Raw genomic sequence first — 231030 nt, 5'->3', positions numbered from 1 at the left:
ACCACTCCTTTCCCCATAACTGAAATATGTCTTCCCTTTAAAAAACAAACAACAAAAACTATTTAGTTCCCATATATAAAAATGGAGTCATAGACCTTCTAGTCTGTGTTAATGATCTATTCGTTTACCCATGAGTCAGTGCTATTTGGTCATATATTAACTGATCCAATAAATATATATTGTTTATATTTTAATTTTCCATATATTGTGATGTTTGACATCTTAAAAATCTTTCTGGCTGGGAAGAAATTGCCCCTCTAGGGGTTAGCCAACTCTTAGAGATGACAAAGGGCTCAAGAGGAACATTTTGATAAGGAAACTAACCAACCCAAAGCCATCCACCTCTATCTGGCCCATAGGCACTATCTGCCCAGTTTGCAATATTCCTCTGCCTTAATCATGGCAGGGTCAGGTACCAGGCAGCTAGGGACCACTCCTATGGCTTAGAGCCTGCCAAAATTATTCAAACTAGCCAAACCTGAGCTATGTTGCCCTTCTCTCAGAAACTCTAATAAAGGCTTTGGCTGGGGCTCTCCCATCACACCTGCCCCTTCTGTCTCCTGACTGACCTGACCTGCGTGTTTCCCCACATGGCCCTGTATAGCATGCCTCCTTTTTCCAGGATCTGTGAGTATAGTAAATTTTGTTTTCCTGAGCCCCTCCTGTGCCTCCTGACTCCTCTCCTGTGGCTGTATCTGACTGACCATCACATGAAAGAACACAGAACAAAATATTACTTGAAGGCCCACTCTGTGCCAGGAACTATTCTAAGCACCAAGTCAGCAGCAAAGCAAAAGGCAACCCTGAGTCCTGCCCTCATGGCACACACAGCCTTGACCTAGGAGATGGACAATTAATAAGTACATATATATTATAGTACTTCAGATGGTGATAAATGGTACAGAGAAAAACAAAGCAAGTTCAAGACACAGGGAATGAAGAGGTAACAGGCTGCAACTTGAAATAAGATGGTCAAGAAAGGCATCACTAAGAAGGCAGCATTTGAGCAGAAAACTGACTGAAAGTGTGTCAGTAAGCAGTATAGAATCTGAGAGGAAGAGTATTCCAGGCAGAATGGACATAAAATGCAAAAGCTCTGAGGTGGAAGCCAGCTCACAGCACGTGAGGCCAAAGAGGCTGCAACAGAGTAAGAGGGGACTTGGGGATGAGGAGAGGAGCTGGGAGTATGCACTGGCTGTGTCAGTCTGCTGGGACCGCCACAACAAAATACCATAGGCTGCCTGGCTTAAACAACAGAAATCAATTTTCTCAGTTCTGGAGGCTGCAAGTCCAAGATCAAGGTGTCAAAAAGTTTGGTTTCTTCTGAAGCCTCTCTCTCTAGCTTGCAGTTAGACACCTCCCACTTTGTCCTCACATGGCCTTTTTTCTCTGTGCACAGGCATCCCTGGTGTGTCTTGCTCTTCTTATAAGGACACCAGTCAGACTAAATTAGGGTGCCACCCCTATGACCTCACTTAACCTTAATCACCTCTTTAAAAGTCCAACCTCCAGGGGAATGGGGTGCAGAATGTCATGACACAACTTTTAGAACCACGAGGGTGGTGCCTGCTAAAGATTAAGGGCTAGTGACTTATCTGGCTTCAGCTCCTCTAGTTAATGTTAGAACCGGTCATTTAGTCCCAGAATCCTGCTGGAGAGGGGAGCAAAGGCAGTGGGATGTCAGTATTGTGTGTGCAATTCCAAGAACTAGTTTGCTATGGGGACCAGATGTTGGGTAAAGCTCTCTTAAACTAGAGCAAATGAGATGATGATTTTGCTCCTGGACAGTGTTAGAGACACAATAAATGCTTAACCACTTCACTAGTTAGCTCAACTGAAGTGGCATTAAGGGAAGGTATGCAGAAGGGCATTTAAGGATACTGGAAAGTCAGGGCTATACCTTGAACATAAATGTCTTTTAATATGCAAAGATATATATATAAATTTATTTAGAGGAATGTAAGAAACTCCGTGGTATTGTGAGCCCTCCAAGAGCCAGTAAATGTTTTCCTGTATGATATTTCACTTAATGCCATTACTGTAGAGTCATTATAGAAAAACAAAATTTTATAAAGCAGCTTGGATCAAAAAAAATTGCTTAAAAATTCAATTTACATATACAATGAGCCTAATGAACCTAATGATTCCTGAATCATGTTTCTCCTGAACTATGCAAAAGTTGAAAAAGTGTTCAAAGATTTCAAATAAATGTGTGTATGTATATATATATATCTTTCTGTATACTCTGGAACCTAAAAGCAGGGTGATGATCACTTTCATTCTTGTCATCAACTGAGTTTGGGTTTGTCCTAGAAATATGGGCTCAGAATCTCTGGACTCTTTATCTATCTCTTGATTTCCAGAGGAGAGGAGTTCCAAATATTCTTATAAAATAAGTCCCTGGTTGGCTGAATTCCAAATGTATTAAAATGTTAATCATTTTTCCTCACGGACTGTATTATTAATAATAACATGGAACACTAAATTAAAAATAAGATAAAAGCGCAATCTCCAAATACAGCCACATTCTGGGGTGTTCTGGAAATTAGGGCTTCAACATATGAATCTGGGGAGGACACAATTCAGTCCATAATATAGGCCATTTCGAGGCTTTGGTTTTTACTGTGAATGAGATAAGAAGGTTTTCTTTGAGCAAAGGAGTAACATAATTTGACTTCTATTACATTGAATACTTATTCTATGCCACTATTCTAAGCACTGGAAAATATAGCAGTGAGCAAAAGTCAAGTACCTGCCCTCATAGAATTTACATTGTACCAGAAATAAACAATAAATAAACATATGATATGGTAATATAGAATAAAAGAAATAGAACAGTTAGGAGAGAAATGAAGAGGTGGGGCTGACAAATGCTTTAGTCACGGAAGTCTTCTTTGGTGAGGTGACATTTGAGCAGAGATATAATGAAGGACAGGGGAAAGCCATGCAGGCATCTGGAAGAAGAGTTTTCAAACCAAAGGAAATATCAAGTGCCAAGGTCCTGGGACAGGACATGTTGGAGGACTAACAAGGCCAGCTCGGTTGAGAAAGGGCGACGGAAAGGAAGGATGAGATGAGGATGGTGAAGGAGCAAGTGACCAGATCATGCCAACCCTTACAGGCCACTTAAGGTGATCGTAACATTGAATAAAACACTGGATTAGGAATCACAAGAGTTATCTTTCCAGCTCCTGCTTTGAAACTAACCTCACTGGATTTCAGTTTCCTTACATGTAAAACATGGGAGATGTGAGTCTGGAACTCTCCTATAAACTGAAAGATGCTCATCAATATTTATGGCATTCCTAAGAGAAATATTCTTTATCTTAGAGCCTACTATATCCATGCTACTCCAAGTTTTTTTTTTTTTTTTTTTGAGACAGAGTCTCGCTCTGTTGCCCGGGCTAGAGCGAGTGCCGTGGCGTTAGCCTAGCTCACAGCAACCTCAAACTCCTGGGCTTAAGCGATCCTCCTGCCTCAGCCTCCCGAGTAGCTGGGACTACAGGCATGTGCCACCATGCCCGGCTAATTTTTTCTATACATATTTTAGTTGGCCAGATAATTTCTTTCTATTTTTAGTAGAGACGGGGTCTCGTTCTTGCTCAGGCTGGTCTCGAACTCCTGACCTCGAGCGATCCACCCACCTCGGCCTCCCAGAGTGCTAGGATTACAGGCATGAGCCACCGCACCCAGCTACTCCAAGTTTTTATGCCTTCTACTCACCTTGTATGATTTCCATAAATCCTCATTCCCATCTATTAATAAAAATGTCAATATTCTTGACAGAAGAAAAAAGCTATCCTACCCCACATGGTCTTCTTCGCATTACTCTGTTCCACAATTCCCCACCCTCTTCTCTTACCCACTCTACTTTCTGACTAGCCAGACAATATGCACTGAGCAGCTCTATCCAGAGCTAAACCTCTGCCTGCTCAGCACAGTCACAGTCTGATGCCTGAAAGTATTAGAAAAAAGAGTAGTCATCACAAACTCTCTCCTGTGATTTGTTAACAAAAATGGGGCTTTGTCTCAATGTCATAAAGAATCCCATCACCATTTCAGCTGAAGCTCAAGTGTCCTAATAAATAGGATTTGGGGGCAAATACTGCTCTTTTGTCTTTAGAATCCAATTGAAGTATTGGGATAGACACAGGGCCATGATGAAAAGTTTGAGAAATCCTAGAGGCATTTCCTGTCCAGAGAAAGAACATAAATAGCAAGAGAACTTGGTTCTTACTGATCCTTAAATTTTGGAGACTATAAGGTGCACCCAGATATTATATAGAGAGAAGTTCAGAAACTAACTCAAGAAAACAAGCAATTATTTTGCTGAGTTTTTATCAAAGCTAACGCAATGGCAACCAGGAATCAGTTTGTCTTTTCTTTTTAAGGTGGTTTTTGAATATGTTCACAAATGTCTTTGATGCACTTCACTTTAAAAGGTGGAATCTAATTCCTGTCCCCTGGAATGTGAATCAGACTTGATAAATTGTTTTTAATGAAAAGAATGTGGTGGAAGTGACGCTATGTGACTTCCAAGGCTAAGTCATGAAAAGGAGAGCTTCTGCCTAACTCTCCCTCTCTCTTGGATTATTTGCCCTCTGGAAAGTCAGCTCTCATGTTGTGAGGACATTCATAACCTGTTAAGAGGCTCAGAAGGGGAAGAATTAAAGATTTATGCCAACAACCACCATCAAATTGCCAACCATTCCAGTGAGCCACTTTGAAGAAAAAACCTCCAGCCCCAATTAAGCCTTCAGATGACTATAGCTTAAGTTGATATCCTGAAAACAACTTCATGAGCGACACTGAGCAAGTACTGCCTAGCTAAGTTAATCCTGAATTCCTGACCCATAGGTGAGGATAAAAAGTATATATTGTTGTTTTAGGTTGTTGTTTTAAGTTTGGGGGTAATTTTTTATACAGCAGTACATAACTAATGTACTTGTTATCAGAAGATTAGGGTAACAATTCATTAAAAACATGACTCAAAATCATGATACATCAATCACTGAACAATGAACTGACATTTACAAACAACAGAATTTTGGCTTAAGCTCTAATATAGCCAATATTAATAATTGGTTTCCTCAAGTATAAAATGAGAATAATCCTTTGTCTTCATCTTATGCCAATGGCACTGTATACAGAGTCTACATACTAGCTACAAAAGCAATTCAAGAAAGAGATCCAGTTCGAGAATGGAAGCATGTAGAGTTTAATGGACAAGCTTCCCAGTGAATCAACCATAACTGGTGAAAATCATTTTTAAAAAACAACCACTTAAAGTCTCTGTAAATTGGCTGGATGTGTTTGTTTAGTCATGCCTGTAATCCTCGCACTTTGGGAGGCTGAGGCAGGAGGATCACTTGACCCCAGGTGGATCACTTGAGGCTGCAGTGAGCTATGATGACACCATTGTACTCTAGCCTGGGCAACAGAGATCCTGTCTCTAAATAAATAAATAAACAAACAAACAAATGAATAATGTCTCTGTAAATTGTTCTGAGGGTATACAGCAAATAAAGGAACTTTATTAAAGAAATCCATTGTATTTTGGCAGGAATAGTAAGTCTATGGCATTTGAGGGACCTGCTCACTCATCATCCCCACCAAGCTTAGAGTGAACAAGCTCCATTCCAGTTGGTATAGACAAGAAGACAGGGCTCACTCTTCCTCCAGCTCCAAAGGGATATGGTATCTCTCCAGGAGAAAAGACGATCAGCACGTCTCTTCCCTCTCAGCTCTGTTTTTGGAGGCTAAGTTTCAGAGGTTTGGGGCTCCCTTCTCATGTCCAGCCCACACTCAGAAGGTAGAGGCTCTAGCCCAGAAGAAGCAAGCCAAAAATAATGGGGCCCTAATTGACTTCATCCCATTATGTTTGTAAGGCAGAGATTCCACTCCAAGAGAGACAAGATTAGAAGAGCGGACATTATTGCCCCATCCACAGTTCTACTCATAAGTCAGGGTTGTCACCCAAAAGAAGCGGACCACTATCCCCAACACCAACACTGGAGCAGTGGCTCAGAGATTTTGCCCAGAGCAAGAGGAGGACCATAAGAACACAGAAGTTTTCCTCCTCAAAGGAAATGACTTAATCTAGAACAGAGTGTAGGGAAGCTCATGCCCAAGGGCAGTCTCAGAGACAACGGAGAAACTGGATAAGAAATTAAGAGGAAGCTGAGAGCTTTATGGTATCAACAAGCTAAACTGTAGGCCAGGGGGTTAACTAGAGAAAACCAGGGAAAGAGAAAGCTAAGAACCTCCTGGGAACAGAATGTCAGAGACTATTCTCAAAAACTATCCCTGCAAAGGAACCTAAGTTTAATTGAGTTGGAATGTGGAGAAATTTATGTGTCAGGGTACGGTCAGAAACAACAAAGAAATAAGCATGTAATTAATAAAGTCTAAGCACTGAGTACAATACCAAAAGATGCAGATAGCAGAACAAAGAAATCAGGGAACAAAACAGTCAAAGAGATCCCTGATAAAACACTATTATCCTCGGTGACCATGTACATGCAAGGCTGCAACCTCAGAGGAACAAAAACAGAGGCTGCACATTGCAAGGATAAGAGTTTACTAAAATAGCGCAGCTAAGTCACTAAACAAATAAGCAAGCAAACAACAACAAAAATAAATCCTAGGAGAAGGGGAAAATCAGTAGCCAGATTTGTAGCAATGTATTACCTAAAATGTCCAGTTTTCAACAGCAACAAAAATTATAAGACATGCAAAGATACAGGAAAGTGTGAATTATACACACGAAAAAATACAGGCAACAGAAACTGTGAGAGAGTGCAAATGTTGGATTTAACTAACAAAGACTCCACAGTAGCCATTATAAATATATTGAAAGAACTTAAGGAAATCATGCAAAAAGAAAAATATAATAATTTTGCAATAAATAGAGATCATCAATAGAGAGAAATCATTAAAAAAAAAACAACAATCCAATGGACATTGTGGAGGTAAAAAGTACGATAACTAAAAAGAAAAGTTCACTAAAGGGGTTCTACTTTAAACTGGCAGAAAAAAGAATCAACAAATTTGAAGATAGGCCAGTGGAGATTGTGCAACCAAAAAAAAAAAGACCTGAGACTCATAGAAATACAGGACACTGAGGGGAGGCAATATACATAACCTAAACTTTTATACCCCCATAATATGCTGAAATAAAAACAATTTATAAAAAAAAAAAGAAATATGGGACACCATCATTAAGCACACCAATAAACACATAATGGAACTGCCAGAAGGAAAGGAGAGAAAGGAATAGAAAAACAATTTGGAGAAATAATGGCTGAAAACTTCCCAATTTTGATGAAAAACACTAATCTACACATTCAGGAAGCTCAACCAACTCCAACTGGTATAAACAGAGATTCACATACAAACACATCATAATAAAAATGCCTAAAGACAAAGAATTTTAAAAGCAGCAAAAGAAAAATGACTCATCATACACTAATGTCTCATCAGAAACAATGTCACCCAGAAGGCAGTGGAATGCCATATTCAAAGTGCTGAAAGAAAAAAACTGGTAACCCAGAACCTTATATCCAGTAAATCTATCTTTGAAAACTGAAAGTGAAATAAAGACATTCCAGATAAATAAAAACTAAGAGACTGCGTTGCTATAAAACCCATCTTATAATAAATGCTAAAGGAAGTTCTTAAGGTGGAAAGCAAGAGACCCCAGACAGTAATTAAATTCCTTGTGAAAAAACAAAGACACCAATAAAGGCAATTATGTAATTATGAAAAACAATATGATACATATTTTTCTCCTTCATTCTCCTAACTGATTTAAAAAGAAATTATATTTAAAACAGGTATTTTATTGTATTATTGATATGCATATAGAAATATAATACATTTTACAATAATAGCATAAAGGAATGGGTGTGAGCAAATCCGTATTGAAGTAAGGTAATAACAGCAGATGATAACTTGAATGAAGAGAACCAAAAACAGTAAATAAGAAGGTTATGGTAACAAGCTCTATAAATATATACTTGCTTTCCTTTTATCTCTGCGCTTCTTTAAAAGACATATAATTGTAAAGTAATATTTGTAACAATGTATTCTTGGGTTTATAATATACATAAAGTAATATGTATAACAAGAATATCACAAAAAAGGGAAGAGGCAACAGAGCTATAGAACAGTCATATTTTCAAATATAACTGGAATTAAGTTAGTAAAAATCTGAAGTAGATTCTAAAAAGTTAAGATACAGTTGATCCTTGAACAACATGGGTTTGAACTGTGAGGATCCACTTATATGCAAATTTTTTTCAATACATATATCAGAAAATTTTTTAGAGATTTGCACAATTTGAAAAAACTTGCAGATAAAACACATAGCCTAGAAATATCAGAAAAGCTAAGAAGAAGTTAGGTCCATCATGAATGCACAAAATATTTTTAGATACTAGTCTATTTTATCATTTACTACCATAAAATATACATAGATCTATTATAAAAAATTAAAATTTATCAACATTTGCTCACACACTTATAGATCACACATGGTGCCATTCACAGCCCACAGAAATGTAAACAAATATAAAGATGTAGTATTACATCATAACTGCACAAAATTAACTGTCATATATACTGTACTACTATAATAATTTCATAGCCACCTCCTGTTGCTATTGCAGTAAGCTTAAGTGTTGTGAGTATCCACTTAAAAGCCATGTGACGCTAATCAACCCTACGTGAGCAATTAATTTCTCCAGTAAATTTTACCTCATAGTAAAAAGTGACCTCTCAGTTCTTGTGCATTTTTCATTGTGTTTAGTGCAATATTATAAACCTTGAATAATACTATGGGACCCACATGAAGTGCCACTAGTGTTGCTGCAAAGGCTCCCAAGAAGCAAAGTCATGACATTACATGACAAAGGTGAATGGCTTGATATGCAACTGTGGTTGCCTGCCATTTCAAGATAAACAGACCCAGCATAAAGATTTTTTTTTTTGTAAAAAAAAAAAAAAAGAAAAGGAAATTGATGAACCATCATGGGAGCTATGCCAGCAGGCCCCAAAACCTGGTACTTTTTGCAAAATACCTTTTTACCTCATTTGAAAATGCATATTTTATGTGGGTGCAGGATTGCCATAAGGCATACCTATAGACTCTAATATGGTTCAAGAACAAGCAAAGTCATTATATGACAACTTACAGCAAAAGGAAGGTGAAGGCTCTAAAGCTGGAGAATTTAATGCAAGCACAGAACGGTTTGATAATTTTAGAAATAGATTTGGCTTTAAAAATGTCAAGATAACAGGAGAAGCAGCTTCTGCTGATGAAGAGGCAGCAAACAAGTTCCCAGACACCACAGACAATTATTGAGGAGAAAGGATACCTGCCTGAACAAGTTTTTAAAGCAGACAAATGTACCCTATTCTGGAAAAGTGCCACACAGGACATTCATTAGTAAGGAAGAGAGGTGAGCACCAGGATATAAGGAAGGAAGGGAAAGGCTAACTCCACTGTCTTGTGCAAATGCAATTGGGTTTATGACCAGGACTGCCCTTATCTGTAAAGCTGCTAAACCCTCAATCCTTTTTTTTTTCTCTCTGTTTTTTGAGACAGAGTCTCACTCTGTTGCCCCAGCTAGAGTGCCGTGGCATCAGCCTAGCTCACAGCAACCTCAAACTCCTGGGCTCAAGCAATCCTCCTGCCTCAGCCTCCCTAGTAGCTGGGACTGCAGGCATGCGCCACCATGCCCAAGTAATTTTTTCTATATAGTTTTAGTTGTCCATTTAATTTCTTTCAATTTTTTTTTTTTTTTTTTTTAGTAGAGACGGTCTCGCTCTTGCTCAGGCTGGTCTCGAACTCCTGAGCTCTAACGATCCCCCCACCCCTCCTCGGCCTCCCAGAGTGCTAGGATTACAGGCGTGAGCCACTGCACCCAGCCTAACTTCCAATCCTTGAAGAGAAAAGGTAAACACCAGTTGCCAGTCTTTTGGTTATACAACAAGAAGGCTTGAAGGAGAACTCTTTTTTTTTTATTGGTTCCACCAATGCTTCGTCCCTGAAGTCAGGAAGTACTATGTCAGTAAGGGATTGTCTTTTACAGTTCTTTTGATATTGGTCAATGCCCCTGGCTACCCAGAACCCCATGATTCAATACTGAAGGTGTTGACATGGTCTCCTTGCCCCCAAACACAACATCTCTAATTCAGCCTCTACATCAGGGGGTCAATAAGGAACTGGAAGTCTCATTAAACATGGTATTCTATGGAAAGGATTATCAATGCTATGGAAAAGAACTCCAAATCAGTGACAGACAATGAGGAAGAAGATGTAGAACCAGCAGAGCCAGCAAATAAATTGACATTAGACAATCTGGCATAAGTGTTCTGATTATTCAAGACTGCTTTTGACTTATTTTACAACATGGACCTTTTTATGGTATGGGCACTGAAACTAAAGCAAAAGGTGGAAGAAGGACTGGCACCATATAGAAATATTTTTAGAGAAACGAAAAAGCAAAAAAGTCAAACAGAAATTAAGACGTATTCCCGTAAGGTCCACTAAGTGCGCCTGCCTTCCCCGCATCCTCTTCCATCTCCTCCAGGTCTTCTCCCTCTGCCTCCCTTGAGACAGAATGACAACCTTTCCTCCTCCTCCTCTACCTGCTCACCATGAAGATGATGAAGACCTTTATGATGATCCATTTCCACTTAATGAATAGTAAATATATTCTCTCTTCCATATGATCTTCTTAATAACATTTTCTTTTTTCTAGCTTACTTTATTGTAAGAATACCATATATAATACATATAATATACAAAATATGTGTTAATTGACTGTTTATGCTATCGGTAAGGCTTCCAGTCAACAATAGTAGCTACGCTACTACTGTTGTACATGGATTTTCAACTGTTTGGGGTGTCAGCACCCCAACCCCCATGTTGGTCAATGGTCAACATTATATGGTAAGCCCTAGAGCAATAATTAAGAAAATAATTTTTAAAATACTTATATAATGAAAAATCCATAAAAAGAATTAAGATGTTAGACTAGAAAAATGCTCATGTAATGCAAAAGGAAGCAGTAGAGTTTGAATAGAGAAAAAGGTCATGAGACTAATAGAAAATGAAAAGTAAAATGGCAGACATAAACTCAATTGTTTCAATAATATCAAATATGATTGTATTAAAGAATTCAATCAAAGGGCAGAGATTATCACACTCAAAAACACATGTCCAAATACATGTTGTCTTCAGGACACATACTTTAGACTCAAAGATACAAGGAAGTTAAAAGTAAAATGATGAAAAAACATTACACAAATACCAAAAATAGAAAGCAAGACAGGCTATACAAATATTAGACCAACTTAGTGTCGATAATATACAAAAACTCTTGTTTCTTTACAGATCACTCCCTTTATGTTTTATTGTCACAAACTACATCTGTATACATTGTGTTCGTTAAATATAGATTTACAATTATTGCTTTATGTATCTGGGTTTTTTTTTGCTTGAAAAAGTTGACCATGTTTAATTGCTAGCACAATTTTATTAACTGCATTAGATATAATTTCCAATACCTATCATTCAAATACATGCCTTTTGTGTGCTTGAGTGAGACATGGTAGTATTTTGCTTAAGAGTTTCCAGTTCTCTTTTAAACTAGCTTTAGCAGTTAACAACTTGGAGAATACAGGACAAAAAAGATGCCTAGCCTTTTTGTTTTTTAATTTCTGCTTATCTCTTCAAAATGCTGTTTGTGACAGTACAAATTTCTAAATGGCTCTACCTGCTAAAGACTGCATTTTCCATGCGTTGAGAGAATTTAATTCTCACTTTCCTCTGCTCCAGCCTGTGCTGGCTCCTTTAAATTTTTGTTTTCATCCTCTAACTTCTTTTTATTCTTTGCCTTTCATTCTAGGTTATCTGAGCAATCTCTTCACTTCTCTCTGTGATGTATTTCAGCAGTAAATTACTCCTCCTGGCTAAGAGCTTCATGTCTTTAGTGTTGTGCTTCTTTTTGCGTATCTTGCAAACATTTCAAGGTCTTTAGCAAAATTTTTGCACTGTTGAACAGTCATCTCCAAAATTGCTGCAACAGTTTGTCCGCTGAAATGTATCTCTTTGTCCGAGGCAACGTCCTCACGAAGACAATGTACAGTATAGTGAACTGCTGCCTTTAGCCTCTGTTGGCAAGAGAGTCGCTGCTGCTCCTCAGCCTCCACCGCCCCCCCATCACAGTAAGCCGACTTAGGCAAGCAGATGAGGGCAGAAAGGGGGCTTTTTTTTAATGTATAGGAAAAATGAGTTACAATCCAAAATGCAATACTGGCTTTTATATTTATTTATGTAAATTCTTGTTATTTCTTCATATAATTTTGAATTGTTATCTACTGTCCTTTTGTATCACCCTGAAGGAATTCATTTAATATTTCTTATGAGGCAGGTTTACTAATGACAAACTCCCTCAGTTTTTGTTTATCTAGAAATATCTTAAATTCTCCTTCATTTTAGAAGGATAGTTTTACCAGATATAAAATTCCTGGTCAACAATTTTTTCTTTCAGCACTTTTTCTATTTTATAGACACAGAATCTCGCTCTGTCACCCAGGCTAGAGTGCAGCGGACAGATCACATCTGACTGCAAACTCAAATTCCTGAGCGCAAGTGATCCTCTTGCCTCAGCCTCCCGAGTAGCTGAGACTACAGGTGCACATTACCATGCAGAGCTAATTAAAAGAAAAAAATTTCTTGAAAGACGGGTCTCATTACATTGCCAGGCTGGTCTTGAACTCTTCGCCTCAAGTAGTCGTCCCACCTCACCCTCCCCAAAGGCTGGGATTACAGTTGTGAACCACCACGCTAACCCCTTTTAGCACTTTAAATATGTCATCCCACTGTCTGGCCAAAATGGTTTCTGAAGAAAAACTGGCCATCAGTGTTATTGAGGATTCCTTGTACATGATAAATCACTTCTCTTTTGCTGCTTTCAAGATTATCTCTTTATCTTTCAAACAATTTAACTATATTTTGTCTCCACGTGGATCTCTTTGAATTTACTGTTTAAACTTCACTGAATTTTTCGGATGTGCAGGTTCACGTTTTTAAACAAATTTGGGGAGATTTTGGCCATTATTTCTTCACATAGTCTTTCTGCCCCTACTTTCTCTCTCCCTCCCTCTGGGATTCCCATTATGCATATGCTGGTGTGTGCAATGGTGTTCCACAGGTCTCTTAGGCTCTGTTTGTTTTATTCATTCTTTTTTCTTTCTGTTCCTCAGGCTGGATAATCTCAATTGACTATTTTCAAATGTGCTGATTTCTGCTTACTCAAATCTACTGTTGACCCCTTTGTTTTAATTGCCTCCTATTCACCCACTGGCCAGGGAGGGGCTCCAACCCTAGGATTAGGGGGATAAACAAACATGACATCCAACACTGGGAACATGAGATTTGGACAGCAGTTTATTGGCAGATATACTCACAGCCTGGGGGAAGAGGACACTGCATGCCACACAGGGCCACATGGGAGTTGTACTCAGAAAGAGTGAACAAACAGGAGCTAAGGGAGGTAGGCTTTATAATTTCAAGAGGGTAGGATGATTCCTGGTTCCTGCAGGAGTATGTGATTGGGTTGTTCTAATAATTTAATGGGCTGGCTGGGAACTAAAATGTACTACTTAGGGTTAAGTAGGAACTGCATCTGATTCCCACCATAAGAAAAGTTGTTTGCCTAGGGGTTTACTTTAAGGTTACACAGAAAAGAAAAACAGGACAAGTCTCCAGCTCAGCTGCAGAAATGCCAGTTTTAATACAGCAACAGAATATGAACTCTTCATCATTCATAACCCAGCAACATGTCTGTTGGCTTACTTATTCCCTTTGAAATAGGAATCTGTTGTTCACTACTTTGGAGAATGTATCACACAGGTGACTCAGTCTTTCTAGGTTTCTCCTTCACCTCCAATCTTGGATTCTGGTTCTTTTCTTTTTGACAATCTCAAATTCAATTTTGGGGGGGTACCATTGTCCCTTCCTGGAAGAGTTCTCCCACCCCACCCCAAATTACAAAGGTAAACACCACCTGGTAATGAACCATTTTCTGGGATGCCAACTGAGGATAAGGGGCAGATAAACTGTACCTACCACACCAAGATGCCCCAAGACAGAGGCCAAGACTGAAGCAGTTAAATTGCATGAAGGAGCTAAACAGAGAAAGAGGCCTATGCCTAAGGAACAGAAATAAGCATTCCCATTCAATATTGACAGAGATGCAATCCTTCCGGAAGGCAATTGAGCTTAACAAAAACCTTTTAAAACTGTCTCTACCCTGGATATTGCCATAACTTACACATTCAAAAGTTAGTTTCTTAGGCCGGGTGCAGTGGCTCATGCTTGTAATCCTAGCACTCTGGGAGGCCAAGGTGGGAGGAACGCTTGAGGTCAGGAGTTCGAGACCAGTCTCAGCAAGAGCGAGACCCTGTTTCTACTAAAAATAGAAAGAAATTAGCCAGACGACTAAAACCAGAAAAAATTATCCGGGCATGGTGGCACACGCCTGTAGTCCCAGCTATTTTGGGAGGCTGAGGCAGGAGGATTGCTTGAACCCAGGAGTTTGAGGTTGCTGTGAGGTAGGCTGACGCCACCGCATTCTAGCCCAGGCAACACAGTGAGACTCTGTCTCAAAAACAAACAAACAAATAAACAAACAAAAATACCATACATAGACTGGGTGGCTTAAACAAAGGACATTTCTTTCTCACAGTTTTGGAAGCTGGAAATTCTGAGATCCAGGTGCTAGCAGATTTGTGACTGGTGAGGGCGCTCTTCCTGGCTTGCAGACGGCCTCCTTTTGCTGTATCCTCATGTGGCAACTATAGAGAGGGGTCTAGTCTCTTCTTCTTCTTATAAGGCACTTATTCCATCATGGAGGCTCCAGCCTTGAGACCACATCAGAACCTAATTACTTCCCAAAGGCGCCCACCTCCAAATACCATCACACTGGGGATTAAGACTTCACCAGATGAATTTTGAGGGAATTACAAACATTAAGTCCCTAGCAGGTGGCACTGCAGATTAGTTGGGAAAGGATGAATTTGTCAATGAATGGTACTAATACAACTGACTCTCCACGTGAAAAAAAAGAGTGGGACTTCTATCTCACCTCACATGCTAAAATTCATTCCAGGCAAATTAGATACTTGAAGGTGAATGGAAAAGTATTAAAACTTTTTCCAAAAAAATATAGGAAAATACCTTTATGATCTCATGATAGGAAAGAATTGCTTACACAACACTCAAATAACATAAAGCATAAAGGGAAATATGAATGAACTCCACCTTTTGGAATTAAACTTTATCTAGAGATATCAAAATTTTGAAAAAAGAAAGCTAAAAGTTAAGTCACGAAGTGAAAGAATACTTATCATGTGAAGAATTAACAAAGGATTATACTCTGACTTTATTTTTAAAAACTCCTACAAATCAATAAGAAAGTATTAAACAACCCAAAAGAAAAATGAGCAAAATATTGGAGCAGGCATTTCACAAATGAGGAAACACAAATGGCCAATAAAAATTGGTCACCTCGTTAATGTTCCACCTCATTAATAGTCAAGAAAATGCAAATAAAACCTTAATAAGATTAATTCAATTAAGTCAACAAATATTTATTAAAGTCTACTCTGGGCAAGCTATGTTCTATGTTCTAGGGATACAACAACGAACAAGATATGCAAAACTCCCTATCCTTGCAGAGCTTAAGCTCCAGTGGGGATAAGCAGTAGTAATAAGTGCTTTGGAGAGAAATAACTCAGTGCAGAGGTTAGGGAGTGGGAGAGGCATGCACATTTCAAAGAGGAATGACAGGAAAGGCTTCTCAGAGAATCTGACAATTGAGTAAAGGCCTGAGGGAGGTGAAAGAGCAAACCAGAACATTCCAGGCAGAGGAAAAAGTAAGTGCAAAGGTCATCAGGAACACTAGGGAAGCTGGAGTGATTGGAGCAGAGACCATTTTGCACACACGAAGCAAAAACCAAAAAGGCAAATATTGGTGAGAATATGGAGTAACATTAACTCAAAGTCTTGCTCTGTTGCCCCAGGTAGAGTGCCATGGCATCACCATAGCTCACTTTCAACCTCAAACTGCTAGGCTCCAGTGATCCTCCTGCCTCAGCCTCCTGAGTAGCTGGGATTACAGGCACACACCATGATGCCCGGCTAATTTTTCTGATAATATTTTTAGTAGAGATGGGATCTCACTCTTGCTCAGGCCAGTCTACAACTCCTTAGTTCAAGAGATCCTCCTGCCTCGGCCTTCCAGAGTACTAGGATTACAGGCATGAGCTCCCGTGCCTGGCCACATTAACTCTTATACAATTCTGCTAGGAAGCCATATTGGTAACAATTACCTTGGAAAACTATCTGTCATTTTGCACCATTACCCTCTTAGCTATGTAGCCTAAAAAACCTCTTGAACATGTGTACCAGGAAGCTGGTACAAAATGTTCATAGCAGCACTGAATTTGTAACAGCAGAGTTACTAAATTCTGGATTTGAATACCATTTTCAATAGACAAGTGGAAAAATAAATGATATATACATAACAGAATACTATATACAGTAGTAAAAATAAATACACTCTAGTTAAATGTATCTACATGGATAAACATCAGGTATATAATGCTGACTAAAAAAACCTAAGTTGTAGAAGACAAACACCTAGAATATGAATCTGTTTACCTACAGTTTTCATATATGCAAATCTAAGCAACACAGTATTTATGAATATGTCCATAAGTGGTAAGATATTTTTCAGTATAAGAGAATAAGAAGTCAAAAAGTCAGATTGGGGAAAGTTTAGGGAAAGGCACAGATCAATAGGGATATATAGGGCTTTGATAATATTATTAATGTTCTCTTTCTTGAACTGAGTGGTAAGTATATGATATTAATTTTATTTTTATGATTTTGTCTTATAAATATCTCAGATTTTCTTTTGGATACTTGAAGTATTTGATTTTAAAAGTTTTGTTTTATCAAGACCAAATATGTAGATTTTAATTTTATTAGCAGATAGTTTTAATATGATCCTAAAATGGTTAAATCAGTAAGGTAAAACATTCTTTAAAACATCTTAATTATTGAAAAGGTCTTTCTTCTGTAAAGAAGAAAATATCTATAGAACAAAAATTTATCCTACTTTAGTACATCTTTTTTCTTGTCTAATTTCCTAAGAAAATAATAATTCTAGACTCTTTAATAAAAATCTTTCATATAAAATAAACAAAATTCCTGTCACCTTCTCTTCAATGACTAATTTAAGGGTGGTAAATAAGGAAACATGACTGACTGACAGAGAGAAGGAAAAAAAGCTATTAAATGTCACCTAAACCAAAAGCAACTAAATTTGATTCGGAAGTTTTGGGTTTTTTTTTTCTTACAAGAGAAAATCCTTAAGCAGTTCACTCATAAACTTAATACATTAAAACAAGGAAATGCCATAAATGAATTGAAAAAATTTTACTTTAATTCCATAATATTTTAACATTTTTATGTGCCAGGCATTATTCCAAGTGCTTTTACACTTATCAATTCACTTAATCCTGAGAATAATCAACGAAGTGGGCACTATTAGTTTTAGACAAAAAAGAACCGAGGCACAGAACTAAGTGATTTGCCGAATGTCACCCAGTTAATAAGTCTGGCAGTCTCTATTTGAACTCAAGCAATAGACCTAGAATCCATGCTCTCAACCACTATGTTGGAGTGCCTTTCTCTTCTTATGAAGTCTTGGTGGATGGGGACAGAAAAAAAGAGGGCAGAAAAGAGAGAAAAAGAGAGCAGAAAGCTAAGGAGGCAATATTGATGTCTGCTAGAGCCTAAGAGAGAAATATATAACTCATTTACCAATATCACATATTAACACGTATGAAATCCTTTACCTAAGTAATAGGGAAGCATTGTAAAATTTGCCACAGAAAGTATTCTGATAATCCCATAAGTTCTGAACTACAGACATACTTAAATTCCCTTTTCCTCATTTTCATCAGGGAACATCTGATCTCTTCCAAATCTACCTTAAGAAAAAAAGATATTAAATATTTTGGAGTTCTGTCGCCATCTTGTGGTCCTTTATGGTACCGCTACTGAAAGCTTCAAAAGAATCTGGGCTGGCCTGCAGGAACAAAGTCAATGCCAACCCTAGGGCTGACATTTTGCCTCCTTTTGATAATTTTGGTCATCTTCTGTGGATTCCTGAATTCATGTACATTATTTGTAAAGTTTGGTGACCAAGGCCGGGTGCGGTGGCTCACGCCTGTAATCCTAGCACTCTGGGAGGCCAAGGCGGGTGGATAGTTGGAGCTCAGGAGCTCGAGACCAGCCTGAGCAAGAGCGAGACCCCGTCTCTACTAAAAATAGAAACAAATTAACTGGACAACTAAAAATATATAGAAAAAATTAGCCAGGCATGGTGGCGCATGCCTGTAGTCCCAGCTACTCGAGAGGCTGAGGCTCTGTCTCAAAAAAAGAAGAAAAAATCAGTTGTGTTTCTATACACTAACAATGAACAATCTGAAAAGAAAATTAAAAAAACAAGTCTATTTATAAAAGTATCAAAAGGAATAAAATACTTAGTAGGAATAAATTCAACCAAGGACGACTGCTGAAAGAAATAACGGAAGACACACATTAAAAAGAAGACATCCTGTGTTAATGAATTGGAAGACTTAATATTGTTACAATGATAATACTACCCAAAGCAATCTACAGAGTCAATGAAATCGCTATAAAAAATCCCAATGATATTTGTGCATAAATAGAAAAATCCATCCTAAAATTCATATAGGTTCTCAAGGGACCCTGAATAGCCAAAACAATCTTGAAAAACAAGAACAAAGTTGGAAGATTCACATTTCTGATTTCAAAACTTACTAGAAAGTTACAGTAATTAAAAATAATGTGAGGCTGGGCATAGTGGCTCATACCTATAATCCTAGCACTTTGGGAGGCCAGGCAGAAGGATCCCTTGAGGCCAGGAGTTCAAGACCAGCCTAGGCAACATAGCAAGACCTTATCTCTATAAAAAATTTTAGAAATTAGCCAGGTGCAATGGCTCACACCTGTAGTCCCAGCTACTTGGGAGGCTAAGGTAGGAAGATCTCTTGAGCCCAGGAGTTTGAGGTTGCAGTGACAATACGATGATGATACTGCACTCTAGCCCAGGCAACAGAGTGAGACCCTGACTCCAAACAAACAAACAAACAAACAAACAAATAACCCCCAAAACCCACAATGTGATTTTGGCATAAAGACAAACATATAGACCAATGGAATAGAACAGAGAGCCTACAAATAAACCCTCCCATATAAAGTCAAATTATTTTCAACAAGGATGCAAAGATTGTTCACTACAGAAAGGACAGTTTTTTCAACAAATAGTTCTGGGAAACTGGATATATACATGCAAAAGAATGAAGGTGGATCCCCTCCTTTACAACATATACAAAAAATAACTCAAAATGGGTCAAAGACCTAAACACAGAGCTGAAACTATAAAACTCTTAGAAGAAAACACAGGGCAAAAGCTTCATAACATTGGATTTGGCAATGATTTCTTAGAAATGACACTAAAGCACAGGCAACAAAAGAAAATATACATAAATTGGACTTCATCAAAATTTAAAACTTTTGTGCATCAACAGACGGTATTAACAGAGTGAAAAGGCAAGCCACAGGCCAGGCACAGTGGCTCACGCCTGTAATCCTAGCACTCTGGGAGGCCGAGGTGGGTGGATTGCTCAAGGTCAGGAGTTCGAGACCAGCCTGAGTGAGACCCCGTCTCTACTAAAAATAGAAAGATATTATCTGGCCAGCTAAAATATATACAGAAAAAAAATTAGCCAGGCATGGTGGTGCATGCCTGTAGTCCCAGCTACTCGGGAGGCTGAGGCAGTAGGATCGCTTAAGCCCAGGAGTTTAAGGTTGCTGTGAGCTAGGCTGACACCACGGCGCCCACTCTAGCCCAGGCAACAAAGTGAGACTCTGTCTCAAAAAAATAAAAATTAAAAAAAAAAAAAAAAAAAAGGCAAGCCACAGAATGGAAGAAAATATTTGCAAATAGTATATCTGATAAGGAATTAATATCTAGAATATATCTGATAAGGAATTAATATCCAAAATATACAAAGAACTAAAAAACAAAGAAACAAAATATCCCAACTAAAAAACAGGCAAAGGACTTGAATAGAAATCTCTAATACAGATAACCAATAAGTGCACAAAAATATGCTCAACATTACTAACTAGGATGGCTATTATTTTTCTAAAAGTTCCAAAAACAGAAAATAACAAGTGTTGGTGAGGATGTGGAGAAATTAGAACATTGCTGGCGAGTATGTAAAATGGTACAGCCACTGCAGAAACAGTATGGGAGCTCCTTAAAAACTAAATAGAATTACCATATGATCTAACAATTCCACTTCTGGGTATACACCCAAAAGAACTGAAAGTAGGTACTTGAACAGATGTTTACACACCAACATTCATAGCAGCATTATTTACAATAGCCAACAGGTAGAAATGACCCAAATGTCCAGTGATGAATGAATGGATAAACAAAATGTGGTGTATCTATCTATCTACTGGTAGATAGATAGATATATACACATAATGGCATATTATTCTGCCTTAAAAAATGAAATTCTGATATATGCTACAACATGGATGAACCTTGAAGGCATTATGCTAAGTGAAACAAGCCAGACACAAAAAGATAAATGGTAGGTTTTTTTTTTTTTTTTGAGACAGGGTCTCGCTCTGTTGCCCGGACTAGAATGCTGTGGCGTCAGCCTAGCTCACTGCAACGTCAAACTCCTGAGCTTAAGCAATCCTCCTGCCTCAGCCTCCCGAGTAGCTGGGACTACAGGCATGCTCCACCATGCCCGGCTAATTTTTTTTCTATATATATTTTTAGCTGTCTAGATAATTTCTTTCTATTTTCAGTAGAGACGGGGTCTCACTCTTGCTCAGGCTCAAAAAGATAAATGTTGTATGATTCCACTTATATGAGGTGCCTAGAATAGTCACATTCATAGAGAAAGAAAGTAAAATTCTGGTTACTAGAGACTGGAGGGTGTAGGGAATGGGGAGTTATTACTTAACGGGTACAGGGTTTCAGTTTAAGATGATGAAAAAGTTCTAGAGATGAATAGTGGTGATGGTTGCACAACAATGTGAATGTATTTAATGGCCCTGAATGGTACACTTAAAAAATGGTTAAAATGGTAAATTTTATGTTATGTATATTTTATCACAATAAAAAAAATTGAACCTGAATGACACATATTCATACATTTTTTTCCTCCAGTGTATTACTTACATTAAGTAACCAAGATAAGAATAATTACTCTTGGCCATGTCTCAAAATACAGGTTCCCTTCAGATCCATAGTTCCTAGGATGCCACAGCCAACTGACTTTTCTGGAAGTGCCAAGGCACCTCTGTCTCAGCCATCACCTCAACAAGTAGTTGTTGCTCAAGGCAGTCAACTGACTGTAACTATCACAAAGTCCCAGCTATACACAGATTTATACTTTATCCAAACCCTAAAGCAGTAAGAGGAAAGCAGGAAGATGCTGAAGGAGTTTGGGAAATTTTATAGGTTTCCAAAAACAAATCCAACATAGGTATATTCAACTTATATAGAGCAGCAGTTCTCAAACTTCAGCATACATCAGAATCACCCAAAGGGTTTGTTAAAACACAGGATGCCACCCACCCTACTCTGCAAAAGAGTTTCTCTTTCTGGGATGTATGTAGGTCTGGGATGGGGCTCCAGATTTTGCATTTCCAACAAGTTCTCAGGTGCTACTGGGAACTGCTGGCCCAGGAAACACACTTTGAGAACCACTGAAGAGAGTATTGAAAAATATAACTCCCACTCTACCTATCTGACCCTAAAGAAGGTTTAAAAGGGAGCAAGGAGAAATGTGAATATATTAATAGTGATAATTCAGTATCTACAAATTATTTAAGATTTAGAAAAAATTTTCCATTGTCTTCCTCTTTTTCTCTGTTTCCTTGGGCTAGTTGGGGAACTTTAGAAAAAAAATTTTTTCCTGTAGTCAAAAGCCTTACTAGATTAAGGTCTATAATTCTATGAAAAGGCAACACACAGCAAGCAATTGAGAAGGCGGAGTCATGGCTGCATCTGAGCCAGGGTGAGGATAGCACTGCCAGGGAGAGGGAGCACAAGGCAGCTTCTCACAGGCTGCAGACATCTGTTTTAAGAACCAAGATTTCAGTGATGCAACAACAGAAACTCAAGAGTTATTACAAAACACCAATACACACTCTGCTGCCTCACCTGAACTCTTCATATCTAAACAGAATTACATGTCTAAACAGAGTCTAGGTGGAGTTGTTGATCCTATCAAAGCTTATGGGTGTGATTTTTAATGGTTTGCCCCAAAGCTTTCATAGGAAATTCTCATTGAAGTTTCTGCAGGGCGTAAGAGAAAGGGGAAGGGGAAAAAAATCTTGTTACCTGATACTGGGATTGGGCAGTCTACTATGTATTTACAATGTTGAAATAAGAAAGCAGGAATTTTCCATGTTCATATCCTAAACTGCCACCATGAAAATATATTTAGTGCCTAAGTAAGGAAAAGTGGTATAAAATTAATTAGAACAGTATAAAATTAATTAGAACAATGTGATCACCATATTTTCATAGGCATCTTGCCCAAGGATATAGTTGAGATTTTACCTTCTACCTATGGCAAGGGTCCTAAACTCAAGTATCTATAGGGGCCAAACCAGTAACATAAATAAATAATTGAAGTGACCAAGATAAAAGAAAATTCAAATGCCAGAAATAGAATCAAACATTGTTTTTAATGAACAATGATTTAGGCATGTAACACAGGCATTTATGATATTAGAGATTATAAATTTGAAATAGAAAAATATATAAATTAAAAAACAGGAACACTTAATTGTTAAATTTTTCTTATAGCTTATAACATCTTTGATCTAAAACCAAGAACTTTACACCTTTTCCCCTTTACCAATGTGTCAATGTGAGCTGCTGTAGTTAAAACTGCATGCAATGTATGATATAGAATTCAGCCCTGAATTCTTAAACTAAGAGCAATATTTTTTTCAAATTGAGTTTCACAAGCAAAAACAACTCTTCTTAAATACAGGTACTCTTTCAAAGATAAAATTTTTGCATATTGATTTTCGAATTTAGGGTAATTACTCCAGAGGTATTTGTAGAATTCTGCTGCTTCAATGTTATAACATTTAATTTTTAGTATTTTTACTTGTAGCTATCCATCCACATTATTGTTATTAATTGAGAAATGCTAGTTCATTTTCATAAAGTATAAAATCAAAGAGCCTGCCTTGAAATTCAGTCTTAAATTCCATCATTTTGTGAATGAATTTAAGGCCATAATTTTTATTTCTGAAAACCAGTTTCAGAATATAAAAGTGATCCAGATTATTCCTTACCAAAAACATTTTTTTTGCTAAAAACATATATTTACTAGAAATGAGAGAACTAAATCTCATAAATGTGGCACTCATTATAAGTGTTCCTGTAAAGAAATATTTGCAGTATTTGGATGGGCTATAATATAAACCAAAAATGCCAAATCTCTGAGCCATTCTTCACAAGTAAACTGAAGCACAGATTTCCCTTTGCATGATATGTACAGGTTGATTTCTTTTAACAGTTCAAAAAGTGTTTTCAGCCCTAACCTACACATAGGAGACTTAGCAAGTTATGCGTACTATTAATCATGCAAAACCTCGAGCATCTGAAGTTCAAATATCAGTATCTAGTTCATGGTCATAAGTACTATATTGGTTGCATTTTTAAGCTTTTGGCCTTAAATTATTCCTACTAAAATGTGCATTAAACAGATTAAGTTCCTGTCTATTCCCTTTCAAATGTCATGAACATGTCCAATGTTAACTCCTACCAGTTACTACTCTGGGACCACTATCTATAATCAAGCTAATAAATTTTTACCCATTTTCATTAAATTTTAACAGGCTTTTCTAAGTTCATAGAAATGAGTCGTTTGATATTGGCCCTTTCATGGACAATAAATCCAAAAGTTCTTCATCCCATTAAAATTTTCAGACACCACAAATATTGCCATGTGATAGTATCTATATGTATGAGTGTTTTCATTAGCTTAAATTGAAAATACTATAAATAATTTAACTTTTTAATATAACTTGCCTTTTAAATTCTCAGTCATATCTTCAATATGCTATGAAATAGTGTTTTGAATTATATTTATATTATTTATATATGTTTGTTTCTCCTTGAGAAACATAATTTCTGCTTTAAAAAAAAGGCACTGCTTTAGGAACTTACCATGTATATAAGGTATTAATGCCAGGGACTTTTTTTAACCAAATAAATAACTATATATAATAGTGATATCCCTTATTTAATTCCCATTCAAAAATAAACCCTATTATATCTTTTCTGTATACTAGCTATGGTGCACATTATATATGACTGATTTTTAAATGGCATCTTCATTTGTTGGTTTTAAAAGGGCATTTTTGTTTGCATATTTGAACACAGGAATATTCCTCACTTCCATACACACACACACACAAAATACTCTCCACCCCCCACTTTTTTTAAAGAATGAAAGGGCCTTTTTATTTCCTTACTTTTGAGAGAACAAATGGACCCCAAATATCCTGCCCTTCTTTCTTACAGCTACAGTGGAAAAACAGCACACAAGTATAAACGGTAAATGACTACCGACACTTAGCCTACACACTGGTGGCGTGAGAGAATGGTGGCAGCATATGCCATTCTAAAAGGCACATGTGCTCCCCAGCTCCAGCTTACTGCAGCCCTGTGCTATGTAGTCTCAGCATTCCCAGGATTTCCAGGTCTTTAAACATTGGAAATGCAGATATATGGGGGCAGGGCGCTGCTTTATTTTAAAGTGTTGGCAGCTACTAATAATTCAAAAACATGTAAAACAAATGATCCATAGCCCACCAATTTGGGACATCTTCCTCCAACTGCCCCCCAACACTTATCATGAGATTTATGTCCTGCCAACATCCACCTATATTCTTAGCAAAACTAGCGAAAGCAAACAGCAAAGTCTTTTCACTCAGAAATGCCTCCCCTCTTCCATTAGGGCTTAACAGCCTCTTCCAAGCCTTGATCAACTTCCCACAACACCCAGTTGCTTCTAAAAAGTCTAATTTTTTTTTTGTTTTGGTTTTGCTTTTTTAATGGACTCACCTCCTAACTTTTTGTCATCTCCTAACTTTTTGAGCCCTTGTTCTAACAAAACAGAGCTCAAAACAGAGCTAAACAGAAGAGTTTAGCACTTCTAACCTAAGCCTATAGAGGAAAATAAAATAATGGAATGAGAAATTCTTGTTCCGTTTCTTGTGTCATAACTCTTAAACACATGACATATATCCTGTCTACCTAAGAAGAAATTAACAATGCTATTCTTCCCTATGAAAAGTAAAAAACTTAAAGAACAAAAATGCTCAAGCAACTATGTCATTTAAAATACACAAATCAAAAAAGTTTAAAGAAATAAGGATTTTACATGCCATATTCTCTAAACATTCAATACCATTTCAAATAATAAAAAAGTTTTTTTAAAATCCTAACTACTTGGAAATTAACAAACATACAACTAAATAATCTCAAAAAAGGAATCAGAACTAAAATTACAGGCCAGGCACAGTGGCTCACACCTGTAATCCTAGTACTTTGGGAGACCAAAGCAAGAGGATACCTTGAGTCCAGGAGGTTGAGACCAGCCTGGGCAACATAGTGAAACCTCATCTCTACAAAAAATGTACAAATTAGCCAGGCGAGGTGGTGTGTGCCTGTATTCCCAGCTACTTAGGAGGCTGAGGCAGGAGGATCACTTGAACCCAAGAGTTTGAGGTTATAGTGAGCTATGATGACACCACTGCATCATATGTTGACACCCAAGCAACAGAGTGAGATGCTATCTCAAAAAATCAAAAAACCCAAAACAAACAAATAAAAAGAACTGGAATTATAAACCATTTGGAAGGTGATGAAAAGGAGAAAATATTAGATCAATGAGATACCACCCTAGGAGCTAACACAGTCCTCAGAGGGCCTTTTAGAGCCTTAAATGCCTTCAATAAAGTTAAAAAATATATAAAGGAACTATTATTCATAGTAAAGAAAAAGGATAAAAACCAAATGACACTAGGAAGAGGAAATTAATAAAGATAAACCTGAGATAAGTTTTTAAAAATAATATCAAAGATATATAAACCCAAAATCACGTTCTTTGAAAGAACAATAAAACTGACAAAACTCTGATTTTGGCAGAATGGGGAAGGAGAAGAATGGCTGAACAAAAATACAAAGGACCGGAAAGAAGGAGATATCAAAAAGACTAAATAAACATAAGATAATATTATGACAAATTTTAAAACTAAAAATTTCTTAATAAAATATAAATTACAAAAATTTATATAAAATTACTTTTTAAAAAAGTAATAGAAAACTTGATTAGATGACTTACTACAAAAGAGAAAAACCATGTATGTTATATCTATATATGACTATATATGATGAAGAAAAGTATGGAAGCATATATATTACATTGCCAAGAACATAAGGGAAAGATTAACAAAAAAGTGACTACTAAAAAATGTCAATATGATCTCATCTGTGTAAAATTGAGTGTATACACACACACGCACACACACATAATGTATCTCTACAGAGATGTATAAAAGGATGCCAAGCAGGATGTCAGTGGTGGTTGTGTCAAGACAATGAGATACCCTACTTTCAGACTCACACCTTATTCCCACCTTCTTTGGCATTTGGTGCTTACAAATCCTGAGCATGAGTTGCCGGGAGGACAGTACTGGTGAACTTGGCTTACTCTTCTAGGGACTGTTCATTCTGCTAAGAGAGCACTGCTCAAACACAAACGTCAGAATCATCGGCAGAGCTTGTTAAAACACATTACGGGGCCCCACTCTTAGAGCTCTGATTCAGCAGGTCTGAGGTGAGGCCCAAGAATCTGCATTTCCAGTAAGTTCCCAGAGGATACTGATGCTGCTGTCTGAGAGCCTACACTTTAGGAATCGCTGTCCTAAGACAACTTGCAATATTCTAGAAGTTTGTTGAAATTGCTGTGGCTTCCCATTCCATTCTCTTTTACCTTTTTTATTCCTTTATAGTATTATTGTATTGAATTTTTGAGAATTAAAGTTTTAAACAATATCTTTTCAAGATTCTCAAATGTATCTAAAAAGGTTCACTGTAATAATAATAATTACCATTTATTGACACTTAGTACAAATTAGGCAATATGCTCAGTAATTTACAAGCATTATTTCATGTAATCCTCATAAAACTCTGTACATACAATTATTAGACCAATTTTACATATGAGGGAACTGAATTTAGAGAAGTTCCTGTGTGTGCTCTTAGAACATTCTACTGCTTTAAAACTAATGGCTAAAAAACCAACAATACTCTCCTGCAAACTATGAGAATGTGCAATGAGATAAAGCACAGTAACACTTTGGTTAAGTGATTATGAAATACCACTTAGAGGTAGCCAAATTTTTGATCAAATTATGTTAATATTTGTACAATTCACAATACTGGTAATCAAAATGCATTTGCAGATGGAAAAGGGGTAAATAACATTGCTATAATCCTGGGATTATACAGAAGAAGAGAAACTTTTTAAAGACAACCAGTTTGTAAGAAATGGGATGCATATGTGTTAAGATTCAGGTTAAGCTGCTGCAACAATGGCCCTCAAATAAGATGGCTTAAATAAGATCAGTTTATTTCTTTTTCAATCAATTGTCTAGACATAGGCTAGCACTAGCAGCTTTGCTCTGTGAAGCTGTCTAAGCCCCCAGGTTCCTTCTATCTTGTTGCTTGCGTTTCCCTTGCCAGCACGTGGAAGTTAGCATACCACACGTCTGCCCACCAGCCCACGTGAAAGGAGAGCATTCCCAGTCCTTCTAAAAGAACGCATTCTCAACAGGGGCAATATGGTCCCTAAGGGGACAAAAGCTGGTTCTTAGAGGATAGAGGGGCAAAAAAATTTTAGTGTTTTTACTGAGAAGGCACAGATATACAATGCATAAAAAGATAAACAGTATATCTGTGGCATTAAAATTTCGCAGAAGCAATTGGGGGAAAAAAGCCTAAAAATGATCCTTACTGGAAAAATAATGAAAAAAAGATTGAGAAATTCTGTTTTAAAGGCAAGTACCAGAAGTATATATCACTTCTGCTCCCAAGAACTTAGTCACGAAGATAAATCTAGTTGCAGGGAAGCCAGGAAATAGAAACTCCAGCTGGGTATCCATTTGCCCAGATTAAATTGTTTCTCCACATATGAGCCTATTCAGAGGGCTGCTTGTATGTTCCCATGACAGGACAGAGCAAGTAAGCCAAGGGACCGTGATGGAAACAGCAGTATTTTTATGACCAAGCCCTGGAATACACACACCGCCACTTCTACCACTGTATACATAGGTGTGCAGACCAATCCCCACAAAATGTGGGAAGAGACTACACAGAGGTGCGAATACCAGGCGGCTAGGTCTGGAGATCATCTAGGAGATTAGCTTTTTATTTGGAAGTATAATCAGAAGTTCCCATATTGGTATAAACAGAAAAACAATTCTGGTTAAATACTATTCATCCTCCAAGCCCTTGATGAAATGTTAACTTCCTAGCTAGAATTCATTGCTTCATCCTTTGTGACTCTGTATCACACTATTCCCACTTCTGGTACAGTACCTATTATGTCGTATAATGGTTCATTATGTACTAAGCTGTCTTCTAATGAGAATAGAGGGCTGAGCCTTACTGACTTTCATGCTCTCCAAGCATGGAGCAGTGTTGAAAGTAAAAAAATTGCCAATCACTGCCAATTATTGGTAGAGAAACAAATCTGGGACCAAACAGAGAGAGGCCTTCTAAATTATCTATTTAGCTTACCACTGATTTGCTATGCGATCCTAAACAACTTGCTTTAAAAAAGCAAGCAACCTAGCAAACAAAACAAACAGAAGATAAATTTATTCACTTTAATGGTACATATAATTTCCCTATCAACCAGAATTATTATATAAATAATTTTGCACGGCAAGACAAATTAAAGTCTACACTTTGCTACATGAGTACTGCACGGGAAAATGTAAGCTTCAACAGAAAGCTATGCTTTGTTTATACCACACCACACCCTTCCAGATTATCTCATTCTAGCCTTTCTTTTGAGAGATTTTACCCTTTGAGTTTCTACTGAAGAAAACTAACAGGAATGCAAAATAACTCATCCATGGGCATGTGAATTCTGTCTGGTGGAGATTCAACTGATATCCCCCTCCACTGTACAAGAGGCCTATTCTGCCTTCATTTGTACATTCTTTTCAATATTTCTGCTCTATAACTGTGTCTGTTCTTTGGATTCTCCCTCTGACCTGGTCATAACATCTTATTGTTTCCCTCATTTAATTAATGAGTTAAATATAATAAAATCTTTAACACTTCTTCATCTTACAAGTACAGGAGAATCATTGCTTTATGTATCTTTAAAAATGCTCCTTTAAGAGTACATGTATCAAGAACAAGAGGGATTGGATGTAAGCAAAGAGCTTGGGGCCAGAAATAAAAAAGGAAAGAGATAAGGACAGCTTCTAAATGTTAACAGTTTAGATCAGCACTGTCCAACAGAACTTTTTGCCATGATGGAAATGTTCTAGATCTGTAATGTCTAATAGAGTAGCCATCAGCCACATGTGGTTGTTGAGTACTTGAAGTGTAGTGTGACCGAGGAAATTAGTTTTTAATTTAACTTAATTTTAATTAATTTAGACTTAAATAGCTACATGTGGCTTGTGGCTACCAGACATACAACACAGGAATAGACAGATAACTAGTACACAGGCAAATTGTTAGACTCAGAAAAATGGGAGATGTAGACCTCTCAAGCTCTTTGCTCCAAAGACCTACATATTTAAAAAGCATTGGAGACTCCAAAGAACTTTTGTTTATGCAGATTGTAACTATCAATATTTACTGTCTTAAGAAAAACTGAGAAATTTAAAAATATTTCTTAGTCCATCTAAAAATAATAAACTTTATTTTTATGAAAATAACTATATTTTCAAAATAAATTGAAATCATATCAAATATTTTCTCTCACCACAATGGAATAAAACTATAAATAAATAAGAAGAGGAACACTGGAAAATATACAAACACATGGAAATTAAACAATATGTTCCTTCATTGACCAGTTGGTCAATAAAGAGATTAAGAAAGAAATTTGTAAATTTCTCAAAACAAAGGAAAATGAAAACACAACATATGAAAACATATAAGCTACAGTAAAAGTAGTAGTAAGAGCAATATATAGCAATAAGTGCCTACATCAAAAAAGTAGAAAAGCTTCAAATAAACAAAAGAACTATTAGAACTGATAAACAAATTCAGTAAAGTTGAAGTGTACAAAATCAACACACAAAAATTGGTAGCATACCTATGTGCCAACAGTAAACAATCTGAAAAAGAAACAAAGAAAGTAATCCCATTTACAATAGCTACAAATAAAATGCCTAGGAATAAACTTAACCAAAGAAGTGAAAGATCTCTATAATGAAAACTATAAACATTGACGAAAGAAATTGAAGAGGACACAAAAAAATGGAAAGATATTCTATGCTCATGGATTGGAAGAATCAATATTGTTAAAATGTCCATACTACCCAAAGCAATCTATAAATTCTGTGCAGTCCTCATCAAAATACTAATGACATTCTTCACAAAAATAGAAAAACTAATCCTAAAATTTATGTGGACCCACAAAAGACCCAGAATAGCCAAAGCCCTCCTGAGCAAAAGAACAATCGCATTACCGGACTTCAAATTATACTACAGAGCTGTAGTAACCAAACAATATGGTCCTTGCATAAAAACAGACACAGAGACCAATGCAACAGAATAAAGAACCAAGAAACAAATCCATACATCTTTAGGGAACTTATCTTCGACAAAGGTGCCAGGAACACACAGCGGGGAAAGGAAAGTCTTTTCAATAAATGGTGCTGCGAAAACTGGATATTCATATCCAGAAGAATAAAACTAAGCCTTTATCTCTTGCCATATACAAAAATCAAATCAAAATTGATTAAAAACTTAAATCTCAGACCTGAAACTAAGAAAACATTGGGAAAATGCTTAAAGACATTGCTCTGGGCAAGGACTTCTTGAGTAAATGCCCCCAAAGCACAGGCAACCAAAGCAAAATTAGACAAACATCACATCAAGCTAAAAAGCTTCTGCACAACAAAGGAAACAACCAACAAAGTAAAGAGACAACACAGAGAATGGGAGAGAATATTTGCAAACTATTCATCTGACAAGGGATTGATAACTAGAATATATAAGTAGCTCCAACTCAACAGGAAAAAAAAATAATTTGATTAAAAATGGGCTAAGGAATTGAATAGATATTTCTCAAAAGAAACATATAGGCCAGGTGCAGTGGCTCACGCCTGTAATCCTAGCACTCTGGGAGGCCAAGGCAGGCAGATCGTTTGAGCTCAGGAGTTGGAGACCACCCTGAGCAAGAGCAAGACCCCGTCTCTACTAAAAAATAGAAAGAAATTAGTTGAACATCTAAAAATATACAGAAAAAATTAGCCGGGCATGATGGCGCATTCCTGTAGTCCCAGCTACCAGGGAGGCTGAGGCAGAAGGATTGCTTGAGCCCAGGAGTTTGAGGTTGCTGTGAGCTGGGCTGATGCCATGGCACTCTAGCCCGGGCAACAGAATGAGACTCTGTCTCAAAAAAAAAAAAAAATTAAAACTTAGCTGGGCATAGTGGTGCACACCTGTACTACCAGCTACTTGGGAGGCTAAGGCAGAAGGATCAAGTGAGCCCAGGAGTTGGAGGCTGCAGTGAGCTATGATGATGCCACTGTACTCTAGTCTAGCCCGGGCAACAGAGCAAGACCCTGTCTGAAAAAAAAAAGAAAAAAAAGCAAGCATACAAATGGCCAAAAGTTACATGAAAAAATGCTCAACATCATTAGTCATCAGAGAAATGCAAGTCAAAACTACAATGAGATATCATTTCATCCCAGTTAAAATGACAAGCAAATGCCTGTCAAAAAGACAGGCAATAACAAATGATAGTGAGGATGTAGAGAAGGGGGACCCTCGTACACTGATGGTGGGAATGTAAATTAGTGCAACCACTATGGAGAACAGTATGGAGTTTCCTCAAAAAACTAAAAACAGAACTACCATATGACCCAGTAATCCCACTGCTGGGTATATATCCAAAGGAGGGAAATTCAGTATATCAAAAAGATATCTGGGCTGGGCGTGGTGGCTCACACCTGTAATCCTAGTACTCTGGGAGGCCGAGGGCGGAGGATCACTTGAGCTCAGGAGTTCAAGACCAGCCCATTCTAGCCCCGGCAACAGAGTGAGACTCTGTCTCAAAACAAAAAAAAAAAAGATATCTGTACTCCCATGTTTATTGTAGCACTCTTCACAACAGCCATGATTTGGAATCAATATAAGTGTCTATAAATGGATGAGTGGAGAAAGAAATTGTGGTACATATTCACAATGAAATATTACATAGCCACAAAAAAGAATGAAATCCTGTCACTTACAGCAACATGGATGGAACTAGAGAACATTATGTTAAGTGAAATAAGCCAAATAAAGAAATAAATGTGAATTGATTAAATTAAAAAGCTTCCACACAGCCAATGGAATAATCATCAGAGCAAACAGACAACCTACAGAATGGGAAAAAATATTTGCAAGCTATACATCCAATAAAGGGCTAATAACTAGAAACTACAAAGAAGTCAAGCAAATCAGTAAGAAAAAAACAACTCCATTAACAAGTGGGCAAAAGACATGAACAGAAGCTTTTCAAAAGAAGATAGACAAATGGCCAACAAACATATGAAAAAATGCTCAACATCACTAATCATCAGGGAAATGCAAATCAAAACCACAATGATATATCCCCTTACTCCAATTAGAATGGCTTTTATTAAAAAGTCCAAAAACAAGAGATGCTGGCATGGATGCAGAGAGAAAAGAATTGTTATACACTGTTGGTAGGACTACGAATTAGTACACCCCTATGGAAGATCTCACATAGAACTAAAACTAGACCTACCATTCAATCCAGCATCCCACTACTGGGTATTTACCTAAAGGAAATGAAGTCATTTTATCAAAAAGACACCTGTACTCGAATGTTTACTGCAGCAAAATTCACAATTGCAAAGATGTGGAATCAGCCCAAATGCCCATCAATTCATAAGTGGATAAACAAAATGTGGTATATGTATACCATGAAATATTACTCAGCCATGAAGAAGAATGACTTAATGCCTTTTTGCAACAATTTGGATGGAAGTGGAGACCATTATCCTAAGTAAAGTATCTAAAGAATGGAAAAACAAACACAAACACCACATGTACTCACTATTAAATTGGAACTAACCGATGGGCACACATGCGCACAGAGGGAAGTAAAACTCAATGGAAATCAAGCAGGCGGAAGGAAGGAGAAGGGGATGGGAGAAAACCTACCTAACTGGTACAATGAACACTATCTGGGTGATGGGTACACTTATAGCCCTGACTCAAGCATTACAAAAGTGATCCATGTAACCAAAAACACTTGTACCCCCATAATACTTTGAAATAAAAATAAAAATTAAAAAAATAGATTGCTTCGATGGCTTTTGATTGCCTTAGAACTGAAAATTTCTTTAACATGGCATAAAATTATCTTTATTATCTGACCTTTGCCTACAAAAAAAAAAAAAAAGAAATAAGCCAAGCACTGAAAGACAAATCTTGCATGTTCTCACTCCTATGTGAGAGCTAAATATTAAAAACAATTGATCTCATGGAGACAGAGTAGAATGATGGTTACCAGAAGCTGGAAAGAGTAGCATGGAGTGAGGGATAAAGTGGGGATGGTTAAAGGGGGCAAAAATATTGTTAGATAGAATGAACCATATTTGAACAATAGCACAACAGAGTGACTATAATTAACAATAAGTTATGCTATATTTTAAAGTAACTAAAAGAGTGGAATGGGAATGTTCCTACACAAAGAAATGATAATGCCTGAGATGATGGATACCCCAATTACCCTGATTTGATTAAGTCACATTATATGCTTGTATCAAAACATCACATATACCCTATAAAGATATATATCTATCATGTACCCATAATATTAATAATTAAAAATTCTAAAATGTTCTTAAAAATTAGTGAGAAGAGTGGCATTGCTTTACAAGTCTGCCTTCAGCCTATTGCAATATCATACAGCCTCTGGAAAACTGCACCGTATACTTTTGAGAAAAATACAAATATCCCACCAGTATTATGAAAAGGGTCTCAGGAGCTCTCAGTCCATACTTTGAGAACAATTCATCTAGTCACAGTTTGCCCATACAAAATGTTTGGATACACCTTTTCCCAGGGTCTCTCTCCCACTCTGTTGCAGCCACATGACTTTTTCAGCCCCCTAGCAGGAGAGAGGCTCTGATTTCCACAGATACCAGTAGAGGGCAAGAATAAGGCATGAGACAGATGGTTAAGTGAAAGCTTATATATTAAACTGTGGAATCCTTGGTCCCTGTGCAGAAAAGTGTTCACACAGCAGGACTGAGACTACTATCCTTTGAAAGTCCTGCTGGCAAGGCTGGCTCATGGCTAGTGCCTCGGAACTTTTATTTCAGGAAGTTTCCCACCATTCCCTAACTGATAAGAATGGCTCACTGTGCCTAAAAATTGTTTGTACAATGTAGTTTACACTAAATATCTGCTTTCCTTCTAGGAGTCTGGAATTTTGGTACATGCTAGGCGGAGGTTGCCTATGTGACCTGCCCCCAATAAAAATCTTGGGCACTGAATCTCTAATGAGCTTCCCTGGTAGACAACACTGTACACATGTGGTCATAACTATTAAGTACATCCTGTAGAACTCCACTAAAAGAGGACTCTTGGAAGCTTGCACCTGGTTTCCTCCAGGCCCCACCCCATGCACCTTTTCCCTTTGCCAATTTTGTTTTACATCCGTTCCCTGTAGTAAGAAATAGCTGTGAGTATAACTATATGCTGAGTCCTGTAAGTCCTCCTAGTGAATCACTGAACCCGGGGGTGGTCTCAGGGACTCTTAACACATTTCCCTTCACTGGCCCTGCTTCTAGGATTATATCTTACACTGCAGAGGACTGGAAACTTCTCCCTGAAGAAAATGAAAAGTCAAAGAGAAAAAAGAATTTCAAAGAGCAGAAACAATGAAGGAAGCAAAAGAAAACTCCAAAAACCAAAAACTACAATTAATATCTAAAAAAAATAAGAAAGTATATTGCACTCATAAAATAACAGCAGGATCCTATGAAAAGAAGCAATCAGAAGACAAGAAAAAGCTCTACAAAATTTAAAATATGATGACCAAATGAAATACTGGATACAAGAGCTAGAAAAGAGAGTTGAAAAAATTGTCCAGAGAAGCTGAAAAAAATGAAAAGAGAGCTAAAAAATAGAAGAGAGATGACAAAAAAATTAAAGGATTGATCTAGGAGGTCCAAAGTTCACCTAAAGAAAAGGAGAAGAGAATAAATGGAAAACAGGAAATTACTAAAATAAATTTCACTATTTCACCACCCAAAGTTGGGGAAGGGGGGCCTAGGGTTGAAAGGACCCACCAAGCACAGAGCACAATGAATGAGAAAAAGAATCACACCAAGGACACATAATCGTAAAATTTCAGAACTCCAAAGAGAAGATACTGAAAAGCTTTCAGAAAGTTCCCATATATAAAGGAATAGGAAACTTAATGATGTCAGATTCCTTAACAGCAATACTGACAGCAGACACACTAGAATTATATCTTCAAAATTCTGATGAAAAACCTAGACTTTATACTCAGTCAAACCATAATCAAGTATAAAGGTAGAATAAAGATATTTTTGAGACATGCAAGGACTTAGAAAATTTGTCTTTTCTTAGAAAGCAACCGGACTAAATGCTTCAGCAATATGATTAAACCAAACCAGGATCTAGATAACAGAGGTTCCAAACCAGGACAAAGGTGAAGGAAAGTCCCAGGACAACAGCTATGCACCAAACCTAGAAAACTTTATCTTCTAGTCCTTTTATTCAGAATTACATTTTAACTACCATATTTTTAATTTCATAGAGCCCTTTCTTGTTCTCTGATGGTTTCTTTCCATAGCATCCTATTCTTGTTTCATAGGTGCAATCTCTTTTTATAAAGTCTTCAAATTCTCAAAGCCTTCCAATTTAATGCCACTAAAAAAATCAAAACATTTAACATTAATGGTCATAATATTCAAAAATTACTACAGCATCTTATCATCACATCCATTTCTTGAAAGAGAAATGCCATAGTAGTTTCTGATGGTGCTGACATTTCAGTGGAGAAAAATTAAAATTTTAATACAACCTATAAAGCCTCCCACCTCATCCTCCAAATTGCATATTTGACACTATTAGCATCATTCCAGATTTGGAAGCTGGGCATGTAGTTGCGGGTGAAAACAAGACTAAGCAAACTGGGAGAAAAATAATCCTTCAAAATTGATGATTAAAAACACTCGGTATGGTTTTTAATTTTTCTGTATTTTGCAACATTTCTATAATGAAAGATGGTGTGTTACCATAAAATAAGAGAGTTCAAAACTTATTATTTAGGAAACAAAAGTGTCAATATTGCATTCGAATGATTACCCCGACATGGAAAATTATTTTGGATGAGATACAGCATACCACATACAATTCTACAAATCATACTGAACACCATGCACGTTATTTTTTTTTAAAAAAAGCACAATCCCCAACAAATTCTTTAAGCCATTCTATACTCACAGGCCATACTGTCAGTTTTCCTTGCCACCACAAAACATCCCCAGAGGCAAAAGGTAAGGAAACACATTTTATAGCTCCCCTTCTTAAAATACACTTAAAATTTAAATAAGAAGACACTAAGAATCCAGACAACTAGGGACTGCAAAATGATACCCAAATCCTTTAAGCTTATGCAAAAGAGTTACAGAAAGGATAAATTAGAGGTGTTTTTTGATTTTACAAGAGAATTCACAGTAGCACTGGCAATTTAAGCGGTGCATTTAAAGTACTTAAGCTTTTCCTAATTACTGAATAAAATACAGAAGCATTTGTATTTTCCAACCGCCCAGTAAGAACAATAATTACAATATTCTCCAATTCCCCAATATGCCTTCATTTTTTAAAAATCCATAATCTTTTGACCCTCAGAAAGCAGCAACTATTCTCAAGCCAGCAATCCCTTTCTCTATCCTTACAAGATAAGAAATAAGAGCTCCCAGGCCGGGCGTGGTGGCCCACGCCTGTAATCCTAGCACTCTGGGAGGCCGAGGCGGGTGGATTGTTTGAGCCCAGGAGTTCGAAACTAGCCTGAACAAGAGCGAGACCCCGTCTCTACTAAAAATAGAAAGAAATTATCTGGCCAATTAAAATATATATATAGAAAAAAATTAGGCGGGCATGGTGGCGCATGCCTGTAGTCCCAGCTACTCGGGAGGCCGAGGCAGTAGGATCGCTTAAGCCCAGGAGTGGGAGGTTGCTGTGAGCTAGGCTGACACCATGGCGCTCACTCTAGCCAGGGCAACAAAGCGAGACTCTGTCTCAAAAAAAAAAAAAAAAGAAAAAGAAATAGGAGCTCCTTTTCCACTTAAATTAACCCAGGAGCCTGGGAAAGGGCAAAGCAAGCTGAAACAATGTCACCAGAACTTGGACTTGGAAATGAGCGCCAAGACCGATGACATAACACCAGAGCGTTCCCCTTCTGCAAATGTCTACCATTCACTCCACTCCTGGCACCCATCAACTCGCACACACGCCACAAAGACTGGGAAAGTGCATGCAGTACAGTACTGGCGTTCGGTTGCATTAAGAGCAATTCACTTAATCACTCTTGCTCCTCCGGAGAACTGGAGGGAGACTCAGGCCAGAAGGGTGAAAAGAGCTAATGCTGCTATGAAGTGCCCCCCAGACAGGGACGTGAGCAGTGTCCCTTGTGACTCTCGGAATATCCAAACCGCTGCAATAAGCAGCCGGGCCAGCAGGACAGCCCCGCGCGCTAGGGGACAGCCTGAGCCCGCGCCGACCGGGGCTGACTGTCCGCTAAGTGGATGGTGGCGGGGGAGCGGGGGGCGGGGCGCGGGGGGAAGGGGCACGCCATTCCAAAATCTGGAACCTGGGTACGTAGCTGTGAGTGAAAGCACGCCTAAGCAAAGTGGAAAAGCAAAAATAATCCTTCAAAATTGGCAACTCAAAACACTATGCATGGCTACTTTTTTCTGTACTCTGAGAAATTTCTTTAATGAAAAAATCTATTACTGTCAAATTAAAAAAAGCTCAAAAGTTATTTAGGGGGGAGGAAGGGTCAATGTTGCATTTAAATGACTACCCTAACATCAAAAAACTATTTTTGGATGAGCCAGAGCATATTATGCAATTCTACAATGTAATCTTTTTTTTACAAGAGCAATCTTCAAAAAGAGCTCGAGCTCATCGATCTAGTTAACCGACACAGAAGCTATGCTGCGACCCCTCAATTCGCCCCTCCAAAGCACCCTGCAGTGTGGTCTCCCCAGACCGAGCCGACCCGGACTCGCAGGAAGCGTTGCCCGGACTGCGGGGTCGAGCATGAAGCAAGCGCCAGGGAGGGCACCGGCCCCGCCGGGCGTTCCGCGGCTCTTGGCTGACCGCCTGGCACATCCGCACATGCAACTTGTTAAGCGCTAAAGACAAGCAGACGGGGGAGGGCCAGTCACCAGGGGGAATCTGGACCCGACCTCCGCGACACGGCGCCCCGCCGGCCCGCCCCTTCCTGCCCACCCACTGCCGGCTGCCCGGAGCACACGCCAGGGTGGGGAGCACGGGGGCAAAGGAAGGGCTCACCGCTTCAGTGGGTCAGAAACCCGCGGCGCCCCGTCAGTCGCGGAGACGGGGCTGGGCGCCGCGGCCCGGACTGCCGCCGGGGCGGCAGTCCCGGCAGCAACGCGGTCCCGCGGCATCCCGAACGGCTCGCGCGGCAGCGGCGCAGCTCCCCGCGCGCTTCGCACCGCCGCACGCCGCGCCTTGGGCCCCAGGGCGCAGGGCGCCGCGCCACTGGGCCCGCGCACCCCGGAGGCCAGCCAATGGGCGCGGAGCGCGGGAAGCCAGGGGCGGGTCGGAGCGCGCGCCCCGCCCACCTGGCTCAGCAGCCGAGCGACGCCGCGGGCTGTGCTAGCTGAGCGGGCTCTGCGCGCGCCCGCCCGCCGGGGGGCTGCTCAGGTCGGGCAAGCACGTCTCTCAAATAAAAGATCTGTGAAGTCTAAGACCTTTGGGAAGCACTTCTGATTTTGCGGGGTCTTTCCCTCTTTTTTAGACACATACTTCTGCGTCTGCTGTTTACAGAACACCTATTGAGGGCCAGCCACAGTGCTTGGGGACACACGGGAATGAGAAACAGCCCCTACCTTCGAGGATCTCCCAGTCATTCCGGTGTGTGAGCAGATATGGAAACAGGTAACTAAGGGCATTCCAATGTTAACAGTCATGTGACATGGGGCGAGGGTGGGGCGAGGAGATTGTGGCCAGGTTTGAACTAAAAGGCTCGTAACCCTGGAATTCTGGTGGCCATGATTCACAGTGAAGAACAAGCCACACGTCGCGTTTTCCTTTTTTTCTTATAGATAACTAGGTAATATGTGTGACATGGTTAAAAATTTCAATTGCATCAAAAATATATTCTGTGAAAAGAAAGTTCCATCTTCCACTGTCCCCACTTCCCTCAGTTTTCTTTTCTCTTAGGCTACCACCTTTAACCAGTTTCTTACATCTTTCAAAGACATTTCGAGCGTTAAAAAAATTATATATATATGCACACTATATACACACACACTCTTCCCCAAATTATACACACACACAAATGTGTGTACTTTACACAATCTTTTGCCATTTTGCTTTTCTTCACTTACCACTGTATCTTGAATGGCTTTCATTCTTTATAATGAATGTGTAATATTCCATCATATTGTTGTTTCAAGTTGTTTCTGTTCTTCTGCTATTACAAACAATGCTAAGGTCAGTATTATTTATAGCCACTTGGCATTTGAGAAAATGTATGTGTAGGGCACTAAATACCTTGGTGCTGAATTCTGGATTGTAAGGTAGGGACTTTAAAAATTCTGATATATGCTTTCTGTACAGTTTGTTTCAGTTTTTGCTCTCATAGCAATTTATCAGGGTGGCTGTTTCAACACATCTCTCTATATAGTATGTTATCAAACTTAATTTTTAAATTTTCTGTGAACTGTCTGCTCATCTTTGCCCATTTTTCTATTCATTTGTTGGTCTTTTATAAAATTGTAGGATACTGTGTATACATATGCACAAAATAATGAAATGAGTCCATTGTGAATAAGTTGCTTATCTTTTACCTGCCTTGTCTTTTGGCTTTGTTTACTGTATTTTTCCAATCAATTATTTTTTATTTTCATATAGTCACATTAATTTTTTGAAGTTTCTAGGGATTTTTTTGTTTATAATCTTTCTTAGAAAGGTTAAAATTAATTTTAAACTTTCTTAGAAAGTCTGTTACTATCCCCAAGATTCAAAAAAAATTCTCCAATGGTTGCTTCTAGTCTATTTGATATCTTTATGGCTATAATATATAATATACTATATATATACTAATATATAATGCACATAGTTTACAGTAGGGATAAAATGTGTTATGACAAAGAAACAAATAAGGATATAAATAGACAGTTCTCTGAAGAACATATAAAAATGCCAATAAGCACATGAAAGGTGCTCAATGTTAGTAACCATCAGGGAAATGCAAATCAAGACCATAATGAGATACCACTTCACACTGGCTAGGATGGCTATAATCAAAAAGAAAGATAATAACTAGTGTTGGTGTTATGGACTGAATTGTATCCCCCTAAAATTCATGTTAAAGCTCTAACCTCCAATGTGACTGCATTTGGAGATAGGGCCTTCAGACAGGTACAGGTTAAATGAGTTCATAAGGGTGGGATCCTAGTCCAATATGACTGGTGTTCCTTCCTGTAAGAGGAGAAAGACACACCAGGGATGTGCACACAGAGAAAAGGCAATGTGAGGACACAGCAAGAAAGTGGCCATCTGCAAGACAAAGAGAGAGTTCTTGGGAGAAACCAAACCTGCTGATACTTTGCGCTTGGCCTTCTAATCTCCAGAACTGTGAGAAAATAAATTTCTGATGTTTAAACCACCCAGTATGTGGTATATTGTTTTGGCAGCCCTAGCAAACTAATACAGGAGAAATTGGAACTCATGTGGAGAAATTGGAACCCTCATACACCGCTGGTAGGAATGTAAAATGGTACAGCCACTTTGGAAAACATTCTGGTGGTGATTACTCAAACAGTTAAACATAGAGTTACCATACAACCCAGCAACTGTACTCTTCCGTGTATACCCAAGAGAAGTGAAACGTATGTCCACACAAAAATTTATATATGAATATTTATATCAGCATTATTCCCCATGGGCAAAAAGTGGAGACAACCCACATGCCCATCAATTGAATGGATAAAGCAATGGGATATATCCATAGAATGGAACATTGTTCAGCAATAAAAAGAGATGAAATACTGTTACATGCTATAACATGGGTGAACCTTAAAAACATCATGCTAAGGGAAAGAAGCCTATCAGTAAGGACCATGTGTTATATAGTTCTACTTAGAAACAGAAAGTAGATGTGGTTGCCTAGGGCTGAGGAGTAGGATGGAGGAATTGGGAGGTGGGGAGGAGTTGAAGGTTAGGGGTACAGGGTTTCTTTTGGGAGTAATGAAATGTTCTAAAATTGTGGTGATAGTTGCACAACTCTGTGAATATACTGAAATTCATTGAATTGTACAGTTTCAATGGAGGAATTGTATGGTATGTGAATTATATCTTAATAAAGGTGTTAAAGTCAATACCCAGACATTACTGAACAAGTGTCAGTAATGTCAAAGTATAAGACCAAATAGTTTGTACATAAATAAACTCAGAGAAGTTAATCTTGGGGAAATTATTAGCCTTGCTGCAATGCTAATTGAAAATGACGAAAAAGAATATTGATGGAGCTAAGAAAAATGGCTAAATTCATTAGTTGATAAAATTATTTATTAGAACAACTGTTTTCAAGAGTACTGTAGCTAAGCACAAGATCTATTAAGTTATTCATTTTCATCTAATAATCTACATTTGGAAATATATTCCCTCAAAATAATCCAAATGAGAAAAATCAATGTTTACTAACTATTTATGGCAGCACTATCCATAATGTAAAACAAAATAAAACTGGAAACAACTCTAATACCCAATAATTGGGAAAGTGCTTATTAAAGTAGTAAACATGGGCTACATTAATAAATGGGAAAGTATATGTAAAATAATGAGAAAAGTAGAATAGAAATTTGTATGCAGTGGCTCATGCCTGTAATCCTAGCACTTTGGGAGGCTGAGGCAGGAAGATCCCATAAGGTCAGGAGTTCAAGACCAGCCTGGGCAACATAGCAAAACCCTGTCTCTACAAAAAAATTTTAAAAATTAGCCATGCGTGGTGGCACATGCCTGTAGTCCTAGCTACCTGGGAGGCTGAGGCAGGAGGATTGCTTGAACCCAGGAGTTCGAGGCTACAGTGAGCTGTGATCACACCATTGCATTCCAACCTGGGTGACAGAGCAAGACTATCTCTAAAAAAAGAAAAGAAAAGAAAAAAGAAATTACTTTGTAAACCCTGATGAGTGTACATAAATAAGTGTACATTGTTGAGTATGTGAGGAGGAAATTTATTAATGGTAGTAAATGGCACCTTTATTCTTCTTAGGGTAAACAAACTGTCTTTGTTTGAGAAAATATCCTGATAAGCTGTTTAAGGTATAAAATAAGACAAATATGGTTATGAGCAGAAGCCCTGGCTACACAAGGAAAAATTGCTGTGCCTGAAACCATGAGAGGAATTTATTTTTGCTCCCCAAAGAAAGGAAGATAGAGTGGTGAGAAGAGATGGGCCAGCCACAGAAGGGATGGGAAAGACAAGTCAGGAGGAAAAGAGAAATTTCTGGGTGGTGCACAGAGTGAAGGGTTAATGAAGACTCTCTGGTGACAGGGTGGCACAATGGGCTTTTTAAAGAACAAGAGTGTCTAATACATAAGTTTAAAGTTATCTTCCCAAATCTTAACATCTCTCTAAAGCTTTATGTGCACGGGGTTTTGTAGAAACTGAGGAAGAGGCTGACCTTGAGGCAGTTGGAACAATGAAAAGACAGCACACAGGGAAGTAGGGGCTCGGGGGTGGAAAGAAGAAATAAGCCCCTCAGGAATTACTGGTAATCTTGAGAAGAGCCATCCAAAGCGGATGTTTGGGATGATCTTATTTAGATTGCAAAGGGAAGGGAGGCTCTAGCTGACATTTGCCTTATATAAGGATAAGAAGATGACATGATGATGTAAATGTAGGTGTTTTAAATTTGTGAGAGGCTTAAATGTATGAGGTTTTTTTTAAATTCCCATTTGTCCTAACAATATTGATCCTGATCCACTGACTAAAACAAAATGAATGGGTCCTGGTTAAGCCCCTACCTGGGCAAAATCCAGTGGAAGTGATGTCAAGTACACCTGTATGATGGCTGGGAGAAATGGAAATGAATATGTAAGATGTAACAGTTTATACCCACTCCCTCTTAACAGTAAGATTGGAGTTTAGTTAGGTCATCCAAAAATGTAGGAAAATTGTTCTAATGTGTTCTATGTTGAAGTATCACTAGAGCAAAAAATATGATGAAATGTCCAAGAAGGCTGGTATGTGAGAAAAGTTCAAAACAATGAATGTGTAAATGGCACTCTGAGTGAGCGTTTTGAATTTCTTAATTGCCCAACTCCAGAATCATGACTTCCACTGACTTGGCCAGAGGAGAATTACTAACCAGCCCTAATTTACAGAAAGCAGGTCTGTGGCACAGAGCCTAGAAGTGATTTTCCCAAGGTTATAGAGCCAGCCAGAGGGTGAGCTGAAAATAGAACTGTACCTCACACTCCCATGCAGGCTATATGATAACTTGTGTACTGTCAGCAAAGAGTTGAGGAATGAATGTCCTGGAGAGGTTAGCATGGTTTTATAGCTAAAGAAGTCTTGCTCAACAACTGTAAATGTTACTTGACAACAACAAATGGCCTACCTAATCTTATAAATAGTAACATCATGGGCACTTAAGCAAAATTTTCAGAAAAAAATACTCCTCTTTGACAACTGAAAATTTTTAAAAATGCACATCTCAACTGTCATAAAGCCACCACTTGCATAATGCTTAAGCCTGTAGAGATAGTTCACCTTCAGCTCTCCCCCTCTAAAGACTAACCTTCCGAATAGTGACTCATCAGCACTGTAATATCAGCAGGCTTACAGGATCTTGCAGAGGTGTCTAAATGTTTTCATAAGTGCAAGATTTTCTGGAGATGTAGGCCGTCACTGATAACTTTCAATAAGTTTCCTTACTGAATTAACAGAACTAGAAAGTAGAATGGGAGAGTCTGATAGTTAGATCCCAGGGCTCAGCCACTAAATTTATGTCTCTAGGTATCCAGGCCATGGAGGGATTGCTCAGCTAGCGTTAGGCTCAGACCTGGGGATGTTTCAGGAAAACAACAAAAGCTAGGATCACTGCCAGGTGACTGTTCTCTAGGTCAGATGCTTACATTGCACTGATCTAGTCAGTAGAAGGCTTAAATATTTATGTTTTCAGGAGTGTTATTAATCCCATTCCCACTTTTCAGAAAGGATTCTTTGTGATGATCGCTGTATAAAGTGGGTTAATTCTTTCTGTCCAGCTCTAAGTGGGAATATCACAGTCATAGACAGAGACTTCTTGACCGCTAGTTTCCTCCCCTTTATACAAGGGGCTGCACCTTTACTGCTTCTGCTTAATTCTTCAGAGTCATGCTTTCTACAAGACCCTGACCAGAAAATAAAATCTAAATGTACAGTAGAAGAAAGAAAGTGTTTGGTCCAGCAACTGTTTCTCAGTGAGGTCTTACTTAACTGGTAAAAGTGGTAGAAGTCAATCCCCTTTCCTTAGCATAACATCATATCTGAAAACATTTTACAGAGGTCCAATAGAAAGCAAGAACTACATAACTACCTGGACAAAATGTATGTCAAAATTATCTACCAGTAAAATCAGGTTTATTATAAATGTTACTTTTTACAGGCAATATTTTAATATGTGAATAACCCAATTATTATGAGGTAAAGGAATAATCCAAATATCCAAATTTGCATGAAATTTTTTGTTCCAACTCTTTTAGGATAAATATTTTGGCTGTTACCATTTTTTTTCTATTTTAGCATCCACAGTGATTCAGATTAGGACTTTCTGGGTTAAACACACGTAAGTACGTAAGTTAAATGCATTTTGGGCAGGCATGGTGGCACACACCTGTAGTCCCAGCTACTCAGGAGGCTAAGGCAGGAGGATTGCTTGAACCTAGGAGTTCGAAGTTGCAGTGCACAATGATCATGCCTGTGATAGCCGCTGCACTCCAGCCTGAGCAACATAGTGACACCTCATCTCTAAGGAAAAAAAATACATTTCAGGTGGGGCATGGATGTAGCTTTATTTAGAATGCCTTTTGATCACTTCTCAGCCTTTTGGCTAAGAACAAGTGCAGAATGCCTTTTGAGCATTCTTGGCCATTTCACTGTCTGGATTCTGGCAATACACAGGATTTGTCTCTGCTAACCAAAACAGAAAGGCTGTGTTTCACACAGGAGGAAAAAGAAATCTGAATAACTCCATGAGGTTAACAGTGTTAACCTGGGTTGCCCCTTTACTGGGTTGCCCCTTTACTCCCTTCTCTTAGTTTGAGCCATGCTCTGTTTTGCAGTCCTGGCTTTTTATTTTGAACCCTGGTTTAGCAATTTCTGTATGCACAGTCCCAATATATGGACTATTTTAATTGAATCATGTATTCATCCATCAATCTATTTACCAATATTTTTGTCATCATAGGGAACACAAGCTCCCCCTACCCTTACTACACCTGCAGTTAAATAGGGAAGATGGCCACAGTAACAAATACAATACAATGCTAAAGGTGCGTTTTGGGATCAGAAAGATTTAAGTTCAAATCCAGTTCTGCCATTTATTAGCTGAGTGACCTTGGTTGAATTACCAAACCTCATTGAGTTTCAGTTTCACCATCAAGGAAAATGAGCATGGCAGGTATCTTTCAAGATGACCCTCAGTGATCCTGAAATTGATGCCTTTCTGTAATCCTCTTGCCTTGAATGTGAGCTGAACTTAGTGACTTGCTTCTAACAAATAAAATACTGCAAAAAGGATGGAATGCCACCTCCATATAAGGATACAAAACACTGGCTTCCTTCTTACTAGATTTTCTCTATTGCTCTTTTAGCTTGCATGCTTTGATGAAGCAAGCTGCCATTTAGAGAGCCTCATGTGGCAAGGAACTGGGGAAGGCCTCCAGCCAACAGCCAGTGAGGAACTGAATCCTGCCAGCAACCATGTATGTGACCTGGGAAGCAAATACTTCCCCAGTAGAGGCCTGAGAAGACCACAAACCCCAGTTGGCACCTTGATTGCAGCCTGTGAGAGACCCTGAAGCAGCAGACTCAACTAAGTCAGCCCAGAATCCCAACCCACAGAAACTATGAGATAATAAATGTTTAGAGTCACTAAGTTTGGGGAATAATTTGTTGCACAATAGGTAACTGATACAACCAGATAACATGTTCCTTGCAGAATTATTGTGAGGATCAGAATGTATATAAGGGTTAGAATAATGATGATGATGATGGTAATGACCATAGGGACTCCCAGCTAAGCTTAAATTAAGGTTCAGAATCTGGCAGAGGTCCAACTGTTGTGAAGAAAATATTTTTTGTGCTTGAACCCATGAGGAGTGCAAGAGAGATGATGAGGGTATAGGGAGTAGGTATTGTGTTCCTCATTCAGGCCCAGAGTATGTCTGACCCTCATAGAAGGAGGCTTGTGAGCGAAAACTAAAGTAGCACATTTGTGAGACTCAGTGACCAGGAAATGTTGCTGCACTACACACTTGTGAAAGAATGAGAGTGGAAATGGCAAATCATGTCTTCATATTATGAAAATAGTTTTGATCTCCCAGACTCCCTGAAAGAGCTTCGGGGACCCTCAGAGGTCCCTGAATCACACTTTGAAAACCGCTGTCCTAGAACAAGAGCGGTAGGTATTATTGAGAGAACAAGCCAGAATTTACAAATGTAGCAATGCTGTGAGTGATGGTTATAATAACATGGAGAGCTAACATTTGTTCGTTGCTTACTATGTGCTCTTTTAAGCACTCACAAAAACCTAAGAAGTGGTTACAATTATCCTTCAAGGATGAGGAAACTGAGGACAAAGATAAGTAACTTGCCCAAGTTTACACAGCTAGTAAGTAGCAGCAAAGCTTGACACAAACAAACGCAGGCAGCCTGGCTCCAAAGACTGTACTCCTAATGGCTGCACCATCCTGCCTGTCTAACAGACAGAGGCCTGCAGTATAATTGACAAAGGCCTGAATCTTCCCACTCAGCCACCCCTTCTCCCTCCTCTCCCTGCCATTGTAGATTTCAATGCTCTTTTCTCTTTCTCTGCTGGCTAGGGAACTCATATTTCTTCACTCTGCACTAAGTCCTTGTCCATTGCCCGTTGTTCATTATTCCACCACTCCACAAAAACTGCTCTCTCCAAAGATACCAGGGGCCTTATGATTGCCAGATTCAATGGCCACTTTTCAGTCCTCATCCTCCTTGCTTTTTGAGATATGGGATATTATTGACCATTTTCTTTTTTATTAAAATTCCTATCTTAGTTATTCTGACACCAGACATTTCTGTTTCTTTTACCAGCTATTCAATAATTTCTTTTCAGAAAATCCTTTATGGGGGTCTTCTTCGTTGGCCTGTCCCTTAAACATCTTCATTCCCCAGTGTTTGATCCTAGGCCCTTCTTTCTTCTCATTGTGTATCTTCTCCAATAGCCACACCATTCACTTCAATGGCTTTAATTTCTAAATATATACTGTCAACACACAAAGATATTATTTATAGCCCAGCCTTCTGTCATATGTCCAAATGATGCCTGGAAGTTTCCTCAGGTACTTCAAAGTCAACGTGTCCAGGCCAAGCGTGGTGGTTTATGCCTGTAATCCTAGCACTTTGGGAGGCCAAGGCGGGAGGATCACTTGAGGCCAGGAGTTCGAGACCAGCCTGGGCAACATAGTGAGACCCTATCTCTACAAACTATTTTAAAAATTAGCCAGGCATGGTGGCACACACTTGTAGTCTCAGCTACTTGGTAGGCTGAGGCAGGAAAATTGCTTTAGTCCAGGAGTTTGAGTTGCAGTGAGCTATGATAACGCCACTGCACCCTAGCCTAGGCAACAGAGTGAGACCCTATCTCAAAAAAAAAAAAAAAGGAAAAATCAGCATGTCCAAATCCTAATCCATCATCTCTCCCTTCAGACTGGTCCTTCCTCCCATGGCCACCGACCTGAGGAATTATTTTACCATCCTCTGTGAGCTAGACACTTGGGAGTCATTCTAGACTTCTACCTGTCTCATGGTTCTACTGGATTTACCTCTGAAACATTTCTGAAATCTGTCTTTTCTCTATCTCCACAGCTACTACTCTAGCTCAGGTTCTCCTCTTCTCCTACCTGGATTATTGCACTAACCTCATTAGTAGTTCACTCTCTTCTAGTTCTTGCTGCTGACAATTCATCCACAGCAGCCAGGGCCACCACTCTGCACCACTCAGGGACCATCATTACCTTGTCTCCTGTGTTATCAGTTACCCTTGGAGTTGTGCAGCCCCGAGGCTTTGGATTGCACCACTGTTGAATCCCATGTCTGACCAGGTTACTCCATATCTGGAAAGCACTTCAATAATTCCCTATTTCCTTCAGGAAGCCCAAACTCTGACACAGTGTTCAGTTGTTATGGCTGAGTAACAAACTACTCTAAGCTTAGTGGTGGAAAACAACTATTTTCTTAGATCTATGGATTCTGTGGGTCAGAGATTCGGAAAAGGTACACTAGGGATGGTTTGTCTGTGCTCCTTGATGTCTAGGGCTTTGCGTGGGGGTGTCTCAGCAGATGGTGACGAGGATCATCTGAAGGCTCATTCATGGACATATCTGCTCCCTGGGTCAGGTGGAGAAGATCAGGACTGCTGACCAGAGCACCTACATGTAGCCTCTCCTTGTGGCTTGGTTTCCTTGCAGCCTGATGGCCTTGAGGTAAAAGATTTCTTACATGACATTTCAGAGTTCCAAGTGCAAGTGCTCCAGCAACCAAGGTGGAAGCTACATCACCACTTAAGACAGCCTTTGAATTCACACAGTGTCACTTCTGCCACATTCTGTTGGCTACAAGCAAATTTGTCCAAATGCAAGGGGAAGGGACATAGGCTTTACGTCTCAATTGAAAGAGTATCAGTCAGATCACATTGTAGATGAGCAAGTGAGATGGGAGATGTTGTTGTGGCCATCTATAGAAAATACAATCTGCCACACAAACCATACCAAACCCTGCCTCCAAGCCCAGTCTGCCCACCTGCCATCACTCCCTGTCCTCTGTGCTCCAGCCACACAAACTCCTGGCTGCTCCCTTCTACACATACTGCTCCCTCTACCTGCACATTCCTATACTTCCTTTAGATGTGTTGAGGGTCACTTACTGAAGGCAGACTTAGGCAAGCATAAATAAAAAATAGCCCTATAAGCTTTCAAGCAGAGGAAAAACAGGTGTTTTTAAAAGGAATTAAGCCATATTTCTGAAATGGCAAAAGAATAGAAAGATCACTCAGAGTAGAATCCAGAAATAGACACAAGGATATACTGGAATGTAATGATTGATATATGGGTGGCTTTTCAAACCAAGGAGGGAAAAGATACTCATTTAAGAGTCTAAGTGGAAGTTTTTTCAAACATCCCTGTTATTTACCCACTGGGTTATCTACTCTGCATGTGCTGCTCCCAGCTCCTCTCTTGCCAGCTTCCTCCCTCCTCACTTTCTGTTAATCTCTGCCTGGGACTCCTGGACGCGTCACTCCCACAGATTCTGCTTCCTCAGTGTCCACACCACCACCCTACGAGGCTGCCCACGTGTATTCAGCTTTACTAAAGGATTGGGAAAATTAAAGGAAATTATAATGTAGGAAGGGAGAACTTAAGAGCTGAGTGCCAAATACATTTTCTTCCCCCAGAAAATACCTATGATATTCACTTAACATGTGAACAATATTTATTTAATGTTCATGTATTTATTGAGTACCCACTATGTACCAAGCATAGTTCTAGGTGCTGGGAACAGAATGATTTAATAGATAGTGTTGTGTCTCCACTCATATACCCTTGGGCCTTACCATTATAGTACACACCAGCCCTCTTCTAATTACAAGTATCTGCATTTCTTTACCTATTAACTCTCTTCATGTATGCACTTGGGCAAGTGGGCACATCAGGGTGGTAGGACGTAAGAATTAACACATCCTAGAAACAACCATCATTTAGTGACTAACATGATTTAGTACATTAATATCTCAGCAATAATACCCCTGAGAGCGTATTCTTTGAGGCCCAGAGTTCCTCTGCAGGAGTAAGCTCCAGTTACCCACAGTGGTAACCTGCTTGCTAATGCATCCTTTATCGACTGCCGTGTCATCTCTGTCTCACTTCTCTGTATTCCTGCTGGTATCTCCTGGGGTCATATCCCATGTAAACAATTGCACTCAAATTCTTGTGTCAGGTCTGCTTCCGGGAAAACTCAAAAAACATTTTTTTAAAAAACATTTTTTGTAAAAGGAAAATCTTAACCTCATGAAGAAGATAATAAATAAGCACACAAGTGAATGTGTGCTTTTAGGAAATGAGAAATGCTGTGGAGAAAAATAAAATAGAGTAAGGGATAGAGAGTCCTTGGTGGGCGTAAGAGAAAGGGATACTATTTAGATAGGGTGGTGAAAGTGATCTTTTGATCTAAGGAGGTGATATTTGAGAGGCTTAAATGAAGTAAAAGAGTGAGCCTTTGCAAATATCTGGTGGAAGAACATTCTTGGCAAAGTATCTGAAGCAAGAATGAGCTCCACATGTTTGAGGTACAGCAAATTTAAATAAAATAATATTGTTTGACTATCAAATGGGCAATTTTAAAATATTAAAAATATCCAATGTTATTATTAATATATTAGTTAGGGTAAAGCCCAAGCTGTTTCTGGTAGCTAGTCTCCAAAGATGACTCCCAAACAACAAAATTCCTCCCCTCCCTCCATGTACATAGTGCTCCTGATATCAAGAGGTGAAGTTTACTTCCTTTCCTGTTGGCTCTGGACTGTCCCTGTGACTGCTTTTACCAGTAGAAGGAGGTGGATATGCTGTTCTAGGACTTCTCAGCCTAGGCCTAAGAGGACTGGCCATTTCTGGTTCCTTTTTCTTGGAATATTTCTATTCCGAGAAGCCCAAGCCATATGGAGAAGTCATGTTGAATAGAGCCAAGACACTCCTGTTGATAACGTAACTGAACCTGCATCAGCTACCAGCCATGTGAGTAAACCATCTTCCAGCCCACAATGACTTTGATCATTAATGAATGGGACCCAACTAATATTTTCAGTCTGATCAATCAAGATCAGTAATTTCTCTTTCCTAGGGAGAAGCTGAGGGAGTTGAGAAGGCAGGGAAAAAATGAGCAACCCCGGTCTACCAGTAGTTGGAGTGGGGAATGGACTTTATTTTTCCCATAAGCTTGGTCTCTGATAAGCCTGAGTAGAGCTTATGTGCCCTTCAAATTGCATGCTGGATGGGCCCAATCTGTGACTGGGCTTTAGGTCAGATACTATGCACTACAGCTCCCATCTAGACTTCGAGCCTGCTGTCTTTTTACACTTGGCCCTTGTTCTTTACTCTGGAGTGACCTGGCTGTATATATCATGCCTTGACCCACCTATAAAATAAACCACAACTTCCCACAAGTTAAGACAGGGAGTGCAACCTCCTTGGAGCCTATTTGCCTTACCAATTATGGGTATGAAAGGAGAACTAGTAAGGAGCAAATTGGAGGAGTAACCCTCTACCACTTAGATGCCACTAGCATTTAGAAAGGGAAGTCAAGACCAAGTGTGGTGGCTTGTGCCTATAATTGTAGCACTTTGTGAGGCCAAGGCAGGAGGATTACTGGAGGCCAGGAGTTCAAGACCAGCCTGGGCAACAGAGCAAGACCCTGTCTCTACAAAAAAATAAAAAAATAAAACTTTAGCCAAGCATGGTGGTGCATGCCTGTAGTCCTAGTTGCTTGGGAGGCTGAAGCAGGAGGATCACTTGAGCCCAGGATTTTGAGGCTGCAATGAGCTATCATGATGCCACTGCACTCCAGCCTGAGTAGACAGAGTGAGACCCTGTCCCACAAAATAATAAATAAATAAAATTTAAAAAGCAAAAAAAGGGAAATCAAGAAGCAGCCCACCCACAGGATAAATAATGGTTCCTCAGTAGGTTCTACTGCCCATACAAGCACTTGAATTCTTCCTGCTTCTGGATTACGTAAGAATGATCAGAGAGCCTGGAGCTATCTGTTATTTTGTCTGCCCAATATCCTTTTTTCCATTAGGGAACTTTCCCTTCCTTATCCTTTGTGGTTCTGGTAGTTATCAGTTGGTGCCTTATCCACTTATAGGTGCGAGGGTAGGAAGGTGATCCAGGGCTAGACAATTGTGGCGTTTCTCCTACTCCCAGGAGGTAGTCAAATGAGCCACTCAGAATCCCTACATGAGAGGTACTAGAATTATGGTTGGATAGGAAGGCTTTGCCTTTTTCTGAGATTAAAAACTGTGAGACTTGGAAAGTCAAAAGCTGCATGTATCCATCTTTCCCACCATGATGAGAGAATCTGTTTAACAATGAAACTACCATGGAGGAGAGCAGAGCTCAGAGAGAGAAAGAGAAATAGGGCCTCATGGCATTGTTTGAACATCAGGATCCAGCCACTTGAAGCTAACACCAATTCTGGAGCTTTTCAATTAAGTGAACTAACACATTCCCTTTTTTATTAATATTAAGGTCATTTGGATTTGGGTCTTTGTCAGTTGCATTTCAGGGGTCCTGAAAAGCAAAGGCCACTACCTTGATCTTTCTCTGATATCTATATCTTGAATTCTGTGAGGGGGACAAGTGATCCAATGTTAATTCCTGATAAAAATATATTCATTCTTCAGAGCCCTCGTACATCAACACTATGAGGGGTTAAAGAGGGCAGGAAAATCCTCTTCATTTTTCAGATGTAATATCTGAGAGCTAGAGAAAGGGATAAGGGACTTTGCCAAATGGCCACACCGCAAGTTAATGTCAGAAGTATTCATGTTAGAACTCAGGCCTTCTAATAATTAATTCAGTAACTATTCAATTCAAGAAGTATATTTGGTAGCTAGCTATTGTATAAGTAGCATCATGCTTGCCATTGTGTGAAAGTACAGGATACTCACCATGGTCAAGGAACTTATCTCAGGACACAAGATTTATACACAGGTAACACTAAATAGCTATCACAGACTCAACATGTTTTATAGAACAAAATAAAATGCACAAATAGTAAAGGCCATAAAAATTTGAGGAATTTTACACTTTTCTGGTCAGATGATGGAAAAACTCAAAGTAGCAGCTTGGGAAGAATTATCATGCTGAAATGGTTAGGAAATTTGGCTCCTTAGGGCAAGGGGGCAGATGAAAACTCTGGAGACCCATGGTTTATTCCATTCCTCTTTGTATGTGCTCCCTATGCCCCATGAAGTCTGAAACCCTTTGTAGCTTTTATTTATATTTTAGTCTTCCACTCACTGTGTGCCCTTCAAGGACAAGAACCATGTCACATTCACTAAGGAGTCTCCAGCACCGCTGGTATAAAGAGTCAGTAGATGCGTGTTGAATGAACAGATGAATGGCAGCACACTTAGGTCCAAGCCCTCGGAGACCCACAGACCATTACTGTTCTTACCTCCCTCCCACATTTTCTGTGTAACTTTCCTCTCCACCATATAAGTGAGATTAATACATATGCCAGGATACAAGATGCAAATAAGTGCTGGGGAAGTGACAAATTAGAGCCACTGTCCTACCTGTCTCCCCAGGCCCTGAATTCCTGGCTTTGCCAAAGGCTCCCTGCCCAGGGACAGATGCTGCTCTCTCTCTTGCCAGCTTGCTGTGCTGACAGCTCTAATTGCTAAATGAACAGTCTGTGTTTCTAGTTGGGAGAGAGGTTCTCAAAAGACTGTCTGGGCTCCTGCAGCCCTGGAATGGGAACACAATGTTGTGCAATCAGAAACTACCACCTCAGCAGGAGAGGTCGGCACTGGATTTCTATTACAGGAGGGGTAAATTTGGAACCTGGAGGTATTCTTGGAATTTTGGTTCCCAGAGTATAGTGGGATCCTTCTGATCACTGGGAATGTGAATGAGCTTTGCTTTCAGTATACAAGCTACTGAAAAATAATAGCTTGCAAAAGATATTGCAGAATTGGAAGGTGGTAGTGGGATTTATGGACTCTGCAAACATATTGATGGCATGACTCTTTAAAGTCCATCCATAAATAAATAATTATTGGGCATGTACATATGGGGTAGCGAAATCAAGAAATCTGAAAAATGACCCGTAAAGAAATGGCAATTTTGCTGGGGAATAAATCAGGCAGTCATGAACACAAACTAAAAATGCTAGACAAAAAATGATAAGGATCACATAATAGATACTTGGAAGGAAGAAATCATTACTCCCAATGTCCTGAAAATAGATGGATTTTCAAATGAATATTTAGATTATTGAAATCAGGAGAGACCTAAGAAACTGCTATAGAAATTTGGAAACTTTTATCAGCCATCTCTGATCTCACATTTGCTCTGCAAAATCTCTTTGTGTTAAAGACCTTTGGCCACATGTTTCTGGTCAACATTGATAATTGATACCATATATTAATATTGTTACCCACATAGGGTTGATTTCTCAGTAGTATAATCATTTGTTACATAGCTATATTTTAGTTTCTGATAAATCTATTGATGAAAACTAATAGTTTAGCTTTTTATTTATAATTTTGATTAAGAACAAGATTTAAAGAAACAAGAAAACAGAAAGAATAGTACTCTGAGCATCCAAATACTCATTACCTGCACCCAAAACTAGTAAATTCTGTCATATTTACTTCATCTATGTGTATATGTGTATATATTGCTAAACCTTTTTGAGGTTAATTTCAGTTATCACTGATAGTTCATCCTTAAATTTTTTTTTTTTTTTTTGAGACAGAGTCTCACTCTGTTGCCCGGGCTAGAGTGCCATGGCATCAGCCTAGTTCACAGTAACCTCAAACTCCTGGGCTCAAGCGATCCTCCTGCCTCAGCCTCCCGAGTAGCTAGGACTACAGGCATGTGCCACCATGCCCGGCTAATTTTTCTATATATTTTTAGCTGTCCATATAATTTCTTTCTATTTTTAGTAGAGATGGGGTCTCACTCTGGCTCAGGCTGGTCTCGAACTCCTGAGCTCAAACAATCCGCCCACCTCAGCCTCCCAGAGTGCTAGGATTACAGGCGTGAGCCACCACACCTGGCCCATCCTTAAATATTTTATCTTGTAGCTCAAAAAAATTAAGAATATTCTCCCTATTAATCACAATACCATGATTACAACCAACAAAACAGCAATAATTCCCTAATGCTATCTAATATCCAGCACATATTTATATTTTCCCAACTATTCCAAATGTATTTTACAAGTCTTTTAGCTTATTGTTTAAGTAGTCATTGACATCATCATTACACCATTAAATAACTATCAGCAGTACCACATATATTCTTAATAATATAATGTCCCCTCCTACCGTGTGCCTTTTTAAATCTAGCCAGCCTACTCGAGCACCTTGAGGTTGACATCTAACACAATGTTGCTTTGGGTATCTCAGCCCTCTTTATGAGTCCTGGCTAGAACCTCTTCCTCCCCACCCTTCCCCCTGCCCCCTCCCCCTTTTTTTTGCCTTTGTTTGTTACCTACCTTTCACCTGGCTCCTAACTTTCTAGCTATATCACCTTTCAGACCTGACACCTTTCAGACCTATCACCTTTCAGACCTGACACCACTTGTCCTCTCCAGTCTAGGCCTTAGCTCTCTTCGGGACAGTTTTGGACCCTCCCTCTGGATCTTTTTCTTTCAGCTGTTCTATCCGAATTGACCTAACCAATACCAACATCAGCTGAACTATGCCTTTAAGGCCTACTGGGGCCCCCATCTGGGGGGATGGAACATTTTTGCATTTAGCACGTGGTAGGTGGGGTGGAGGGGAATTTTCAGCACTAAATGGAGGATGTCATAGGTCAGCCATGCGAGTCTTGACCTGCCTTGCTGTGACTGATCACTCTCCCACAGCCTCATTCCTGGCTCCCACATTTCCACCTGACATCTTCAGATTGATGGTGAACGGTGTTTGGTGCTGTGCTCCAGGCCTCAACTACAAAAAGGGTTTTTTTGCATTTCAGTTGTACTTGGGCAGAATCCTCCTTCTTAGGGTAGGTAGAGAAGGGCCAGATCAGAACATGCAGGTGCCTGGGAAAGCTAATGAATAGATGCTCCATTAAGTTGTTGCTTAAAGAATATTTGTTCAGTGCATCTTTAGAGAAAGAGTGAAGCACTGTGTGGAGAAGCAAGGGGAAGGATATAGATCTTTGCATACTTGCATACTCAACTCAGCAAAACAGAGCCTTGTGATTAACAACCCACTCTCCTTAAAACATAATTGGTGAGCCAGGTGTGGTGGCTCACACCTGTAATCCCAGCGACTCAGAAGGTTCAGGTAGGAGGATGACTTGAGACCAGAATTCAAGACTCGCCTGGGCAACATAGTGAGACCCCCATCTCTAAAAAAAATAATGATAATTGAGGAGAAGAGAGGAAACAATATTGCTGAGGCTGAAATGTTGGAGGTGGGGCAGGGTGAAAGGGCAGTGACCCAGAAGACCACTTCATTCCAGCTGTTTGTGGAGGCAGTGTGTCCAAAGCCAGCTGCTATCAGTCATATGCTGCCCTCACTGTCTGAGGTCTCTTCATGCTGAAGGCCATCAACCAGAGCATCTCCTGAAGGACTCATGCCTGTCACCCACGAGCACTGCTTGGGCCCCAGAGCATCAGCTCCCCTACCACTCAGTGACAGAGGTTCCAGATGGATACTGCCTACAGGGAGGCTGAGGGGCTGCCCTGTCATCACCCCCCTCCCTAGTACAATTGTCCACTTGAACTTGTGCCCAGCCTGAGATCTAGCCAAGCAGCTGCACTCTCTCTTCTGAAGCTGAAACTTCTTACAGACCGTAACACCAATTCTTCAGCCAGATCCCGGTGAACTTTATAAAGTAAAGAACTCCTTCCAGGACTACCAAGGCCTCAACATAGCTCATCACCATATTGGGGAGCATTAGTGGCTCATTCACTCCTGTCTTACCCTGACAGCACAACTAATTGAGGTGATTTCTTAGGTCCCCAGAATTTGCTCTATGATCCAGAGACTGCAGGCTTTGTTTATCTCTGTTGACTTTGTCTGAGCCAGTCTGGCATTTTATAGTCTCTAGACTCTTAGTTTATAGCAAAGATATGGGGTCAAGTGTGTCCCAGAAAGACATCAGGCCTGTTAACAACAACCCCATATGCATTTCTTATGGAAACTGTCCCCAGTGGAGGTCAAATATTATCCCAGGGAATGGGAATTCCAGCTTTTAGGCACTGTTTCCCGAGGGCTCAGTATCTGAGGCTAGGGCACACATCCCATTATATCCTGTAGCAGCTGCCACATGCAGAACAGTCTGTTGACACCAGGCAGGCTGCCTCTTTTTAATGTTCTAAATTTTTACTCAATAGCTAAACCTGCCAGTGGACATTCTTTCCCTTAAACTCAGGGGTCATGTGCTCAGGTCCATGATCTGCCATGATGATTTCTGACTAGTTACAGCTAGCACTGAATATGGTCTCCAAAGCTCAGAATCAAAAATGACATCCTCCACATTACTGCTGCATGATACCCCATGCCAAAGGAATGCCTGGAAATCCTTTGGAATTAATGCATCCTCTCTAACTCCGAGTGCTTCTTTGAATGTTTTTGACCTGACCCCGTAACAATTACATTTCTCCTATTGGCCCTTATCCACACCGCCATAGCCAATCTGTTAATCAGACATTCCTCCACAGAGGACTTAGTCATTTGACTTCTGACCTAGCCCCCAGTTCATCTCCCAGGTTAGAAGGCTATATCCTTGTCCATCTGAACACTGCCCACCACACACAGTGATAACCAAAGGCTCAGAGAGAAACTCTCAAAATTGATGTGCCTCTGCGGGGCTCATCATCCTTGCAGGGTTTGTGTCCAACAGTTTGCTCTTTCTCTCTAATCAGAGCACCTGCACCATTTTCCTACATCCCCCTGTACGACCAACCTGAAGCTCCACAAACTCTGTGGTAATGTTTCAACGACTGTCATATCCACTTGACCTTGAGCCTTCAAATCCACCAGAACAGCCTGTGAATCAGAGCTGAGGAAATAATAAAAACAAGTATTGTTCACTTTAATTCAATTCCTTCCCTAGAAATTAGCTAGCATCCTCTGAATTTTACTTCCAGCCTGTTCTCACGCCAATCTAGCTTTTCCCAGCTCTTGACTCTTGACTTTGCCATCATTTGAGGCTTTGTTCTTGCCCTTTGGGTTCTCTGAGTAAACTTGGTTTTCTGGGCTTGACCCATCAAGTTCTTAAGGATTGTGCCTTGTGTTTACTGCTCTGGTACTTCTGAACCTATGTACTGCTAGGTCAGCTGTGGTAACATGCAATGCCAAGATCTCAGGGCCTTACTACAACAAAAGTTTGTCACTCTTTCTGTATGTCCAGTGTGAGTCAGCAGAGGTTACACTCATTGTAGTTACTCAAGAGACCCAGGCTGTTGGAGGCTCTATCTCAACAACCACTGCGTGATCACTATGGTAGGAAGAAGATTTGGTATATAATGTCCTGGATTTTAAAATACCTGTCCAGAAATGGCACATATACTTCTACTTACATTTCACTGGCCAAAGCAAATCACATGCCCATGCCTAACATCAAAAAATGCCATGTTGGCCGGGCATGGTGGCTCATGCCTGTAATCCTAGCACTCTGGGAAGCCGAGGCGGGTGGATCGTTTGAGCTCAGGAGTTCGAAACCAGCGTGACCAAGAGCAAGACCTCGTCTCTACTAAAAAAATAGAAAGAAATTAGCTGGACAACTAAAAACATATAGAAAAAAATCAGCCGGGCGTGGTGGCGCACGCCTGTAGTCCCAGCTACTTGGGAGGCTGAGGCAGAAGGATTGCTTGAGCCCAGGAGTTTGAGGTTGCTGTGAGCTAGGCTAAGGCCATGGCACTCTAGCCAGGATGACAGAGCAGGACTCTGCCTCAAAAAAAAAAAAAAAAAATGCCATCTACCCTGAGTCTAGAAAAAATACTGAAGGATTTATTAATATAATGTTAGGCCCAGGACCCAAACTTTGGTATGGCCCATTCAGTGTCACCCCCCAATCAAGGCCCACCCCAGTGCCCCAGCCTCCTCTGCCACCCCTTGTTCTTGGAAGGAAATTCTATTTCTGCACCCCTATTCATTCAGCCCCCATCGCCCCTATAACCTGGCTCCTGCTCTCTGCATTGCCCCTACAATTAACTCCCTGGTGTATAGTCTGTACTTTGGCCTTTGATTCTGATCTCTGCCTTCTGGCTTTGGGCCACATAAACATGGGAAAGAGGTGCTTTGTCCACAAGCCATGCCTGGAACCCACCAAAGCCAGCCTAGCCCCTTCTGACAGCAGAGGTTTGGACATCCCAAGTCCCAGGACTTGCAGTTGGAGGACAAATACCAAACCTGTATCCAAGAGAGGGTGCTAAGGCTGAGGTAAGTCAGCCAAACCTAGCCATCATGCAGGGAGCCAACAGTAAGTAATAGGATCCTAAAACAAGGTCAGGGAGTGACAGTGAAGACTGGCAGGGAAAACACAGCAAACAGAAACTCTATAAACAAAGTCCCATATTCACACCTTGGGATTTCCTAATTAAATGTGTTTAACCAAAGTAATACCTATACAGGTTTGTAAAATCAATTGGTTTGCAAGGCTGAGAATGAAATTCACCAATCCCCCACCCCTCCACCCTTGAGGCAGTCTTTTTCAACATTTTTACCTGCTGCTTTTGATATATATATCCCCATGTATTAATAACATACTTATATATTTATTCTTAGATTTTTTTTTAGTTTTAGACTATCTAGTCCGTCACCTTTTTGCTATGAAATATGGAGAATTAGCTCTGTTATGCCAGTCACACCATACTTTTCTGCATCCTATCCTCCCAATGTGGTTACATCCCAAATTTTGTTATATCCATATTTGGTATTAACATGACTATGACTACATAAATGTTGTCATAGAGTCAGCAGAGCAAGTGATTAAGAATAAGAACTCTGGAGCTAAATTACCTGGATTTGAATCCTACCCCTACCCCTAGCCATGTGTGCTAGGCTGAATAATGTCTCCTTCAAAGATGCCCACTCTCTGATGCCTAGAACCTATGAATATGGTACCTTACATGGCAAAAGGGACTTCAGAGATGCGATTAAGAATTCCAAGATGGAGAGGTTCTCCTCAATTACTAGGTAGGCCCAGTGTAATCACCAGGGTCCTTGTAAGAGGAGGGCAGAAGAATCAGTCAGAGAGGAATGTAAGGATGGAAGCAGAAGTCAGAGAGAGGCCTGGCGCGGTGGCTCACGCCTGTAATCCTAGCACTTGGGAGGCCAAGGCGGGCGGATCCTTTCAGCTCAGGAGTTTCAGACCAGCCTGAGCAAGAGCGAGACCCCGTCTCTACTAAAAATAGAAAGAAATTATATGAACAACTAAAAATATATATAGAAAAAATTAGCCAGGCATGGTGGCGCATGCTGTAGCCCCAGCTACTCGGGAGGCTGAGGCAGAAGGATTGCTTGAGCCCAGGAGTTTGAGGTTGCTGTGAGCTAGGAGGATGCCATGGCACTCGCTCTAGCCTGGGCAACAGAGCAAGACTCTGTCTCAAAAAAAAAAAAAAAAAAAAAAAGTCAGAGGGACAGAAGATGCCATATTGCTCGCTTTGAAGATGGAGGAAGGGGCCATGACCCAGGGACTGTGGGTGGCCTATAAAGGAGAGAAATGACAGGGAATTGGGTTCTCCCCTAGAGCTCCAGAAGAAATGCAGGCCTGCCAACCCCTTGATTTTAGCTCATTATAACTTACTATGGACTTCTGGCCTCCAGAACTGCAAGATAATATATTTGTGTTGTTTTAAGCAATTAAATTTGTGGTCCTTTGTTGTAGCAGCAAGATAATATACTGTGTGATCTTTGACAAGTTAAGTAGTAGCTTTACTTAACCTTTTTGTCAAAGATTTCTGATCTGTAAAATGAGTTGCTGTGAGAATTAGATGAGTTCATAAATGAAAAACACTTAAAACAGTGCCTAGCACATAGTAAGTGCTATCTTGGAATATTTGCTATTATTGTTTATAGCTAAGTCACAAAAAGTAGTGTGATATTTATACCTTTTCTCTTATCTTTTCCCAAACTAATAATTCCCTCTTAGTCTTCTATGCATTTATCACTACCTCATTCCCAGCTATAAAATCACTCGTCAATATGGCCATACATAACAAAAAGAATGGATATATCAGTTCCATATTTTTTTGGAAGACATCACTTCCAGTGCACATCTCACTGTGTGCAGATCACTCTCTGGGCCTGCTGCACAGCTCTTGCTCCTTCATTGTCATTCTGGGAATTCTCCCCATTTTTCTCTTTCCTTAGGTCTCCTGCTTTCTTTGGTCATGTGTTTTTCTCTTTCTTAATTTACTTTCTAATTTTGTTGGTTGCTTTGTGTTTTTGTGAGATGGTCAGTCCAGTGTAGCCACAAGAAGAGACACAGGAGAAGCTCAGGAAAACAGAGCTTATTATACTCACAGATCCTACAGTGGGGGTCACTGCATGCCACACAGGGTCACAGGGGAAGTGCTAGGTTTTGGTCAGGTGGCCAAAGACAGGAGCAAGGGGAAAGTCTAAGCTAGAACCTTAACTGAGATTTCCTTCAGAAAGGCAGGGCAGGGTAAACAGTTTAGGAAGGCAAATTTGAATCATTTTGGTAGATTCTAAACTACAAGGATAGTCTCTAGTTGCCTGGCACCTTGGCCCTGGGATGATTAAAGCAGAGGAATACTGCCTCCTCTGAGGTGTGTGGGCCAGAAAGAGAAGGTGTGGCTCTTGACTGGTTAGTTTGCATGTCAAAGGTGTGCTCCCTATGAGCCCTTGGCTATCTCTAAGGACTGGCTAGTCTCAGGAGGGGCAGTGTCTCCCCAGCCAGATTTTTAAAGATGTCAAACATCATAATATACAGAAAATTAAAAATATGCAATACAGTTGTGCACATCATCTAGTAGCTCCTAATAAATAGCATCTGAGAGGTAAATGTCTTGTGACCTTGCTTTTCTAAAAATATTTTTATTCCACCCTCACACTTAATTGGTAGTATGGCTGGGTATAGCTTTCTAGCTTAGAAATAATTATCCTTCAGAATTTTGAAGGAATTGCTCCACTGGTTTCTGTCTTCCTGTGTTAGCTTTGGAAGTCTGATTTTCTTCTGGTTCCAGATTTGTTTGTATGGGACCAATTTCTTTCTGAAAAGTTTTAGGATGTTTTCCTTATCCCTACTGCTTTGCAAATGCTTTGACTTGAATTGTAGCTTGTAATAAAGAACCTAACTCCCGTTTTTAATATTTGACTGCTGACAGCTTTCAAACTCACCCTCCCTTTTACCCTCTTGCCCCACATGTAGGCAAGCCAGTAAGAAAGTGCTCCCTCCTTTGAGAAGTTCAAACCTCACAAGCCCCAGCCTGTTCATGAAAACCCTTACCCCAGCCAGCTAACCACAAGTAAAGCCAAAGCCCGAAGCCCCTCTTACCTCTCTCAAGACATTTTCTGACATGCTTGAGAGCCTAAGGCCTGGAAAACCTCATTATGTGCATAATACCTCTCTTCATGCCTTCTTGCTACTTGTGTAGTATTATCAATGTAGACATCTGAATCCAGTCCTCTGCAGGAACATACTTACTAGCTGAATATCTGCCTCAGTTTATCCATTTCTAAAATAGAAATAATAACAGTACTTCATACTGTTGTTATGAAGATTAAATGGATCAATACGTATGATGTGCTGAAAGTGATACCTGGCACATAGTTAAAATTCAACAAGTGTTAGTATTACTGGTGTGGGCCCTTTTTATTCAAAGTGTTAGACACTTAATCGAGTTCTTTCAATTTAAGGGAGTCAGGTTATTACAGTTATGAGACATATTTTTGGTATCATTTAATTTATATCCTCCCCTTTTAGGAACTACTTTGTACTTCTAGAACATTTCTCATACTTTCTTCCCTATTTTCCATCAAATTCTCTTTTTTATTTTGCTTTATGAGACATTTCCTCACGTTTATCTTCCACTTCTTCTGTAGTCTTTATAGCCTTTCTCTTCTTTTTACCTGATAGTAAAGTCCTTGTTTTTTAACTAGTCACTTGGTCATAAATAACAAATTTCCCAGCCCCCTACCCTTGCAGATAGGTTTGTCCATATGACTAAGTTCTGGGCAGGGGAATGGAAATGGAAATGGTGAGTGAAACTCTTCCTGAAGTCTCTTAAAGGGAAGAGACATATCCTTCTTCCCTTCTTGTTCCTGCCTGCTGAGTGGAATGTGGAAGCCCTAGGTTTCTTTTATTCTTTGATTTTTAATTATTATGGGTACATAATAGTTGTATATATTTATAGGGTACATGTGATATTTTGATACAGGCATGCAATTTGTATTAATCAAATCAGGGTGATTGGGATATCCATCACCTCAAGCAGTTATTATTTCTTTGTGTTAGGAATATTCCAATTCCACTCTTTTAGTTATTTTAAAGTATACCATAACTTATTGTTGACTATAGTCACTTTGTTGTGCTATCAAATATTATTCATTCTATCCATCTAACTATATTTTTGCACCCATTAACCATCCCACTTTATGCAACCCTCCCTTCTGCCCTTCCCAGCCTCTGGTAACCATCATTTTACTCTCCATCTCTATGAGATCAGAGAATAATTGTTTTAATATTTAGCTCCCACATATGAGTGAGAACATGACAGATTTGTCTTTCTGTGCTTGGCTTATTTAACTTAATGCAATGTTCTCCAGTTCCATCTGCATTGTTGCAAATGACAGTATTTCACTCTTTATGGCTGAATGATATTCCATTGTGTATATGTACCACATTTTCTTTATCCATTAATTTGTTGATGGACACTGAAGTTGATTCTAAATCTTGACTATTCTGAATAGTGCTGTGATAAACATGGGAGTGCAGATATCTTTTCAATATACTGACTTCCTTTTTTTTTTTTTTTTTGTACATATACCTAGCAGTGGGATTTTTGGATCATATGGTAGTTCTATTTTTAGGTTTTTGAGGAACCTCCATAGTGTTCTCCATAGTAGTTGCACTAAGTTACATTCCCACCGTCAGTGTAGGAGCATTCCCCTTTCTCCACATTCTCCCCAGCATTCGTTATTGTTTGTCTTTTTGATAAAAGCCATTTTCACTGGATTCTCTATTTTGTTCCATTGGTCTATCTGTCTGTTTTTATGGCAGTACCATGCTATTTTCGTTAGTACAGCTTTGTAGTATAAAGCCCTAGATTTCTTACTTCCAGGTTTCTTATATGTATGAACTCTAAATTTTGATGAGTTTTTATTTTTAATTTCCAAGAACTCTTTCTTGTTCTTTGAATATTTCCTTTTTTAAAGTAGCATTTTGTTCTTATTCAATGATGCAGCATCTTATCCCTAAAGAATTAAGGATTTTTTTGTTTGTTTTTTTATTTTCCTCTGCTTCTGGCATTGTTTCTGTTTCCACTGAGTTTATTTTTTCTATGATTTGTTTTGATCTTTGTCTGTTATGTTAGAGGCTTTCCTCAATTGTCTGGTAATCGTTAACTGTTCATATTAAAGAATGAGGCACTATAAAGACAATTGTATGTAATGGAGCTTATCAACTAGTTGGTCTCTCCATAGGGAATGACGTGGAAGCCAGACATTTCTTGGGTACCTCCAAATGCCAGCATCTCTTGGTCTTTTGTCTTGGGTTAGTCAATGTCCCTAAAGCAAGATCATTTCCCTGGGGGTATAAGCCTGGTTGCCTGGGCTGCTCAGGCCATGGATGAGTCCATGATGGAACCCCAGAGAGAAGTGTTGGAGTGGAAATTCCCCAAGGTTGGTGGGTGTCCCTGGGTAGAAGAAGGCCTCCTGATTCTAGCATGAATGGATAGTACAACTCTCTTAGAGAAAAGTCAAAGAGCCCCTCCCTTGGAGCCCAGTGCTGAGCCACAGATTCTTTACATTCCCCTTGGGGCCCCTGAAGATGTCCAGAGGGCCTCTTGGATGGTTGCTGGTATGTTCACTGATTTCTTTGCTTTATCTCTCCAGTGATCTCATTTTCTCCTAGAAACATCTCTGGGTTGTGAGGGGAGACAAAAAAATACTCAACTAGATATCCACTCTGGTTTAAAGCCCTGTCAGGTTAAAGAAAACGAATCCTACAAGAAATGTTTAGCTCTTTTAGAAAAAAATTATATGTCTGTACAATAGCCTCTCCATACCATGCACTGCTTCTTTCCCTAAGGTGACCTTCAAGAATATGGTGAGAGAGGGGCTTGCATGATCCATAGTTTTGAAAAACAGGCTCTTCAGGGCCACACAGTGTCCTTGCACAATCAGAAATACTCAAGCATTAAAGGACACTCTCAACAGAGAGAAAAGATAGTCCACAGGAGAAAATATTTGCAAACCACATATCTGATAAAGGATTAATATTTAAAATATAAGAAAAATACCTCCTACAACTCAAAAATGAAACAATCTAATTAAAAAATGGGCAAAGGACTTGAATAGATAGTTTTCTAATACAGATGTACAAATGGCCAATAAGCACAAGAAAGTATGCTCAACATAACTAATCATTAGGTAAATGCAAACCTAAACCATAGTGAGATACAAACTTCACACTGACTAGGATGGCTATTATAAAAAAAACTAGAAAATAACGAGTGTTGACAAGGATGAGGAGAAATTGGAACCCTTGTACACTGTTGGTGGAAATATAAAATGGTATAACCACTGTGAAAAACATTATGGTGGTTCCTCAAAAAATTAAACATAGAATTACCATATGATCTAGCAATTTCACTTCTGGGTATATACTCAAAATGATTAAAAGTAGAGACTTGAATAGATATTTGTACACCAATGTTCATATCAACATTATCCACAATAGGCAAGTTTAATCTGAACTTAAGTCTCTTCATTTTTACCATTTATCCATTCACTCTGCAATATCTTTATGTCTGCAAAGCCTCTACTTTATGTCATGCATATAGTCAGCATGAAAGGTGGGGAGGAAAAAGATTTATAAAGTAAGCTCTCCATAAAGAAAAAAAATTACTTTCTGAAGAATAAAATACAAAGTCTCTTGCAAGCAAAAATTGGACATCCTAAATCCAAGGGGAAACATAAGGTTTTATTTTTTTTAAAGCACTCAAGAAGTTAGGTTTGTTTCTAGAAATGTGAAAGCACCCCTCTGCTTCCTTCCGGCCTCCGAAGGAACCCACCTCCTTAATTTTTCGCGATGGAGCATAGGTACAGAACGAAGCCACCCTTGCTCAAATATCCTCCCTCCTCGGTAATTGACCCCTGGGGAAATCCCACTGAGGCCCGTCCCCATGCTCCTCCCGGGGAGCCTCACTGGCAAAACTCGGTGGGCGTGGCTTCTAGTTAAGCCAATGGATGAAGCCGGAGCAAGAGCCTCTGTAAACAAACCCAGAGGTGCTGTGCCTTGGGCTCCTCCCCCATGGGGCCGGGTGCTCCTTCGCCCAATACCTATCCAGGACTAGCGTAGCGTCCTTTCAACCAATCAGGGCCGGTGTCTCCCGCAAGGAGGCGTTCCACACCTCCCCCACCGAGAGAAAGAACGAAGGAAGCGAAAAGACAGACATTAAATCCAATCAGAAGCTGGGACTTCTGAGGGAGTGGGCGGGCACTGCTTCACATTTAGACCAATAAAAAGCCAGATATGCCCTTCTAGGTGACTGAGCGGCATCTTCTCAGGCCCAATAGACGAATGGGGCGGTGCCCGGCAACCAATGGCTTGGGTTCGGGGGCGGGGTGAGGAGGCAGTGTGCAGTAAGAGGTAACCTAACGAGTGGTAGTGGCGCTTTTTCTGTGCTGTGCCTCACGTTTTGGTACTAGAGGCCGAGACTGTCCTGGCAACGGCGACCTCTGCAGCGACGGCTTAGACTTTCGGAGGAGTGGCAGAGCACGGCCTGGAGGAGGGGCTTCTGGTCAGCCCAGGTGGGCTTCGGCGTCCGGGCTGCGGGGGAAAGGACCCTCGGAAAGCGCCGCTCTCCCGGCTCTAGGGGCGCCCTGCGCCTCTGTTTCCGCCGCCGTCGGGACTGTGAGGGGCGGTGCGCGCCTGCCCGAGCTCTCCTATGGGGAGGGAAAACCCGCGGAGCCCCACGTCGCGGTTATCAGCGGCAAGGGGCGTCCTCGGGGGTCACCCCTGCCCCTCGGGGGCGCTAGGGGGTCTTAGTCCCTTTCCCCCCCTGCACAGGTGCTCTGCTCCCCGCCCCACCCCAAGTTCCTGAGTCTCCTCAGCCCCCTTTTAACACTCACACCAGATTCTCAGGCTTGTGATTCCCCTTACTCCTCCGGTGCAACACTGCTAGGCAAATTGACCAGTGCTGCATCCCTCCGCCCCATCCCCCGAACGGGATGGGGGAGGAGTTGCGCGTTCTGCCCCTCCCCCATTCGCAGGTCTCCGCGCGTCATCTGCTTCCCATCTCCCCCTTTACTCCAGCCCTCATTCTTCATACCTAATTGGACTCGGAGACCTTGGCCACTTCTCTTCTGCCTTGCCTTCCACGAGTGAGTCTTTCACCCCCTACCATCCCCTAAATTACATCCTCATTTTTTCTCTTGGAAACTAACATTTTCCACTTGCCTATTCTAGGCAGCTGGAAGGTGAACGGGAGAGCGGCTGAATACACTGAACAGGGAGCTTTGCAAGGTTGGGAACTTCAATCGGTTTTGTTAATGGTAAACTATTTTTGCCTTCCTTAAGATGGCATTTGATCGTTTACATCCTCTCTAGAATCTTTGTTCTTTTGGTGATAATTGCTGAAAAATGCAACTGAAAAGGGTTAACTGACAGCAAGGAATTTAAAATTTATTATTATTTTATTAAGCAGATGGAATTGGATTATACTTTAAACAGCTTAACTGGGCTTGCTGAGAGTTTGCAGTGTAAGAGCCTGGCCACCCTAGTTAGTCATAAAATGTAGGACATACTTTAGCTGTACAGCACAGACGTGATTTGATCACACCCTAACTACGACTGGATAATGACAGCATTGAATCTTTTTAAAAACAACATTCCCTATTCCCTTTTCACAGAGTTTGTATTCACCTTCATAGTATATCTGTTTGTTTTCCAGTAGTGTTGGTTATAGCCATATGCTTCTAGGTAATACTGCAAACTGTGTTGTGCCTAAATAAAACTATTCCAAGAATGTTATGCGGAAAAGGTAACTCACCACTTTTAGTTTTGATTGAGATTTTGGAGGTTTGAAAATATTAATTTAGATATTGGACACTGAGGGTTTTATTTTGGAGGTTGGAGGAAATTGAGATATTAGGATAAGACTGATAGACTCCTTAGACTGTGTGCATATCGGGGAGCGAGATATACACGTGTACAAAATCTTGTAAATTCTTACAGTCTTAGTTTTGTGACTTTACATAAACTGGAATTGTTTTTCCTAGTTCTTAGTGGAGAAATGTAAGCTGTGAGTTTAACATGTTCACTGTGTTTTGGCCAAGATTTTGCAAGCTTTTGTGAAAAAATCTTATTGTTTTCTTCATTCTATTTGTAACATATATATCAATATGTTTCCCTGTATTTTATTATGGTGAAATTGTATCTTGTATGTAAAGCATTAAGTATATTAGAGTAAATTAAAAGGAATCTTTACTCTGAGGTGGCAGCATTGTCAAACGGACCATATGTTTGAGCCTTGTTAATAAATCACACTAAAAAGAGCAAAATCTTAAAACTGTTCTGGCAAATACCCAGGTGTCTAGAACAATGAAAAACAATTATGACAGAGTTATAGCAGTCACCAAAGAAAAGTCCTGTACAAAATGCAAATCTGTGAGTTGATCACTATACCAGTTATTTTTATACAGTCTTTTCAGATGTGTTTGTGTTAGTTATTACTTGTTTATAAATTTAAAGGACTATAGCTATAATTTCTTCTTAGAAACTTTGACCATGAGGAGCTCACAATTTAATGGAAGCGAGAACTATAAACCAAGAATTAAATTCAGAGAGAAAGGTTCTACAGTACAGGGTGTATACAAACTACAGAGAAGCACTGTGGCCACATATTCTGGCCTCATCTTCTACTGCTCTAGACTTCTCGGAGTAACATTTCCTGAACCTACCTGTTTTTTTCCCACACACCTGGGCCTCTATCTGTATGTGCTGTCCTCTCTCTTTGCAAGTCTTTCTATACCTTATGTGCCTGAAGTTCTGTTTCTTCAAAATCTTCTTGAAGGCTGCCTCTACTGCATCCAAATAATTATTTTTTCTATTTCTTTATAAATAATTATAGTCAGTTCTCATTATTTGAAGTAGCTATGCTCTATAAAGTCACCTGGAACACTGAATTGTCAAAAACTAAACCATTGCTCCTAGGGAAAATATGTGTATGTGTACATACCTCACATAGATTATAATCTTAAATCCTAAAAACAGCTCACCCTGTAGATTGTATTTTCTTTATTTACAAAAGAGTAAACGAAGTACACAAGTGCTAAGTGACTTGCCTGAGGCTGCCAACTGGACAAGGTTTAAATTTTAACTCTGGCCCCAGAGCCAGAGCTTCTTGCACTACACTGCACTGCCCCCTACTGTCTTTGTCCTCTGGTCATCTCTGTAGGAAAGCTGAAGCAAGGCCAAGGATCACCTTACTGGACCTTAGCCTGGGACGTGTGCAAGGAGTGACATATTTTTCACCACTGTATGCATGTCCATGAATGAGTTTGAATGCTCTATAGTATTGATGTTGGGGTTATAAATAAATTTTAGCGAGTAAGCAAATTTGCAAATAATAGGATCCACAAATAATGGGAATCAACTGTATTTGTAAGTGACTCCTAGAGTATATTTCATGGTAATAACCACCCCCAATCCTCTGTAGAATATTCCTTTGATAATTTGTTCACTTGTTCATTCATTCACCAAATATTTGTTAAGCATTTACTATAAACCAGACTCTGCTTTAGCCTGTAGTGAATAAACTAGAGATTAAGGTCCTGCCCTGCAGATCTTATATTCAAGTAAGAAAGATGGATAGCTAAGTCTGGAGCTCATTGGAAAGGTCCGGGTTGGAATTATAGATTAATTTGACGAAGGCGAAATCTGGTGTGCCCCCTCCCACTTCCCATTCCCAGGCATACTTCCAGAACATTTCTAGTCTAGTCTTGTGCATAAACTCTTCCTTTGAGCCTCTCTCCATTGACCTGTGTCAACCTCTATTTGTCATTTGTTGATCATGCGGCCACTTGGCCATGTAACTGGCAGGATAGTATAGAAGAATTACGCTGATGTGGTCTTTGAATTCTGGCTCTGCAACATACCAACTAAGTGACTTTGGTGAAAGTCTTGGACTTTTGAGCCTGCTTCCTAATTCAGAAGTGGTGATGTGATGTGTTAGGCCTTTGTGGGTGAGGAGGGTTGAATGTAAACTTGAATGGGAAATCATTCAGCAGCCATATTATATTTGGCCCTAGTGCTTTCAAAACCTCATAGAACAATACCTTAGCAGTATTTAGGATAGGATTTGAACTCTGGAGACCTACCTTCTTTTACCTTGTTCACCCAACATTTGTATTTCCCAAGAGAGAATATCTGATTGGATTGGTCTGTTGCCTTCTAAAATGGAGAGCCCCTATTGGGCAGAATTTTCAACCAAGCCATGTCCTTGGTGATTGATCTCCCTCAGGTTCAACCTGTATGTTGTCCTTAGCTGGGGCACTAAGCCCTGGTCCAGTCACTTGTGACCAAAGAAGTAGAGTTGGTTTTATGCATCATCTATCACACAGAGTGTGGCATATATGAAAAGAACCCCTTGGAGATAGTTTTTTCAGAAGACAACTGAAGGTACGGCAGTTTCATTGCTTTCTCTTCAATTCAAATACCTATCTAACATTATAATAGATAATATTTAATAAATCCTCTAACAAAGTAATTGACATATCAAATATTCAATACATCTTTCTTTTGGTGTTGCATTTAGTAGTATTAGAATGTGGTTATTTGTTCATACGGCTGTCTTCCTTACTAGACCATGAGCTCTATGAGGACAGAGTCCACAGCTTCATCTTTTTGTCTTAGGCGCTTAGTTCAATGTCTGATACATAGCAATAGATGCACAAATGTCTGATTTGAGGAATTCTCAACTCTTTCTGAAAGGATAGGGGGATATGATGGCTTCCCAGAGAAGGTGTTATTTAAGCTGATTCTTAAAGGGTGAGTAGGAATGTTTTCCAGCTGAATAAAACCTTGAGACAGCATTCCAAGCAGAGCCCACTAGGTGCAAAGGCAGAGATACAAAGAGATGATGAAGTTTACCAAACACTACAGATTAAAAAAGCAAACAATCAAAAATAACCCAAGGAAAAAACTATGAATGGCCTTGGCTAGAGTGCTTGTCACAACTGAGTTAATTATGAACACAGCTACTCAGTAACAGTAATGGATTCAAGTTTTAAGGAGAAAGTGTAACAGTCTCAGGTTATTGGCAGGGTATCTCTAACAATTTAGAAATACAGGTATTGCATTCTGGGAGCTATTAATATTACATCATAGTGAAATCATTTACTGCACTATGTATGAAGCTCGTATGTGTCCCACACTGTTCAAGGTGCTGAAAATATAATCAAACTTACTCTCAGGGAGCTCACAAGCAAGCAAGGGAGACAGATGGATAAATAACTGACTTATCATGTGACAAGTGAGGTGATAGAGATGAATAAAATGCTATCTAAACCCGGGGAAAGGAGTAGTCAGTAATCTATGGAGTTCTGGGGAAAGATTTCTCAAATGAGGTGATATTTAAGCAGTCTGAAGCACTATACAAATATGAGACAGACTGAAGGAAATATCCAGCTTAATTTGTGTTAACATTTTATTTTTGTTTTTAATTTTATTATATATCACAGAAATGATACATATTTACTATTGCAAAATTAGAAAGCATCTATAGGCAAAAAGGGGTGGGGGAACTATAAAGCACTCCACAGATCTACCATACTGAGTCAATTAATGTTTTGATGGATATATTTTTTTACTTTCTATGCATATTTGTTTATATATATATATACAGTTTTAAATAGAAATGGTTCATCCTGAGTGTTCTGTTTATCACTTTATTTTTAAGAGATAAGTCCCCTCAGAGTACAATTGCTTTGCCCAAAGAAGTTGTTTGCTATATATTGCTGTTACATAATGGGAACTAGAAAAAGGGCTAACTTTTTGACCTAGTGAACATGTGACCTTGTGGTGATCTAATTTCCTGAACCACTTCAGAGGCTTCATCAGTGTCACATTCAAAAATGAACTTGATGTATATAGGTAGTTATGCTTGGCATTATTGTTTGTAGTAGCATGATAAGGATGTCTTCAGTGTCTGTCAATAGGGAACTAGTTAAGTAAACTGTGGCACATCCAAACCATGAAATAACCGTGTAGTTATAAAGAAGAATAAGCAAGATCTATGTACTCATGTAGAAGAGCTCTAAGATACATTGTGAGTTTTTTAAAAAAAGGAACAAGGTATGATATATATAGTATGCTTTTTGTGTTGCGAGAGAAAGAAGAGTAAAAAAAGACTATACCTGCATATTTGCAAAAAAATTCTGAAATGATATATAAGAAACCAATTAAAATGTTTATCTGTGAAGGAAGAATAGGGAGAAGAATGGGATTTTGCCATGTACATTTTTTTTGAGACAGGGTCTCACTCTAGTACCGGGGCTAGAGTATGGTGGTATCATAATAGCTCACTGCAACCTCAAACTTCTGGGCTCAAGGGATCCTCCTACCTCAGCCTCCTGAGTAACTGGGACTACAGGCATGTGCCACCATGCCCAGATTGTTTTTTTAATTTTATTTATTTTTTGTAGAGATGGGGTCTCACTATTGCACAGTCTGGTCTTGAACTTCTGTCCTCAAGGGATCCTCCCCACGTTGGCCTCCAAAAGTTTGGGATTACAGGCATGAGCCACCACGTCCAGCCCCATGTACTTTTATATATAGTTATATTTTAAATTTTTTTGAATTTTCTGTTTGCACTTATTACCTTTTTAAAAATAAGTGAGTGAATAAATGAAATGGAGTTATGAGAAAGAGATAAGAAAAAAGGATCTGAGAGGCTGCCCATCTTTTTGGTGCCAGGTGAATACATAGCAATGGAAGCAAATATAAGAAGAGTACCCACAGAAAGAGGGAGAGGCAGCCTTTTTTTCTTCTTTGCCTCAATGTTGTATATTTTAAAAAATACTTTGAGAACAACAAAACAATAAGAACAGTGTTTCCAGATTGCAGTTCCCATTACTTCAATAGCTGCTTTCTTTCTTGTATTCACTTGTAGTATTTTTTCATGTGCATACTTATTATTTTCTATTGCAGTCACACTTTTAATCTTTTTAAATTTACATAATTGTGTTTTCTCTGTGGTGCTACAGGAGGACCTTTAAAAAAGAAAAATGAAGATGGGGCAGCATCCCCATAGTGAGCTGGTCTACTTTTAGAGGCAGGGATTCAAGCTCTCTAGCCTACATGTGACACATACATGAGAAAAAAAAAGAAAAGAGATATAAATGAAAATAAGGCTGGGCGTGGTGGCTCACGCCTGTCATGCTAGCACTCTGGAAGGCCGAGGCGGGTGGATTGTTTGAGCTCAGGAGTTCGAGACCAGCCTGAGCAAGAGCAAGACCCCGTCTCTACTAAAAATAGAAAGAAATTATATGGACAACTAAAAATACATATAGAAAAAATTAGCCGGGCATGGTGGCACATGCCTGTAGTCCCAGCTACTCGGGAGGCTGAGGCAGGAGGATCGCTTGAGCCCAGGAGTTTGAGGTTGCTGTGAGCTAGGCTGACAACGTGACACTCTAGCCTGGGCAACAGAGTGAGACTCTGTCTCAAAAAAAAAAAAGAAAAGAAAAGAAAAAAACATTTCTCCCTAATTATAAATGAACTCACACTCTTTTTGTAAAAAAACTTAGAAGACAAAATATAAAGAAAAATGATCTTTAATTTACCACTGAAAACATTAAGTTTTTTGCTTTTCATAACTTTTTTATGAATATAAACATTTTAAAAAGTAGAATCGTGATACATAGTTTATATATTATGATAGTTTACATGTAGAGTATAAAACATTTTTAGGGTTTTGAATATATATTTTCAAATTATCCTGCAAGAAAATTGGTTCAGTTTATACTCCCATCAACAGTGAGTGAGAGCTTTCCCCCCCTACATTTGTCATCTTTGCTGGTCTTTAAGTGGAAAATCTTATTGTTTTAATTTACATTTCTTTGATTTCTAGTGCCTTTGGACCTTTTTTATATGCTTATTGGCCATTTTTATTCTTGTGGGAATTACCTGTTTCTCCATTGCTCATTTTCTATTGGAACATTTCACTTTTTCTATGTAATTTTTAAAATTTCTTTATAGGCTAAGGATATAAACCTTTTATCTGTCATTGAGGTTACAAATACTTTCTCCCAGTAAGTAATTTGTCATTTTACTTTATTTTAATGCTGCTGTGTGAAAGCTTTTCTTTCCGTATTGTATTCACATCTATCCGCTTTTTTTTCCTTTTATGACTTTTCACTATAGTGTCTTAAGACAGGCTTTCCCCTATCCCAGGGTTAAATATATTTATTTAAATATTCGTTTTTCAAAAAAAATTGTTTTTAACTTTAATCTGTGTGTAGTTTATTTTTGTGTGAAGGTAGACAGTCTATTTTTCATTTGTCCTTCCACCCCGTTTTGAACGGTTAATTAGTTGTCCCTGCATTCTTTTTAAATGATCTATACTTTCTTTACTATTTGAAATGCAACTTTTGACATAAACCAGATTCTTGTTTCTTGGCTTTCTGTTTTGTTGATGTTTATTTCTATGCTCATTCTATACTACTTTAATTACAGTACTTTAATTTTATATTTCTCTTCCTTTTAAATTTTTTTTTAATGATTACTCTTATGTAATTATTAACTCAGCAAAAATGAGAATCAATTTGTCAAGTTTTCAAAAAGTTCTCTTTGGGCATTTTAGATTAATTTGGAAAGAGTAAAAATTTTACAGCATATCCATCCATATATTCAACTCACATTAAATATTTCCAAACAAATTGTTTTATGTTCTACACATTTACTAGGTTTATTCCCAAGAATTTTAGATTTTTGTTTTTGTAGTTGGATCTCTCTCTTTTATCTTTTCTATCTGATTGTTATTGATTTATACAAAAGCTATTGATTTTTTGTGTTTATTTTATAACCTATCTTGTTATTAAACTCTTAACTGTTTCTAATAGTGTTTTCAGTTTTTCAGTTCCTTAGTCTTGCTGAAAAATCAAAATCATATCTAAAAATAAGGATAATCTTGCCTCTTCCTTTGCAATAGTTATACCTCTTATCTTGTGTTCTTGACTAATTTGCATTGGATAGTAGTGTTTGAACAAAGTTAAATAGCGGTCATGATAGTTAACATTCCTAATCTTTTTTCTGTTTTTAATGGAAATGCATGTAAGGTTTGGGACAGAGAGATTCTTACATGAGTATATTGATTACATTAAAGAAGCTTGATTTTATTCTTTTTTAAAAAAAATTATGCTTGTTTTAAATGGCTTTTATCAAAAATGAATATTTAATTTTTAAAAACAACGTATCTGGCAACTATTGAGATAAGCATGTAATTTTTTTCTTTTCTCTGTTAATATAAAATGCATTTTTATATTTCTTTTTATATATATATATATTTTTTTTTTTTTTTTTTTTTTTGAGACAGAGTGTCGATTTGTTGCCCTTGCTAGAGTGAGTGCCGTGGCGTCAGCCTAGCTCACAGCAACCTCAAACCTCCTGGGCTTAAGCGATCCTACTGCCTTAGCCTCCCGAGTAGCTGGGGCTACAGACATGCGCCACCATGCCCGGCTAATTTTTTGTATATATATTTTAGTTGTCCAGATAATTTCTTTCTATTTTTTTTTTTTAGTAGAGACGGGGTCTCGCTCTTGCTCAGGCTGGTCTTGAACTCCTGACCTCGAACGATCCACCCGCCTCGGCCTCCCAGAGTGCTAGGATTACAGGCGTGAGCCACCGCGCCTGGCCTGTATTTCTTTATATTAAACCATCCTTTAATTTCTGGGCTGAACCCTGTTTGATCAAAATGTTTTTGTATTGTTTTATTTTTAACTAAATTGCTTGATTTTATTTGCTCTTATTTGAAATTCTTCATAGCATGGAAATGGGTCTGTGGTTTTCTTTTGTGTTAATTTTGTTTCAGTTTAGTAAGCTACCTGTATACAAATAATATGGCTCTCTTCATTTCTTTGTGCTTTAAAACAATTAAATGGGAATTATCTGCTTTTTGAAAGTAGGTGCTATAAGACTTGCCCACTCTTTAAAATGCAGTGATCTCAGGGAAGTTTTAACTTAGTGATTTTAGTGTAAACAGGAGCAGAACCAGAATATAGTAACCTCGTGAGAGTTTACTTTTGTTTGGTAATGGTATTCTTGTTATCTTTTTATTTTCTAGGCTTTGGTGCTAGTGCTGAGTGCTAGCATTATATTCACCATCTGAGGTTTATAGGACTTTTGTTTTAATATTGAACAGATGTTAACTGTTTAGTTCTACAACCTTGCACATATACAAAATGTGTCTACCAGGGCTCTATTTTATACTCACTTAAAGCAAGAAATAATGTAGTAAAAATTTACCTGGCGAGAGGCTTTGGAAGAATGGGGTATTCTGATTTAATTCTATAAATTTGAAAATATAAAGATGAAAAAAATTTGAAACTTTAACTCTCAGTTGAATGCAATTCTGAAATATAGCCAATGATTTCACTTTTCTTCTCTAGTAAGTTTGATGTATTCAGACCTAGCTGATGTTTTATTATATAAGTTCTAGAATGCCTGAGGCTTACACTATAAAGATCTTTTCTAGAACTTGGATGTAAGAGGATATAAACAGTATTAAATAAGATCAGGCTACTTGGGAACTGATACACATAAGTATACTTTTTAGACTAAATCTTTAACTCATAAAAATAAAACACATTTGGTGGCAGGTGGGAGTAGTGAGGAGTTTATGTCTTTTAGTTGGATATCTTTGTTTCTTATCAAGGTAGAATGTACAGTATCCCTGGCTTTTGGACCTACAGAAGGAAATGCATTTTTCTACTTGCTGTAACACAAATTGCTGGGCCCCACTCCAGAGTTTCTGTTTCATCAGGAGGTAGGGCCTGAGAATTTGCATTTCTAACAAGTTCTCAGGTGATGGTGATGCTGCTGGTCCAGGAACTACATTTTTGAGAATCACTGCTGTGTACTAACTATAACGTGTAGAAATCTGGTTCTATTAATAGAAAACAGCTTAGTTTGGTCTGGGATAAGAAGCATACAGGTTATGCAGCAAATCATGAAAGATTCAACCCTCGATGCCAGCATAGTGTTAATGAGTTCAGGTAAGGAAAAATGACATTAACACAATCTTTTTTCATGACTACAAGTCAAATTCTGTTTCATTTGCAAGGCTTGGAGAGACAAGGGGATTCTAGTCAAATAGGATTTAGACATTAACCCCATGAGCACAAGAGTAAGTTATATGTCCCTTTTGTCTCCCCCATCATTTAGCATTTAGCCTTGCTTTAGAAGGGCCTGGTATTTTTTTTTTAACTGGTAAAGGGCTTTGAGTGCTTATTAAATTGAAAGATTTGTGTGTTTTTAAAAATATTAGCCATGTTTAGTGTTAAGGGTTTTTTTTCTTAACTGTGATTAAGGAGAATAAGAGAAACTTTTTCCAAAAAGGAGAAGTCACTGGGATTATTTTATCTCGTTGGAATGTTGAGAATATAGTCTGCTGCATAAAATATCAAATGTGGTGTGGATTTTCCATTTTTAAGGGATTTGTCATTGTATTGTTTGAGGTAATACTAGTGATTCTTATAGTCCATTTGAAGATGAAAAATAAAGGCCAAAATCATAGACGTAGCATAGAAACTGGATATCGGGGCCAGCTATGAAGGAATACACGCACACACACACGCACACACACATATATATATAATACACACATATTTTTTAAAGTTTTATTTATTTATTTATTGTTAGCTAAGGGCAAAGATATCTGTGCTGAGTTTAGGAGTCATATGTAGAATCTTTGGGTTGAAGAGATAGGAAACTCTGGAAGCCACACCTTTTCATAGAGGAGTTTTGCTTTAACAAGTTTTTCTTGCTTGTCAACTCTCTAAGGTCTATTGTTCCACTGCTGATAGCCTCAGGTGGCCAGCTGGTCCAGGCTAGACTGTTTGAAGAAATAACTGGTGTTACAAACAGTGGTTTAGGCAGATTCCTTACTTGGAAACATTCCTGTTTTGCTTTCCTTACCCCCTCAGAAGACTTTGGGTGAAGAAAAGGAGGGTGGAACTAAATCCTACAGACCAGACCTGTGGTTCTGAAGCTTGTTTAGGAAACAACTTGTTTCCTAAAAATCAATATAGATTTGGGGGTCCCCCTTTCAGGCCATCTGAATCACAGTCTCCCAGGATGGGGGGGTTGGTGGGATTGTCTGTATTTTTAACAACTTCCCCAAGTAATTTTATGTAGGCAGCTGGGCTCTATGCCTCAGATCAAACCAGTGCTGGTCCCAGGTGAATTTTCACCAGGCTGTTGTGAATCAAGAAAAATAAGGACCATACAGTGTTTTTTCATGAAACTAAATTTATTCAGTTTAAAGAATTGTCCTTTGTATTGAATTAAGGCCTTCTTGTGTTTTTTGGTGCTGAAATATCCTTTTATAGAATGATGTTGATAAGGATGTTTTTATCATCCTTACTTGATTTAAAAAAAAAATTGGAATCCTATGTTGTCCTCAAAATATTTTTGAAAATTCCCTTGTTTATGAAATACTAAAGACTGGGTACCTCTGATCTAATCATCTTGGAAATTGTTTTTAAAATACTTTGGAATACAGGTCCATGGAAGGTCTGAAGCCCTTGGGTCTAGATAAGTTTCAGAATTCAGAATTTTTTAGATTTTTGACAGATGCTTTCTATGTTGTACAGTGTCCCAGTGTGTCTGGTGCAGCACCTTTAGTCATACACATTGTTATTTCTGAGCAAAACAGGAGTATCACACTAAGTGGGATAGATAAGGGCTGTATGTAGCTTCACATCAATTCAGGCCAAGTTTTACTGTCACATAAGTTTTGACATAAAGTGCAAGAAAAATTTTTGGGTATTGGAATTGTGCATAAGGGATTATAGACCTATTTGGAGGTCTGCTTTCTCATCCTACAAGTGCCAGCAGGCTTCATATTAAATGGAGCTTTGTATGTGTGTGGTAGGGAATATAATTTATTTTGATTTAAACACACTAGCATGTGGTATGAACTTGTTCATATTCCCCTTCCAAAGACCTCAGTTCTTTTATTGAATAACATTTTTCTTCAGCCTGGTTCCGCCACCTGCATTTGGAATATTTGAGAAAATCAAAGTTTTCTATCATAGCCTTTCTGGAATTAATGTGGGAAGTGTGAGAGTATAGGGTAAGTGGTTAAGATCATGAGCTTTGGGATCTGAAAGACCTAAACTTAAGCCCCAATTCCAGCACTAAGGTTGTACCTTGGGCAAGGTGTTTAATGAATCTCTGAAAAACAGAGGATTTATCTGAAAAACTGGGATAGTAACAGCCCTGCCTCATGGGATTGTTTTAAAGATTGAAAGAGATGTTATGAAGTACTTAGAAGAGCTGTTATTTTATTCTTGTCTTCTCTTCTATATTCGGGTAGATTACTTGTTTCTTCTATCTAACTAGGTTGTCCATCGGGGCCTTCTCTTTCCAGAGGTCTGGGGAAACTTGTCCTAACTGCTTTCCCAATTATGACATACTTCAGTTTTGCCCTTGCAACTTTGACGTAAAATCTGCTTCTTCAATTGGTTCCACACCAAAAAATCCACAGGCTCCTAAGCTTTGTATGGGCCTATTAGTTTTATGAAAATTGAAGTTCTTAAGGTGTAGTTCATATTATGCAGTGTGAGGCCTCTCATTCTCTGAAACGTACCACCGTTGACTTTGTCGTCTTCACTCTATTTTAGCACTGTGTTCCCATTAGCCAGAGAAGCATTCCCCTTTCTTCCACGGAGCAGTTCTGACCTTACCCTGGTCCCTCAAGGACTCTCCTCCTCAAAATTAACTTTCGAGGAGTTTCTTCTGTCCAAAATGGGTGCCCTTCCTGAAAAGACTTCTAGTGAATACAGTTTTCTCTACCTTGTTCTTACATATGTATTTAGGCTGCTTGGCTCCCCTCTTCCCACCGTACTATAGCAAACAAACCTTTTTTTCCAGAAATATATCAAATAAAATGAACATGTCCCTTTTGGTTATTTTTCTTGGAATTCATGCTATGGATTTCTTCCAGTTTAGATAGTTCCAGTGTGGCAAACTTTTATGCCTAGCCTACAGCTCATGAGAAGAATGTTATAGCTACCTGGTGTTATTAGTGCTAAAATAGTAAACAATAACACATACTTTTTTTTTTCTAGAATAGAAATGTTTTTTCCCCCTTGAGTAATTTTACCTGTCAAAAACAGATTTCAGAGTAGTATTGTCACTGGCTGTGGGGAATAACTCTTCATACTCAATGATGGGTGCTCAGCTATAGATTTTAGCCCTTAAGGGCATGGGTTTCCTGGCTAGGAAATGAGATATAGAATATAGCATTCTAGAAATGGCAGTTAGTCAACATATCATTTATTGAAGACCTGGTGAGTTCACAGAGGCATGCTAGAAACTGTAAAAGACTTGATTCTTGCCCTCAAGAAACTTCCAAGGTTATAGACTGCTCCCAAAACAAATAATGAATAATGCTCTCTCAAATGTATGTACAATCAAATGTGAAATTGGAGGTGGAGGTAGGGGAGACCTTAGGCAGAGATTGTATTCAGGCTTCTATAATGGCATTTATGATATAATTATATATTTAAAAAATATGTTAAATTGTCATCAGATCAGTCTAAAACATTTAGAGGCTTTAGTGTCTTATTGGTGAGAAAAGTTATACATATTTTATATTTAAAAATGTTATCATTTTGCAACAATAACTACTCTATCCTTTATCTCAGTAAAAGCCCAAGCCACTCATCCTCATGGCCGGTATTCCTTCTTTCTTTTGTGCCGTGACATCTCCTCTCTTGGAAAGTAAAATAAACTTTTTGCTTTAAAACCTAAAAAAAAAAAAAAAAAAAAATGTACCCATAGGAATGTTTTTGATTAATGCTATCTGTTACAGATGAGTTCACCCCTGTTAATAATATGTGATATCTTTTTGGAGCTGGATCTAGAGAAATCAAGGTCTATGTGCTAACCACCATTTGATGTTATCCTGGGAGAATGATTGATTGCCTTTAACTGGAAGGAGTTAGAACTTTGAAGGTGGGGATCTGGGTATAGAGATCTTGCCACTGCTGGCAAGTCTGTTGATTCTACCTTTGGAAGTGCCTTTAAATGCCTGATGGAGTACATTTTATGACTGTTTGTCACTATATTGGAGGAATTGTTCTTAGTCTTTCTATATATCAGAATTACTTATAGCAAATTAATAAGCAAAAATGCAAATATTGAGCCTTGGCTCAGGCCTAACAAATCAGAATATCTGAAAAGTATGGTTTCAGAAAAGCTTCCAGATGATTTTGGTGTACTCCTGAGACTGAGAACCACTGAATTGGAATAGGCCTTCTCACCACTTGCTAAATGCATTTCTAATCCTATTTGAGAATGCTTCTGTTTTGTTTTCTTGGGTCTGGTCCAGGGGCTAGACTATTGCTGTAATTAAATTCAGTGTTGTCATTCTTCCCAGAGTGTCTGTATCCAGATTTTCAGATTCCACTTAATCAGTAGGGCAAATTTATAGGTCAGTATGGGACCCATTTTAAACAATAATAGAAAAGAATTTGTATTATATTCATATTGTCTTTCTAATCTGGCAGCCTTGAGTTTAATTTAGAAGATGCCTCTATTTGTAATTTACTTTGTTTCGATATATTTTACTATTAGGGATCATATAAATGATTTTCCTATTTTTCTTGACTTCCTTATCAACTAATAAGTTTTTGAAAGCTTCTTGTCAACTTCCAATTGCAGGTAAGTTTAGCTTTCTGTGTGCTTAACAAGTTCATTGACAACTTGTTTGCAAGCACTGTTCTTGCATCAGATGGAAGATACCTGATGGATCATTTGTGCATTGAGATCAACATACGGAAGCTTAGCAGAGTGGTTACTTATTTTCTTTTAAAGTCCATGCAGCTTCTCAATGAATAAATGAGATGTAAATACTGGGGACAAAATCATTGTAATTAGAGATTTAGCTGGAACCTGTTTTTGTTTTTTTGAGACACGGTCTCACTCTGTTGCCCAGGATAGAGTACAGTGGCATCATCATAGCTTACTGCAACCTTAGACTCCTGGGCTCAAGCAATCCTCCTGCCTCAGACTCCCAAGTCGCTGGGACTACAGGTGTACACCACCATGCCTGGCTAATGTTTAAATTTTTTGTAGAGACAGGGTCTCTCTATGTTGCCCAAGCTGATATCAATCTCGTGGCCTCAAGCAATCCTCCTGCCGTGGCCTCCCTAAAATGCTGGTGTTACAGGTGTGAGCTACCACACCTGGCCTAGAACCTGTTTTTTAAATGTGTATATACATATCTTCCTTTTCCCAGCCCAACCCTCAAGGAACTAAAGTAGTCCCCCTGCCTCCTTTCTTCCTTAATACCTCACCAAATGATGAAATCTGATGGGTTTATTTACTTAGTCAAAAAAAAAAAGAAAAGAAGAAAGACCTTGTAAAACAAGGAGACAGAGAAATTATGTTAGTGCAAAGTATTATGTGGCATATAAAAATATGTTCTCCGTGAATTTAAAAGGCTTTATAAAATTATTTCTTATATTGCTTATGTAGCTTTAAAATGTGTGTGTGTGACCCTGCAAAACTTAAAAAAGGAAACAAAAAGGAAGTTAAAAAGTTGGAGAGTTGGAGTTTTACAGGTTAATCCAGCAACTGTTTGGGCAAGCAGGCTTACATTTGTAGGACATAAGCATTCCTACCACCAGTGAAATGAAATCTACTGCCATGGAGTAAGGATGTTTCATGCGGCTTGATAATGGATAAAATCTCTCTCCTGATGCTTTTCTTCCTAATACTCTGATTTCATGCTCACCATGCAACTATCTATTGCTAGTTAACACATTAACTGCCATGTGAGTTGTATTTAACTCATGTTAGTTTTGAGCCCAGGGCCTAATGAATGATATGTAACTCACATGTTTCTTCACCTTGGAGTCGAGAGAACTATTTTTCAAATTGCATATAACTCATGTACAGAAAACAAGAAAAAATAACAATTTTTTCATTAAATTAGAAATAATAGTTTTGTTTTTGAAGTTTTTATTCTATGTTCTTAATAAAACACTGTGGCCCCAAGGAAAACAAATTTTTTCTAGTGTGGCAGTCAACGTGTTAAGAATCTTAGACATTTGGATTTTGAATTGTGGAGATGTATCAGCTATTCAAAAAATAAACAAACAAATATTCCCTTCTGCCTTCCCAGGGCCTACACTAACAACTATATCTTCTCTCTCCTATATGCGTAACCTCTCCCTCTTCACTAGATTCTTTCTGTGAACATTTAAACATGAACTAGACTCTCCAGTCTTTAAAGACAAATAGTTTTCATGCACTTCTCACCCCTCCGGTTTCTGTCTATTCCTGCTGCTTCCCTTGGCAGCTGGCCTCTTTGAAAGAGTTGTCTAATACTTAGTATCACCTACAATTCATCCTACCTCCATTTGGCTTTCACTCTCATGTCTTTCCATGGAAGCTACTCTCATTAAGGCCATAGGAAACCTCCATTGTCCTGAATTTTGTGGACACTTCTTCGCCTTCCTCTTACTTGACCTTTCAGCAGCCTTCTACATTGCCACTTTAATGGGAGTGTGTTAGTTTCCTGTGACTGCTATAACAAATTAACAAACTGGAGCCTTAAAACAACAAAATTTATTCTCTTACATTCTGGATAATTCAAGATGACCTCCTTATCTCAAGGCCCTTAATTTAATTACATATGCAAAGACCCTTTTTCCAAATAAGGTAGCCTTCAAAGGTTCCAGGGATTAAGACCTGGACATATCCTATCATTCAACCCACTACACAGAAGTTCTGTCTTTTCTTGATTCCTGTTATGCCACACTCTTCCCGCTTTCTTTTCAATTCTCTGATTTCTTCTCAGTCTCCTTTTCATATTATTCTCCTCCTGTCCCTGACCTTTTAAAATGTTCACATATATCAGGGCTGGGTCTTGGACCTTCTTTCATCTCATTTTGCATTTTCTCCCTAGTCAGTATCCTCTACTCCCATGACTTCAGTTACCATTTATATAAATGACTACTCCAACTTTCTATATTTAGCCAGACTTATGCTATTCTTGATGCATATAGCCAACCTACTTAACATCACCATTTGAGTGTTTCAGAGGCATTGCAAATTTAACATGTCCAAAATAGAACTCATCACCCTTTTTACCCCCACCCCCTTAACACCACCCAGGAAAAGTTTGCCCTTCCCACAGAGTTCCTTGGCTCGGTGAATGACATTACCATCCACCCAGTTGTTTGTACCAAAATTATCCTTGATATTTCTCTCAACCTGGCTCCCCACATCTAGTTCATCACCAAAAACCTCCTAAAATAGTTTTGGAGTCTGCCTACTTCTCTTCTTACTGCCATCATGTTAGTCCAAGCAGCCACCCTTTTTTCATGTACATTAGAGTATGAGCTGTCTTATTGGCCTTTCATTATCTACTCTTGCTCTCTCCAATCCATTTTCCACATGGCAGCCTAAGTGGTCTCAAAATAAGAGTTGAATCATGTCACAGAGCTGTTGAGAACTCCTTATAATGGCTTCCATTTCTTTTAGGATGAAATCCAAAATCCTTCATGTGGTTTCTTAAGGTCTGGTCCCATCTGCCTCTCCAACCTCATCTCTCTTCCTTGTAATTCTCTAGTGATCTGCCTACTCACCTTCTTTTAGTTCCTGAAAGTTCCTTCCCTCCTGCCTCTGAGTCTTTGCATATGCTTTTCCCTCTCCTCCTGTTGTTAGCCAACTTATATTCTTCAAGTATCCATGAAAATGTTTCTTGTTCAGGGAAACCTTTCCACTTCTGGACTAAATTAGATCCCCTTGTTTTCTGAAAGTTCCTTTTACTTCTTTTATAGCACTGATCATAATTATTCTTAAATATTCGCTTTTCTCTCTCCTGAAAAAATGTAAATACTCCCAGGGCAAAGACTGTACCCCATCAAAGCAAGAGTCAACAGTCAAACACAGTGCCTAGGATCAATAGACACTCAGATATTAATGAGTAAGTGGATCTAATATCCTACTTGCTAGGATGTAACTGAGAGAAGGAAAACGTGAATCCAGCGGTAGCATATTTGAAGTAAAATAAAATTTAAAACTGCCATCTGTAATATTTAATTCTAAAGATGGTATTAACCAGACTGAATGAAGTAATGAAACCGTAGGAAACAGAATAGGAGAGACTAGTTTTTGTATCAATTATTGAATAGAGGCCAGGTGTGGTGGTTCATGCCTGTAATCCTAGCACACGGGGAGGCCGAGGCGGGAGGATCACTCAAGGTCAGGAGTTCAAGACCAGCCTGAGCAAAGCTGAGACTCCGTCTCTATTAAAAATAGAAAGAAATTAGTTGGACAACTAAAAATATAGAAAAAATTAGCCGGGCATGGTAGTGCATGCCTGTAGTCCCAGCTACTCGGGAGGCTGAGGCAGAAGGATTGCTTAAGCCCAGGAGTTTGAGGTTGCTGTGAGCTAGGCTGACGCCACAGGACTCTAGCCTGGACAACAGAGTGAGACTCTGTCTCAAAAAAAAAAAAAAATTATGGAATAGACTTTTTCCAGGCAATTCGTTCGAAAGTCCCAAGTAATCTTCACAAACTGTTATCATGGCCACTGCAGGTTTATAGCTTCTGAAAAATCTTCTTTAGCCTCAAAGAATAGCTAGTTTTTGGTACGAGCATGTTGGATCTGAAAGTTGTGGCTGTTCAAAGTGTTGAACTGATGAAGCATGTATTCTTGAAATATCCTAGGTACATTAAAAGTCCCGCAGCTCTTTGTGGCTTAGAACTGAAGTCCCTATTTAAAGCCAAATATTTTAGACACAAACCCTTGACTATGATAAAGTGCTAAATCAACTGCTTAGCAGGCCTTAGCACCCCTCTGTTGACTATTAATGGAGCTGTGTGCTTTCCCATTTTCAGCCAAAGTGACAACCGTTATTTTCCATTTTCTGCCTGTTTGCCATGTATATAAGAGGGAAGGTGGGGTAGAGGAGGAATAAGTTTCAGATTGTTCTTAGGTCTCAGAATGCAATATAGTCACAGACCAGACATAAACTCCTTTATCTATCTTTGAGGTCTACTTCTCAAAGAACTGCTTCTCAAGCAGTAACCTATTTCAAAGTGTACATTTGTCTTCTTGATAGGTAAAAGGAAAGATGTGACAACTAGTGGTTTGTGTGGCAGAGCTTGAACACCCATATAAATTATCTGTAGCTAGGTAACAACTTACCTCAAAGCTTAGCAAGTAAAAAACAACATAGTTTCTGTGGGTCAGGAATCTGAGAGCTTAACTGAGTGGATCTGTGGGGCCGCTGTATCATCTGAAGGCTTGACTGGGGAAAGATGTATTTCTAAGCTCACTCACATGGTTGTTCATTTCCTTGTCACATGGGCCTCTTTGCAGCATAGCTAACAATATAGCACCCATTCTGATTCTTAATCCTATTTATGTAATCCAGCATTCTCCCCACCTGTAGAAGCTTTGGGCATATTTTCTTTGTCCCCACTGCACTAGACTTTTGTAATGATATGCCTTGATGTGGGTGAGGATCAAGTGAAATAATGAATGTGAAATGGTAAAATGGAATGGATAGAGAAACACAGTGTTCAAGCATGATGGGTGGTCAGCTGGGGAAGAGCTAGAATCAGAAGACATTACATGAAACCGGGAGCAGGAAAGTCAGGGAAGTCAATGGTGATCATCCTATCTTACCTGGTATGGTGTCTTTAAATGCCTTCCTTAAAAGTTACTAGTCTCCGGCAAAATCTCCCTATTCCTACACAGCTACTGAAGTCAGGGGGTACATTCAACACCAGTTCACTCTCATCCAGAAGGCTCACAAACCAGTGTTATTCTTGAACTAACCTAGCAATACGGAAAGGTTGCTGAACCCTTGAATGTGGTATCTTCTTTGGTCTTACTATCCCACTGTGTGAGTGTGTTTTTAAAAATGAGTTTGGATCAATCATATGCCTTGAATCAGAGCATAGATGTGAAAGTACTTCGTCAATTTTTTAAACGCTACAAATTAAGTTGTTAGATTGCTGCTGTTTGGAGAAACCAAACTTTCTGATTGTTTGCAAAACAAAAGTTGGATGATATAAAATACAAATTAACAGTATAAATACAAATTAACCTATTGTGAGAGAACTACTTTCCTAGTATTGACAATGCCATATCAGTGTTTTCAAATTTTTTTGAAATAGTTCCATTAAGTTCAGTAACATCTTAGTATATGTTGAGTTTATGGTAATTTTCCACTCCTTTTCTCATAAAAAGTGCATCCTGCTATTTGCTCCCTGTACTCCACCTTATTCTTGAATTAGAAGGGTTATTCTGTTCTTTCTTCCTCTGCCTTTCCTTTTTCCTTTACAATTGCGTACTTGGCATTTATTTTTCAGGCAAAGGCAGATATTTTAGAAAATTGAACTCTGATTTCTGATTTTCTGTGGATGGTTTCCATATTAATGGGAAAAAAAGTCACTGTGCTGATTGTAAACAATTGCCAAATAAATCTTTGGAAATATAATGTAGTATAACCTACTACCCAGCAAGTTGTAGCTGGAATACCCCACGTATTTATGCAGTTGCCCTGGCATTTAGGACAGACTTGCTTCTACCATTGTTATGCTGCATGTGGAAGTGTTAAAAATAAAGAACTGCTTTCCTCCCCTCCATAGCCTTACGGAATAGTTGTTACTGATCTGTATTTGGAATAGACATTGATTTCTTTTGCCTCTATCTAAAATACATTAAACACATATATTCGCCTTATTTTAACCTACAGTTAATTAAGTGGGTTCTGTTATAAATGAAATTCTTTTAAAACTATGTACCAATGAGCTATTTTTCCATCTGTTCTCTACTCTTTACAATTCTACCTTGTCTTTTTAGAATATTATATTTTTTCTTTCTTTCCTTCTTTCTTTCTTTCTTTCTTTCTTTCTTTCTTTCTTTCTTTCTTTCTTTCTTTCTTTCTTTCTTTCTTTCTTTCTTTCTTTCCTTTCTCTTTCTCTTTCTCTTTCTCTTTCTTTCTTTTTTTTGAGACAGAGTCTTGCTCTGTCACCTGGGCTAGAGTGCAGTGGCATCATCATAGCTCACTGCAACCTCAAACTTCTGGGTTGGAGAACTCCTGCCTCAGCCTCCCAAGAAGCTGGGACCACAGGCACATGCCACCACACCTGATTAAGTTTTCTGCTTTTTATAGAGACAGGATCTTGCTCTTGCTCAGGTTGGTCTCGAACTCCTGGCCTCAAGCAATCCTCATGCCTCAGCCTTCCAAAGGTCTAGGATTACAGGCCTGAGCCACTGTGCCTAGCAGAATATTAGATTTCTAATGTTCATAACAGGTTAGGAAATTACAACAGCAACAAAAAAAAACTTTAAAGGGATTAAGAAAGAATATTTTAGTGTATCTAGAAGCAGAGAAGAACTTTTTCATAAATGTTGCCAAGATGGAAATGAGCAGGGGAAATAATTTGTTAAAGGAAACTTAAAGAAGTCCCTAGGAGGGTTGCGGTGGGGTGGAGTGGGGATGGAATTGCGGTTGAGGGGGGATGGCATATAGAGAGAGAGTTGCCTAAGCACAAGTAAGCCTTGGGTATTTATGGATTCCTAATATTGTGGTGAGTTATAAAATGTATAAACTTCAATCTCACTTTTCAGGAGTTGAAAATCTAATTGGAAGGAGAAAATTTGTACATATGAAACAGAACAGTTTAGTAGTGTTAATGCCATACTCATTAGATACAATAGCTTAGAGTAGGGGGAAGTAGTGAGTAAAGACTCGAATGGTTCTTGAAGAATGGTTAAAATTTAGATAAAAAAAAAATATTCCAAATGATGCCAAAAACATCAAAATGAATTTAGAAGCCAAAGTAAACAATTTTTTAGTATATATACACTTTACAAAGCCATAGACATACACACACACAAATTTTAAATTTTTGCTGTAGACAAAAATTAAAGGCAGCAAATATTGTCACCAAAAATATTGAGCAAATAGAATGAGTAAAATATCTAGCTATAAATTTTTATTTAAAAATCACTTTATAAATATAATAAAAGTTTTTACAAAAGATAAGGAAAAGATACATACCCCAATAGAAAAATGGGCAAAGTACTTGAGCAGGAAAATTACAAAACAAGAACTATAAATGGCCAGTAAACATATCTCAAAATATTCAGCCTCAGTAAAAAAGAAATGCAAACAATAAAATGCAAGTTTTCTTTTATGAGATTGGCAGTGGTTTAAAAAATAATAATATTCACGAATGTGCAGGAACAGGCACTTACACACTACTGCGAATTTAAATTCCTATGGTGATGTGGCAGTAAATGAGGAGCCCTAAAAAAAAGAGCATACCTTCAAGTGTAGTAGTTCTATTTCTAGGAGATATCCTAAGGAAATCATTAGAAAAGATGAACACAAGAAGTTCGTCCAAACTTTATAATACAGAAACATTGAGAACCCCTGAAAAGATGATATGACTACATTAACATAGAAATGAGAAAAAGCAAATGATGGAGCATCTTGTATCACATGATCATATTACTACTGCGAATGGATACTTGTGGAATGTTTGTGTTTGTATCTGCATATACATAGGGGAAGTCAGGGAGGTGATATACATCACATTCTTAGTCATTCTTAACTCTGGATGGCTGGACAACTGATGACTTTTATTTTCTCCTTTTTAATTATAAATATGAATGTGTATTATTTTTTGAAATACATTTTAAAGAAAAATAGAGCTTGAGAATAAGGAGCAGGTGCTTACAATATTCATTAAGAATGCGTTTTCTCAAACTATTTAAACATTAAGGAAGCTGTAATGGTCTTATTAGGTTCTAGGACCTACAAGAATTTGGCATGGGAAGATTCCCACTCTTCCCACTCTGGCCCACTTATCTAGAAAGACTGAGCCTAGACATTTTTCTTTTAATTCTTAAAGAATTGTACATCTATATAGTTGATAGCTGCAAGACATGGTTGGTTTTATAACAGTTACAGACTAACAATTTCTGTTCATCTATAGTTAAAATCTTTGACTCATAACTTTAGAAGCTTCTGGAAGAGTGTGGATGTTATAGGTTTATGTTTCCTTGATCCTTATATTCATTTTATTCTTCCTTTTGCTCCTGTTTAGAGTCTGTCATAATGAATGGATCCAGTGTGGCAAATACATCACCTAGTGTAAAATCGAAAGAGGACCAAGGGTTAAATGGGCATGATGAGAAGGAAAACCCATTTGCAGAGTACATGTGGATGGAAAATGAGGAGGATTTCAACAGACAGGTAAAGAAAGAAATGGAAAGTTAATAATACATGCAACTTAACAGCTATAATATTTTACTCTCAGTCTGTTACAAAAGAAATGAGTACAGTTTGCTTTAGAATAACTCAAAAATACATGGAGGCCTCATCTGGGATGACCAGGAAACATCTTCAGCTGGTAAGAGACTCGAGTGATAGTACGTTAGAGGAAAGTATTGGTATCTTTCTACCATGCTGATTAAAAGAGGACACAAACACCAGACTAATCAGTTGATAGGTGAAAATCCTCACATGATGAGCCCATGTATAAACAAATAGGTTTGCATGTACCGCACACACACATTATGACATGCCCTTTAAGTATAGTTCGTATTACACAGTAATAGCTACAGCGAGGCCCTGCTTTCAGCCTCATTCTAGCTAGATTTGCTTATTGGATTTCCCTATGTGACTGTAAACCACTCCAGGAGATTCCTGGAATTTATTCAAACAGGACTCTCCCCAATCCCAGAGGATTGACTTAAAACCCTTGTATAAACCAAGGTGGCTGAGCTCCTTTATCCTGCCCTGATTCCAGCTTTAATCCTAGGAACCACTGTGGTTCCATAACTCTCTATAATGATCAGTATGAAACTAATGGCTTAAATTGTGGAGCATAAAAAACAGGATGGTAGTGAGGTTGTTTTTCTATACTTTGTGATTTGTTGCTTTCATTTGCTTATAGGAAATGTGAAACTCTGCATTTCATTTTGAAAATAAATGCAGACATAAAAGAAGTTTAAGAACTCTGAGTGAAGATAAATATGTTTGCCATGGGATTTTAGAAAGGTTGTGTTTGCCTCTTGTGTTGACTTTCCTGTTCCTGCCTGCCTTTATTTAGCTTCTGAATGGAAAATCCGTTGTTGAGAGCATAAACAATTTTTACTAGCTTTGGTAATACTAACATGCTCTGAACCCCACTGATCAGGATTGCACTGAGACCGTTAGGAGGCATATGTCTGAGCTGTGGGTTAGCTGTGAGCTTCTATATGTAAGAGTTTAGCAAACTGAAGCAGAGTGCATGGAAAAATGCTGGAAAACTAGGGGCTTGCAGAAACATGTACAAACACATATACATACACACATGCACAAAGAGATTGAGGAAAGACTATGTAGAAGCTTTAAAAATTTTAATAACTTGCTTCAGGAGAGCTAGGAAAGCAATGACCGCTATATCCTTGGCAGCTTCTAGTATTGCAGTAAATACCAGGCCCTAAGAAGACTGAACAGGTAAACAATTGTTTGTTCAATTCTCTTAACCCTAATATTTCTCAGGTAATACTAGCTTGCCAACATTATTTTGAAACTGTTATGTGATTTCAAGTGAGAGGATTGACTGTTTCAGAGAAATCTTTGTCCTTCACTGTCCAGGAGGGTTTAGGAATCTAGGATCTGACTGATGTCGGTTCTTTCTGTACACCTATATATTATTCTGTTTCACCATGGTGAATTGTACAGTTCTTACCACCACCAATCCCATGACAATACTAGTGTAGTTTTCATGGTAATGCAGAAATGGTTTTACAAATAATACACCTTAAATTGGATCTTAAGGAAGAAGAAATTGGTTTCTAGCTAGAAACCCTGATAAAATACCTTCCGACTTTCCAATAAAATATCTAAGAAAACATAGAATAAGATAGAAACAACTTATAACCTTGAAAACTGGGAGTGACATTCACCGGTCTGTTAAAAAGATTTTCATTGACTGTGAGCCTGCTAAAACTAGATTGAAATGTAGTTTTGAGGGGAAAAGGAGTTAAATTCTAATAAAAGGCAGTGTCACCCATTCAAGATTTTAGAAAGTATAACTCAGGAAAGAGGAGAAGTAAGACCTAACATACTAGTTATAACTGTGAATGGTTTATATCCCCTCCACACCTACACACACACACACACACACACACACACACACACACACAGAATTTTTAAGAGAGAAGAGAGAAAGACTCCATTGGGTTAAGGGAAAAAAAGAGCAAGTGGGGGGAATCTAATTATATGCAGTTTATAAGATACACTCTCACTCCAATCCATGCTATGAAAAAAGATGAAAAATGCTTAGTAAATTTTTAAATCTTATGGGTCTTTTAAATCTTATGGGTCATTTGTAACTAGGAGACTTTTTAAATCTAAGCTTCTGTTATTTTCCCATCGGTATTTAGTAAGTAAAAGTCAGGATAGATATATTCCAAAATGTCAACAATATTCATTCATGTATGGGTGTTGAGATTAAGCGCGATTTTTTTCCTTCCATTTGGTTTTCTTAGTTCTAATTTCTCAATTCTTAAGCAAAGAAAATGGATTACTTCTACAATAAAGGAAAAAGGTTCACATGTAAAGACCCAAAAAAAGAAATATCTGAAGTAAAATGCTTCAGAAAGGGAAAACATAAGAATGAGAAGAGAAAATGCCAGGAAATTTCAAACACAAAAAAAGCAATATCAATACTGGACAAAGTGGAAATTGAAGGGAAAACTATTAAATCTCATTAAGATAAATTCCACAATGAAGATTTTATATTTATGAATGTTTTTTCAAGTAACATAGCAATGAAATAAAGGAAAAATGTTGTAACAGGAAAGAATCCGCATCCTAGGCTGGGCACGGTGGCTCATGCCTGTAATCCTAGCACTCTGGGAGGCCGAGGTGGGAGGATCACTTAAGGTCAGGAGTTTGATACCAGCCTGAGCAAGAGCAAGACCCCGTCTCTACTAAAAAAAGAAAGAAATTAGCTGGGCATTGTGGCGCATGCCTGTAGTCCCAGTTACTGGGGAGGCTGAGGCAGGAGGATTGCTTGAGAGCAGGAGGTTGAGGTTGCTGTGAGATAGGCTGACACCACGGCACTCTAGCCTGGGCAACAGAGTTAGACTCTGTCTCAAAAAAAAAAAAAAAAATCCACATCTTAGTGGGAGACCTTAATTTTTATACATTTATTCATTCAGCAAGTATTTATTGAGCCAGATAATGTACTAGATGCTCTGACTGATTGAAGAGGCAAAATATTATAAGAATATGGAGCATTTATATAAAAGAATCTTGATTTAATTAATATATATCAACGTTTGCAAATACATTATTTTTAATACCACTAGAACATTTATAAAAAGCCATTATCTATCTATCAGGCTGCATAGAAAACTTTACTATAAAGTACAAATTGTACAGACATATTCTCTGGCCATGGAGAATTAAATTAATAGCAAAAAATCATGAACTATTCAGAAAAAAAATTTTTCAATTGTCAATAAACTTGGGTTAAAGAGGATATCAAAACCATAGTTACAAATGATATGAAAATTAGTGACACTGAAAATATTAATATCAAATCTGAGGGATATGGCCAAAGCTATATAGTAGTTGCTAGGATAATAGGCATGAGGCACCATGCCCAGCTTGCGAATATAATTTTTTTCTACACTACTGTACATGATGAAAGTTATACTCCAAGAAACAATGGAAAGGAATGTACTAGAAGATAAAGAGTACTTATATCTGAGTGGCAAAATTGTATATAATGGATATTTTCCCTTTTTTTCTAAATTTTTATAATGGCAAGAATGTAAACTCTAAAAACTTTTTAGAAAGGCATCTTGACCTTCTGCATCTGAACTGTGTTTCTTAGTTTATATTTTTTCTTGTTAATATATGTACTGGTACGATGAAATTTCAGCCATACCGTGGAGATATTGTGGATTCAGTTCCAGACTACCACAATAAAGCAAATAACACAATAAAATGAATTTTTGGTTTCCCAATACATATAAAAGTTATATTTACACTATATTGTAATCTGTTAAGTGTCCAAAAGCACTATGTGTAAAACAATGTACATATGTTTATTAAAAAATACTTTATTGCTAAAAAATGTTAACCATCATTTGAGCCTTCAGCAAATCATAATCTTTTTGCTGGTGGAGGGTCTTGCCTCAATGTTGTTGGTTGCTGACTGGTCAGGGTGGTGGTTGCTGAAGGTTAGAGCGGCTATGGCGATTTCTTAAAATAGGACACCAATAGAGCCAAGCACGGTGGTACGTGCCTGTAGTCCCAGCTACTTGGGGAGGCTGAGGTGGGAAGATCACTTGAGCCCAAGAGTTTGAATCGTAGTGAAATCCTGTCTCTATATAGGAAGTAAATTTTTTTTAATTTTAAAATTAAAAAAAGATAAAAATGAAGTTCGCTGCATCGATAGACTCTTCCTTTCACAAAATATTTCTCTGTAGCATACAATGCTGTTTGGATACCATTTTACCCACAGTGAACTTGTTTCAAAATTGGAGACAATCCTCTTAAAACCCTGCTGCTCCTTTATCAACTAACTTTATGTAATATTCTAAATCCTTTGTTGTCATTTCAACAGTGTTCACAGCATCTTTACCAGGAGTAGATTCCATCTTAAGAAATCACTTTCTTTACTTGTTTTTAAGAAGCAGCTCCTCGTCCATTCAAGTTTTATCATGAGATTGCAGCAATTCAGTCACATCTTCAGGCTCCACTTCTAATTCTAGTTTTCTTGCTATTTCCACCATACCTGCAATTACTTCCTCCACTCAAGTCTTAAACCCCTCAAAGTCATCCATGAGGATTGGAATCAACTCCTGTTAATGCTGATATTTTGACCTACTTCCATGAATTACACATGTTCTTAATGGCATGTAGAATGGTGAATTCCTTTCCAGAAGGTTTTTAATTTGCTTTGCCTAGATCCATCAGAGCAATCAGTATCTATGGCAGCTATAGCCTTACTCAATGTATTTCTTAAGTAAGACTTGAAAGTCAGAATTACTCCTTAATCTGTGGGCTGCAGAATTGATGTTGTGTTAGCAGGCATGAAAACAACATTAATCTCTTTGTACATTTCCATCAGAGCTTATTGGATAACTAGATGCATTGTCAATGAGCAGTAATATTTTGAAAGGAATCTTTTTTTCTGAGCAGTAGGTCTCAACAGTGTGCTTAAAATATTTAGTAAACTGTGCTGTCAACATATGTGCTGTCATCTTGGCTTTCTTGTTCCATTTATAGAGCACAGGCAGAGTAGATTTAGCACAATTCTTAAAGGCCCTAGGATTTTCAAAATGGTAAATGAGCATTGGCTTTAACTTAAAGTCATCAGCTGCACGAGCCCCTAAGAAGAAAGTCAGCCTGTCCTTTGAAGCTTTGAAGCTAGGCATTGACTCCTCTCTAGCTATGATAGTTCTAGATGGCATCTTCTTCTAATAGAAGGCTGTTTTGTCTGCATTGAAAACCTGTTGTTTAGTGTAGCCACCTTCATCAATTCTCTTAGCTAGAACTTTTAGGTAACTTCTATATCAGCACTTGCTGCTTCACCTTGTACTTTTATGTTATAGAGACTTAAATCTTGTGAACCAACCTCTGCTAGTTTCAAACTTTTCTTCTTCAGCCTTCTCACCTCTCTCAGCCTTTATAGAATTAGAGAGAGTTAGGGCTTTACTCTGGATTAGGCTTTGGCTTAAAGGAATGTTGTGGCTGGTTTGGTCTTCTATCCAGACCACCTGACTCATGTTAAATCTTGTGGCTAGGAAATATTTTATTGTTGTTATTTAAGCACTGTATAGCGATCTAATTTACTTGAGATCAGAAAATGTGTGGCTGATTGTAATGTTGAAATACTATTTTTTTTTTTTTTTTTTTGAGACAGGGTCTCACTCCACCCAGCTGTAGTGCAGTGGCACAATCATAGCTCACTACAGCCTCGAATTCCCGGGCTCAAGCAATCTTCCATCCCCAGCCTCCCAAGTAGTGAGGACTATAGGTGCAAGACTCTGCACCTGGCTAATTTTTAAAAATTTTTTTGTGGAGACGATATATTGCTGTGTTGCCCAGGCTGGTCTCAAACTGGCCTCAAGTGATCCTCCTACCTTGGCTTTCCAAAGTGCTGGGATTGCAGGCATGAGCCATTGTGCCTGGACAAAATACTATTTTTAAGTCTTGCTACCAGTGACTTTTCCTCTGAATTCTTTAGGTAACCTTATAGGCTAATTTGGGTAATTATTTTTTCTTGACCTCCCTTCTGGTGGTGGCGCTGGTGAGCTATGAATCTGTCACCAGGCAGCCTGCAGGAAAGAAATGGCCAAATGTGAAGCAAGAGGCCTGTCAGTCACACTAAAATCTGCAGAGTGAACCACACTCTTTATAAGAGTTAATGTATGCAAAGAAGTGTAAAATATCCTAGATATACATTGCTTTGGTTTAGGGCAATGTTTAAGAAATAAGGAGTTGTTTAAATATTTGTGTATTTCATCTTATTTTGAAAGAATATACTCCATTGATTATATAATTTTCTAGTGGTGTGCCGAAAAGTATTCTTTAATAAAGTCTTTCAAAGGTTTTGAAAGTGTTTTTCTCCCTTGGGGGTCTTTTTTACCAAAGACCCAAAAAGTGGGCCAGAAGCTGAGAGAACTGGTTTTATTTAATCTCTACTATCTAGGTAGTACATTAGTAACATCCTTCCCGTATCTTTTTCATACTTTTTGTAAAATGGGAAAGTTAGGAAGGGTTGCATCTTAACAAGATTGAGAAAAGAATTTCAAGCTCTAAAATGATTTTCCGGCCGGGCGCGGTGGCTCACGCCTGTAATCCTAGCACTCTGGGAGGCCGAGGCGAGTGGATCGCTCGAGGTCAGGAGTTCAAGACCAGCCTGAGCGAGACCCCGTCTCTACTAAAAATAGAAATAAAAATTATCTGGACAACTAAAAATATATATAGAAAAAATTAGCCGGGCATGGTGGTGCATGCCTATAGTCCCAGCTACTCGGGAGGCTGAGGCAGTAGGATCCCTTAAGCCCAGGAGTTTGAGGTTGCTGTGAGCTAGGCTGACGCCACGGCACTCGCTCTAGCCCAGGCAACAAAGTGAGACTCTGTCTCAAAAAAACAAAAAATAAATAAATAAATAAATAAAATGATTTTCCGTAAGTATCATTTATCTAAATGGAAAATATCTGTGTCATATATAAGAGATCTTAGATGATCTATGAAGAGCTGGAATTTCTGCTATTTTGAACGATTTCCTCAGTCTTCTGATGGAATTTGGTTGAAAAAAACTAAAAATTACATTTTATCTAGCCAGTCATTAGAAGCACCTTAATTCTTAGATCTCACACGAGAACATTCTTAATTGCAGAGTAATAACCTCTGAAGGAAAGAGGTGGAGAAAAAACTGGAAGGGATGAGTCCCACTGAGACAGTAAGTCTGAGCTGCTCCCTTTGCTTGCTAGGTTGAGGAGGAGCTGCAGGAGCAAGACTTTTTGGACCGCTGCTTCCAGGAGATGCTGGATGAAGAAGACCAAGACTGGTTTATTCCGTCACGAGACCTGCCTCAGGCCATGGGACAGCTGCAACAGCAGTTGAATGGACTGTCTATCAGTGATGGGCATGATTCTGAAGATATTTTGGTAAGAACCATATGTAGTTCTACATGGGATGTAGTGGAAAGAATATAGGATTTGGAGTTACAGACTCCCATTCTGACCCTATAGCCTTCAACAAGTCTCTGGAGCCCTCTGAGCTGCTGTTTCTTCCCTCCTCATATGGGCATTGATAAGGGGGTGCTTTGAAAACATTTGCCCCTCATAAAGCACTATGAAAACATTATTGTTGCCAGCATCCCAACTTTTATTTTCTAGTGGGCTTTTCAAAGTAGAATTGAGATTAAGGATAAAAATTTGAACAGTGAAGAGACTTCTTTTCAAATTATCATTTGCTGCTGTCCTTCTCCTTTACTGTGCCCCAAATTTGTATTTAATATAGTTCTGAATGATTCTGTTATAAAAATTGTTTGCTCATTTTAGAAGGAACATAATCCTGAGGGGCTACCTTCCGCTTATAATTATAAAACCAGATAAATGAATTTCCTTCCTTACATGTTTATGCAATATCAGAATTCTGTGAACAATATAGTTCTCACATAACTCACATTCTGAATGATCGTGCCCTGCAGCTTGCTAAGGTTTTGGATATTCACGAGGGAGTAGAGAACCAAAGAAAGTACAGAAAGATGAAAAAAAAACAGAGGTGGTAACCAAAGTGGTTGGATGGAATACCCTGATTTTCACGAAGTTAAAGTACTCAATGAATTGAAAAATTCTTTTTGGAATCAAACTTACAGTCCTCTGATGTGATTTTGGAAAGCATCAGGAAGGGAACAGGAGTTTAAAGCAGGAAGGAGATGATGAGCTTGCTCAGGTGTGAGTATGACAGGACCTGTTGAGAGTAGCCCATCAATGACAGCCTTAATTACAAGGAATTTTCTTTCTTTCTCTCCCTAAAATTAAGGGGAATGTACTGATAATAATAGAAACAGGGAGAAAATAAGTTTTAAAGTGCAGCTTGCTTTGGGATTTACTAATATTATCTTTTCATTCTTCTTTCAGAGCAAAAGTAACCTGAACCCAGATGCCAAGGAGTTTATTCCAGGAGTGAAGTACTGAGCCTACAGAAAGCTTTGAGGAGGACTTGTCTGTCCCCATCTGGGGATATGATGCACAACAAGGCGGAGCCGAAGAGGGGGGTGGGGTGGGCGAGGGGTACACAGCAGGGAAGGGAAATGGTGGTTTAATGATACTGTGACTCTGAGTAGTGTGCTCAGTCTTACTCTACAAGCCTCTGAGTATTTCTCTTTTGTTCTGCTGACTTTTGTTTGAAGCAGTTTCCTTTTTTGTTTTGTTTTTTAATTAGCTCTAGTTAAGGAAACTGCATTTTTCCCCCTTCTTTAGGAATGTTCTGCTGTGTGTGTTTAAACAAAATAAGCTGACCAAGAAAAACTGGGTGTTTAAGAAATGCCCTTCTCACCCTGCTGTATACTTAAGGGGCAGTGAACACCTGGAGAGCTACTTGTGGAGTATGTTAAGTGATGGGAAAAGGGATGAGCAGAAGCAGCAAGGGGTACAACCAGACCATGAGTCTCCACTCCCCTGACCCTTGGGGTTTCCTGTCATGGACTGGGATTGCCAATGGCCTGCCAAGCCCATGTCTCCCTGCCCTGAACCCATTCGAGAAAACACAGACTTAATGTACTTGATTTACAGTAACTCTTTTTATGGTTGATGAAAAGTTATAATCCGAATGGGAGGGCTATGATGATGATTGTCACTTGAGTCATTTAGTTACTGTTGTCCCATCTTAACCTCTGTTTACAGCTACCATCAGATTCACCATTTACAAGTAATAGCACTAGGGTTGATTTGCCACCTCCTCCCTCATGGTGTTAATTCCCCTGTCTCCTTTCCACCCCACCCTACTCTGTTTTTCAGAAAAGATATTGTTACCAAAGGCATGTGAGGGGACTTCTGTGCTGGCCATCAGCAGAAGCTAGAGAAGTCGTCCTTTTGAATCCTGTTAGTTGTGTCTTAATTTGGACAATTTATTTCTTTTCCAGCCCCCATCAACACTTGGTCCTCCTGGTATCTTTATCAGACAAGCATATGCAATTTTTCAAGGAAATATATTTTTCAGGCCACTAGCAAGAAGCTCAATTCGGTTTGGATGCTTGTCGCCATCTTAACAGAATTGTGGAAAGGAACTCAAAAACAACCCAGGAGAGTGAGTCCTGCTTGACCCATGTGACTGTTACCTGACCTTCCAGGATATTTTCCGTTATAAAATATTACTGTTCCTACATACACGGCTTTGTGAGTTTCCTAGGTTGTTGGCCTCTCTGGGTATGTCCCTTTTGTCTTTCTTGCTTATAACTCACTGGGGTCTTTTGCTGATACTTCTAAGGAACTAAAGTGGGCACCAAGAGTTACCTTTGTGTGCAGAGATGTAGGTGGCAGCATAGTGTGTAAAAGAGAGTGCATCCAGTCCTGGCCATTGTCCCAGGACAAGGACCTGTGGAGGCCTGAGCATGACAGTGGCTTCTGTCTGACTGCTGCTGTGCTGTGTAATAGGCCTATAAGGAAAAGATCGTGTAACTTGAAATAAAGTCAGTGTAAATTCAGTATGTGAATGTGGGACAGAGGTTGGAAGGAAAGGACTAGTATCTAGAAAGCTGAAGAAATTCTTTTTCTTATGAGTTTCCTTGTTGACTTTTGAATGGCCACAGACTAATGTCAATGCCAGATTTAAAATACAAATTCACATCTTTTTCCTCACTTGATTCTGTAGGATGGCATCATTTGAGAAGTGGCCTTCCTTGTTAGGTCATGTGTCATAGGAGAGTAGCTTAGGGAACTTGTATTGGCCAGACATACATGTTAATTCCCAAAGCCTCTACCTCAAGAGAATGAAATTGTTAACTCTTTTTCAGAGAGGGCTATGAATAAAGAAACTTCTTCATTCCAGGTTCAGCTTTTACCTGGGATTGTCGCCTCTGATAAAGAGAGGGCATTGGAAATGCTTGAGTAGAGGAAATCTCTCTCTTCCGAGGCTGCTTGTCCTTCAGTCTCCATTAGCCTGTTTTGGAAATGTGTTAGGATTGCAGAAAGAAACGGGCTCATCTTTCCTTCTGCTGTGCTGGTCCATCTCAGATGTCAGTCTTCAGCATGGTTTCACAAGGCTTATTTGGTCAGGACTAAGAAAACTTCCTGCCAGTAGAGCATGGAAGCTGAGGGCTGGAGGTTCCAGTCCTATTCAGAGTGTGCTGACTCCAGGTTCAGGAAGCAGCTAGCAAGGTGACTCCTTTTATACTATGTAAGACTTGTGCATCCAGTTCCTTTCGTAGCCCAACTCTTTTGCCGTCTATTTTATGTTGTGAGGTGGGAGCACAGTTATCAGCCACATCACAGGCTCAGCTATAGTTAGAGTTTGCCACTTTCTCAGCAAAAAATGCCTGTGGGTCTCGTTGGAGCTTCACTGGGGAAAGGCTGGAAGCCTCTGTCTGTCTCAGACTTTCCTTATAGGAGAAATTCTGGGTGCAAGCCAGGCTGGACACCTTTACCCTTTAATGGTGAGGTTTGTATTTATAAGTGATAATTTTGATGTTGAATTTCAGCCACTACTCTGTTCTAACTTTTTTTATTGGCAACTGGAAGTTTGAGAATTTGTATAGAAATGAAACACGTATTTTTAACAGTTGCCAGTCTGGCTGGTCCCAGTGTTTATTAGTGATTGATTTCTGATTATTGTGACTATTCTGATTATTTATTTGGCTCTAAACCTCCAAGATGAAAATAATTTTCTCTCTTTCTCTTCAAGGAAAAACAAATACAAAAGAATGCCTTTTCAGTTTCTCCAGGCCTTTGAACTGCAGCAGAAAATTCAAGGATACAGTCTAGGCCTGTGCACAGGCAGCTCTGGGTCTTTGGGCCAGTTTCTGACTACAGGAGTTGACTTGGGAATCACATAAGGTCAAACCAGAAGAGATCGTAAAGGAAAGGCTGGACCTTTGTAGCCTCATTAGTTTCCAAAGTCCTAGCAGCTGGGGTCTCTTTAATTAAGGTTGTAGTGCTAACCATGTCTTAAAAACAAATGTTTTTAGTGGAACACTAAGCAGCATTTTCCAAATTGTTTATTGTTATAATGGCAAAGTTTTGGCTGATTTTGGAGATGCTGGTAAGTAAGGAAGTCAGGTGACTACTCTGGCAGTTAACACATGTTAGAGAGAAAAGTTGTGTGAAGAGATAGCCAAAGAAAACAGCCTGAATGAATCTTCTTGCATTAGGACTGCTGCAAACCCCATGCAGTCTACCCTGCTGTGACTGGAGGGGCAGGCCTTCTTCAGTAAGGGTCCCACCATTACAGGCTAATAATCTTTCTGCATTTAGTTGATATTGAGATATGGGAACCAGTAGAGACCTGACAAATCTGTCCAAGATTTGGAGATGTCCACCTACTGACTATCCCCGGCCACTCTTCTCTGGGATAATGTAAACATCATTAGTTTGGGAAGTGGGTGAAGAAAACAGGATTGATCCTGATTTGGTGTATAGGGGATCTTGAGCTCCTACCTCTGCCCACAGTTGCCCATGTGAATCATTTCACTGCTCATTGCCCATTGGGATCATTAGTTCTGCTGGTCTCGCCACTGTATAGTACCCTGAGTACCTTCTGCCACCACCGTTCTGCTGCCTTGTGAATTTCATCCCTGGACTTGGTTAATCAGAACTTGGAAAGGGTTTTTTGTTTTTGTTTTTTCCTTTGTTTTAATCTTCTTCTGTATTGAAGCTGCTATTGGTGACAGGGACAGGGGAGCGGGAAGCCAACCCAAGGAAACATGCAAGTTTCCTGTGTACTACTTGGCCTTCTGCCCTCACTGCACAACCCCTGCTGCTGTTCCCAGTCTGGTTTTTAGGGGGGTCGTGGGAATAGGACAGCTGGATACACTGATCTCTACAGGGTGTCAGCCAAGAGATTCACATTGACTGTTTCCAGGAGACAAGAGAGAAATGTGTAAAGGGACAGGTACACTATATTTTAAAAGAAAAAGGCCCTTCAGATTTTGTTACGTCAAGTTTCATCTGTGACATTTGCTGAGCTTTCTTCTCCAATCCTACCTTCTTACTAGCTACCTTTTACTTAAAAATAATAAACATTCTAGGCTACTTAATACTATAAAAAATAGATAATAGTAAAAATTTTGAAATATTTTACTAATTTACAGTTGTTAAAATGTATGTACTATAAAATAGTAAAATATTTCACTCTGTAAATCAACACTAAGTAATAATCCTGTCCTGTTGATTGTGAGCCTTCAAAAATATTTAATGCTTGAAGGGTGGTTTTAGAGGCAGGGGAGTCCTTTTTTAAAAAAACAACTTTAATGAGGCATATTTTAACATACCATAAAATTCATTTCAGGTGTACAATTCAGTGATTTTAGTAACTTTCTTTAGTGGTGCAGACATAACCATTACTGAGTTTTAGGACATTTTCATCCCTTCCAGTAAGATCCTTCATATTTGTTATTACAGTCAATCCCTGTTGCCACTCCCAGCTCTAGGCAACCACTAATCTAGTATTATTTTCTGTCTCTATAAATCTGCCTTTCCTGGACATTTTGTATCAGTGGAATCATACAACATGTGGTCTCTTGCATCTGGCTCTTTTCACTTAGCACAATATTTTTGAGGTTCATCCATGACATGTAATATGTTTTGGTAATTCCTTTTATTGCTGAGTAGTATTTCATTGATAGATAACCACATTTTGTCAGCAGAGACCCTTTTAAACTTGGATTTCAATTTCTTGTGGTCTAAATGGAACCCTCGAACATAGGACTTGTAGGGGAAGCTGCTGTGCATGTCAAAAGAACTACTTATCAGAACCTGCTTTGTCATCCCAAGCTCCACATAAGGAGCCTGAACTGCTGCAGAATTTTTTAAATAATTTTGCAACTTCTTTTTTATAAGGAACTTTTGTGCTACTACATGTCAGGATTTTTAACACACCTGATAAATCCATTTAATGAGTATGAGCATGTGTTTGAGTGGACAAGAAAGTGAAACCATCGATTCTGTATTGGGTATTGTTTCCTCCCTCAGACTGGACAGGGGAAATCTCTGAACTTCTGAATAGAGTATTATGTCTCCATTTACAGAGCTAAACATGTATTAAAGATTGTGCTGCCTTTGTTGTATAGATTTGAGGGAGGGGGACCCACAGCAAAGGCAGAGAAGGGAGAGGTAGTGGAGCTTCTGGAACAAGAAGCCCAGAGGGCCTGTGTATGGCTGCCCAGCGGTGGGAGTGGATGGTGAAGTGCCGACGGCACCTCCAACAGGCTCAGAAAGTCTGGACTTTTGACCCTTATCCCTGTTTCACAAGTGTTTAAAAGCTGTTTTTGCTTTTGGTTTTCTCCTAAATAATCATTACATGGTAGGTAGTTATTAATCCTTCTTTGGGGGAGGGACAAGGCTTTAAAAGTGAAGAAAATAATTTTCATAAAAATATCAAAAATGGAAAAAAGTTACTTTGTAAAAAATTTGCTATACAAACTAAATGGCAGCTGTTGAAAATCTCAATAAAATGAAAATAAAATGCATTTGCTAGCAATGGTACCCTTTTGCCTAAGGAAGGGGCATGAAATATCATACTGGGCGGGGGGGATATGTGTGGTGTTATGTGTGTGAGAGACGTTTTGTCTAAAGATGGATCACAGTTTTAGTTGCATAATTTTCCTTACAAATAGGGTTACAAAGTGGTAAAAAGCATGTGTGTAGAAGTCACAGATGTAAGTGAATCTCACCTTTATTATTTTCTTTGTGCCTTCAGCCTGAACCTGTTTATTGGTAAAGGTATGACACCTCTTCCCCCACCAAGCTATAATGAAAATTAGAATTTAATTTTGAAATACTGCCTGGCACATAATAGGCACTTAATACATGGTAGCCAATGGTGGCAATGATACGTACAGCTTTGAATGAAGAGATAGTAACAGGGAATCTTTGGGCTAGAAGGAAACTGGATAGTTGTCATTTGCCTGTTTCCAGACAAAACTGACCCCTACCTAGAAATCGAATGAAGGGATTCTGGCACTCCCTTTCAACTACTGAACAAGTTTGAGAGCCTGCAATGCACCAAACATTGTCTTAGGCATTGGAGGCTACTGGGTTAACATGCAGTGGTAGTCCCTGCTGTTGTGAAGGCAACAGTGGGTGACTGAGACTTACTTTAATTTACACCTATTGAATCTCCCAGTGATTTCTTGAGGGGCTTTATCATATGATAAAGAGATACAGGACCAGACCAGGGCACACTGGTTTTACTTTGAGCCCTATCATTTCTTTGCCTTCTTCCTAAAACCAGGGGCAGGGAAATCTGAGCTGACTTGCCTACTTATAACTTTTTGAGATACCGTAGTTATAGTTATGTGTATATAGGGCTGATCTATTAGAGTGTAACATCCTCAAAGATATGAATGATGTATTCATTTTTTTAATTTCATTAAACTTCATTGAAGTATAATACATTATAGAAAAGTGCAGATATTTTAGGTGTGCAGTTCCGTGAATTTTCAGTAACTGAAAGTATATTTTTAATCCATAGAGCGCTATCACATCTAGAAGACATTCAATAAATGTTTGCTGAATGAAATGAGACAGGTGGGGCTGTGCTGTCCATGAGATCACACAGGTAAAGGCAGGGCTAGCCTCATTCAAGTCCAGTGCTTGTTCCAAGCTCTTCTGCCTTGTCACAGGGCTGTTACGAGCTCAAATAGGATGAATGTATACATCTCTAATACCTTGGTAGTATAGAATCTCATGAATTGCTCCTGACATCTTGTTGGGGAAAGAAGAGTGTAAGTTTAAAATTAAACAGGGAGAAACTCATCAAAAATCACTTACAATTTTCAGCACTAAAATCTGTGTAATAGAGCCTTACTGAGGAATAACCTCATCACATCTCTTACATGTGATAGGAACACATCTGACCTTACAGTTTTAAATATTGCCTTTATTTTTTCAACTAACATTTACTTAACACTATGTGCTGGGTCTAAAAAAGATGTGCTCCTCACTCTGCTCTAAAACCTCCACTGTCCAATTGTAATTGTAGAGTCTAGACACAGGGTGATTGTCATGAACTTAAAGGATGTAAGTAGGTCTCAGTATTTATAAACTCTTTTCACCGAAATACTGCTTGATCCTCAATGTAAGAGCATATTTTTAAAAATCTCCAAAGCTCACCACTCATTAATAACTCAATAAGAACTATGGGGCCGGGCGTGGTGGCTCACGCCTGTAATCCTAGCACTCTCGGAGGCAGAGGCAGGCAGATTATTTGAGCTCAGGAGTTCGAGAGCAGCCTGAGCAAGAGCGAGACTCCGTCTACTAAAAATAGAAAGAAATTATATAAACAGCTAAAAATATATATAGAAAAATTAGCCGGGCATGGTGGCGTATGCCTGTAGTCCCAGCTACTCGGGAGGCTGAGGCAGGAGGATCGTGTGAGCCCAGGAGTTTGAGGTTGCTGTGAGCTAGGCTGACACTACGGCACTCTAGCCTGGGCAACAGAGTGAGACTCTGTCTCAAAAAAAAAAAAAAAAAAGAACTATGGGACAGCAAAGGCACCTCTGCTGGGTCCTTGTTCTCTTTGCAAGCTTTTTACCAGGTGATGGACTGGAGACTTGCTGAGTGCTGGACCCCAGTGGTTTGGTCATGGCTGGATGTGAAGATGACTGGCTGTCCTTTTGGAAGGGACTTGATTTTAGTTCTTTTTGCTCAGAGCTCCAGCTTGCTGCCCTGTCTAGAGCTAATGGGAGGAAAGCTATTGCCGTTCTGTTCTATATGAATGCTACTGTAAAAGAAGTGTCATCTGACTTGGGCAACAAGCTAGTGTATCCAAGACCCCTCAAAGCAGTGGTCCCCAACCTTTTTGGCACCAGGGACTGGCTTCATGGAAGACAATTTTTCCACAGGACTGGGGTCTGGGGGTAGGCGGCAAGGGGAAGGGAATAGTTTCAGGATGATTCAAGCACATTACATTTTATTGTGTAGTCAAATCTCTCTCCTAACGATAATCTGTATTTGCAGCTGCTCCCCAGTGTTAGCATCACTGCCTCAGTTCCATCTCAGGTCATCAGGCATTAGATTCTCATAAGGAGGGCACAACCTAGATCCCTCGTATCCATAGTTTACAGTTGGGTTTGCACTCCTCTCAATCTAATGCCACCACTGATCTGACAGGTGGCGCTTATGCAAGAGATGGGGAACAGCTATAAATATAGATGAAGCTTCCTCAGTCACTCTTCTACCCACCACTCACCTCCTCCTATTGTGGGCCAGTTCCTAACAGGCTACGGACCAGTACTGGTCTGCAGCCCAGGGGTTGGGGGCCACAGCCTTAGAGGGCCTAATCAGAACTCAAAAGCTGTAGGGTAGAACTCCCTCAAGTACAGATGCTGGACCTCTGTAGCAGAAATTACTCAAGCTATTTATTAGAAATGAAAATTCCCCGCCCGTCCCATCCTTAACCCATTATATAAGACACCTTAGGGTGGGAGAACGAAGAAAACGGAAGTCTGATTTTAAAACAAACGAGAATAACGGATGCATGTAAGTTTGAGAACTGATGTCCAGGACATGATCCATGCCTTCTAGTGGCCTATGCTCTAAACACCTGTAGATGCAGCCACTGTGAATCAAGATTCTGTCTTCAGTCTTCACAAAGCAGCACAGACGGCAGAACAAGAAACTTTAGGCTTATCTTCACTAATCAAACCACAGTATCCAGAGGACAGGAATCCTGTCTGCTCTTCACTGATGTTCCTCATTCCCCGGGCCATACAAGCACAGTGTCACGCTATAAGCAGAGCCAGCCTAGTGGTAGCCAGGAGCAGACAGGCCACCTAGTTAAGCTGTGCCTAGTTGGCCTTCTTGGATCTCAGCAATCATCATAACCTCTAAAGAACTCATTCATAAAAAAACTTCAAAGTGTCCTGCTTACCTGCAATTACCAAATCCAGTGAGGTAAAAATTTCCTCAGACTAGAATTGTACCCTGTTCCCTAAATCCTACTGAGAGTCTCAGGAGAGGACATATGCCTAAGGTTACTCCAGGTGATATTTTGCATGGAGACCACTTAGTTCCACTAACTGGTTGGGAAGGAATCATTACCACTTTGACAGAAGAAAACTGAGGTCACAGGTTAACTGGCAGCCACACAATGTGTATGTGTGGTGATGTGGAGGGAGGGGTAGCACACACAAATTACCTTCCCAGGTGCATGTGACTGGATACAGACCACAGGCCAAGCACCTGGGGCTGGGACTCTAAACTTTGGACTAAAACTATTCCTTAGGCCTCCAGGATACCTGTTGGCAGGTGCACTGAGGATGAACACAGCAAGTGTGTTTGATAACACAATCCAGTTGAGGAGTGGGTAAAGTGCATTTATTTTCTTCTATATGTGTTTTTTTGTTAAAGGAAAAAGGAAGAAAAAGACTCCTCCCTTTCAGCACCCAATGTCCACTGGGCTTGGAGTGGTGGAGCCAAAGCCAGCCCCCTAGGAGAAGGTGTAGGAGTAGAAGGCAATGGCATTGACGCTGTAGTCCATGGGGAGGAGGTGCCCAATGTGCTTGGCCCCCAGGCTGGCCCCACCCAGGGCGGAGGAGTGCCTCAGCTTCAGCAGGGTGAAGCTGGAGAAGAAGTTCTGAGCCTGGATCTCTCTGCCCTGGGTCAGCGCCAAAAGAAAACCTGGAGGGAAGAACACGGGACAGAGATGAGTGGAGATCAACAACCAGGGAGGGGGAGGAGACAAAGATGCCCAGGCCCTGAAGCACTCCTGTAGAGGTGCTGGAGGTGTCCACACGCCAAGTCCCCAGCACCCACCAGGGTGCACCAGAGCACATGGACCCAGTAACAGCTGTGGGTACTGGAGTCAGCAGCCCCTGGGGGGCCTGCCCTCCTCTCAGTTCCAGAGCACCCAATGCCAAGAACTCAGAGTAGCAATGCATGTCCTTGAGCTCTACTTCAGATGTCTAATGGCAACCATACAACGGCCTGAGGTAAGGCTGCCAGGGCTAAGAAGTCATGTTTCCTTCCTTCTGGCTAGGATTATACTAACTTGGGATGTTTTAACATGCTATTAAGTGCTGTGATTTTAAGTTAGATTTGTCATTAATGAACTTTTTAAAAGTGGCTATTATTCAATAAGTCATTTGGAATATAACGTCTTTGCAAGAGCTCAAGGAAGCTGGACAGGACATAATAAAAGGGCTCAAAGGCAGAGTGAGGTCGGGGGCCTTGGTTAGCCAGAGGCATCAGTGGCCTGTTCCAGCCTCAGGACGCAGAGCCCAAGTTCTCCCTGGGGCAAGCAGCTTTCTTGGGCCACCTCCTTTCCAGCCCATCCTCTGCCCTTGCCCTTCCCTCCTGCCCCCACCCCAGACTCACCTTCCTTAAGCAGCTCCCAGCTCTTCCACACAGAGCCCACACACAGAATGGGGAGGCCAATCTCCCCTTGGAACAAGACCTGGGCAGAGAACAGAAAACGGATGCTGGGGGCTGACCAAGCCTCGCCAGTGCTGAGGGGGTAGTTTCTTCAGATGAACCCACCCCATCCCACTTACTCTCCCCCTCCAGCCAAGAACCAAAAGGTGGATTCAAGGAAAGAAAAAAAAAGGGAGGAAAACAGAAACTCATAAAGGCAAGGGAGAGAAGAAGAAGGAAAAAGAGTTAAGCAACAACTTAAAGGAAGGAAAGGAGGGAGGGAAACAGACAGAAACACGACTAAAGGAGACAGCACATGCACATCAAACCAATTTACTACATACAAATGCAGATTACGGGCCAGTCACAGAGGGAGGCACTCAACCAAAGAACTTGCTTGTTATAGACATTCTGCAGAATTTTCTCATTCTCTAAGTTCATTTAAAATGCTATCCAACTTACACAGGGTTTGATGGGCAGTCCTGTCCCTCATGAGAAAGGACGAAACCTGGCCCACCAGCTCCCCACCTTCGTTTCCCACCTCCACTCACCGGGTCAATCTCAGGCAACACTGCTACCACGTGTCTGCCCAGCATCTCCCCAGCCTTCCTGAAGATGTAACGGGAAAGGGGGTCTCCCTGCTGAGCACCTGGGGTAGGGAGGAGGGAAGAAGGGAACTGCTGAGTACCTAGGGAACTGCCACTCCTGGGTTATCCTTTCCCTCTGTTGCAAGGCAGCAATTATGGAAGCACCTAAGCTAGCACAAGTCTAAGGATGGATGCCCACGCCCTGGCATGTGGGTAAGCAAGCCTCCACTGCCACCTCTCCACCCTTTCCCCCTTGGGCAAAGATGGCTCACTCAAGCAGTGGGAAGGGCAGCACCCCTGGAGGAGCATGCTGGCACCTGGTTTGCACTCTAGTTACACTGAGTTACTGTGAGTCTGTCCCTACAAGTCTCTCAGCTCTGGGGACCCAGGACCCTGGCTGAGCAGCTGGCTGGTCCTCCTGTCAGTGCCCCCGACTCGCCACCAGTAATATCTGCTGGTTAGCCCCTTCCTGGCTTTGTTCTGGAGGGTCCCTCTGTCCAACAAGATCTAAGAGAGCCCTGGAAAGCCCTGAGGCCTCAGGAATCCAAATTAAGGGAGTATGGACCTTACAGTGGAGAAAGAGCAACATGTAGCACACAAGCCCTATGTTCAGCTTCTCCTGACACCCAAAAAAATATGCCTCTCTATAATCCCCTAATTCTCTGAGTATAATTAGCTAAAAAAAAAAATTACAGATTTGTCCAAAGGACAACTGCTTCACAAATTTCTCAGGAATAGGCACACTGACTGCATGCACAAGCCATGATGGTTGCCAAGGAGGGAAATACAGGTAACACAGAACAATTGTCATCACAACCCACATACCCTTCCTGCCTCCACTCCAAGGCCCGCCACCACCAAGGCCAGTGGTGGCAGAGAACTGAGGTCACTTGGTAAGAGAGAAATTGGTATCCAGTCCCCATCTGGACCCCATTCTAACCCCCAGTTGGGGAACAGATAAAACCCTGCCCCACCTCTAGTACCTTCTGCAATTTTCCGGCAAAACCCAGCAAACCTGCATTTATCAAAGTCTCTATACAGGTGGGTGAGTATTCCTAGCCGATCTGGCACCTAAGGGACAGAGAGAGGGCACAAGATAGTCAGCAGAAGCAAAAGAAAATCCCCCACCTGCCCACCCAAGCTGGCCTTCCTAATGTCTCTCCCACTTAAAAAGCTAGAATAGTTTTTTCGGTCTTTTTTTTTTTTTTTTTTTTTTTTTTGAGACAGAGTGTCACTTTGTTGCCCGGGCTAGAGTGAGTGCCGTGGCATCAGCCTAGCTCACAGCAACCTCAAACTCCTGGGCTTAAGCGATCCTACTGCCTCAGCCTCCCGAGTAGCTGGGACTACAGGCATGAGCCACCATGCCCGGCTAATTTTTTTGTATATATATTTTTTAGTTGGCCAGATAATTTCTTTCTATTTTTAGTAGAGACGGGGTCTCACTCTTGCTCAGGCTGGTCTCGAACTCCTGACCTCGAGCGATCCACCCGCCTCGGCCTCCCAGAGCTAGGATTACAGGCGTGAGCCACCGCGCCCGGCCAGTTTTTTCGGTCTTTTTAGCTCCAGAAGGTACAAGGATTTGAGATTTCTCATTTGAGAAAAGTTCTGTTTTCCCCCACATGAACTTCATTGCTTCTTCCAGATTAGTTAGAAGGCAGCACAGAATACAGATTTGTGTTTACCAAAGCATATTATGTAGTTCCCTGAGGTGCTCTTGAAAAGACTGCTTTGGTCACGGGAATCTAAGGAATGCTGCATTCTGTAACTCTCTCTTAGAGAGTCACAGTGCACATTAGCTAATTAAAGGTTCTGAGAAGTCCTGCCACCAAGAAATTGACTTGTTTCTCCCAAACTTATCTGAACACAGAAGGTCTTTCCTCCACCCCAACAAACTTACATGCCCTTAACACCTCTAAGGTTCTGAGGAACCAGTGACTGCCCACAATACATTTCAGTAAATGGAACGGGGGCACCTAAAATTTGAGCTCCTACAGCAATACACTAAGCATTTTATATACTATCTTTTTTGATCTTTGTAACAACTTTGTAAGAATGACTAAATGACAGAAGAGGGAGCAGTAGACATATCAGCAGAGTTTAGAACCAACTGGCTGAGTCAGGATAGCTTAACTCCACTTCCTGCAGCAACTGCTATAAAAGTGATTTTTCTTCCTGGTCCCCCCCCCCCGCCCCTACTCCTCAACTTGGGCCAGGCCAAAGTTCCTCTTTAATCACCAATCCCTCAGCACTGAGAATACAGGTCCTACTTGCCAGCATCTCTAGTCTTCCTTGGCCCCAGCCCCAAAGACTAACTGGCCCTCACGCAGAAAGACATCTATCAAATAAACGTATCTGCCTTTCCTCTCCCTTCCACCTCCTCTCCCACCTTTTACCTCTGGTTCTGCTAAAGGCAGCTTTCCTAACCCACTACAACTGAGCACAGCACAGACAAGGAGTCAATCCCCAGTGCTGAGTAGGAGGCTGCACCTCCCCCAGAACTCTTCCTGCCCATCTCTTAATGGGCTCTCCTGACCCACACAAGCCAGAAGTAGCTCAGCAGCTCACAATTTGTTCTGTCTCTGCCCCCGACTGCACCCTGCACTTTTCATTCTAGACTAGAATGCCATCTGCTTTCACCTCCCAGTAGGTACTAGCTGCCCAAGAATGAAGTCTGGCTACCCATCTGTCCCCAGACCACCCCTTCTCCTCCTGTCACCTTCCTGGAAGGTGCTCCCCACATCATTCTGAATCCTGTCCTACGACTTCTCCACCCCACAGCTCTGACCCACAACTCACCCTGATTTCCCTTTGGTCCACCCAGTCCAACCCTTGCATCCACTTCTGCTCCCAGTCTCCCACTGCCCTACCTAAGGCGTGCACATCTACTGGGGGACAGGGAGCGTACCTGGAAATAGTTGAACATGGCCTGCTTGACATAGCCAATATCATGAGGAGCCGCCTCTAGGTTGTCAATGGAGTCAAAGACTATTTTCACTGCTTGGTGTGCAATCCAGTAGGCTGCAGAGAGCAAAGAGGGCTAAGAAGATGGGAGCAATCTCCCTGAGTTCACCAGGAAGGAAACTCAGACTTGGGGAGAGTGATCTGGTAGGGTTTTATAGCAAATTAGGTTTCCTGAGTCCCAGCCTGAGGGGCCTCTAATCAAACTGTATCTGACTGACCAACATAAGGGAAAGCTGACGGGAGAAGACAGAGTAGGTGAGGCTGTGTCATATCAGCTCCCACCCAAAGATAAGACAAGGTCAGTAGCTGTCACAAATACCACCAGAGTTACTGCCATGAGCTTGACCTCAAGGGCCGCTATGAAAATGTACACATGCTGCCTATAAAGAAGTGGTGGTGGGAGGAGCTTTGGCAGCCCCTTCCCACTGGCAGGCCGTAATGGCATCTCCTGGCTTCTGCGGTGTTAACCCTCATAGTTTCAACTCCTAAGGACTCCAAAAGTCAACACAGGTCGGACACTGTGCTGAAGCACGAATATGAACCCCGGGTGTAAGTCACTGCTGAAGTGCAAGGGCAACAGGAGGTCCAGCATCTGCATCTCTATTATCTCCCAGACATCATCCTGCACTTGGAATGGTCAGTTTCAGGAGCTGTCCCCAGACAGCCCCAGTCAGCAGGCCAAGGGCAGGGAGAGGAAAATGGGGAGCTAAAGGAAGGGGAGGTCTAGGACTCTGAGCCAGGCCCAGTCAGTGTAAGCTCACCTGAGCCCTCGTCTCCCATCATATGGCCCCAGCCACCACAGCCACTCTCAGAGCCATCAGGGTTGATGAGCCTGCAGTTGGAGCCTGTCCCAGAGATGAGCACGATCCCACCTGGGGAAAGGGCATGGGAGGCTCAGTGTGGCCAAGGCCTTGCACAGAGCAACAACTGCCAACTGCGGAAAGACAGGACAGAAACCAGCCCCAGGCAAAGGGATCACCACCCAGTCTTACAGAGGAGAAAACTGAGCCCAGCTAGTTTCCTGACTGAGGATGAGGGCCTGGGTCTCAGAGAAACTCCAATCATATAGAGCCCTTCTCTGGACGACAAAGAGGAACACGAGTCTGCTCCTCCTTACGGGAACAAGCTCTTTGCCTAACCACTCTTCATGTGACTACCTGCTTTATTGAGAATCTACTATGTGCCAGGGACTGTGCTGACCCTGTTCTCATAGTGTTACTCATTCAATACCTTAAACTAACTTACAAATACAATTACTCCATATCATAGATAAGGAAATTGAAACTCAGAGAGTTCCATAACTTCTCCAAGATGGTACAGCTGGCAAAATAGGAGCTGGGATTCAAACGCCAATACTGTGACGCCAACACTCTTTACACTATCACAGAGATGCCCCCACACTCTCCTCCATACTCACAGCTCCTCTCGGCTTGCCTGCATCACCGCACTGCCCCCAGGGGCTCCCTCCTCTGCAGTGGAGTCTTATGTGTGACTCCACTCCTAGCTTCCCACCAAGACAGCTTTCCTGCTGGCCCTCCTTCTGTCCGGTCCTTGCTCTGGCAGGGACTTAGGCTAATGAAAGGCGAGTCAAGGGCAATATGACAGAGGCTGCCTTCCAGATATTTGCAAGACAAATTTTGCCAGCTACATCCAAGGGGCTTACCCAAGAAAACCAGTTCTCAATCTCATCCCTCCCTCCACCTCCTCACCATCCGGCGTAGCTGTGGCGATGGAGCCGGCGGCGTCGGTAGTGATTAGGTAGCTTTCACTCAGGTAGGGAAATCGGTCCCTCAGCTCCTCCATCAGGATCCTCACCGCGTCCTCCTGCTCCCCACCGCTCAGGGATAGGCCCTAGGCCACGCGGGAGGTGAGCCAGTGTGCACAGCCCTGGACCCAGCTCTTCTCAGCCCCTCCCCTCCTGCTGCCTGACACCTGCTCTCCACATCTGGCCAGGCCCTGCTCATCCAGCCTCAGTCCTCCTGCCACCCCACACAAGGACCCCTCAGACGGCTGTGGCTGCAAGAACTTGGACTGGGGATGGACAGAGTTAAGAAGGGATTCAACAATGCCAGGTTTGGAACTTGGGAGGACAGTAGTGCTCTTAACAGAAGAGCAGGCAGAGGAGCAAGGTGAGGGGAGATGGAGAGAGAAGCTTGGTTTGGAGTATTCAGGGTTTGGCTATGCCTGCAGAACATCTCATGGTATGTCCAGGGAGTAGCCAGAGCTACAGCAACTCGGAAGAAAGATCTGAGTTGAGAATAACAATAGCTAACGTTGAATGAGTGCATATGGGTCTGGCTCTATACTAACCATTTGGGGATACACCACGTCATTTTACTTTCCCAACAACTCTGAAGTAGCTACTGCTATCCACGTTTTCCAAATGAGGAACTGAGGCTCAGAGAAGGTAAGTAACCTACTTAGGGTCACACAGACATTCAGTGGCAAAGCTAGGATTCAAACCAGGGTCTCAGTGGCTCTCCAAAGCCCTGCGCTTTTCCAACACATTTGTGGCTTGTAGGTTACAACAGAAGCCACAAGAATGGGTGAGATTATGAAAGTTTTGACACCAAGGATTAAGCCTTGGAGGTCTTTTCCTCTACAGTCGTCAAACTCATCTAGTCCAAACTTGCTACCTGTCTCCAGTGTTGCCGATGGCTTAATTCCCAGATTCTACCCCAGACTCACCAAGCTTCGTAGAGGTACCAGAGGATCCACCCCTGCTTTCCGTTTGGCCTTGTTCACCATCTCATTGATCCGCTCCACACACTTGTCTGTCCCGATCAGCTGGCCCCAACCAAGGAAAAGAGGAGTTACAAAGGCTTGCAGGACCTGTGTTGCCCCTACCAGCTGTTCTAGGAGCCCCAGCCACCACCTCAATAGGAGTTACAGGGAATAAAATCAGAACCAAGCCCTCTGGTCCCCTCAGTGTGGCTTTTACCCAGTGATTTGTGCTCAGTCCATCTGCTTCTGCCAGGATCTGCCCATCCTCCGAGAGTAAAAGGACCTTGGACCGTGTGCCTCCCCTACAGAACACAAGAGGGCACTCAGTCTTGCTGAGAAAAACCTGCAGACAGAGCAAAGCTTGTGCTGTCCTTGTCACAGGCAGAGCCCAGTATGACACGGAGGAGAGAGCCTCCACAAACCCAATTGCCACTCCCAAACCCACCTCTGTAGTTTGGTGTTTGCGGTGCTCTTTAACCTTGAAACTTTCTCTCGTGTGTGGCCTACCCCCACAAATTAGTTAAGGCTCCATTAGTTATGCTTTCACAGTGTCTCCAAAACTATTAAAGACTCCCCTACAGTAAGAGTATGTTCAGTTGTTTTGTGTCTGCCTCTCCCTAGGCTGTGAGCTCCACTGGGTCAAGCTCTGAATCATTTACCTATCCTCAGAACCAGCACAAGGCCTGGCATGGGCAACACTCAGTAAACCACTGCTAAAGAGAATGGTACATCTCTCTGCTTCTCTCACAATAGCTAACGGCTGCCTTTCAAGATCCAGCTCCAGCTGCCAAGGCCTTCAAGACACCCTTGTGAGAAATGCTGACCCAATGGCAGGGAGAGTTTACACATATTTAAGCAACCAAACTCTCAAAAGGTGTTAGTGGGGGAGATGGTAGTTTAGGGGGAGATTTGGGGTGGTGGGATGTATGTTTCTTTACTGATCTGTACTTTTAGGAATGGCAGAAGAAGATACTGAAGACCTGCTGATCAAACTCAAAGACGACATGAAGTTTCAAGGAGTAGTTAATGCATGAGGTGGCAGATTCAACATCCAAAAGAATATCTTGACAAACTGGAAGGAATGGGTCATAATTTACAGATGACTATAACAAGGATGAATGCAAACTCCTATGTTTAGTTTATTTTTTAAAAGTGCTACTGATACATGACCAGGGAGATCAATCTTAAAATGTGTGTGAAAAGACTTTAGAGTCTGTGAGTCAGCAATGAGATGTGCCTGCCACAGAAGTGAATCCAATCTCAGATTCGAAAGTACAGTGTCTTGGCTAAGGGGACAGCACCCTATATTATGTCCTGATTTGACACATCTAGGTTCACAAAATGTTGTCACCGGCAGGGACTTGCAGATCATCTTGTTCATCCTCATCTTCACTTTACACATGTGGTAAGTGAAGCCCAGAGAAGGCAAATGTCTTGGTCACAGTCATACCCAGAAATAGAGCTATTACAAAAAGTTCAGTAGACAAGCTTCTGAGCAGGAAAAATACAAGAACAGAAGGTTTAATCCGGTGTGAGGAGCATGGAGTGCCGACACGAATGGAGGAGTTTCAGGCATTCAGGACAAGCTAGTATTCTGGCTTCCAGCTGCTCTAGATCCCAGACACACTCCGGCAAAGATCTTTGTCCCGGCTTCCACCACTCCCACTCCCCAACCCAGCATCTTCACCCCTGACACCTGTTCTGCGGATCTCTCTCCGGGGTCAGGAAGAGGGGAAAAGAGATGCTTGTCCAGCAGAAGACTGCAGAGTGGGTCGTTTGCGGAAGAAAGGGGCGTGGTTCCCCCGGGAAACACAAAGGACTTCCCCCCCCCCGGGGTGTGGCTGTAGCACGCGCAGAGTCCCCGCAAGCATACAGCCAGCACACAAGGGCGCCCTGGCGCGTGCAGACACCTCTCCTCTGCAAGGCCTTGAAGTCCCAAATCTCAAAGTGGCAGGACCCTGAGGAGCGAGATCACCAGCCTGCCGACCTGGCCACGGCCTTCCACCCCGCCCTCGGGCACGGGATGCTCCAGGCCGCCCCTCCCCAAGAGCCCTCCGCGGGGCCACACTCACCCCTCTACACCCCCGTAGAGCGCGGCCATGCTGCTGCCACTTGAGTGATGATGGTCCCGCCGTTTGCTTCCCTGCCGGCAGCCGCTTCCCTCCCTCCCGCCTGCTCGGCACCGCCCCGCGTCACGTGACTGCTCGAGCAGTCCAGCTGACTCCCAGTGCGCGTGCGCGAGGCGTGGAGTTTGAGCCGCATTCGTTCCCGGATCGCTCAGGCTTGGTGTCGCCTTTTGACTGGGTGAGTGCAGTTCGCATCGGCTTCTGCGGAACCCTCCAGGCCCCTCCCGCCCTCCTGGAGCCGCCAGAGATGGATATCGGATCCCAAGTGGAGGAACCAGAAAGGGATGTCAGGGTTGGACCCTCTGGACACGTCACTGCCCTGCCCACACCTCAGTTCCCGGAAGTTGCTGGCACCGCGGCTTGGCGCATGCGCACTGCCTGTGTGGGCCGCGTGGATGTGACGCACACGTGACACGCTCAGCCGGACCCCACGGAGGTGTGTGGAGTTGCGGAGCCGCGCGCACATTCATGGTGATTCCCCTCGGCCTCTTTCAGAAATTAGTGTAATGTGCAGGGCAACACCTGCTTGCGAAAGTCCCACGGGCACATGCAAACACCCGCGCAGATCGTTACGCTGTGCCGGTGTGAATATTCGGAACCGGGAGAAGCTAGAAGTCGGTTGGAAAGGGAGAAAAGCCTCCAGACTGTTCTGGCAGCCCTGAGAACGGAGCGTTCAGCTATTACTCCCCACTCAGTTTAGTTCCTTGTGGAGGATATTTGCGAGGACATAGAATACCCGGAAAACTAGGAGATAAGGTTTTCCTAGTTTTTAATTGCTTTCCAGCCACTACCCCTGCAGTGCATCGGGAAAGGGAATGGGTGTCGGAAAGGGGAAAATACTGGCCAGGTGTGGAGACAAGCTGTGGTCCCTGCCAGGCTCCTTCCTGCAGGCAGTTCTAGGAAGGCTGTCAGCTGCTCTTTGGCTTCTCTCTTCGGGAACATCAGCTAGCCTGTCCCCTTTCTAATTCTCGACCCACCCCCTTGACTGCCAGCCATCTTGTAAAGAAATGCTGGTCTGGGACCCCCCTTTCCCTGATAGCCAGCTGGGTCTGGGTATGCGTTGGTGTGAAAATTTGAGGTACGTGTGCTTTTTAAACTAGAAGAGAGGGGGACTTTACCTCACTTCTTATCTAACTGGGACGCTGGAGCGTCACAAGAGTAAAAAGTAAGTCACTACATGATAGAGAATATTAGAGATGGGGGTAGGGATTTTTTTATGCTCACCTATGACATTTTCATTCATAGCACATCAGAGCTAGAAGGTACTTAATCCAACACTCCGTTTTAGAATAAGGGAGCTAGTAGATTCTGGTGGGATTAAACTGGGCAGGATTTTTGGAGGAGTCAAGAGTGTAGGAGGTTTTTGAACGAACTGCTCCTTTCCTGCACTAGTGCAATGAGCCTTGGGACCTATAAGTATGTTACTGGAAAAAAAGCCAAACTCTGTAAAGTAATTTTAGAGAGATTTACTCTAAGCCAAATTTGAGGACCATGACCTGGAGCCATGCTCAAGAAGCCTTGAGGAAGTGGACTCACTGTGGTTGGATTGCAGTTTGGTTTTATACATTTCAGGGAAACAGGGGTTACAGGTAAAGTCATAAATCAATATGTGGGAGGCATACATTGGTTTTGGCCCTAAAAGCTTGGCCATCTCCAAGGGGAGAGGGGGGCCTTACAGATAATAGGTGGGTTTAAATATTCTTTGACTTGTAATTGGTTAAAGACATGAAGATTTGTCTAAAGGCTTGGAATGTTTTAACCTAAGGAACTGTTTATCAAAGATAAACCACAGGACATATATTTGTTGTGTAAATTGAGGACCTGCAGGTTTGTCTTGCATACCCTTAGGCCTCTTAATGGGTTACAAAGGATGCCTCCAAGAAGGGGAGGGGCATGATGAATCATGTCTGACCTCCCTCCTCCTGGCAGACAATTTAGTTTTGGTATATCCTCTTCACCAAGAGGGGGTCCATTCAATCAGCGGGTTGGGGGTGAGCCTTAATATTTTATTTTAGTTCACGAGTATAACATTCATGTTTGCCTTTGTAGTGCTTGATTAGGAAAATAGGCAAAAAGGGAAGTGCCCAGGTTTGAGAACTAGAATTAAATTCACCATTTACTAGCTAGATGATCTTGGGTGAATTGCACATAATTATTGCTGCTTCTCCTCTACAAAATGGAGATAGTAAACATCCACCTACCGGGGCTAACAGGAGATTTAGATACCAAAAGACTTTTGGAAATCCTAAAGTACGTAATAGACCTTAACTAATCTTTATTTATATTACTAATTAGCGTGTGCTGCCCTACACAGTATCCACATATGATTCTTGAGCAACTTGACATGTGACTAGTCCAAAATGAGGTGTACTATCAGTGTAAAATACAGTATTTCAAAGACAGTAGCAAGAAAGAATGTAAAATACCTCATTAATCATTTTTATGTGAATTACATGTAGAAATATAACATTTTGGATATCATGGATTAAAATTATAGATTATTAAAGTTAATTTTCCTGGTCTTTTTTATCATTTTAAACGTAGCTACCAGAAAGTTTAAGATTGCACATGTTGCTTATATTTGTGGCTTCCATCATATTTCTATTAATACAGTGCTGTTCTATGTCTTGTCTCTTCTCCATCCGGGCCAGAATATTTCAAAGTCACTGAGTGCCTATTTAGGAAATAAATAATGGCCATATGATTGATTTAAAGAAGAAAGTGGCATTGATTAAAAGATTAATAATAATAGTGTACATTTGTATTGTGCCTTATAATTCTATAAAGTTCTTTTATGTACCTTAATCTTGTTTGAGCATCCTAAATAAACTTTAGGAGAATGACAGGGATTTCTAACCACATATTACAAGTGAGGAAACTGAGATTCTGAAATCAAAGTAATTAGCCTAGGCTCACACAAATAATAAATGTTGCTTATTCTGTGTGTGGGTAGTTACTGCTATGGGAAGGAAATAAAGATGTTGTGATATAGAAAAGTGCAAAAGCTTGCACTGGGCTTGCAACATCCCTGCAGTTACCCTTATAATGCTCATGAGGTTGATAAAGTCCTTGAAGAATATACAAGCCACAGCCTTGTTCCCTGTCTTCTCTACTCTGTCCCCATGACCCCACGGAGGACATAGTGGGGGTGGGGGTTGAGGGACAATGGAAAAGTGTCTTCCCTTCCAAATCCACTTGTGATTTTGGGGCAGAGGACTTTTGGCCCCAAGATCCTCAACAGATTATGTTGACTTAGTTCATGAAGTACAGCCACATCTGTTTTTACTCACCACAGTATTTCTAGGGCTAACCTCAGTACCGCGCACGTGATAGGAACACCATAAATAGTTTTAAGAGTGCTTATAAACTATAAAGCACTGTGCCACAAATGAGTAGTAAATGCCCCACTGTGAACTAAAGAAGGGAACAAGCAAAAAGTCCATGGCACAATTTGCAGAACAGATTGGGGACGGAAAGACATAGAAAAAATAAGTGAAATTGTGAAATGGGGAAGCAGGAGTTAGTGGTCAGGGAACCCTAAAAAGGATCTAACCCTAATCTGTCTTGCATGAGGAAGTTGCCAGTACATGTGTGACCTTGGCGCTGTGCCTTAAAATAATTAATCTGTCAGGTTCCTCATAGTGGGACAAATGGAAAGGGAGAGCTTGGAGCAGGGAGACATTTAGAGTGCTGGGCAGTATCTCTTTGATCATGTAGGACAAAAAACAAGAGAAAAAAAAAAAGTCTGGGCAATGGCCCAGGCAAGAGATAAGACAAGGAAGTGATAGAGCACAGGACAGAACAGGAGTCACAGGGAGGGATCCACATGGGGGTCATGCTGACATCTCGTGCTGTTGAACAGGGATGAGAAAGGGGAGAGAGGCTGGAGTTCGCCTTCCGGCAATGAAAGAAGGGCTCCCTTACCAAGGGTAGAGGTAGGACTCTGGGGCTGGTAGCTGCAAGGCAAAGGAAGAGCTCTTTCAGACCTGCAGGACTGCCAGGATCAACCCAGAAAGATTGGGGTGCTGGAGTCTCCAGAGCACAGAAGCAGCTGTAGACAGCTGGCATAAACATTCTGCCCTTCCAATTTATTCAGCCGTGTGAACGAAGAGAAAGAAAAGAGGGATTGTGCAAGAGGAAGGGGGATAGGATGGGCAGGGCTCTCTAGGGTTTCAGGGCCACGACCCAGAGTGTTGTGTGTAGGTGGTGGCTAGGGTTAGGGCCAGGCAGCTTTCCTTCCCTCCTCCACCCACCAAGGAGACCTAGACAGTGTGACCTGCAGGCAAGAGGCTGGGCAGTAACTTAATTAGTGAAAACAGTCCCCCTGCATGGTGCCCTGCAGGTCTCAGAGTTCCCTGGGCTACCTGGAGCCAATCTGGACTGTTCCAATCCTGCTAAGGACAATGAGACCAGTCCTGAGGTTTACTCAGGACTGGGGGTGGGGGGGTGGGGTCTAGGACATGGGACTTTCAGTTTTAAAAATGGCATGAGTCGGTCACCCTATGAAGAAATCCCTTCTGGAGGGGTCCCAGAGTAAGTCTGAGGGAGTGACCCCAGTGATCCAAGCTACTGGTGATACGACTTGAGGGTTTTTAGGAGTTTTATAAAGTTATCTTCCAATAATTGAGGAGGGCAGGATTTATATGTTACTGCAAATAATAAAGTAAGGTATTACTCCATAGATAATTTAGCAGTATTTCTCAAAGTGTTCCCTGAGGAGATGTTACTTGGTGCTTCCAGAATAAAGCGTTCTTATGATCCTTGGGCACACTGGGGCTTCCAAAATCCACCTGCCCTGCCTTACCCTGGGGCGTCACAGCGCCATCAGTACACTGGGGCTCAGAGAAGCCACAAAGGAGAGAACCCTATTTAGTCCCGTTTAATGGCTAAATAAGCAAGGTTATTTGCTCAGATGGAGTCCTCTCAGCAGTATTAAGGCCCCGATACATTCTTCCCCACACACACTACAAGTTTTCTCTTAATTCCAGTTTAGAAAACTCTGGAAGAGAAGATAGATCTACAGGGTCACCTACTTTAAGGCTGTGGAGTCCTTATACCAACTGAATAATCCCATAGGCAGATTTTAAGCTAGAAGTATAATTTCTATTCTTGTTCAATTTTTTTTATTAATAATCCGCTGGCTTGTAAATACTGGATCCTACTCAAAGACCACAAAACTTTTCAACTCCCCAGGTGCCTCAAGCGGAGGCCCTAGGCCTGGACTTTGTTTCCTCTGGGCTGGAACCACGGGCAGCTGGGGTTCCATTCCCTGGAGCCGGCTCATCGGTGCCGAAGGCCCAAGCCCTGAGGAAGGTGGACAAGGCTGAGCCCTGGCCGTGTGGGAGAGTCCTTCCTCTCACCTTTTGCCTAGCGCAGCCCAGAATCTTCCCCCAGCTTCTGTTTCAGTAAGACCTTGGGCTGCCCCAGCTTTTTCTGGCCCCTAAGGAGAAGGAGTAGGTGGCTTTCAGCTCTCCAGACCCAAAGCAGGGGCCAGACCAGGCCCAGGCCTCTCATGGGTCCTCCCCTGCACCCTGCCTCTGTCTGTGTGAGGGACTATATCAAAGGAGGCCATTAATGTTGTTGACCTGATGGGGCTTTTTTGCAGTGGTGAACCTTCAGCTGGGGGACTGGGGGGAGAAAGGCAGGAGAGCTGTGCCACACCCCAAGTCTACCCTGAGCTCTGCAGTCCCCTGATGGGGGCAGATGGGATAAGGATGTAGCCATAGGTTGTAAGAGCAGCCAAGAGCAGCAGTAGGGGAGACTTCCTGGAGGAGGTAGGATTTGAGGGTGGCTTGGAGAGTGAGAGGTATTCTAGTCCCAAATTGGGAGGAGATTTTGGCCCTGGAAAACTTGCAAAAGGGCACAAATTGGGCTCTGGAGTGGAGTGGGCACCCCCCCCAATAGGAAGCCAGGTCTGGAGCTTTCTTGTGGCCCAGGCTCTAGCTCCCTCTCCTCCCTCAAACTCCACTGGGAGGAAATTCAGACACACCAGCACCCACCAAGGGTCCCAGCCTTGGCTGAGGAAAAGCCACTTCGCCCTCCCCAGAGGGGAAGGATGGCAGGTAAGCTGGAGTAGCCACTTCTACCCTGACAGCTGTCCCCTGAAATCCCCAGCAGCGGGGTCAAGAAGCAGGACAGCATCCAGCTTAGGGACCTGACAGATGGATACCAGGAGGGATGGATTGTGTATTCCAGTTAGCCGAGAGCTTCCTCCCCCTACCCTTCTGGACACTGCCCCTCCCCTACCCCCAATTAAGGATGTGCACCCTAAGACAAGCCCTGAGAGACAGCAGGGATTGACCTAGAGAAGTGTCCTTGTAAGGGTGGCATTTCAGGCACTGTGATAGGTTATCATAGATTCCTGGGCTTGGGCCCTTCCTTACACCCTTGTTATCACACTATGCCCCTGGCCAACTGCCTACCTGGAGGCCAGCCCTGTTGCTGAGCAATCTCAGCCTTCTCCCAGGAATGAGCAGGGCGGGGCTGCCATCAGCAAGGCTCGCTGGCCCAGTTGGTCCCATGTGGCCAGGCATGTGCGGTTCAGTGGCCTGCTGAGGACTAAGCAGAGGGGACAGCAGCGCCTTTGCTGAGACAAGTGGGAAGAAGGTATCAGCCATGGCTGACCGAGCGGTGACCCAAGGCCCAACACAGAGCCAATTAGCGGCCACCACAGTGGTGGTGGGCTTGCTGCGGCTTCTACAGGAGGTCCCATGTGCAACTGGCATGTCAGGCCGAGTTAGCACCAGGAGGGCTGAGTGGACTCTGACTGAAGGCTGCCTGGATGGGAGAATGTGGGTGATAACACTTTCCCCAGGCTCTGGGGAGCTGAGCAGAGTGAGACATGGCAGTATGCACACCCCAGCCCACAGCCTGCGTGTGCTGTGTGCGTGTTCGTGTACATGTTTGCCATACAGACCTGTGTGTCAGTGGCGTGTGCGTGCCTGCTCAGGTTCATTGGGCATATTTAATGCGTGCCTACTTTGTGTGCACTGGGAATTCTGGGACTAAACTAGCCAAAGTCTCTGCCCTCATGGAGCTTACATTTTAGTGGGAGAAACAGAAAATAAACAAACATCTACTATGTTGTTGTGTTGTGATAAGTGCTATGAGGAGGCAAAACAGGGAACGGGGTAGGAGTTGCTATTTAGCAAGGATGGTCAGGGAGGGCTTCTCTGAGGAGGTGGTCTTGTCCTGAACAATGAGGGGGCAGCCTGTTGGATATCTGGAAGAGGAGGGCTATAGACCGAGGGTGGAGAGCAGAGCCAGTGTGAGAGGAGCTGGAATGCTATTCTGCTGCCTGTGTGTGTGGTGCAGACAGGAAGAAAAGGGAGATACTACAGCTAGGGGTGGCGTCTGAAAGCCCAGACAGGGGGACAGCCCTCAGTAAGAACCTACCTGCCCAGCTCAGCTCTAAATCTAATCCCACCACTGAGCACACAGGGGCCTCCCCTGCTTGTGCAGACAGCACCTGGGACTGTCCCCAGTGGGCACCCACGGCTCTGCTGCTCCAGCTGTGTCCACATGGTGCCCAGCTCCTAGGGATGCCCGGGGAGAGCAACCAGGGCTCACACAGTCAGGCTTGACCCTGGGACCAGAGCCTGAACCTGGCCTTGAAGCTGTATTTCAGCGGCCAGAGGCACAGCTGCCGTGGATTCCCTGACACACAGGACTCACTGGCAGGTGGTGTGAAGGGCCTGCCCAGAGGACCGAAGGGACACTAGAGACTCCCGGCCATCACTCTCAGCCCAGACTTTCCCCTGAGGGTCAGAGGCCTGACGTGGCACTCAATTTCAGGCAAGTACAGCAACCAGAGCTGGGCCCTGGGAAAGCTGGGAGGCCTTTCCTGCCCTCGCTGCCCCTGCCACCTTCTCTCCATGGAAGGGGCAGACTCTAGACCCCAGCAAAGGTGTGGAAAGCCAGCTTCCAACTTTGACTTCCATCTCCCAAAGCGCACAGCCCTGGGACAGAGGAGCCTCTTAGGCCCAGGGGAGGGGAAGGTGAGCAGCCCCACTTTAGGTGACCTCAAGGAAAGGCTGGGTGGATGCAAAGCAATGGAGGTGGGATGGATGCAAAAAGCTGTTGTCACCACGGCAAATCAGCCAAAGGCTGCCTTTGACTGGGGAAGATTGATTTGGGTGTCTCAGGAGGATGTCAGGTGTGAAGCCGGGGTTTGTGGGTCTGCCTGGAAATGTGTGTATTTGGGGCCTAGGTCTGCAGGGTGCCTTCCTGCTTGCTTACATGTCTGTGAGCGAGTCCTCGTGTGCCTCTGTGCCCATATGTCACCCTGTGCAGCCCCTGGGGCTCCTGCACTGTCAGCTGGTGGGGGGGGCCTCTCTGTGTATGTGCCTTTCTGGGTGTGAGTGTGAGGTGTCTTGAGGTTTTTCGCCTGTCAGCCTCTGCAGTCTATAACACCCTGTTCCCTAGCCTCACCCCGAGGCTCTCAGGGGAGAAGCTGCCTGCTCGACTCTTGTCAAGGCTGCAGATGGGGACGGCAAGGAGGCTCAAGCCGCTCTTGGGAGATGCAACTCTGCTGCTGTTGGTTGGCAGAGGTTTGCACTTAGCTTTTTCTTCACTGTCATCACACACACCCCCCATACAGCCAGCCAGGCCAGCGGCCCTAAAATTAGTCACACATTGATTCTGGCCTCTTACTGATCTCTGACTGTGGTTTCAGACTCACACCACTGCTGTTGTCCCCCGAAGGTGCATGGAGGGTGGTGGTGAGCAAAGGCAGGCAGGTTGGCTGGGACAGGCAGCTCATCTGCTGTGCGGGGCTCAGACAGTTCAGATTTGAGATGAAATTAAGAGGTATTCTACCCACCACAAACTGATCAGTTCCATCAGCCACAGCTGCTGTGTGTGAGAGAGGGCCCGTGCCCCTCTAACCCGATTCTTCTAAGGATGGGCCCCTTACTGGCACACTGGAGTGGGGGAGTGAGAGAGGGGGGCTGGGAGTGTCCACGGGTGCGTGGACTTCTGAGCCTCTCCCTCATGCCTAGCTCGATGTTTGGCCAGGGCTCAGCAGACATGGGGGCTCACAGACTAGCCGGGGAGGCAAGGTGCAAACTCCTGGAAAGTTAAATAAGAAGCAAAAGAAGTCACAAGGAGGCAGTGAGTGGGTCTGATGAGGACCATGGATACCAGGTGCAGACAGAAAGCTAGAGAAGAAAGGGGTTAGAATGGACTGGAGCAGTCAGGAAGGCTTCTTGGAGGCAGGAGTGTTGAAAGACTGGTAAGAACTGGATGGGCGGACAGAAGGAGCAGGAAGGGCACTGGGAGTGAAGCAAGGGTGGGGAGGAGGAGGGGATTGTGCAGGAGGCAGGGTCAGAGCCATGACCAGAGTGTTGTGCATGTGGATGGTAGGTAGGGCTGGGAGGAGGAGGAGCCCCTCCACTGGCATCATCTCTGCAGCTCTACGAGAAGGGAAGAGGTGGGTGTTGGTGCTCAGGACGTTAGTGACCTGGTGCTCTCCTGAGCTCTTCTTTCCTAGGCCATTGGTGCCCATCCTGGTTGCCCCATGGAAATGGAGGCTTGTCCTGTAGAAACGGAGGGAGTTGAAAAACTGCTGATGCTGGATCCCATCCGAGAGAGTCTGATTCAGTTGGTCTACAATGCACAGCCAGGGCTGAGAACCACCAGACTCAGAGCTGGATGATGAGGGGCAGTGGATGTAGCTGGCTGTGGGACAGGTAGAGACCAAACTCTGGGTCAGCATCTGTTGAGCTCTGGGAACCTCCTTCCTGGGGTACTCAGGACTCTTGAGTCACAAGGAACAGAAACTCAATCATAGTGCCTCACAGACCCCAAGGGTGGGGAGGCAGCTGGGGTGGGAAGGGCCTGGAAGGCCTAGGCCACAGCACACTGACCATACCCTACTCACACACATCAGCTCGGGCCCTCTGCCATAGACTGGCTTTCTCTGTTGCCATAAGACCTGCCACTGGGGGCCGGGCGAGGTGGCTCACGCCTGTAATCCTAGCACTCTAGGAGGCCGAGACGGGAGGATCGCTCAAGGTCAGGAGTTCGAGACCAGCCTGAGCAAGAGCGAGACCCCGTCTCTACTAAAAATAGAAAGCAATTATATGGAAAACTAAAAATATATCAGAAAACATTAGCCGGGCATGGTGGCACATGCCTGTAGTCCCAGTGACTCAGGAGGCTGAGGCAGGAGGATCACTTGAGCCCAGGAGTTTGAGGTTGCTGTGAGCTAGGCTGATGCCACAGCACTCTAGCCAGGGCAACAGAGTGATACTCAAAAAAAAAAAAAAAAATTAAAAAAAAAAGATCTGCCACTGGGCCCACAAGCTGCCACCGCGATGGCTCAGTGCCACACATTGCACAGAGGTGATCGGCTTCTCTCTAGCCCCCTTTCCAGGTGGGGGAAAGAACCTGTCTCCCTGGCTTGGGTCTAGCAAGGATCCACCCCTGTGAGGGATATAGTGTGACCCTGCCAAAATAGGGCTGTAGGCAGGATGGCTCTTGCCAGGCCCTGTGTGTGGGCACCAGGGACACAGAGATGAGCACACTCCCATGGCCTTCTCGGGAAACATTGGGGCTGGGTGTTGAAAAATGAACAGGAGGTTGCCAGGTGGAGAAGGGGGCAGGGTGTAATGGGTCGGCTGGGAGTGTGTCTGAGGCAGGCACCCCGCAGAAAGGGAAGATACTTCCCTGCTTTCTCCTCACTGTATGCATGGAAAGGGCACATGCCAAGGCCTGGAGGGACCCCAAGGGGGACCATCCTAATGTGCCATTTGGACTGGATATGCATCATGCTTCCTCTTCCTCCTGCCACCACCCACTGCCCCTACATTGGATTTTCCTCCTCCAGTGGTTGTGCTGAAGCTAATAGTGGAGAGTTGTTCTGGTTTTTGTTTTTTTTTTAAGCAGGGCACACTTCTTTCTGCTCTAAACAAAATGGAGGTTCTGTTAGGAAGGAAAAGAGGAGACTGGGCAGCAAAACTTCAGTCGACACATACTTGTTCTCCTTTATGGTAAGTGGCTGACTCTGATCTGGCCCAGGGTACACCTGGCAGGTGCTACACAGAGACGTGATGGATACGCTGACCAGGACAGTTTGCAAAAGAGGGAGGAGGCTGGCAAAGGGATGTGGGAGTGTTTCGTGTAAGGAATGTCTGTGAAAAGGTGAGATGTGGTCTGCAAGGAGAAGACTTCAGGGCAGCACGAGTGTGTGTGTGAGAAACATTTGAAGAGGGGATAGTCTCAGACAGTGTATCTCAGTGGTTAAGCGTGTGGGTGCTAGTGTCAGGAAGACTGGGGACTGGGATGAGCAACTTGTCCCAGTTTGCTGGTGGCTTGCCTGGTGTTAGCACTGAAAGTCCAGTGTCCTGGGTATACCAGTATTGTTGGTCACCTACCTGAGACCTGCTAGCTGTTACCTAACATCTCTGTGCCTCAGATTCCTCCTCTGTAAAATGGGTATAAAAATAAAAGCTACTTTGTAGAATTGTGAGCTTTAAAAAAGAGAGTCTGTATAAAGGACCTAACCCAGTGGCTGGCACAAAGGCAAGTTCAACAAATATTAGCTATTTACCATACTATTAGATTAGATATATAGACTTTCTCTGGATAGTCCCAATGGGAAAAGCTGGACCAATCTGCTGAGTATAAGGAAAGATTTCCTCATAAATCATGGGGTAGTGAGTTGCCAGGGTGTTCAAATATAGGTTGATGTTGGGTCTGGTTCATAAAGTGGAAGACAGAACTAGCTTCCTCTTCTTGGTCTGGAAATTTCTTAGTCCTCTCATATATTCAATCTCACCCTCTTTTTTCCCCCTGAGGAGGAGAGCTGTACCTTTTCTTCTCATCAGGAATTCTTGTCATGGGAGACCACCCAGAGCTGCTCCAGGCATGGTTCCAGTGAGCTGCATTATGCTAATGACGGAAGTGAACATGAATGACTCTCTGCTGTCCTGGCTAATGGGGCTGCCTTGGGAGAGGAACACCAAGCCCAGGCTGGCTGGACCTCTGTCAGCCAGCTGCTCAACCCCTCCTCCAGACTGCAGGACTAGAACAACCCAGCTCAGGGGCTCTGCTGTGTGTGTGTGTGTGTGTGTGTGTGTGTGTGTGTGTGTGTGACAGAGAGAGAGAGAGAGACAGAGAGAGACAGAGAGAGACAAAGAGAGAGACAGAGGGAGAGAGAGAGATGCAAGGGCCTTAAGTGATGTGTGCACTCAAAGTCCCACACAGCTTCCCTCCCCACAACCCTGCTCCTTCTTGGCATTCCCCAGCCACCCCCTCACCCCACCCCGTCCCTACACAAGGTCCTCTCAGGGCGATTAGTCCAAGACAATGCTGAGGCAATTAATGGAGCCCTTTGAGAACTTGTCACTAGAAAGCTCTTTAACTCAGCCACCTGAGTTGGGGCCCCAGGCATGTGACAGGGAGGGGGAGGGGTGCCAGGCCACGCTGCAGCGGTGGGGTGGGGCAGAGGCATAGTATAGAGGAGGGTCAGGAAGCCTAGATCACCTGGACATACAGACTGTGTAGATATAACAGATTTGTTTTTTCGTTGTTTGTGGTTTGTCTCTCAACTAGAACTTCGGTCTGGCCAACCTGCCGCACAACTGAGATCTGAGAAGTGGGATGCCAAACAGCAAAACTGCTGACCACATGGACCATCACAGGAAAAATCCCCCAGCATGTGGGGACCTTAGAGAGGGGACATCTCGTGGTGACACAGTGGTGTTAGGGATATGGGGTACGGTAACACATCTCAAATCTGACTGCCCCAACACTGCTTCTGTGAGGCCTGGGGAGCTGGTGGGGAAGGGGCGGCAGGTCGAGGAGAGAACCAGACAGGGGAAGAACAGGTTACGAGAGAGGACCCTGGGTCTCCACGTCTGTCTCTGCCTGTGTCTGGCTTCGTGGGGTCTCTCACACAACAGCCATTGTTTGTAGCCAGGCCAGGCAGGGGCCACAACGGCCCAGATGCCGAGGTCCGGAACTGTGTGCAGTGTGTGTGTTGTGGGTGTGCTGCGGTGTTTGGCGCGTGTGCTCTCAGGGCCTGCCCACCTGGCCCTCGCTCTGACCCTGGCAGAGGCTCCAGGGGTCTCTCGGGACTCTCGAGGGCGGATGGACGGCTTTGGTCCTCACCAGCTCCTCTGCTCGCCAGTAGAGGGCAGCAGCCAACACAGCCAGGCACTGGGAGCTTCTGCAGCCTCCTGGCGCTCCGGCCTCCTCATCCCGCTTGTCCCCGACCTTCCCAGCCCCCAGGAACATGCAGGACCTGGCGGTGTGGGCCACTGAGACTACTGATCCAACTAAATGCCTGTCCCCGGCCTTGGGCACAGCAAATGTGCAAGTCTGTGAGAGTGAGAAGGTGAGTTAGTGAAGAATATTAGGGGACCAGAGGTGACCAGAGGAGGCCACAGCCAGAATACTGGGGTCATATTCATTAGCTCCTGCAAGGATAAGAGGTCGAGGGGGAAGAGGAAAGCTGAGGGTCCCAGGCAGCCTGCAGAGAGATAAGGCAGGACCCAACCCCTGGTCAAATGGCTGGTGATGACCAGGCAGGCAAATCACCCTGACTGCAAAGGCAGGCGACTTGAGACCAGAGAAAACCACGTGGGTTCCAGAGGCAGACTGCCCAGATTCAAACTCCGGCTCCTCCATGTATTAGCTGTGTGACTTTGGAGAAGGTATTGAACCTCTCTGTGCCTTGGTTTCTTATCTGGGAGACAGAGACAGTAACGCTACTATCTTCTACACTAAACGTGAGCAGTAAATAGGTTAATATTAATATATACAAATCACGTAGAACAGTGTCTGACACACCGATAAGAACACTATAGACTGGGCGCGGTGGCTCATGCCTGTTGTAATCCTAGCACTCTGGGAGGCCGAGGCAGGCAGATCGTTTGAGCTCAGGAGTTCGAAACCAGCCTGAGCAAGAGCAAGACCCCGTCTCTACTAAAAAATAGAAAGAAATTAGCTTGACAACTACAAATATGTAGAAAAATTAGCTGGGCATGGTGGCGCATGCCTGTAGTCCCAGCTACTCAGGAGGCTGAGGCAGGAGGATCACTTGAGCCCAGGAGTTTGAGGTTGCTGTGAGCTAGACTGACGCCCCGGCACTCTAGCCAGGGTGACAGAGTGGGACTCTGCCTCAAAAAAAAATAAAAATAGGCCGGGCACGGTGGCTCACGCCTGTAATCCTAGCACTCTGGGAGGCCAAGGCGGGTGGATCGCTCGAGGTCAGGAGTTCGAGACCAGCCTGAGCAAGAGCGAGACCCCATCTCTACTAAAAATAGAACGAAATTATCTGGCCAACTAAAATATATATATAGAAAAAATTAGCCGGGCATGGTGGCACATGCCTATAGTCCCAGCTACTCGGGAGGCTGAGGCAGTAGGATCGCTTCAGCCCAGGAGTTTGAGGTTGCTGTGAGCTAGGCTGACGCCACGGCACTCACTCTAGCCCGGGCAACAAAGCAAGACTCTGTCTCAGAAAAAAAATTATAATAAAATAAATAAATAAATAAAATAAATAAAAAAGAACACTATAAATGCTAGCAGGTATTGTTTTCCGCATTTCATCTTAGCCAAAGGCCAAAAAGTGATTCAGTTATTGTTTTCTGAAGTAGACATTGGCGTGATGTTAAAATAGCTAGTTTCTGCTGGAAGCCCCCCATGCGATATATGGGAATTGGTCACACACAGGCATTAAATGGAGACATGTGAATGTGTGTATTAGTAAGTTATAAGAGTATGTGTAACACTGGAATGAGTACGTGTAGTCATCAAGGCCTGTCATTATTTAAATCAACAAAATGGTCAGTCACCTTTGAATCTACACACACTTTTACCCTTTAAATGTGTCCCTTGAATTGAGTGTGGGGGCCCTCCTGCTCCTCTCCATCCCTCCTTCAAGCAAGGCCTGGGTTTGCACCCACCCTGAGCCCTGCCCTGCCCTGCTGGGCCCATGGCACAGACCTGGGGCTGGCTTCTCATGGCTCTCAGGAAATGGTGGCTTCCCCCTTCCTGCTGTTGGAGGAAATTTGGATCCTCAGCCCTGTCTCCCTGGGGCCAGTCTTGGCTCTAAAACTGTGGGGAAGTGAAAGAGCCCAACCCTGGAAAAACAATGCTGGCTCAGCCAAAGGTGAATGCACTTAATCTTTTGGGGACTCAAGTTTCCATTATCCACAGTTCTGGAGAGAGGTGGTGGATACTTTTACATTTTCCTCTCTCCCTGGGAGGATATTTAGAGAAAAGATCAATTGAGTTTACTGTGCCTCTATTCCCTCATGCTCTGCGTCTCAAATACAGACTCTCCAGTATAACAGATCTGAGCATAAAGCCCCCCTATTGGGCCAATCAGGGATGACCAGGTCACATGACCCAAGGTTAGCCAACTTACCAGTCAGGCCCTGCAGTGGCAGTTCTCTCAGAGGGACTGGGTAATGACAGGAAATTCGAGGCATCCTGGCAGATCCAGCATACTATGAACATTTTAATTTTAAACTTTATTTGTGAATAGGTAATGCATTTCCACATATTTACATAGTTCAATGTTTTAAGGATATAAAAACACATACAGTTGGAACACTCTCTCCTACTTTTGAACCCCATCTGTTCTCTTCCTAGGAAGCAAGCAGTGTTAGCATTTTCTAATATATCCCTCCAGAGAGGTTGTATATAAAGAAATACATATATAGGCTCTTTCTCCCCATCCTTTTGCTTTTTCCAAAAGGAGTCCTATATGGGTACATAAAGAGCACCTCGTTTTTTTTTTGTTTTTTTTTTTTGAGACAGAGTCTCACTCTGTTGCCCAGACTAGAGTGCTGTGGCATCAGCCTAGCTCACAGCAACCTCAAACTCATGAGCTCAAGCAATCCTTCTGCCTCAGTCTCCTGAGTAGCTGGGACCATAGGCATGCACCACCATGCCCAGCTAATTTTTTCTATATATTTTTAGTTGTTCAGCTAATTTTCTATTTTTAGTAGAGACGGGGTCTCACTCTTGCTCAGGCTGGTCTTGAACTCCTGAGCTCAAACGATCCTCCCACCTCAGCCTCCCAGAGTGCTAGGATTACAGGCGTGAGCCACCTCACCCGGCCCTCATTTTTTTTTTTTATGGCTCTGCTTCATGATGTATCAAAATATACTTAATCAGTTTCCTATTAATGAACATTTACGTTGTTTTCAGTCTCTTACAGTGCTGCAATGAAAAGCCTTATAGACCCTTGAAAACCCCACTGCCCCTTATACGTATCCCTTAGAAATTCTTCACTGGGGGTCCAGGGGCCCCTTAGAAGTCAGCAGATACAGAATTCAGGGAGACAAATTCAAGGAGCCTGGAAACTTAGAAGGGAAAAAGTTTCTATCTTTGTTTGTACTAACCTCTAACTAAAATTTAACATTTCCTTCCCTTATGAATATAGGCAACAAACTCACAGTAGTTAGCAGTATCTGTGACTCTCTCATTTCATATGATTGAAGATATCTTGAAATATCATTTACACTTATGTCTACTTTGTCATTGTGGTAGGGAGTTATTAGATTTTTCATTAGGTCTGGGTATGTTATATATTAATAAACAAGAATATATATTACTATGGCACACATTTGGTTTTCTAAAAGAAATATTTTAATATCTGCATTTCAGTATAATTGCTTTGCTTTGTAATCTTATGTTTTTTATTTTGGTAAATTATGCTTAATATAAAACTTACCATTTTAGCCATTTTTGAGTATACAATTCAGTGGCATTAAGCACATTCACATTATTGTGAAGCCATCAACACTATCCATCTCCAGAACTGTTTCATCTTCCCAAACTGAAGCTCTGTACACATTAAACCAGCGGTCCCCAACCTTTTTGGCACCAGGGAAAAATTGTCCACAGATTGGGGTGGAGGACGGAGCTCAATCGGTGATGCAAGCGATGGGGAGCTGCTATAAATGCAGATGAAGCTTCTCTCGCAAGCCTGCCGCTCACCTCCTGCCCTGTGACCCACTTCCTAAGTTTCATGGAAGACAAATTTTCCACGGAAGCGGGAAGAGGGGGAGGTGGAGCTTAGGCTGTGATGCACAGTCCGGTTCCTAACAGACCGTGGCCTCGGGGCTGGGGACCACATCATTAAACAATGACTCCCTCATTTCCGCACCCTCAGCTCATGGCAAGCACCATTCTACTTTCCATCTCTATAATTTCACTATTCTAGGTACCGCATATGGCTCAAATCATACAGTATTTGCCCTTTCATATTTGGCTTATTTCACTTAGCATACTGTCTTCAAGTTTCATCCATGTTATAACGTGTCAGAATTTCATGTCTCTTTAAGACTAAATAATATTCCATTGTATGTATACACCACATTTTGTTTATCTTTTTATCCATCGATGGACATTTGGGTTGTTTTCATCTTTTGACTATTGTGAATAATCCTACTATGAACATTGGCGTACAAATATCTCTGCTTTCTCAATTCTTTTGGATATATACCCAGAAGTGGAATTGCTGAGTCAAATGGTAAGTCTATGTTTGATTTTTTGAGGAATATGTATTTATTTTTATGCATGAAAAACATGATTCTGAAATAAGCAGCATACCAGACTCCTGATACATATACTTTACTTTGCATGCCTGTTTCGGCCACTAGATGGGGGACTTCTTGGCAAGGACTGTCCCGTTCCCTGTGCCTTCTTCAGTAACTCTCCCAAAGGTGTATTAATAAACGCATTCAGCTCCTAGTGGGCGCCTTGCGCGGCCAGCACGGGGCGAGATGTAGACGATACACAGGTGCAGAACGTACCCCCAAAGAACTCAGCCTAGAGGGAGAATTAGGCCTGAGGATGGCCAATTAAAGGCACCCCAACTCCTGACCTTGTTGCTTTGTAGGTGTATGACCTGGGGCGAGGTAACCACCCTTGGCCCCAGCTTCCCGATTTACATCATCTGCTCAAATTTCTGTCATGAACACACAGCCTGGCCTTTAGCACAGTGCCTGGCACGTGTTAGGAACTCAATGATTTTGTCCCTGTCGCCTGCAATAGCAAGAGAAAGCCCTGTGGGCAACCTGCCAGAGGCTTCGGGAGAGGTTGGCGGGGAGGGGTCAGGCGCCTCTCTCCCGCCCTGGATCCCCTCCAGGCTGGCGCAGGAGGTCGCAGGGAGGGGCCAGAGGCTGCACTCGGAGCCCCTGTATGGGCGCCTCGTCCCACCCCGGGGACTGTGTCCTCCGCGGAGCCATACTAGTCTGGCGGTCCGCGAGCGCAGCGCCGCATGGGACAGCAGCCGTTGGTCCTCCGCGCCGGCGGGCGGCGCTACTGCGGGCCTGGCCCCGGGCGGCGCTCGGGCCGGGCTCCTCTCGGCGGTGGCGCACGGCCGTCCGACCGTCCGTGGGGCGGGGACGCGGTGGTGGCAGCGGTGGCGGCTCCGTGTTGCGGGAGCCGAAGCGCGCAGGCCCGTCCCGGCGGCCGGGGGGCGGGCTGGGTCGGAGCGCCATGTGGTTCATGTACGTGCTGAGCTGGCTGTCGCTCTTCATCCAGGTGGCCTTCATCACGCTGGCCGTCGGTGAGAGTGTGCGACCCCGGCCCGCGCGGGCTCCCGCCCGGGCATCGTGTCGCGGGGGTTCTGGAGCCACTGGGAGGCCCCTGCTCGGCTCTCCCGGCCTTCATCGCTCCCCTCCCATTCCGCCTGGTCCTGCCCCTCCTGCTGAACCCAGCAGCCCCGCCTGACCGCGGGTCCTTCCAGGTGTCACAAAGTGCGCCCCAGCAGTGCCCGGGAAAGGCTGACTTAGGTGCCCCTGCCCGCGCCTGCGAACCGCCAACCGCTGCCTCTCCCGCTCTCGTGGGCTGACCGCGCCGAACTGTTCCCCGTCACCTCCCGCCGCCCTTTCACCTCTGGCCCTTCGTACTTGCTGCTCTCGCCGCCTTTGACACTTCCGCCCCCTAACTTTTTCCTACTCGACTTGAGCTGAGATCTCACTTCCTCTGGGAAGCCCTCCTTAGGATTTCGATGGTCCAGCAGTGCCCTCTACTTTCCCTTAAGTAGTATTTCTCACACTGGGATCATCTGACTCCCTCCCCTTCCAAGCTGGGTCAGGGAAGGGATCTTGCTTGTTTTGTTCTGCTGTATTCTCAGCACTCAGCCCAGCACCGTGGCTCATACTAAGTGCCCAACGGGTATTTTTGATTGAATCAATGAAATTCCACTTTTCTGGGCCAGAGGTTAGCATTGTGCTGAGGCATCAAATGCAGGCTTCCACTGAATTTTATGGAAATTTTTTCCATAAATTTTTATGAAATTTATCCTTAGTTGCCCTAAGTTTTACGTCTCCAGATTTGGAAGGGCAATACATGGGTTTGGTTTGTTCCTGACCTTCTGCAGTCCATGGAGGGTTAATGGGGACTGGGCTGCAGAGAGAGGGGTGACGGGGATGGCGGGGGATGACCCTGGCTGATGATTTCCCTGCTTGCTCCTTTCCCCATCCCCCAGCGGCTGGACTTTATTACCTGGCAGAACTGATAGAAGAATACACAGTGGCCACCAGCAGGATCATAAAATACATGATCTGGGTAAGTGGCACCTTACTCCAGGATTCCCCCTCACTCCTTTGCCCTGCCTCAAAAAGAGGAAGTGGGTAAGGTTTGGCATGGATGAAGAGACCTCTCTCTCTGCCGTCTCCTGAGGGTGGCACTCCTACCTCCTTGCTCTGAACCCTGTCTTTTGGGTCTGTTCTTCTGGGTCCAGATCTTCCCTGGCCTCCTTCCCCAAGTAGCATTGCTTCACTGCAGACCTTGTTTTCCCTTCTTTAAGGTGACAGCCAAGTGCACATTTTCTGTTGACAGGACCATGGCTTTGCCTTTGCTTGACTTTCTCCCCCTTGCTCTGCTCACAGCATTTAGAACTTAGAGGAACCCTAGGACAGTTGAGTATTTGTTCGTTGCCCTCTTTCTAATCGGATCAAGTGATTTGTCCTAAGAGGGGAGCACCTTCTGTGGCCCTGGCCCTGCGCCCTGCCTGGTCTCATGGGAGGCTTCTCTTCCTGAAGACCGGTCCTTCCCACTGATGTCAAAGCCAAGGAGTGACTACTGGTTGACACATTTCCTCCAGCTACAGGAAGGGGTGGGAGTGGGGGCACATTTGGACAGGAAGAGTCCACTTCCCCTCAAGTTACCTGGTGTTAGCAGCCACTTTTACTCTGGCCATGGCCTGAGGTTGGGAGTTAGTGGTGGAGACAAGACCGTGGCCCTTAGCTCTGGGATCAGAGGCCCAGCTTGTGGGGGTTGGCACTGGAATTAGACCTTCATTCAGCCAAGTGTCATTTGTTAAGCACTGAAAACTATTGTCTTTTAGAACAGTGTTTTTCAAACTGTAGGCATGATTTATTATTGGGTTATATAATGAATTCAGTAGGTTGTAATCAGCATTTAAAAAAAATGGAATAGAAAAGACTAGAAACTTGAACTCTGGTCGTGTGTGTGTGTGTGTGTGTGTGTGTGTGTGTGTGTGTGTGTATTGGGGTCACAGTGTAAAATGTTTTTCTTAATGTGGGTTGCCATCAAAAAAGTTTGAGAAATGGCATTAAAAGATGCTGCCTTTTGGGAGCTGAGAGTCCACTTGGGGAGGCCAGACCTGTGACTGAAGCATGAACCTGTGGAGTGGGGGTTAGTGAGCCCAGGAAGCTTGCCTGGAAGAGGCTCCTGCACTGTGTGCCTCTCTGGTCGTTTCAGTTCTCCACGGCTGTGCTGATTGGCCTCTACGTCTTTGAGCGCTTCCCCACCAGCATGATTGGCGTGGGCCTCTTCACCAACCTCGTCTATTTTGGCCTCCTCCAGACCTTCCCCTTCATCATGCTGACCTCGCCTAACTTCATCCTGTCTTGCGGTGAGAGGGGACAGAGTTGGGGAAGCAGCTCATGTGGTTGGATGTGCCCATCCCAGTCCCTGACACACAAGGGCATATACAGAAAGGAGGCAAGCCACAGGGGTCCTCCAGGAGGCCAGGCTGATTGGGAAGATGGGGTTCTCACTTGTGAGTTCCCTAGAGCTCACCTTGGCTCTGGTGACTAGAATTTTGGGGAGGTGGGGGCTCAGAGGGCTCTCCCAGAGAGGGAGGTCTGAAGAAGGGTTTGGGAAGGGAGAGAAGGTTGTGGTTTGGCCGAGGCAGGGCCTCCAGCTGAGTTGTTCCAGCCTTAAACAACCACTGGCCAGAAAAAGCCCCAAGCCCTTCCTTGGCTGGCAGGCAGGCAGCTCCCCATGCAGTTGTCTGACCCAAAGTCATGGTAAGACTGGAGCCTCATGGGACTGCGAACCCCCTGCAGACCCCGGCCTGGTGTGAATGCCTCGTGGAGCTGCCTGTGCTAGTCTCGTTCTTCCTCATTGCAGCTGCTGCCCCAGGGGCAAGGCCTGTATGTGGAAGGCGCTGGCCTTCTTGCCTTTGACTTGCTACCACTTTCTGACCTAGGGAATCATTTGCCCTCTCTGGCCTTAGCTTCTCCATCTGTTCAGAGATGATGTTTCTGACACAACTGTTGGGAGCCTCAGTCAGCACTTAGTAGGTGCTTATAGGTATTTACAGATACTCATGCAAAGGGTTTGGAAAGTATTTGGTTACTAGGATCGCCATTTCTCCTGTTCATCATTACTGGTCATCGTAGCTTTTGGTGAGGATATCAGATAGAGTTGAGGTTTTTTTAGAGCTACTTTTCTATTATGGGAGAACTTGGAAAGAAAATATTATCTACAAGGGCCAGGCGCGGTAGCTCACGCCTGTAATCCTAGCCCTCTGGGAGGGCGAGGTGGGTGGATCACTCAAGGTCGGGAGTTCGAAACCAGCCTGAGCGAGACCCCGTCTCTACTAAAAATAGAAAGAAATTATCTGGACAACTAAAAGTATATATAGAAAAAATTAGCTGGGCATGGTGGCGCATGCCTGTAGTCCCAGCTACTCGGGAGGCTGAGGCAGTAGGATCGCTTAAGCCCAGGAGTTTGAGGTTGCTGTGAGCTAGGCTGACGCCACAGCACTCACTCTAGCCCAGGCAACAAAGTGAGACTCTGTCTCAAAAAAAAAAAAAGAAAGAAAAGAAAATATTATCTACAAGGAGAGTATATTGTTAAAGCTAAAACTGGCCTCTTCCCTGATTGCCTGCATGTGATTTTACCAAAGAATTTGTTCAGCAGGGGTTTGTTTGGGGAGCCCTTTCCTGGACACCAGGCCCCTCTGTGTCTTCCCAGGGAGGACCCCCCCTCCCCCCACACCAGCAGGCTCCCTTGGCTTCCTTTTATCACTCCTGTGAGCTGCCCTTTAGATGCCTGAGAGAGTTTTTCCCAAAGATCTTGTGGGCACCAGGCACTGTCCTATCTTCCGGCATCCCTTAGCCTAGAGTGTGGCTAGGCATAGCAGAGCTGTGGTCTTTGCCTTAGAGGGGGAGAGGCAAGAGAGGAGAAAACGTGGTATAATTTCTGTCAGGGGTGTCCAGTGTCAGGGACACATTCTTTTTGATGCCTGCCCTTCTCTTCACTGTGGGAACAGGCAGAGATGCCAGTCTCTGGGCAGCCTGCCCCTAGGACCTGTTCCCACTTTTCATAAACTCGGTTGGACACCAAGGGGGCGTGTGTGGATCTAGAACATATGAGTTTAGACCACTGTACCTTACCCTGGGGCAGAATGGGGAAGAACCCCCTCCCCCAGAATTTTGAGGAACCTAAGAGCACCTCAAAGCATCTAGCAAACTGCCTTTTTATTTGAGGAGGCCTTCCCCCTGCTGCCCAGTTTGGAGTGGAATCTCTCAGGCTGTCTGATCTGCACACCCATGGCTTCTCTCCACCTACTGCCCATGGGAGGCTTTCTTTAGGACTCACAGCCACTGAAAACCAGGTTCATTGTCACAAGGCTTTGGTTTGTATAACATGGAAGTCTAATTTTTATAGCATGTAAAGAGCTTTATTACCTACCTCTACTTTTACTCGTAGTGCCCCCCGCAGGGGGCACACTGGGGCTAATTCTTCCATTTCAGCAGATGGCAAAGTGAGTTCTAGACAGTAGTGTGCTTGGCCCAAAGCCATGCTCTGAGTTGGGTGTAAAGTCAGGACTAAAACTCAGGGCTCCCAACTCCCAGGAGCCTTTTAAAGGTTAAAAGTCCAGCTTTATGTTTTTCTCCCCAGGCTGACTGACTCTTCATTCCCTCTACAGGACTAGTGGTGGTGAATCATTACCTAGCATTTCAGTTTTTTGCGGAGGAATATTATCCTTTCTCAGAGGTAAGAAGTGTCTAGCATATTCAGCTATTAACAGGGATGGGGGAGTAGAGAGGACTTGCCTGATTTGCTTTGTGAACTTAGCTATGATTTGAAATTGAGTCTATTCAGGAATTGCATGTTTGAAAAAAGCAAAACATCATGTAGATGATTTTAGAAAGCAGTGTGTATGAGGAACAGAAGGGATCCCTTTGGCTGAGGTGAGGAGGACACTTCTCCCCCAGTGAGTCTTTTGGGTCCCCCTGAGGGGGTCACCCTGAAGTCAGGAAGGGGCACTGGAGTTGCCTGACGCAAACCTCCCAGGGCAGGGGTGGGCTGCACCCCTGAGCCCCAGCTTTTCCCAGTGGCTTGCCAAGATTTTTCTCCTCCCGGGATTTCTCCACACCCTGCTCCTTCAGTTTGAACCCCTGGGAAGAACAAAGTCACCTTGAGGAGTGTGGGTCAGCCATGGCCTAGGCCTCATCTGCCTCCTTCAGTCCAGAGGAGTTGCTTGTCCTAGTGACCAAGGTTTGGGGATAGTGGCCACGTTCAGTCATCTTCAGCTTCCACCTTTCCCCACTGATGTATCTCCATGTCTGAGGATGTCCTGTCCCTGCTTCCCGGACCATGGCCCCCTCGGAGGTCAGGTGTGGTGCCTTCTGTGCACTGTTGGCCACCGCTCCACAACACACGGTGACCGTGTTCAGCCCGCTCTTGGAACCTCCAGGGGCACCCTCTGCTCAGTCTCTCTCTTGTTGCCAGGTCCTGGCCTATTTCACTTTCTGCCTGTGGATAATCCCATTTGCATTCTTTGTGTCACTTTCGGCTGGGGAGAACATCCTGCCCTCCACCATGCAGCCAGGAGGTGAGAAGGGGCTCGTGAGGGGCCAGGGCAGGGGGTCGCCAGCAAGTCCTGAGTTGGCTGGGGTGGGCTGGGAGGACTGGAGCCCAGCTCTGTGATGGAGACACCAGAGCTCTGGCGTGGGAGAGCTGTGTTCTCATTCTCACACACACACACTCACACTCACTTACACTCATCTTGCCTGTGTCTCCACAGATGATGTCGTCTCCAATTACTTCACCAAAGGCAAGCGGGGCAAACGCTTAGGGATCCTGGTTGTCTTCTCCTTCATCAAAGAGGCCATTCTACCCAGTCGTCAGAAGATATACTGACCTCCTTGGGAAGGGGATATAGGGGCAAGGCTCAGGAGGGCCTCTGTGCTAGGTGGGGGCTGAGACCTCGGAAGGTACCTTCCACCAGACCTGGCTTTCCTCCCCTCAACTCTGAAGCCCCATCCCCACCCCCTCGGGGGGCTCAGCTTGGCTCAGATCTGATGCTGCTAGAGGCAGTAACCTCAGAGGGCACCAGGAAGGATGACAAAGCTGCTTAGCCAGGAAGCCGAGGCCCCCCAGCCCTCCCCTCCCCCTTCCAAGGTGGGTCGGGAGGTTGTGGCCCAGCTAGGGAGGCAGGGCAGGGTCTGTGAAGCCGGAGAGCAGAGGGTGACAAGTTCTCTGGGCAGGTCACTGTGGGAAGGGGCCATGGCTTGGCATGTCCAAAAGAGAGAGTTTTTGCTGTTGAACTGTGATTTCTGTCCAAGTGCTGATTCCCATTTGAATAAAGATTCTAGGCGGCACTGTTTGCCTTAATGCCCTGACAGTTCATCTTCCTTTCTTCCTGCTAACCTTCTACCCTGGGCTGGACTAGTTTTTCTGCTCCAGGGACTCCCTTTCTAGATTTGGGTCTTTGCTTTTTCAAAGGCACTGTTCTTGTGGCCCTTAGTGGGAAGAGGGCAGAGGTGAGGTGCTGAGTGTGGTCAAGGAGTGGGGAGTGGGCTAGAGGCCGCCTTTCTTAGGTCATACAGCTCCCTGTTCTTCTATCTCTTTTTCCCTGAGGCTCCCTGACTGTCAAGCTGGGGATAGGAGAGGGAACAGTTTAGGACCGGGTTAGATTTTCAGAACATCTACAATATCCTATTTATAAATCCTCCTCTGGGGAAAAGGCGTGGTTTCTGGCTGAATACTATCTTGAGCTCAAGGAGAAATGAAATAAAAATTGGCTTCCAGGCAGCCTGGGCTACAGCCTGTTTTTTAAGAAATGGGGCTGGTGGGAGAAGGCATTTGTCACTCTAAGAGCAAGGTCTAGCCTTCTCTTCTGTGCACTCTTGGCTCCTGGGGAGATGATCTCTGCCTTCCAAGAAGGCAGGCCAGGTCTCGGGCACAGAGCATTTGTTGACCTTGCACTCCAACTACAGTGCCTTGCAAGCGTTCAACAGTACATATTGGAATGAAATCCCCATGAGAGCCTTCACTGTTCTATACCTCATAGTGAAGCTGGCAGGTGCAGAGGTGGACTGCACACATGTGGTACCTTTAAGCCACTGGGAAGACCCCTGTGCTTGAAAATCTTTCCTTTCCATCATGCCTGAAGTCCCATCATAGCCCTTTATTTCTTTGGCTTTAGCACTTCTGTTCTCTGAAGAATACCAGCTTTCCCCTTTCCCTGGGTTGAGCAGCACATGTTGGTCTTCTCTCGATGCAAATGAGGTTGTAAAGTCCTTTTCTCCTATGCAGATAGGACAGGCAAGGCAGAGGACACTGGAGGCCAGTGTCATCCTCTGGATAGGCTGACAGCTGGCTGTACTCTCCCTTGCTGTCCACTGCTTTGTTCCTCAGCCTGATGATGTGTCTTCACTGCCTCCATTCATTCTACTGCCAGTGCCCTCCCAGGGGTTGCCAGTGGGCTTGTACTAAATCCAGCAGACCGTTTCCGTATCTTACTGAATCTGGGCAGCATTTGACACGGCTGATCACCTCCTGCTTCTTGAATTGCACTTCCCTGGCACTTCTGTGGCTGGTTGTCCTCCTACCTCTCTGGCTGTTCCTTTCAGCCTCCTGTGCGGGCTTCTCCACTCGCCCCATGCACAATGGGGTCTCTCAGGGTTCTGTTGCGGGCTCCCTGGGGAAGCCCATCCATGCCATTGGGTTCAAGGACTCTGCCAAGGAATCGAGAGTTGACCTCCAGCCCCAACATCCCTCCTACTTATCTGAACCACAGTTTGCTGCCTTCTGCATGCACAGACAATTCGAGTTCATGGCCCAGATGGCACTTGTTGCTGTCCTCTGCAAACCTGCCCCTTTTGGGTGCCTGCCTTAGCCCTAAGATCACCCAGGAGCCAGACAGGACACCTGCTTTCTAGTCCTGCTTTCTCTTTTTGTCCCCCACATTCAGTCTATAAAAACTGTCAAGTCTATCTTCTTAACATCTCTCAATTTGAGCTACTCCCAGTGTCACCAGCTTTCACTTGGATTATTGTAACAGCCGCCTGCTTCTCTATCCCACAGCTGGGGTTGTCTTTATAAAATACGCAGTTGATCAAGTCACTCCCTGGTCTAAAACCTTCCATGGCTCCCTACTTCCCTCAGGATAAAGTCCAGACCCCTTAGCATGGCTTGTGAGACTCATGGTGTCCTGATTCCTGCTTGCCTCTCTGGTCTCATCATTTGCCTTCTTGCACTCTGGGTCCCCAGCCTCCTGTATACAGAGATGCCATGGCTCTGTCCTGCCACTTGGATTCCCCTTTCTTCTGCTCACTTTGTGACTTTCTCCGTCAAGTCTCAACTTGGATTTTATTTCTTTTAAGGAGCTTTGAGTGTCCCCTCTCCTCCCCCAACCCCACCCAGCATACCACACAGATCATTCTGGGCTTACTTGCCTGCTCTATGGTCTGTCCCTCCACTAGACTGTAAGCTCCTTGAGGGCAAGGACTGTCCTTGAATTTTTGTATTAACAGTGCCAGGCATGGTGCCTGGCACCTAGAAAGCACTCAATAAATGTTTGTTTAATGAATGAATTGTAGTGATGTGTACAAAAGATGGGGAGAGGGCCAAGTAGGGAAATCATCAGCCAGGGTCACCACTGCCATCCTGGTCACCCCTCTCTCTGCAGCCCAGTCCCCATCAACCCTTCATGGACTACAGAAGTACAAGTGCTTTCACAGTCTCCAGTTGAAGCCGCAGATCTCCCTCTCCCCAGATGTGCTGCCTGTGCCTCCATAAGCTGCAGAAACCTTAGTGGCAGCTGGGAATAAGGGATGGCAACCGATAGTAGCAGGGAAGCTCATGCCAGGGTGACACGTTAGCTGTCCTCCACCCCATTCTGGATCTGGAGATGAAGAGTGAGGCTCAGAGCGTGCAGCAGGAAGGACTTAATGTGAACAAGGGACTGAATTTCCCAGCAGTCCCTCCATCCTGGAAGCCTTGTCCCTGGTGGGCTGGCTGGGAGGGCAGTGGGGATGCCAAAGTGTCACTTTTACAATGCTAGGGCCCAGAATAGTGACTGACCCCTACTCTGAACCTAACTTAGATTTCCTGGGGGTGGGGGGAAGTGGTCAAGAGATTTCTTTGCCGAGAGAAGGGAGGCCTGGGGTCTGGGCTTTGAATAGGGGGTTGGTAAGCAGGGGACTCCTATCCTTGAGCTTGGCAACGGGAAGCCCATAGACACCTCTTCCCCTGCCTCCTCACACACAACGCGAACCACACCTCAGCCTTCACCGGGCTGCCTCAGGTGGAGAGGCTACCAAATAACTTTATGGGTTGGTTTCAGGGGAGGGCAAGGCAGGGAGCCTCTGATGAGCTCGCAGGGCGGCCAGGAAGGCTTCGTCAAATGTCTGACGCAGGTTCATGGCCAGAGTGTCTGTCCAGAAGGTGTCATCACCGAAGTACCGCTTCCGGGGCACTTCCCTCATGCTGATGGAGTGAAAGCCCTGGGGCACCTTCATCCTGTAGGGCCGCGCGCGTGGGTACAGTGTACGGAGCACCACCTCAAAAGGCAGCTGGGGCACGGGCGCCACCCAGTGGCCGTCCTCCGTGTGCAGCCGCGCACCACCGTGCCCGTCTGGCGTCACCTCCAGGAAGCTGCTGAAGTCATGCTCCAGGCTGGGGTCTGGATGCACCCCGACGCGGATGCCCTGCGGGAAGCTGATGTGGGTGCTGGGGTGTCTGGCAGGGTTGTTGCTGACATTCCACATCATGCGCCGCCTGACTCTGGGCTGCGTGTAGGTGGGTGTGGGTGTCTCGGTGGGCAGTGGTATGCATTGCAGGCGTGCATCTACAGAGGGGTGGAAACTCCTAGAACACCGAGATCCCTGGTTCCCTGAGGTCTTGGAGAGGGTGATGGCCTGGGCTTGCTTGGTGTTGGGGACCAGAGAGTGACCTGGGTGCTGCAGCTTGCAATGGAGCCACTTCTTGAAATCAACTTCTCTCAGAATTTTGTGCTTTTTCTGCAACAACAGAGGGCACGATACAGTCGTGGAGGGCTGCTCCCCTTCTGCCTCTGTGAAGGAGACTCTGGTTATAACCCTTGGAAACCTCGGGTCTGACTGGGGAGAGACTGTCCTTGCCCCAGGAAAACCTTGAGTCTGATGAGAGAAACATCTGCGTTATGGGAACCTCATGATTGGAGGAGAGAAGTTTTGCCATAAGGGATCCCCTGGGTTGATGGGGGAGACAATGCCTCTCCCATGGAGAGACCTCCAATCTGATGGGGGAGATACAGCTTCTGCCCTAGGTGAATCTCCAGCTTGAGAAGTGAGAGAGTCCTCACCCCAGGGAAAACCTCAAGTCTTAAAGGGACACAAGCTCCCTCCCCCCAGAGGAATCCCCAATCTGATAGTGAAGACATGTCCTGCCATAAAAGAGTCTCTGGTTTAATGGGGAAAAGGCAAATGAGGGCCAGGCGTGCTGCCTCCTGCCTGTGATCCCAGCACTTTAGGAGGCTGAGGCAGGAGGATCATTTGAGACCAGCCTGGGCAACATAGCAAGACCTCTGTTTCTACAAAAAAAAAAAAAGAAAATGAAAAAATTTAGCCAGGCATGGTGGTGTGTGCCTGTAGTCCTGGCTACTCAGATGCCCAGGCAGGAGGATCACTTGAGCCCAGGAGTTTGAGGCTGCAGTGAGCTATGATGACGCCAATGCACTCCAGCCTGGGTAACAGAGCGAGACCCTGTCTCAAAAGAAAAAATGGGAAATGAGAAATGTAAATTGTATCCTTACTCTGAAAGGAGAGAGCAGAAAGGTCTGGAAGGCCTGGAATTGCGAGGAGCTAATCTGAGCAGACTTCTTAGAAGTGGTAGTCCTTGAGAAATCATGTAGGGGAGGATATGGTTGGCTGGCTCTCCAGGCTGCATGGCAACAACTGGATCTAGCTCTGCTCTTGCCTCCACTGGAGTTGAATCCTCCATATGTTGTCACAGAATCTCCCCCTGCCCCTGTTGTCTCACTCTCAGACTTGCTAAGCAATCAGGTGCTTTGGAGATTGACCCAGCTCCAGCGGTAGGCTCTGATTAGGCTAAGCCAATCATAATAATTCCATCGGCCTTGCCCCAGACCTAAGTCAATCAGCATATGGCTGATTGAGGCCATAAGAGATGAGGGGAGATCTGCAAGGTGCTTCTGGAAATGGTTACAGCCACAGGAAACAGACGGGTTTTGCCTCTTCTGGACAGGTGTGCAACTGTGAGGGCTGGTGACACCAACAACAGAGGAGGATAGGGCTGAGAAAGCCAGAGAAAAATGCAGCTGAAGCAGCTGGTGTGCTGGATTCGCCAGCACAGAAGCCCTCCCCACTTCAGGATCCACTTAAGACTCCCAGCATATTCTTTCTGGGTTTTCTGATTTTTGCATCCTGTGTAATTATACCTGCTTAAAATCTCCTTTCTTCCCCAACCATCAATCTGGTCCCCTGACAAATCTCTAGCTTGTCCACCTCCAACTCACATGTGATACCCGGCTACGCTGAATTTGCAGTTCTCTGCTACACCACATGCCCATGTGCCTCTGTGCCTTTCCACACAGCTATTCCCTATGCCTGGTCAGCCCTTTCCTACTTCTTCATTTAGCCAACTGCTGCCCATCTTTGTTATTTTTTGTAGAGATGGGGTCTTGCCATATTGCCTAGGCTAGTCTTGAATTCCTGGCCCCAAGCAATCCTCCCACCTCAGCCTTCCACAGTGCTGGGATTATAGGCATAAGCCACCATGCCCAGCCCCTTGCTGCCCATCTTTAAGGATTCCTCTTAAGCATCATCCCTTCTGGCACCCTCCTGGGTTCTCTCCTCCTCGATGGGAATACAACCCGCCTCCTCTACTAGACTAAGCCCCTTGAGTGTGGGAAGCACATATTCTGAGCCTTGGGGCCTAGCAGGTGCCTAGCACAGAGTCTATTGGAAGGAAGGAGTTTGAATCCCAATTATAAGGCAGGGCCTTGGTCTCATTAGAGATTCTCACCCTGAAGGAGGCAGTGCACTGGGAGAGGCTCATAAATACTTCCAAATTGAAGCTGTCTTTGCTTTCTAACACAAAACAGGATTTTGACCTAAAGGAGTGGCTTATAAGGGTGGAATTTCAGCCAGAGTCGTGAGGAGAGGGAGGTTCTTTCTGGGTGGGAGTGCTTCTAGCCATTCCTCTCCACAGCACGTGGGTCACTGCCTCCTGCTCACATGCCAGGGTGGCAGCTGCCGCCTGGTGCCCCTGCCCGGCTTGCCCTTACTTGATACTCAGTCAGGTAGTTCTGCTCCATGAGGGCCAGCTGGTCCTTGAGCCTCTTCAGTTTCCCCATCTCACGAGCAAAGTCACTCTTGTCCCGTTTCCACATGGCATCCTTCAAGAACCTGTTGCCAAGGTGGAGCGGGGCATGTCATCCCACAGTGACTGAGCTTCCACCTGGGCTGGAAAGACTGGCTGCTGCTGAGGGCCTGGAGGGGGTGAGAGGAGCTGCCAGAGATGGTATGAGCAAGATGACCTGTTCCGACTGCCCAGGGGCCCTCTGGCTAACTACATCCTTTGGGATGCAAGAACAAAGTGTCTGGTGGCCTGGTCACCACTTGCTGAGGAGGCAGGGGGCCCAGGGCAAGGAAGGAGGGTGATGCTCAACCCAGAGCCTGGGCAGGGGCCTCTTCGGCAGACTCATCTCCCAGCCATCTGGCTCCCCACACCCTCCCCTTAAAGGCTCAGCCTTGGGTGAGGGCCCTCAGGAACAGGCTGGGTGAGAGGGAGGGGGTGGCGGGCTGTGGGTGGTTCTCACACTCACCGGGCACAGGCACGGTAGTTCCTTATTTTGCAGAAATCGATGGGTTTCCAGCCCATGGCATCTTGGGCGTGGACATCAGCGCCACTCTGCACCAGGACCTTCACACAGCCCAGCAGACCATCACGGGCTGCCAGGTGCAGTGGCGTGGAGCCATTGCATGTTTGACTGTGGAGGGCCCCGCCAGGGGTGATGAGGGCAAAAATGAAGGACAAAGGGCATCTGCCCATCAGACAGGTGGCATACCAGTTTCCAGGTCCTGCTTTGCCACTGGGTGGCCCTGGCCATGTCCCTTCCCCTCTCTGTACCTCAGTTTCCTCTACTGTAGAAGGAGAGATTGGACTAAATGAACAATAAAAATCAGATTATGGAGGGCATGTGACAGTTAAGAACTGCTGGAAGGAGAGTGGGATTGGCTCAGAGACCACTGACTTCATCCACTCTTATACCAACCAGCCCTCTGTCCCCTCCCCATGGCCCTGCCTCCTCCTCACCCTCATCCTCAGGCCTTGGCCCACTCTCTCCCAACACATGGGCTTTGCATATGATGTTCCCTCTGCCTACAACCCTTTTCCCCGGCTCTTTGCATGGCTGGCTTTCGGTTTTCAGGTTGCAATTTAAATGTCACCTCCTTAGAGGTGATTGCCTCTTCTGAAATGGGATCCTCCCCCTACCCATCACCTGTTTATCTCCTTCATGATCACTTCCCATGCTGTCAGGATTTTGTTCATTTATTCATTTGCTAATTTACTGTCTAAGTATATCAGCTTCATGAGGGCAGGGGCTATTTCTGTGTGTTTACTGCTGCATTTCCTAGCTCAGACATAGTGCTTAGCACATAGTGCATGCTCGGTAAATATTTTGAATGAATGTAGTCTCCCTATATGCCATGCATTTTCTCATGCCCTGTTATCCTACCAAGTTTCAGTTGACAGCATTGAGGCAGTGGTTCCCAAACTTAACTGCAAATTAGAAACACCTGGGAATTTGTTACGTTTGGAAGCCCAGGTCACACCACAGACCCATTAAATCACAACCTTTGGATTGCAACACAGGCAGTTGTATTTTTGAAGCTCCCCAGGTGATTCCAACGTACAGGTCGGTTTGGGAACCAGAGCACTGAGGCTTAGAGGTTGAGTGACTTGCTAAGGTGCTGCTACTTTGCTAGCAAGTGGCAAAGCTAGGCTGTGAACTGGGTCTGTCCTCTCCCAAAGCCCAATTTCCTAACCACTATACCACATGGGCTCAATGACTGCTTTATGGGGGACCCAATCCTTGTCACCCCCAATAGTCCTTCTGCCTAGGAGTGGGGTTCCTGCCTGTCCAGGCTCCAAGCCACCCTTCTGAATCAGGCTGGACTCACGCATTGAGGGCTGCCCCTTTCTCAAGCAAGTAAGATATGCAGGGGAGTGCCATGGTCTTGTTGTCCTTGTGAATGACGAGGTGCAGAGGAGTCTGGCTATTTTTGGTGGGCAGGTCCACGGGAAAGTTGTACTCTTCTATCAAAATCTGCAGGCATGCAAGCTTGCCCCGTTGGGCTGCAAAATGGATGGCAGTGAAGCCCTGTGGGGTCCAGAGCCAGGCAGGAGGCTGAATGGGATGAGGTCCTTGGGTTCACAGTTTAACCTATATAGCAGGTTCTTGGAGTTACCCTTGCTTTCTTCCCTGTCCCCTCCGCAAACCCCGGGGAATCACTCACACCCCTTCCCGGGTCCCAGTGTGTGCTCATCGGCTCACGCTACCTCCCTGCCTTCAAATGGTCCTCCCCCTGCGGAAGATGAATTTGGACGATCTACACAGAAAAGGACATCTCTGGATGCTCCAGAGGCAGATCTTCGCCAGGTGACCACTATATGAGGAGTTCTTTGCAGGGTGGGACCTCAGTCCTCGCCCCCGCACTCCAGGTTCTTACCTTGTAGTCGGTCGGGATTTTTTTGCCGTGCCGATTCAAACAGAACCGCAACCATTCGACGTTGCCCACCGCGGCCGCGAACAGTTCGTAATAGCTCCCGATCGCCCTCCGGTCCAGCCCCTCGGTGAGGCTAGAGTCAGCGTGGGGGCGGGGCGGGCTCAGCGAGGCGCGGTGGCGGTGCTGGGTGCCCCGCGCAGGGGCGCCGCGTGGCGAGGGCAGTGGCTCGCGCGCCGCGGCGTTCGGGGAGGCCAGGCCGGGGGCTGGCTGGTCGGCGAGGCAATGAGGAAGCGACCGTCGTCCACCGCCCCGGGGACCTCTCAGGAGGGAAGCCCTGGCCCTCCGGGCCTCAGCATCAGCCCAGGCCCGCCCCAGGCCCTGCCCGCCAGGGAGGCGCGGGGCCGGGTTCTCGCGTCCCGCAGCCGGGCCACTCTCCCTCCCGGCCTACCTGGGCTGCTTGGACTCCGCGTCACTCCAGGCAACCTTCGAGCAGACTTTCCCCGCCCGCTGCACGAAGCCACGTGAAGCTGACCGGGCACGAGCTCCCCTCCAGGCGCCCGCTCCCAAGTCCCGGCTGCCGGCTCTTGCCCACAGAGAGGCCCTGCCCGCCGAGGCCATCGCGAGGCTGGAACTCCTCGGACCCGGGCCGGGCCGGGCGGGGCAGCGCCCCCGGCCTTAGCGTTCGGTCCCTGGCGGTACTACCGGCCGGGCCCCTCCCTCGCTCGCTGGGAGCAGAGCCCGGGGACCCCTGCCCACCTCCCGCTCCCAATCCGCTCGGCGCCCGGGCAACGCCCCCACCCACGCCTGGGCCCACAGCCCTGGAAACTCAGCATCAAACGACAAAGACACTTAGTTTTTGTTTCCGATTATAAATATAATAAATAGAAAACAAGAAAAGCACAATATGGAAATTAAACATCACTGTCCCGCCACCCACATAAATCACGGCCTATGGAGAAACGTATACATTTTTTATCTATTTAGCGCCATATTATGAGCTAGCTCCCATTGTCATTCCACATACTAAATGTGCACTGTGACGCACGTAGCACGTAGCCCAACATCGTGATGGATGAGCAGTCATTTCACATGTGCTGCACAAACAAAATGGGTCAAACTCGGGTTGTTTTCTTAGGATGGATTCCTGGCGGTAGAATTGCTAGATGAAAGAGAATGATGTTTTTCAGCTGTCAATGTGTGATTCCAAACTACCCTCCAGGAAGGTAATTTATATCTACTTACACTTCCACCTGCAGCGAAACAAGCACATTGCACGTTAGCAGTGTGGCTTCGGGCAAGTCACTTGACCTCTGTCTTAGTTTCTGCATCAGCAAAATGAGGAATAGTAGTACTTGCTTCACAAGAAGTGAAGGGATGCAAGCTGTGAGAACTGCACTAGCAGAGAAGTGCTATCTACAAATTTGCCATTACTAAAAGAGGAACTATACAAACAATCGATAGCATTGAATATTGTGACTTTAAATAAATGTTTGCTAATAGTACTGAAAATACTGTTCTGATGTGACTCTTTGATTACTAGCAGGAGGATAGAGAAACCGAGGCAGGAGGATATAAGAACTGAGCAAGTCCTTGGCAGGGGAGGATGCATTGCTCAGAAGACCCCTTGGCCAGTGCCAGGCAGCTGAGCAGACAGTGCCTGGCGGAACAACAGAAGTTAGACCATGAGAAGGGCAGACAGCAGAAAATACCTAAAGACTTGATTTCTTCTTCAGAAGGGAATGATAAAGGTATTGCCCTGGTTCTACGGTCCCAGGCAAGGGAGATGCAAGGCTGAGGGGAGGAGGCAAGTCAGGGAGAAGTGGGGGCAGGAGCTTGAGAGACACTGTCTCCACATTCAGGGCCCATGCCCAAGGCCAGCTCCTCCCCCTGTTCTCTAAACCACCTCTGGGTCCTTCTGAAACTTAAGCTAGTTTGGACTGAGTTCTGTCACATTCAACTGAAGCCTGACTAGTAAAAACTCCCGAAGTTAAATTCTCTATTGGGTAAAATAATTAGGACCAGTGGGAGGGGCCCTGAAAGGAGCTGTGTGGGCTAGGGTCCTGTGAAGCCCTAGGGGACATTGGAACCTGTACGTGCCCTGTCCTCCAGGAGGAGAGGAGGTATGCCCCAGGGAATGGCCAGGTAAGTGAAAATGAAGAACTATGCTTAGAGTGCTGAGACAGGTAAGGGCAAGGGCACACCCTCAGAGGGGCCTGGGGCTGGGGAAGCTGAAGTGCTCAACCAACCATGGTAGCAGGATGGGGAACTTGGCTGTGAGCAGTTAGGAGTCCTCTAGTGTGGGTTGGGTTCTGGCTGTAGTGGTCCTAGGGTAGGAAACAGGACTTTCAGGTCAGCACCCTGAGCATCCAGTTGTAGTGGGGGGGGGAGTGGATAATGCTGTCTTGTTGGGGTTGACCCACGGGAGGAGAAAGGAAGCTTGAAAGGCAGGTCCTAACAGGTGGGAGAGGGAATGTCTGATTTTGGGACCAGATTTGGATGAAGGCAGTTATCTGGGTTCTCACCACATTGTGGGGGTGGGGAGATCTGCTCAGGACAGATCTAAAGAACACATCATATCCCTCAAATCAGATTTCCAAGTTGTGAGCCTGTTTCCCTGCTCTGCCCAGTGCTCCCAGTGAATACACCAAATCTCAATGCATCCTTTTCTTCAGCCTCAGGGAAAACACCAGAGGATCAGCAGAGCCCTGCCTGGGCTTGTGTCTTCCCCACTCCCTGACTGCCTCCCAGATTGGCAGTTACCACAAGGCTCTCAGGTCCAAGAGGTTATTCACTCAGACTGGCATCTATGCATCATGCTTAATCCAAATGATCCCAGAGGGAGCCCAAAATATAATTCCAATGTCTCCTGGACTTCTAAGATCTAGAATAAGTTTGTCTTGAACACCTATGCGTGACTTTCTCTTCTGGAATGGTAGAATGAGGAGCTCTGTGGACCCACTCCCCAGGAAACAACCATAACTAGTGAAAATTATTTTAAAAACCAACTATGTAAATTCCCTGGGAATTGCCCTAAGGGAATACATCAACTGAAGAATCATCTATTCAGGAAAATCTATTAAATCTCAATTAGAACTGTGAGAATTTGTGATACTTAAACCATAAATTCCTCCCTCCCTTCTCTCCCTATGTCAGAGCAATGACTGAAGCTCCAAGCTGGGTGGATGTGGCCAAGGAAATGGGGCTCTCTCTTCCCTCAGCTCCCACTCAAGCATTTCTCACTATCATCCACACCTCCCCTGACCCCAAGCTGCAGAAGCTAAATTCCTGGTGAGTGAAGCTGAGAGACTAAGGGCTCCCTTATACCACCCAGTCTCCACTCACAGGGCAGAGGCTTGACCCCAGGTATGGAAGATGAGAATATTAGGGTCCTGATTGCTTGCCCCAACTTACTTTCATGGGGCTGAGGCCTCACGATGGGAGAGGCAAACTGAGAGGACCAGAGGCTACAGCCCTTGTTCAGAACCCTGCTCATGAAGCAGGTTGTTGTTGAGAGAAGTGGGCCCCTGTTCCTGCCCTCAGTTCCACAGCAAGGACTCAGAAATTATGTCCAGGGCTGGGCTCAGTGGCTCACACCTGTAATCTTAGTACTCTGGGAGGCCGAGGTGGGAGGATCATTTGGGGTCTGGAGTTCGAGACCAGCCTGAGCAAGAGTGAGACCCCATCTCTACTAAAAATAGAAAAAAAAATTAGCCAGTCAACTAAAAATAGAAACAAAAATTAGCCGGGCGTGGTGGCTCGCTCCTGTAGTCCCAGCTACTCGGGAGGCTGAGGCAGGAGGATCACTTGAGCCCAGGAGTTTGAGGTTGCTGTGAGCTAGGCTGACGCCATGGCACTCACTCTAGCCCAGGCAACAGAGCGAGACTCAGTCTCAAAAAAAAAAAAAAAAGAGAGAGAGAGAGATGAAGTCTCACTATATTGCCCAGCCTGATCTTGAGCTTCTCAAGGGATTATCCTGCCTCAGCCTCCCAAGTAGCTGGGATTGCAGGTGTGAGCCACAATGCCTGGCTATACCTCTCATGATAAAACATTCAACAAACTTGGAATAGAATTAACTTCAATTTGATAAAGGGAATCTATGAAAAACCCACAGCTAACATAATACATAATGGTGGAAAACTGAATTATTTCTCTTTAAGATTAGGAAAAAGACAATTATGCCCACTCCTAGCAGCTCCATTCAACACTGTGCTGAAGGTTCTAGCCAGGGAAATTTTTTTTTAAGGTAACTTTTTAAAATTATATATATATATAATCTCAGAATATTACAGGGGTACAAATGTTTAGGTTACATATATTGCCTTTGCTCTACCCAAGTCAGTGCTACAAGCCTGTCCATCCCCCAGACCGTGTGCACTGCACTCATTAGGTGTGAATATACCCATCGCCTTTTCCCCCTCCCATCTGCCCAACACCTGATGAATTTATACTATAAGTGCACACTTTAAGTGTTAATCAGTTAATACCAGTTTGATGGTGTCATGCTCATGGATCAGAAGGAACTTAATAGTATTAAGATGGCAATATTCCCCAAATCAATCCTGAGACCAGCCTGGGCAACCTAGTAAAAACTTGACTCAACAAAAAGCAAGAGAGTGGAAAGATTTAAAGTAATTCATATTACATTAAATAAAGCTGATTTCCTTGCAGAAATCAAGTTGAGCCTAAAATTCATATGGAAATTCAAGGGACCCAGAATAGTAAAAAACTACCCTGAAAAAGTGGGAGCCCTTCCACTTATTGATCAAAACTTATTATAGAGCCACAGTAACTAAGAAACTGTGGTACTGGCCTAAGGATAGCAAATAGATCAATGGAATAGATTTGCAGTCCAGAAATAACCTTTCATATTAATGATCAACTGATTTTTGCTAAGACAATTCAATGAAGAAAGAATAGTCTTTTTAACAAATGGGTCAACGGAATATCCACATGCAAAAGAATGAAGTTGGACCCCTAGCCCACATAATACATTAAAATTAACTCAAAGTGGACAAAAGATTTAAATATAATAGCTAAAACTGTAAAACTCTTAGAAGAAAACATAAGCATAAATCATTGTGACCTTGTATTAGACAATGGGTTCTTAGATGTGACACCAAAAGAAACAAAAGAAAAAATAAACAGGACATCATCCAAATTTTAAAATGTTGTGCTTTATGTGCCTTAATCCCAGCTACTCAGGAAGCTGAAGTGGGAGAACACTTGAGCCGAGGAATTTGAGACCAGCCTGCGCAACAAACATAGTGAGAGCTTGTCTAAACAAAAACAAAAACAAAACAAAATAAAAAAACACCCCAAAAGATTTGTGCTTGAAAGGGCCATCAAGAAAGTGAAAAATCAACCCAGAGAATGGGCGAAAATATTTGCAAATCATTGGCAAAGGACTATAACAGAATTGGTGTCTAGAATATATAAACAACTCTTACAACTCAATAATATAATGACAAATAACCCAATTTAAAAATAGGCAAAGGATCTGAATAGATATTTCTCCAAAGAAGATATATAAATGCTCAATAAGCACAGGAAAGGATGATTAACATCATTAGTCATTAGTAAAATGAAAATCAAAATCACAGTGAGATACCTCTTCATATCCACTAATATGGCTATCATCAAAAAGACTGATATTATTAATAACAAGGGTTGCTGAAGATATACAGAAATTAGAGCCCTTGTACACTGCTGAGGGGAATGTAAAACAGTGCAGCCACTTTAGAAAGCAGTCTGGCAGTTCTTCAAAAAGTTAAATGTAGTGTTAACATCTGACCCCCAGCAATTTCACTCCTAAGCACATACCTGGGAAATGAAAACATATGTACTCATAAAAACTTGAACATGAATGTTCATAGCAGCATTATTCATGATAGCAAAAAAGTGGGAATAACTCACATGTCCATAAACTGATGTATAAACAGAAACTGGTATAACGATACTGTGGAACCTTATTTGGCAATAAAAAGAAATGAAGTACTGATACATGCTACCACATGGATGAACCTCAAAAATATTTTGCTAAGAGAAAGAAGCCAGTCACAAAAGACCACATATTGTACAACTACATTGATATTACATATCCAGAATAGGCTAATCCACAGAGATAGAAATTAAATTATTAGTTGCCTAAGGCTGGGGAGGGAATGGATGGGGTGGATGTTGAGAGGTGATAGCTAGGGATGCAGGATTTCTTTTTAAGGTAATGAAAATATCCTAAAATTGTGATCATGGATATACAACTCTGTGAATATACTAAACATTTTTAAATTATATAATTATAATTACACAATTATAAACAGGTGAATTGTATGGTATGTGAATCATATCTCAATAAAGATGATGATTATATCTTATTAAATAAAAACAACTCTATGCACTGTGGGTACTCAAAGCTTTCCCCAAGATGGCTGTAAATTGTCTTGGGGATGGGAATTTTATTCTTGGTGCTAGCTCTTGACCTAAGAATTCTAACCTGGTTCTGCAACACATTGACCTAGAAATGAAACTAAGTTCTTGACTGAAGTTCCGTCCTCCCAAGTCACCCTTCTTCCCCCTGCGAGGAGTACTCACGACTTCACTGGAGATCGGGCAGGGGAGACAGAGGAGGGAGGGCCATTACAGAAGAGTTGGCAGCTGTCAAAGCAGCATCAGGCCTCCTAATTTTTAGGATGCTCTTCACTCATTTCTTAACTGGGGCGTTTTTTCAGCCTTCTGCACCCGCACCATGTCCCTCAGGGCATCTCTCTAGCAACTCTCTTCGCTTCCTGCGCGGAGCAAACCAAATTCCTCCCCAGCACCGCTCAGGCAGAGCTGTTTAGAGTCAGACACAAAGATAAATGTCTCCCTAGGAGGAATTCTATTGTCAGCTGTTAAGACACTAATGTAGCTTTTTTTTTTTTGTAAAGTGGGGAGACTAGTTTAATGAACTCCATGCGCCCATCAGCCCCATTTTCAACGATTATCAATTTTTTTTGCCAATCTTGTTTTCACCTAAGATAAATTCATCTCAGTTACTTCTTATTTTGTGGGCTTTAAAAACAAAACTACAGATGCTCCTGTCAGCAAGGCATAGAAGCGGGGCTTAACAGCCTTCTGCTCTTTCCCAGTGCCGGGATGGAGCGCGGGAGCCCCGCACAGCCAGCGCGGGGCGCAGGGCGCAGGGCGGGTGTGCGGGGCGAGGGCAGACGCTAGGGGCGAGGGCGGGCCAGGGCGGGGGACAGGGGACCCGGCGCGGCGCAGGCGCGCGCGGCTAGAGCACGGTGTCGGGCACGGGGTCCTGCGGCGCCCCCTCGCGGGAGTAAAACTCGTCGATCACGCCCTGCGGGATGCGCTTCAGCATCTCCTTGGGGAAGATGCGCAGCAGCTTCCAGGCCAGGTCCAGCGACTCGAACACCGAGCGGTTCTCGTAGGGGCCTAGGGACAGGGCGGGGGTGTTAGGACTGTGTGTGGGGCGGGAGGAGGGTGAAGAGGTTACCGCCTCAGCGCCAGCGACGCGCCTTACCCTGGTTGATGAAGTTCTTCTCGAACTTCTGCAGGAATTCCAGGTAGAGCAGGTCCTCGGAGGTGAGCGCCTCCTCCCCCACCACCGCCTTCATGGCCTGCACGTCCTTCCCGATGGCGTAGCAGGCGTACTGGAGGGGGCAGAGGAGGCAGGGGGCCGCTGCGGGCTTACTGCTGAAGCCCCGTGGTCCCCAGGCTGGCTGTGCTGGGAGGCCCCTTTTGCCAGGAGAAAAACTCGTCGTCCAGATGGGGCTCAAACCTCCAGCTTCTGAAGCTAGATGACCCACCTACTCCTGGGCCCTCTCCTCCTTACCAGCTGGTTGGAGACATCCCCATGGTCCTTTCTCGTCATGCCCTCCCCAATGGCTGACTTCATCAGCCTCGACAGGGAAGGGAGCACGTTGATCGGGGGGTAGACCTGGGGGAGCAGAAGGGAGTGGCAGACGGCAGGGCCCAGGCTTTCCTTCCCTTCCCACCGTGGTTGTCTCTCCTTCTACGGTTCTCAGGAGACCCCTCTTTCATCCTACAGGGAGGTCAGCGGCCACAGCCGCCCTCCCTATCTCCCACCAATTCCAGGGCTTGGGTTTGCAGTCCTACATGTGTGTGGCCTGAGACAGGGCAATGGAGGGGGACAATAGCATGAAAATAGTTAATGAAAAGCTCACTATTTCAAAACTTCTGATTATTTGGACAAAAAAACAAGTTGAAGTGTAATAGTTAATAGTTGCAAAGAAAGAACCTCCTGAACAAAGATAAAAAAGTCACAGGGGTAGTCTTTAACCTACAAGTGGGACAGACTCATTGTTTTCTGCCCACCAAAGCAAATAACTGAAAACAGAAGAAAAATAGTATTTATTTAGTGTTTACTACCTTCCAGATGCTTTCTATATGCCAACTTTTTCTTTTCTTTTTTTTTTTTTTTTTGAGACAGTCTTGCCATTGACCCCCGTAGAATGCAGTGGCGTCAGCCTAGCTCACAGCAACCTCAAACTCCTGGGCTCAAGCGATCCTCCTGCCTCAGCCTCCTGAGTAGCTGGGACTATACGCATGCACCATGAAACCCAGCTAATTTTTCTATTTTTTGTAGAGATGGGGTCTCACTCTTGCTTAGGTTGGTCTCAAACTCCCAACTTCAAGCCATCCTCCCACCTCAGCCTCCCAGAGGGCTAGGATTACAGGCGCGAGCCACCGTACCAGGCCTGCCAACTTATTTTTATCCTCCCCAACCTATCTGTGTGATAAATTTTGTTATTCCTATTTTATAGATGAGGAAACCTAGGATCAGAGAGATGAAATTATTTTCTTGAGATTCCAGAGCCAGGTAAGCTGGATTCTACCCAGGCCTGTCTTCTGTCTGTGAACCACACAGTCTTCCCAGTGACTATCTCCTGCTCAGGGTTAGCTTTGGCTGGCCCCTCCTAAGGTGGTGGGACATCCGTTTGTCAGTGTCATTGGGGGAGAGAGCAGAGTAGGTGGGAAAGGAGCAGTACCTGTCTGTTATGAAGCTGTCTGTCCACGTAGATCTGTCCCTCTGTGATGAAGCCCGTCAGGTCTGGGATGGGGTGGGTGATATCTACGAGAAAACACACTGGCTTCCATGTGGATGGGGTCCAGGTCTCTGCCCACTTGGGGCCACCTGGGTTCTGTTCCTCTCCTGGGAATGATAGGGTGCAGGGCTCTGGGAGGGAAGGACAGCGTCTGCCCTGATGGAGGAAGAGCGCTGCTGCACAACCGTGTGTCTGGGTGGGAAAGGGAGGGCGCGGGGCTGTGGGGAGGCTACCGTCGTTGGGCATGGTGAGGATGGGGATCTGCGTGATGGACCCGCCCCGGCCCTCCACGCGGCCTGCCCGCTCGTAGATGGTGGCCAGGTCTGTGTACATGTATCCAGGGAAGCCTCGGCGCCCAGGCACTTCCTCTCTGGCAGCTGAGACCTGCAATATCCACGGCATTGGGGTAAGGAATGGGGTGAGAGGCTGAAGCAAGGAGGGGTGGGTGGGAGGCTCAGGGGCCCTGGTGGGGGCAGGAGAGGGATGGCCAGGCTGTGTGTGACTGAGTCCTGGAGCTCATGTGGGAGGGCAGGCCTGGGCAGGTGAGCTCCCCTCTATTTGTAGGGTGATCTGCCCTGGGGTCCCGGGCCTAGAGAGGGGCAGGGAAGATCTGACACCCTGGCCAGCCAGCTCACCTCCCGCAAGGCCTCTGCGTAGGAACTCATATCAGTCAGTATGACCAGCACGTGCTTCTCGCACTGGTAGGCGAGGAATTCGGCAGTGGTCAGCGCCAGGCGAGGGGTGATGATCCGCTCGATCCTGGAGGTGTGGCCAGGTGTTTAGAGAGCCTGGAGGTGCAGACCTATGCTCCACTAGGCCTGGGGCTGAGTGCAAGGTGAACTGGGAAGCTGGTGTTGTGCGAAGTGGCAGAGAATTGAATGAGATGAGCCTCTGCCCCCAGCCCCCAGGCCAGGGCAGGCCTCGGTTCCTAGGAGTGGGCACTCTCCAGCCACCCCGCTAGCCTTTGTCCAGGGTAGGAAAGGGGACAGAGGCTGAGGCCAGGAGGGGAGTTGGTGGCACAGGGCCAGGTAGGGCCAGGAGTGTCAAGAGCAGCCTGTCCCCTTGGACTGAGGCTTGTGTCAGCTGGAGCACTCACTTTGTGTCCTCCATGTGCTTTTGTCACTCACCGTCCCTCTCACTGCTCCCAGCACACTTGGTGTGTGTGCTTCCTACACTTGCCTGCCCTTGGGCCCCTCCTGCTTGGAGCTCCTGAACACCCTTGCTCTGGCTTCAGGCACTCTTGGCCCCGAGCTCTGGGCCTGGGGCTCTTCCCCTTGGTGATGTCATGGCAGCCTCCAGAATTCTGTCACCTAGTTTTTAGAGTGCCCTCAATACTCGGGATAGTTTATTAGAATTATTTCATCCACCTGACACCCAGATTTAAACTCCCATTTTCTAAATTTTTAAAATAGCAGTTTTTCTAAACTAATGTTTAGGGGAATGATCTCTTCAGGGGTGGCTTTGTGGAAGTGGCACAGAGATGAGGAGCCCTGAGTTGAGATGGTGGCTGGACCAGGTTGTGGGACGAGCTGAGGACTGCAGGTCATGGCCTGGTTCCCTCCTTCTGTCTGTGGGCCCTTCCCAGGCCACCATTTCCCCACCTGCACACTGCCGGGCTTTTCTCCCGGCTCTGGCTCATGCTGTAGTTCTGGGATGCCCCTGAGCCCTGGTACTTCGGGTCTGGGAAGGGGACAGGGTCTGGGAAAGGGACAGGGTCTGCCTGCCTGAGGGCAGTCTGGGCATCAGGGGAGAGCTCACGTGGGGTCATTGGCCAAGTTCAGGAAGAGGCAGACGTTCCCCATGGTTCCGTTCTGCTCAAAGTCAGACTTGAAGAACCTGGCTGTCTCCATGTTCACCTGGACACACAGCAGGGAGGGCTGGAGCCGGGGCCCTGTGGCCGGAGGACATGGCCTGGCCCTCCCAGCTCCCCTCAGGAAAGCCTGTGGACTGACTGGCTACCAGTGGTTGGGGGTGAAGGCGCACGGTCACTGGGTGACCCTGGGGCTTGAAAGGGCAGGGGCTGGGTTTGCTGCCCCAGTCCTGGTGGGGCCTCATAATACCTTCCCCAAGGGGTTCAGATTTCCTCAGGTCGAGCTCTGCTCAGTGCCATCCCCAACCCTCTCACAGCCAGCTGCTGCCCTGCCCACCTCTCTGTCCTCCCCTTGGACCCTCTGAGGGCCCCCTTGTATCCCCTTCTTGAGGCTGTTTTGTCTCCCCAAATTCCCTGGCTTCCTCCTCCTCCAGGCCACCCTGGACCCATCTTACAGCTGCCATGGGCTGCCCTGAGAGGCACATGCCCTGGTCGCCGAGCCCACTCCCCCTCTTCAGACTGGCCCAGAATCTGACAGCTTCCCAAGGACTGCCTGCCCCATCAGATCAGGCCGTGCCGGGGCCGAGGGAGACAGGCTGCCTGCTCACAGCTTCTGCAACCTGCCAATCTGCCCAGCCTCCCTTACCCCCATGGCTGCAAAGACGATGGCGAAGTTGTCATCGTGATAATCCAGCACAGCCTTGGACTTCTTCACCAGCCCCGCCTGGCGGCAGATCTGAGCAGCAATCTGGAGCGGAGCAGGTTGGGAGGGAGGACGTCAGAGTGGAGCCCAGAGCCTGCCCCCCCCCCCCCCGCACCACTGAGGGGGATGGACCAGCCCTCCCCGGTGCATCCTCCTGCCAAGGCCATTGTCGGGGGAGGGGATCCAAGCCCAGAGAGGTGACAGCGCTGCCCCAGGTCCTACAGTCCCACGGTCTTTTGGGGGGCAGGGACGGAGGGGGCTGTTCTATGGCTTCTAATGGGCTGTGGGTGCCTGACGTGAGAAACAGGGCAGAGTGACAGTCCCAAAGGTCAACCGCCTCAGCACGGGTTTGGGCAACTTGGCTTAGGTTGGTCAGGCCTTTGGGACCCCAACCCCCACCCCCTCATAGCATGCTGGGGGGTTATTTGAGCACAGAGTTGCCCCAGGCCTGCAGATACCATGTCCAGAGCCAGGATGTGGGGGCAGGGCACGGTGGGGGCACTTATCCCCTCTGATCACTCAGACCATTTGGAGTGGTCAGGGAGCTGGGTGGTTGGGGAGAAGCATCTGGAAGCCTTGTGACACCAGCTGCTCTGGGAGGACCCAGGCTGTTCCCTCTTGGTGGCGAGGGTGGAGTAGGTGCACGTGAGGAAGGGCCAGAAAAGGACCAGTGGGTGGAGGCTGTGAGCTCAGCCGGGCAGGACTTGCAACACTGTCAGCTACCCATGGGCTCCCACTTGGGGCAGCTTGAAGACCTGCTGGGGCTGGTGATGGACATGGGGGAGGTCTTGTGCAGCCCCGAGTCCCTGAGTGACCCCAGCTCGGCTGGCCCCTGTCTCCTTGGCACAGGAGCGCTCCTCACTGGCCTCACTGGCCTGGCCTGTGCTCTGTCCCTTCCCCTGGGTCATGCCTGTGGCCCTGCAGGCCTCACCTCATTGTGGGGCAGTCCAGCTGCTGAGAAGATGGGGATCTTCTGACCACGGGCAATGCTGTTCATGACGTCAATGGGAGAAATGCCCGTCTGAATCATCTCCTCGGGGTAGATGCGGGCGTGGGGGTTGATGGGCTGGCCTGGGAGGGGGCAACCATGAAGCCATGCTCAGGGGTTCAAGCCCTTCCCTGCCCTCCTCCAGCCTGCCCCAGACTCCAGAGCAACACTGGTTAATAGAACTTTCTGCAAGGATGGAAATGTGCTCTAACTGCGCTGCCCAATGTAACCCTAGACATGTGGCTGTTGAACATATGAAATGTGGCTTTGAAATGAAATTTTCTTTCATTTGAATTAGTTTAAATTTAAATAGCCACAGATCCAGTGCTACCTTGATGGCACTGCCCCAGTGCTTTGGCAGTCAGGGACTCAGGCTAAGGCCCTGTGGGTGGAGGCACAGCCCTCCTCACCACCGCCAGGTACTAGTGTGGGGTTCAGAGGACCTGAGGGTGACTTGGAGACTTCCTGTCTGAGCAGATGTATGTTCTGTGCTCTGCCACTGACTTGCTGTGTGGCCTCGTGCAAGCCATGGGCCTCCATCGTATCCCCCAGTAAACTGACAGGGTAGGGCTGGGCACTCAGGAAGGCTGCCCACTGGAATGCATGGGAGCCTGCAGACCACCCCAGCCCCGCTCAGGACTGGGAACCCACAGCAGGAGAGTGATGGCGTTGGGCAGTGTGTGGAGCACTGTCTAACGATGATGGCACAGGCTGGACAGGGAGTGCTGATGGCAGTGTTTGGGTTCAGTGGCATATTTGGGGACAGAGGCCCTTGCTGCTCTCATATCACATCTGATCTGCCTGTGTGTCTGACCTGCCCTGGGGTGAACCCTGGGCAGTTGCCTCGGCTTGTCTCTGGGCAGAGCTTCCAAGGCCAGGGTGGCAGAGGTGATGGCTGGGGTGGGGAAGGTGTTGGGGCTGGGTCCTGAAGCCATCCAGAGCCTCTGGTCACTCACCGTTGATATCCAGAAAGTCCTCTGCCATGACTGCTGGCCCCTTGTCAATGGGTTTGCCGGAGCCATTGAAAACCCGACCTGAGGGTGGGCGAGGAGTGTTGGAGGATGCTCAGGGCCAGCCCTGGATCCCTCTCTGCTGCCTACCCTCCACACCCACGAGCCTCCACCTACCCCCACATCCCCACTGCCCTGTGTCCCCTTCCCCTCAGGCCTCAGATACCCCAGAGAACTGGCCACAGTGACTGTCCCCTTGGGGGGTCTTCCTTCCTCTCCTGGAAACCTTTACAGGCAAGACCTTGGCCCAGGACAATGACTCTACTGGGGAATTCCAGGACTGGAAAAAGGGGAGGCTCAGGCCAGGTATGGCAGGTCTTGGGAGAGAATTAGGGGAAATTCAGGGCTTAGCAGTCCCTTTAAGCCTGACCCCAAATAGGTGGCTCCTACTGTACCTCTGGCTTATTGAACCTGCTTTCCTCATTTATTGAATACCTGTATGTCAGTCCCTGAGCTGGGGTCAGGGACCAAAGAAAGAAGGCACACTCCTGACCTTAAAGAGCTCACTGGGGAGATAGGTGTGTGAACAGGCAATGACAATGCAGTGTGCTTAGGGCCTGGTCAGAGAAGCTGGGCTGGGGGTGTCAGAGGGGCAACCCTACCCCGCACCATCCTATCCCTCACCCAGCATGTCCTCTGACACTGGAGTCCGTAGGATGTCCCCTGTGAATTCACAAGTGGTCTTCTGGGCATCGATCCCAGATGTCCCTTCAAACACCTGGAGACAAGAGGTAGTTACTCTAACAAGGGGCTTGCTGGAGCAAATGGGGCTACGCATTCTGGGCATGCCTTGTGCCCTCAGGAATATAGAACATTTCCTGTCTTCGGAGCTTGTAAGATAGTGTGGGAACTTCATGAGTTCCTTCATTTAGTCAACCAGCATTGACATCACTCACCTGAACAATTGCCTTGGTGCCGGCCACCTCAAGCACTTGTCCACTCCTCTGAGTCCCATCAGGGAGGGTGAAGTTGACAATCTCAGCATACTGGGCAAACTGGCAGGAGAGGAGAGCAACCCAGAGTGACCGTGAGACCAGAAGCAAAGTCCCTTCTCCTCCCCATCCCTCTTTGATCCAGTCTCAAGCTGTTGTCTCCCTTCTTTTGTCCAAACATTTGTGGAAATGAACTTGAGGGGCTGGGAAGTGGAAGTTTGAATTCTCCTTGGGAGGCAGTGTACCTGGATGTTTAGGAGCATGGACTTCAGAGCTGGAAGGCCAGGTTGGAATTGAAGAGCTGAAGCTTAGTAGCTGTGTGACCTTGCAGAGGTTACTTAATGACGTAAGTAACTCATTAAGTACTTAAGTCACTGAGTAATAAACTTTAGTTTTCTCATCTTTAAAGTGGGGCTGCTGCAGAGAGGAAATGAGATAATATATGAACATCCATGAGGATGGTGCCTGGCACCTTGTAAAAGGTCAATAAAATGTAGTAACTATTGGGCTGTCCAGGGCTCCTGGAAGACACAGACGCCCTGCTCTCAGGTGTCCTCATGTACCAGCGACAGTCTTTTCCTAGCCATAAAAATGGGATTGATTCACATATAGTCCTCCCAGGGTTCAAGAATAAAAAATATCAGGCTGATCCCTAGAATATATAAAAACTCTTACAACTGGACAATCAAAAGGATTTGATCAAAGGATCTGAATAGACATTTCTCCAAAAAAGATATACGAATGGCTAATAAGCACGTGATATGACCAACATCGTTAATCATTAGAGAAATGAAAATCAGAACCACAATGAGATACCACTGCACACCAACTAATGTGGCTAAAATCAAAAAGGCAGATACTAACAAGGGTTGCCAAGAATGTGGAGAGATTAGAACCCTCATACACTGCTGGGGGGTGCAAAATGATGCAGCCACTTTGGAAAGCAGTCCAGCAGCTCCTCAAAAAGTTAAATGTAGAGTTACCATCTGACCCCCAGCAATTTCACTCCTAGGAACACACCTGAGAAATGAAAACATATGTCCACACAAAAACTTGCACATGAATGTTCATAGCAGCATTATTCATGATAGCAAAAAAGTGAAAATAACTCACATGTCCATAAACTGATGAATGGATAAACAAAATATGGTACGATCATACAATGGAATATTTTTCAGCCTTAAAAAGGAATGCAGAACGGACATATGCCACAACATGGGTGGACCTTGAAAACATTATACTTAGAATAGCAAACAAGATGACAGGAAAGCAATAACAAAAAGCCTCCCAAAACTCCTCATCATGCTAAGTGAAAGAAGCCAGACAAAACAGGCCACAAATTATATGATTCTATTGATAGAAAATGTCTAAAATAGGCAAATGCATAGAGACAGAAAGTAGATTAGTGGTTGCCAGGGGCTGGGGTAGAGAGGATTGGGGTGATGACGACTAATGGGTATGGGGTTGCTTTTTGAGATGAAAATGTTTTGGAATTAGATAGTGATGATGGCTGTACAAGTCTGAGTAGACTAAAAAACGCTGAATGCACTTTAAAAGAGTGAAGTTTATGGTATGTGAATTATAATTTAAAAAAACAAAAACAAAAACCATCAGGCTGCCCTCCAGGACCACAGAGAGCAGGTGGGCAGGAGAGCTCTGCCTCTGCGCATGCTCCTTGGGTGCATGCTCCTCTGCGCATGCACCACCTGGTCCTAGTCTTTGCCCCATCTAGAGAAGGCTACAGGCCTGGCCAGGCAAGCTGGGCTTGAAGAGCACACCCTTCCCGCTGACATCGGTCCTCGGTCCTGGGCTTTCATCGGCCCCAAGAGAGGTAAGTACTGTACTTGCACCTTCGTTCCAGAGGAGGTCCTCGAACAAACACATTGCACCCTCCCTCACCTCCCAGGTGATTGATGCACTTCAGGGAGGAAGCCATATCTTAACCCAGCAAAAATCAGTGGTAAAAAGACAACCCTCTCCTCCCAAACTCTTAATACTTCAGGAAATTAAAGTATTCCTCTAAATTACTCCTTGGACATTGGAGGCAATCAAAACTGAAATGACAGATTGTCTAGAAAAGAATGAAGAGGACATCAATTCATGCCATGACACAGACATAAAGCTGTACCATGTTCTCTGACCATAATAGAAATCAAAACAAATAGAAACAAAAAAATGGTTAGAAAAACCGCAATAAGTATAGGAGAATTTATAGTCAGAATTAGAAAACATTTAGCTCTGAACAATAGTGAAAATCTATATATCAACATATGTGTGATACATTTAAAGCTTTAAATACTCAATATTAGAAAAGAAAAAAAGGTTAAAGAAGCCAAAAAGTATGCAATTTGATAAGTCAGAAAAAGAATGGCATTAAAATCCCGAAGAAAGTAGAAGAAATAAGAGGGCAGAAATTATTAAAATAGAAAACAAATGTATAATAGAGACAATCAACAAAGCCAAGGTGCTTCTTTGAAAAGCCTAATAAAATAGACAAATCACTGGCAACATTGATTAAGAAAAAAAGAAAAGGCATGAATAAATAAGTATTGTAATTAAAAAGTCTCAACTAGATAGACTTATAATCTTAAAAGGGTGAATTTAGATGAAATGAATAAAGTCTTAGAAGAATACAACTCAAACCAAAACCAATTAAAAATGAAATTGACAGCCAGAATAGCCAGGTGTGGTGGCAGGAGCCTGTAGTCTTAGCTGGCTGGGAGGCTGATTGCTTGAGCCCAGAATTCAAGCCTGGGCACCAGAGTGAGATCCTGTCTCTTAAAACACACATTCACACACATGCATACGCACAAGAAAGAAAGCCAGAATAATTCTGCAATCTTTAAAATATTGAATAATTTAAAGTCGTCCCATGAAGAAAACACCAGTGAGTTCTAACAGTCAAGGAACAAATAATTTGAAACTAATTAAGCTCTTCAAAAATCTGGAAGGAAAAGTACTGTATTTAACTCGTTTTATGAAGCAAGCATAACCATGATATCAAAATAAAATAATTATGGGAAAATTGTAGGCAATCTTACTCATGAACATGGATGTACAAATCCTAACAAAATATTAACAGACCCAATCCAACACGTACAAATGAAAATTATAAAAGAAAAAAATGAACATAAATAAATACACATACAAATAGAAAATTTAAAAAACAAAGTTGGGAATATTTAAAAAATGTAAAGTTAGTCTAGTATTAGAAAATCTATTAAGGTAATTCACTTTATTAATGGATTAAAAGATAAAAAACTATGAACATCTCAAAAATTTTTGGAGAAAGTTAAAAAACTATCCATGGTTAAAAACAAAAAACAAAGAGCAAAACTACTGTTTGAAAACACGGAATACAAAGGAAATTTCTTAACCCCAAAAAGAGTATCCTCAAAAAAACCTATAGAAAATATCATATTCAATGATATGATGCATAAAGCATTCCCTTTAAAATTAGGAAAAAACAAGAAAGCCCGCTGTCATCATTCCCTTCAGGATTGTATTGGGGGAACTAGCCAAACTCCATTTTGACTCTGGAAAACAACAACAAAAAAAAAAAAAAGAAAGAAAGAAAAAAGAAAAAGAAAATGAATAAAAATTAGAAGGAAACAAGACTATCAAATGGAAAGCCACAAATTCAAGTCCAATAAAGATGGTACCCAAGTGAAAACTACAGACCAATTTCTCTTATTAATATAGATGCAGAAATTCTAAATCAATTATTAGTCAGTCTAATCAAGCAGTGTATTAAATAAATAAATATGACCAAGTAGGATTTATTCCAAGAATGCCAGCCTAGAGCAATTGACATTTGGGAATTGGTCAACATCTGACAACAAAATTCACAATAATAGGAAGTTTGTCAACATAAATTAAAAGAAGAATCCCATAGAATTATGTAAAAAAGACTTTTGATAAAATCCAGCAGCTGTTTCTAAAGCAATGCTATGTAAAACAGGAGTGGAAGGCAACTACTTGAACATTAAACTATTTACCAAAACCAACATCAACATCTTTGCAAATGGTGAAATGCTAAAGCCATTTTTATGTCCAATAAAAATCAGTAACAGACAGAGATCCTGTTACACCATTGTTACATAATATTGTTTTGAAGTTTTTATTTATGTAATAAGACAAACAATTTTAAAAACATACCAGTAGACATAAGCGAAGACTGTTTACTTTTTTTAAAAAAAAGGTGGCAGTGGGAGGCGACTGGAAACCTGGAAACATGCTATCTATCAATAATGAGACTATCGAATAAGTCACGGTACATCCGTACTATAACCTGATTTGCCACTATCCAAAAGAATGGGTACAAGGTATATCTACTGAATGGAGAGAATCCTTGGTATCAAGAGACCAACACCAATGTCAACCTGTAAAGTGGATTTGCTGGTGTTTGAGCATATACAGCAGGGTCTTTACACTGGTTATCTCAGGGCTCTGGGAATAAAGTGGTTAGGGGCAGTAGTTAACATTATGTGTCTTTTCTTTGTTTCGCCAAGTTACAAGAAGCATGTGTAATTTTTGTAATTAAAATATAATGCAGGCCAGGCGTGGTGGCTCACGCCTGTAATCCTAGCCCTCTGGGAGGCCGAGGCGGGTGGATCGCTCTAGGTCAGGAGTTCGAGACCAGCCTGAGCGAGACCCCGTCTCTACTAAAAATAGAAATAAAAATTATCTGGACAACTAAAAATATATATAGAAAAAATTAGCCGGGCATGGTGGCGCATGCCTGTAGTCCCAGCTACTCGGGAGGCCGAGGCAGTAGAATCGTTTAAGCCCAGGAGTTTGAGGTTGCTGTGAGCTAGGCTGACGCCATGGCACTCACTCTAGCCCGGGCAACAAAGTGAGACTCTGTCTCAAAAAAAAAAAAAAAAAAATATATATATATATATATATATATATATATAATGCAACTTGGGAACATTTTCAAGTACAGTGCAGGTGGTTATTGCCATGATTATCATTATTATATTCCCTGCTGGCCACAAACTAGTGACTTCAGGGGTCTGCGGGATGGGCAGATGGCCCAATTCCTCAGCAAGGTGTGACCAGGGTAGGCGCCACTCCGTGGGGCACCCCTGCTGGGGTTGAACTTGAGACTAGAAGGTTTGCGGCTCTAACAGTCTCTGAAGGAAGCTCCGGCTTGGGCCCCTCCTTGTCCTGTGAAGATGGTGGGAAGGTGACCCTGTTCTTCCCCAAACCACCCTTCAGGGCTTGCGGGGGTGAGGCGGGGCGGTGAGGGGGTCGCAACAGAAGGCCTGCCCCAGGAGAATGCTCTGCGGTGGAAGGGGCTGCGAATGCCCAGGCGTCAACCACAAGAGGGAGCCCAAGAGCAAGGACAGCGAGCGCCGGGGAAACGCGCTAAATCGAAGACCTGGCTCCTTTTCCTCGCCCACTCCAAGCCCGCCTGTGTCTGTATTTGAAATGGCCATTGCCTCGTTGTCAGTTCACTGGGGTAACAGTGGGCTGTTTTAACCTCGTCGGAAAAATTGCTGGACAGAGCACAAGCCAGAGTGGGCCCAAAGGAAATCAGGCAGTGGGGTGATAAAAGTGACCATTTTTATGTGGGTTTATGTGGTGAAGGAGGGTGGGGGAAAGGGCAGTGGAGATGAGGGTGGTGCATTGAGTGTCCCCCAAAGATGAAATCAGAGAAAATGAACTTTAAACAGCAGACATTACGGTTAGACACAGGGAAGAACTGTCAGGCTCTCACACTCAGGCACAGAGTGTGTAGAGTCTTGGGGCCCGTTAGGAAGAAAATGCCAGGATCTATGTGTGTGTGTATTGACTGATTGTTGGTGGGGCAGGGTCTCATAACCAGTCAGGGCAGCGGGTGCCGGGGGAAAATTCCAGTGTGCTCCAAAGGGCCCTGTTTTGCAGCCACATCAGCAAGCCTGATCCTATCAACTCACTGTTGCTTACTAGGAGGATTGCGGGAAGTAGGGATGAATCAGCGCAACCAATCCCCTGTGCTGGAGAGTCAAGTGAGCATTGGAAATCATCCTCAGAGCTGATGCATACTCTTTCCAAAGCAGCCACAGATGTTTGGGATCAAGTCTGGTGGATAAGATGAGTGCTTACCCCAGCTCCCAAATAAGGACCAGTTTGCATCAAAGAATACAGGAGTTGGAAGATCCCCTAGAGTGGAGGATCTCAAATTGTGGTCCCCAGACCAGCATCAGCAGCATCACCTGGGAACTTGTTAGAAGTGCAAATTCTTGGTCCCCACCCCAGATCTGCGGAATCAGAATGTCAGGGTGGGGCCCAGCAATCTGCATGTTAACAAGCTCTTCAGAGGATTCTGATACATGATCAAATTCTACAAATTAGAGATTTAGCCTTTTCTGGGTCATGAACTCTGGAAAATCAGATGAACCCATAGAAACTTCCCCCAGAAAAATGCACAGGCACATTCATATATAAATCTTCAATCAAGGTTTGCGTACAATTTCAAGGCCCTTATTCCCTGGGCTAAGAACCTCTGATCTACACAAAATTCTTCTCCCAAATGTTTTTCCATTTGAGAAGGATGGAAGCAGGGAGTAATTGCCTGTGTGGTTCAATGTGAACAGAAGGTGGCGCTGTAGAAACAGAATTGTGGCACTTTGCCCAAGCAACTCTGGAAGAAGGAAGCAGGTGTGGGGCCTTGGAGAGGGATGCATAGAGGCGCTTCTCCTCCTGAACTTATAAGACTATAAACCACCAGTTCCTTTCCTTCCTCTGCAAGCCGGGGATTCTCTGGGTGCCTCTACCGCCCAATTATTTTGCTCTGCACAGTTACAGATGCAAGCAGTAATCACAGGACCATAGGTCTGGGGACCTAGCTCAGCTCCATTTTACAGTTAAGAAAATACCTGCATAGATACCATCTCTCCCTGGCACACTGGGGCCCACATGGAATGACAGGTCTGGTAGGGAGTGTGGTGGCACAGGAGATGGCACCAAGTATTTGATCAGGCTTATTAGCATTCAGGAAGAGCCACAGCTGTCTGTTCTTGGGGGGAATAAAAACAATACATTTGTCTGATTTGACTCTCACAACAACGTTATTCTCATTCAATAGATGAGGAAACTGGGATTTATGATCCTAGATAGATGGTTCTGGAACTTCAGGGAGCATGAGATCACCCAGAGGGCTTGTAAGAACAGACCTCTGTGCCCCACTGCTGGAGCTGCCGATCAGTCTGAGGTGGAGCCCAAGAATTTGTATGTCTAACAAGTCCCCAGCTGGCGCTAGGCTGTTGATCTAGGATTGACGGGTAGCTAGTAGAAAAGAGAGGGATGGAGCTGGGATTAAAACTCATGAAGTCTGACTCATCAGACTCTCTGGCCCCAGGGTACCACACTTAATTACTCAGCCACACTTCCGCTGGGGGCACCCCTCACACTGGCAGATCAAGCAACATTGGCCATAGGAACATGGAGTCTGTTTCTAGCAGCAGGTGGGTCTGATGCCTTCAATATGGTTGGCTTGAGTTTTGACAGGTGCGTATCTAGTTATGCTAACATTCATTCATTCATTTGTCTCATTAGTTTACTCACCCTTCCTTTGCACAAACATACCGAGCACCTATTACCATCTGGGTGTTCAGGAAAAGTGCTATGTTGGGCTCCTAGAACTAAGAATTAATAAACACAGTCCACGGCCAGTAGGAGGGGGGGTGGGGAGGTGGTTCGTAGAGGAGGGGGCAAGGAGGAGACTAGCCAGATCCAGACCAAATGCCCGGATGGATGCTGCCAATAAGACTACAAAAAGTAGAAAAGATGGAGAGCCTCAATGCCTGGGAAGCTGGGAGAGGCACCCAGGAAAAGGTGGCCAGGGGATGAGTCAGAGGAAGGGACTAGGGGAGGGTCATCCAGGAGGCAGAGGGAAAAGCAGGTGCACAGAATTACAGCTAGATAGGAGGAATAAGTTCTAGTTATTCCTGCACCACTGTAGGATGACTATAGTTAACAGTAATATATTATATGGTTTCAAATAGCTAGAAGGAGGATATTGAATGTTCCCAACACAAGAAATGGTAAATGTTTGAGGAGATGGATATACTATTAATAATTACCCTGACCTGATCACTATGCATATATGTGTGGAAACATTGCTATGTACCCCATAAATATGTACAATTATTATATGTCAATTTGAAACATTATTGGCTGGGTGAGGTGGCTCACACCTGTAATCCTAGCACTCTGGGACATGGGAGGATAGCTTGAGGTCAGGAATTCAAGACCAGCCTGAGCAAGAGAGAGACCCCATCTCTACTGAAAAAATAGAAAGAAATGAGCTGGACAACTAAAAATATATAGAAAAAATTAGCCGGGCATGGTGGCACATGCCTGTAGTCCCAGCTACTCGGGAGGCTGAGGAAGAAAGATCGCTTGAGCCCAGGAGTTTGAGGTTGCTGTGAGCTAGGCTGATGCCACGGCACTCTAGCCCAGGCAACAGAGCAAGACTCTGTCTCAAAAAAAAAAAAATTATTACTGATATAAGCCCACACTTTTGTCATGCCTTCCCATGTACTCCATACTCTCATCCAACTAATTGTGAGAGGAGTTCTTAACCTGGAGCCTATGTGAGTCCAAGGAGAGAACTCAGGGGCTCTGTGATCTTGGATAGGCAAGTTACATTTTATATTCATGAACCTTTACAGAAATTTAGTATTTCCTCCAATTCTGAGTACAGGTAACAAGCCACAGTAGAATTAGCAGGACTGCACTACCTGTGACTTTGTCACTGGCGGAAATCACAGATGTTTTCATATGACATTTCAGTTGTAGCAGCCATCTCAAAATATTGTGTGTTCATCACTACTTTAAAATTATGGCAGTTATTAAACTGGCAATGAGACCCAGTTATTTAATTTAGTAATAAACATATATTACTCATCACATTTTTAGAATAGTGAATGCAAAGGCCCAGAGATATCAAATGGCAGCTCCATGCAGAGACAGTGTGGGTTTCTAACTGGAGAAGGGAGGGTGGTGAGAGTGAGTGGAAAGGTACACAGGGACCCTTAGAGAGAAGGCCAGTGAGGTGCAGGCACTGGGCGCCCTAAGTGAATTTGAAGCCAGGGACAGCTGCACGGTGGAGAGGATGGGAGGGTGACGGGCTGGGAGCCCAGAGGCCATGGCCATAACACGGTAGTGGTGGGGTGGGAGAGAGCCACAGAATATGGACATGGGCAGACGAGGGTTCAAGGGCGGCACCCAGGTTTCCGGTTTGCACAGTGGTGGGGTTAGGTGGAAGGCTGTGGGGTCAGAACTGGTTGGAGGAGGGAGGACAACAGAGTGATCTCTACCTTGGCAGGGCACTTTATCACTAAAAAATCCCCAACCCCAGGACTCAAAATACTGTCTGTCGCTGTCTACCATGTTCTTACAGTTCTTAAGGGATGTAAAACAGCCCACCTGCCATTTACTTTTGTTGGGTCCCACCCCCTCCCCCCCTTCCCTTCCCACCCATGTTGCTGGTTCTGGAACTGAGACATTCCAAAGGCTTTGGAAACCGTCCTGATCCCTAGAAATGTTAGCTGGCATGAACCTGCTGCCTCCTCCACTTCCCCTCTAGAAGAAGACCCAGTGGGAGACGCAGGTGGGGCGAGTCCAGCCTTTGAGGAAGTCAGACACCATTCTACTGACGGGCAGTGGAGGGGGACAGCTCGTTAGTGGTAGAAGCAGCTTTCCCAAGGCCAGAGCAGGGGTCTCTGTGGGGTTTTTATGGATTTTTGGCCCCCACTGAAAAGGCAGGAAGGAGAAACCCTGGGTAGCTGGGGAGACAGCTAGGGAAGGAGGATGTGGGAGTGGATGACAGGTGTTAGAAAGAACAGAGCAGGGCCTGGGGCAATTTAGAAGAAATCCTGTGAGTGGGAGGGTAGCAGGGGGGGGGGCAGTGGGAGGGGGACCCGAGCCCTGGGATTTGGCCTTAGCGCCAGGGAAGCAGCAGGAGAGTCTCACCTTGACCTGGTCCAGCACCACCAGGGGCCCGTTGACACTGCACACGGTCCTGTAGGCTGGGGGAAGGGCAGGGAGTGAGTGAGGGTCCCACCCCAGCCAGACCCCCCCCCCACAGAGGCATCCCCCCCTTCCCTCCCTCCGCACACCCCCACCTCCTTCCCTGCCCAGCCTGGGCCATCAGGGCCATTAGCTGTGACAGGGCCAGCCACCATTGCTGTGAGGGTCATGGCCCTGCCCGCGGGCCCCCTGCCGCTCGGACACCTGCAGGAGGCTGGGGGAGGGCCGGGCAGAGGGCAGAGGGCTTTCTCATCCCTGATGGGCTTCCCCTCTGGCCTCAACCCCCACCTCACCCACTCCCTCCCCTCTGACTCACAGCATTTTCCAAAAGCTTCTGGCCCCCAGCTGTGGCCAGAAAGTGCCCTCTTCTGCCCCTCACCAAGGCCACGTTTCCCTCCATTCACCCCACACTGACTGAGCACTGTGTGTGTGTGTGTGTGTGTGTGTGTGTGTGTGTGTGTGTGCAGGCCCCTGTGAGAAAAGGCAAACAGGGCCTCTGCTCCCACCACAAGGCCCTGCTGAGGCCCTGCCAGGGGGTGCTGAACCCTCTGGCTCAGTGGGTGCTCAGTGAGGGAGGGGAGGGAGCTAAACTAAAGGGTGGGAGGAAGAAGCAGGATGTCCAAAGACCTATCGGCTGGAGACCCACACACGGGAAATGAGCTCAGCTTGCAGGGAGGGATTAGGTTAGATATGAAGAAGTACTTCCTAACCCCAGTGCCAGGGGCTCTGATAGAAGAAGCCATGAACTGGCAGCCAGGAAGCCTCATTCTGGTTCTGCTCAGGACTCGCGCTGAGGGACCCTGGGACAGTCCCTTGCCCACAGTCCCCAGATGCCATACCCCTTCCCTGTGAGGCAGCAGAGACACCTGAGATGCAGGCTCTGGGTGAGGCAAGGTGGGTGGGCTATCTCGGAGGGTGCAGTTGCTCACAGGCTGGCAGGACCTCAGAGCGGAGAGTGGTCCAGCCCCTCTTTTCACAGGCCAGGAAAACGGGCCCAGAGGGTGAAAAGCCTCGCCCAGGGCCACACAGCACATTCGAGGCAGAGCTTCTCCTCAGACCATACGGCTCAGCTCACTCACCCTCACACTTCCAGGCAAGCCTGGCCCGAGCCACCCCATGCCAAAGGGCAATCGAAGCCCTTCCCCTCCCTAGCCTGGGTGTCTGTGGTCAATCCCCTTATATTTGCCTGATCTAAGCCCCTTTCATCAGGACTCAGACCGGGCAAGGAGATTCTTGCACAGATCTCTGCAAGGGTCCTGCAAGGACTGTGTGGAAGACTCGGGGGCTCAAGAAGACAAGTCCCACTTGGGCTCTGGCCCAGAGTGGGACTCTCAACTCCCGGCCCTCGAGCCTGCCCACGTCACCTGAGCCCCCTCTTCTCCTTCCCTGTACCCATGAAGGACGTGTCCCACCTTCCCCGGCACCAGGAAGCAGGCCCTAGAGATGCCTTCTCAATGGGGCAGGGGCAGAGCCTTTCTCTTTCTCTCTGTAGCCTTCCTGTCAAGGTGTCTCCATCTTAACAAATACTCCCTCAGTCCCGCCTTCCTCCAGCTCCCCCCTCACAGCCCGCCCTCTCACAAGTGTGGTCTCCAATTGCTCACTTCCCTTCTCCACCTTCCACCGGCTCCTCTGCCCTCACTGCTGTGGCTCTGGTGGCCACCGCTGGCCCCCAGGCTGCTAATTCCAGAGGCCTGGGAGCCTCGGCCCGTCCTTCGAGCCCCGCCTCTGGGGCTGTGCCTCAGCCTCCCTGGAAGTCTCTGTGGTCAGGCCTTGAGATGTCGAGGTCCTGGAGGCTTGGCCTGGCTCTCTCCTTTCCTATATCATCTGCCTCCTCCTTCCCTCCTCCCTGCCTTTCTTCCAGCGCATCTACTTGCCTTCCGTGTACTAGGCTAGGCAAATGAAGGTGACAGATAAAACATGGAGCCTACAGTCTAAAAGCGGGGATAAAGAGAAAATAGTACAATTACAAACTGCGGTAGCTGCTATGAAGGGAAAGATCAGGATGGGTGAGTGAGAATGGGCGGGAGGACCAGCCTGGGTGCTCTCAGTGACAGAAAGGGCAGAGGGCTGGTGTGCATAGGCCCGCTTCCCGTGCACGAAGACCTGTCAACTCCACGAGGGCAGGGTGTCGTCTGTGGTGCTCACTGCTGTGTCCCACCTCTTAGAATAGTGCTGGCTCCATGGGAGGCACTCAATACATATTTGCAGGATGAATTATGAAAGGCGTTAATGGTTCCAGCAGCTCATTCCCATACTGCTGGCATCAGAACAGAGGTGCGCCCGCTACCTGCCCGGCCCCCACACCAAAAGAGTGTCCTGTTGCCCAGCCTGAGGCCTTGTGCCCCTGGCTCCAGCCACACTCCCTGTGAAGACAGAGGGTGGAAGAGAGGAGAAAGGGGGTGCCCAGGGCTAAGGGTGGGGTAGGCATAGGGGGACAGAGACTGGGGCCTCACCCTCCCCAAGGAAAAAAAATCTCCAAAGAGCACCCCCCACACACACACACACACACACACACACACACACACCCGCCCACATGGTGCTTTGGTCAAATTGTCTGAATTGTTAGAACTGTGTCCAGCAGAATGGAGCAGGTAGCCCGGCAGAGGATGGAGGGAGAAGCAGGGAGGAGGAAATGCATTGTGCAAGCAGGGGAATGAGGGGTGGGAGAGGAGAGACCCTCATTTTTATAAGCCCCAAGAAGAGCTGGCATCTTGCTGACCTCATAGAGAAAAGAACACACCTGCCAAAGGGCAGGGATGGGGGAAGAAAGCAGTGAACCATGATGCAAAGACGCGTGGTGGGTGGGCCTGGTAGGGAGGTGGGGGCTGGGAGGCAAGGGGCCAGGAGGGCCAGAAAGCCCCAGGGAATGGTTTCCAATTTGGAGACAATTCCAATTTCAGAGACAAGTCTTTCAACTTCCTCCCTTCTTCACAGCCGGCTCCCCCCACTCCACAGCCCCTGCCCACGAAATCCGCATTAACCCTGACGTCCGGCTACTCTGGGGGGCGGGGGAGCGGTGCTGCAGGATGGGTGGAGGGTCAGAGCACCCTTCCCTAAGCGGAAGGCCCGGTCAGGAAGGAGCCCCGGGGCTGCTGCGAACTGCTGGCTGCTGCAGGCCCTCTGGGAGTCGGGGTGGGAGGGAGCCGCCTCCCCCAGGCCACCCGGTGACCAGCATGAGGTCTCTAAGTCCCCCATCTTAGGGCACCAGCCTCATCTGTAAACCGCCTTCCCAGGCTTCTGGCAGCCTCAGGGCCTGGCTCTAGGTGGGCTTCAGAAAGAGTGGTTGGATGAGTGCATCACTCCACAGCCTGGTGGCTGCACTGCAGACAGTCCACTCACGTAGCTGTTTCTGTTCCACGTTGGACTGTTCATATCCTTCAAGGCTCTGCCCTGGACTGACTCCTGCAGCCTAGCGGGTCCGCTCCCCGCTGCAGGCCCATGGCACCACAGACTGGCACCCTGGACCGATTGTCTCTCCCCTCAGACTAGGGCTCTGTCTCCCCTGTCAGACCAGAACAGACCTTTTCTTAGAGGCTGTCTGGTTTGGACACAGCCAACACGGTGCCTAAGCCACAAAGGCGTCCTTGACTGGAAGTCAGGCCTTTTGTTTGTATACCCCCAACTCTGCGTGTGTCTGTTGTATGGCCCAGAAAGTGAGTTGATTTCTCCTAGGACACACCACAAACCAGGACAGTATCCTGTAGCACTCAGGGATTGTGGCCACTGCTCAACCCTGGGAGGCACCCCTTGACCCTGGAGAGGGAAGGCAGAGGGCTGGATCAGACGACCTTAGGGGCCCTCCTCCAATGGGCCTTCCAGAGACTTTGCAGACACTCCCTCCAGCTGCTCTGCCCACCCCCTCCATTGTCCTAGCTGACACTTTGGGTTGCACTTTGGACTGCCGGCTGGTGGAGCGCCTCCCTGCCCCCACCTCTCCACCGCCTACCCTGTCAAAGGCTCAGCAGGGATCCCGCGCGGCCCACTAATTAGCGCCAGCCCAGCCACACCTGCAGCGTCCTGGGAGAGGGCTGAGACAGGCGCCCATGCGTGAGGCCAGGGTGGGGGCAAGCCCGGGGCAGCAGGTCCTGCACCTCCTCCCTGATCCCGCTGGAGGGATTAGGGGAGGGCGGGCAGGGGCTGGAAGCTGAGGGCTCTTAGAATCAGCCCAAGACCCTGCTGGTTGGGATTCTCCCAGTGTACCTCCCTCCCCTTTCAGTTGAGGAAACTGAGGCGGGTGGCAAAGTCAGTGGTTTGGTGCTCAAGCCCCTGGGTGATCTGACCTGGCTCTCTCCCTCCAACCAGGCTGCCAGCTTGTCCCTCCTAACCTTTGCTCATGCTGGGCACCCCCCGTCCAGCCTAACCCCACAAGAACAGACACGTTGCCAGGCCAACTCCTTCCCAAGGAAGCCAAGGCCTTGGGAAATGCTCTACTCTGTGGGAGGCGAAGGGGACCCTTCTTTCCCAGGGTGGATATGGTGGGGTTCACTCCCCGTCCTGATTCTACCCTGCCTCCTCCTTCCTGGCCAATTCTTTCTCAGCAGAGAGATCACACCCTCAAAGGCTCAGGCCTGTTCGGTCCACCTCCTCCAGAAAGGGCAGATTTGTCAAGCTGCCCCGGGCTCACCTCCACACATGGCCACACAAGCCCTGGGGCCTCCTGCCCCTCTGGTACCCCTAGCTCTCCTCCTAGGCCCTGTCTGCAGAGTCCTCCTGCCTGGGCCCAACATATGTGGCCAGGCTCACTTTCTGAGCACACACTCTCGCTCACACACACACACACACACACACACACACACACACGTAGATCACCCAAGCAGACACACAAACTCACCCTTGCCCTGAGGGTACAAGCATGCACAACACACACTCTCACACATTTCCTCACCCCAAGGTAGCCTAGGCTGGGGACCTCCCTCCCTTCTCCTGCAGAGATGGCCCCTTATCCAGGTGGCCCCACTGCATTACTCGACTGGACACAGAGCCCCCTACATCTCCCCGGGTCTCGGGTCCCCCTTTGTCTGAGGACCCAGCAGCCACCCCAGATCCCCACCCTGAGAGGGACACAGCAGTCCTGCCTCCAGCCTACTGAGGGTGCAGCCTTGAGCCTCCAAATCTTCCGCTGGTTCTGCGCCTGTCCCCATCCCCCCAGGGAGAACCCCCGCCCACTGGCCCCAGCACCTGAGGAGGAAGGAGGGGTTGGGGAGACGCTGCAGGTGAAGAAGTGGGCCCTGTGGGGGGGACGGTGTTTGCGCTGGGCTGGGGTATCTTGGTGCATAGCAAAAGCAAAGGTACTGGCGGAGCAAGGCCTGGAAGGGCTCCCTGACTGCTGGACCACATCTGCTCTGGGTCAGCCACCAAGCCATCCTCACAGAAGGCATGCAGACATGGTGGGCACCACTCCCCCACCCCCAGCCTAGTACTTTCCCTCATGCCAAGGGCATATTGACTGTAAATAAGGGGCTGGCTGGGAGGGAAATGGCTGGAGGCAGCTCCAGGCCTGGGTAGTCCTGGCCAGAGAAAGAGAAGGAGGAGGAGGCAGTGTGTGGGGTGAGACTGCACCTACAGGGTCCCTGGGAGGGCACATTCCAGGGAGAAGGAAAGCAGAGCATGACAGTAGGATCCTACACCAGACTCAGCACCTGGCAGATCTCCTGTGCCTGGGGGAGGGGGCACACAGGGACTGAACGATAGTCTCACACCCCAGCTCAGGGCTCCAGGCCTGGTCTCTGGATCCAAAGGGTCCCCAGTCACTGCATATTTCTGGGCTTGGCAACCCCAGCTTTGGCCCAAGGAGAATCTGTACCTCCCATCCTACCCCCACCGCCATGGGGCAGGGCCTGCAGGGCCTCATTGAGAAACCTGACACGCCCCATTCCCACCGTTTCTCCTAAACTGGAATGTGCTCCACCCTCAGCACCTGCCCCAGGCCTCAGGAGGTGCCCCAAATCCCAGGGCTCACTCCCCTGCTGCCTGGCTCCATCTCAGCCCCCAGCTGCCCTCAGTGCATTCCATCCCCTCTGCTGGCCTGGATAGTGCCAGAAGCAGGGAGGGAGGAGGAGTGGCTGGGCCAGGCTTGCTTCCCCTCACCCCACACACCCTGGTAGGAGCCTCTGGCTCTGCCTAGCTGTGGCCGGCCTGGCTGGTGGCTTGGCTGGTTTACTCCAGCGAGCTGGGCTGTCTGAGAATTCACCAACCCAGAGAGTGACCTTGGACAAGGAGATGAGGGGGTCCCTTTAGTCCTCTGGACCTTGCCCCAGATCTGGATTTGGCCAACCTCTGCAGGACAGGCACATGAGCCATGCACAGGGCCTCCCCTCTCTAAAACTGCCAAGGAGACACCCCACCCCCATGAGCATGTCCATGCCCCTATGCCTGGACACTAGCCCTCACCCCAACTGCACATACACATTACCACACTCAGACATGTGATATTGCCCAAACACATGTGCTCTCCCGTGAGCACACACACACGTAGATCACCCAAGCAGACACACAAACTCACCCTTGCGCTGAGGGTACAAGCATGCACAACACACACTGTCACATTTCCTCACCCCAAGGTAGCCTAGGCTGGGGACCTCTCTCCCTTCTCCTGCAGAGATGGCCCCTTATCCAGGTGGCCCCACTGCATTACTCCGCTGGACAGGGAGCCCCCTACATCTCCCCGGGTCTCGGGTCCCCCGCTTTGTCTGAGGACCCAGCAGCCACCCCAGATCCCCGCCCTGACCTTACCCATGGTGGAGGGGGAAGGTCATACTCACTAACACGGGGGTGGGTGATATAGTTTCGAGTGATCGCCTGCATGTGCTCTCGGGCTGGGCCCAGGTCACAGCCACTGCCGGGAAGCCCCCCAGGCCTGCTGTCTACCTTCATGGCCATGGTGCAGGGTGGGCTAGGAGACAAGTGTCTGAACCTACTGGTGGCAGCTCTAAGACTTCGGGTCCAGCTGGAGCTGGAGAGAGCTGCCCAGCCTGCCTCCGCGGCCACCCGCCCCTCTCCTCCCCTCCCACTTCCTTCTCTCCTCCCCTGCGTTGACTGTAAACAGGGAAGCCCAGTGCTCTAGCTGGGAAGCTTTTCCCCACACCCAGGCTGTGCAGATCTGGGAGGGGCCGGAGGCTGTGAGGGAGAAAGGCAGAGGGGAAGGCTGGCTTTCTCCAGCCTCTGTGCTTGGCTACTGCTCTGCCCCAAGCCAGTGTGAATCCAGTTCCTCCCTGCAGAACTTCAAGTGCTCTCAGCTGTCCTCCTGCTGCCCCCGCCCCTCACCCACCTGTTCCTGGTCTCCTCCCCACACCCAATTTCTGGCAGCCTGTGCTCTCCTCACTGTCCGCCCAACCTACCCTCACCCTGCACCCCCTGCCCTGACTATACCTGGGTATTCTTTCCCTACACAATTCCATCATCATCTTTTTGAACATCCATAGAGAACTATTTCCTGGCTAGCTTCAGTGACACCTCTTACAGGAAGCCTTTCCTGGATTCTCCATCTCCTTGGATTCACCACATGTGGTCTCTTTCCTATATCATGCCCTTTAGGGGAGGCCTCTCTTGTCCCTGCCACTGGGTTGTGAGCCCCCAAAAGCTGAGCCCGTGTCTCCTCCATCAGACCTGGTCTCCTTAAGCCTTTCTGTGTTATACTATTGAGAGTGTCCTGAGGACCAGGGCTGGTCTCTCTCCACCTGATCTTAGGACCCTGTCTCACCTTCTTGCATTCACCTCCAGGAGCCCATAGAGCAGGCCCGCCTCGACCTTTTCAGCCCATGGGAGAAAGCACAAATGAAGGTCTGCGTATTGCATATCTAAATATTTGGAGTTATAAATCAAGCTATGTCCACAGCCTGGCCTGGGCTCCACCCAGGACCTCACCACTGCTTCCCAGGAACCGTCTTCGTGTCAGGTAGCTAAAGGAGTTGTGCTTTCTCCTGGCCAGCGGACGTGGCCCGGGTCTGCTGGGCAAGGCAGGGTGGATGCTGGTTGGCGTCTGGACCTGCCCAACCTGAGGTCTGCCCTGGTCGCTCCCAGGCCTCATTCCAGACTCGGGATTTCCCACATTGTTAAGCTCCTCCCAAATTATGCTGCCCGAGCAGAGGGAAGGGCTGATGCGCAGTTGTCTAGGAATCCCTGTCCCCCAGCACCCACTCCAGGTGACTCAGGGCAGCCAGTTTGAAACCAAAACAGCAGCTATTGTGTTTCCCAGAGCAGACTGGAGCAGACTGTGCTTGTCTTCTCTGCCCACAAAAGTCACAATCTCACCCTGAATCCTGTGGCCTGAGGACCCATTTCTTGTCTCTGGTTCCTCGCTCACAATTCCCATTCTTTCAGAGAACTTTCCTGTCGGGAGCTGGGGGTGGGTGTGCCATAAAGGGGAGCACGAGAGAGATCTTTGTGGTGATAGGACAGTTCTGCATCTTGATTGTGGCAGTGGTTCCATGCATCTACACGGATGATGAAATGGCATGGAACTATGCACACACAGCACCAATGTCAATTTCCTGGTGTTGATATCATACTATAGTTATGGAAGATGCAACCATGGGGGAAACTGGGTTATGGATATATGGAAGTCTGGGCGTGGTGGCTCACATGTGTGATTCCAGCACCTTGGAAGGCCAAGGCAGGAGGATCCCTTGAGGTCAGGAGTTCAAGACCAGCCTGAACAACATAGTGAGGCCCTGTCACTACAAAAAAAAAAAATCAGCCAGGTGTCCTGCTGCAAGCCTGTAGTCCCAGCTACTCTGGAGGCTGAGGCAAGAGGATCACTTGAGCCCGGGAGTTTGAGGTTGCTGTGAGCTATGATGACGCCATCATACTCCAGCCTGGGCAACATAAGGAAAACACTGTCTTTAAAAAAAAAAAAAGGATGCACAGGGCTTTTCTGTCCTATCTTTGCAACTTCCTAGCAATCTACAATTATTGCAAAATAAAAAGTTAAATAAAAGTGTCTTGAGCAAAAAAAAAGTTTTTTTAAGGGCTTCATGTTGCAGTGTTTATGATAGTAGGCTCTCTCTAAACATGTGGGTCTTGCCTGGGTTCACCTTTGATGCCGTCTCTCCCTCTCTCTGGATCCTGGTCTCACCTTTCATTGTTCATCCTCTTCAAGGTGACAGTGTTTCCCCTCTCAACTATTTTTATGTTAGAAAGAGGAGCTTGCAAAGGGCAACACTTAACCAGAGCATGCATGTTGGTGCTGCGGGCCTTGGGCTGCCTCAGTGGGAGCCCCGCGGAAGCGGAAGCCCAGCGCCTGCTGACCCGCACCTGTGCATGCCCCAACGTCCAGAGCCCGGTTTCTGCCCCCGCCCATTTGCGGTCCCCTGACTCCTGGCCCATTTTCCCTCCCAGTGACAAGAGGGTGGAAGGGATTGAGGGGCCAGTAGAGGTGCTGAGGGACTCTGTTTCCCTTCTTGTCATTGTTTTCCTTTTATTCAGTGAGACGCACACACACACACTGCACTCACACACACTACTGCAGGACCAAGGCCATCTGGTCGCGAGTCTCTGACTGGGGGCAGCGGGGAGGGCGTGTGGCTGCCCCCCCTCCTCTCCGGGGCCTGCTCCGCGCAGTCCGCTGGGGCACAGGAGGCTGGGAAGGTGCTGTGCTTGGGACTCAGTGTCACGCGGGGTGGGAGTCTTAAGCGTTAGCCTTCTTGCCGCTGCCGGCGCTGCCTGCTCTCCGCCCCAGCCAGCCGTAGGGCTCGAAGGCCGAGGAGCCCAGTTCGTAACCGGCAGGCAGGTCCAGGAGCGGGGCTGAGGAAAAGCAGATGGCTGGCAGCGGGGGCGGCTGCGGGGAGGACGTTGAGGCCGAGGGCAGCGGGCGGAGGCGCGGGGAGGAGTCCCTGGGGTCACCCGAGGAGGCGCCCCTGTGGCCGGCAGGTAGGCCCGGCAGGCCGGGGGTGAGCGCCAGCAGGCTGGGGGCCCTGGGCGCGGAGAGCAGCCGGCCCTGCTCCAGCAGCCGCAGAATGTTGGAGGTGGCGAAGGCCTCGGAGGCCGAGGAGGACGCCCGCTTCTCCAGGTCTCTGCTCTGGTCTTTCTTCTGCTTGGTGCGGCGGTTCTGGAACCAGACCTTCACCTTGGGGCAGAGGGTGGGGAGGGGGTGTCGAGAAGGAAGAGGGGACAGGCAAAGCAAAGTGGGGGCGGGGGCAGGAGGAAAGGAGAGGAAGGGTGTGGCACCGGGCCGGTGGTGGGCAGGGGGGGAGTAGGGTGCAGGGTGGAGTGAGAGGGAAAGAAGAGCAGAGAGTCGTTAAGGTCTCCCCACAACCAGCCTGCTCTGGGCGAGCTGATTAGGGACCTGGTCCCCCAAATTATGGCTGCCCCTCTGCTGCTAACAGTGACTCTGGCATGGGATGGAGGAATGGATTGACGGACAGAGGATGGAGTTTGGGGCATACCTGAAGTCCCCTCTTGGGCCACAGGCCATCTATTCTCAGCCAAGTTCATGGCCTCAGCTACCACCTGTGTGCTGGAAACTCCCAACTCTACCTTGGCCCAGGGCTCTGGACTGAGATCCAGGGCACATATCCCATGGACGTCTCAAAAACACCCCAAACCCTCATGTACAGACCCAGCTCTACTTCCCTAAACAGGGATCTCTCTTCCATGATGGTCACCTCCATTCACCCTCACAGAAACCTGGGGGACCCTCTGAAGCCCCCTGCCCCAGTCCCCAGTGCAGACCCTCCTCTCTTCCCTTGTCCCCTGACCAGGGCCATGGCAGCTGTCTCTACAGAAGTGCCTCTCAACCCTGGTGCCCACAAGAACCACCTGAGGAGCTTTAAACCCCTAACTCACCCCTAACCTCAGGCCAATCAACTCAAAATGGGGTTGACTGGGACTCAGACTCCAGTTTTTAAAGCTCACCTGGTGATTCCAAGGTGAGGAAACCAGTGCTCTAAAGATCTCTCTGCCTCTGGTTCAAACTCTAACATCTGCAGGGCTGGGGCAAGAGGAAAAATGGAAGCCTTCTACTCACGGCCCACCCTGGCTCTGACTGCCACCTGTGTGGCCACCCCAGCCTGCTCATACTCTGCAAATAGCCCCCAATGGCTGCTTCTTGAGCCTAGAGTTCTGGGTAATATCTGTGGTCTGCCATGGGAGGACAGACCCGGGAGAGGCCCAGGCAGGTGTTGGAAGTGGACTCAGGGGCATTTGGTAGGGAATCCTGGAACCCTGGGGAACCTGAGAGGTGGTCTAGAAGGCTGGCACAACCCCTTGGCTTTGCAGAGTCCTTATCCCATAAAGAGGAGCATGGCCAGAGGAGGGCCAAAGTGGGCCCCTCCGAAGCGCAGGGCCTAGGGCAGGGCCAGGTGCCCAGTCATTTAAATAGGTCTCTGCCCTCCAACACCACCTTGCCCTCCAATCCTGAGATGGCGGTGAGGGGGAGCAGGAGCCTGAGACAGAGCACACTCCCCTTCAGGGGCTGCACTGGGAGGTGGTGAAGAGTGGGCAGGGTCCTTCCCCTGCAGGGCCCTCCAGCAGGGAGTCAAGGCTGCTCTGAGCAGGGAAGCAGGGCTGGGCTGGGGAGAAGATGAGATTTAAACTAGATGTGAGTTTGGCGTTTTAAAGGGGATTGGAGCCTGGCGCGGTGGCTCATGCCTGTAATCCTAGCACTCTGGGAGGCCGAGGTGGGAGGATCGTTTGAGCTCAGGAGTTCAAGACCAGCCTGCGCAAGAGCAAGACCCCGTCTCTACTAAAAATAGAAAGAAATTATATGGACAACTAAAAATATATACAGAAAAAAATTGGCCGGGCATGGTGGTGCATACCTGTAGTCCAAACTACTCGGGAGGCTGAGGCAGGAGAATTGCTTGAGCCCAGGAGTTTGAGGTTGCTGTGAGCTAGGCTGACTCCACGGCACTCTAGCCTGGGCAACAGACTGAGACTCTGTCTCAAAAAAAATAAATAAAAAATAAAAAAATAATAAATAAAATAAAGGCAATTGGCTTGAGTTTCAATAATGAAAAGGGATCAGAGAGTTATGAGATCTACTTGAGGATGATTGCTTCATTCATTCACTCACTCAACAAATATGCATCAAGTGCTGCCTACGTGCCAGGTGCTGCTCCAGGCTGGGGGAAATCAGCAGTGAACAAGGCAGAGCAAACCCTCACCCTGCGGGGCAGGCAGCGGGGTGGGGAGGTGGGCTGGGCAACAAATAGACACCAATGCGCATGTCTGTCCATTGGCAATAATGGCTTTGAGCAGTGTTTCTCAAATGATTTGGGCCCACTTTTTTTTTTTTTTTGAGACAGAGCCTCACTCTGTTGCCCAAGCTAGAGTGCAGTGGTGTCATCACAGCTGACTGCAACCTCAGACTCCTGGGCTCAAGTGATCCTCCTGCCTCAGGCTCCTGAGTAGCTGGGACGACAGGTGCATGACACCACACCCGGCTAATCTTTTCTTCTTTGTAGAGATGGGGTCTCACTCTTGCTCAGGCTGGTCCCAAACTCTTGAGCTCAAGCGATCCTCCCGCCTTGGCCTCCCAGAGGAGGATTACAGGTGTGAGCCACCGCGCTCAGCCTGGGCCCACTTTTAAAGTTTCCAATTTTGTCGAAGACCAATACTTTTGTAAAATACAATTAAAATGACTTACCAGAAAGATTGCTATATACATTTCTAAGTACCTCTTCTCCATTTCTGTACTTAACTTGTCATGTACTTAACAGTTTGTGGGCTGGAACCTACCTAAGGACCACACTTTGGGGGGCACTGCTTTAGAGAAAGGCAGCAGGATGGGAGGAAAGGCAGGAGGGGGTGACTATTTTATTAATGGGGTGGCAGATATAGCCTCTCTAAAGAGGGGGCATTTGAAGAAGACACCAGTAAGGGATGGTTAAGGGAGATTCAGCCCAGTCTGGCTGAAGGCAGTGACCTGGAAGAAGAAAACCCTTTCCTGTCTGTCACCCCTGGAATCCTACTGCTCAATGAGGTGGTCCCACCAGCTCCTTGGGGACTGTGGGTCTGCATGCCCCTGCATTCCGTTCCCCTGCTGGGAAGCCTCCTGACCTCTCTGCCAGGCTAGCATCTGCCCCTCCTAGGATGACAGGCCAGGGACCACCTCCAGGCACCCCTGAGCCTCAGTTTCTCATCTTTAAAATGGGGACATGGCACACACCTGTAATCCCAGCTTCTAGGGAGGCTGAGGTGGGAGGATCACTGCTTGAGCCTAGGAGTTCGAGTCCAACCTGGGCAACATAAAAAGACCCCATCTCTAAAACATGAAGAAATAAAATGGGAAAATAAAACCTGTCCATTATGGAGATTAAGAAAATCCACGTGCGGGGCTTGGCATCGTGCCTGGCCCACACAAAATGTGAGTTATTATTATTTATTGCTCACTTTCTCTGTTTCTAGCTCTGAACCAGAGGGAGAGGAGACACAGATGTCATGGTTCCTGCCCTCAGGAAGCTGAGGGTCTAGTAGGGAGTGCACTAACCCACTCCCAGAACACAGAGGGCACTTAGGTACACAGGGAGTGGCAGTAACAAGGGGTGTGACTGGATGAGGAGTGACAAAGCATTTATAAGGTGTTCTCCCATTCATCCCGTTTTCGTGCAGCTCTGGGAGAGATGGGTGTGGGCTGCCACTGGGTTTGAGAGTATCCTGAGAAGGTGGGCCCTGGAACAGGGTGGGAGGAGCGGAGAAGTCAGAGGCAGATGGAGCAGGGGCTGGGAACTGGGGTGCTGGATTTTTGGCCACATACAGGCTGGACCAGGGATTCTCAACCCTGGCTGCACATTGGACTTACCGGGGCCGATGCCCAGGCCCCATCCCACACCCATTAAATCAGAATCTCTAGGGGAAGGGCCGAGGCATGAGGATTTTTGTAAAGCTCTGTAGGTGATTGCAGAGTGCTGTCAGCGTAGCAAACATCAGGGTGGGAGTAAGGCCTACCTCTCTGCTTCCCACCATCAGTCCCATGGTTTCTAGGGGGTTGCTTCAAAAGGCCCAGCACATGGGACAAACTGAAGGAGAGACAGGCTCAGAGCCCTCTGAACTTGTACCTCCTCTTCCAGGAAGGCTCGGTTCCACCTCAGGGTTAAATCCAAAGTGACTGGTCCTTTTCCTCTTTTAGGAAACCATTCCTAGCTGACCTCACAGGGTGGTGGGGCCAGTGCACATCCTGGGGCGGGTCCCAGCTCTTGTCTCCTTAGTGCTCTGTGTAGCCTCCCTGCAGGCTGCCATCTTCATACCCTGGAACTCAGCGGATACTTCACCCCGAGCCCTGCGCCCCTGATCTCTTGCTGGGCCACACTGTAGCCCACGGCCGCACACCAGGGCAGGGCATGGTTTCCACTGCCAGGACTAGAAAGGCATCTTTTAACGGCTGCTTCCTGCGACTATAGGCACATACTTAATCTGAGATGAGGGGGACCTGTGTATCTAGGATGGCTCTGGCTTTTGTAACCTGCACTAGGAAGGTACCATCTATTCTGTTGTTCCAGAAGAAGCCACCTGGGGCAGAGGTGGGCATGAGGCTGAGGACAATTACTGAATGGTTGGAGTGGCTCTTATCCAAGCTAAGTGTCACCCTGTTAGTACTTGGATGTGGCAGTTTGTCCTCAGTTTGAGAACATCTCCCAGGCCAGCCACGGGAGGGGATCTCACCTTCCCTTCCTCTGCAGCCACAGCTCTTTCTTATGTCCTGCTCTGACCCTGGTACTCTAGTCATTCATTCAGGCAACACACAAATATCAAGCATTTGATACATGCCAGACATTGCCAGGTGCTAAAAAAACAAAAATAAATAAAACCCGATCTTGCAGCATGTGGCTCTCAGACACCAGCAGTGGGGCATGGACCCGTTAGCAAGTGTTACGATATGGGAAGTATTTTTAGACGAAGCAAACAAGATAGTGGAGAAAATTTGAGATCAGGCAACCCTGGATTTGGTTCTGGTTCCTCTAACTAGCCAGATAACTTCGGGCAAGTTACTTAACTTCTCAGTGCCTCAGTTTCCCCATCAGTATAATGGGGATCATACTAATGCCTCCTCCTAGGTTTGTTGTGATGGCTCCGTGGGCTAACAATCATGGACTTAGTAAAGTGCCTGGCAGATACTGAAGTCTTTTAAGAAGCATGGTGATCACATCAGCTGGTCAGATTTGGTCATTTTTCCATAATCCAGCGATTCTCAGACATTACTGTGCATTAGCATCACCTGGAAGGAAAAATATATAGGTTGTGGGGTCTTCCCTAGAAATCTGACTTGGAAGTTCTGGGCTGTGGGTGGCGCAGGCATCTGTATTGTACCGAGAACCCCAGGGGAGTTCTACGTACAGATGGTCTGCAGACCATACCTTGGGAAACACTGCTTTAATCAAACACCAACCTTTCTTTTTTTTTTTTTTTTAAAAAAAGTATGGTGACAAGGTGTATCAGGAGAGTTCTAAAACTAAGGAGACCTAAACCAAGTGGGGCTATCCCTGTTCTCTGACATCAAGAGGAGCCTTCAGTGTGTGCCACATGGGGGAATGGGGGGCGTGTGGAGGATTCCTCTGAGAGTTCCAAGACAGAGCTCCCTCTGGGCTCCCTCCTGCTCTCAGGGCAGCGTGCACAGCCTCTGCTACACAGCCATGGGTCTGGGCAAGGCCGGAGGGCAGAAGTCCGCTGCGCTCTGTCTTGTTCGCTATTTCTACATCTGGTGGCCCCTACATCCTGCAGAGCTCTGCAGTGCTGGGCAGTGGAGGAAAGGGCTTCGCCGTTCTCCCCACCCAGTCCAGTGAGTGGGCTTCTGATTTAAATGTGCAGACAGCTCAGCTGAATTGGGCTCATAGAGATTAAGGAAGAACCTAGGAATGAGAACGGGCCCCGAGCAAGCTCCATGTTTTCTCTGCCTGAGTTAGGGCCACACCTTGGTCCTCCTGGTATCCAGGGAAGAGGGTACAGATGCTGGTTGGCAGCAGGAGGAGAGGAGAGGGAAGGGGAGGAGGGGAGGGGAGGGGAGAGGCTTTGCAGAGAGAGCAGCAGGCACTCAGAGAGTGGTTAGGCCGTGTACTAAGTGGGGCATAAGAGCGAAGGTCTGTGAGCACCTGGTGCTGAAGCCCTTGGGTCCAAGGGAGCCTTCAGCTTCCAGTCTCTACCAATCCTGGCTACACCATGGTTCCTGTTATTGAATTTCCACAAGACTGTGGCTCCTTTTTTAATCTCTTAAGAGTCCATCCATTATCTGAGAGCACCTGATGGAATCTCTTATCCTTTCCCCCAAGAGAGCCCTGACAAAAACCCTTAGATAACTCAAATCAGAGAAAACCCAGCGCCCTCCCTAATATGCTTCCTGACACCTCCACTTGATCTCACACCGATCCAAGACAAAACTTTCAACTATGCATTCTTGTCCCCTGTGAGCTCTTCTCCAGACGGCAGCCAGAGTGACCTCTGTAAAATGCCAGTCGTCTCACATCACTCTCCCTTCAAGGCAATACCATGCTCTCTAAGCACTCCATGATCTGCCTCCACTGACTTACCCTACTAGCTTATAGTTCCAGCCACATTGGACTTCTGATGCTTCTAGAACGTACTATGTCAGGTCCCCCCTACCCCCCAGCTCTTCACAGTTACCCTCTGCCTTGACTTCTCATCTTCTGGCTCCTCTTCTGCCTGTCTCTTCCCTGTCATTCAGGCCTAAGATCGATGTCATCTCCTCAAAGAGGCCTCCCCTAAATATCCCAATAAAAGAATTCCTCCTGGAATCTATATACTACTCCATTTCATCTCCTTCTTAACACTTATCGCTTTTTTTTTTTTTTAATGGAGACAAGGTCTTGCTCTGTCACCCAGGCTGGAACTCCTGGGCTCAAGCAATCCTCCCGTCTCAGCCTCCTGAGTAGCTGCACCTGACTAATTATTTAAATTTTTTGTGGCGATGAGGTCTCCCTATGTTGCCCTGGCTGGTCTCGAACTCCTGTGCTCAAGGGATCCACCTGTTTTGGCCTCCCAAAGTGCTGGGATAACAGGCGTGAGCCATCACTTACCACTCTTTGAAATGCCGTTTTATAGACGTAAGCTGCATGAGGGCAGGTGCCTGACCTGTTCTGTCCTGTGCTGTATCCCCAGTGACTAGAGCAGTACCTGGTACATAGTAGGCATTGGATTATATATGTATATATATATATATATATATATATATTTTTTTTTTTTTTTTTTTTTGAAACAGAGTCTCACTCTGTTGCCCTGGCTAGAGTGGCATCAGCCTAGCTCACAGCAACCTCAAACTCCTGGGCTCAAGCAATCCTCCTGCCTCAGCCTCCCAAGTAGCTGGGACTACAGGCATGTGCCACCATGCCCAGCTAATTTTTTCTATATATTTTTAGTTGTCCAGATAATTTCTTTCTATTTTTTAGTACAGACGGGGTCTCGCTCTTGCTCAGGCTGGTCTCGAACTCCTGAGCTCGAACAATCCTCCCACCTCGGCCTCCCAGAGTGCTAGGATTACAGGCGTGAGCCACCGTGCCTGGCCTCGATAATATTTTTGAGCAAAGGTGTAGGTGAATATACAAGGATTCCACAGAATTCTAGCCATATACTCTTGGGCAAGTTAATTGACCTCTCTGAGGCTCAGTTTAATGAAATTGGGATAACATTACCCATAAAGCCATCTTCTTCTAAAGATTAAACCAGCTAATGAATGTGCCTGCTTTAAAACTTGAGCAAACTATTTGATTTTTCTGTTCCTTGGTTTCCTTTTCTTTAAAGTGGAAATAATAAAGACCTATTGTATAATAGCATAATATAAAATATGTTTGTAATGTGTAAACTAGTTGATAAAAATATTTTATAGGAAAACAAAAAATATGTTTGGCCTTTATGGGTTTCTGGCACACAGCTCCTAAAACCCTTGGAATTTCCTGAGTGATAAGAGTGTTTTTGGTCACTTATAACAAGGCCCTTTGGATTACACCTGAATTTATGCTAATGAGGTGACTCAGGGTGGATCTCTAGATAGTTTCAGGCAAGGGCTGGTTCCAGAAAGGCCAAACATGTGATTGGATGCTGGAAACGTTCGGACTCCCCGCAGGGAGAAGAGGGACGAGGGCTAGAGAATGGATTATAAAAACTCCTGAGGGATGAGACCCAGAGACGTTCTGGCTTGGTGACCATGTGGGAGTGCTGGGGCAGAGTGGGGAACTGGAGAGGACAGGGCAGCTCCACAGCCTCCCTCTGACCTTGCCCTATCTGCTTGTCTTCCATTTGACTGTTCCTGACTTGACTCCTTTACAATAAACCAGCAAATGTAAGGAAGTGACCAGGTGCGGTGCCTCACACCTGTAATCCTAGCACTTTGGGAGGCCAAGGCGGGAGGATTGCTTGAGACCAGGACTTTGAGACCAGTCTGAGCAAGAGCGAGACCCCGTCTCTACAAAAAAAAAAAAAAAAAAAAAAAAAATCAGAAAAATTAGCCAGGGTGTGGTGGTGCATGCCTGTAGTCCCAGCTACTCTGGAGGGAGGCTGAGGCAGGAAGATGGCTTGATACCAGGAGTTTGAGGTTGTTGTGAGCTATGATGATGCCACTGCACTCTAAGCAGCTGACAGAGTGAGACTCTGTCTCAAAAAAAAAAAAAAAAAAAGTAAGTGAAGCATTTTCCTGAGTTCTGTGGATCATTCTAGTGAATTATCAAACCTGACGAGGGTGATGTGGGAACCCCCAAATTTAGGGACATTCATTGAGAAGCACAGGTGGTTCCGGGGACTTGCGTCTGGCCTTTGCCATGGCACTTTCCTGTGGGACTAAGCCCTTAACTTGTGGGGTCTGTGCTGACTTTGGGAATTAGTGTCAGAATTGAATTGCTGGACACTCAGTTGATGTCGGCGACTTGAAGCATTGGCTGCTGGTGGTGCTGGAGCAAACACACCACACATTTGCTGTCAGAAGAAAAACCTCCTACCCATCCCACAAGGCTGTGGCAAGGACTAAACTAGTTGGAATATGTTGAGCCCTTAGTACAGGACCTGGTGCTTAGGAAGCTCTCAGTAAATGTTGGCTGTACCTCACTTATGCAATCTGCACACCCCAGGCTTGAGGACAGAGAAAGGAGGGTGGTGAGCAATAAGGAGTGCACTGAGGACTGGCTGAGGGCTCACTGTGTGCCCAGCTGTGTGCTGGGCTCCCAGGCAGGCCTGAAGAGGAGGCGTGGCCTTCAAACACATTCTTGTCCTTGGAAAGTGCATACTGGTTGCAGCCCACCACAACACACAGATGCACACACACACACACAGTTTACAGGGCAAGCCATGTGGAAAAGGTCTCTTGGGAAGAGGTCAAGAAGCCTTAGGAAGGCTTCCTGGAGGAAGAGGGGCTTGGGCTTGACCTCCAGGGGCAGCTAAATGTAGGGCGTATAGGTGGGGGTGGGCTTTACTCAGGGCAAGCGAAGGATGAGGACCCAGAAGGAGCTGCAGGTTTGGGCACCTGAGGTACACAGATGGCATAGTCTCAGGGGAGAGTTTAGGGCAACACCAGGTGAGGAGAGTGTGGTTAGGACAAAAAGAAGGGGCGGGTATTGACTCGGCCCAGTCCTGGGGTTTGAGGGTGTCTCCCTGACTCCCCAGGAGCTCTGGCCTGGCCCAGCCACTGCAGCCTCTGTTCCAGCGCAGGCCTGGCTTCCCAGCCCCCTGTGGAGCCCAGCTGGAGGGAGGGCCGGTCGGTCCCTTTGGGAGCTCTCCAGTGGCAGCTGGAGGAAAACAAGTGCAGGTGGAGACGACCAGCCCGGCAGGACAGCTCAGCAGCTGCTCACCAGCAGGCCTTGCTCCCTGCCTGCCCCTCCTCCTCCTCTTGCCCCTTCTCACCTCTCCCTTGGCCCCACTCTTATTTTCCCCAGGAGGGACCTGCTCAGCCCCTCAAGGGGACCCGGACATCAGGCACATCTGATTGCCCCCTCCCAAGAGTTGGTCTGCATAGCACTCTGCTGGTGGGACTTGAGGAGCTGGAATTCTGCTGCTGGAAGCAGCAGGGGACAAAGACTCCCAGGGAGGGACAGCAGCGGCACCATAGGAGGGAAAGCCCTGCCCTCACAGCCCCTGGCTCTGCAGAGGGAGACCAGCACATTGCTGCAGACCAGTGCTTCCTCATCCCCCTCCCTCTCCTCTTCACTCATGAACCCTGTCTAGGCAGTTGCTTGCAGTACATCTGTGGATTGACCACCCTCATATGTGAGATCAAACTACTAGAGCTGCAGCTAAACTGAGGGTCTCTCCGTTTATTCTTTGACAAGCCCAAGGAAAGTCACCCAGTTTATTTATAGGCAGCATAAAGATTCGAGACTGCTTGTCCAAAGCTCACCTATGGAAATTACTAGTTGTATGACCTTGGGCATAACCTCTGCTCATCCATAAAATGGGATAATATGGGTAGCTACATCATATGGTTGTTGGGAGGGATTAATTAATTAACACATGTAAAGCACTTAGTGTCTGGCATAGGTAAGTACTAAGTGTTGTTTTTATTCTTATCTTTGAGACAGGGTCTCATTCTGTTGCCCAGGCAGGAGTCCGGTGGTGTCATAGCTCACAGCAACCTCAAACTCCTGGCCTCAAGCAATCCTCCTGCCTCAGCGTCCCAAAGTGCTGGGATTACAGGTATGAGCCACCTTGCCCAGCCCCTTATTATTATTATTTTATAGCTCTAGTACCACCTGGAAGTGTCTCCGTTCACACAGGGTAGCTGCTTAGTTTATAAAAGTTTTTTTCTTTTGAGTTAAGCATACTATTGTTAAAATGCCAGCCCTACCCGGGTGAAGCAGGTGTGCTGAAGACCACCCCGCACCCAGCTCCAACAAGAGAGACTGAGGCATACTGAGATGAAGGAAAGGTGATGGAGGGTGGGGAAGGGCCTGGTTAGGGAAGTGAGAGGTCCCCAGCCCAGTTCTGTTATGTCTGATCTCTCCCCAGCAAGCCAACCCCACATCACCCCATCTTATAAGCCAACGTCCGCTAAGCCACTCCCTGCATCTTGAATATCCTCCCCCAGTTTCTCTGGCCTTTTCTCATTTTCTACCCAAAATACCTGATGTATCCAGAAGCGCCCCCACTGGCAGGTATTGACCATGTCTTGTCAGAATTGTATTTATTTACTCAGGTTTACCTGTAGCTTTAACTCTTTCCCTCATGCATGTCTCAACTTCTCCAAAGCTGGGTCTCCTTGTAGGAGACCAGGAAGCCTCTATCCCAAGGAGTTCCCAGGCTGCCAGGACACAGTGGCCTGGCCCTGGCCTCTTACCTGGGTCTCGGAGAGGTTCAGCTGGCGGGCCAGCTCAGTGCGCTCGCGGCCCACCACGTACTGGCAGCGTTGGAACTCCATCTCCAGGCGGTACAGCTGCTCAGCAGTGAATGACGTGCGGGTCCGCTTGGGCCGGTCCAGGTCCAGGCCCTTGGGCAGGACAATTTCCCGAATGGTCCCCTTAGCGTCTGCAGGGGCCATGAAAGGAGCCAGGTTAGTTCATTAGCTAAGGAGTTAGATTACCAACTAGCATCTTAATAAGAGGCAATGTGATCTAACAGGGAGCTCCTCTGGCGTGGGCCTGGCGTGGGCAACTCTGATGAGTTGCTTATACTCTCTGGGCCCAGATTTCTCAACCTCACCTGATGCAGGATATCGTGTCTAATGGGTATATGTATGTGAATGGGCCTCAGCCACGATTCTGTTCCCTCAGGAGAGTAAGGAACAAATGGAAAAAAAATATGCAGAGGCCTCAAGTACAGAGGGAAAGATGGGTTAGAATTGGGTGTGATCAATCAAGTAAGGCTCACTGGAGGAGATGACCTGAACTAGGTCGCAAGCCGTGTGTGTGTGTATGTGCATGGGTGAGCACTCTGCTGGGGTCCATGAGAAGGCTATCTGGTGCAGGGCAGAGGACAGACTGGGGAACTCGGTCCCCAGGAAGAGCCCTACTGCCAGCGCATCAGGCTGTTGGGGAGCCTCCTGGTGGGGACTGGGCCACTCCCCATGTGCCTAGTCTTGAACAGGAGGGCCATCTCCTGGGCTCTGGACCCATGCCCTGTATACACAGGGTCTCTAATACTTTGGAGCCCTGGTAAGAGAGGTTGAAAACCCTGCAGCCCGTGTTCACCACACATTCCCACTTAAAGAACTTAGTAACAACACAAAGTGTTCAGCAAAAGTCAAATATTTGGGGACAGTAGTGATTATCTATATACATCAGCTTTAACTATGGGGTAGGGATGATCCATGTTTGAACCACACACACTGTTGACTTGAAATCTCGTTATTAGAACATTTTGTGTTAAAAATTAAATTCTGGAAATATGTAGCATCATATCCTGTAGGATTATGAAGCCATGCCCAACAAATGATGTTGATAATAATGAAGCTAAACAGTAATTTACCACTGTGTGGGAAGCGCCTTGGCAATGGGAAGCTTACTAACTCCAGGCAGCCGGAGGAAGCAGAAGAAAGCACCTTCCGCAGTTGCAGTGATTCCAGCCCCCTCCAGGGGGTGCCCACAGCCGGAGTTTGCAATGTGGCCAGAAGCTCAGTGGCAGTGGCTGCTCATATTCTAGTCATAATAACAGTTGACACTTCCACAATACTTGCTCTGTACCACGCACTGTGGATTTTTTTCTTGCTTTTTTGTTTTATAAAAATTTTTAAAGACAGGGTCTCGCTCTGTCATCTAGGCTGGAATGCAGTGGTGTGATCATAGCTCACTATAGCCTTGAATTCCTGGGCTCAAGTGATCCTCCTGCCTCAGCCTCCTCAGTGGCTGGAACTACAGACGTCTGCCACTGAGCCCAGCTAATTTTTAAAAATTTTTTTGTAGAGATGAGGTCTGACTGTGTTGCCCAGGCTGGTCTCAAACTCCTGGCCTCAAGCGATTCTCCGTCCTCAGTCTCCCTAAGTGCTGGAATTACAGGCGTGAGTCACCAGCACCCAGCGAGGCATCATTTTAAGCACTTTAACCTTTTCAGTGTCTCCATGAATTTGGAACTATTATTATCCCCATTTTACAGATGAGGAAATGGAGGAATGAATTTTAAGTAATTTATTCAAGGTAATACTGACAGTGTTCAATAAACTCTTGAAACACTCTCATTTTACCTTATGAATACTCTCTGTTGGCAATAATTAACAATTCAGTTGATAGATTATAATGACGAGGACTTTGGTCATGAGTAAACAAACGGAATCTTCTGGATGGGTTCATCATTCCTCCGGAGAACACAATGAAAAGAGCTGCATTTGGGATGTGCCGTCTGCCTGGAGGCTCCTTGGGATAGGCAGGGACTGTCAGTCTTCATTGGATCCTTGGAGAATCCCGGAGCTAGAGGGTTAACGTGAGCCCCTCCCTCCAAAGCTCCACCCCAGGAGACTGACTCTTCCTGACCCCTGCCAGTGCCAGTTCACAGTCCCCCTCCAGGGAATGCTCTGGCTCCTCTTGGGTTCCTGGCTTGGAGTTCTAGCCCAGGTCTCAGACGTTCCCAAGCATGTTCATGTTCACAGTCAACCTCAGGGAGAAGGTGGATCTAAGTGGGAGCTGCAGTCACTGCTCAGAGGTGGTCTTCCTTCCCGTCCCAGGCCAGGTTCTGCCAGGGCGCTGGGCAGAGCACATGGGACAGATATGGGCCCTGCTCTTGAAATGTTGTAGGCCCTGCTCTTGGGACATCTCAAGCTCTCAGCTCCAATTCTTTCCCCATTCCAAAAAAGTAGGGTAATATTTGTGACCCCTCTTGACTGGGTCAGTCCTCTTTGCTTGGGCTCCACCATTTCCAATTGTGAGATCACAATACTGCAGGTGAATCCACCTCCAAAGGCATTGGTGTATTTAAACATATCTTGGGGGTATGGCCAGGAGGAAGGGTGCTGTCACATCTGGTGCTGGAAACTTCATACCCTCCCCCTGAGTCAGCCTCCCGGAGCCCACCCTGAGCTCCTGAGCCTGAGCCCCTGACTGTGAGGTCACACCATACATGGCCCCACCTTTTCTTCTTCGCATAAGAGCTCAAACGAGCATTACCACCTCAGGGAGCAGCCAAGGTCAACTATCTTCCTCAAGGTCAGGGGAGGCAAGAACCATATGAGAAAGGCAACCTCAGACTTGCCAGCCCATAGCAAAACATGCCATACAAACAAGCACCTGAAAAGATGTTCAGCATCACTGCCCACTAGGGAAAGGCAAATAAAGCCACAATGAGAAACACCTATTAGAATAACTAAACTAAAAAGTTCCGAGAATGCCAAAGTTTGGTGAGGATGCAGAGAAACTGGATCTCTCATACATTGATAGTGGGAATGGAAAACGGTACAGCCACTATGGGAACCAGCCTGGAGATGTTTTAAACAGTTAGATAGATACTTACCATACAACCCAGTGACTGAGCTCCTGGGCACTCATGATAGAGAAATGAGTCTTATGTTTACACAAAAACCGGTACACAAATGTTCATAGCAGGTTTATTTGTAAAAGCCCCCAAATGGAAACAAATCAGATGTCCTTCAGTAGGAGAATGGTTAAACAAACTGTGGTACAACCATACCCAGGGCTACAACGCAGCAACAAAAAGGAATAACTATTGATACACACAACAATTTACTTAGGGAATTATAGTGAGTGGGAAAAAGCCAGTCCCCAAAAGTTATGTATTATATGATTCCTTGTATATACCATCAATATGATAAAACTACAGAGGTGGAGAAACAGATCATTGTTGCCATGGTTTGCAGATGCAGGAAGGACATGACTATAAAGGGGTAACATGAGGAAGTTCCTCTGTGGTGACACAACAGTTCTGTATCTTGATTATGGTGGTGGTTGAATGGATCTATATATGTGATTAAATGTCATAGTGCTATATACAAAGACCAAAAAAATGAGTGCAAGAAAAAAATGAGTGAAATCTGAAGAAGATCCGTAGTCAAGTTAATTACATTGTGCCAATGTCAATTTCCTGGTTTTGGCCAGGCACGGTGGCTCACGCCTGTAATCCTAGCACTCTGGGAGGCTGAGGCAGGAGGATCGCTTGAGCCAAGGAATTGGCAGTTGCTGTGAGCCGGGCTGATGCCACAGCACTTTAGCTCTGGTGACAAAATGAGACTCCATCTCAAAAAAAAAAAAATCCTGGTTTTGAGAATGTGCTATAGATAGGTAAGATGACACCATTGGGAGAAGCTGGGTGACAGATACACGGGAACTCTGTGCTATTTTTATAACTTCTTGTGAGTCTATATTGTTTCAAAATAAAAAGTTGACAACAACAACAAAAACATACCATAAAGCTGGAATAATGTGTTGTCACAGAAATGGACAAATCCATTAGTCGAAAAAAATACAATAGTGTTTCCCCAAAGTGCTCCTGAATTCCACTTGTAGTGTATAAGCTGATTTTAAATGGTACATAAATAAACATTTGTCATTTCAAAAGTTATGTACTTATTATAATGTTTACTAGAAAAAAATTTAAACCCATGATTTTACATGCTTAGGATGAGGCTAAAGTGGGTATTTAATTTTAAAATGCATTGTGCTAAAATATTAAGTAAAATGAAATATAATATAACAGAAATGAAGATGGTATGCAAATGACTGAATATTGAGACACAATGGAATGAAGAGTACACTATTAGACACATGTATGTATAGTGATAGGGTTTATGATAAAGGGGCATTCTAGATTGGAAAAGATTGGTCTAGGTAAGTAGTGACCATAAATTATTTGTTTGGAATAAAGTTAAATTTCTTTCTCACACCATAAATAACAATACATTTCAAATGGATTAAAGAGCAAATCCTAGATGGTAAAAGGATAAAGGCATTACAAGAAAACATAGAAGGATATTTTTAGAATCCTAGGCTTGGGGGGAACTTTCTAAGCAAGATACTAAATTGGAGGCTGCGAAAGAAACACAAAGGATGTATTTGACTATATTAAAGCTAAAAACTTGTATGACAAAAGCACCAAAATCAAGGTAAAGTACAAGAAAGGTTTGAAGAAAATACTTTTAAAGGAGGCAAAGAATAATATTCAGAATATATAAAATGCAATTATATATAAATAATTTTTAAAAAGGGAAATAGCCTAATAAAAAATGGTGAAGTATTTGATCTGGGTCATTCACAGAAAAAGACATCCAAATGGCCAATAAACATATAAAAAGATGAGCACAGCTTCACAGTAATCAGGATAAGGCAAGTTCAAGCAACGATGGAAAGCCCATTATCTCCCGTAAGATTGGAAAGGCATTATTAGGTGATTGGAAAGCAATGACACAGACAGGGAAATCCATACTTCCATACATTGATAGTAGAACCATAAATGATTACAACCTTTTAAATCTGCTTACAGACGCACATAACTTTTGCTCCAGTGATTTTATTTTAGTAAGTATTTGTGATAGAGAAACAGACTCGTGTGCTCCAAAGTATATGTAACAACAATGTTTGTTGAAGCACTGCTCAAAATATTGAAAATTTGAAAGCATCTTCAATGTTCCCCACAAAGGAAATGGCTGAAGAAATTATGGTACATTTATACTATAAAATGCCATGTAGCAATTAAAAAGAAATGAGCCAATATCTATATGAACTGACATTAAGTTCATAAAAGTAAGTTATAGAATAACAGGTGTGGTATTGTCCCATTTATGTAAGTAAAAACAACCATATATATTCAACCATCCAACATATGTTTAATATGAAGCTATGTGCCAAATACTATTCTAGGGTCTAGAAATACAGAAATGAGCAAAATAGAAAAGGTGCTTTTCCTATAGACCTAGTACTGGGGAGGGAGACAGATAACTTAAAAAGACGTAAGGTAATGATGAGTGCTGGGAAGACCATAAAACAAGAAAAGGGGATATTACTGTCCCTCCCCTAAATAAACAAAACCAAATAACCACTGTGTGCATGTGTGTGTGTTGCTACACCCCTTTCTCCCTACTGTGATGATCCTGGACATAGGACTTTAGGGATGTGTTGCGAGAAGCATGTCACTTCATTTCCGATCTAGCACCAGGTAGTCCCTCTGCACAACAATCTGTTAAGATACAGACTTTTAAGTGTGCAAAATCCTTCCTGCCCCAACCTACAAATATAATGTGATTACTATAAAATTTCCTTATGAAAAATTTGTTCCCCAATTCACTAGAAAAATTGAAAATGGAAGAATAGCTAAGAAAAAATGTTAAAGAATGAGGAGTGAACACTTGTATTACAGACAGGTTATTAAAGACATGGCTTTTGGACAATTAGTTCATTATTTGGAATAAAATAATTTGTCTCGCACTGCATGCAAAAATAAACAGAAGATAGATTAAAAATTTAAATGTAAAAAAGAAAGCTCTAAAAATTGAAGAAAAACACAGAATAATTTTTTTAAATAAAATAAATGACAGATTTGAGTACCTAAAAATCAAAGCTTCCACAGGGTGAAAGAAGTCAGTTAAAAGAAAATGAGAGACTAGGAGAAAATATTCATAATGCATAATAGCATCCTACTGTCTGGTGTACAGATAGCCTCTGTAGAACAGTGAGTAAAGTCAAGCAGTCCAGTGGGAAACTGAACAAATTATTCAGACAAGAAGAAATACAAGTGGCTAATAAACTCAAGCTCAGAGGAAATCAGGGAAATGAAAGTTAGAATAGCAATGAGATAACTTTTGGGGGGGAGGTGCCATATTTTATCTATCTATCTGTCTATCTATCAAAACTGTGCTGGCAAAATTGTGCTGGCAGAGGTGAGTGGAATTAGGGTCTCTCAAGCTGTGTTATTAAGAATATAAACTGATACAATATAAATTTTTTGCAGGACAATTTCATAATGCCTAGCTAAATTAAAAATGCATAGCCCCTTTGCCGCAGAATTTTTATAGAGATTTCTATCCCAGAGAAATACTGGCATACTTGATATAGAGAGACCCATTGTTTATAGGATAGTCCCTAAAGGGTGGGTGGGAGGAGAAGAAGCTGGATGTTTAACCAACAGGAAAATGGTTGATGAAGTCACAGTATAGTCATGTCATGTCTTTTGGCTACTATGTAGACTAACAAAAATGAGGTTCCATCTCCATGTACCAACCTGGATGAATGTTCATTATACTGATAAGTGAAAACAGCAAGTGTGTATGAATCCATTTTTATAAAAAACCAAAAAGTAACACTAAACTCTGGGTGTCTATGTGTTTGTACCCATATTAGGAACAAGTCTGGCAGGATAAGCACCTCATTCTCCTGTTGCCTCTGGGAGTAGAAACTGTGAAGAAAGATTCCTCCCATCTTTGTGCATTTCTTTATTATTTGTTTGCTGTAAAGATGAGATAATAAATTTTTTTCATAACAAAAAATTTTAATACATATAAATATATAACATTTCAAACATTGAATGGAGATTTCTCTAATCAGGTGCTAAAATCTAGAAGCCGAAAAGAAAACAACCATTAGATGTAATTACAGTTTAAATTTCAGTTCAGAAAACAAAAATCTCACAAGCAAAATTTAAAAAAAAGAAAACGAACTGAGGGATGTTTGCAACACATGTCACAGAAAAAGGGCTCATTTCCTTAGTATATAAATAGCACTTACAACTGTAAGAAAACAATAAGCCATCCAATAGAGAAACTGCTAAATATATGAATAAGTAATTCACAGAAGAGAAAATTAAAATGAAGAATAAATATATGAAAACATGCTTAATCTCACCAGTAATTAAAAATGCTAATAAAAGTAAGTTTTTCTCAATTGAAAAAATTTTGCTCTAAAATATTGAATATATCCTTGGTTGGGAGGTTGTGGAGAAATTGCACATTTATATATGATTTCTGGGAGTATTAATTAGTATAACATTTTGGCATAAAATTTGGAAATACTCATCATAACTTTAAGTGTATCTACTTCGATTTTAAAAATTTACTTCTAGGAATTTATCCTGTAACTGTACTCATACCATGTACATGTAAAATGATCCTTATTTTAAACATATACAAAATTATAGAGAATAATATAATGAGCTCAGATGTAACTATCCCTCAACTTCAACTATCATTAACTCAGGAACAATCTTATTTCTTCTATGCTGCCATAATTTTTAGCAAATCTGAGACATCATATTATTTTACCCATAAATATTTCAATATGTAGCTCTAAAAAAAAAGACACTCCTTTAAAAAACTTACCAAATGTTAATACTATTAGCACAACAAAAAATTGGCAATGATTCCTGAATATAATAAAATATCTCACCTGTTTTTCCATTTTTCAAATTCTCAAATAAATGATTTTTTTCTTTTTTTAGACATAGGGTCTTGCTCTGTCAGCCAGGCTGGAGTGCAGTGCCAGGATCATAGCTCACTGCAGCCTCAAACTCCTGTGCTCAAGTAATCCTCCTGTCTCAGCCTCCTGAGTAGCTGGGACTGCAAGTGCCACCACACTTGGCTAATTTTTCTTATCTTTTGTAGACACATTGTCTCACTATGTTGACCAGACTGTTCTCAAATTGCTGGCCCCAAGTGATCTTCCCTCCTCAGCCTCCCAAAGTGCTGGGACTATAGGAGTGAACCACCATGCCCAGGCCATAAATGAGATTTTAAAAAATCATTTGTTCAAATTAGGATACATAGAGCTTCACTAAAGCATTGTTTGTAAAAGTGAAAAAGTTGAATCAACCTATTTGCATAATGGAATCCTATGCAGTTGTTAAAAAGAATCAGGCAGTTCTAGAAAGATTTCTACAAATGTTTAAGTGAAAAACGCAGTTGCAAAAAAATTCCACTTTTGTGATATATAACTTACATATTTATGTTTTCCAATTAGTAGGTGAATTTTGGGAGGTAAATCTTGGGAGTGGAAGTGTATTAGGTAGGATAAATGGGGATCTTTCTACTTTTACATGACATAGCAAAACAGCATGAATTGCTTTCATAATTTAAAAGATATTTTGGCGAGGCCTGATGGCTCATGCCAGTAATCCCAGCACTTTAAGAGGCTGAGGCAGGAGGATCACTTGAGGCCAGGAGTTTGAGACCAGCCTGAGCAACATAGCAAACCCTGGTCTCTACAAAAAATAACAAAATTAGCTGGGCATGGTGTCATGCACCTGTAGTCCCAGCTACTTGGTAGGCTGAGACCAGAGGATCCCTTGAGCCCAGGAGTTTGAGGTTGCTGTGAGTTATGATGCCACCACTGCACTCTAGCCTGGGCAACAGAGTGAGACCTTGTCTTAAATAAATAAATAAACAAACAAACTTTTTACTCCAGAAAACAAAAGACATCCTAAGCAAAATTAAAAGACAAATTATAAACTAGAAAATTTGCAACATATATTGAAAGCTATGAGTTATTATCTGTAATACATAGTTTTTCTACAAAACAACAAGGAAGGGGATATTTGAAACATCAACTGTTCAAAGGAAATGAATCAGTACATAGAAGAAATACAACTGATCAATAAACATTAAAAAATGATCAACTTCACTACCAATCAAAGAAGCAGAAATTAAAATGCCAATGAGGTACTTTTTATCACTGACAGAAGTGAAAAAATACATAATGGCCAGTGTGGGGAGAGAACAAAGGTGGGGATATAAATTACTAAACTTTTTCCGTTGAATAATTTAACAATATCTATCCACACATGAAGTGTGAACTGTGCCGGCAAGATTTGGAGAAATAAGTACTTTCAGGCATTGCTGATGGGAGTATGAATTGCTACCATCTCAGGGAGGGTAATTTGGCATTATCTTCCAAATTTCAAACACAGATACCATGTGACCCAGTAACCCACTTTTAGAAACTTCTCTGACAGATGTACCTACTTATGTGGAAATGACGAAGGAACAAATTTATTTACTGCACCAGTAGCAACAGATAAGAAAAAACTAAATGTCCACCAAGGGGGCACCAGTTATGTAACATACATTAAGGTCCATCTAGTTAATATAAATGAAATACTATGCATTTATGAAAAACAAAAAGTTCTTTACATTCCAAGATATGTTGGAAGAAAAAAATAATAGAGCTGCACTGACTTGCATAAGCATAAACATTATCTGGCAGGACATATTAGAAAGTGATTAAAGGCTGCCTGTGAACCAGGTGGGAATTGGGAGAGGTTTTTCATTGTATACTTTTAAAAAAGAGCGGTCTGTAATCCCAGCTATGTAGAAGTTAGAGTCCAGTCTGGGCAACAAAGAGAGATGCCATCTGTTGATGGGGGGGGGGAGACATTCTGATGAATTAATTTCCTATTTTACAATTAAGTGAAAAAAAGTTACAATTGTGTGTGTAAATCTTTTGAAGCAGCAATTACACTGCTAGAAATTTATCTCACAGAAACCCTCAAAGACCCTTGCCTTGGGAGTTTACTTCACGGTATTTATATTAAGGAAAAACAACCCCAACCTACCTCCAGAGGCAAGAGGAAGGAGGCTTCCCCCAACCAAAGGAACACTCACTCTACAGTTAAGGGACAGTATGCAGTGGTTCAGCTGAAAAGATGATCACTGCAGATTAAATTTTTTAAAAAGATAAATTGCAAAACAGCCTATGTAATGTGAGTATGCTTTTATTTTTATGTTTGTATAGGAGCTCGGAAAAATCGCCTGGAGGGACATACCGGAACTGGTAACCGGGACCATTTCTGAGAGCCTTCCCCCGCTCCCAGGGTAAGTGCGCGCGCGTGTTTTCCTTTTGTTTTCTTTTTTAACGAGTGCGTATTACTTTTTTGAATTAAATCCTCTGCCTGTCTGCATTGTAAATGTGGCCCTTTGGGGTCTTCTGTCCCGCCCTGGCTCCCCACAACTCCAGGGATGGGACCGCCGGAGGGAGCGGGGAGCCTCTGAAAGTCAATGCTTCCAGTAAAATACTGAAGAAACCGCGGCTTCAATTGCCCCCCTCCCCCTGTTATTTTTAGCTCCAGCCGCAGGCTGGAGGCGTGTGAGTTGGGAGGGGCAGGGGTGCAGATTTATCGAGTTATTTCTGTCTACCCGCTGGCTGGCTTTGCGGTGGAACCTCGCGCCCAACAGCCTCAGAAAGCCGGGAGACTTACTCTTGACCTTGCGAGCGGCCCTGCGCTTCCTACGACCTCCTGCTCCAGCCCGGGCCTCTAAGCGGCCTTCCCTGCCCTGGCTAGCCAGCTACCAGTAAAAAACAAACAACAACAAAAAAAAAAAAATGAGGTTTTTCAGGTTTTGTATTTCAGCGATTCCCAAAATTGCGGATTGCACAAACGAAATTCCAAAAATATGATGTTTTCAACTGTATATTTTAATAACGATTCTATGTTCTGCCATCATCACCGCTTCACATAAGGACATTGTAACGTCAAAAAATGAATTAAACTCAGAACATATGTTCCTCCCGGAGAAGGGCGTTGCTCGCCTCATACCTACGGAAGAACGCGATGTTAACGATTTTTGTGTCATTTCTTTTATTCGAGTGCCTACTATGTGCTAAGAACTTATCTGTGGATATCCTGTGGATTTACCTGGCGCAGTGGTCACTTCCTACGTGGTCCCCGCATGGCAATGAGGGAACCAGGCCTCCGGGCACTCGCCTCGCTTGATCCCAGCGCCCAAGTCTCTCCCCCGCTGCCCTTGTTCCCGCTTCGGGTCCGGGTCAGAGTCCGCAGTTGTTCCTGGGAAGCTGCGTGCAGGCAGCCTCAGCCATAATCAGCGTGGAACACAGTAGGTGTGCATGGAAGTTTGCGGAATGAGTCAAAGTGCAAGAAAAGCCAAGGCCATGGGAGAGACGGTTCAGGGCGAAGCCGTAGCCTTTGCAGGCCCCCACTAGGATCTTACAGCGCACCTCTCCCGCCGCCGCACGCAGGCCCGGCTTTCCTGGGGCCGCCCATTCCTCAGCTGTGAAGGCCAGGACCAGGCCTGGAGCCGGCCACTTCTGTCCACAGTGCTGGATGCCACCCGGGGGCATACCAGGCATCCGCCCGCAGCGACAGAACAGAGCCCTGGAGGCCAGAAACCCCAACCACCCTTCCAGATGAAGGTGTGGGGAAGAACCAGGCACCTAGACCACCCTGGGTCCCCGGGATTCGTGTGCAGTCTCGCTTGGCCTCCGTGTCATCTATCAGAGCATCTCAAACTGGTGTACCGAATCCGGAGACGCACAGCCAGGTAACTGGCCACTGGCTCTCCAAAGAGAGTCAGACCAATCGCTATTTTATAGTAAACAAAGAGGAAATAGGCAAAATTCATATGCTCCTCCTCTCCTGCGTTAAAATAGAAATCAAAGAAATTTAGCGAGCAAGAGGGAGCTTGGGGCCAGAGAAGTCACTGGGGAAATGGCGTCCAGGCCAACGTGACGCATAGACGCGCTCTCTCCCTACAGGTGGTGCGCAAAGACTTGAGTCCGGTGTGGCGACTGGCCCCAGGATGCATGCCGCTGCCATCTCCTCCCTTTCCCGCAGCCCCAGGTACCCACCCACTGTCAGGATTTGATCTTCTTGCCCCGTGGAGTCACCCCGGGGCTACCTGCGAGTCCATCCCTGAGGATGTGTGTGTATGAGGGGGATGAGGTGGCAGTTCACGGGCTCCTGGGTCCACGTGGCCACACTGGGGCCAGAAACAGCCTGAGAAGGGAAGGGGAGCCGTCTAACCCTCCCGCACGGCTCCCTGATAATGAAAACTGGGCGTAGAAGACACAATAAGACAACACGGGGTTGCTGGTCTGCTTCTGTGAGGCGGGTGCGTGGTGCTGGGGACGGGTATATAAACGGAAAAGACAAAAGACCCAAACGAGAGGGCCCCACATACACTGGCGATGGGAATGTGTGTCTCCTGCCCAAAACAAGGGAAAAGGAAAAATATAACATGAAATACCAAGCAAACCCAAGAAAATAAAAAAAAAAGAAACCTAATATCCTCCACAGACCCTAAAACTAAAAAATAATAAAAACAAATATCAAAATCCCAAAGTGTGGTTTCCTGCCTGAGCCATTTAAACCTCTCCGCCTCTGCCTGGGGGTGCTGGGCTATCCGTTCTATTAACAGGGTCAGATATTGAGAGTAAGGCGCCGCTGTCCTTGTTAAACGCCTGCCCGGCAGGGCCAGGCCTGCGGCCCTGACCGAGTCTCCCCGAGGCTGCTGGAAATCCAAGTAGAAAGCGAGGGAACGCCGGCGGCGATGAGCCCAGATTCGGCTGCTGGAGGGGACGTCTGTCGCCGCAGTGAGCTCCCAGCCAGAGCCCCGGAAGCCGCGGCCCACTGTGTGGCTTCTCCGGACGCCTCTGGGGAGCGAGACCACGCCAGGTGCATGCCATTGTGCTTGCGTACGTGTTTGGACGTGCGTGTTTCTGGATCGCGGGTCTCGGCTGCCCGCGCATTCTCCGAGGGCCCAGACCCCACGCAGGTCCAGCCCCACGCCCGCGGCGGGAATTGCCCAGATGGAGCCAGAGCCCTGCCCTTCTCTTCTCGCGTCCCCTCACGGCCCCCAGCCGTCAGCGCATCCAGCAAGCTCCCAGGTGAAAGCGTTTTCACTGGTGAGGGGAGGTGGGTGCAGGGAGTCACTCCTCCAAGAGCTCCCGCAGTTCTCCTGCCCTCCCGCTCCCAAGCACAGGGGTGCGGTGGGTACATCTCGAACGGGGTTTTGAGACCCGCACGGGCGGCGCCCAGCCCCGAGAGGCCGCTTTGGGTGGCAGGGAAGGGAGCCGCGCATTGTCTGTAAAAGTTGCTGGATCGGGTGACTCTGACGGACAGACATTCCAGGCTCTATCAATATTGTTGAATTCGCGTCCCGACTAATTTGGGAAACACGTAGTCACGTCTATGTGGAGGTGCGAGCGTGGATTTCGTGGAGAGTGTTGGGTTCGGGTTGTCCACCTCTTTTGTCTGCCGTGATCCCGGCTCCACCGAAAAGGCCATTGCATGGCCACTGCACTGTGCTTAGAGGCGGCCTGTTCCTTCGGTTGCCTCCAGCCCGTGGTTGGCGCGCCCTTTCCAAACACAGAACAAAAGAGTTCCCCTATCCCCACCCCTCACTGGCCAAGGGCCTGTGCTAGCGGAAGTGTGGGGCGGCCTTCTCCGAGTTATGGTTGGGTGGAAGCCTTGCTGTATCGGCGACTAGGTGTGCCGGCTGCCTCTTGTGGGATTGTGAGTCCACGCCTGTCATCTCTGTAGCTGTTTGTGCCGGTGTGTGAAGTGAAGTAGCCTTCGTTTTGAGGGTATGCAGCATGTTGACCTCCCTGGCTCCCTACCCTGTATTCACAGAGGCAGCCAGAAGCCTGAGCCCTTGGCTGAGGAAGGGTCCCACCAAGGAGATTGGGGAGGGCCACACTGTGGTCTGCACGGTGGTGCCAGTTTTCTTTTTCCATCAGTGGGTGTTCACCTTCCAACACAGCCCAGCCCCTAGGCCCAGAGCCAGGAGGAAGGGGGTAAGGGTGAGTTGGGAGAGGCCTCTGCCAACCAAGGTCCACTGCTCCTCCTGCCAAAAGTGGTTTGTGAGTCACCTCAGAGCTACCCACTTCCTTTCTTCCTTCAACAAATATTTATGGAGATCCTGTTGGGTTGTTTGCAATTTTACAGACATCATCTCTGATCCTTAGCAAGCGCTTCAGGTAAGGCCTATGGGTCCCTTAGTACAGACAAGGAAACAGAGACAAAGAAACTGGTTCAGGTTTAAAAGGCTATAGGGCTATTATTCTAAACCAACTTTGCTTAACTCTGAAGCCCAAGCTCTCCCCTCAGTCCCCTATGTCAAAGGACTCCCTCAACAGATCTGCTCCCCTGGGGTAGGCCCTCTGTTGGGTAGCAGAGAATGAAAAGGAGGCAGAAAGGACACAGAGGTGGGGCAGTTTCTCAGAAAGGCCTCACTCCAACATCAACACAGGGCTGTAAGGGGAAATGCCTCCGTTCCACGTTTTAGTGACTTCCTTCCAAGGTACTTTGGGAGGATGTGTTCTCAGAGGTCAAGGGCAAAATGTGCTAAGGGCCTCTGGGAGGAGGGACATTCATTCTGGGCCCAAGGCACACTTCACAGGACTTTCTTTCACCAGTGCCAAACTTGTTTCATTGATCAGAGCCTCTGGCCTGAGCCATGGTGGGGCTGCAAGTGACGCAGGTGACTTAGCTAGGAGAGATTAGTGGTAAATGATGTCCTGAGCATTTCAGGCCTGTAATAACCTCTTCATCATTAAATAGGGAAGGGCAGAGGGATTTGCAAGGGTGCCCCATTTGCCTTTTATTTCTTTTAGGCGCATAAATATATCCCCTGTGCTTTATATCTAATATTTCTATTATGTTTTTACAAATGTAATGAGATTGGGGTGTGTGTGTATACATTTATAAAAGTACACCCCTTAAAGATGCACACAGGCTGCCCTGGAGAGAGTGGGAGTCCATCTCTGCTTGGCTGTGGATTGCTCCTGGCTTGGGTGGCCCCACCTCACAGGGTGGCTCCTGCTTTCTATGCGTTTACACCAGGGGGCCATTTAATTGACATCTGTACACAAAATTTATTTGTTCTACATACAAGGTTAGTGGAGTGGAGGGGGCGGTAGGTGAGCACGGAACTCACAATTGCCCTGGTAGAAGGAAATGCCCACCTACAGGTGGAGTGTGAGATGATGAGTGTCACAGGCAGGACTTTTGAGGTCTTACTCTGGGAGTGTGTGGGCACAGGGGACGGATTTCACTGTCTCTGGAAACCTTACATGTTTCCTTAAGGAAACCAAGCTGGCTGCTTACCCTTCTCACCTAGGACAACCCACAGTCTAAAGAATGAAATCTAATTTAATCCCAGGTGCCCAACAGGTCCACACACCTGCTGGAATTCCTGGTAGTGTAACTGCCTCAGCAGCCAACTATGGGTGGCAGTAAGCCCCTGCAGTCTCAGTGACTACATCTGGTGCCAAAAGTGTTTCCCAAAGCTAGGGTCCCTGTGTCTGTGTTCAAGACAGTCATCGCTTTCATACTGGGCTGTCTCCATGGTCTGCTCTAGCCATGTCCGCATACCCAGAACCACCCACATCCAGCCGCTGCAGGGAGGTTGTGCCCAAGCCGCCCAAGTTGTCCCAGTCGGCTTATGGGTAGCCGAGTCAGATCAGACAGATTCGGGATCCCCGCGCTGGAGCTACCAAGAGCTGGTTCCCTTTCCCCAGTCGCAGGCTGAAGAAATCAGCTCTGGCCCGCCGCCTCCAGAGGCCCCGCGGCTCTCCGGACAGGCGCTAGTGAAGAAGAGGCTGGGAAGAGGCAGCGAAAGGAAGACGGGGGAGGGAGCGGAAGAAGGAGCTGGGGCGAGCCGTTACCGCCAGTAGCCTCTTCTGGCTCTGGGTCTCCGGGTGCGGGGACTTCGGGATGGCAGGGGCGACGGACTTCGGGCCCTGGCCTGGGGTTGACCTGAAGGCAAGACCCCAGAGTTCCCTTTCTCCTCCCATCTTGCCGGGCGAGGATCAAGTGAAAGCTGAGCCCTCTGCTTGGCGTGAGGCTGATGTTGGGGGCCTGGGGAGCCTCGGCCTCGGGGCAAGGAGGCCAGGCACAGCTGGGTAGTCCGGCGCAGTCCAGATCCAGAGGACTTGCAGGGAGAGGGTGCTGGGAAGGTGCGTTTGGCGGAGAAAGATGGCCGGGAAAGAGAGCAGGGCGAGGGGTGAGGGAGAAAGGGGAGAACGCGAAAGGCCAGGCCGCGGGAAGGCGGCGCCGAGAGCCGGCTGGGCCCAGGCGCCGCGAGGAAGTGGACACCGAGAGGGTGAAGCACAAGCGGGTGAGCGCCGCACACGCCACCCTCCGCGTCCCTTGCCCTCTTCCGGGAGCAACCCGTACGAGTCCGGATTACTGGCGATGGGAAACAAGGCTGGGCAGGAGGCGGGGAAGCACCCTGGTGGCCAAGCAGAGCCCGGCCCTTTTCCTCACTCAGTTGCCGACGTTGGTCCCTTCACGTCCTGTCCCCGAGGAGCGCGCGTGACGTTCTCCGAACTTGCCCTGAGGGTCGCGGGGCGGCGACCCGGTTCTCAGCATCCCACACCCCCAGTTCTGCTCCCGCCACAGTAGGCGGCCTGGGTGGGCCTAGGGTGAGGGGACGAGCCCGAGAGGCTGAGAAATGCAAGGCGGAGAAACCCGGACCTCTTCGGTCCCATTCGCTGCTTTGTCCCCTGCACTCAGCTCAATATCCAGCACACAATAGACGCTCAAAATAATATTTGCTGAATGAATGAATGATGAATGGATGAATATATGAATTGGGAGCATGGAGGATGCAGGAAGGTCGGAGGCCTCCGGTATGGATGGGGTGGGGGTCCAGGGGATCAGGGCCACGGGCTGTCGCCTTACCTCGCACCAGGATGCGGCGGCAGTGGTCCGCCTCGCCCAGCCCGGGATGCCCGTCGCTGTCCGCGCCGCTCTCCCTGGAGCCCGCGGGGCTGGAGGCCAAGGTCCGGGTAACCTCCGTTGGGCTGCGGCCACCCCCATCAACTCGCAAGTCCTCCGCTCCGCCGCGGTCCCCGCCGCGCCCACCGCCGCCACCAGACTCCGCCCGGCGCGCGGGGCCGCGGTCGCGCTCGGCGCCCCCATCGCCCATGCCTACCGCCACTGCCGCCTTCCCGACCGCCCAGCCAGCCCAGGCTGGCCAAGCGCGCGGCTCCCCGCCCCTCGCGGACCCCGCCGGACTCCTCCTCCTCCGGCCCGGCCCCCGCCCGGCTGCTCCTCCCCTCCCTGCTGATTGGGCGGGAGCCAGAGTTCCAGTACTCCCGGCGGCGCGGGGGCTCTGCGCCAGGGGGAGAGGGGCGGAAGAGGGGGAGCGGTGGCCCCACTCCATCCCTAGTCTAGCTCTGCTCTGAGCCTGGCCGAGGGAGACCGGGGCGGCTCTGGGGCACTGAGGAACGCCTACACCCTCTCCTAAAGTTTATTAACCTCTCCTCCCCACCGTCATTTTCCTAGCCTACTCATTCATCTCCCCACTCCCTTCGTCCCCAGGGAAGCGCAGCCTCCAGCAGGATCAATAACCAAAAGTGCGCAAGGAAGGCGATCACGGCGAGATCTAGCAGAGAACAAGGTTGGCCTTGCTCTCGGGCGCTTGGCGGGGCGGGGTGGGGTGGCTAGAAGCTGGGGCACAGTGAGCCAGCCCCCAGATTCATGCCCATACCCAAACTCATGAACACAGACCGGAGGCCCCTCCTGGCCCTCCTGGGAGAGCAAGGCCGGGTGTGGGTAAATGAGCCTAGGAGAGTGAGGCACGGAGACTGACTCACCCGCATTCCCGGGTGGCGGAGGGGAGGGGGAGAAAACAGACGGGCAGAGTGCGAGTCCAGGAGCCGAGACGGTCGAGAATGAGGCTGAGACCTCGGTAGGCAGCAAACTGCTGTGTCCCCAGCAGCTCTGACGCTGGCACAGTGAACTGCATCACGAAACAGGTATAGAAGGTAATAGGGATTCTCTTGTGTTTCCCTCCGCTGAGCTTCTCCCGCGCTTGTTCCTCCTCTCCAGGTCCGTCTTCTCTAGACTGAGGACAGACAAAGGGAGGAGGTGAGTGCGGCTGGAAGTGAAGCAGGATCAGCCTGGGAGGAGCTGAGCAGGTGGGGTCCCTGGGCATAGCGCCGGGCCCTCTGGCGTCTGGGATGTCCAGCATTTTCTGGAGAGGCCAGCCCTTGCCCGAGTCTGGTGTCTCCGGACAGCTCCAGGAGGGTCCAGGCCCAGATTTCCCTTCTTTGACGGAGAAAGGGGCTTGGAAGAAAGATTGAAGATGTATGTACAAATGTGTGTGGCAGAGGGCCCACGACTCCTCCCCTAAAGCGCTAAACCTACAGACTTCTCCTTTCTGACCCACTGGGGGTGAGCCAGGTGCTAGATGCTAGAAGAGGGCCGGTGCTTTGTTCTGTCCCAGGATCTGGTTAAGGGTGTCTGTGAGAGGGGCCATGGATATGCCAGTGTAAGTGGCTGTGGTATGGCCAAGTGTGTCCCTGGTGCAGTCTCTATGACTTCTGTGAGCAGGCAAGCAAGTATATGAGTGTGTGTGCCAGTGTCATAGCGTGTGTCCAGTGTGCCTGTGAATGGTTGTGTGTGTGTATGTGTCCAATGACAGATGTCCCCAGCTGAAGGCAAGGTGGGTGGAGGCACACCAATTATTTAATTGAGTAACTACTCTGCTCAGGGTTTGGGACCTGGGGAAAAAGGGGAGGATAAAGATAACAGAGGAGGCCGCCCACTGGTCCTACTAAGGGAAGGAAGGAAAGGTAGCCACACAGTGGGTGGGTGATGGGAGAGGCGGGATTGCGCCCAGGGTGTGGGTCAGGGTGTGCAGAGGGAGAGCAGTGTGGACTAACTGTAGGTGCTGAGAGTTTGCAGCAACTGGGGCATGGGGCTGTGTGAGTGTGGGTATGCAGGAGGAAGGGGTGTGAAAGGTTTATAGAGTTTCAGGAGGGCCCTGGGGAAAGTGTGACCCAGCAGGGATAGAGCTGGACTTGAGGGAGTCCCTGATGCACGTGTGGGTAAGCCCTGTACTCTTTCTCTCCTGGCCTGGCCCCTGGAGAGGCAGTTGAACTTATTAGTGACTGCCCCCTCCCCAGGCCAGTGGGGGCGGGCTCCAAGCCGCCGCCTCCACTCTGCACTCCAGTTTTTCTCCTCTCGGGCTCTCTCAAGTCTGGTTTTACTATTCAAGTAAGATGCATCTAGTATACACAAATTGTTAGAAAGCCTTCCACCTGCTACACACGAGGCCCGGGTTTCTGTGCAAACAAAAATGGAAAAACAGCATCTGCTGGACCCTGAGAGGCTTTGTTTGTTTTCATCATTTTAATTTTTCATTTCGCAAATGGCATCTTTCCGTTCTAGTAACTCGGGTCTCTGTCCCAGCGTCCTTTTCTGGGGTCCATGGATGGGCTTCCAGGCGTGTGCACACTCTTGGTGAGCTGGGTGTTCTCCTGCCCACGGAGGCCTCAGGTAGAGGCCTGCAGAGCCAGGACCCTCGAGGTTCTCGCAGTTCGCTTCCCTGGCTGCTGGGGGAGTCCCAAGGGAGGCACCACGCGGCTCCAGGCCGGCCGGGAGGGTGTTGACTCTTGGGAGTTCCAGTCTTCTGCTTTTCTCCTGCGCCCTTTATTCTTCCTTTCTTACCTTCTGTCTCCGGGGTATGGGATTCTGCATCTAGCAGAAGTCTGAGCTCCCTTTTCTCCCCAGGCCTGGAGAGTGGGGCCCCAGCCTCAGTGCATGTGCGCGGGGATCCAATGAGGAAGTCAGAGCTTCTGCCCTCCGAGGAAGCCAGTGAGTGTATGGGGTGGAGTGGGGAGGAGGACTGGGTCTCCTTGCCAAGCTGCGGCCTAGACCCAGCCAGACCCTTTCCAGGCGGAACTGGGAGTCTCCTGCCATGCTACCTGGGCAGTGTAGTTCCCCCCAAGGAGGCGGGTCGTGCAGGGCCTCTGGGCTCCCACCCGCTTCTTTCCCTTCTGAGAGACGGCATCCTGGCATCCTGCCCTGATACCTCCCGCGGGTCCCGCTGAGGAAGGCTGGGCGCATCTGTGCCTGAGTACAGCCACGTGGCGTGGATGTGTGTGTGGGATCTTCTGAGTGTGTGCCTGTGCGAAGGGGGAAAGCATGCGCATGTTGGGGCACCGTATGGCTCTGAGGGGCCCTCCTGCCTAGCGTAAGAGGGACACAGAGCTGGAGGCACAGTGAGGTCCCCCGCGCGAATTCACTGGGATGGGGAGTCTGGAGGGCTAGCGTCCTGTGGCTGCTGCTTTCACCTTCACCACCAGCCTCCCCCTGCGGCCTCGCTGTCACCCCAACCGACCAAGATCCTGGGGACCCAGAGAATTTCCTCCGACTCTCTACTCTCCCTTTTCCTAAAGCGATTGAAGAAACGGACGTGGGGGAGCTAGAAGGAGCTTCCCAGCCGGTAGGGTGCAGGGCAGTGGTGGTGCAGGTCCTCCGATGTCAGTGGGAGGAATGGGGAGAGGGTCAGCAAGGAGGAGCGCCCCCACTTCCAGTCCCCTCAGAGACTTTTAGAACTGGGTTTCCCGGGCGTTTCTCGAAGGATCAGCCTTGAGATGGAAAGAGGCCATACTCTCTGGACTGGCCTTGCTCAACGCCATCCGTCACCCTTTAATTCCTGTCGCCTTTATGGGGGTGTGGGCCTGTTCTGGTCATTCTCAAGGGACCCTCCAGTCCTGCCCCACCCACCTTCTAGTCGCCTTCTGGCTGCTCGGCGGGTGGGATGGACTTCACGAGCCTCCAGGGTGCCAGGAGCCGGATCCTGGTTGTCCATGGATAAAAAGCACCCCCCTCCCACGAACTGCAGCCGTCCCCTTTTAAGGTCAGCAGCGTGAGGCCTGTCCTGGGTGCCAGGCGAGCCAAAGTGTGTAAGTGGATGGGTGGAAGTCGCAGCCTGCGTCCACCCAGGCATATGCAGTACCTCTGTGGAGCCTGTCCATCGGCCCGCAGTCCTTCACTGCCAGCGCTCCCGCTCGCGCAGCTCCGGTGGAGACTTAAGCATCCTGGCCAGGCGCTCAGAAACTGTCTAGCCCTTCTTTCTTCTTCTGATTCCCTGGGGATGCTCCGGCAGGCGCACCAGGTGGGCTTTCCAGGGCTGGACCCCTGGATTCAAGCTCAGCCCAGCTCCTTCTGGGGCCACTTCTCTCTTTCTGAGGCTGGAGCCTGGCCCCTCTCCCACGGGTGCTCCCAGGCATAGGTCCAGCTTGCAGCTGTGTGGAGTGCTTTCACGGGCTCCTCTTACTTCCTTCCTGTCCTCCCTTTTGGCCTCTCTGTCTCTACCACCTAGCTCCCCTCTCTCAGCTGCACATCTCCCCAGCATGGAGGCTCAGGGACTGGGCTCTCTGCCTTGCTCTACACACTTTCTTCCTGGGTCTCCTACCTTTCTCCTCTCTGGTTTTGGGGCCCACCCAAAGGTCCCTGGGAAATTCTGGGTGGTACTTGCCCTGTTTCTAGAGAATAGAGTCCCCAGGCTTGTGATTCTGCTTAGCTGGAATGGGGGTTCTCCTGCAGCTGGGAACTTGGAGTGAGCAAGGAGGAAGAATCCTTCAAGACAAGGATCTTCACCCCACTTCTTTCTCCAACTTGACTCCTGTGCCCCACTTCTAGTGCCTGGGATCCTAACTTCTGCGTTAGGCTGTTTTGAGAGGCACCCATTGTCACATTTGCTGGTAGAGGGGAATTGACATTTTAAAATCAGATGGGATGCTACTGGATTTTTTTTTTACAATGAGTGATTATTTTATGAAACAATAAAAATGTATTTCTGAAGAGTAGTAGTGCTAAAACTGTGTGATTGGAGGCAGTTCCTTGGCATGTCGGGAGAGGTATTGAGAGCATGACAAGGCTCCTCAAATTCTGGTGTTTGGGTCCCTACTGGATCACTGCCTGCCTGCAGGCTCAGTCATCGACTCATTTCAGACAACACAAGATGACTGAGGCATGTCTGTGCTAGATGCCCATGTTGCATTCTGAGAATTCTGCAGGGAGAAGGACCTTTGGGCTATAGGGGCGCCCACTATGAGGGGTGGCTGAGAGGTTACCTCTGTCTGAGGGGGGAGCAGGAAACCTAACTTGGCTGTGCTGGGGCTGTCTGGTCTAGGATGAGATGCCAAAAACTCCAGCCACTGCACCATCTCTGGACCCACTGCATCCTACAACTTGGCATTTACCTTCACTGGCCTAAGGCCACTGGGTCTTCAGTGGGCCTTGTGTGCTCTGGGCTGCAGGACAGGTAACCTCAGCTGTGCCCGAATCCTTTTCTCTGGTTCCTCAGTTCAGGGTGCAGGAGGGTGTGGCCCTGGACACCCCCTAGTGGCCTCCAGGGCACAGCCTGAACACCCCCTCTCTTGAAGGCAGCACTTCCCATCTTTGCTACACTTTGCTCTCTCTCCTCAGCTCCAGCAGGGATCCCAGCCAAGCTATTAGGGCTCTAGAACCAGTCAAGATCTGCTGCCAGGCCTGAGCTGCTGAGTCCCTGGGCCTATCCAGGAGGGCTCCCTGGGGGAGGCTATAGGTTTAGCCTGGTCTGTGAAGAAGACCATATCAGAGTGACAATTGCTGACATGCCAGGGTCTGACGGAGTCTTTCAGGTACCGAACCAGCCAGGTATACAGCAGGCAGCATCTACCTTGACTCTGGCCTTGACCCAGGGCCAGAAAAGCTTAAGGAAGGAGGCAAACTAGAATTCTCAACACTCTACACATATTAAATCACCTGGAGAAATTAGAAAAAAGTGACTGGTGCTCCGCTGCAGACCAAATGGCTACCTAGTGGGCATGCATATATTTAAAAGGCTTCTGGGCAAAACCTGGTTAGGGACCACTTAGATGGGACAAGAGTGGGGAAAGCAGACACTTTGCAAAGGCCAAGGTAATCAGCACGTGGTAATTCAGGAAATGAGAAATGGTCACATTGGCCAGGGCTTTGGGTGGTTTAGGGGAGAAGGCACTTGGGGGTGGTGAGGCCTGAAGGTGGGGAAGCTTAGGGGAGGAGGTTCCTTTGGGGAGTGTGAACAGGCCTGGGCAGGACACAACTCCTCCAGGTGTTCAACATAATCTGATAAGCTCCCTCCATCTAAGGTAGGAAGGAAAGTCCCAGGAAGCAGCCAATGGGGACTGGTGTCCCCAGGTTCTAAAAAGGGGACTCTGGGACTTGATTTGGTGATCTCTTCTCCAGGTAGATTCCAGACTAGTTGGCTTCTTACTTCTTCCTGGGTAGTTCCTCTCTCACCTGCCCATTTGGCAGTCTCCTACCTCTTCCTCCTTTTCTTCCATTCTCTGGCCTGCCTTCCTCCTTTCAGCAATCCTTTGCCTGGGCAGTTCTCTCCGCCATGGCCCTTGAGCCTCCGTAGCAGTTAGAGGGAAACTGTGTCACCCCCACCCCAATTATTCTCTACTTCCTCCTACCCAAGCACATTCTCTCTCCCTGCTGGAGCAGAGCGCCCTCTTCACTTGTGCATTTTGGGGAAATTACAGTCCCACCAGGTATGCAGTTGAAAGGAACAAAGAGATGCAGGAGACTTGGGAGAATCTTCCACAATTTTTCCTTCTTTCTTAAAAAACAAAATCCCTTCACTCCCACCGCATTCTGATTTTATCTGGATCATCCCCCAAATCTGGTAGACCTTTCTTCTTTTTGGTCCCCAAAGTTGTGCTAAACTCATAATTTCGTAAAATGGTCACATGACTGTTTAGGGTGGGGACTCAGCTGTCCCATTTTGCAGAGGAGGATACTGAGATCAAGGTCACACAGCTGGTTTGTATTTATTTAAACCCAGACTTGGGACTCCAGGGCCCTGTCAAGCCCAAAATCTCTTCCCCTCCCTCCAACTTCACTCTGAGAAGGGACTCCCTCCCAGTCCAGGCTCTGTTGTCTTGTCTCGCTGGATCAAGACTTCTGGGCACAGCCCAGGAGGGATTTTTTTTGAATTGAGGGCCAGTGTCTTGGGTGGGGAGCTGCAGCCTTTGCAGAGACCAAAGGAAATCTGGACTGTGAGGATGAAGATGCAGAGCTGTGTTCGCCTTGGCTGGGCGGTGGCCTCATGTTCTAGAACAACGGTCCCCAACCTTTTTGGCACCAGGGACCATTTTAATGGCTGACAATTTTTCCACAGATGGGTGGGGTGGGGATGGTTTTGGGATGATTCCAGTGCATTACATTTATTGTGCACTTTATTTTTATTATTACATTGTAATATATAATGAAATAATTATACAACTCAGCATAGGTTGGGGACCACTGCCCTAGAACTATGTGTCTGTTATTTTATTTTTGTTTTTTGGTTACAGGTTTATTGAGATATAATTCATGTGTCATACAAATCACCCATTTAAAATGTACAATTCAATGATTTTTAGTATATTTACAGATACATGCAACCATCACCACCATCAGTTTTAGAACATTTTCATCACCTAAAAAAGAAACCTGTACCCCCAACCTCCCATTCAGCTCTAAGCAACCACTAATCTTTCTATCTTTATAGATTGTCTATTCTGGATATTTCATATAAATGGAATCATATAATATGTGACCTTTGTCCCTGGCCTCTTTCACTAGTATGTTTCAAGTTTCATTCATGTTTTAGCATGTATCAGTACTTCATTCCTTTTTATGAATAATATTCCATTGCATGGTTATACCACATTTTGTTTATCCATTCATTAATGATGGACATTTGGATTATTTCCATCTTTTGTGTGAAAGTGTTTGTGCCTCCCACACTTGGGGTATCTGGTCAGCAGCTTGGCCAGAAGAAGGGGAAAGTTTTCTGGGAGAAGCTGGAGGACCTGGCAAGGCTCAGGGAGGTGCCGTCTATGGCTGTGTTGTCTCTGGTCACCTTCTAGAAGTGTCCTTTCTGATTCTGTCCAATGGAGAGGAGCCATCTAGACTGCCAGGCCTATAGGAATAATGATTCAGTTGTGCAGTCTCTGGAATAATGATTCAGTTGTGGCTCTTGGCTAGGCCAGGTTAAAATCCTGCCTCTACCACTAACTCATTGCTAATACATTGCTTAACCTCTCTGTGCTTTAGTGTCCTCATCCATAAAATGGTAATATTAGTATCAACCTCTAGAGCTGTTATGAGGAATAAATTACTCTGTGTAGAGCACTTATCCAGAACCTGGTGGGTGCTGGAGGAAAGAAAATGTAAAGCTTAAAGCCAAGAGCACAATAGCACTAGGTGGTCCTCCTCCTCCTACCAGAGGGAGAAGAAATGAGGAGTTTATCCCCTGGTTAGACATGTCCAAGGAGACCTGGGGGAAGCTGTCCAGCATACGGGTTATGAACTCAGATTCTGGGCCCTCCATGTCGGCTGTCTTGGTGCCTGTCCCAGGTGGGAACGCAGGAGAAACAAGACTGGATGCCCAGGTTGAGGGACAGCACATCTCCTGCTGGTCTGGTCCAAGTTTCTGTTTCCCCAAAGTGGACACTGAGCTCAGAGAGACAGTGAGCTGTGAGGCCCAGACTGGAACCCTGCCTTCTGTCATTGAACCCTGGGCCCTGCGCAGATACTGCTGAGCATTCCCACTTCGTAGTTCCGCTCCCACCTCAGCCTGAAAGCCAGAGTCTGCCTTTTTCACAGCTCAAGACCCCAAGCCCATGACCCCTAGCTTGCCGGCAGCCTTTCCAGAGACCCAAGGAAGAACTCAGGGATGTGGCCAGGAAGGAATAGCAACTGGAGCCCCAGAAGGATCCCAGTCCTCTAGCCAGGAGGCAGGAGGGGATCGCAGCATGCTGTGTCCCCCAGCCCCCATGCTTTCCCTGCCATTTCCCATGAGGCACTCCTGGGAGACAGCAGGGCTTGCACAGGATGGGGATGGCTTGGAATGCTGGACTGCTCTCGGGGTTGCCTTTGGGGAGTGGCCTTTATATGCTTTGATACCTTTTGAATTTGCCGGGTGTTAAAATTCAAATGAATCCAGTAAAGCTAAATTTTAAATGTCTTTGTTAGAATGTGTTTGAAGAGGAGTTTTGTTTTGATGCTTCCATCAGAGCAGCTGCTCACCGTTCCTTCCTTCCTCTATCTCAGCTCACCTATGGTGATTTACCACGTAGATGTGGCTCATTTTTGTCTTTGCCCATCAGCCATAGGCGGGCTACAAGGTGAGCATAGAAGTAGGAGACTCTGACAACCCTTTAGTCATCTCGGCTCTAGGATCTCTCCCTCATTTCGTCAGCCAGACATCTTGCTCTCTGACTCAGGTGGGCCCCAACACAAGCACCTAAGGCCTCTCTGCTGCGTGTCCTGGTGCCCACGGTGAAAGGGAGAGGGCTCCCCAGGGACTGGGTCTCATGGAGCCACCCTCCTAGGTGGGGCGAGACTGGAGGAGGAATTCTCCATCTCTTGACCCTGGGAAAGGACTTTCAAAATGGAAAGGTGAGGAGCCTCTGTGGAATACTGGCCACTAGGCAAGGCTTCCTTGAGTTCACAGCCCAGGGAGGCTGTCCCCTTACTCTAAGATGCCACCAGGAATTTATATCTACTGGGAGCAATTCTCCAGGAGCTGTGTGCATTCTTTGAAATATCCTTCATCTAACAAACATTTGTTGAACTCCTACTATATGCCAGGCACAGTGCCAGGCACTGGGAGACAGTTGTGAACCAAATAGACCCAAATCCCCAGCAGTGGAGCCCACATCACTGGAGATGGTCAAGCTTCCCCTGGACAGTCAGAGGGATATAGAGTCAAGACCGGGTACCTCACAGATTGATCTTTTGGGGCCACCCCACCTGGTGGATCATACATTGCACATGCCATGAGGTGACTCTAAGCGTTGATTTGTTTACCTGGCTGGAAAACGGCTTCCGAAAATCAACTCCTCTTAAAGAAGTGCTTTAGCGAAGCCTGGGCAGCCCTGTAATAATCACATGCCAAGAAAGGAATACATGGCCTTGCCTTGGGTTCAGTGGGCTTACAGAACAAAACAAAACAGATAACCCCAAACAAACGTGTGGACCTACTCCTTGAGGGGTGTGTGTGTGTGGCCTGTGTTGGTAAGTGCACCTGTTGTGAACTAATTTCAACTTTACGAATGATCAGTTTTACTTTTTTTTTTAAAAAAAAGGAAAACATGCATCTGAGTAAAAAAATCTAAAAGAACAAAGGATTATGAAATGACAAGTAGGTGTCTCTCCAGACCCTCAGCCCCATCCCTAGAAGCCCCGAATTCTTGCCCGATCGCCTTCCAGCTTAGAAAATAAGAATGTAGTCCCTCTGTCCGGTGTTCCTCCTGCGGTTCCGCCCGCGCTTCAGCGCTGGCTCCTGGCAGCCGGCCTGCTGCTTACCCTTCCTGCGCCCCCACTGCCTGCCAGCCAGGTGTGAAAGCGCCGACTTCCCCACAGCGTCACCAGCTTAGTGTGATTTTGGTCTTTGTGGGTCTGATGGGTTTATTAAAGACACAAATGAATTGAACTAGGGAAACAAGAGAAAGCAAGAGAACAGAATGTTTGAAGCAAGAGACCGTTCCCTCCGGTCCTGCGGCGTGCGAGCGTGGGTTGGGGCGATGCGGGGCAGTGCCGGCCTGCGCACCAGATCACACCAGCGCTCGGAGGCCGGAAGCCCTTGTCGCCCTTCCAAGCCGCGGGAGCGGAGATGGGCGGCGGGGTCAGCGGGAATTAGCGCGCCAGGGCCGGAGCGAGGGATTGCCTAGGGGCGAGAGTTCGGGACCGGATTAGTGGGTTCAAAAGCAGGTCAGGGAGAGCTAAGCGAGGCGACGAGGTCCGCGAAAGGTCAAGGTCCTCCAGAGAGGCCGGTTCGAGGCCAGGCCGGGCACGGGAAAGGCGTCGGGGCACTGCGATCGCTGGGAGGATGCACCGGGAAGCCCGAGTTCCAGTTCCCGGCGAGTGGAGGGCTCGGGCGCTCTCGAGCGGAGGCCGTGTCCTCTGACCGCCGCGGGGCAGGGACACCGCTGACCCTGGGCCTTGGCTGCCGGCTGGCTGCGAGGCGAACCTGGATATGAGTCCACGACAATTTCCATGAATGTATACGAGCTTCCCAGGAGTGCGCGCGCGTATCTGTGGAATGGGGTTTATCTACTTTTCTTTTACATTTTAACCCCGTTTCCTTTTATTCTGATAACACTTTTTTTTCTTCCTGGCAAGGTGTATAACATCTCCTAGGCAAACCATCCAACAAATCGCACTGAACAGCGCAAAGAAATTTTCTTGCCAAGAGCCATTCTCTCCCTTCCCCTGGCATCTGTGGCCTCCCTGCGGAACAAATTGCGGGGTGTGATACCATTTGTGTAAAAATAATCGCAACCCACACTCCATCCTTCGGTGCGTCCTGTGCGTGGGTGGGTCGAGGGAAAGCCGGAAGGACAGCCGAGCGCGACACGCTCTTCCCCAAAAGAAATGTCGTGTGTGTGTGCGTGAGAGAGAGACTGTCTGAGCCCTTAACTTGAAGTGTTTTAGGAGAATGTGTTCATATATTACTTGAGTTCTCTCTCTCTTCAAGAGCTCCTGGATATTTGTGGAGAGCAAACTTGGAAATACTGTAGGATGCCAAATAGGCTCTCCACTCTGAAACCCCGGCCTTGGTGGATGATCTGAGAAACACCCCAAAACCAGACGACTGATAGATGAGCGCTCTCGGGGTCGCTGGGTGGAGGTGGCACCTCCCCAGTCGCCATCTCCAGGGTCCGCACGCTTGTCATACTACCTCCTACCCCCAAGGGAACTGGTCCTTCCTTCCCCAGCCTCGGCCTTTCGCTTTCCCTTCCCCAAGATGTGGCCTGGAGAAGTGAAGCCCAGATGGTCAGACATGCGTCGTGGTCTCCCCGAAACCCGGCATCTCTGGATTGGATCCGGCTGAATTTCCACGGAGAACGGCAGAGTCTGTCCCGCTGGGGCGAAGTTTGCACATCCTTGGGGGAGATGGTGACGCGTGGCGGGAGCGTAAGTGAAGATGGCAGGAAGGAAAGGAGAGGGGGAGAAGGAGCGGGGAGAGACGCGGGGAAGACGCGGAGCTGGGTGCGGGGGAGCGCAGGGAGAGCCCGGTGGAGGACCCGGGCGGGAGCATGTGAGAGGCGGGGCCGGAAACCGGGAGGCGGCGCCACCGAAACAAAGCGCAGCCAGGTCTCCGCCAAGGGCGAGCCGCTTTCCCCCGAATTTCTCCCGAATCCTTCCATTTGGTCAGCAAGCTGGCTAGTCCAGGTGGGAGCGTGCAAGTGGTCAATGGGGAAGCCAGCCCAAAGGGACCGATCGCTGGAGAAACCTCACTCATTCAACCAACTGCCACTCGACTCCGCCCAACCGGACGGGTAGCCGGAGCAGAGCGGGTGGGTCAAGGGCAGGGGCCCCGGTCCTGCCTTTTTGTCCAGGTGGACTCAGTGGCTGTGCTTCTGTTCTGAGAGACCCTGGGAATGCCATCGCCGGCCCCCTGCTCCCACTGGTAGGCCAAGGTGCTGGCAGTCCCTCCATTAAAAATGCATTCCCGCGGCTGAAAATATCTTCTTTCCCGCAGTTTTTAAATCTTGTAAACAACGTTGAGACCCCTCAAGGCCGCTTCCAACCTTTCGCACTGTTCATATGGCTAGAACAATAACAGAATTGAAAATAGGAAAAAAGTCTCAGTGCTCCCCCCAAAAACTCTTTCTGTCCTTTTTTACTACATTCTTATTTTGCATAATTTTAGTCATGGTGAACGTGTAGTTTTGTATTCAGACCTAAATATTTGCTATGTGCTACGATCCTCATAAGTATACTTTTAAATGGCCGAGTAATACTCTACTGTTACTTTGTAATTAACCATGCGATTTCTAGATATTCTAATGTGTTCAGTTTTTCAGCATTAAAATAACGCTCAAACCAAAATCTTCTTGTATATATAGTTTTCTCCTTCGGGGAGGATCATTTCTTCAGGATCTTTACTTGTTCAACAGGATGGGGATATTTTCATTGCTCTTAATATAGTGCCAAGCCACTTTCTAAAGAGATTTGCACAGGCATTAATTTTGGGAATCATTATGGGTGTGGTGCTAGCGATCAGGTACTTGCGGACCAAATAATCAGTCTCGCCTTAAAGCGCTTTCCCCGCATGCCACGTCTCGGAGGAGACAGGCCCCGGGAGCAAGAATTGCCGCGCAAAGTAGGGAGCCCTCTGGGGAGAGGGAAGACGAGGCAATGGGAGCATGGGAAAAGGTGAAGGAGTGCGGAGGTTCCTTCCCTAGCCTCAAGAAAGTCAGGTAAGGCTTCACAGTGGAGGAGGTGCCCCAGGACTGCCCCAGGCAGCGGGCTGTCCAGTAGAAACGGAGGGAGAGACTTAGGAACCTTCTCGTGCACAGACTGCGAGGTCTGTTGAGTTTGGAGAGGTACTTGTATTTTGGGGAAGTTTAAGTGTGGGCGGGAAAGTCCAAGAGAGGGAATTGGAAACCGATAATCTCATCATTGGGCATTTGCATTATTTTAAACCGTTGCTATATTAATAGAGGCGTAATTACATAATTATTATTGTAAATTGTGTTTTGCTGAAAGGTAGCTTCCATTTCCTTATTTAAAAATACTAATATCCTTTAAGAAACAATTCCTTCTCTAAACCACAGTAATATGTATTTTAAATCATAAAAGCAACACATATATTTGAATTTTTTCATAATGAGAAAATATTCATGTACTATAAGGTTAATTTAAAAATTATAAGTTAACACAAACCCATTGTAAAATAATGAGACCAAAGTATATAAAGTCTTTTTCCTTAATCCTCCTTCCAGAAGTAGCATGGCTTATAGTTAAAATGTTGCATATGCCAATTTTTTAATATACATATATTTGCAACAATAATTCATACTATCTCTGCTACTCTGCAAATTGCCTTTAAAAAAAAACCTTAACAATAGGCCATGGTTTTCTTACATGCTAGTGGGATGATGTAGCTGTATCTCATTTTTAACAGCTATCTTGATAATATTATATGGATGTTCTACCATTTTTCTCTGTATTTGCATATATAATGTGAATATATTTTATATAATAAAAAATTCAAACAATGCCAAAAGATAAAGATAAAACATGAGACCCCTCTTCATGCTTGACTTACTCCTATCCCACCTCACTCCTCAGAAATGTGAGGTGAGAAATTTAGGGGATGTTTCTCCAACAGTCTTACAAAAAAATCGTGTACTTATTCTCTTTAACCTGAACACTCCCATCTCCTCCTCCCCCATGTTTCACACTCCTCTCTCCTGAACCATTGGGTTGTGTTTCCTGGGTTTGTTTTTGTTATATGTTCTCACAAAAGAAGCATTGTTTTTTTTTGTGTGTGTTTTTACTTCATGTGCTGCACGGTATTGGGTTTTCTATTTTATTTTGTCTTTAATATTATTAAAAACATTTTAAGACAATTTCAAATTCATGGAAAAATTGCAAGAATAGTAGAAGAACTCCAGTATGCCTGTCTTTTAGCTGTGTTTGCTTTTATTGTTCTCTTTTTCTACATATTTATAAAATTGCTTTTATTAAAGCATTTGAGAATAAGTCGCAGACACTATGCCCCTTTACTTTTAAATACTTTTAAATACAAAACCAGGAAATTTAACATAGATACAATACTTTATATAATCTTAACATCTTACTTAAAATTTGCCAATTGTTACAATAGTGTCTTTTATGTTATTTTTTTCTAATCTATGATTTAATTCAGGATTATTCATCGCATTTAGTTTTCAAGTTCTTGTTAGTCTCCTTTAGCTGGAAACAGTCTATCAACTTTATTTTTGTCTTTTTAACAGACATTTTTAAAGAATATGGGCCAATTATTTTGTATACATTATGGTTTCTTGTTTCATTTTAAACAATCTGAAATTTATAGAAAAGGTGTCAGGAACAGTACAAAGAACTTCTCCCCAACTGACCTATTTGAGCATAAGTTGCTGACATAATATTAGATTTGTATTTCCAAAAAGCAAGGTCATTCTCCCTCTAAATCACAATGCAATAATCAAAATTAGAAAATTAACATTATCACCATTGACTCCTCAGACTTTATAAAGTCTTGCCAGTGGTTCTGAAAATGTCCCTAATTATAAAAAGGATCCAGTTGAGATTATGTGTTGCATTTAGATGTCATGTCTCTTTAGTCTCCTTCAATCGGTGACAATTAGTTCCAATCTTTACTTGACTTTCATGGCCAGTTGTTAATGTAGAATGTCTCTCAGTGTAGGTTTGTCTGATGTTTCATCATAATTCAATTCCGATTATGCATCCTTGGCAGAAATATCACAGAAGCGATGTTGAATTCATCTTATTTTAACACATAGGGCATGATTTTGATTTTTCCCATTACCAGTGATGTTAACTTTGATCATTTGAGTAAAGTGGTGCCTGCCAAGCTTCTCCCTGTAAATTTATTATTTTTCCCTTTGTATTTAATAAGTATTTAGCAGGGAGAACTTTTAGACTATGTATATATCCTGCTCCTCATCAAACTCTCTATGCATTGTTTTAAATGAGTATCAACAAATGGATTCCTATTGTATTCACTGGGTTATAACTTACTATTTAATAGTATAGTTACAACTTGTTATTTATTTAATTTGCAAATTTTCTCAAATATGGGAGTCCCTTCAAGCTGGCTTCTTTGCCTTTTTTTTGGTAACAGATTTATTAAGATATAATTTACATACCATATAGTTCACCTATGTAAAATACACTATTTAATGTTTTTTAGTATGCACAGAATTGTGCAATCATCCCTATAATCAATTTTAGAACATTATTACCCCATAAAGAAACCCCATTCCTTTTAGCTATCATTTCCCAAGCTTCCCATGCCCCCTAGCCCCAGGCAACTATATGCATTCTGTTTCTACAGATTTGCCTATCCTGAACATTTCATATAAATGCAATTGTACAATATATGGTCTTTCGTGACTGGCTTCTTTCACCTAGCATAATGTTTTCAAGGTTCATTCATACTGTAGCATGTAACACTGCTTTGTTCTTTTTTTTATGGCTGAATAATACCATTGTATGGACATACCACATTTTGTTTATCCATTCATCAAATTGATGGACATTTGGGTTGTTTCTACTCTGGTTATTATGAATAACACTGTTGTGAATGTTCTTGTAAAAGTTTTTGTGTGCCCATATGTTTTCATTTCTCTTGGGTATATACCTATAAGTGAAACTGCTGGGTCAAACAGTTGATTCTAAGTTTAACTTTTTGAGGAACTGCTACACCGTTTTCCAAAGTGGCTGTACCATTTTACATTTCCCCCAGCAATAAATGAGGGTTGTAATTTCTCCACATCTTCACCTACGCTTGTCATTATCTGTTTTTTTTTTAATAGC

General features: G+C 45.0%; 6 protein-coding genes and 1 pseudogene across 13 annotated transcripts; 2 read left to right on the top strand and 5 right to left on the bottom strand.

The window, feature by feature from the left end:
* Window positions 1–11819: 11819 nt before the first annotated feature.
* On the bottom strand, window positions 11820–14861 carry LOC123637439 (annotated as a pseudogene).
* A 24763-nt stretch (window positions 14862–39624) lies between these two features.
* Window positions 39625–105377, top strand: PAIP2B (poly(A) binding protein interacting protein 2B). 6 transcript variants are annotated; one of them, XM_045549823.1, is made up of 6 exons: window positions 67544–67717; window positions 68223–68290; window positions 68376–68432; window positions 91278–91426; window positions 98680–98856; window positions 99835–105377. In XM_045549823.1, exons 4-6 carry the CDS (start codon window positions 91289–91291, stop codon window positions 99889–99891), a joined length of 372 nt encoding a protein of 123 aa, XP_045405779.1. In that variant the 5' UTR covers window positions 67544–67717; window positions 68223–68290; window positions 68376–68432; window positions 91278–91288; the 3' UTR covers window positions 99892–105377. The 6 variants fall into 6 exon arrangements, with proteins under 6 accessions (XP_045405775.1, XP_045405779.1, XP_045405778.1 ...); XM_045549822.1 differs by having other exon boundaries at window positions 68376–68461; XM_045549820.1 differs by lacking the exon at window positions 68223–68290.
* Window positions 105378–109209: 3832 nt separating this feature from the next.
* NAGK (N-acetylglucosamine kinase) lies at window positions 109210–118974 on the bottom strand. Its single transcript, XM_045549814.1, is given in 11 exon segments — window positions 109210–109530; window positions 110227–110305; window positions 110814–110911; window positions 111833–111920; window positions 113755–113867; window positions 114572–114682; window positions 115520–115661; window positions 116499–116597; window positions 116752–116836; window positions 118607–118656; window positions 118659–118974. Coding segments are annotated over 11 exon segments (1194 nt in total). The 5' UTR covers window positions 118797–118974; the 3' UTR covers window positions 109210–109339.
* On the top strand, window positions 118858–145706 carry TEX261 (testis expressed 261). 3 transcript variants are annotated; one of them, XM_045549816.1, is made up of 7 exons: window positions 118858–119738; window positions 131216–131378; window positions 138117–138196; window positions 139355–139508; window positions 141816–141883; window positions 142622–142724; window positions 142917–145706. In XM_045549816.1, exons 2-7 carry the CDS (start codon window positions 131264–131266, stop codon window positions 143030–143032), a joined length of 636 nt encoding a protein of 211 aa, XP_045405772.1. In that variant the 5' UTR covers window positions 118858–119738; window positions 131216–131263; the 3' UTR covers window positions 143033–145706. The 3 variants fall into 3 exon arrangements, with proteins under 3 accessions (XP_045405772.1, XP_045405773.1, XP_045405774.1); XM_045549817.1 differs by lacking the exons at window positions 118858–119738; window positions 131216–131378 and adding an exon at window positions 136943–137192; XM_045549818.1 differs by lacking the exons at window positions 118858–119738; window positions 131216–131378 and adding an exon at window positions 136999–137133.
* Window positions 145707–146406: 700 nt separating this feature from the next.
* On the bottom strand, window positions 146407–152469 carry ANKRD53 (ankyrin repeat domain 53). Its single transcript, XM_045550623.1, has 6 exons — window positions 152300–152469; window positions 151855–152011; window positions 151306–151505; window positions 149946–150110; window positions 149406–149526; window positions 146407–147138 (listed from the first exon to the last, which is right to left on the bottom strand). Exons 1-6 carry the CDS (start codon window positions 152467–152469, stop codon window positions 146446–146448), a joined length of 1506 nt encoding a protein of 501 aa, XP_045406579.1. The 3' UTR covers window positions 146407–146445.
* A 5701-nt stretch (window positions 152470–158170) lies between these two features.
* On the bottom strand, window positions 158171–183341 carry ATP6V1B1 (ATPase H+ transporting V1 subunit B1). The gene is made up of 14 exons (XM_045549813.1): window positions 183144–183341; window positions 176326–176381; window positions 166324–166422; window positions 166052–166145; window positions 165374–165451; window positions 164361–164500; window positions 163373–163474; window positions 162675–162772; window positions 161552–161675; window positions 161150–161300; window positions 160860–160942; window positions 159683–159787; window positions 159371–159500; window positions 158171–159282 (listed from the first exon to the last, which is right to left on the bottom strand). Exons 1-14 carry the CDS (start codon window positions 183259–183261, stop codon window positions 159119–159121), a joined length of 1542 nt encoding a protein of 513 aa, XP_045405769.1. The 5' UTR covers window positions 183262–183341; the 3' UTR covers window positions 158171–159118.
* A 2430-nt stretch (window positions 183342–185771) lies between these two features.
* Window positions 185772–214880, bottom strand: VAX2 (ventral anterior homeobox 2). Its single transcript, XM_045548886.1, has 3 exons — window positions 214588–214880; window positions 197585–197772; window positions 185772–186445 (listed from the first exon to the last, which is right to left on the bottom strand). Exons 1-3 carry the CDS (start codon window positions 214832–214834, stop codon window positions 186008–186010), a joined length of 873 nt encoding a protein of 290 aa, XP_045404842.1. The 5' UTR covers window positions 214835–214880; the 3' UTR covers window positions 185772–186007.
* Between the last annotated feature and the right edge of the window lie 16150 nt (window positions 214881–231030).

This window comes from Lemur catta, chromosome 4 (genome assembly GCF_020740605.2).
Source record: "Lemur catta isolate mLemCat1 chromosome 4, mLemCat1.pri, whole genome shotgun sequence".
Lineage (NCBI taxonomy): Eukaryota > Metazoa > Chordata > Mammalia > Primates > Lemuridae > Lemur > Lemur catta.
The sequence above is the reverse complement of the archived record's forward strand: the minus strand, read 5'-3'. Positions and strand labels throughout refer to the sequence as shown.

What these genes read in the sequence shown, in the direction of transcription:
- ANKRD53 (XM_045550623.1), bottom strand. Translation starts at nt 152,469, where the DNA reads ATGGCCTCGGCGGGCAGGGCCTCTCTGTGGGCAAGAGCCGGCAGCCGG. An exon ending in GCGGAGTCCAAGCAGCCCAG is followed by an intron (nt 152,012 to 152,299) that starts GTAGGCCGGGAG and finishes CGCCTCGCTGAG; the next exon opens with CCCGCCCCGCCCCCACGCTG. An exon ending in ACTACCTGACTGAGTATCAA is followed by an intron (nt 147,139 to 149,405) that starts GTAAGGGCAAGC and finishes CTGTTGTTGCAG; the next exon opens with AAAAAGCACAAAATTCTGAG.
- TEX261 (XM_045549816.1), top strand. Translation starts at nt 131,264, where the DNA reads ATGCCAAACAGCAAAACTGCTGACCACATGGACCATCACAGGAAAAAT. An exon ending in AGTGGTGTTAGGGATATGGG is followed by an intron (nt 131,379 to 138,116) that starts GTACGGTAACAC and finishes CCCATCCCCCAG; the next exon opens with CGGCTGGACTTTATTACCTG. An exon ending in TCATAAAATACATGATCTGG is followed by an intron (nt 138,197 to 139,354) that starts GTAAGTGGCACC and finishes TGGTCGTTTCAG; the next exon opens with TTCTCCACGGCTGTGCTGAT.
- VAX2 (XM_045548886.1), bottom strand. Translation starts at nt 214,834, where the DNA reads ATGGGCGATGGGGGCGCCGAGCGCGACCGCGGCCCCGCGCGCCGGGCG. An exon ending in CCGCCGCATCCTGGTGCGAG is followed by an intron (nt 197,773 to 214,587) that starts GTAAGGCGACAG and finishes TGGCCCCTGCAG; the next exon opens with ACGCTAAGGGGACCATTCGG. An exon ending in TGAACCTCTCCGAGACCCAG is followed by an intron (nt 186,446 to 197,584) that starts GTAAGAGGCCAG and finishes CTCTGCCCCAAG; the next exon opens with GTGAAGGTCTGGTTCCAGAA.
- PAIP2B (XM_045549819.1), top strand. An exon ending in AGGAGGATTTCAACAGACAG is followed by an intron (nt 91,427 to 98,679) that starts GTAAAGAAAGAA and finishes TTTGCTTGCTAG; the next exon opens with GTTGAGGAGGAGCTGCAGGA. An exon ending in ATGATTCTGAAGATATTTTG is followed by an intron (nt 98,857 to 99,834) that starts GTAAGAACCATA and finishes TTCTTCTTTCAG; the next exon opens with AGCAAAAGTAACCTGAACCC.
- ATP6V1B1 (XM_045549813.1), bottom strand. Translation starts at nt 183,261, where the DNA reads ATGGCCATGAAGGTAGACAGCAGGCCTGGGGGGCTTCCCGGCAGTGGC. An exon ending in TATCACCCACCCCCGTGTTA is followed by an intron (nt 176,382 to 183,143) that starts GTGAGTATGACC and finishes CCCTTCCCCCAG; the next exon opens with CCTACAGGACCGTGTGCAGT. An exon ending in ACGCAGAGGCCTTGCGGGAG is followed by an intron (nt 161,301 to 161,551) that starts GTGAGCTGGCTG and finishes TGGATATTGCAG; the next exon opens with GTCTCAGCTGCCAGAGAGGA.